Genomic DNA, 288,358 nt, shown 5'->3' with positions numbered 1-288,358 from the left:
TAATGAGACATAGCCGAAAATTATGATTAACTCCTAAACTTTAGGTTTGATTTTATTATGATATTGTCCAGAGATGAGCCATGTATCAACCGATAGATCACATCGAGCTTAAAAATGCTACACCATGCGTAGTTTCCGAGAAAATCGACAAAAACAAACTTTCATGGCGTTAAAAGGTATGTCGTTCGTTGCCAATAATAATTAGTAGTTCTGCTAGAATAGATTGTTTATAGTGTATGTACTGTATATGTAGAAAAATATATTCTTGTTAAGCATCAGATCATGTCTTCTAATATTGATACAGACATTCCTACTAGTGACACACATACTCCTAAGAATTAGGAACTTACTGCTTTATTATCCTGCAACGTGATTGATTCATAACCGTATGCAACAAGTCATTTTTGTTTCTGTGACAATATCCTTCAATACTTGAAATAATTACGAAAGCACGGTGCCCCAGTGGTAGAGGAATGCCTGTTCAGCGTCTCTTTTCATTACCGAGGATATACGAGATGTGAACCTACATTTAAAATGGAATCCGAACCATCGTAATGCGTTCGAATTGCACAGCTCTTTCACCGAGAATTACCCATGAAATACGTGCAGTAGCCATTGGACTATTGGGGAGGCTTACGAGGGATCCCTGGTTCGATCTTAGGTCATTGAAAATATCGTGTCCATGGGTGCTCTCCCGTTTTTTCATATTCTCATTTCATCAATCCTTTCACAACCATTCACTTTGGTTGTCTTCTTTAGATTACAGGACATGACAGTGGGAAGTAAAACTGAAAGATTCCAATTCATTTCCGAAGTACTGGCAAGAGGATATATCTAACTTGAACATGGTACATTATTCTGGTGACAAGAAATATCTAATATGGAAGCAAAATTACCTGACTTCTCTGTAGTTTTGAAGATCAGATATACTTTCTCTATCCTATTACCCTGTAATTTAGTTTCTGCACATCTACAACTATTTGTAAATGACAAAAATTAAAATTCCCGTCTGCTTGACATTATAACAGAAAACCAATAACTTTTATGCTTTAAGAATGATCTAGTAATTACAGTAATATATTTAAAAGTTTCTTTAAAAGCACGTAAGCTTCTTATATATGATTGTATTAGGACGAATATTTACTTTTGTGCGCTGGAATGCTGACACAGCTTCTATGTAATTTCAAGTCTTCTATGATGAACTCATAAATCAATTTTGTGTAAGGTATAAATACAAAGAACTTGAATATTTTTGAACTGCGAGTACAATAATCGTGATTAATGAACGCTCTCATAGAGTTATACCTCATTTCAATTTTAAAGATTGTTAATACTTCACCATGTTCCACTTCGCATCGTTTCGATAGCGATACTCTTTAAGAACTTTACTGTTTGCATTTAGTTTCATTCCGTTTTGTTATTGTTCCCAATTTCTTTAATTTTCTAGGTTGGTTTGTTCTTTTCTATTTTATCTGTCTTTATTCGATTTTTATTTCATAACATTTTGATTTCAATAATAATTTATTGGCAATCAAAACACGAATTCAGCATCTGAAAGTTTCTAGAGAAAAAGAAAACATACAGCAATCAAACTTTCGTTAATTGAAAACTGGCTGCTGTACACTATGAATTTAAAAAGGGAATACGGCTGATACAATTACTAGTATCTGAAAATCGAATACTTAGGATTATTGAAATGCCCACACCATCCACCCGTGGCGACTCCTGTTTTCTAGGTCAAATTCATATGGTTTTGTGGCAGTTTGCCACTTGAAAAATCACGGAATCAGAAGACTAATTAATCAGATTTACTACCGTATAAAGTTACATGACGAACAATTTTTAGTACAAATGAAATACGCAAAGTCGTAAAAGCAATCATTCTTCATTACATTTTCATTTTTTCTGTCAAAGGGTGACCTTTAATTGATATTTAAATGATATTCATTATTCTTTTTATGTTGAATGATTTAGAAACTTGATTATGCATAACTTGGGAACACAAAGCCTAATGCGTTAATAAATAGATCAAGGTGTACAACAATACCAATTTTGATCCCAATCGTATGAGTTCGGTATATGGGGTTTTGTTTTGCTATATACGACGCAAAATTTGACCGCCCGTAGCTCGGGAACCGTAAGTCTGCACAGCACAATATTTCACACAATTATATAACAGGTCAAGGTCTACCTTTACACCAAGTTTGATCTCGACTGTATCAGTTCAGTTAAATTGGTACGATATATAGTGGCCTTGATTTTTCAAGACAATTTTACTTAAAATCCATTCGAATGTAAACATTAAATTATATTATGTCCATGGTTGACCTTTATTTCCGAATTCTTACCAAATGAGCGGTTTCCAAATCTTCTCCGCAGCAATGGCATTTTCCGGGAGCTGTGGCAGAGGTTCCATCAATCAACTCATTCACTTTGTTTAAAACAACGCCTGTAAACAGAAATAAGACTCCATTTGAGAAGAAACTCTATTCTAATATTTTCATTTATCAACTCAATCAACACATGAAAGTGAAGCTCTATTACAATATACAGTGCAAATTTGTATCCCCAAGATATGAAAGCCTCAATTTAGAGAGAATTGTACGAAGTAACTTTTTCAAAAGGAAACAGATAATATTAAGAAAAACGGACTTACCCAGAAATGCGCCGTGGTTTAGTGGTATCTACTACACTTATATATATAGGAAAAAAATATAGCAATAGGAATAAAGGGACACCTGAGAGATTCAAATCGACAAGATCTAGTAATCTCAGGCTTATATAAAGGCATCTATGGAAACTAAACATTCTATAAAGATGGAAATACTTCACAAGACGTCCTCACACACTGAGAGAGTTACATATAAATCCTATTTTATTAGAACCAGGAACCCACAATTAAACCGAGGTAGTAGCGTTTTAGATAAATAATGGGATAACATACTTAAATATTTAGAGTTTTCTCCTACGCATGAAGACGAAATAATTGGGACTTAATAACTGGCAACACTGAAAAATATGGATTCGACCAAAGCCGAGCCGGTTGACATCACTACCTCGAAACAGATTATATGTTTTTTATCCCTTTATTGGTAGTATTGCTGATTTAAGTTTCAATCAGATTAGTTTCCATTGCATAAAATCAAAGTGAGTATCTACTTAGACATTTTGAGGAACCAGCTACTTCCAATAGTTTCATATTCCGATGAAGTAAGTAACTAAGCAATTAATTCAGTAGAAAAATAGATGAAGTATCGTAAATTAATACTTAAAAAAATACATAAAGTAAAATCAAATATTTATAAAGCCATATTAGTTCCTTATCAGGTTGGAATGTCATAGTATCTTTTCAAATAATTTAACTAAATAAACCAAAAGCCTGGAACGAACTAACAAGAGGTGTAGAACTGCAATACCACTTCATAGAACTGTACTTTTAGTAATACGTAACATTGAATTAAAGAAATCACAAATGACAGCACGGAATAGACTAAACTTACCTTTCATTTTCTCTCTCAACGACTGATTCATTTGGTCCATATCACCATCTGGAACAAAGACATCTGGAATGATTGTTTCCTCTTCCTCTTCTTCAGTCGTCAAATGAAGGGTAGGGAGAGGTGCATCAGGTGGTGGTGGTGGCGGTGGTGTTAACGGTTTTTGCGTAGGTTCCGCCGGCTTATTGATCTTAATAACAACTGCTGGACCTTCGGCTTCCTGACAGTATTTCAGATGTCTCTTAAAGCCCTAAAATATTACAATAAGGTAAAATAAACATATATATAAGTACTTGTGGCTTATTGGTAATTTATATTCTTATGAACTATTACTCTATGCACCCAAAGAGTGTTTCTTCTACTCCTCTACATATTTTACAACTTGACAAATTTTATTATTATACTTTAATAACATTATTAATAAAGACAGTTTTTACTTTTTCAGAAAGATTGGAAAATCTGAATTTAAAAAAAATCATTTGTATATAATTTTTCTCAATATGAGGATGATGATTTTAAAATTTAATACTCCCTGACAATTATGATGGATACAATACTTCTAGCTAATAACACTGGAACTGAATGAAGAAAGAAAGATCTTGATTCAACTTCGAAATCTGTTCTTGAACAAATCTACCGACTCACTCATCACTCGATCTCCGAAACAGAAATACGACCTTGAAATTTTGCAGAAATAACCTTCTTGTACTCTAGATTGCAAATAAGGCAGGAGTTTGCGAGAGTCGACTCCTAAAGGAAGGGAAGGGGGAGTGAGGGAGGTTTAAAGGTTTTTTAAAATCGTTCTCCAAATCTACGACACTATTGAAGATAGTACATTAACATTCTGCAGAAATAGTCCTACCCTAGGCCGCAGACAAACTGAGATTTTGCGAGATGCAACCCTAAAAGCGTCTCGAGAGTTTTCTTGCTGTTCTTCAGACTTCAGAAAATATTAGGTGCGGAACTTTGAAATTTTGTATACCTGTACCGTGTACCCCTGATATAACGGTGGTGCAGGTGTGTTTTCCAACGAAAAAGTGCGGTGATAAGGAAGTAGAAGAAATTTATAATTGCATTGAAAAAATGAAAAAAAAATCGTAGACATCAAAGAATGTTTTGCTCATGGGAAATTTCAACACGTCAGTAGGCATATATGAGGACCACAAATGTGTAGACAAATTGGATTGGGAAGAATGAATCCTAGAAGGACAATTGTTTGATAAGGGACAATCTCGACATGTGAACAACATCGTGACAGATGACAAAACTTGGCTGTGAAGATACACTTGTAGCTGTCAGAAAATCCCATCAGTAAAGAAGAAAATAAAAGCTGTATTTTTCAAATCAAGTCGTATTGTGGAGCGTGTCGTTTTGGATACACAAAAGACAGTCACAGCTAAGTGGTACACTGAATGATACTTATGACCACCTGGTATCTCCATCATAAAATGCTCCAGCTCAACGCGCGAAAAGCTGCACCGAATATTTGACTACTACAGAACAAACTTCTTTAACACCCTCCTTACAGTTCAGACCTTGCTCTGTTCCCTATGTGAAAATGAAGCTGAAAGGGATGCGTTTTTCTAGTGATGACGATTTTCTGAAGACTTGTGATAACGAGTGTGCCTTACTCCCTAGTGAAACTTGGTAAATCTGGTTTAAAGATTGATTTTTGAGAGTGGAGAGGTGTACTAAATGTGATGGGAATTAGTCTTTCCTAGTATCCTTTGTATATCAATCATTGTACACCCCCTTTTGAAGTCGGTGTTCTTTCACGTAGACCACACGCCTTGTACCCCCAACTCCTGTTGTGTTTGGACAATCCAATGTCCACAGTGAGTACATCTCTCATTGAATAAACAAAGGGAAATTTTGCGTATTTTTGAAATATTCCCATTTTCCTGTCTTAGAAACTAAATTTCTGAAAACGCTCAAAATACGTTCAAAACTAGTTCATCTTCCTAACTTCATGAATTTGAGGGAAACACTATTGTTGGCAATAAAATTTGAATTCTTCCTTATCCCCTGCTTTAGTGACAAAAGAAATACGCTGTTCAAATTTCATGCTTCTACTTACAATAGTCCTGGAACAGGATGAGTCAGTCACTTTTATTCTTCTATATAATAGTATAAGTATTGTGTGTACTTACTGATGTATTACTGAATGTTCTGTTACAACTATCACATTTTAAGTCTCCTGTATCAAGCACCGGTTCCATCTCCGCTAACTTGTCTACTTTTGCCTTCCTCTTTCTGCCTTTTCCAGACTTCGGAGTACCTGTAAAATCACAAGCCGTATCAAAATTAGCTACGTAAAACAAGCGATAAGATTACGGTACTCATGAAGAAATAAAATAACATTTTAAAAAATGCAACTACTATCGAAAATTTAAAAAAGCTAAACTCAACCTCTGTAGTTTAGGAATGCGAAAGACGTATTCAAACTAGTCAGGACAGACATTGGCTGCGAGCAGCCAAAATTAGTCTTAAGGAAACGAAACGATCGAATAGATTATATAAAGCAATTTCAAAATATGTTTTAAGTACTCAAATCAAGGGTCTAAGATCAGCGCGGCACGTGGTACACACGAAAATACGTGCGGGGTGCACAGAATATTGGTTGGAAGGCTACTAAGATAAAAACATCAAAGTAGGAAAACCGAAGCTTACTGGATGTTTACAGAAACTGTTCAGAAACCATATTAGTACGACGGAATAGTATAGATAATAAAAATAATAAAAGAACAACATCCAACAGTCTAATACATTTCTTAATTTCTTTCTACGATTTGATTATGAACCATTAAATATTGAATGTGTCACATTCTACTCGAAATTCCATTCATGTAATACCAAGGCTAACCATGAACTATTTTATATTTTTTCTTTTAAATACCTACATATAATCACAACTGCAGTGTAATCATTGTTAAGTGTTTTACTCTGAAGGAAAGAACGCCATCAACATAAGAAGCATGATCTTTTCTTTATTAACTTAAGATACTATATCATACTACCATAGTATTACAATTAAGTGTAAGAAAATTACGAATTTTAGAATAAAAATCTGCAACTAGGACGAGAATAAACTAGCTTACTGGCTTAAATTACCGGTGTCCACCAGCTTCACATTTTCACTATTGAAGGCGTACTGTACATTCTAAGACATGGCCAAAAATCAGTTATTCCTTTCACTTCTCAAATACACTATAAGAAAAGCTCCTATCTTGTGCTTGGCACTCGTAACTTTCGAGTAACCGATAGATACATTCGCTGGGTACGACCTCAGCTTCGCTGTCCGGTACAACGGACCTCATTAGTTCACAGAACCTAACGTTAAATCGTACACAAAGTATAACACTTAAAACAAACTACAGTGACTACAGAGGTTGTTCAGTCTACATTTGGCCAATTTCGACTTACCTAAAAATTTAGAAGAATCCATGGCGCCAGGTCCGTAAGTGCTCGATGTGTTTCCCTTGGTTCCTAACAATAGCCCGACAGCGTAATTTCCACTGTAATAGGCTTCTCTGAAGAACTGGGAGGGGAATCTTGTCCCATTCCCTTTGCACAGCTTTCCAAAGTCCTTTTAATTGTCAAACGCTGTTTTCCCAAAGCCCGCTTCAGCAATCCAAATCCACAATAGTCCATAGGACTTGCATCTGGAGATTTTACAGGTACCTCATTGAATGGTATCACCTGTATACCACTTGCCTCCTCCATTTTCTGTAGAATGCGAGGGACGATCGTGAGGTATGTGATGAGGCCTTGTCCATGGGAATGCGCACCAGATTGGCGTAATTTCCGTACATTGTTGGAATCTCATGCTCGTAGATCGGCCGCATGATCTGCTCCTGAAAATACTGCGAATTTATTTTGCAGTTCTTCGCCACCCTATGAATCTTCAGTTTACCTCGGTAACAGTAGCCAGTAACGACCATGAACCCTTTTGGGAAGGATTCTTTGCAGACACGGACCCACCTTCAGAAGTTCTTGGCGCCTTTCTCTCGGTACGTGATGGCTCTCGGTTTGCCGCAGTCGGAGAGGTAAATCCATGCTTCATCGAGCGTTACGACGTACATCCACCTTTGTTTTGCCAGATGTCGTACGTACAGCTTCCGGACGTTACACTTTCGTTCCTTTTGGTGGGCATCCGTAAGAAGATGGCCGCGAGCTTTCATGACTTTTTCCAGGTTGAGTTGATGGTGTAGCGTCCGGCCCACAGACCCGAAAGACACGTCAAGACGATTAGCCATACACTTTTCTATTGGCGGATTTTCTTGCATTGCCATTTTGCGAAGTTTCCTCTGCATGGTGGAGGTGGCCTTGGTGCATTCCCGCTTCCTAGGCAACTTCGTTGGTGATGCAAATGGTGGAGCTTCGTTGCCCTTGTACTTTTTAATAACATCCTTTATTCCACTTAAACTGATGTTGCAACTATTCTTCTTGCACTGTTTTCAATGACAGAAACACGAAAGTGGGTGTCATAAAGAGCCGCAACATAGCCTTCCCAAAACCGGCTTAGTTTGGGCGGCATTTTGGTCACAGAGCGGAAACCCACACACTTGGGAACAAATTTAACACAACATTCACAACAATGGTCCTGTTTTGTGCGTTACTGTCGTCCGCGCGGAAATACAACTCCGTTCCCAGGAAGCCACTGCACAACACTGCAGGATGCCACAAGCCAGTTCGGGTGAGTCCATTCTGCCCGGGAGGGGGAAGGAACGAAATCGGCCAAACGTAGGCTGAACAACCTCTGTACAAATTTGCATGCAAGCGATAAATATGTTTTTTGCTTAAACGTATTACAAAGTAACAACAAAATAAGTATTTATGCACATATGCATGTAAATTATGCACATTTAAATATAAAAGTTAACAGTAATGCAAACAGACCCAGTAAAACAACAAACTTTACGAACAAGAAGTAATGAATGCCACATTTATACCTGGTGCAATTTCTTCGCTGTTTTGAAGAAACGAATTTTCTGCATTTTCCTTGTTCTCGGACTCCACAACTTCCTTTCTTGGTATACCTACAAAGTATGTTAAAATCAGAAATTAAAAGCAATGAATGATAAATAGAAATAATTTAACTTTTTCATTTTCATACACAGAAAATTCAAAATATCGACTGAACTCGATATGTGTGCGGACAAACTGTTGCATGAATTTTCCTGTTGCAGAAGAAACATTGTCCTGCATCAATTTTAGCAAATCTCTCAGTACACACTGCATTTACACATAGCTAATCAGCCGTTTTATCATTTACTTTCTCGCAACTCAAATTGACGTTTAACAGAGATTTCCGTTACACATAACAATTCGAGACTTTAAAAAAAGCAACCTTAATTTCAAGACTGTAACCTGGGAACCAAAGGTCTGCAGGGAAAAATCCTCACGTATACACTAAGATCAAGGTCTATCATTATGCTAAGTTTAGTGAAAATCAAATGAATTCACCTGACAACGTTTGGTACTTTTTTTTTCTTCCAAAGACTTGACTAATTCCAAACTCGAAATTTTGTTGACCGATAATTTAGGAACCAAAAGTCTGCATAGTAAAATATTTTACAAGCGTATTAAGGAGATCAAGGTTACCAATATGCTAAGTTTCATGAAGTCTGGATAATTTCACCTAAAGACGTACCATATACACTATTGTCCATGTGATATCGATGATGCTCATTTAAAAAACTTAACACTGCTAAATGAGAGTTCCTAACATTTTCCCGCATTCTTCTTTCTTTTCACATTCAGGCCTATTATTATATTTGTCTTTGAAGTTATGACCTGATTGATTTCAAATGAAGATACACTCTATGCACCGAAGGGTTGCAGAAAGCCTTACAGGAAATTGCTTCCCACGTTGGGAACTATTGTGGTGGAACAACAAATTTCCGAAAAAATCCGAAAGCATTTGAATCTTATTATAGCAATACATTCCGTCCATTATTACCTCGCTGTTTCATGAGAAGATAATTCTGGAATGTTTACTACATCACACTACAACAGTCAAAAGGCACAAGTTTCTACTCAGTGGCCTGCATGGAAATCATTAAGAGCGGAGGAAGGAGGAATAAAAGTACCCAAACTCATATCGTTTCAGAAAACACGCGGTTTTTGTATACGTATATTAATGGTACATGTTCACTTTTCCATAATATTTTGCTGAAAGTGGGAGATAGAGGTGTTAAATCGCGGAAAACTCCAACTTTGTACGCCACTATTCCTACTGGTAGTACATATGGATACATAGTTGTTTTAGTATATCAAAGCCTCAATTGAAATTACCTCAGCTTTTGTATTACTTAGATAAAAGAAAAAATAATAAAATTACCAACAAAGGCCGAAAAATATATATAAAAGATATTTCAATCTCAAGAACTTAAGCTATAAATTCACAAAAGGATTAATCGTCTGCTCCAACATATATTCATTCGGATTAATAACCTGGACTGGATGTACGCCATATGATCTCTAAAATGAAAATCGTTCCTGACGAGGCAGTAATAACTCTCAATTTTATCAGGTCCTGGCCTCTTACCAGTCTGTTATTTTCCGCTCTTTGCAATGAAAGGGAGAGAGAGATCAGAAATACTTCTTATTATACTCAGAAATTCGCTTGCTATCTCGGGGCAAGATTTTGACGCAGTTGTTTAAACTTTGTGACGAAGTAAGACTGTTAATTCTAATTAATTCTTATTTGAGTCAATAAACAATTTAAACGATTTCATATAGCTCATCTCCTGCTTACTTGGAGGGCATTTTTAAAATTTTGAATGCACTTAGCTGTGCTTCAAGGTACACCCATGTCCAAAATAATTGTCACATATCTATAACTGTCTTCTTGTAAGAATATAATTTGATAATGATTGTGCAGGGTACTTTTAATACTGATACTATGTGTATAATCGAGAAATGTATATTTGTGGTAAATTTCATAGGAAAAGAACTATAAATACGAAAATTAGAATGAGTAAAAGAAAATGTTGCTAAATGGACTAGGAAGTTTTGTTTTCGTTTTATTGTTCTTATTTACTGCTCTGTTGACATGAAATTTGCCACATACATGTCTTTGCTAATTATACACATACTAATATTATAAGAAATACCGGGCGAATGCGTTATCAAATTATATTCCTACAACATATTTATAGACATGCGACAATAATTTTGGACATGAGTGTACATCTCATGTGACAATCACTTTGATTTGATTTTTAGTTTACAGTCTCTTTCAGCATCGATGCTACATGAGGTGTGGATCTACAGTTTAACGTGTGATCCGAATCACATGAGCTACCACCGGGAATCGAACCCGGGTAGGCAACAATCAAGAAGTTAAATTTGTGATGCAATAGTTTGGTGATATCACCGATTTCAGTGAACAATTCCTTTCTGCTGTTGTTCCTGAAAGTATGATTGTACATTTGAGATCATTGACGTATCAACTACTCCTGTATTTTGCAATTTGTCCTGAAAATAGTAACAAGATGTAAACTCTCTTTCTAGACTCGGAATATGAACTTTCTTCTGTCGAACAAAAACAAGTTATTGAACTATTTTGTAATTCGACGTACACAATGATGTTTCTTTTGTTACCTTTACTGAAGTTTTTGGTTCCAATCTAACTGTTTATCTTGAAATTCCCAAAATAGCTGTACACATCTGCTATCTTTCACTACATATTTGTACGAAACAACATTTTCTTGTCTTGTACATTTAAGAAAAACAATTATAGGAACATACATAACATGAAGCCATATGTCTGAAATTATCCAATTCTGATCCAGACATATGGACATCTGAACAGAAGTATCATCCATTATATTAGTTGGCTCTTGAATCATACCATTAGGCTTAGCCGGCAGGGTTATACTTTCCTTAATATCTCTATTTATAAAAAATAATACATTGTCATAAATCACTCATTTTGATGTAAAATTGTTATTTATCACTTCAATTTTTTGGAATGTACCGATGTATCGGTATCGATGATATCGGCGACATTTGGGAGTGTCGGTATCGGCAAATGGACACCGATATTTACCGATACATTTTCCGAACTATTTTCAATTTCTTTGATATTAACAGTGACATTTAAATTTCATAGATTTCTTTTAAAGTTGATCTAAACTATTATCAATTGTACACTCGATTTCTTTATGTATCTGTACGCCTTTGATATGCACTATTCGTACTCAAGTGATATTGTTAGTCCCTCCATGCCAAATTGCTAACTAAAATAATCTCTGAACTCAAAAATGACTGTATTGTTCTATCTATAGTTAAAAACTGCAGAGTACAGTACAGAAAACACGCACAACGAAAGACAAGGTACAAGAGATGATGGAGCACCAAAGCGGATATACAGTAACAGCAAGTAAACAACAATGCCGCGACAGCAGTAAACAACAATGGGAATCATGAGTCACCGAAGAGTCAGGAAAAGTTCGGCTCGAGCAAAGTCGGAATAACCGGAGTGGCGGACGAGAAGGGTTCTACTGTACAAAGAAAATGCATTTAGTGTAACAAGTTATGTCGTAAATTACTAAATTGTGTTCGAATATTTCGAAACTACTACAAATGAATGGAACTTTTGAAATAGACCTTTTTAGCTTGTATCTTTACTAACTTTTTAAAAAATTTGAACAGAATATAGAATTTATTTCTTGTTATTTTTAAATTACTTTTTCAGTCATACAATTACAATCAAGTGGCTTGTAACACTGCATTTACAAACAATATAATTTTACAGTAACATTAATTTCAGAATTGGAAGAAAGTTTTCACCAGGTTTTTTGTATGTCATTTTTTAATGATATAGTTTTTATGCGAGACAAATGTGTTACTAATTTCCTTGATGTGATGAACAATCCTTTTTAAAAACTATGCGAACTGGAGATTACGAATTAGTTCAAACAATGTATGTAACTGTTGAAAACATCTCGTAAAAAATTTACTCTGCTTGAAGACAATTAGTTCTGAAGTTAATAAATAGCTTTAGCGTTTTCGACTTCGCTTAAGTAACCCTCTTATTTTTTATGATATACAGAGCAATACCTCGTTCAGTACGCATAATTTTGTATAAAATAAAAATTTGTAACGGTAGTGTCCGTTTGCATTATATGTATGTAATAGAGACTAGTAAATACAATGTAACTATCCAAGTACATCATAACTCTAAATATCAATCAATGACTCTTAGAATTAAGTTTACACTATGTAAGTATCTGCTGGTTTTTAGTTCATGCGTGTTGGATTAAGTTTGGAGGAAATATAGTTTTTGTGTGGAACCTAATATGAAATTCTGCTTTTTGCCTGTGTATGTCAAACTTTGGCCTTATATCTAATATACGCTATTACAATGTTGATCATTTCATTATTCTGAAAATTCCTGATAATATACAAGAAATGTGTCCAAAAGTACCGGTATCGGTATTTGCAGTATCGGCCTCGGCGAAGAAGTGGTATCCTATCCCCTATCAATTTTATGACATATATTTTAAAGTCACTTTTGATTTCATAGGGGGCCGTGGAGAATCAACAGTTGATGCATGGGGTCCGCGACATCAGAAATATTGGAAAACGCTCATCTAGAGGAATAATGTAAGAAAGGCACAACACAAGCTAGTTTTGTCACTCCAGCTACAATTCGGCAAGTGGGGTCGGTGTTGGAAAACCGAAATTATTCAGTTTAACCCCTTTAGGTTAAGGGAAGCGATGATAAAAGCAAGTGAATGATTATGGAAGAATTAGTGGAATGAGTAAGTGGGAAGAAACGGGAGTACCCGGAGAAAATCCACAGATACGATGTTGTTCACCACAAACTTACTTGGCCGGGGATCGAACCAGGGATTCCACGCACCAGAAGCAATCGCCCTACCACTGTTCAAGACTCCTACAGACTGACTCATCATTACTACTTAAGTTAATTTAGCATAGAAAAATGTACCTACCTGGTGAAGGAGGAGGAACTCCCACGTCACAATCTTCTTCCACTATGCCTATAATAAAACATATATTTCAATTTAAAAATAATTATAAAGTTATCAACAAGTATATAAACTTCCTTTCCATATTTACACAGTATACATAAGAAAGCAAGATAACACAAGTACATTTTGAGTTCTTTGATTATATTTTCAATAACTCCTGCAGGTCTTAACTACTCTATCATGCGAAAGTAACACACATTATTCAAACTGAAAACTTTACAATACAATACATTGTGCTTGAAATACATCTCTTGAACAAAGAAGAAGAAAAAATCTTTAATTAGAATCACATGACATTAATACTACAAGAATCGTAAAAATCCAAAAGCAACGAAGTCTTATTTCACCCTCTCTTTACGCCATCATCCTAACTTGATAAAAATTCCTTTCCACATCTACGGATGTGATTGGATCATACCTGAAATGTACTATATCGCTGAATTTAAGTTCGTCCTCTATGCCTGTCATGCTAGTCCTCCCCCTTCAAGACAGGATAAATGGAACATTTATATCCTGAGATTTTATCAAGATCACGTTTAATTTTGTCTGTCAACATGGCAATTTTATCAGGAATATTTTCAAAGCATCTTCGGTGGTTCTAAAAATATCTATCATGTTACTGCGAGGAACACTTCTCTCTTGAATACAGGTAAAATACAGTAGCTGCTTTGGAAATGCGCCTTAATGTGTGCTCGTCTTTCCACCATTTCACTACTGGAAAACAATTCTCGGACGCTTTATTAAGCCTTGGCGTCTTCTGCCTCTAGGCAATCTACTATTCGTTTCACCGTAGGAAAACTGTTACAGTAATACATATCAGCATCCATCCACGTATCCTAGGGCACATAATAAACTCATAGAAGCAGTATGCCTGGGGCCTGCGCTTTTAACTTTCTTGTGTGACAGAGCCTTAAAAAATATTTTCTTTGTGAGCGACACAAATCTGTCAACTTCCGAGAATTTGGCTCTGACTTCTTCCGCCACTTTGTGGAGAGCATGAGCTAGACAATATGTGTAATCTTCGAGTAAAATGTTTTAATTGCACTGACAGCTTTGACAATGTAAGGCGCTTCATTAGTCATAAAGAGAAAAATCATTACGCCTTATCTTTTCAGTTCACAGGAGTATCATTGATCTATTGAAGAGACGACATACAGCTGAATAGCTGACAGATTCCAAAACTTCAGTTGTGACAAGAATATTTCACCAGGGTTGTCTACTTCCAACGTATCCAGTATTACATTAGCTTTCCACATCATTGGTTTCATAATTGGAGACAAAAATCTTTCTGGAAGCTCGTTCTTTTATTCTTCTTATTATTATGTTCTCATAACAACGGGTTAAGTAGTTCTTTTTCAGTGCAGAATCGTCTGAGACAGAACAGCCTGTACACTTCCCCAGAAACATTTTCATTTCAAATTGCTCACTTTCCAAATGTCCACGGAAAGGAAAGTGTCACACAGATCTCTACAAAATGCCGAGTTCGTATCAATACCTGTAGATGCTTCTATGAATGTAAAAATTGGGACGTTTTTCTTTTACTAATGTTCTGAGTACCACGCACTGGTCATGTCCAATATGTTATTGAACAGTAAATATTTTATTTGCTTGCACGTTAACTTCACACACTTTGCAGGAAAGTATCTGGTCATCCAGTAGAAAATATGTTGTCACCGAATTCTGATATAGTATGTTTCAAATGAATTGCTATAGATTTTTTGGTATTTCCCAACTGACACCTAAACTCACGAATAGAAGAAACAGAAGCCACACCCTCCTAACCATGAATATCGGACTAAGATGCAAATGTTCGAGCTGACTGACCTTGAAAAACACAACGTTCAGCTGCACCAACAGTTAAGCTGTTGCTTTACTTTGCTTATGGGCATACGGTATTTATTATTAATTTTCAAAAGATTTTTATTCCATTCTAAACAACTGCTTCCTCACTTTGGTGTGTTGTGCGAAAGGTGAATAAGAAACTCGACACTGTTGCATTTCGTGATTCTTCAGAACGACTTTGTTGCACTGGTAGTTAAACACAAAGTAAGGAGCGCAAAATAACATTCGAGACAAAACTGAAATAGTTGAACTTCTTCTGTTTTAGTATGTATGCTTGCTTAGGGTATGCTTACCGTAAATCACGAAAACTATTAAAGGAAAGGTAAATGTAAGAAACAGAAATTGTGTAAACATGTTATAAAAATCCGGGTTCTGGAGTTATAAATAAAACAATCCTAGACGCAACATCATACATCCGCTATTCTCAATATGAAATATTTCACTTCACTTCTGTATAACTTATCACAAAATTTTGAGAGAGTGTATGTAGGGGATTTAAAAAAGTGACTTTTGATATTGGCTCTTCTCTGTAAAGAACACAGATAAAAACTTGAAGAAATCATTGTGGAACTATGTCCTTCAGTTAGTCTGTCAGTCTATGGCAACAAGACTGCTTGTCGAAATTGTATCAGGAAATTAATCACCCGATTAGGATTCCCACAGTACATTAAGAAAAAACGTTTGTCGTTGATCAATTGCTCATTTGAAGCTTATTTTCGTTCCTATATTTTCAGAAATCCGCGTATTTTCTTCTGCGATATTTCGAGGTCGACTGGCACTTCATCCTGATGAATTGGTTCCTTTTTCCTGTTAATAATCCCTAAAATTGCTACTATTTTGCAAACTTCAATAACAAGAGAAACGTGGGAATGCAGGATTGGCATGTTTAACATGAGTCTCAACACAGTCCATGATTAACTATCAAGCTACCTTATAAATCAACATGTTACACTATTCATGTACCTTACATTTTGCTTACTTGGACAAGTACAGTATTATGAAGAAAGAAAGGTCAAACACAGAAACAACGTTAATGTAGTTATGCACTCAAAACAAAAGTGATGTGACATTTAAAATTTAATATGAGGCAATGTGATTTGTAAGTAGCATAGTTGTCAAGCCAAACATTTATATTATTGGTATTTGGTGAATTTTAGATGTAGTATGAAATTTTTATATGGTTAAAAATTGTATGTATCTTAATGAGCATAAATGATACATAAATCAACTACATATCTACAAATGCAATTCGCAATCATTGAACCTTATCCTATCCAAGTTTTCCTTTTTCGTGTTTAGTCCTCTTTTCTTAGACCTGATACAAAATACTTCGAACATACCCCTTCCCATAAGCGAGAGGATGCAAAAATCTTACATCCTAAATATTGTGCCTGGAAATTTGCAAAAATGTTCAGAAAGTACTGATACGGCAACTCTGATTTTAGTGTCTGTAAGCTGTTGGTCATATCCACATGTCACTTCACGAATTCCACTTAATGAAGCCTTATCATCGAAACTGTTTTTGTAATTTCGGAAACAAAAATCCTCTTTACGTAAGGCAAGGAAACAAAGAGGAAAGAATACCACTTTGGTGCAGTATCTTCTTCCATTTTTAGCCTTAAATATCTATAGACAAAATCACACCATCTATCAAGAGCAGGCAAGAGCATGAATATCTTTGGGTACTGTATCCTATATAAAGATCAATAGATACGCCCTAAGAAATGTATCTGTTAATATGTTGACCTTTTAAAGATTGAAATGTACCCATTCTTCTATGCACTTGGTAACACCGTGTGCGTGGGTTTTCTCGGGGTTCTCCCGTTTCCTCTCACATTCTTCATTCCACTCTTTCATTCATTACTCATCATCACCGTCTCCTTTAGCCTAACCGGCATAACCGTGGGACGTAAAACTCAGATTTCATTTCATTTCATTTCTATGCACTTGGTGTGGTGTTCCACGTGTTGAGTGTAAATTGTACAAACAAATTTCATTATTATTCCTAAGGAATACTAGGTCTAAACAATATAAGTGATTTGCTTACTGGTTTTTCTTCCTTTAAACTCACAATAATATTTTTGTGTTCAAATTATGTAACATGTTCCCTTCACAGCTACTAACTAATGATTGATCACAATTAGTTCTGTGTTACTTACTCTCAAACTGTTCAGTTTCCGTAGCCATATTGGGTGTCTTGGAATAAAAATACCAAGTTCACTTCCTCATTAACCCTAAAAATAGCAAAAAAGTCAAACATAAGTAAAAATACATGAATGTTGTTCAAATATAAGTTACATATAACAAAAAGGAATATACATACCATTGATTTGTTATGACAACACCTTTCAACGAATGCTTATAGCCTATAAAATTTAATCCTACACAGGTATTGTATAATTTGTCACCCTTGCCGCTATCTACGTATGCTAATAAGCAACAATGTACGGATAACAAACTTTTACGTAACAAGTGTCCAAAAGGGTGTACAATATCAATCTGGCTTTCATTTTGGGACTCTTATTTGGTAAGATTTATGTTACTTATAACACCCTTAATACTATTTAGTGCAAAATACGAAATGGAAGTGACAGAAATCATGAAATCCATATACATATTAATAATAAACACTTCGTAAGCTGTTCTCACAGAAAATAGTTTGAAGAAAATAATGCATACTGTAAAAGAGTCTTTTAATTTACACACAGAACTAATGTTTTGCATAATTAATTGATACTTATCATTGTTTTAATAAACCAAAATGGACTGGCACACACACACATACAAAAGCTACTGGTTTCAATCAGTGGATCACTAAATCAGAAGGTAGCTTGTCATAGTAGGCCTAACATAAATAACATTCGGGGCCAACGGGAAAATTATATGGGTTTACAAGTACCATGTGGCAGATATTGTTGTTGTTACTCTATTGGTAAGGCATGTTTGGTGTAATTGTGTCAGCAAGTGCGAAAAACACATCAAACTATATACTATGTGGTCACTATAGGCTGAAGTTACATCTAATCCGGTCAGTAGATGGCGAAGCACGGGAACCCGGCAGGAGCGTAAAAGTAGATGTTTGTTACATTATTTCCTAATAATCAACAGTTTATTCCGTGACCTGTAAGCATATGTCTGCGGGTGTTGTCTACGTAAGAATAAGAACTGCTGTGAGCGTTGTAAAGTTGACCTGAAAGGAGGTGGGCGGATAAGGGCCATTTTTCGCCCATCAGACAACTGAAAAACGAAGTGTCCGATTCCGACAAGTTTGCAATGTATTTGTATACTAGAAGATATGTTGCGTATGTAGAGATAATAGATACGTGATAAAGAAAATAGTAAGTCATAGAAATGAGTGCCCAAAAAGAGGTCGTTTCAGCGTTTTGCGACATTTTGGTAATGTTTGCTGTCTTTGATGGAGACTTTTAGGAAGAAGGAGTCGATGAACCAAAATAAATCTGACACGTCATAATATAACGCTGTGTAACCTTTGATGTGAGTACTAATTGATTTTGGTTCAGTGTGTCCTTCTACCTATTAGAGAACAAAATGTATTGCGCGAGAGTATAGAGCGATGACTACCGTTTATACGCTGTAATGTACGAGTTCAACTGGAGACTCCAGCTCTGATGTTATTTACCGATTGTGACTGAAAATATATGCTCAGCATGTCAATAAAATATATAAAGAAAATGTATTGTTTGCGCGGAAGTGTGTGTAGGACAGCAAAAATAGAGACAGCACGTTGTGGAGTATTGAGAAAGCGTGTCATTTCTGAAAGTGGTATGAGTAAAAGTGCGAGCAGGAAAACCAGTCGCAGAATGGCATGAATTTCTGCAATATATATATATATATATATATATAAGAATCATACATACACGCGTCAATGAAGTACCTATGGGAATTCATTGATACGCTATATTGCAATACTGAGGGAAAGATGAAAAACAACGACCAACAATAACTACCTGATGTATCCGATCCAAGTTAATACATACCCATACCCACAAACTTCCCACCCCCATATATATATAGCCAATCCTACACTCACGAGCACTTAAGTGACGAAGGTATGTACTCTGTGTACATACATCATGACGATGCTTCTGTTCTCCGAGTTCAGTTACGATCACGACACATAAGATTTAAAACCTATAATATTTGGATCAAAACAGAGCAAAGCAACATCGCACACATACAGTGGTACTGTCAATGTAAAGTAGGCGCACGGGTCGTCAGATGTTGTGCGCATGTTGCTTCCGTACTATGGTTTCTGGCTTACTGGCGCCACAATTCCACCGCAGTTAAGAAATCAAGTCTAGAATATACTCATACACTACAAGATGACGCCTGGAGGATGGTCCAGTGGCGATTCGGATGACGATAGCAAGCACGATGCCTAATCTACAAACTAGCTACAAGTGTCTCCAGGTGTCTGATTATTATCTATGCTTGATTATTTCCGATGTAATATATTGATCTCATGGTCGTAGTAGACTTCATTCTTCTTATTCTTGCCGTTAGTGTTCTATTTACTATTGCTTTCTCGGATTACAACTCATGACATTAGTGTTTACGTTCCTTCATTAACACACAACTCACCTCTTTGTTTATTTTTTTACCTCTCACTTGTAGCGCTTTCCGTTAAAATATATTTGTTTTCTTATTTTTATGAGGTATACTATTGAAAACCATGCATTTCACATCTCGGGCCTGATGGGCAAAAAATGGCCCTTATCAGCCCACCTCCTTTGGTTCGGACGAAGAAAACGAAAATTAAGAAACGATCTGTAAAGATGCAAGTTTAAAGTGGAAGCAAATTGACAACGTAAGTAAAAACGCACTGCGGAAGCATCTAGCGGTACGTGAAACAATTGTAAGATGACCTATCAATTCTTGAAAAAAACTTTTCAAACGCACACAAGGTACATCGCAAGTGCACTTAGCTATTTCTTTGGTGCAGAATAAGAATATGGAGGACACTTTGTGAAAACTTTACAGGCAAATCCTGTAAGTTCACAAAGAAAGAACGTATACGAAATTTATTTTCTTTTTTTAAAAAAATGAATAAATTTATTTTAGCTTAACGTCCCACAATTACGATTTTTAGGTTAAAGGAAATGGACGAATTATGGAAGTAAATGAATGCGAAATTAAATTCTATGCACTCTCCCACTGCGAATGAAACTTGGGACCACATGCAGCAAAGAAACACGCGCTAGCCACTAGACTAACGGGAAGGCCTATGATCTTCTTTATATAGGCTATCAAGATCTAACTCTCATATATCAACGTAGATACAGAACTAAAATGTTTCGTTTATGGCCATGATATTGTATGTATGTAAAATCGTATCGAACGTTATATTCAGTAATTACAACAAAGATACATTTGTACACTAAATATAATCACAAACTATGTCTTTATGGCATTGGTGGTTGAAGTAGAGTAGAATTTTAATGCTGCACTTGAAGTAGACAATTGTGTTCAGGCGGGCGAGTAGCGCTGTTGTCCTGGCACACATGCGCAGGGGCACCATGTACTTCACAACGTTCTATCATATTACAAAAATTGATCACAATTTATTAAAATGTTACAACAAAACAAATGGTACGCATAAATTAAATTTATTCACGTAAATTTCTTACTGTATTACAATTTTGTACGTCAGAGCGGGGCAGGACATTAAATCGGTCTCGGAGGTACCAAGGTATGAAATACCTCTTAAAACGAAACCCATATCAACTATCAACGCTAGAGTACACATAGCTACTTATAGATACCGGTAATAAAAAAGGCAATGCCTAGACCATTTTGAACTTCGTGTGTTCTCCTCCTGAATGAAAGTAACCTACATGAATGTTAATTTGCATGCTAGATTAAAGGTTATTTTAAGAGCAAGATTTGCACAATCGAGGCGAGCTTTATACTGGAAAATATTTTGTTGTTGCATAGGGATTAGAACAATAATATAATCGACACTACTGATCTCAAATATCAACAAAAGTTCATGTGAAAATTGCAGTTACCAGATGAGGGTCAGAAGAGAACTGAACTTCAAATGCATGTTCTTTCTTGTCTTTGAGTGGAACTAATGATCACATGAAAATACGTTGTTTTGAATGTAGCCTATTGAAGAAAGTATTGCCAGGTTTCGTGAACGTAACGAAAACATGACTAATTTCTGGAAGTGCGCTTACAGATGAATTCCTATGGTATTGAACACGAGAGATGAATAAATGATTATTGTTCGTTTCAAAACAAAGAGCCTTGTCTCACACCACTATCACAAGAGCCTGTTGACAAGGGACAAAGTTTCTAAGATTTCTAAGATTTATGGCCTGTTGACAAGGGACAAAGTTGTGTGCATGTCCTGTACGTTTCCAAGAATTGAGATACGCTTGTCCCAGGTCTATAGTGACTTTTGTTTCGGTTTCACACAGTGAGGTATTTTTCGTGGAGGAATGATAGTGTGAATATACGTAATTAATGTTAGTGCACAACATATTAAAATTAATTTTAACTGAAAGTATTGCATATGTTTCGTTTATGCTTATACCCCATCGCTGACGCGCCTGCTCCCTCACTACCGCTCAAGCTACTCCTGCCGCGCTCCAACCCTGACTCGGTTACATAGCATTCGTGCCCATGTAGCACAAATCGGTTCGCGTTTTATGTACTGTAGTTTTTTATGCCATAAGTCCACACTATATTTACAATGAGCCTTCCTTAACTTAATCTGCAAGCAATAATGGAGCTCCTCATTTAGTCTAGCCTCTCCTAAAAGAAATACAGAGCTTTAACCTAACCTGAAGATGTAAGAAATGTGTCAAAATTTGACAGAACCGTATGCTCGAGTAATGCCGTCGTTTAAAGTATCTCAATTTATGTCCTTATCCACCGTTGCTAACACGCTTCCTCCTACTGCAACTCGCGCGGGTCCACCAGCTCCGCCCTGCCCTATACAAGAAAGGGCATTTATTCCGAAGTTGGGCGTCCGCTTTCGCCAGGTTTTTCCGCTGTTATCTCCTTTCCATATCTTCTGCAATTTGTTATTAGGTTCATTAATCCGTGCTCTTCACAAACTTTTAAAAGATTTTGCTCGTTGTCAACGTATTGCTTCATAGATGTTAAAACTGTTAAGTCCATTGCCCTTGTACTTTCGCCATGTTGATAACATAAATGCTCGTTTCTTTCCCACAATGCAACTGTTCAGTTACCTTGCGCCAAGTAGTTCCCTCCGCTCGCCGTATAGTCCCATGTTTATAACCGCTTATATATAACAAACAAACAGATTTTTCGAGACTCTTATATATTATCAAGCACACTAACGATCAAATTATCCATATCCTTCCTGTAAATTTTAAAAATTTTGCTGCAAACGGACGCCCAACTATGGAAATTAACCCCAAGAAAGACATATATATCACTTGTTTGTGGTGACAAGCTACCAACTTATCAACAATAGTTATGTACAGCACGTTTGCAGGCATATTACCAATCTCTACGCAATTATTTGGCCATGTGTCACGAAAATAACACTAGGATGCAATCGGCTATTTACTGTGGCTAAAGTTAAGTTAAATAATATTATAAATGGCCCTCATAGTCTTAATCTGCATTATTTCGTAACCCCTAAGTAACGGAATCTGATTAAAATTACACTGGTGGCCAGCTATAATTACGATAGCAAAATACAACTCACTTCTTAGGCCTATTTCTACTTTAAGATATTTCATTTCCAAAATATAACTTCTTCGTATTGTAAATAAGGATTGAGTATAGCCCGCTCCCCCCAGTGATTTCTAACGAATCATAGTGATTCTAGCGATTCATACTAGTTCATAATGAATCGGAATCGCATGTTATAAAGATTTAAGATGTAAATCTTGTGCTAAGGAAGCTTTAGGATAAGTAGTAGCAGTAGTAGTAGTTAGTAGTAGTAGTAGTAGTAGTGGTAGTTAGTAGCAATAGTAGTAGTAGTAGTAGTAGAAACGGGTTAGAAGCCCCGCAGGGGTTGGTTGGGTTCTGTTCTCGATATAAGTAGTAGTAGTAGTAATAGTAGTAGTGACTCTTCCAGTTCCGGTGACAAAGAACTGGGGGGAGCGGGCTATACACAAGCCGTAAATAATTTGGGGTTAACTTTACAACGACCGCTCCAGCAGATATACTCACTCAGAAACGAGAAATTAAACACTAATAATTTTATGAAAATGGGTCAAAACGTACTTAACCTTAAGCTAATCCGTTCCTAAGCCCTACCCTGCTTATTTATATCTTACTCTACTGTACCTTATCCTACTCTACTCTACTTTTTAAAAGGGTCCTACTTATCGATGCGTAGCTGGAGCGTGTATTGTAAAGTTTATCTATAATTTGAATTCGACGTTACTAATAACGGTTTCTCTTTAACCTATTAAAAATAGTGAAGTTACTCCAGTTACCTAATATGTACCGGATATTCCTGTCAAGATACATAAATCAAGCCTGTTAATATAAAAATACTTCAAATTCCTTGTATTTCAAATAACAACAGTTGGCGCCACATTTATTTAAAAGATCACTATCACGATTTCTAACTTCAAATTATGCAGAAATGTAAAACAATTATCAATAGATATACATGTTATTTACATAAATAGAATATAACAAAACAGAAGTGATATTATAAGGGAAAGTATTCACCCCCTTCACCTTACATAACATAACGGTATTAACAGTAGTCAAACATTGCTTTAAGAACAAATTGCACTATATCGTGCCCCAAAATTAACTTCAGTATTTAAACATCATATAAATCTAAATAACTGTATAATATGTATAGAATCTGGTATAAGACTAGTTTTAATAGTTCAAATAATCCCATTGAAAGTTACAAGAAAATGTAGGCTACCACTTCGTTATTCATACTTACTCTCAACCATTCAAATGTAAAAATGTAACACGCCGTCTTTGTCACATATAATATGTATATTGTTAACACATTATATAAACAATAAAACAATTAAGTTTTCACCTTAATTACTGGAAGCTCGGCCACACGCTTTACAACGCCCCTGTCATGTCGTCAACCTCCGCGTCGTTGGTATTGCGTTATGGACTAATTTTTAGGCGCAGTCGCAGAACACAATTTTGTGAATTTTACGCTGGTCGTGCGCGGGAGAAAAAAAACAAATGAGAATCAAATTAAAAACTGATCTAATTTCTTGAAATTTAATTTCATTTGTACATGGAAAGTAAATTTAAGTTAAATTTTGTAAAATAAATAATTATATTACATTCTTATGATCTAAAAATAGTTCAGATGCTTAATCTTGAAAATTTTCGAACGGTTGCTATGGCAACATATAAGATGCGATCTGAGATATTATGGGATAAAATTCCTATTTCGTTTATGAAAGTGAGCGGTAGACACAGTTGTGAACCTGTGGAAGTGCGGAAGCATGGGTTTGTAGAATTGTGAATAATAATCAATATGACATGTAGTAAACTAACAATTACGTCTTTAAATTTTGATGAATGAATCGATTAATTAATCATGAAGTTATATTTAAAATGTAAACGAAAACGTCTTAGAAGTATACAATTCAGAGTGTCGAATATTCGTTGTGTTTCTAGCTCACTGAAATTGTATGTCAAACGCGTATGTGATGTTCTATAGTCATGAGTGAGGATGTAAAACCAATTGTCATCAAGAAAACACAAGATTCACTTGGTAAATTTGTCAAGAAGCCTCCTCTGACAGAAAAACTTCTCAGGAAACCTCCGTTCCGCTTTTTGCACGATATCGTTAGAACGGTATGTATTTGAGAACGTTACATTATACTTTTGTCTAAATTTTAAGTGTATGTTTTGATTATCAATGCTTAAAAATATCCTGCTATCTCATTTTATGGGTACATGCGTGTATTTATGAAATATGAACTGATCTTGGCAGGAATTGCTCTCTTACTGCCTTAAAATTGTTTTCGTAGAATTTGTATTATTGGTTGAGATTTATTTTACGAGGGATGGGTAAGAGTGCACTTTGTGCAGAACAAGTGATTTTGGGTATCTTTTAGTTTCTCCTCTACTCTTGCAAATATACGATCTTCAGTGTTAGCCCTACTTATTTCACAAAACGTAGCTGAGTGGGCGAAGGGGTTAGAAGCGCCGCAGGGCTCTTTAAATATTGGTTTCTGTGGATGTTCTGCACACAGTGCGTTCTTACCGAGGGATGAATATAAATGCATCGTGTGAACATACAACATAAAAATAACAATGCATATAATTTGAACAACATAAAAAACGGCAAATCTTTACTTTGGGCAAGGCAGTGATATTCTGTCATTGTTCATATTATTCACACGTTGTCACTAATTCCTTGCTGTCCTTTATTCACATAGATATTTTCTCACACATATAGCCGAACGAGCGACAGCGAGTGAAGGCAGGTTAATGCCCCGCACGGCACGTTGGTTTCTGTCTTTCTTTCTTGGGAACTGTAACTGTAACTGCGGGAACTGGCTCAGATGAATCGCTTATTGTCACTGCCTTGCCCAAAGTAAAGACGTCCCTAAAGAACAAACCAATTTGTGCTAAATGGCCACTAAAATATACAAATGCTGTCTAACCCCAGTCAGGAAAGGGGCTTAAGATGGGGCCCACGCGATGGTTCGTCCTGATTAAGGAGACGCGTCAGCGACGGTGGGTATGCACATAAGTGAGAATAGTGGAAAAATTTCATATGGCATAAACACACATGTCTTTCTTGTGGCACAGTTTTACGACACTTCAGTAACCACTTTCTATTCTGTCTTCACATAGCACTTATCATGCATTCCTTATGCAGTTTTACGTGGTAAAGAGCACACTTTCAATTTCTTATTTCTATGTTATACATATGAGAAATAAGATACCGATATATTTTGATTATGCCGGTACAACCTTATTCTGAAATCAGGTAACATGCTTCTTCCGAAGATTTTACAGATTTACGCCCCCATGAACTGGGCTAGCACCGAAAATATTGTAAATTGCGTGGTGTTCAATTTTTTTCGTGTGTACTGAGAGTACTCCAAGATATACATGAAAACAATTTTCCTTCCTGAAACTTTCCTCGTAATGGCGTAGGCTAATAGAGTTATTCTATTAGCGGATCTCCAATTTACTAGATGTGCTTGGATAAGATATCCCGTAATCTAGTGGGATATATAGGGGTCTTAGCTTATGAAGGTAGGTGAGTAAACCAAAGGTTAGATCGATATTAAAATATAGACATTAAAACACAAGGTAATGAAGTGGGTGTATTAAATACAGTGATTTCCCTGTCGAGGCTTATGTGGTAGTGGTTCCGTTATTTAAGTTATTTCCATCGGAATACTTACAATGTTGCTATTTTATAAGTGGGCTGCTCAGATCCTGTTTGTAATGTAATACATGTTTCAAGAGTAAAAGGATTCGTTAAGTCGTTATCGCAGGTTTGAATTGTAATTACTTTGGTAATTACCGGTACCCACAAAAGGAGGTTTCCCTTGTCGGGACTGGAACTAATGGTCGATATTCATTTATTTAACGAAATTATAGATTTTCAGATCAAGTTATAATAAGATCATTAGCAATGAAAAAAAAAGTTATTGAGTTCCCGTGTGTATAAAGGTAGTTTGTTTTTTGTCTGGTAAAGCTGAGAAAAAGTACTTTGAATTTTCATCATCGTTTATTGTGCATTGGCATTAGGTCTGCATATATGTTATGGCTAGAGATATGGTTCTGTTCAACCACTTTCGTTTTCTGTTAGTGACTTTGGATTCTTGCACATGGGAATAAATTAGGAATGTTGCGTCGCGCAAGCGATCATGTGCGAAGACAGGCGTGTAATAGAGAAGATTAATGTGAGGGATGTGGGATGTTACTACTCATTGTCACTTTAGTAAGTTTGATGCACAGAATTAGCTTTTCTGTGAAAAGGATGTTACGGTCACCATTCTTCAGAGTACACTGAATAACGGACAACACTGATGGACCATTATTTTCTTGTCTGTAAATGAGAGGTGTCCATTACAAAGAAATTATCGAAATTTAGATTACTCACAGCTGTTGGTAATTGTATGCAGATCCAGCAAGGTTGTTTTTTTGAAAACAAATGATTAAAACTTTCTTGGGCTGATATTTAGTATTTCCCCCAATCTTGTTTATATAAGATTTACAGTGTGTTACAAAATATATCTGAGCTAGGGACAGCTAGCGAAGGAAGTTAGAGGCCCCCAGGGCCCTTGTACTTCTACCTTTATCACAATTGAGACAAAAAAGAGGTACTCGGTTCTGTAACCATGAAACTAGTTGGGGGAGATACTAAATGCCATCCCTTTTTTTTAAGCAATTGATTTTGTTTAAAACAAATTTTATATACGTTTTAAACACGTGTATTTTTAAGACATATTTTAAATAAATGTTTACTTTATTTTATTTTACTTTTGTAAAAAAAAAAAAATAAAATAAAAATGTCAGAAAAAAAATGGTCAAAAAGTGCTCCCCATTCACAATACTATTTTGTTCCGATGAGAATGTTTTGATGTCTCGTGGCTACAGCAGGTCAGTGTAGTGATCTACAATTGGTTTTGTCTCTTTTTCCCCTTGGTTTTAACGTTTATTCTATTGTTCAAATGCTCTACTTGCGAAAAGAAGTAGTCGAAGATTAGACTACTTGTAGAGCTGATATTAAAAAATAAATAAAAGAATTATCATGGAAACAAGCTTTTATGTTGTATTCACAAAACAAACAAAGGGTTCTTTGCTGAATTGCGGTTCTGAAATTAAAATATCGCAGGTATCCGTTGATACAGTGTAGGTTCTTACATGTAAAAGTCACGTTTGGGTGAATAGAGTTGCTAACCGAGACATATGTGATAGAGTAGTACTAAGTATGCTCAATAGAGTAGTACTATGTATGCTCAATATATCAGGAAAGTTTTAGGTGCAAAGCTCAAAGGGTTTAGTAGATACGTCCACTAGAAGGTCACATTGAGGTACATGTTATAATCGTAATACATAGTCCAAAACATAAGAGAGATGTCTTATACCTATTATTTCCTCTAAACTAGATTATGTTCGTGTTTCCAGCATGTTTAATTGATGGGACACAAGAGAAAGTGTTTGTTTAGCAAATCCGAAGTGATTTTGTTATTCCATAGAAAAGTTATCAATACTACAATCAATATGCAGTTCAGAAAAGAGTGCGTACTTCGCACAAATACTCTGCTCACAGTGGGTAAACCTGACAAACACAATCAGGTTGAACTTGAAACATTTGTCGTTCACAATTCCGTCAAAGCAGTAATTATAAGGAACGATTCAACTTCTAGGCTCCTCGTTTAAGTATCCAGCCTTATGGAAAGCGAATCAAATAACATTGCGAAAACGAGGTAAATTGGGTACTGACTGGTAAATTGTGAACGATTGCAGTTGTATGAGCCTGTCACCATGCCAAATATTCACGTCACTTCCTGTTATTGTTGTATCAGCGAAGAAACGAACAAAAGCTTTGTATGGACGGAAGAAGTGAACATCCAGAAGCTGAATCATGCTATTACATTCACCAGGTATCAGCCGTTTGATCAATACAAAGCCTTCTGGCACACATTATGACGAAAGACTGTCGTCTTTGTTTGTAGACTATGAATCAAGTAACACGAGAACTTCCTTCGTATCATTTGGAATGCTTTTCCACATGACCTCCGAACAGAAAGTCTTAAGTTTCTGCTTGTTTATGTTCACTGTTAGACCAGCAAATGAGATTAAGATTATATTAGCCGGATCGTCTGGTTTTACTGCAAGGAACCTACTGTTTGGTTCAATCACCAGAACCTACATGGAACGCAGAATTTCTCCGTCCGTGGGTACGACCAGCATTATCATATAGGAATGAAATGTTGCACTCACATATCCCACTATTGTTCGGATCTTCACTAATCCTTTCTCCCTCAACGTCCTGTACGAATACAGTTCCTTCTCGAAGCGACTTTGATCCGCGTTAAAGACATTGGCAGCTGGAATATCATCAGTGATCATAAGATCACGCAGGGAAATAGAATATAACATGTACTTCCATGTGACGTTCTAGTGGCTGTATCTCCAAAACCCTTTTGAGCTTTTCACCTCAAACTTCCTTGACAAATTGAGCACAATTAGTAATACTCTATCACATATCTATCGGGCAGCAACTCGATTCACTCAAACGTGACCTTTACCTGTCAGTCTTCGTACAACTTGGAATCGTTTAATATGAGTTTTACGGGAAGAAAAAAGGACATCATTTGAAGCAAATTTATTAAAGTATCTCAAGCTCCATCAGATAAGAAAACGTCCATACGAGCTCGTTACAAAACGTAAGAAAGAAATAGTTGGTTTAGTTCAAAGAATGAAGAATCGATATGAAAAATTAAATGCTTTGGAAAAACTGGAAACCCAAACAGTTGGTAGAAGTGTTGATCCGAAAATTGCTTCTGATAATTCTAACGTCAATGATGTGATTAAGATGCAACTGGGAACTTCTGGTAAGAATTAATTTTGTATAGGGTTGGCTGGTTTAAACCAGCTGATTAAAATAAATAAATAAATAAAAAAAAAAACTGGTTTAAACCAAATAATGAAAGATGTTCGTAAAATTTTGATGAACACACATTTGTGGGTTATCACGTTTCACTGCCGTATATTATTCGTATTATATTCAGACCTAAATTCCCCATTCATTACTCAGAGATTATACTACAAAAGCAACTTTTTTAAATAAGATTGTGAATATTTCGTTTGTGATTTTTTTTATAGTTTATTATTATTGTTATGCAACTGCAATCAAAGAAATATTCTAAATATTCTTTCGTTTTAATAATGTTTACTATTGATAAAATACATCGAAATGCCGTACTTTTTTGAGGTGAGGGGGTCATACAAATCTCCGAGAGGCATTTATTGAAATTAGAAGTATCTTTGGCATGTATTTATGTATAAATGGGTCAGAGCCAAAGTGGACTCAAATAATTCGTATCTATTCACTTTTCTAAGTCGTTATATTTCTTTAACTTGGACTAATGAAAGTCGTAGTGAACTAATTTGGACTAAATTAGTTCTTCTATACTTGTGCAACTGTTTATCTTTTTGTCCTTCTGAAATGACTTGACAATTATTTTAACAAGTATGTACCGGTAAATATCATTACAACGTATTTTTATCAGAAGTCCTTCGTGCGTGAGTTGACAGACGTATTGCATTTGTAGCCAATCAGTCACGGTTTCGAGTTCAAATAGAGGACAATTTCTCTCGGATGTAAGCAGAGAAGCTGTTTGGATTCTGCTTTAACCTTATGTGACTCCTTCCAGCATAACCCGGTTGTTGCATAAAACACCAAGGCAAAGCAAACTTATTTCTGTCCATATTTCTACCACCGAGCGAAGTAGCTCAAGTGGTAGGGCGTTGGCTTCGCATTCGGGAGGTCGCGGGTTCGATTCCCGCTGCCGACCATCCTGATTGGGGTTTTCCAGGGATTCCCTCAATCCTATCAGGCAAATGCCGGGATGGTACCTACTAAAACAGGCCCTGGCCGATACCTTCCCAAATCCTTTCCATTGTTGTTGTTATTGTTATATATCCAGTATAAAATGGCCTCAGAGCTGTATGTGGTAATTGTTAAATAAATAAATATGTGATACAAATACATAGAGCAAGTTATTTAAACCAAAAAATCCGTTTCCTTTGTTTTTTTTTCAATAAAAACCATGGTTTTTGCCAACCCTGATTTTGTATCACAAATTTATTTTTCATTATGTTACGAAAATTTTATTTCGACTCGCTCCCCCACCTCCGTGCTACGTTTTCTTAAAAACTTTTCATCCTGGCATAGCTTGTATGAAGGGACCAGGCAAGAAAGTGCAAGGTATGCCAATCCCCTCGTAACTAACCATTAAAGCGTGATCCTTATTGTCGCATCATTGCTGAACGTCAGTGAGGCTTCTGGGACGACTTGATCTACATTTGTTCATCTGTATGTATGTATGGACCACGCTACAGAGCACAATTTTTGGTCTTTTAACGGTAAATTTTGAAGGTAGAGGCATGGGACGTCCGAAATTTGCAGTGAAGATTTTGACTGCAATCCAACGTAAAATTTTAAAATTAGTAGTTCGGATCTCACTTTAACCTTTTGATGCATTACGGGGGTCAAATTGACCCCGCAGGTTTTTTGTATTTTAAGTATTTGAATTTTTAAGAATCTTACTGGTTATTTCTGACATCTCGCAGTAGGTTCTTCTGTATTATTATTATTTTATATTTATTTAATATTTTTTTTTTCAAATAACGGTGTAGGAATGTAGTTATTACATGTACTACGTATTTTGATTTGGAGTGTTATTTTGACCATTTTTCCAGTGTTGTTCTTTTTTGGTGGAATTTTGTACAGGGTTCCATATTTAAGTTACGGCAGTTACTACATCGTCTTTTATATGCACAAGATGAAGAAGAAAGTTAAAGAAAAAGAGGAAAATGAAGAAGTATAAGAAAAAGACCTGGTGATTCTGTAATTACTGGGAGATTTTTATTACGTCAGATAACTGATGTCTAAGGTCTTCGTCTAGTCAGATAGGTTATTGCTGTGTGGTCGAAACAGTCTGGTGAAAGATGGTATCACACCCGATCTCACATCGGTCTTTCAAACGATGGAATTTTGCAGGAACTTATTTTAGAAGAACGGGAATAACATTGTACACAGATATGGAAGTGTCAAGTTTGAAAACCCTTGTACACAAAAAGTGAAGAGTTCACCTATTGTATACGTTTGCAATGTATATCAAAGTACGCAAAAATAGAAAATTGTTATGAGAAACTAATATTAAAGTTGTATTTCTTGAAAGTATAAGCGAGATTTAATGTTTATGAAATTTAGGTACGGTACTCTCTATTGACAATACAAAGGTGGAGCCCTTGTACCTAAATGAGAAATCATTTAGAAAATATTGCGTGAAAATATTGATTATGGTCCTAGCAGTACATTTCAAACATGAATTACAAAACAATGTTCGAAGAAACAAGAAAAAAGCCAAGGGGTCAAAGGGTGACCCCCAAATGTAATATCGTAGAAAATATCCCAAATGAATCTAAAGGTTAAACAATAAGCCCTGTCTCATATATCCTTGCGCCTGATGCAAAACTGTAATCAAACTAGTTTTATGCGTTTCAAACAAACATGGGTTGCAGTATAAATTTGGCTCCAACTTTTAGATATGGGACCTTCAGAGCACAAGGAATCCAGATCCATTTTCAAAAAGGTTCACTTTTGCTCAGCAAACGTAATACGGTATATTCGTAGCCAAGAGTACAAAATAAATGAAACAAAACCCACGTGAAAGGGTGTGGGCTAGAGTTTCGTAGGACAACCGCTAGATAAATGCGTTGATGGGACGGGGGAACACGAGAGCTAATTTCCCCCTCCTTGCTCAGAGATTTAAGATATGAACATTATATTGTGTATGCTGCAGCGTGGGAATGATTAACAAGTCAAACTCCGAACGCCGTAGTCAATGATACATAATTACGTTAAACAAATGCAGGGTGTGTCACAAAGAATACATCGACGGAGAACGTCATATCTTCGCAACCACGAATCGAAATAAAAGAAAGAAAAGCTACGTGACAAGGTGCAGTCTAGAGTCATGTATGATTTCCACTAGAGAGGGGCGTCCGTATAAAGGTCATCCATCGCCCCCTATTCTGAATTTCAGCTTTCGGGGGCAGTATTGCAGATTTAGAAACCTTTTGCTGAGCGAAGTCCAACAGAAAAAACTTAAAAGTCCTTACACCGAATAAATACGGGTTTTGATCAATTATAATTCATTTCCATTGGCCGTAAGGAGCTAAAGGACTATATTGTTCTCTTGTATTTGGCCCAAGGATTCCAAAGTGGCTATACTTTCGAGTTTCAGACCTGGTTAAAATTCTGGAAATTGGACCTAACCAACTTTCCAGTTTTGGTCATCTGTATTTCCTCCGTATTTATTCGGTGTAAGGACCTCAAACTTGTTCTGTTGGACTTTGCTTATCAAATGGTTTCTGAAACTGCGTTAATGCCCCCAAAGTCTGAAATTCAGGGTGGGGATGGGGTGGCTTCCTGCCCCACTGACACCCCTGTTTAGCAGCTGTCATATGAAACAATCCGACGCCCTTTCACGTGGTTTTAGTTACATTTATTTCGCACTCATAACTGCGAAGGTATTACGTTTTGAAACAATTCATTTACTTCAAGAATGTTATAAAATAGGATAACATCCTTGATTTGCTTAGCAAACCTGAGCCTTATTGAAAATGAACTTGGATCCATTGTACTCTGAACGCCCCAAATATTACTTTTCTTCAATAAATTATAATAACATAGACTTGCAGAAAATATTCCAAAGTTAGAACAACGCAAAGTGTGCTGCAAACATCACTTTTCGATAATTTATTATTTTAAACTGATTTTATTAGCATCAGTGTTCTGAAATAGTAATTAAAATTTTGCAACTAAAATCTCACCTGCCTTTACGAAACGCGAGCTGAGCCCCTAAGGGCATAATAAGGAAACTTTCAGAAGCAGGACTCCGAAATGACTTGTTTCAGGGCTAAAATATCTACATAAGCGTATTTCTGGTAAAGTCCTAGCCTTAAAGAATGTAATATGACTCTCTTTGCATTTGAAATTTCAAATACCAATCAGAGATGGCCACCATGATGCTTGATAGCACCATCTGATGTGTCAGATCACTTCCAAGTTTTATAATTCTTCCTGAACCCGTTCTCAACGCAGAAGACTGGTGAGGACTTTTGTGTTACCATGTATATTGATAGATTTGTGAAATCTCAATCAATGGTAGGTATATTTTAAAATCTACCCAAGAAGGTTATTACAACCAAGAAAGTACTTGTAAGAGTATGTAATCAAAAGGGGTCGTGATATGAAATAAGTTGAGAATTACTAATCTATACCCAAATATTCTGTACCCAATACAGTGTAGTCTTCACCAGGATAAAATAAATGAAAAGGTCGGTTGCAAATAAAGGGCAAAAAGTCTTAACAAATAAGTTAATACACGATTCTGAAGTATGTTTAAAATCATGTTTTAAACTGTTCAAAATGTTTAAAACAAGTTTTGTGTGTGTGTGTGTGTGTGTGTGTTTGTGTTTGTTTGTTTATTTGTTTGTTTTTAAACATGTTTAAAACATTTTGAAGATCTTTATCACGTTTTAAACGCAGATTCTTTTTTCAAAAGATTTTTTTTTCTAAACCCTGGTATCCAGTAAATGAAGGGTAAGGGGAAAAAAGAAGGAATGTCACAAAATTGCATTTTCGAGAAAACGGCGTTATAATATTGAAAACCACGTAAAAAGAATAGGGTTAGTTACATCTTTTGCCCCTTTTTACATAGACATATTTACATCTACGCATGCATGGCATATACAGTCAAATAGTACCAAGAGTCACCAACAGATAGGACAAAGCACCCGAAAAAGCTCATACATGGACATTCCTTGTTTTTTCCCCTTACCCTTCAAATATATTAGTTAGAAAGGTAAGTTTGCCGAATATCGAAATACTGGATTGAGTTTTCGTGTTACTGGAGGGATGAAGGGGAAATTGTTCTCTGTAATTAAATATAATTTTCGCTGGGAGATGTATTTGTAGGATGTGTACTTCATGTGTGGTAATTTTCTTCAAATACGTACCTTCTCGTTGCAAAAAATCACTTAGCTCGTATACAGATCGTATTGAAAGTAAAGGCATCTCATTGAAGTTTTCTAGGATTCCCACCAGAAAGCATTATCGTGGACAGAAAAAAAGAATTATTTGTAGTTCATCTTACACTGTTGTGTGTGGTGGTTCACCGGGTCATTAACATGAGAAAGACGCCTTGTGGGCAGGGTTGTTGAAAATTTCCCCAGCGGGCTTTTTTTTTTTTTTTCGAGGGGTAAAATGCACAGAAAAAAAAAACAATAAATCCACCACAAAAAATATACTTAAAACTTGGATTTAAATAATAATCTTAATGTGATTATAATTACTTTCTTTAATCGTACTTCTTAGTGTATGCCTAGTTTTAATGTGTATTAACCACCAGAACAGGATACCATTAAAAAAAAAAAAGATTTTGGAATCATTCATAATGAATTTTGTTTGCTCCCGATCAAATTCGCTGTAACACTGTTTAACTGTAATCTATTATATAAAAATGAAAAGGATCTTGTTTGTGCGCACGACACAAGAAAACTAATTAAGCTGTTAGGAACGAATTTTTGGATGCAGTTATCACGTACCTCGAACTAGGTTTTTTTTTTTTTTTTTTTTTTTTTTTTTTTTTTTTTTTTTTTGATCGGGTTACTTTGATTGATACGTGTTCTATGCAGGGGGCGGAGGGTCAAAATCTGTTCGAAAATCTTAGTATGGTACGATTCCGTTAAGTTAGGAAGATGACATTTAGTATGTAAACTTCCCAGTTAAAAAATAAAATAAAATAAACCCGTGTCCCAGAGTTTCTGAAAGTTTCCATTTTAAGTAGGGAAGAAGGGCATTTTCTATAATTTGAAAGCGATGTTGCCTGTTGTTTCTGATCGTAGTGGATGGGGAAAGGGTTGGGCAGTTTGAAATGAACTTTGAACGTACAATAGTTAGTACCCTCCCTGAGCTGGGATTTTTAGCATATTGCTTTGATTCAAGAACGCATCCTAGGAGAAGAATAATTTCAAAATTCATGTAAAAAAAAATACAATATGTGACGAACCTGCCAGGTTAGAAAGATGAAACTCCGTATATGAACTCCTCATTAAAAATAAGTTGACATGTGTTGCAGCGTTTTAAAAATTTGTTTTAAGGGAAGGGGGTGATTTTTCCATAATTCCTTTGTTTCCATTGAAAGCGATGTTGCCTGTTGTTTGTGGTCGCATCTCGGGGAAATGATTGAACAGTTCAAAATGAATTTTGGAACATGGTTCATTATTATTATTTATGTATTTATTGTGTTACTTTGATTAAAGGGCACATCGTAATGGAAGTAAAGAGGGTTCAAAATTTCAGCCAAAATTACACTATCACGTGAGCACGTCAAGTTAGGAAAATAAAATTTGGTACATAAACACCTCACTATAAATAAAGGGGCACGTCACTTCCTGTTTTTGGGAACTTCAATCTTAAGGGAAGAAAGAGGGTGTTTTCTATAATTTCTTTCTTTATATTTAAATCGTCGATGCCTATTGTTTGTGATCGCGTCACGGGGAAAGTGTTTAACAGTTTGAAGTGAGTTTTAGAACATAGTAACTACTTCAGACTGGGATATCATGTAACTTTCCTTAAAGGGCGTATCCTAAGGGAAGGGGGTTAAAATTATACCAGAAATAGAATTTCTTACTACACTTTCATTGATATGCATATCCTAAGGGGGAGAGGAGCCTAAAATATTTTACTTGAATCTCTACCCGTACAAAGAACGGGCACTTCAGCTAGTATGGAATCAAAGTAATGCGGCTGTATTTCCTTTGTTTTTGTTACATACTTGTGTATTAATATAAACAGATAAAATGTCTTTTTCCATGTCAATTAATTACAAATCGAGAACGCTTCACTTCAAACGAAATTACTAAAGATACACCTCTATCTTCTCAACACTACCGGCGATCAGATCGTGAAAACTCCCTAATTCTTCTTGCGTATCTGATGGAGTATGTGAAGCACAGTATAATTATTGTATGTCGCAAAACCCCCTTAATCGTAAAGTCTATTGTAAAAAACCAAGTTGGCAGCTGAAGATAAAAAAAAAAATCAATTTCCAACATTTCAGCTCTTACTTTTTATTTCTTTTAGAAAAACAACATCCATTCAGTAAAGCCATTTTTTATCTCTGGCTCCTGAACTTCTACTATCCCAGTATTTGTCTGGCGTGATGGTTTTAAATATACGTACAAAATTTAATAAAACCCATACCGGTACCTAATTTTGCCAAATAAAACCCAATTTTATCCAATAAAACCCACTGGGCTGTTTTTTTTTTAACTGGGTTTTTCACAACTCTGCTTGTGGTGATTGTACCTGTGTACTGTACTGAACTGCAAATTTATTTTCAAATTGCATTTTTTTAATGCCGAATATGTATGATCTGAGAATAATTCTTCTTCATTATGAAAGGCTATTAAAACGTTGGCAGCAAAAGAAAGATTGTCTGTGTTTATAAAAGGTACGTTTCTATCGTGTAATCATAGATTTTTGCCGGGACAAAAACTTTGTCTGTATAATAGGAATACCCGTTATGGAATGTTCACTGTGTAACGGTTATGGGTTCAATCCCATACTTCCATTTATGAGTTGAGTTCGAATCTGTGCTTCGGTTTCGTGCGTAGCTCTGGAACGAACAATTTGTGTTTAGCAAGTGAGGAGCATAGAATAATTCAATGAGTATTACAGGTAATATCATATGTGAACTCTTAAGTGAATATTTAAGCTTCGTCTCAATAGCACCATTTCTGCAATTACTCGAGGTGTGTTTTGATTAATCATCCATGTCTTCTCTAGCTCATGTCATAAATTTACGAATATATTAAAAACACAGGAACACTATTCCCGGTCGCCAAACTTCGGGTAATTACTAACCGAGCAGAATGACTGAAAAATAACAATATCAAGACTCCAACAGGGCATCGAATTGGACACACATCTAAATCATTTCTTACGTTAGATGCCTATAACGTTTTATCATATAATCTGACTCACATGTCAAAGTATTTAGCACACACACAGAACTAAAAGTATTTAATATTGAAATACTAATACTACAGGAGCTAAAATGTTCCAAATAAATGAAAAATAATTCAAATTTTGCTGTAAAATCTTTCCCAAAAAATTGTTTTTATTGTAATTACTGTATCTAGAACATTATTTTTTATTCTGTGAAAATTTCACAAATATTGATGTTGTGAATTTCACATATTACTGTTGTAATTTATATTTGCTAGCATTTTTTATTTTCTTAATAGGTAAGGCCTTGTGTTACATATACGAGTGCGACGTGGCTCAACGAATTTTGAAATGCGGAAAAAAACACGTTAAGATGCATAGATGCAGCTAACACCACATATTATACCGCCATAGCTTTATCTTCTCATGGTGAGATATACGGGGTCCTTTACTTTCACAGCATGGACACAAAAACTTTGACATTGGATCATTATCGTTTCTGACTAGTTTAGTTTAATCCATTTTGTCCACTAATTTCTCTTTAGCCACGAGGTGCAAATCAAAGTTCGTGTGTTAGTGTGTGTAAGGCGGAGAAAAAAAAAGGGAAAAAAAACCTTTTTGGGATCCTTGCGACGAGTTCCTTGAGTTTAAAAACCAAGAGGCGAGGTGAGCTTGGTATATGATCGAACGGCTGAAAATAAAGTTGAAGGAACACAGATACTCCGTATAAATGGCACAATTTTTTGTCTTTGTAGCTTGCTGAATTACTTAAGCGATGTCCAAAAAAAGAACGAAACAGTGGCGTAGCGTTCAATTAGCTAAAAAGAATCACACACACACACACACACACATATATATATATATATATATATATATATATATATATATATATATATATATATATATATATATAATATAACGTAATCTATATCGTTATAACTGTATTACATTTTACCTTGGTTTATAGAACAACACCCAACCCACCTGGGCCCTGAGGGTCACTAGTTCACATCATAATTCTACTCCTTCTTTCCTTCTAATTGAGAAAGACAGAACATTGACGTGAGGTAATCCTTATTTGTGTTGAGTTGATGATTATACAAACATACCGTACTCATTCTTTATTGAACGACACTTAAAATACTTCCCTGCTAATACCCGACAAAAATGTTCATTTCTTTGATTAAGGGAAGATTGGAGTATGTCTTTTGTAGGTTTGTATCATGTTTCTTATGATCGGACTGTTCAATTCCATTGCCATTCTCGTCCCCAATTTATCCAAAACTTCCTCATTACTTCCTAGTTCTATGCGGGCAGTTTCGTGATTCTTCTCCATATACACACATCGAAGACCTCGAATTCTTTCTCACCATTCTTGTTACTACAATGGTTAAAAGCAATTAAAATCATCATCAGGGAGATAAATTTTTGCGCCAGTAGGTGAGCAATTCCTTCGTCTTTCATCTTCGTCAAAATGATTAACTTCCTATGAAAAATTATTGGATATTTATTTTCTAAATTGGCATGGAAACATTTGATGATAACAGTGAGGAACTGGTGTTAAATGTTATTGTATTGTTGTCTACATTAATTATTCTGCAGCATTTATTTGGAACTTGGAACAAACACCAGTGTACAAATCAATATCGCGTTAACAAGGACCAATTATTTTGCTACATGTAGGATGTTTCAAAACAACACCGACAAAACAACACTTGATCCGACTACGGTAGGTCCCGTTGTTTTGGAGCTATGGACATTTAAAGTTATGTTTTTCGTGTTTTCGGCAGCCTATAATTCCAAAAGGAAGTATTTGTGCACCCAGGTTGGTCTATGCTTTTTGTCTTATCTTGGTGTCAGGAATCACTTCCCGAACGTTGTCGGTGTTGTTTTGAAACACCCTGTATATGCAGATTAGAAAGAAAAGGGCTGATTGACGAATTACAGAGGATTATGGGGAACTCCCATCTTCTTCAGTGATAATATATGATTAGTGTGGTGTAGATGCCTTAATAAAATGCCGTTGAATAGGATGAGAGTTCCCACTGAAAATTTCGACAATTGCTAAATAACAGGCGTATGCCAGGATCAGACCAATTTATATTTGCAACCATGTGCCTATCAGTTTAGTTCTTTAAGTAATTAAAGATTATTTTTTTACCCCTTAAATGAGATTTTTTTAAAAGTTTTCTGAGACGAAAGGAGGCGGTGATGATAATGAATGAAATGATGGAATGAAGAAAGTGGGAGGAAAGGGGTAAACCATCAAGAAAACTCAAGCAGTTGGTGTTTGTCCTCCGCAAAACCCACTTGGCGCGAGCTGGGCGAACGCTCTACTAAAAGCCATCACACTCTTCGTAAATGTGATAAATTTAGTTACCTCCTCCTCCTCCTCCTACTACTACTACTACTACAACTACTACTACTACTACTACTAATAATAATAATAATAATAATAAACATATTTATAGAATGTTTCGCAGTGTATGCAGTAATCGTTGTTATTGGATTTTTAGAACGAAAATAACACGTCAGAGACATCAAATGTTAAAATTCACATGATATGTCCGAAAAGTGGAGACGTGCATAATTCTGCAAACCTTAGTTGGGAGATATTGCCTTGGTGAAGAACTTAGTGGCGTCTAAATTTGGATTGGAAACAGTAATGCTGTTTTGCATCTATCAATATTAATAATAATAATATATGTTAATTCAATTGGTATTTGTTCAATTTGTGGATACAACTGGTTTGTCTTCTTGTGCAATATATTGATGCAAAAGAGACGTAATCCCTCTAAAAACATAAAAACGAAATTTGCAGTGGTTAGTGTGTTTACATAAAAAGAATCCTTTGCTAAATTGTCTTCTTGGAATTATTAGTAGATTTAGTATCATTTAGTAATGATCAATCATCTTAGTTGTATTTGATCTATTATTGTTGTGAAGTGCTATCAACAAAAAGGATATATACTGAGTAACAAAAAGGCCGCCCGCAAGAGAGGAGAACTCAATGGAGAAAACTGAATTAAATATCTAATCCATACTAGTATATAACATAAGAGCTAAGGATTTAAATTACTATATCTTACATAGATGTAATGTGAAATCATATTTCAAAATATCTTGAAGAGTAGTCATGGCTTGGCGAAAGGAAAAACCTGAATAAATTTCCCAGTCTAGATCCCAAATAATTCTCCCAAAAATAGTATTTAAGAGAAACGACATTACAAAATATTGAAAAAAGCTGCATACATTACTGGTTATTTAATTATCAAAGTGAATTTTCGTACTTGATCTTGAACGAGATGTTCCAAGGGAGATAGCCATAAACTTCCGTATGGTCAAAGAATCAAAATAAATGTTAACATAAAATGGATTCTTTTCTTCGCGAAAGGTCGAAAAAGGTTTTGGTAAGATAATAATTATTGATGAAACAAAGTTTTTTTAAAAAAAATCTCTTGTTATCGCTAGAATTCGTATGTTAATTATAAGACAACTCAGTATACCCTAAGGCACATATTGATTCACATGTTGGCTTTTATCATTGTTGCAGTTTTTTTTTTTTTTTTTTTTTTTTGTGTGTGTGTGTGTGTGTGTGTGTGTGTGTGTGTGTACAAAGTTGCTACTTGTCATATATATATATATTAAATAACAGGTAAAAATTGTAATATTTACTCTGTGAAATGTTACATCGAAAAATGTATTAAATTCCCTTTCTCATATTTAACTGTAAATTTTAGTGTTGGGTCTAATTTTTTCAGTTCCGAAAGAAGAGATTTCAGCTTCTTATCGATTTTGTTTACTATTAAAGTGTCGTCAGTAGAGCGACAGCATTTGATGAGTCTTACTTCGTCGTTAGCATTTTCGAAACCAGTGTCTTGGGAAAGAGAAAAACTTTGTCAATCTCTTTTCATTGTTTCTTCAGAAAACTTAAATTGCATTTTTGAGTTAACATATTCATTTACAGAAAAGCAAATCTCTTCTATCATGACGAATGTTGGTTAATTTATATCTCAAGTTTCAGCATGGACTTGGATATGGAGCATTTGTTATTATCAATACAGTTGAAATGGAGTGAGGTGCAATGATAGATTTCTCACCTCGGATCTTAGGGGGTTTCGGGTTCGACTCTAGGCCAAGGAAGTTTGTGGTGAAGAAGATCGTGTCCATAGGTTTTCACAGGTTTTTCCCGTGTCTTATCACTTCCTCATTTTATCAATTATTTCACTATCATTCACTTTCATTAATCATCCGCCTTCTTTTGCCTAAACGGCAGGGCTTAAAAAATCCATTCACCTGCTTGCCATTGGCGAGTAAAGTCACGACAAATAAAGTGCATTTGGCGAGTATAAACACTGTGACTGCATAATCGTCAGGCTAGTAGATTTTTTTGGCTGGCTAGTACTTTCAAGCAAGATTTTTCAAGCCCTGCTAAAGTTGGGACGTAAAGCTGAGAGATTTCATTTCAATACAAGTTTTGTTGAAGGAAGTCTTGTTGCTTCTGATTGTAAACAATATAATAAGACTACATCCTTTGATCTATGACACACGGATCGATGTAATCCGATTTTAATCCACAATGTGAATCACTAGATTTGTATGCTGTTAGAGAAAAATTATTTGTTATTACATTATAAGAACGCACTACTAGCTAATTTCATATGTGACATCTTATAAAATAAATGCGTTATGTACGATAGTATAAAATTTTATGCATAGTTTTAACATTTTACGTGTAAGTAGCTTTAACATTTGGTGAATATATATTTCCATCAAATTTATGAACAATTAGCTACTTTGTTTTTCGTTTCTTCACAGGTGATTCAGGACACTGGTTATCTTGACGGTCTCTATACCCCTGAAGAAATGGTTTCTGATAATGTGAAAGATAAAGAGAGTAAAATCGCTTTTTTGCAAAAGTTAATAGATGCAGTTAGTAAGTATTCTCATCCTGTATGTTAGTAGTTTCATTTGTTTTTCCTGTCACTCTATTTCACTTTGGTTTAATTTTCATTTGCAACATTTAGTAGAGTTTGAGTTCTTGTGAGTATACTTGGTACACAGCTTTTCCCCCTTTCTTCAAGCGAAAATGCTACAGAGGTTGTTCAGTCTACATTTGGCCAATTTCGACTTACCTAAAAATTTAGAAGAATCCATGGCGCCAGGTCTGTAAGTGCTCGATGTGTTTCCCTTGGTTCCTAACAAATAGCCTGACAGCGTAATTTCCACTGTAATAGGCTTCTCTAAAGAACTGGGAGGGGAATCTTGTCCCATTCCCTTTGCACAGCTTTCAGAGGCTTTCCACAGTTGTCACACGCCGTTTTCCAAAGCCCGCTTCAGCAATCCAACTCCACAATAGTACATAGGACTTGCATCTGGAGATTTAACAGGTACCTCATTGAAAGGTATCACCTGTATACCACTTGCCTCCTCCATCTCCCTGTAGAATGTGAGGGACGATCGTGAGGTATATGATGAGGCCTTGTCCATGTGAATGCGCACCAGATAGGCGTCATTTCCGTACATTGTTGGAATCTTATGCTCGTAGATCGGCCGCATGATCTGCTCCTGAAAACACTGCGAATTTATTTTGCAGTTCTTCGCCACCCTAAGAATCTTCAGTTTACCTCGGTAACAGTAGCCAGTAACGACCATGAACCCTTTTGGGAAGGATTCTTTACAGACACCTTCTGAAGTTCTTGGCGCCTTTCACTCGGTACATGATGGCTCTCGGTTTGCCGCAGTCGGAAAGGTAAATCCATGCTTCATCGAGCGTTACGACGTACATCGTACATCCACCTTTGTTTTACCAGGTGCCGTACATACAGCTTCCGGGCGTTACACTTTCGTTCCTTTTGGTGGGCATCCGTGAGAAGATGGCCGCGAGTTTTCATGACTTTTTCCTGCTTGAGTTGATGGTGTAACGTCCGGCTCACAGTCCCCAAAGACACGTCAAAACGATTAGCCATACACCTTTGTGTTGGCGGATTTTCTTGCATTGCCATTTTTCGAAGTTTCCTCTACATGGTGGAGGTGGCCTTGGTGCATTCCCGCTTCCTAGGCAACTTCGTTGGTGATCCAAATGGTAGAGCTTCGTTGCCCTTGTACTTTTTAATAACATTTTTTATTCCACTTAAACTGATGTTGCTAGCATTCTTCTTTCACTGTCTTCTGATGACAAAAACACTAAAGTGGGCGTCATAAAGAGCCGCAACATAGCCTTCCCAAAACCGGCTTAGTTTGGGCGGCATTTTGGTCACAGAGCGGAAACCCACATACTTGGAAACAAATTTAACACAACACTTACAACAATGGTCCTGTTTTGTGCTTTATTGTTGTCCGCGCGGAAAAACAACTCCGTTCCCAGGAAGCCACTGCACAACACTGCAGGACGCCACGGGCCAGGTCGGGTGAGTTCATTCTTCCCGGAAGGGGGAAGGAACGAAATCGGCCAAACTTAGGCTGAAGAACCTCTGTAGAAGCACAGTTTCTACTAAATTTCACTAAAATTCAGACGATATATATATAGAGAGAAAACATGATTAGTCCAGATTCGAGTCCATGTCTCCAGCTCAGCGTACCGATCGATATGTTATCCACGCAGTCCGCTTTCAGAGCAGCCATAGAAATACATTCTTCCACTCTTGGTAGTACAACGATATTGCATATCTATGCGATAAATTAGTTCCATTTTCGTATCTTGATTTGAGGCAACGGTGCGTAAAAGTACACAATCTGTTGAGTAGAAGAAAAAGAAGAAAAGAGAGAATATGTTGTTGATTCTAAATATAAAGAAATAAGATTAAATCATAGTAGCTGAAAAATCTATGTTGGTTTTAAATGTATAAACTATACTCTTAGTTACTGTAATAGCAAATAGTTGTTTAAAGGTTGCTGTGACAACCGAAAAGTAAGATTATTATTAATGAAGTTGTGAAAAAATAATAAAAGGTAATAGAGATATAAGTGACTTTCTTTTATTACTGACAGACTTTCTTTTATTACTCTTAAGGGACGGTGGTGTGATATTATTGTTTTAAATGTACATGCCCCAACTGAAGATAAGGATGACGATATAAAAGTGGAACGGATATTTGACCAACTCCCGCGATACCATATGAAAATTCTATTAGGGAATTTCAATGCGAAGGTAGGACGAGAGGATATTTTCAAACCGATTATAGGGAACGAAAGTCTGCATAAGGAAAGTAATGACAACGGTGTCAGACTCGTGAACTTCGCAACGTCCAAAAACCTAATCGTGAAGAGTACAAAATTCCCACATCGCGACGTTCATAAATACACTTGGACATCACCAGACGGGAAAACACATAATCAAATTGATCACGTTTTAGTAGATAGAAGAAGGCAATCTAGCATAATTGATGTCCGGTCGTTTAGAGGGGCTGATTGTGACACTGACCACTACCTGGTAGCAGCGATAATACGAGAGAGGTTATCGTTGAATAAAGGTAATATTCATTGTCCGAAAACGGAGAGATTCAATTTAAAGAAATTAGAAGAGAACCAGGTAAGAGAGAAATACCAGATTGAAGTTTCGAATAGATTCTCGGCTTTAGAAGATTCGGAGTGCACTAGTGTTGAGGATACTTGGATTGAAATTAGAGATAGCATTAAAATTTCAGCAAAAGAAAAATTGGGACACGCGGAAATACGTAGGAACAAACCATGGTTCGACCAGGAATGCATAAAAATAGCAGAGAAGAGAAAACAGGCAAAATTACTCTGGCTACAAAATCCGAATGAAATGACTACACAAAATTTCGCAGATATCAGGCGGGAAACTTCCAAAACTTTTAGAACAAAGAAACGCGATCTTCTGAAAGCTAAAATTAAGGAACTTGAAGATAATAGTAAAAATAAAAACATACGGGACATGTATAAGGGAATCAACGATTTTAAGAAAGGCTATCAACCTCGTGCTTATATATTAAAGAAATCTGACGGTACAGTTCTCACTGACACGGATAGCATCTTAAATAGATGGAAAGATTTCTTTGACGATTTGCTTAACACGCAACCAAAAACTAGTGTGCGTGGACAAAACGAGATACACACCGCAGAACCGTATATTCCAGAACCCAACCGAATAGAAGTAGAAACCGCTATAAAGAAATTAAAGAAACACAAATCTCCGGGTGTAGATGAAATTCCGGCTGAGTTAGTTTTAGCTGGAGGCGAAAAATTGTGGAACAGAATACACAAACTCATTCTCTTTATCTGGAACAAGGAAGAATTGCCACAAGAGTGGAAAGAATCAATCATTGTTCCAATTCACAAGAAAGGCGACAAAACTGACTGTAATAACTATCGAGGCATTTCTCTTCTGTCAACATCCTATAAAATCCTTTCAAATATTCTATTAGCAAGACTGACCCCATAGCAGATGAAATTATTGGAGATTATCAGTGCGGATTTAGACGAAATCGATCAACTATCGACCAAATATTTACCATTCGCCAAATACTCGAAAAAAAAGTGGGAATACAATACTCCGGTACATCAACTATTTATTGATTTTAGAAAGGCGTACGACTCGGTTAGGAGAGAAACATTATACAACGTTCTTACAGTACTAGAAATACCGAGAAAGCTAGTTAGATTAATTAAGATATGTTTAAATGAATCCCAAAGTAAAGTCCGGGTAGGAAAATTTTTGTCCACGAGCTTTCACGTCGAAAATGGCCTGAAACAAGGAGATGCGTTGTCGCCATTATTATTTAACTTCGTTCTGGAATACGCTATAAGGAAAATCAAAGATAGCAACCAGGGCCTAGAGTTGAACGGTATTCACCAGGTTATGGCATATGCTGATGATGTAAATTTAATAGGGGATTATAGGAGAACAATAGAAAGAAATGCAGAGATCTTATTAAACGCTTGCAGGGACATGGGTTTAGAAGTAAATGCAGAGAAAACTAAATACATGGAAGTGCGTCGGGACCGGAATGCAGCAAATTATGGATGCGTTAAAATATTAAATAATACTTTTGATAAAGTGGATAGTTTCAAATATCTAGGATCAATATTAACAGAGGAAAATCATATTCACGGAGGAATTAAATGTCGACTAAAAGCAGGGAATTCGTGTTACTATTCGGTTCAAAATCTCTTGTCGTCGCGAATTCTGTCGAGGAATTTGAAGCTTAAAACATATAAAACGATAATCATGCCTGTTGTTCAGTATGGCTGCGAAACATGGTCACTTACTCTAAGGGAAGAACATAGACTGAAAGTATTTGAGAACAAGATCCTGAGACGAATATTCGGACCTAAGAGGAATGGGAATGGGGAATGGCGGAAACTTCATAACGAGGAACTACATAATTTATATGGTTTACCCAACATTGTTAGGGTAGTCAAATCTAGGAGGCTTAGGTGGGCGGGTCATGTAGCTAGAATGGAAGAAAGTAGAAATGCTTTCAAAGTCTTAACTGGAAGACCAATCGGAAAACGACCATTAGGAAGACCTAGGCGCAGATGGGAGGACAATATTAAGATGGATCTCACAGAGATTGGAATACATAGTAGAAACTGGATGCAGTTAGCTAAGGATAGAAGTCAGTGGAGAGCTTTTGTGAACGCGGCATTGAACCTCCGGGTTCCATAGGCCATAGAGTTAGTTAGTTAGTTAGTTAGTTAGAGATATAAGTGACGTTTCTGATTTAAAGTAAATTGATCGTGTTGACATATAGTTAAAAATTATACGAACTGTGGGCTAAATGGAACGTGAAAAAAATAATAAGTCAATAATCGTTACATTTTGGATGGTGGTTCTTATATACATTACATTTTAGATGGTGGTTCCTATATACGTTTCAGTATCGGTGCTCATATAATAAGTGAAATAGGTATATTAACAAATCGAATATAATAAAACTCAGACGTTTCTGTACAATCTCCTGATTTTGGATCTGTGAAGCGAGATAATCTGAGTCCTTAAATTACGAGTCATTATTAAAAAAAACTTACACTAGTTGCGGGATGGAAGGACAATACAAAATCAGAATTTCGTTGTGACTACAGTGTATCCGCATGCGAAATAGTACAAAATAGTAGAAAAGAACTGAAAACATGTAAACAGAACACCGAATTTAAAGAAGGAAGCTTACCTTTTTTAGACGTTTATGCGAACGAAACTTACGTCGCAAGTTTGTAAACTGCACCTAATAAGGAATGTGATGAATTTGAATGGTTCTACATAAGGGCAGTCCGTTATCAAAACAAAGTTATTGTTAAGAATTGTTGTCCGTAAGTATCATTCTCTTTGAATTTCTAGTTTCAGTTCCCTTAATCTCTACGAAACGATAACGTTTTTTTCGTGCCACTGCCTAAAGTATCCCAGATATGCTAGGTCACATTTGGATCAGGAGACTTGACTGGTAATTCCAACCGAATCACAACCATATATCGTTACTAATAAGGAAGTCGCCGATAGAAGCAGCTCTGTGCGAACGGTTATTATCGTCTATGTAAATGAATTCAAGACCAACAGCACCCAAAACATCACACAGGAAGTAGGTTCTCCTTTCCATGATGCTCTACGATGATGGTGTTTGGCTCTGCCCAAATCAATACACGTCTGAAATTTACGTATAATATATCGCAATGACTTTATAGGTAGAGACTAAATGACGGTCAGGGCGAGTCTTTCCCTTCACCAATTTTATTATAAAATTCTAATTACAAATGTCTTTGATAACAAAGAGTAAATAGTGTCTTTCCTTAATGACCAGATGAAAGGATATCGATGTTTTGCCGGGTGCCTCTTCCGTTCATGGCAGCATCCAGAACACTGATAAGGTTTATGGTGAGATTGTGGATAACCCCCTCAGCTCACAGCAGCCTCGCAGGGTTTCAGTTGAAGATTGGATCCCTAGTCCAGTGCGACATAGGGTATAGGAAAGGTGTACTCCTAGTCCAATGCGACCTCAGAGCAGGTGATGGTTAGTTGATCAGTTGGTTGACTGATACCAGGTCCTTCCGTGGTTGCGCTTTTGTGTGTCCTCTTCGGGTCCTTTCATGAGGTCCGTCACCTTTCGGCTTCCTCCGATGTCTTCCGTGTTGACTTCTCGTCTGCTTCATTGTTTACAATTAATAACACGTGTGCTTCGGTTGTGATATGGCGATCCTTACAATATGATTAAACATTTGACAAAATTTATGTTCTTTGTGCAAGAAGTAGTGACGTCGAAAATCGTGGTATAGGATGATCAATTTCCCGTCATCGCTAGTTGTTAGTGAGTAGTGCACTTCTTTAAAAAAGTACTGACAGTCATGGCTTACAAGAAATGATTACAAGTGAGTTTTATCTCTCGCTCTCATCTCAAATGAAATTTTTGTTTCAGCGTATCTGGTTACAAACTAGTTTCTTGGGATATTACTTTTTACTTGAAACTATAATCTTTGAAGACTTTCTTGTTGGCAGCCTTGTATAGTCACGACTTGAAGTGGTTCTCAGATTTCAGCTTCAGCTGTCTGTTTAATCAGCATCGAATTCCTTAGACGTTAGTGAATCCTCTTAAGAACTGCTTATAAATTTGTTCCTTATCATATGTCTTCTGTAATTTTTCCTTGTTCTCCGTAGATAATTCATTTCCGTATTTTTGAAGATGCATTTTGGTTAAAAACCCAGCCTTCGCTGACAGATGTAAGTGGTGACATGTAAATTGAAGTATATCCAGTTTTGTCTTTCTAGATATTTCCTGTTTCTCCCATAAATCCTTGAGAACATGGTAGCTCAGTAGTAGAGCCCTCAGCTCTGGTGCGAGGGGTCCCTGATTCGATTCCCGGTCACTGGAGTTTGTGCTGGGTAGTATTATTTCCGTGAGTTTTCCCGTTTCCTCCCACATTTCAGTTTATCAATTCACTCATATCACTGTCATTAATCATTCGTAATCGGACGTGAAACTAGAAATTTCTTTTCATTTTCATTCCAATAAATCCTTGTTTTCTTGTTCTACCTTTTATCTCTTTTTCTTCCTCTTTCCCTTGATTGTTTATTGTCATTCTTCAGCAGAAATGGCCGTTTGCAATCGGACCTTATGCGAGATATGTTCACCACCTTGAATGAGGCATGCACTCATTAATTTTAAAAGGGCTCGCGGGCGCTTTGACTCGCACTTAACTATTGACCTCGAGCTCGAGTGCCAGAATATTTTACATGATGTAATATGGGTAGGAAATATTTGAAACTTCACATCTGTTTCAGAATTTCATTATCTAGCTTGATTTTATGCTTTACGTCTTTCTTACAAACTACCATTGTTTTAGTTTTATATGTAATAAATACTACATATCAACGGTACTTTGCAGCTACCTCGTATCTCAAAAACAAAACACTCCTTTACAGAAGAAAGAAAAGTTTGAGAAAGTTGAAGATTAGTTGAAAGTCAGTGATTTTTCTGATCGAGAAACCAATTACGATAACAAACCGACCTCTCCATAAAAAACAGTCGCCGACTTTTAACTAATTTCCAACTTTTTCAAACGTTTAAGTTCTTCTTTTGTCAAGTTGTGTATTTTTGAGATACGAGGTAGCTGCATTGTACCGTCGATATGTTTCTTTCTTAATATCTCATTCATCACATTTAAGATGTGTAGTGCTAGGTATTAATATATTTTACTCCAGCTTTGATTTCAGATTTTTTATTTGAAATTGCCAGTGCTTAAATACCAGACTCAATTTACACCAACTTTGTAAGTTTTCGCTAAAACTTTCCATAATTCTTACCACGGGACGTCCACAAAATATACATGTATCGCCTGATTATATTCAATGTTTTTGGATAAATCCGTAGCATTGTAATTACTGTATTTTATGAGTAAAATGCAAAAGCAAAGAATATTTTACATGGTGTAATATGGGTAAACTTAAATGTGTACTAGATGAGGTGGTTATTGTATTACATGAGAAACCATGGGAGTCAGTACTAGGATATTAGGAACCAGAAATCAAACAGGATGCCACCACGACTACTCTTCAGACTTTATCAAAGTGCTTATTTCTATTATTTTTCAATATTTCGGAAACAAAAATTAAGATATAGAAATGTCTAAAAGCAAAGGCACACACGAATAATCATGTATATAAAATTGTTAAAAGTTAGCTGTTGTTTGTTTGCGGACGCCACCAAAGCATTTTTTAATCAGTATGTATATGTATCGTTTAGCTTCAAATGTTAGTCATACGATCCGTCATATACAGTCAAAGCATGCTGTACTAGATTTAGTTTGTTTTGTTAATCATTTTAACGACATTATGTTACATAGTTCTTAAATTTATTGAACTTTTCTTTTGTATTATTTAGATTCTCAATATCGTCAGTATTTATATATTTATTATTAATTGTAAGTTCTGATTCGTTTTTGTCTTTAATTATATAACTTGTTTACTTTTCAGAATTATCAACTGGAGTAAATCTCACAGTGCGTCCAGCGAAAATAGTAGCAGGCCATGATCCAGAAAAGACGAATGAACTGTTGCAGGCAATTGGGAAGGCACTGGAAAGAAAGGTAAATGTAATTACTAGGAAATAGATTCCAAGTAGTAAATGTAGTTGACGTAAATCAGAAGAATTATTTTCATTGGTAAGAAATGTGCCTCACTGTAAAATGACTTTAAAAAGAATCAAAAGTGGAATGTTATACAGATATACCTCGTTATGCGCGATCTCACTTCACATATTTTCACTATAACACGATTATGCGGAAGAAAAAAGTTCCGATGACTTTAATCCCGAAAATGAGCTTTCAAATTCAAGATATCTTTTAAATCGCAATACCTGTTAGATTTAGGTTTGTTTAAATGAATCCCAAAGTAAAGTCCGGTAGAAAAATTTTTTTTCAACGACCTTTCACGTCGAAAATGGTCTGAAACAAGGAGATGCGTTGTCGCCATTATTATTTAACTTTGTTCTGGAATACGCTATAAGGAAAATCAAAGATAGCAACCAGGGCCTAGAGTTCAACGGTATTCACCAGGTCATGGCATATGCTGATGATGTACACTTAATAGGGGATGATAGAACAATAGAAAGAAATGCAGAGATCTTATTAAACGCTTGCAGGGACATGGGTTTAGAAGTAAATGCAGAGAAAACTAAATACATGGAAGTGCGTCGGGACCGTAATACAGCAAATTATGGATGCGTTAAAATATGAAATAATACTTTTGATAAAGTGGATAGTTTTAAATACCTAGAATCAATATTAACAGAGGAAAATCATATTCACGAAGAAATTAAATGTCGACTAAAGGCAGGGAATTCGTGTTACTACCCGGTTCAAAATCTCTCGTCGTCGCGAATTCTGTCCAGGAGTTTGAAGCTTAAAATATACAAAACTATAATCATGCCTGTTGTTCTGTATGGTTGCGAAACATGATTGCTTACTCAAAGGGAAGAACATAGACTGAAAGTATTTGAGAACAAGATCCTGAGACGAATATTCGGACCCAAGAGGAACGGGAATGGGGAATGGCGGAAACTTCATAACGAGGAACTAGATAATTTTTACGGTTTACCCAACATTGTTAGGGTAGTCAAATCTAGGAGGCTTAGGTGGGCGGGTCATGTTGTTACAGCCTGCTTTTCATCAATCTGTACCATTTAAATAATTATTCGTTTGAATGTACATTAACAAACCATTTTGTTATTTTCGTGGGTTGTCAGGGTCTGCATTTTGTAAAACTGTGCCATTAACGTAGATAGTGGTTAGTATGTAGGGCGTTGTTGTTTGTTTACCTTTGTATTAAATAAATACCGATTTGAATTATTACTTATTAGTAATGTAGATTACGGTATTTTAGTAGGGTAAAGTATTGTTATTTATATCTAATAATATTCACTTTTTCAGTTCGTTTGATATTTATAAGAGTAAATGAAGATTGAAATAAACGATATACTATAGGCATGCAGACGGCAACATAAATATTGATAACTGTGAATGAAAGTTAATTATAAATCAAATATATTTCATAAAATTTTGTATAAAAAGGAAACTCCACGATAAGTGGCATTGAATAGGGTATTTCAGTACATTGATTAAATCGTCGAGATTTAATATCACGTAGAAAAATAAGAGCTTACCTAGTATCAACGATATTATCATTGGAGGCTGCCATGGTGGACTACGTGAATGGAGATGATAAACAATTTTATATCGAACTATAGTAGTGTAATTGAAGGATGGGAGTAAAAGTTACTTTCTTTAAATGAGGAAGAAAATTTTGGTTAAAAATAATAAAGGATTAGAATTTTATAAATTTACATTTAATAGTATATAGTTAGTAAAATTCCGAGGGAAGAGAGAATACACGTAGTATTGTGACGTAATGTGATGTAAGTTGACGACGAGTATACAAACTGGACGAAATCACGTTACCTAACCATCTAAGTTAATTCCCAAATTGGAAACTGGTATGTAACCTATCTAAAATATATATTAAAAGGAACCCTAGATTTGGAGAAATAAATTGGTAATCGTGGATATACAGATAACTTTCTCGTTTACTGACTAGAGTGAAAAAACATGAAAGTGAAGCCATTTTTGGTGATTGAGACTGGTTTAGCATATTTGTGAAATTAACATAAATCAAACATTGAGCTTGGAACGAATCATTCATCCGGAGTATTCATGAGTGATTTCCTCAATAATGAGAGCGATGTGTGAGTAGATTTTCAACAGTTCCGTCACATAAGACCAGGTAAGCTATAAAAGGGGATGTATTCTAAATTGTTCGTGATGCATGCATTAGGCCTATAAATGATACTCTGTGAGTGCTGTGGGCATGCTTTTAGTAGGTCGTTTATCATGTAACTTCCGAAACACATTCAAGCCACAGATGAATCGTTTATGATAGATTAGTTGCCAATTGGGTACTGATAATATCAATATACATTGAATAGTCAAATTTCTTATTCGGTTGAACACAGTGTCATTTAGCTATAATAGCCATTGTATAATAACGAGATAATATGAGCATTTAAAACATCGTCGGTCGTTTACATATCTCATTTGCTACCTTATAATGCTGACTAGTCTGGAACATTTCTATGCTGAGCGTTTATCAACCTGTGTGAATCCTATGATTAATCTTGTTCGATAATTAATTTATATAATAGAAATATTATTAATATTGAAAAATATATACTTCAATGATGCACCTGTTTCCATTGGCAGTGAGAGTTAAGTCATTTGTGTATTTAGTTAGGTTAGGTAGAATAGGTTAGGCTTTGTGTTTACTGATGTCATGTACATGTTACATTGTATTTAATGAATACATGTGCCAACAATGATGAAAATGAGTAATAAGAGGCTTAGTTGCCAGTAAATGCTAATAATTGTTAAATGTTGAGAAATAAAACTGTATATTTGAGATGAGTTTGAAAGCAGTATGGCTTGCGTATAACAGAATAATTTATGGTGATGAAATAATAATTCTTTATTTATCCTCTTTCTAATTGTGAGATCGGGAATGACTGCCAAAGCTACATTACATGTGTATAACTGAAAGTGCATAAAAAATTAGTGGAATAAAACTAACGATAGGAGAAAAAAAACTCAGCATAGATTGCAATATTTTTTATCAACAATCCAGACTAGCTGCTTAAGATTTCTCACTACTTTGTTAAAATTTCAAAACAAATGAATAAGCATTTGTTCAACTTAAAATAATTTTATTAAATATAAATATGCATCTATTAATACAAAATTTCATATAATAACTTATACAATAGATCATTGTGTCCAAAGTAGTAAATGGAAACGTGCCAATGGCTATTATGTTGTTCCAGCGGTTTTATTGATACCGTCGCAACTCCATAGAATTCTACTTGTGTTATTTAACTGTTGCTGTTAAAAAAAAAGATGCAATAAAATTTAGTGGATTGGAAATTACTTATTTATTTCTATGATTAGCAATAAATGGATTAGTATTTAGATGTTATATAAATGATACAAAGCCAAACATATTTTTTTCTTAAAAATCTAAAACCCTCTTGCTCGGAATGGCACCACCGCAAGAATCTGGAACATTCATTCATTTAACAAATTATTAAAATTTAACAAGTTAAAAATAAAAAAAAAATAAAATAGTAATGAGTTAATTTGGGAACAAATTAGTATTGATATTCAACGGATTATCAACAGAGGAAAATAATTTAGTAGGCACAACGGAATTGATACATCTATCAGGTTATGAATGTTCCAGATTCTTGCGGTGGTGCCATTCCGAGCAAGAGGGTTTTAGATTTTTAAGAAAAAAATATGTTTGGCTTTGTATCATTTATATAACATCTAAATACTAATCCATTTATTGCTAATCATAGAAATAAATAAGTAATTTCCAATCCACTAAATTTTATTGCATCTTTTTTTTTAACAGCAACAGTTAAATAACACAAGTAGAATTCTATGGAGTTGCGACGGTATCAATAAAACCGCTGGAACAACATAATAGCCATTGGCACGTTTCCATTTACTACTTTGGACACAATGATCTATTGTATAAGTTATTATATGAAATTTTGTATTAATAGATGCATATTTATATTTAATAAAATTATTTTAAGTTGAACAAATGCTTATTCATTTGTTTTGAAATTTTAACAAAGTAGTGAGAAATCTTAAGCAGCTAGTCTGGATTGTTGATAAAAAATATTGCAATCTATGCTGAGTTTTTTTTCTCCTATCGTTAGTTTTATTCCACTAATTTTTTATGCACTTTCAGTTATACACATGTAATGTAGCTTTGGCAGTCATTCCCGATCTCACAATTAGAAAGAGGATAAATAAAGAATTATTATTTCATCACCATAAATTATTCTGTTATACGCAAGCCATACTGCTTTCAAACTCATCTCAAATATACAGTTTTATTTCTCAACATTTAACAATTATTAGCATTTACTGGCAACTAAGCCTCTTATTACTCATTTTCATCATTGTTGGCACATGTATTCATTAAATACAATGTAACATGTACATGACATCAGTAAACACAAAGCCTAACCTATTCTACCTAACCTAACTAAATACACAAATGACTTAACTCTCACTGCCAATGGAAACAGGTGCATCATTGAAGTATATATTTTTCAATATTAATAATATTTCTATTATATAAATTAATTATCGAACAAGATTAATCATAGGATTCACACAGGTTGATAAACGCTCAGCATAGAAATGTTCCAGACTAGTCAGCATTATAAGGTAGCAAATGAGATATGTAAACGACCGACGATGTTTTAAATGCTCATATTATCTCGTTATTATACAATGGCTATTATAGCTAAATGACACTGTGTTCAACCGAATAAGAAATTTGACTATTCAATGTATATTGATATTATCAGTACCCAATTGGCAACTAATCTATCATAAACGATTCATCTGTGGCTTGAATGTGTTTCGGAAGTTACATGATAAACGACCTACTAAAAGCATGCCCACAGCACTCACAGAGTATCATTTATAGGCCTAATGCATGCATCACGAACAATTTAGAATACATCCCCTTTTATAGCTTACCTGGTCTTATGTGACGGAACTGTTGAAAATCTACTCACACATCGCTCTCATTATTGAGGAAATCACTCATGAATACTCCGGATGAATGATTCGTTCCAAGCTCAATGTTTGATTTATGTTAATTTCACAAATATGCTAAACCAGTCTCAATCACCAAAAATGGCTTCACTTTCATGTTTTTTCACTCTAGTCAGTAAACGAGAAAGTTATCTGTATATCCACGATTACCAATTTATTTCTCCAAATCTAGGGTTCCTTTTAATATATATTTTAGATAGGTTACATACCAGTTTCCAATTTGGGAATTAACTTAGATGGTTAGGTAACGTGATTTCGTCCAGTTTGTATACTCGTCGTCAACTTACATCACATTACGTCACAATACTACGTGTATTCTCTCTTCCCTCGGAATTTTACTAACTATATACTATTAAATGTAAATTTATAAAATTCTAATCCTTTATTATTTTTAACCAAAATTTTCTTCCTCATTTAAAGAAAGTAACTTTTACTCCCATCCTTCAATTACACTACTATAGTTCGATATAAAATTGTTTATCATCTCCATTCACGTAGTCCACCATGGCAGCCTCCAATGATAATATCGTTGATACTAGGTAAGCTCTTATTTTTCTACGTGATATTAAATCTCGACGATTTAATCAATGTACTGAAATACCCTATTCAATGCCACTTATCGTGGAGTTTCCTTTTTATACAAAATTTTATGAAATATATTTGATTTATAATTAACTTTCATTCACAGTTATCAATATTTATGTTGCCGTCTGCATGCCTATAGTATATCGTTTATTTCAATCTTCATTTACTCTTATAAATATCAAACGAACTGAAAAAGTGAATATTATTAGATATAAATAACAATACTTTACCCTACTAAAATACCGTAATCTACATTACTAATAAGTAATAATTCAAATCGGTATTTATTTAATACAAAGGTAAACAAACAACAACGCCCTACATACTAACCACTATCTACGTTAATGGCACAGTTTTACAAAATGCAGACCCTGACAACCCACGAAAATAACAAAATGGTTTGTTAATGTACATTCAAACGAATAATTATTTAAATGGTACAGATTGATGAAAAGCAGGCTGTAACAATGTAGCTAGAATGGAAGAAAGTAGAAACGTTCTCAAAGTCTTGACTGGAAGACCAATCGGAAAACGACCATTAGGAAGACCTAGGCGCAGATGGGAGGACAATATTAAGATGAATCTCCTAGAGATTGGAATACAAAGTAGAAACTGGATGCAGTTAGCTAAGCATAGAAGTGAGCGGAGAACTTTTGTGAACGCAGCATTGAACCTCCGGGTTCCATAGGCCATAAAGTTATACCTGTTAGATTTGAGGATATAGATCAGACCATTTGGACACTTTGCTCTAACCCTATTTATCGGAGCTCAAGAGTGAAAATCTTCGTGAAATGGGAAATGACAGAGAAAATAATAAACAGAAATCCTAGTGTTGAACCCATCATATACCTCCCTACAGTACAACTAACTGAACTCTTTCAGTACTTTGATAATGCAATTAAGATCATTGATGCAGCACTAACAGAAATAGAAATGAGAGACTTTTTAGGGAGATATAATATTCTTTGGCCTATTGTGTACAGAGAGAGAGAGAGAGGAAGTCTAGATCATTTTCACAAAATAAAAATCGCTAGCCTTCCATCCCAGGGCACTCAAGAGAGGAAGTTAAGTGATCCTAACTCACCGGAATAAAAAAACTGACCCGGAATGTACTTGAACGTGAACCCACAAAGTGGGGGTGATGTATATACTTCCTGGAAGCTTGGGTCAAGGTAAGATCAAAACCGGTTACCAAAATTGGGGAGGTCTCATGCATTCCGCGTGGGGACAGCAGTTTACTCATTTTTATTAAAGTCTTTAAGCGTGTCTATAAAGTCCGTTGCTACCCTGAAAAATCTGAAACAGTGAGACAGATATGAAAACAGAAAAGCATGTTTTTCATCATTTCAAAAGTACAACGTATCAAAGTAAAATAAATTTTCCCAGGATCCTTCGCAGAATCCCAGACGTGGTCCAACTTAAAATTTTTAAATGAAAAGGGAGGTCAACTTGCATATCGTATGAAAGTTGGTGTTAAATGAAAGAAGATAAATCAAGTCTCGACTCTATAAAATAGCGGTGGGTCAAAATATCAACACAATCTTCATTGCAAAGTCTATGGCCACTCGTATGAATCTGAAACGGTGGGATAGGTGTGAAAACAAAAACACGGATTTGTCATTATTGCAAAATTATAATGATTCAAAGTAAAAAATATTCCAGGGTCCCTCGAAACGTCCCAGGTGGGGTCCAACTAAAAATGTTGAAATGGGAAAGGCGTTCAAGTTGATTATCATATGAAAGCTGATGTTAAGTGAAAGTGTCAACACAACCGTCATTGAAAAGTCTATGGCTACTCCTATTAATCCACCTGTCTCATCTCTTTCACTTAATATCAGCTTTCATACGATAATCTACTTAAATGCCTGTCCCAATTTCAACATCGGACACAAATCATCACATTTCTCCCCAAAAAACAATTTCAAATCGGATTATTGAGGGGACAGTCTCCCAGTTTCAAGATTGGAAGGGACATGTTTCCCTCATTCCCCGATATTTGAAGTGATCACAGGAAATGGTTAAACAGTTTAAAGTGAGTTTTAGAACCTACCTCAAGCTGGGATATCATCATGTAATTTTATTTAAAGGGTGTATCCTAAAGAAGAAGAGAGTTAAAAATTCATACCAGAAATAGAGTATCTTACTACACTTTCATTGATATGCTTATCCTGAAGGGTAGAGGAAGCTCAAACATTGTCCTTGAACTTAATTTTCCACGTGGAAAGAACGGGCACTTCAGCTAGTATGGAATCAAAAGTAATGCGGCCACATTTCCTTTGTTTTTGTTACATACTTGTGTATTAATATAAACAGATCTATTATTATATCTTTTTCCATGAGTCAGTAAATTACAAATCTAGAACGCTTCACTGGAAAAAGGAAATTACTAAAGATCCACTTCTATCTTCTCAACACTAACGGCAATCAGATCGTGGAATTCCCTAATGCTTTCTTGCGTGTCTGATGGAGTATGTGAAACAGTAAATTATTGGGTCGCAAAACTCCTTTAATCGTAAAATCTATTGTAAGAAACCAAATTGGCAACTGAAAATGAGAAAAAATCCATTTGCAACATTTCAGTTCTTGAAAAAAATATTTCTTTTAGAAAAACAACATCCATTCAATAAAAGTTTTTTTATTTATTTTTTATTTATTTATTTTATTTTATTTATTTATTTATTTTTTTTTTATATCTCTGGCTTTTGAACTTGAGGTACTATCTCAGTATTTGACTGGCGTGTTTTGACTTAAACTCAGACGGCTGGTTCAAGAATTTGAACTAAGTGTAAGAGGGATTTTTATTCCTCTTCTGTATTACATAAGATAATCCACCTCTTTGTTACTCTACAAAGCTGTGTACTTCCTTCTTTCTAGAAATTGAAATATAAGCGAGTGTCAATGGTGCAAAGTGTGTCCCACGAAACGTGTATGGGACTTCACGGATTCCTTGTGCATTCTTTTTTCTTTTTTGTTATTTCTAAGTTTAGTTCAATGTCTCATGATTATGCACCACGGCTAAGGGAGACTGTGATGATACGGATAATAATGGTGGCATGGCGAAACCACCCCGAGAAACGCATGCACACCATGTTTGTCTACCACAAAACGCACTTGGTTGAAGTTTTGAAGCGCCAGACGTGAACTTCCGCAGTCCCACTAGGGAATTCCATAGTTTCATGTGTACACTAGAACAAATAAATGATATTTCAAGTAGGAATATTGTTTTAAATATACGTACAAAATTTAATAAAACCTAATATTACCCACTAAAACCCAATTTTACCCAATAAAATCCACTGCGCTGTTTTTTTTTTTTTTTTTTTTTTTTTTTACCTGGGTTTTTCACAACCCTGATATGTGTGTGTGGTGTTTTTCAAAATGAACGTTTCCATCTTTGTTGTTTCCATCCAAAAGGGAAATACACTTTTACAGGTAAAGAAAATAATTTTTATAGGTTCATGCCTCTACTTAAAAGAGGATCTTTATATTATTGTTGGCAACAGCAAACTTATCAACAACTTGTTAGCAATTTTCTTCTCAATATAAAGTAATCCTAAATTTTTCAACCTATCATCAGTCATTGAATTGTGTATACAGTAGAAACTCGATTAACCGTCACTCTTTTAACCGTCACTCTCTGTTATCCGTCACTGCTCCGGACAGTACTGTACTTTAAATGTGCCGTAATTCATGCCGTGCGCCGTGAAGAGCATGGAATAAAGTGTAAGCGAAATGGACTGAAATAGTCATGCGTCACTTCCGGTCATGCTAGTTTCCACACAAAATCTTGGTACAGTACTGAAACCCTTATGGAGAAAAGCATGGACTTGAAACACTCAAGATGCCAGAAATTAAATTCCAAACTGTTATGAATTATTTTCAAGACGAACCTATATTAGTGTAACATGGAAGGAATACGGTTTACTCTGGTCCTGTTCAATCATTATAAGTATTATTCACTTGTATAAGGTTATTTATTTCTTCCAGAACCTTTTAAATCTACTTACTGTAGAGGTTTATAACGATATTTCTGTTATCCGTCTATTCGCTTAACCGTCATGGTCCCGGTCCCGAGGGTTAATCGAGTTTCTACTGTATATCTTTAATCTTTTCAAACATGAGAATGACCTTTCACATGTAGCACTAGAAACTGGTATAGCCCTAGATATTATATCTAGCTTGTAGGTTTCTAGGAATGTGCTTATGTAGACACATACACACACACACAAAAAAAAAGAAAAAAACTATCAATGAAATTCATCAAGAAATCAACTTTTGTTTTCTCTCGCCTTCATATAACTTAATTGTGTTTTGAAGGATTTTGAGTTTATATTTGAATGTTTTAAAATCACTTCCATAATAATGGGCCATAGGCTCACAATGTAATTTAAAATGTTTTCACTTTTTTATGTAGAGCGGTGATTGATCTAATGATCTTGTTACATGATATCAAAGCAGTTTTTTCATATCAGTGATTGTCTTATCAATAGTAGACAGAAAAATGTCTCTTACAAGGAAACCGATTCAAGTATGACACGAAATTGTAGACGAGTTTATGCGCAAACGAAGTGTTTTTGTGTACAACTAAACCCATTAGAAGGAAAAATCCTCGATCTCAACCGTTCCGGAGATATAGAGGAATAAGGGGAAGGCTGGAGCTCCGATATTTTGCGAATTTTCGGCTATGTTGCGAGTGAATATGTTTGAAAATTGCATTGAAACGTTAAGAAGAATACATCAGGGTGGAATAAAAGTGGTGTTGAATGTTGAGGTGAGTGGCGTAGCTTTTACTCGGGGTCGGAAAAAGAAGGAGCTTAAGGAATAACAAACGCCGAAACAAAGAACACTATTGTATGATATTACATGCTAGTACGAGTATATCATGTCTTTAGTTCGTAGAAAGTGAGAAAAGGTGATACATAGATGTATTATTTATATTGCCAAAGGAACAGAGACGTTATTGTGCGAACAAAAACGCAATATTATATTCTGTGCAATATAGAAAAACTAATTAAATAATGTGAATCATAAACACATATTGTTGCAAACGTAAATACGACAGTGTGTAGTTGTGTGACATATATTAAAACGCAATGTATGGATCAATAAGCAAAAATAGTATCTTCAACTTAAAAAACGAAAACCAGTACGCCTTATATGCTGTATATCATGTACATTTTCGATCGGTTAATAATGGTAGAAATTATAAATGTTTGGAAAGTTCGGACGACCACCTTTTTAAACATTTTTCAGCCTATTTGACTGATGATACTTTTATTCGATTCAGCGTACCAAGGAACGTTGAACGTAGATACCTGACACGCCTGTTTCAGGCAACAATGAAACTCCGGTATTTTCGCCTTCCCAATCCAAAACATTCTTCCCCTAAATTTTTTTATGGACTCTCCGGGTTTGTAACCCTCATGTCTAAGGCGGCGTATTACTACAGTTTCCTGGATGAAGGAATTATTCATTTTTAAAAGACTCTTTTACTTGTACTAACGCTACCTATTTAAAAATTCGCAAAATATCGGAGCACCAGCCTTCGCCTTATTCCTCTATATCTCCGGAACGGTTGAGATCGAGAGTTTTTCCTTCTAATTGTTTTAATTGTACACAAAAACACTTCGTTTGCGCATGAACTTGTCCACAATTTCGTGTCACACTTGAATCGGTTTCCTCGTTAGTATATTATCTTTTATAAAATTCGTTTTCTGCATCCAATGAAGGAAAAGATTCATTTGTGATATTTCGATGGCAAATGTCTAGTTGGTTTCTACGAAGAACCCCTATAACCTATCTGTTTCCGGCTCTGGAATTCAAGATCATTTTCTTTGCACATCTCCAAACATTCGTGATAAATTTGTTCGAATGTTATTCGTTGAGAGTCATATCCACCAGAGCTCAGTTTCGACAGCGTTTGAACTAGTGAATGTAGAAGAATAAAATTTTCCGGCATGTCTGCATCAGGGTTGTTTTGTTTAAAACAAATGATTAAAACTTGTTTTAAACAATTGACTTTGTGTAAAACAAATTTTATATACGTTTTAAACATTTTGTTTTAAAACGTGTATTTTTAAGGCCTGTTTTAAACATACGTTTATTTTTATTTTATTTTATTTTTTTGCAAAAAATCTACGAGAGAGAAAATTACCAAAAAGTGCTTCCCGTTCAGAAGGCTGTTTTCTTCCCCTATGAATGTTTTGAGTTCTAATGGCTGCAGCAAGTCGATGTAATGATCTACAATGCCGTGCCGTTGAAAATTAGCGCCCGAGGTGAGAGTATACGACGGCGCCACCGCACGTATGAGTGAGGTCGACAGATTAGCCGCAAAGCGCCACCATGATTGCTGCGAAGCGTAAGAAAATTTCCAAAAATAAACTCAGCTTTTTCTTGATTTTGGGCACTATTTGTTACTTTTTACCTTCCATTTTATATATGTACACACGCATTTTCCTAACATGATCCAAAATACTGTTGTTGATCTAAAATATTCCAAGTAATTTTTCCTCTCTCTTTTTCTTTCCTTCTTTTCTTTTTCCCCCCGAAATTTGCGCCCCTTACATCGGCGCCCGGACTGTCGCCACGCTCGCCCCCTTCACGGCACGACACTGGTGCTCTACAATTTATTTTCTCTGTTTTCCCATGTTTTTAGCGTTTATTGTATTGTTTAAATGCTTATCAGTTAACTTGCGAGAAAGTGTCGTAGTTGGACAACTTGTAGAAATGATATTAAACAATAAATAAAAGAATTATCTTGAAAACAAGTTTTTGTGTTGTATTCAGAAAACAAAGGGATCTTTGCTAAACTGCGGTTCTGAAATTAAATATCGCAGGCACTCGTTGATACAGTACATGTTGATTATCAGTCTCCGTACAATGGAATCGTTTAACAAGAGTTTTACGGCAAGAAAAAAGGACATCATTTCGAGCAATGCAAAGAAGCTAATTTTAAGCGTTTCGAACAAACTTGGGTTGCAGGATAAATTCGGCTCCAACTTAAGTTTTTTTTTTTTTTTTTTTTTTTTTTTTTAAGAACATTTTTAGATATGGGCCGTTCAGAGCACAAGGAACTAAGTCCAATTCCAAAAAGATTCATTTTAGCTCGTATTTTAGTAGCGAAGAGCCCGAAATAAATGAAACAGAAATCACATGAAAGGGTGTACTGTGGGTTTGAGTTTCATAGGACAATCGCTGGACAAGGACATTTCTGAAAGAGGGGAACAGGATGGCTAATTTCTCCTTCCTGCTTATAAATATAAGACATTAACACTATATTGTGTACGCTGCAGCGTGGGAAAGATTAGCAAGTTAAGCTCCGAATGTCATATTCAGTGATGCATAATTTCGTTAAATAAGTTCAGGATTTGTCAAAAAGAATACACTGACGGGAAACGTCATACCTTCGCAACAACGAATCCCAAATGAAAGAAAAAAAACTACGTGACAAGGTGCAATCTGGAGTTTTATATGATTGCCGCTAGAGAGCTGCTTCCGTGTAATGGTCCTCCGCCATCGTACCCTGAATTCCAGATTTTGGGGCAGCAATGCAGGTTTAGAAACCTATTGCCAAGCAAAGTCCAGCAGAACAAATTTGAAGTTCTTACACCGAATAAATACGGATTTTGATAAGTTAAAATTCATTTCTATTGGCTGCAAGAAGCTATAGGCCTATATTGCTCTTTTGTATTTTTTTGGCTCAAGGATTCCAAAGATGGCTCTACTTTCGAGTTTCGGACCTGCTTAAAAAACTCTGGGAATCGCAACTTTCCAGTTTGGATCATCTGTATTTATTCAGTGTAGGGACCTCAAACTTGTTCTGTTGGACTTTGCTTATCAAAAGGTTTCTAAATCTGCCTTACTGCCCCCAAAATCTGAAATTCAGGGTGCTGGTGGGGGCGGCTGCCCTTCTGCCCGGATTGGCGTTCCTGTCTAGCAGCTGTCATATGAAACTTGTCCATGCCTTTTAACGTGGTCTTTGTTTCATTTATTTCCGGTCCTTGGCTGCGAAGATATTACGTTTTGAAATAGAATTCATTTGCTGAGCAAAACTGAACTTTGTTGAAAATGGACTTGGATCCATTGTGCTCTGAATGCCCCCAAATTGCTTTTCTTCAATACAATTAATGATTTAAACAACCACCAATACTTGCAGAAAATATTTTAAAGTTAGCACAATATGAAGTGTGCTTCAAATATTACTTTTCGAAAATTTATTATTTTAGAATAATTTTATTAGCATCACTGTTCCGAAATAGCAACCAAATTTTGCAATTAAAATTTCGCCCATCTCCGGGTAACCAATTGAGTAAAAATTATGTGCACGTGTGTACAATTCCGATAACAATACATTTATTTGAGCCAAATACCGCAAAGAATGCCATATTAAATCCAATGGTAATTCGAAAGTCATTTTGCAGACCACTGGTGTTACACATTAAATTAGGTTTAAAAAAAGGTGCATTATCAGTAATAGCTTACAGAAATAGAAAGTCAAAATTTTGAATCTGATATGGACAATCAAAAGTCATTTCGAAACGAAATTTGATATATTAAGATTGGTTTAAAGAGACAAGTTTTGCCGATAGATGTCATTACAGTCTTCGTATCTCTCTCGTATATTTTTTACCTTTCACAAGAATTCACGATTTCTCTTACAAATTTCAACCTACAGACTTCAAATTTTTAGAGAAGAAACTTCATAGCCTATCGAAAGCAACAATCCGTGCCGATTTTTTATTTAGAATTTTCTTCATTGTTGAGATTGATATCCAAACCTTTAACAATGGAACTGTTTCAACAACTAAGAAAATTCTAAATAAAAAATCGGCACGGATTGTTACCTTCGATAGGTTATGAAGTTCCTTCTCTAAAAATTTGGAGTCTCCAGGTTGAAATTTGTAAGAGAAATTGTAAATTTTCGTAAAAGGTAAAAAATACACGAGAGATACGAAGACCGTAGTGACATCTATCGGTAAAACTTGTCCCTTTACACCAACCTTAAGGTGCATTATCACTAGTGGACTACGAAAATATTTATTTATTTATTTACTTTGAAAATCATCTCGAGTCCAATATTGCCAACAAAAATTCATTTAAAAAACTATAACAAGTCTATTTTTAGTCAAACTATTTTATTTCTGTTATCGCTGTTGCACTAATCAGTATATACAGGATGAATCTGTAATACTCGTTGTAAGTAAAGAGTAAAAAGTTTTAACAAATAAGTTATTAACGATTTTGAAATATGTTTAAAATCGTGTTTTAAACTGTTCAAAATGTTTAAAACATTTTAAAAATCTTTTTCATGTTTTAAGCACACTTTTTTTTTTTTTTTTTTTTTTTAACTGTTTTTCCAACCCTGGTCTGCATCTACTTGAGATATTGCGAAGCTCAAAGTTATAGCATGGCATCGGTCATCTAAATTTTAGCAACCCGAAAATATTCCCTCTTGTATAATAATAATAATAATAATAATGATAAATAATTAAATCACAACCCAATAAAGATAGGTCAGACATAGTATATAAAGAATCTAGTATTTATTTTTGAATGCATTTATTTTCCTTTAATTACATATCAATTTCCGTGTTATTTATCTTTCTCTATCCCCCTTATAAACGTAGCAACAAAAGAAGACAATTTTTATGTATTTTGGATTTTTTGTTGTTATATTACTATTTTTAGTTTTAAGTACGTTTTGAAACAAGTAGTGATTATGTATCTTTAATTTTGTTTTGCAGATAGATAGTTCTGAAGCTGTACAGCAAGTTCTGAAGAAAAAAGATCCTAAAGCTGGAGGCAAAAAATCGAAGGAAGACACCAAGAAGGCTGCTAAAGATGTAATGTATTTTTTTCTGTAATTTAAAAGTTCTAAAGTTCGTACATTACTGGAAAGTACTAGAAATCCTCAAGTAGAATTTCTGGGAAACAAATTTAATTCATTTCGTCTCTTTAATGGCAGTATGCTGTTTAGTTGCAGTGTTGGTGCTTTAATGGCAGTGTTGATTTCTCTCCTAGATTATTTTTTTTAAATGTTTTAAAATTAGGGAAGCTATGCTAGGGAAGTTATGCTCTTAACAAGTCACTACCAAAAATTAAGGTATTTTCATTTGTATTTCACGAAGTTGTCAAGGCATATTAGCTAAAATGTAAGACAGAACTAGTTAGATGTAAGAGAGAACTACTTAGATTTGAACTTCTGGCAGACCATCATCCTTAGTAACGCTTCCTTTAAGTCGGAATTTTTGCTGGAAAATACTGAAAGAGCAAATGCAGAACAATCCTTTTTCCGCTGTTTTACTTTTCAAAGGACATCGTAGCTTAGATTTGAAATGAAAGGAGTCTTTGCATAATAATAATGCATCACAAATACTCCTACGATGTGTTAGTGCATTACTTCGAAGCAAATTATTGTCATGGGTGTTTCGAAATATATTGTAGTAATTATCGTAAGTATTCTTCTGCCACTGACACGTTACTTGCCTGAAATAGAGAAGCTTCTATACCACTATCTCTGTTTCTTGTTTGACGTAATAATTGCATGTCAATGCAATCACTTACTGTAGTCTTCTTCCCATCTATGCTTTTCCTCCTACATGTCCATTAACAAAAATGTTTCTTCTCAAACTAGTTTCTCTTCCTGATAGATGCTATAGGACACATAACTTAATCACAACAAGTCTTACTTTGTATCTCGAATTTTTGTTATTTACTTATACGGTTTCAGTGTTCTCTGAAACTATCATCGCCGGTAATGTTACAAGTAATAGCGAGAGATCCCTTTTTATATGAAATTTAGCATTCTAAGGATAAGGTCCTTCTTTACCCCTATCCGTCTATTCAAAAAGAAGTGATAGAAATCTGCTGGCCCGAGTTTAACATTGATCACAATAAGAAAGAAAAAGGAAAAAAAAACTGTAATAGATAGCGAGAAGTGATTTCTTAATATGATATGAATTTAGTATCGCAGGAATAGTGTCTGTATCCACCTTTACATTTCTATAAAAATCAAAAGCTGTAGAAATCTGCCAGAACTTCCAGCTTCAATTATGATCCCCTAGAGCAAAAACGGTAATAGGAGCGATATATATATATATATATATATATATATATATATATATATATATATAATATTTTCCCACATTGATTCCAGCGTCTGAGAAACCGGCTGCATCTCCGAACTCATCCTTCCGTTGCAAACAGAAACAATAAATCTACCACTTTCGTTTTCAATATTGAGTCTTCTATAGTTTGGAAATCTACCATAGTTTCACAATGTGAACTTGAGGTCACTTGTTTCGTTATTGTTGGTAGTTGCACTTGTATTTTCTAGTAAATTACATAAATGCCGTAATATTAGTTGAAACTGGTAATTTTCTGTTTTGAAGAAAGTAAAATTTCAGTTTGAAAATTCTACATTTAATTCATCAAGAACAAAATTTCAGAGGATTAGATAAATATCAATATAGAGACTTCATCTTGGATAATAAAATGTTAATGACGTGTTTACTTATAGGCTACAGGAAGAGTGAAAGGTGTTGGTGCTAATAAACGGACAAGTTCTCTGACAAGAAATGAAGCACAAGACAGAACAAAAAAGCCAGATCAAGTCAGGAAAGGAAAGCAAACAAAGATCGGAAAGAACGACGAGAATGGAAAAGAAAAGGATTCGAAAAGGTAAATTTCAATTTCAAAGAAACAATTAAACAATGAAAGAGCGTTGGAAATACAAAAAGTTGTTTTATAATATAAATTTAGAGACTAAATAACTTAATTATATATGGGAAATGTAGGTTTCAACCTTTTGTATTTACAGGCTGATTTTTCTTCTCAGTGTTGCTGATATCCAAAATCTACACTATCCATTATGCACTTGAATCATAACGTTGCTTTTGTTGAGAAAACTGGGCCGTGCAAGTAGAACAAACTACTTAATATGAAAATTTTTAAGCGTACTTACTTATTTACTGTATATAATATTTAATGCAGGGGCCGCGGTGGCTCAGTGGTAGAGCGTTCACCTCTGGTGCTAGGGGTCTCGGGTTCAAACCCTGCTCCTGCCAAGTGAACTTTGTGGTGGACAAACACCGTGTGCGTGGGTTTTCTCGGGGTTCTCCCGTTTCCTCCCACATTCTTCATTCCACCATTTCATTCATTACTCATTATCACCGTCTCCTTTAGCCTAACCGGCATAACCGTGGGACGTAAAACTCAAAATTTCATTTCATTTCATTTCAATATTTAATGCACTACTAACTGTTCTGTTTCAGTGTTCCGTAATATCTTCCTTAGTAGATCGGGCAACTCACTGGCAAACCATCTTGCTTCTCAGAATTTCCTCTTGCACTGTTTTAATATGAATATATAAATTCCTTGGATTAGATCCTCTTTTTTTGAAATTATTAATGCTGTGAAAAACTTATGTAGAATTTTTTTTATGAAGACTGTGTAGTTTTGTGCTAGTTTATAGAAATTTGCTCACTTTTAACAGGCACTTCGTAAAGATGCTATTATAATCACAAATCTGTATTAAACCTTAATCATAAATGAAACCTAGATGAGTACAAACTTTTAAAAAAACAGTACTTAAAGAAACTGTGAAATGTAAGATGAATTGCCAGTGTATTGCCCGATCTACTGAAGATGATGTCAGGGGACAGTAGAGTTACGAGTATATTGAATATTGGACATCGTAAATACAAGAGTACATTTATAAATTATTATAAATATACATCAATTCATATCAAATAGGGTAATTTTTGTTTAAAATGACATTGAGACATATAAGCCAAATACCTTTGTAAACAAGTAAATATTTCTTCTTCTTTAGGAAACCAAAGCAGACAGTTGAAGACGTTCCAGGTCCAGTTGAGACATCCTCGCCAAAAATTGAAGCATTGAAAGCTGAGGCGGAAGTACCAGAGATTATGGAAGATATTCAAGACGATGGAGGAGCAAACGAAGACAGTGCAATTAGTATGGAAGGTCCTATTGTTAACGGTGAAGTGGACGTGCTACAAACGCAGCCGGTAGGTGCAAAATAGCATTATCATCCTGCAAGTGTTTATAGATGGTGGCAATTATGATTTTGTAGATTAAACTAACATCGATAAGTTATGTTTTTTTTAAGCTTCACGAGAAATGCTTGATACTTGTTAGGATTTCCATTAGATAGGAAGGGAAAGTAAAAGAAATAACTGTAGAGCATGAATCGGCTACTTCACAGTTACTTTTCTGTTCCCTTTTATTTTCTCCTGTTTCTTTTCCGGCCTTATCCGATGAAACTGTTCCGCAAAACTTCTTGTAAGCTGGCTTTCTTTAGTGTTACGTGATACAATGTTTTAACTGTTCTCTGGTCGTTTGGTTTCCAGACGACCGCTGCGTCTAAATTTCTTTGTTCGATCTACCTACATCGTTTGATCATTTTGGGAAAAGAAGTAGGGAGGAAGGAGCGAAAAATGTGAAATTTACCAATTCTTCTCCAACCGTACCGTCTCATATTTGGTAAGAAAATCCACTTTGGGAAGGAACGTCTCGAGTCTGACTTACACATTGCTTACTACCACTTTAAAAGATCTTACCATATCAAACGTTCCGTACCCTATGTACTGTCCATTCGGGAGCTCATATCTTTTTCTCATCGATTCTCAACAACTACCGCAAGACACACTCATCAGCACTCTTCGACCGGAAACCCGTTAATCTCGTTGGTAAACAGTTTACTAGTGCAGATATATATCATCAAAAACTAATATCTCAGCTACTGTAAAACTTCTCTATTCCGTTCGAAGTTCCTCATTCAGTACCATACGAGTCTCCATTTTATATAGAAACCGATGTATCTTGCTAATTATTTTCTCACTAACTCACGTGAAACCGAAAAGGCTTTTGTGCTTGGCCCCAAAATTCTTTACCAAAAGTTCCTCAACTATCACACCTTGCTTGCCATACCTAGTCCCTTACAACATCCTACAACTCCATTGAAGAAATGCCAGTTGTAAAACTTGTCTTATATTTGAGACCAGTCTCATCTTCCAACATCACATTACAAAGATAACACACAGATATCTCACCATTTCATAGTTACGATTCTTCTTACGTCATTTACATCCTTAAATGCCCACACACACTGTCCAGCCTTATGTTAGGCTATATAATTCAACTTCCTCTTCAATCGGAGTGAAGAAGCATAAGAAGAGATTAAGAATTAGTTGAGACTGTTTTGTTTTGTCGTGGATCTGTAGATTATTTTGGTTAGGAAGGTGGGTTTGGTTTGGGCTAATCGTGTTATAAGCATTGGAAATGGAGCAGAGAGAGGCAAGTTGCTGTTTACGAGGTGAAGATTTAATGGAAGAATGTTGCCGAGGGAAGAACGATTAGACAAATTGCGGAAAGTTTATGTAGATAGTTGTTTATGAGTTTTCCTTAAAGCCGTGAAGTTTCCAATCATAAATGTTGTAAAGTGGAGATTTTTAAGGAGGATTGAATTTCAGTTGAAAGAAATTTGGTATGAAATATGAGTTTGTAGAAATAATACGGTACAGGGAACTGCAGTGGATGGACAAACAGTTTAGATGGCAAGACGAGCAGTGACAGGAATGGTGGAAAGTGGATTCGCAGGAATTGAGCTTGTGGGAGTGAGTTATATATATAAACAGAGCAGTAGAAAGTCAATACAATGTGGTTGAATTTTAAGATATATTAGCGGACCATAAGTAAAGGTAATTTAGACGCAAAAATGCAAGTGTACTTAACCTTTACGTAGAATACAGTAGAAGAAAAAAAGGAAAAAGGGAAAATTAATACCTGGTTAATCAAAATAGTCGTTGCCAGCAAGCACACACTTTTGCCATCGCTCTACTACCGATTGGATTCCATATAGAAAGAAGTTCGCAATGTGCAATGCGAAGAAGTCTTCAACCGCACGTTGCAGCGCTCCATCATCACGGAAGTTTTCCCTCCCAAGAATTGATGGAGATGCCGGAAGAAATAGTAGTCGGTGGGAGGGACATCAGGAGAATACGATGGATGAGGAATGGTTTCATATTGCAACTCATGAAGAGTTTGCAACGTTTTTTGAGCGTCATTTGCAGCTGCATTGTCCTGCGGCCTGAGGATACCATGTCATTTGAAAATTTCTAGATGCTTGCGAACAAAGTTCCGGTGTATTTCCGCAACGATCCGCAGTAATTATTTCTTCTCGACGGAGAAAGATTTGATGGACCAACCTCACCATAGATCATCATACCAGGAACAACATATTTTGCGGTTTCGAAACCATCCAAAACTTAATAAGATCCAGCCACTTTTACGATTGTTGCAGCAGATCCATTATTCATCTGAAGGGACACTCAGATAATTGGATACCTCCAGACGGCGATTTTTATTGACTGGTGTCAACTTACGTGGCAGCCTTGAGATCATTTGCCATTCCTAGCCCAAGTGCACTATTATTATTATTATTATTATTATTATTATTATTATTATTATTATTGTCGTCGTCGTCGTTGTTGTTGTTGTTGTTGTTCTTCTTCTTCAGAATGTCTCACTGTGAGTTTATAAAGAAAAACTACCTGGAATTGGGTATTGTAGAAGAAATGGAACTCAGGTTAATGAAAGTAATCTTAAACCCTTGTATAGCACTTCATGACCCAGGAGAAGAAGGGGAGAGAAAAAATGTGTAGAGAAAAACACGATGTTGGTATGATGAGTAGAAACAATTTACTGATGGAACAGAACTTGCAGGGCGAAAAAAGGAATAAGGAGAGGCATTTATATAATAATAATAATAATAAAAACAAAAAGTAATAAAAATTAATATAAATATTAAAATATACAGGTCGACAGAGCGGTGAGCGGATCGTGGCCACAAGTGAAACTAACACCAAAACATCCCTTGGCAGCAGGGTTACAACTACAGAATATGTTGCAATAACCTGCGTCCCAAGTAAAATATCACCGGACTCGCGGATGGTTGGTGGGAGTCGGGAAGAGGAAGGTCTAGTGGATGTCTTCCTCCACAACCCGGACTAATGTTGTGTTGTCCGGAGTGTTGAGTCTGTGCAAATAATAATAAAAAAAAAAAAAAAAAGCAAAACTAAAAATAATTTTTAAAAAAACAAACAAAAAATACAAAACACAAAAAAATCCGCACCTTTTTGTTTTGTTTTGTTCTTCCTGGGCTGGTGGGGGTCTATCCTTTTGTTTGTTTGTTTCTTTCGTTTTGTTTCCCTTCTTTTTCCGGGGCCACGCGTTTTTGTCGACGGGAATGGTTTTCTTGCACTTCCATTCCCCTTGACCGCGTTGGCCCCACGCTGATCCTAAGATGTTGGGCGTGCTGATGGAATTGCCAGGGGGTAGCGTTAGTTCTACCCATTAACGCCCCGGTGTGACCTCACACCCCCTTTTCCAGTGTTTAACACAAATACTTCCTATATGGGTACCAAAACACAACAAACAGATCCGGGCTCTCCCTCGCGGAAGAAGCCCAAACCAAGTGAAACTGAGGTAGTGGAAAAGACAAGTATCGCGACCCCTGTTGTCCGATATCTTGTAATTAAAGATAAAGATGTTGATAGTGCCAATTCTGATGCAAACCGTCCGAGTGCTATTAAGGGCTTGTCCCCTTTCGTTATTCATAAAGTTATCACCTACCATGCCGGACATGTTAAAGACATGAAGAAGTTGCGTAATGGCACTTTATCGGTGGAGACGACAGACGAGAGGCAAACGGTGAAGCTACTTAAGTTAACTTCTATTGGAACGGTGAACGTGTCAGTTGAACCGCATCGTATGCTGAACGTTTCAAGAGGGGTAATATCGTGTTGGGATCTCCTCAATGCCACCGAAGAGGACATTAAGTCGGAGTTAGCGGACCAACACGTTATCGACGTAGCTCGAATCAAAAGTAAGAAGTCAGGTGAACTCGTCGCCACCCAGTCCCTGATTCTTACTTTCAGTTTGCCCACGCTTCCGGAGTATGTTAAGGCTGGATACTATCGTTTGAAAGTTCGGCCCTATTTTCCTAGTCCCTTGCGCTGCTTTAAATGTCAACATTTTGGGCACACCAGCACCTCGTGTAATGCGAGTGCTGCTCTTTGTGCGATTTGTGGCCAGGGTAGTCATGGTGCGGAACCCTGCAAAGCGCCGAAGCCCTTCTGTGTCAACTGCAAGGGTGAGCATTCAGCTTGGTCTCGGGACTGTCCAGCCTTTCAGCGCGAGAAGCGTATTCGAGAACTCATGGTTGTTGAGAAGATTACTGCTGCTGATGCTAAGCGTCGTTTGAAAGAAAGCGTCCCTTCGCTTTCTGTTCCATTCGCTACTGTTGCAGCTAGTTCTCGAAAATCTGTAGCCACCCAGACATCCGACGTTTCCACCCAGACAGACTCGGTCCCAGAGAATAGTTGTGACACCAAGACCCCAATTACAATGACAAGCGAACTTCCCAGGACCCCACGTGTTTCTGTTAGTGGTGGTCTTTAGCGTACTCCAGCCCATCGCCGATCACCTTATATCGCCGGACCGAAACTTAGCCAACATATTCGCGGGCTGAACGAGACTGTTCTCACTCCAAAGAGAACAAAATCTACGCCAGTTCGTAAGCCTCCTGCAGTTTCGCTCACGTCTGACATGGTAAAGGACGAACTTATGGACTCCGAGTGGGCTGTTATTGGACCCCGTGGGAAAGTTCGCCTCAAACGTTGATCTTTTCCAGTATGGCGCTTCTTCAGTGGAACCTCAATGGCTTCTGTGGTCACCGTGAGGAATTGACCCAAATGATCACTGACCACTCGCCTGTATTTATCTGCTTGCAGGAAACCCATTTTAAGCCTACCCAGTCCTTCCTTCTTTCTGGGTATACTATGTATCGCGATGCGATAAACCAGACGCTGACCACGCTGCTAGCGGCGTGGCAGTCTGTGCCTCCGATTCTGTTCATTCTCAGCAAATTCACATTGTATCAGACTACAAGGCGTTGCGGTGCGAGTACACTTTTCTCGCCCGCTTACAGTTTGTTCATTGTACGTTCCTCACTCAGAAGCCTTTACAACCGCCGCTCTGCTTCAGCTCTTCCATCAGCTTAAACCGCCAGTCTTGCTTGTAGGAGACCTTAATGCCTATCACCGTCTGTGGGGTTCTGTCCTCCGTACTAAGGTCGTGGCCGCGAGGTCACTGAATTTCTTGAGGAGAGTGGCTTGCTTATCCTTAATGATGGCAGTCCTACTCATTTCTCCACTGCCCATGGCACATATACTTGTATCGACCTCTCCATGTGCAGTGCTGGTCTCTTGACCTCATTGACATGGAGAGTGCATCCTGATCTTTGTGGCAGTGATCACTTCCCGTTGTTTGTTGAAGGTCTCCCTGTTCCTCCTCCTTTTCCTCTCCGCCGCTTCAATCTGAAGCGTGCTGACAGGCGTAAATTCCGTGATCTCAGTGAGTTTCATTGTCGTGATGATCTCCCTGTAGCTGTTGTGACAGAGGCTTTTGAGCGGACTGTTCTCGATGCTGCTCATGGTTCCATTCCCGAATGTGGTGGCGACGTTTCCCGCCGGCGTGTTCCATGGTGGTCTGCGGAACTCCGTGAGGCTATCCAAGCTCTTCGGCTTGCTCTTTCCACTTTTAATCGTCATTCCACAGAAGAAAATCTTCAGCAGTTCCGCATTCTGCGTGCTCGTGCTCGACGTCTGGTAAAGATTTCGAAGCGCCAAAGCTGGAAGAATTACGTTTCGTCACTCAGTAGTCGCACGCCTATGTCAACTGTGTGGCGTCGGGTTCGCTCCCTAAACGGCTCTGCTTCTTTACTTCTTGTCCCAGCATTAAACGTGTATGGTGTTCTAGAGACGCATTCCTCAGAGATCGCTAACATACTGGGCCACCACTTTGCCACTATCTCTGAGTCGGCTCACTACCCACCAGCCTTTGCTCGTTCACGTCCTCAGCTAGAGCGAATCCCGTTAAATTTCCGTACCGCCAGCAGTGAGGCCTATAACGCTCCTTTCACGATCGTTGAGTTCGATTTTGCTCTCCGCGAATCGTCCAATACTGTTCCCGGGCTTGACCGTGTTTCCTACGATATGTTGCGCAACCTCTCCCGCGATTCTCAGCTTGCATTATTGCAGCTGTACAATCGCTTCTGGGATGAGGAGTTCTTTCCACCTGCTTGGTGTGAGGCCCTGGTTCTTCCCATCTTAAAGCCAGGGAAAGCGGCAACTAGCCCCACGGGCTACGGACCCATTGCTCTCACGAGCTGTGTCTGTAAGCTGCTAGAGCGAATGGTCAACAAGCGCCTGGTGTGGTATTTGGAATCGCATTCCCTTTTGAGCAAGTTTCAAAGTGGCTTTCGTCGCTTCCGTTCAACTATTGACAATCTTGCTTATCTTGAGGGTCAAATTCAAGATGTCTTTCTAAACGGAGAACATCTTGTGGCTATATTTTTTGACTTAGAGAAGGCGTATGACACCACATGGCGTTACGGTATCTTAAAACAATTATATGACTGGGGTCTTCGTGGGCATATAGTCCAATTTATCACGAATTTTTTTCACGAGCGACACTTTAGAGTGCGTGTGGGATCTGGTCTCTCTGAGCGCTTTGTACAAGAAAATGGTGTTCCACAAGGCAGTGTCCTTAGTGTCACGTTGTTTGCTGTCGCTGTCAACAGTGATCTTTCGCAGATCCAGGCTCCTGTGTATGGTCTGCTTTACGTTGACGACCTTATCATTTTCTGTCGCTCCCGCCACCTTCGCGGCATTATTCGACAGCTTCAACTGACTCTCAATCGTCTTGTTCGCTGGTCGAATGAGACTGGATTTCGCTTTTCCACCGAGAAATCTCAATGTGTTGACTTCTGCCGGCAGCGTACTTGCCTTGTTGACCCGGACTTGTACTTCGATGGCACCCGTTTGTCATTCGTTGATACAGTCCGTTTCTTGGGTCTGGTCTTTGACCGTCGCTTGTCGTGGGCACTACATATTTGGAATCTTAAGTATTCTTGTCTTCGAGCTCTGAATCTCCTTCGTGTCCTTTCCCACCGCACGTGGAGTGCTGATCGTACTGCTCTGCTTCGTTTGTACCGTAGTCTAATTCGGTCTAAGTTAGATTATGGCTGTATTGTCTATTGTTCTGCTCGTGCTTCTCTGTTACGACAACTTGATACAGTGCATCACCTGGGTATTCGTATTGCTACTGGCGCCTACCGAAGTAGTCCCGTCGCCAGCCTGTATGCTGAAGCCAGTGAACCTTCGTTAGCATATCGTCGCAGCAGACTACTTCTTAATTATTCTGCGCATGTGCGTTGTATTCCAGACCACCCGTGTAGACCATGTCTCCGTGGTGGTCGGATATACGAGCGCTATGCTGCACGTCCTCGCTCTACAGGTCCATGGTACATCCGTGCGTGTGAGAGTTTCCTTGCCGACGATTTCCTGTGGCCCTCTCTTTCGTTGGTTCACTTTTGTGCTATTCCACCCTGGCTACTTCGTCTACCTCGCCATGATTTACGTTCGTCTATGCATTCGAAACAGCAGACTAGTTCCCAGGTGTACCAGCAAGAGTTTGCCGCACTGTTAGATCAGTACCCCGATTTTAGTGTGTTCTTTACGGACGGTTCTAAGGATGGGAATTCTGTAGGCTGTGCCTTTGTCACCGACGAGGCCAGCTCCGAATTCCATTTGCATCGCCTGTGTTCCGTGTTTGCTGCTGAATTGACTGCAGTTAAGCTTGTCTTAGACCACGCTCTCACGCTTTCACTCCGTCATGTGCTTGTTTACACCGATTCTCAGAGCGTGATTTTGAGTCTACAGAATGTCTTCAGTATGCACTCTGTCGTGCAGGACATTCTTGTGAGATGCCATGAATTGCAGCAACAGGATTGCGTCGTTGTTGTCTGCTGGGTGCCGGATCATGTCGGCATCCGGGGAAACGAACGTGCTGACTCAGCTGCCAAGAACGCCGCCTTGGCTGGGGTTGCACTGGAGCATAGCCTTCCTAGCTCCGATCTTCAGAACCATTTTTACTCTTTGATGCGCTCTCACTGGCAAGCGGATTGGGACCAGGCCCTTGAGAATAAATTACATGCAGTTAAGCCGGTACTAGGAGAGTGGCGTACGTCTTCTTGTTCCCGTCATCGAGATGAAGTGCTCCTGGCGCGTCTGCATATCGGACACTCTCATCTCACGCATAGCTATTTGTTACGTCAGGTGAACCGTCCGTATTGTGAAGCGTGTATTGTCCCCCTGAGTATTCAGCACATTCTTGTTGAATGTCCTGAATACTCAGATCTCAGAGAGCGTTATGGACTGCCTTCTTTACTTACCCGTGTCTTGGGGGATTCTAGTTCGATTGTTGACCGGGTCCTTCAGTTTATTTTTGCATCTGGGGTTGCTCACGCTCTCTGAGCATTTTTAGTTTGTTGTTACTGTTTTATCGCTGCGAAATTTTTATATTTTCTCTGAGATTTTATTGTTTATATATATATATATATATATATATATATATATATATTGTTATCGTTATATATTTTATCTTATTTATTGTTTTAGCTTTTTTCGTTTTTTAGCAGCGTTTTCGTTCAATTGCTCTGTATTCATTTTAGACTTAAATTCTTTTACTCGTGCAGTCCTGAGCAACGATCTTAATCGTGACGGGGACATATAGCCTCGTTGCTGACGCCCCCATTACTCCCCCCCCCTACTCAATCAATCAACCAAGTAAAATATCATTCACGCATTTTTGTTTCATCGAATACGAGAATTTGAAATATAATTCAGTACATTATTAATCTAATAATATTGTGCAATATTATTTAATTCTGTGTTTAGAGGGAATTTCATAAATTTAATCGGATGACTAGTAATTGATGGACAATTGGATTTTTCGCCAGTAATATTGATTTATAAACTGTGGTTCGCGGAACAATAGTTCTTACTACAAATAGACGATCCTAGGATTTGAACCCGGGATTTCAGCGATTTTGAAACCAGAACGTTAAATGCTAATTTTCACTTGTTCTCATTACGTTACAGGAAAGAAATTAGGATTTATTGTAGGGAGTCTACCATCTGAAAAATATTTAAAGTCCCAGCACATGTCATTTTTCACCGGAGGCATGATTGCTGACATACACATACGTGAAGCTCAGTTGCTATCACAAGTCAATTGTAATTTTGAAGAATAGACAAAAAGAACAATGCAACAATAATATTAAAAACACTGACACGCCAACACACCAAACACTTGGCTAGATTAGATATATACTTTCAGAGGAGTTTAATTCTACAAGGGTCGTTCAAGGTTGACCGGGAATTTTATTTCTTCAGAGGAAACAGATTGCACAAGAAGCACCAAACTATGCCAGCTCTTCAAAGTATTCTCCGTGCGCGTCGGGGCACCGTTGCCATCGTTGTGGCAGCTCCCTGATTCCTTTGGCATAGAAAGAACTTGGTTGTTGTTGTAGCCACTGAAGGACATCGTTTCGTAGTGCTTCATCTGTCGTAAATTTCTTCCCTCCCAGATGGCCTTTAGGGGTGCAAACAAATGATAATCACTGGGGGCTAAATCTGGATTGTAGGGGGATGGGGCAGAACTTCCCAGCGCATTTCTTGTTGTCACATTGGCCGTGTGAGGGCGGGCATTATCATGGAGAAGAATGACATTTCCAGACAACATCCCAGTTCTTTTCTTGTGAATGGACTTCCTTACAGCACCACTCAACAATGTGGAGTAGTAATGGCATTAATTGTGCTCCCTTTATCCAGAAAATCCACATAGATAACACACTTCATGTCCCAGAAAACACTTGCCATGCTCCCGTCCTTCGCGAAACTGTTCACACCATTCGTACACTCTTGTGCGTGACATCGTTTGTTCACCATACTGTGCTTGGAATCTTCTGAAAATCTCAGCTGGTTTTAACTTCCTCCTTCACAAGAAATTTGATTACACTCCGCTGCTCCACAGCCACAGACGCACTGCTTGCCGCCATGTTCGCAGCAACTGCTGCTCATGCACCAAATACGTCATGCCAGACGCTAGTTACTCGAGAAGTAATACAATACGTCACCCGCAAGTTTCATCATGATCCGGCTATTCATCGATTATTTACGTCCGAAAATCCCGGTCAAACTTGAACAACCCTTGTACATACCAAGTACACAACACTCTTACAACTTATTACCGAATGCGGACAGTAATGGGAATGAGATACCTACGCAGAGTTTACTAAGACCACACGACCCGTTCCGTTTAATCACTCGTATAGTTTCACGCTTTATCACTAATATGACAATTGTGCGAACCGATTGATCGTACTGGAATTTCGAATGTTTCCACGAAAAGTACGAAAAGCAGTAATCAGGTGTTTCTAGTTCACCGAAATCTTCGAGATGCGTGCCTTGACCTCACCACCTGAACATTCCTTTTAAGATCTGTTTCATGTCTTATCTACCGCAAATATCTCCGTTGTTTCCGGCAAAGAACCAGAAAGAAAAACAAAATCAGTCGGCATTTTCATTCGCTTCAATGTTGAAAAACAGTAAAATCTTAGAGGTTTACAAAATGATATACTACAGCATAATATTATACTTGCGTTGAACAGAAGCATTTTTCAAACGCTGCTTATTATAAAGAAATTAATTCCAATTCATTATGGCAGCACACAGCTAGCGGCGTAGTAAATTCTTATGGTATCCTCCGTGAGAAATGTTCGCGGATACCTGGGCAAGAAAAGTTTGTAAAGCATCCATTTTTTTCCAAATAGCTAATAATAATAATAATAAATTCTCGAATCAGTTAATCTTAACGATGTTATTAGTGCTAAACAAATGAAAGATTTCTTGTTTTTCATTATTGCAATGTGAAAATAAGTTACGTCGCCTATGTTAGTGGCCTACTATTACAAGAATACATGATAAGTTGTTTCAAGCTACCATTATGTAATGTTTTATGCAAACAAATCCGAGTTCATAATTGTTTGTATTTACATTATTAATTATTTAATCGATGAGCCTTTATAAAAGTTAGTGTCAAATTGTGTTTAGGCTCGATGATTTTTGTGAGGCCTCTGAAAGCGCGAGACCTTGGGTCATCACCCACCGCTTGCAACACCACTGACACAACAAATCCATCATAACTGTTAAATAATAATAATAATAAATAAATAAATAAATAAATAATGTTTAAAATGGTCATGCTGTCTTGCTTAATATTAGAAGAAAGCACAAGTTATTTCTGAAATAATTATTCTTTCTGTTGTTCGTATGACGATCGTTTAAGAAAGATTATAGCGAGCACTAACAACATGTACCATATATGTATTATCTGCTATCAATACTGCCTCTTTTCTCGATTACTTTTGGTTTTGTGTCCATCACGTTTAGTATGCTAACGCTTTAAGCTGTTGCCAACTCTGTATAAACACCGTCTTCTATCATGTAAACAAGCGATACTAGCGGCCCCAGGAAAAGGGAGCCAGCGCTTAGTGGCACTCACTGTACCTGTGTACACTATATAAGAAATATTCTGTGTTTTGCAGTGCAAAAGTAAGTATATATATATATATATATTTCGTTGTAAGAGGTAATTGGTAAAAATGTGAGGCGCGTTAGTTATCTCGTCTGCAAAAATATAAATAATCTCTATAATAATAATAATAATAATAATAATAATAGCTAGAATTGGATTTAAGAAGAAAAAAAAAATGGATTCTTTTAATTTAAGAATTTAGGCAATGGAGGTGTATAACCATACTAACGAGAACTTTAATTCCAAAAGATACAGGATGACTCAGTAAAGATAAGTAAAAGTTAATAAAATATTGTTAAATAAAAAAAAAATTGAAAAATAAGAGTATAAAAAAAATTAAATTTTCAATCGGATTCTCATTACCATGACCATACAAATCCATTTGCTAAGTAGTGCAGATCCCTGCCTCAACAGAACCCGAGCCCCTTTCGAATAAAATAATCATTTAATAATAATAATAAAAAAAATCACACATTAGATAATTAAATAAAATAAAAATAATAGAATAATATCTAGCTTAAAATCACACATTAACAATATCTTAAATATATTTTCCATAAACTTACCATAAATCAGGTGCTGAGACTTAAAAAAATAATAATTGATAAATATGTAAACCGCTGTTTTTTTTTAAAGGTTTATTTCCCAAAATGGGATAACAAAACTACAAACAAAAAATATAATAACAGCAAAATAAAATAATGTTAAACAAACAAAATAATCGTAATAATCATCCAATAATTAAATAAGTAAATATATACATACACCCTCCATTCCAAAAGAAACCGAACTTTTGAAAACAAATAGTACCACTAGTGCCATCTGTTGTAATATTTTACCGGTAGATGGCGTAGTCCCTCATTGACAACTGGTATAAATGTCATGACATTTGGATGCACGGCAACAAAGTTATTGCGTTTCAACTGTCAGTGTGTTGTGTACATCGGTCGGAAAATGAGTTTCAAACAACGAGCTGCAATTGAGTTTTGTGTTAAACTGAGTAAAACTTTTAGTGAAACACACCAAATGCTACAAAATGCATATGGTGATGAGTGTCTATCCCGTACGCAAGTTTACGAGTGGTTCAGGCGATTCAAATCGGGTAGAGAAACGCTGGATGATGACGAAAGATCAGTCCGTCCCAGAACCGGATTATCGGAAGAAAACATCGAAAAAGTGCGTGAATTCATCAAACATAACAAAAAATCGTCGGTGAAAGTTATTGAAGTGGAAATAGGCATTCCTCAAACAAACGCATACCGCATTTTGACCGAAGTTTTGGGCCTTAAGAAGGTTAATTCGCGGTTTGTACCACACAAACTCACCGAAGACCAAAAAGTTGATCGAATTGCGCATTGCAAAGACATCGTTAAAAGTGCTCGGCAGGATCGAAACTTCTTGAAATCGATTGTAACTGGTGACGAGACGTGGTGTTTTGAATATGAGCCCGAAACAAAGCGGCAAAGTGCTGAATGGAGAGTGCCGGATGAAGGAACACCCAAAGAAAGTCGCTTGGTGAAGTCAAAAGTTAAGGTGATGCTGATTTGTTTTTACGATTCAAAAGGAATTATCCACAAAGAATTTGTTCAGCCCGGCCAGACAGTCACCGGAGAGTTTTACTTGGGCGTCATGAAGCGTTTGCTGGCAAGAATTCGTCGTATTCGGCCCGAATATCGCGAAATCGGCAGTTGGACTCTTTTGGACGATAATGCACCATCACATCGTTCGCGACTTGTAACTGAATTTTTGGTCAAAAATCACATTATTCGGTTGCATCATCCGCCCTATTCACCAGATCTCGCTCCGTGCGATTTCTATCTGTTCCCGAAACTGCATTTGGCGATGAAAGGAAAGTGGCACGCATCGATTGATGCCATTGAGAAGGCGACGACCGCCGTCCTAAAGACCATTCCAATAAAGGACATGGAGAAGTCGTTTGACAACTTGTTGGAGCGTGCAAATATGTGTATCGATGCAGAAGGGGAATACATTGATTAATAAAAATGATTTGTTCCAAAATATACATTGCTTTTTTGTTTTTTTAAAACGTTCGGTTTCTTTTGGAATGGAGGGTGTATATTAATTAAGAAGTTCATCCATTATGGGAATTCAAATTAGAAAAAAAATAGTTAAACAAATAAACATTTTTAAATAGCAGGTTCACACATTCATCAAACAAAAAAATTGTGTAACTCAGAAAAAAAAATATTGGACCCGAAATAATCTATCCTCACCAGTGAGAAACTACTAGTGAATGTCAGAAAGGAGTCAATATATAATCTAGTTACATTGCGTTGTTGCAAAATTGTTCAATGGATTTTTCTTTCTTTTTCTTTTTTCTTTTTTAATACTTCAAATCACAGTCTTCGAGGTTCAAAACATTTAGTATTCTCGTCGACAGTTAGCCATAATATCTCGTTCATCGTTATTTCAACGTTTATCCGAAGAGGAAAACTTTACAACGTTGAGAGAAAAAGAATATATAATTTAGTAATTATTCTTGTTCACCAATTAAACTTAATGATATTTGTCCAACAGACATACACAGGAAGCCAAATAATTCTATATTAATTTCTAAATACTGAAAGTCGAAAGTTTATCAAATATTCAAAATGCAACTAAATTCCATGGTATCGTCCAAAAATAAAGAAAACTAAAAGCAGAATAATTTTAGTTACAATTTCCAGTATCAAGATCGAAAATCCAATTAAACATGACTAAATGCTGTATAAACTGTCACTAACACTTCATCCAATAATCCAACCAAATGTAACGAAAAGGTTAATGCTTCTGTTAAACTTTCAAACTTTTCCAGAATTTAGATTGGTGAAAAATTTTCCAGAATTATAGTTGATTCCAAAAGAAATAATAATCAATGTGGTAAGTGTCGATGTCCAATTATCAGGTAAGTCCCAATACTTCTACACACGTTGAGGAAAGGAAACTTTAAAAAAAAAAAAAAAAAAAAAAAAAAAACAGCTGACAGATAGAGGAACTCCAGGACCAGATTGAGAACCACTTAGTTGTCCTCCAATCAACACGTACACATGATCATCACATACAGTTCCTAATATCGTAGAGATTTTATTTTAATGGCCTCTTATTCCTATTAACGTACTGAATCCGTATTGACTTTAATAATGTTACGATTACAGTAACAATTCCACTTCTAGGGCATTCACAAAATGAACACTTTAAAACCGAACACAATGAATAAGACAATAGACAGCCGCAGGGATTGTTGTTGTTGTTTTTCTTTTTTTTTTCTCAGCTCCGTTACAAACTTTTACTACGAGTAGTCATTTAATCATAATAATATTTTCATATTTGCCATTCATTGGCTATTCTTTACAATTGACGCGTCGCTACATAACTTATTCAATCAACGAAGAAAGGAACTACATTTCGTAATCATTATATAATTATTTCATTACAATTATATTCCCGGGTAAATTTTTTTTTAAAAAAAATCGTCTTTTTACATTACTTATATTTCCCAAAACTCAATTCAAGCTCGCAGTGGTAGAGCGTTTACCTCTAGTGCCTGGGGTCCCGGGTTCGATCCCAGCCCCCGCCAAGTGAAGTTTGCGGTGGACAAACACCGTGTGCGTGGGTTTTCTCGGGGTTCTTCCGTTTCCTCCCACTTTCTTTATTCCCCCGTTTCATTCATTACTCATCATCACCGTCTCCTTTAGCCTAACCGGCATAACCGTGGAACGTAAAACTCAAAGATTTCATTTCATTTTTTTTCAATTCAAGCTCGAAACTTTTACTTAACCACAGAGGCCTTACAAAAGGAAAGGTTATACGCCAATCACAAAACGTAGAATAAAAAAAACTAGTTTCAGAAGTTTACGGTCCTTTGGACTTTCAAAATTTCCGACTACTACTCCGAAAATACAATAAATCAGTATCATTAATGAAGGATTACAAAGATAAACGAAAGGTTGGATACACTTCAAACAGCCGAAAACGCGATAACAGCTTTCCTTCATTTTCAAAATTTTACATATTCCTCATCACTGATCAAACCGAAATAACTGTTACATAGCTTAAGGACAAATTAAAGATAAATGTAAACATTTGGAAAGAATTCAGAAACATAAGATTGAAGAATCGAAAATTTGACCATAAATTGATAAGTTTCGTAACATGTCCTCTCCGAGAATGATTTCTGTCACAGATATTATATTCACAAACGTCCAATCAGAGGTAATCAATCGTCTCGTATTCAATTCAGTAATACGCTCTTCCAAGATATACAGTATTTAAAATAAACGTAAACATATTTTTTCTTCGCAATTACTAAAACAAAATTAAAATAAATGACATGGAACAGTATAACTGGCAACACATTTATCCTCCTTCAAATACTTTTGGCATCCGACGGTAAGTCTAATTAAATTGGGTTCCCTATGCTCAAGGACAGGCAGTCGATCCCCGAACATATTACGGTACACTGATAAAATTGGCCCTTAACACACGAAAAAGAAAAAAATCACATTAACGGATATATCATGCAAAAGCCAGAAGAAATGGACAAGGGTTGTTGGGTGCAAAAAAGAAGAGAATTTAATTTTTAAAAACAAATGCATATGTGTGATCAACTATTTTGAGCAGTAAGCTGTAGTAAGTAAGACCCTCAAATGTAAACAACCCAAGAGTTTGTTTTTAATAATTACTGCAGAAAACCATGTATCGCAAAATAATTAGTGAATATATTAAACCGCATAATTTAAGCTACTCCCCCTTTTGACCTATTCCGTATTCTGAAATAAACATGTAATCAGACAAAATTTTACGTTCATCGAAATAACAATACTATGCCATGACTAATCAGAATTTCAATATTTCTACCAGTAACGAACTTGATACAACACGAATTAAAATAAAAAATCCTAACTTTACATTTGTAACTACCTATCCTGATATTTAAAATTTAATAATTACACTACCATAATTAACTATTTTCGATCTATGCCATTGCGCCATTTCATTAGTTCAACAAATCTAATATTACAATTAACATATCGAATTGTTGCCATTATTAAAACGTAGAATATGTTTTTTGACACAAAGAGTATATTATTACTAGCAAAAATCAAAAACTTTTAAGAACGAGATCACGAAATAATAATTTTTATCTTCATCTCCTTTATACCAAAAACAATTCTAGTATCTATTTACAGAATATAAACACCTTTTTATTCTCTAAGCCTCAGCACACTTAAATAATCATCAATTTCACTATTTTTTTTTCATCACATATCAACGAATTATAACGAAATAAATAATGAGGGAGAAAAATAACAGAATAAATGACTCTTATATCAAAATTTTAATAACATTTTGGCATTTACTGAAAATTCAAAGGAGGAGGAGTGTTAGTAAAACTAGCCTCTTATATCTCTAATTGTTACACGTTACACAGAAATATGGCTGCCCTACAAAACGAAATTTGTCCCTTTTTTCCTTTCTTTTAGTTTTAGAAAATGAGGCTTTTTTTTTTTTTTTTATAACAAAATTAACAACTTACTGGTTCTTGGAGTCCTTATCTGATTTTATCGTTTTCTTTATACGTTATAACTGTGTATTTCGTTCATTAACTGCAGGGAATAATATCTAAAACGAAGCACTTGGCCGGATTTTGACATCCCAGTACCCACACCTCCTGCCTCTGTTTCTGCATCTAGCCAATGTTGCTAACTCCCTCAAATATAAAATTCACCAAAAATTCCCCCTCAACGTTTTAATAACTAATGCTAAAATTATTTGGAAAAATACTGTTCTAAGTTAAATATATCATTTTGAACAGGACTAATAAACCAAGGAATGGAATTAAAAATAAAATAAAATAAAATAAATAAATAGAATAGGAAAAAAGAAAAACTGAGGAAAACGAACATAATGTAACGGATAGAATTGTCTCGTTACAAATGTTTATATCACCCTGTAAACATTTCATATCTTGGAGTTTTCCTAGTAAAGAATATAAGTTCTAAAAGTGGAAAATTAATATTCAATATAAATAAAATGACAAGAATGTGCTCTTGCTTGCATTTTTCAAAAGGATAAAAAGTTAACAAATGTTATAATCTAACTGAACAACTATACCGTTTCTTTATGTAGGTAACTCCTGTAAAGCGACCATCATCAACAACAACAAATCGTCCGCCTTCATCCAAACCGGGAAGTAGAAGACATTCATTAGGTAAGTACATTTATGGATAAGTTAATAAATCTTTTTCTGAGTATCTAATGAAATGTTTTCGTAGGTTTTGAATTTGTGTAGAGTATTTGTCTTCTCGTCATGGAAGCATGATGATGTGAATATTATTTTTTATGTCTTCGTATGCTGTTTGCATCAACGTTACCTCAGTACATTCGTTATGAGACCTGACTAGAGTAATTGTTCATGAGTGTTAAAGTTTACATATCACTAAAGAAAAATGCAGGAAAATCTAAAATCAAATAAAAGCTAGATATTTTATATCAATTACTTCTCACGTGCAGAATACCGCAACAACCTGTATTTTCCTGGTACTTGTTTATTCTTATCTTCCAAGACAAGTTTATCTCCCCCATACCTCCTTCAAAATACTAAAATATAACACAGATTAAACTCCATAACACTTAATACGAGAAATGATCAGAAAGTAAAAGATTACAAAGCCCGCATCGTGGGGTGAGTTTGATGATTCCCTCCTAGTAAAAATCCTTTCCTTTTGTGTTCAGCCACGTTGTCACAGAATGTTTCACCTCCTCGTCTGAAGCATACTGTAGAATATCGTGCACAATGTAACGAACGCTTCCGAACGACATTCCCAATTCTGCCATCAGATGCCGTAACGTGATTTTTCTGTCGTCCTGAATCAGCTCTTCCACGCGAACTGTGTTCAAATCTGTTAATGCTGTACTAGGGCGGCCACTGCGCTCGTCGGTGACGTTTTCTCCATCAGCGGAGTTCTTCGCGAGACCAGTTTTCCAAACGAGTCGCCATTTGTGTTTACCTACAACTAGCGCCGTATGTGACGAGTGGCTCAAATTGCACAGTTGCCAACTCCATGTTGTAAAATTACCATACACTCATTCCTCCGTAAGAAACTGAGCTCCAGAAATATTGGGTAACCTTAGTGTCTGATTCTCCCTTGTATATAGTGATACAAAGTAAGAAATGAAGGCTATGGTGTATAATATTCGGTAAAGTAATGATACAGGGTGTTTTTTCCCTCACCCATTGAAGATCTTTATGTAGTTTGTACAAAAGATTACAAGTGAATAATTTTCTGTTTGTCTCTAAAAGTTCTCTCTAAGTGATTAAGTAATTGCAGGACGGACGTTTGAGGTCTGCTGGTTAAGAATGACCCTGCCTGTTTCAGCTGGGCCTAAAGGAACCTCTTGCCCGTTGCAGCTCAGAGATAGGATTAAGATCCGCCCGTTGCAGCTTGGAGATAGGTTAGGATACCTCTTATCCGTTAATTAGTACATTTATTAGGCTCAGTATACTACACAAAAAACAGTTAATTCAAAATGTTCACCTTGCCAACTTGTAAACCCTGTGGACTCTCGTCCATAGGAGCATACACAATGCCAAGTGAAAATTTTGGTGCTACTTCTTGGAGGACGCGTTTAAGGAAGCATATTAAGATGCTGCCTACAACATACTTTCGCTGGCAGGTTGAAATCGAGATCTGCCAGCGAAATTCTTCAATGTGATAAATAACGAGAATGCGATTCTGCTTCGTATTCCATTCTATCTATAACAAACAGACGTAAAAGGTTAGTTCAGTGCTTCCTACACTTCTTTCGTTTACACCGTCCTTATTGTTCCACTAAGGTGACGACCTAGTCAGAACATTTTCGACAGCGCTCCTAGACAGTACATGTAAATGAATAATATTTATAGATATAACAAATGAAACCATATTTAAATTCACGTACATTTTATGACGATACCTTTATCAGTAAAAGTATGGTCGAGTTCCAAACCAATAGACTAAGTAACATTTCAGTGAAACTTTCAACGCGGCAGCACATAGTTAGAGAAATCTTAAATAAGCACATATAATAATACATTTCTACAACTCCATACCTATGAACATCAGGGTAAGAACATAGCATCAACTTCAAAATGAAATGAAACGAAATCAAGTATTTTAGTTTTACGTTTATTAATTATGCTCTGTAGTCTAAAAAAGACGGATTATTAATGAAAGTGAATGATTTGTTGGATAATGAATATGGGAGAAGACAGAAGAATCTCGAGAAATCCCACGAACATTATGTTGTTCATGACAAACTAACATGGCGTAAGGAATCGAACCACGGGCCGGTCACACCAGAGATGAGAAGTTGCATCACTGAGTCACCTTGTCCACTAGACACCGAGATGGAGGATAACAAAGTTGTATCAGAACTTCTGTCTATACTAGATAATGAGATACCAGATACATAATGTATTGCCAGAAATAGGCCTGTAGCAATTTGAATAATTAAGCATAAGCCAAGAAGAGAACCAAAGTTTCATCAAGGCCCTGGCGCCTTACGATATGCGACGCCCTGCATTAATCGATTTCTAAGAGTTTCGATAGTTTACATTAATAACTACGTACGCAAAAGAGTGAGCCCAGGCCTTGATGTCACCCTACTCCTGGGCTATGACCCCTTTTGGCTGCTCGCATCAATAACTAGCGATGCTTTAAAGAATGCAATCCCTTAAAAAATCCAAAGCTATAAATCCCACGTTCAAATATACAATCATTCCAACTTAATTACAATAGGAATAGACGTTAAAGTTGCCCTACTTTTCTGTACATATATGGCCTAGGAATTAATTCGTGCGGGTGGACAAGAGATGGCGCAACGAACGGAGCGTCCCACAGTTCCGTGTATCCACACATGTGTTGCAAACCCCTGTCATCGCGTATCGTTCGTAGTATAGGGCAGTGGATTAAAGCGTCAACAACACCAGTTTGTAGTTAAGTGAACATGGCGCAATTTGTGCCTGATAAAGTGTTTTTGCGGGGTGTCCTGCTGCATTACTTTAACATGCAGAAAAGTGCGACTGAAAGTCATCGTATTTTGGTGGAGGTGTATGGTGACCATGCTCTAGCTGAGCGAACGTGTCAGAAGTGGTTTGCACGGTTTAGAAGTGGTGATTTCGGCTTGGCAGACCAAGAGCGAGCTGGACAGCCAAAAAAATTTCAAGACGAAGAATTGACAGCATTGCTCGAGCAGGATTCGTGTCAAACGCAGGAACAACTTGCAGCAGCATTAGGTGTTGATCAAACAACAGTCTCCAAACGCTTGAAAGCCATGGGAATGATTCAAAAGATGTCACATTGGGTTCCACATGAATTGAAAGACAGAGACGTTGAAAGACGAAAAACCATTTGCGAATTGCTGCTTCAACGACAGAGCAGAAAGGGGTTTCTGCATCGAATTATTACGGGTGATGAGAAGTGGATCCATTACGAGAACCCTAAACGAAAAAAGGCCTGGGTGAAACTAGGTGAACCAGGTCCATCACAACCAAAACGAGATATTCACTGTGCAAAGGTTATGCTGTGCATATGGTGGGATATGAAAGGTGTGGTGTACTATGAGCTGCTGCAACCGGGTGAAACTATGAATGGAGAACGTTATCGACGACAATTAATGCGTTTGAAGCAAGCTCTGGCCAGAACACGACCAGAATGGGAGAACAGACATGATAAACTTATTGTTCAACATGATAACGCTCGCCCACATGTCGCAAAACCGGTCAAAACCTATTTAGAAAATGTCGGATGGGAAGTTTTACCCCACCCGCCGTATTCACCAGACGTTGTTCCTTCGGACTACTACTTGTTCGATTGCATGAACAACGATTTGATTGGACAGCGGTTTACTTCTTCAGAAGATATCGAAACATGGGTCTCTGACTGGATCGCTTCCAAGGATGAGGACTTCTTTCGCCACGGAATCCGTACATTGCCTGACAGATGGGCGAAAGTGGTGGCTAGCGATGGACAATATTTTTCTTAAGGTATTTATGTATTTTGTGTTTGTACTACAGCTTCAATGTGTGCGTACCAACCGCACGAATTAATTCCTAGACCAAATATATGCAAGTAATATTTTCATAGAGTTTTTACGCTGCGTTTTTCTTAACGCTGTAGCGTAAAGAATGATGAAGATTTTTTTTTGTGTGTGTGTGTGTGTGTGTAGAAGGCCCAAAAAAAGATGAAGGATTCGCAAATGAGGAGGCAGCACATGAAGTCCCGTGTGTGTCTTCAGAAAGAAAAGTAGTCAGAATTGTGAACCTTTGGGCAAATATTTTCTTTGAAAACATTTCTAGCAGAAGAACACTTTCCTTAGTTGAAAAGATTGGTAAAGACAATTCTTGTATTACTACCTCTGGTAATGCTGACTACGAAGATTTTTCTCCTACAGATAACTAAAAATAATAACTTTCAGCAACATCAGTCAATAATCCTCACACTACTAAAGATGGACTGGGACCATACAAAAATCATTTGGATCAAGTCCCAGTTACAAAAGATTTTATCCAAAGAGGCCGTAATGCATATGAGTCACATTTGAATACAATAGAAAAGGGAAGACACAAGAGGAAGAGAAAGGAAAAAAGCAGAAACAGGAGGAGAGAGAAAGAAGACAGAATTTGAGGCCAAATCAGTTCAAGCTAAGAAAACTATGCAGTTCAAAAATAATTTGGGAAAGAACCAACACACAAATAAACATAAGAGGCTACCACATTTCTTTCCACACTTCTGCGGTTCACGTCTAATGAAGATCTCTGGAACTACAATGCTATGGTACGTGCAGCAAAGAAGAAAATGAAGAAAGAATTGAAAGTTAATGATTTTGATGGGGTTAAAATCGATAATGCTATGCTAGAAGCTGCGTTAAAAAAGATCGAAGAAAGCAAATAATGTTTGAGATAAGGAACAAACAGAAAGAACTCAAAAAGAACAAAACGTTGTGAATTATTCCCCCAAATCATCACAAAAGAACAAAACGTTCAAGAATTGGTGATAAAGCAGGCACAGTACATAATACAGCATGTACAGCTAAATATAGTATGTGTCTAGGAACTTGAATTTTTTTCGAATTAGACTAATGTAATAATATAATAATTATTAAACATTATGAAAAATATAACACTTATTAAACATTATGCAAATTACGGAACCACCTCATATTTACTTTTTAAAAAAGTTCTGGAATGTAAGCACCTGTAGAAAGGATGTAATAGTAATGAACCTACTTACTTCTACTTTTTTGACCCAAAACTTCGTTTTTTTATAATTGAAAATCGCTTGAATCTCTGTAGGAAACTTTTGAATGGTGTGTGTTTTAAGACTAATTTAATTTGATCTTTTCTTTTCAGCTCATTGATATTAAATTGCAACCATAACAGCTATGAAATCTAATAAATAATCTTTCGCTTGCCGTCAATGTGGCACTTTCAACAACCTTGCTGCTGTTTAGAAAGTAGTTAGTACATAGATGTGTAAATGGGGGGGGGGGGAATATGCTGCCACATGTGATGCCATCACGACAAGGTAAAATCTACATAATTCAACACAGAGTCGGCGGAAACATGGCCAATTTTTAGCAAAATCGTGAATTTCTGAGTGTTAATTAGAATTTTGTTCATACAAAAGCACAATATGTTACATGCCTGATCATTTTTTGAAATTCCACTTTATCATATTTAATAATAATAATATTGCAGATCATAACGTACTTGTCTTATAATGGAATATTTAAATTTTAATCATTAACATTTATATGGTGATTCTTCTCTTAAGTAGTTGTGTTTTCAGAAAGTTCAGTCAGTATTCATTCTGAGGTACTATGGTGGAATACAATTTTGTAGCAGAAATCCACATTGTATGTCTTCGGTATCTACCCTATATATTTCTCACAGTGTGATTGCTCTTCAAAGCAAATACTTTAAGTAAACTTTTAGGAACTTCCTTGAAGTTTTGTTGAATTACTTCAGATTTAATTATATTTTTATTCCTTGATTATGCTTTGACTTGTTTATATTCAAAATTCCCAATGTTCTTCAACTGATCTACAGAAGCAATGGTAGATCCATTAAACAATTCTATAAATAGCTTTCATATGTTTACAGAAAGTTGTGATAACACAAAACCTATATGCAATTATTAGCTGCCGACGTAAGCATATGAGAACTTATACAGGGTGTCTACTAAAATTCCAAAATGAGATTTCGTGACTTTTTTGTGACCTTTTCTTTATCAAATCATAAAATTTCGGAACAGTCTCAAGAGCGGAGTTGCATGCGAATTAGGCCGAATTTTTATGCATGCGATTTGGTAGCGATTTTTTAGCGTCTAAAGCCGAGCATAGACATCTTTGGTGGTGAATTTTGACGTATTGTAGAACACAATTTTCCAGTCTGTACGTATATTTATACAGATAAAAAAATCGTGACCCAAAAGCTAAATTTTGTGACTTTTTCTTGACTTTCGTGACCGTTTTCTCATTTCGTGACTTTTTCGTGACTTTCGTGACCGATAGACACTCTGTTATAGTTTCACTACCCTGATAGTTTCACTTCAGGTGTATGTATGTGTATGTGTGTGTGGTACTTTATTTCTTGGCAGCTACTTGCTGGATCCGAACAGGTTTGGTGGACAAGTAGCCCATGGTTTAAGGAATGAAGATCGCTATATTTGATAGGGACAAGCTCGGCTTGGGAACAGAAACTGTGTTCCACAGATTTGCAAACCAGAAGCTTCTGAGTTTGGTTCACCTCGACTTGTTTATATTGTTTTTCATGAATTGAGCACATAAAGGCATAGAACTATAATGAAACAACAGTAAAATCGGAATCCCTTATATCCCGCTGATCTGGATATTCGAGGATATTGTTTTGATGAAATTGTGACAGTGAAATTATAACAATTTCATGGACGACTTTGTTGCTTCATTTCTGTTCCCCTTAAGTGGCGCAGTTGCATAAGAAACCAATGGAACCTTTCTTCCTAAACCAGTGTATTATGTTGACAGCATTCATTTTAGCGTAATTTTGTATCAAAATACTTTATTTCGTTCCTTTGTCACTGACCGCGTTATTTGGAAACTTTCATTCAAACATAATTTCTGTTTTCGATGCATACATCTTATTTTAGTTCATATATATAGCAATGTTTTCGGTAGAACCTAATAAAACAATCTGGGATTTAAGTCCTTCGCCTATTTATTTATACAAATATATCTCTCTAATAATCTACAAAGTTTCTTTGTGTTGCAGTAAAATGTTTCTCAGTGTTTAAAGAATTCTCAGCACATAGTGGCTTTGGAGATAAAGGTATAATCGTCTTGGGTTAAAGTAGAAACCCCTTCATTCATTGAACCTCAGGGGTAGGTGATTACAAGAAATCTCCTTTGTCCAATGCGACATCAGGAGATAGGACTCCTTCGTAGCTTAATGCAGTCCCAGGAGGAAGGTAGTTGTAGGATATCTCTCTCGCCCAATGTAGCTTCCACAGATAAGGTTTAGAAAGATTTCTCTATTGCCCAATGCGGTTCCCGGAGAAAGGTGTTGGTAGGTTAATAATTAGTTGTTAACTTGTTCTTTTGTCCACTTGTGGTCCTTTGTATGGATATCCTCTGAAGGGGCGGTACGTCCAGTTTCGGTTTCCTTCCGAACCAACTTCATGATTTCCTGATGTTCTCGTTTCATCGTCTACTGGTAACAATGTTTGTACACAGTAACACGTGGTTGCGAATGAAACGTGTGTTTATAGAGGTTGCTTACACGTAAAGGTATGGAACCTTACAATATCAATATATATATATAAAAGCAAAACTGAAGTTTCATTTAGTAGTTATATAAAATTATAACCTTTAGATTTTGATATCTTTGTATTCTTTTAAAATGAAATATGCAAGTATTTAGATACTACTAGAATATTTAAAATGTTAAACTTATATTGTGTTTAATGTTCCAGCAGAGGAAACAGAAACAGGTTGCGACGAAATCGAAGGCAGGTGTTTTCAGATTGTGTGCTGAGTGAAATTTTGTACAGATTTAAGTTTTAAGAAATATTCCGTACCGTTCTTGTATAATCGCGTTATACACACAAATTTCATTTTCTTCAACTGTAATGTGTTATTTTGTTTTGTTTCATTTGGCACCTATCGAAAAGTATTTTCCTTTTATCATTCTGTTAGCTACATGAAATATAATTATTTTTCAAAAGAAGCTAATACAAAACACAATTTACGTTACATAATCTGTTGTAAATTTATGTATTAATTTCAGTTAATCATGGAAGCTGTTTGCCACTGAATAACTTATTACGTATTCGTGATTAGTGACTAAGTTCCGAAATTAATCATCTATGCATGATCATGTCTTTTTTTCTTGAATTTTAGTGCACTTGTGACAATAACTAAAATTTTAAATGCATGAAAATGGATCAATATGCATGAAAGTGTTGTAATTTGATCTTTTATTATTAAGTATGTTTTGGGTTAAATTTGGCTTATTTGTTAGTATTGGAAACACTTACTAAACTCATATGAGTGATTACTTAGAATAAAAGATAAATAAATAAATAATTTGGTATCAAACACTGTCCATAATCTGAAGGAGCAAATGTTACTGTGAAGAGGGAGTGCAAGACCACTGCTAAGCATAAGCTTCAAACAAACTATACAGAATGCAATTACATGGGCGCATGGGGGAATATTCAAGATTAACAAAAAATTGGCTACTTACCAATGAATCCTCCCTTGAAAAATTTAACTCTCAGCTGGTTCCTTCCTCAGTGGCAAGATAAAAAGGATTAAAACGGAAAGGAGAAAAAAGGAGTAAAACCAGGAATACATACCACTATATAAAAGTAACGAACAAAAAAGATCCTGTTAAGAGCAGAGCAGTGTTCCTCTCAGGATCTTTTTTGTTCGTTACTTTTATATAGTGGTATGTATTCCTGGTTTTACTCCTTTTTTCTCCTTTCCGTTTTAATCCTTTTCACCTTGCCACTGAGAAACCAGCTGAGAGTTCCGAAACGTCAAAACCTTTAAATTTTTCAAGGGAGGATTCATTGGTTAAGTAGCCAATTTTTTGTTAATATACAGAATGCAGTTTATTTTGAAGTGGTTAAAGTGTTAAAAAATTTAAGTCAGTACAATTTGAGGTATTTATTTATTTTTTAAAAAAATATTTCTATCTTTGAAGTAGAAGATAATTCCTTCACATGGAAATGTTGTATTTTTTATTTCTTTTATACGGCAGTATTTTTATATGTTTTTAGAAGTATTTGTCTCACATACTTTTAAGATGTATACTGTATCAATATATTTTGTTTTGTTCAGACAAATTTTCTTTTATTCAGGGAAGAAAACTCCAATTGAAGTATCTCGAAGTGTTACTGGTACACCAACTGAAGCCAAACAACAAAATGTGGCTGCTGATGAACCCGTATTAGAAAACCAAAATATGTCAATGTCTCCTGTTATAGAGAACGAGAAGCCGAAAACATCGAATAGAAGGGAAAGTAATGTGATGCTACTTGGCGGAGAAGAAAAAAGTAATACTTTCGTGCTGGATAAAGAACATAATTCTACTAACGAGCCTGTTGTATTAGGTGGCAACAATAATGAATTAAGCAGGTTTGTATCTTATAAAGGATAGTTATTGAGAATAATAAAATAGATTGAATCCGCCTATCCTTGTGCAACAGATCCAAGAATTAGTATGAATAAAAACATGCTTTAAGAAAAATACTCTTAGTAACTCAAATACTATTATGTAATAGTAGATCCTTTTTGGACGTAGAAAAAATCAGAACTTTTCTTGGATCTTCAATAAAAAGAAAGCTATAATTCACTAAATTAATGCAATACGTCTACTAACATTTAATGTGTTATTGTTATTACTAGTATTACTTTTTGTTTTTAGTGAGTTGGCGGAACCTTTGGTTCCTTCGCCGTCACAACAGACACCAGTATCTAGCAGAATGCCATCAGCTCGTCCTCCCACAGGATTAGTAAAGAGACCTCGTACAGGGCGTAGTAGTTCTTCTGCTCGTCCTCGGAGTGCTCGACCAGCAGCCCCACGGATAAGGGATCGGGGTGACGTGCCTGTGGAAGAAGTTTCTCGGTAAGTTCAGACATCATCATGCAGCCAAATAATTTTATTGTGTATAACCATAGAGTAATTTTGCTTTTTTGTATTATGATACAAATTATGCACTATAATCATGGAAGAGAAAACGAACATATTGAAGCAAAAAACGTACTTCATTCTTGATCTCATTTTGATTATATTTGCTGCATGAAACCACCTCGAGCCACACTGGAATACTCTTGCTCACGAGACCACGAAAATCAAGTAGTGCTGGGTCTGGTCAGAGGAAACACGAAGGGTCGTTCCTACTCGGTAGATAGTGTTGGCATTTCGGCGTCCACCTAGCGTAGTGAAGACAATTGGGAGAACTACTTGAAAGAAATACCAAACTCCAGTCTAGAGCGGCCGACGGCTAGTCATTAAGGCCGATATGCTGACCACACATCACTCCAAGGACTTGCGCCTGGAGTGTAACTTTTTGCTTGTTAGATGAAGAGAAATTTATTGAGTACCATAAAATGGGGTGACTTCTGCCGATTGCATATTTTATTTTGGTGCTAATTACATAAAGCAAGAACGCCACGTGTTAATCGAATCTGTTCAAAGGAGAGAACAAGTAGCAATGTATTCATTGCCGACTTTAAAATATCGCCACAAAGAATTATTATTCCATACATTATTATTTTGCGTTATTGTTAAAAGTAGTATTTCACGCGACTGGAAGATGAAAACTAGTCTAGGTTTTTTTTGTCTTCATTCACAGTAATTCCAAACTGGTGTCAACTACAGACCACAGGGTTTGTCTGAAGCATGAAATGGTGTGACTAGTTATTACCTTAGTTTACAAAAAAACATACGCTTAAGTGAAACACACTTTTTCCCATTCGTAGAAACTGTACTAAAGTAGGTTTCAGATGAAGATACTTTTACCATAATGGAGAGAGGATTATTTGTACGACTGAAGAAATATTAAAAGGAAAAACAAATGTGGGGAAGGCCGTTGAAAAACATAATATATCGCGCCCAACTACCCTGGACTAAATTCACAAGCATCGAAATAACATGATAGATCCAGAAAATTCCAAACTGGTAGTAAAACACCCGGAGGTTGTTACAGACTCGTTAAAATCAACTATGAGCATGATGGTGAGTCACAAAGCGTTTGAAAGGCTCGAATCTATATTGGCAAAGTCAGTAAGTAATTCATTCCTACGTTCTATTAAGTCCATTTCATGCGTAAGAAGATCATATTTCATCTTCCCTACAAATAATGATGAATCCGAAGAGGTTCACACACAGATTGGAGGAATTTAAATACTCCCAGGATTCTGCGAAAATATCGCTTGCTCTCGACAGACGTATAGTCGCAGAAGTGCAGTAATTTTTGTTCCCGTAAAAGTCATTTAAAGTAACATTTATTTATGAGTACGTAAATATATTGTATCTTTGTAGAAGCTTATTATTGTAATTGTTCACAATATTTTTAAAAACAAAAATTGCTGTTGAAGCTACACTATAAGACTTACGATTTCGTACATTCATACTGTTTAATCATGTACTTGACGCCTTCGGCCGGTATTTATATGTAATTTGTACCCAGAAATTTAGATTGCACAATATAGCAATATGGACATTTTAAAAGTAAGACAATAAAATATTTAAATTATTAATTTCGAAATATTTTGGTTGGAAACTTAATTTGTTCTAAAAAGAACTCGATATAAAAGATTGTTGTTCTAAAAAGAATTGAGCCTTTTGTGCGCGAGACGGCGCAGTATTCCAAATCTCAGGGTATATGAGTCGCAGCAGGTCAGGCCTAACATCATTTGACAGCTAACAATTGAAGCTAGATGATGTACAAAAAATGTTGCAATTCTTATAATCAGACGTAAAGTTTTGCGCCTTGAAGGTAAGGGAACTTTCCGCAAAACTGCGCTACATTTTACAATTTTATTTGTATGAAGGCGAAATGCAGCGCAAGCCCGTGAAGAAATTTGTAGTGTTTATGGGCAAGATATGTTATCAAAAGTAACAGACAATAGAAAGTTTAATCGCTTTCATTCTGGAAATTTCGACGTCCAAGATGCTCCTCGCAGTGAGCGACAATCATAGCAAAACCGGTTTGGCGACAGTTAAGCAAAACCGGAATATAAACATTACGTGACATCGCTAAGGACCTAAATATCCATTATCAAACAGTGTTAAACCATTTGTAGAAAGCTGGGTACAGAATGAAGCTCGAGATTTGGGCGTTACATGAGCTGACTCAAAAACATTTACTCGATCGAATTTCCATCTGTGAATCTCTACTGAAATGTTTGATTTAATTTTGAGTTTAGCATCTCATTCAGCAGTGAGGCTATATGGAACATGAACCTACAGCTTAACGTGGGATCCGAAACACATTAGCTCCCACCAGGAATCGAACTTGGGTCTCCCACGCCGAAGATGTCTACGCTAACCTTTTAACCACGAGGCAGCTGTTTTACTGCAACGTATTGAACTTCAGTCATTTCGTAAACGGTTGATCACGAGTGATGAGGAGGGGATAATACACAACAACAATGTGCGAAAAAAGATCGGGTCGAAGCGAGGAGAAGCTCCACAGTCTCTGACAAAGCCCGCACTGACGCCCTGAAGGTCATGCTGTGCACTTGGGGGAATTGCAAGATCATCGTGCATCACGAACTGCTGCCGTGAGGTAGAAGATAAACTCAGACCTATACTATCGACAATTAGCACGAGTTCCCTAGCAGTTCAAAAGAAATGGACGTAACCAATGAACAGAAGGACGTCGTATACTACGCTGACAACGTCAGAGTGCATGCATCTTTAACGACCCGTCAGAAATTGAGAGAACTTGATGGGAGGTATTAATGCATCTGCCGTGTAGCCCGGACCTGGTACCGCCAAACAAGTATTTGTTTCAGTTTCTATATGGTGTTGAGCTAGTTTCAAAAGAAGCCTTGAAAATCACGTATCACGGTTTTTTTTTAATTTTTTTTTATTTTTATTTTTATTTATTAGAAACCTCAGAAGTTCTATAGCGATGGGATTATGATGTTGCTGGAAAAATGGGAGAAAGTAATCGAACAAAATGGTATATATGCGGGTTCATATTGCTATTTTCAAATTATGATAAATGTATTCTCAAGTTTGGCCTCCAAAGGCTCAATTCTTTTGACAGCCTGACAGCTAATAAATATTTCGTAAAAATTAGATCATTTTGAACTGATCTTTACAGAGTTAAATGTGATTATTATTCTAGAAGAATGAAAATATCTTATTCTAATATAATAATAAAAAAATTTTCATATTAACAATTCTTGGCATTTAGTTTCTTAAATAACTTGCAGATGTGTATGCATTGTATCTGTCTTCAGGAAATATGGAAATGAATGTGAAAATTTTGATTTAGCATTCTAGAGTATTGAAAGAGAATTTAACTAATAAGCTTCCATACCCATTAGTACGTGTACGGATACACAAAAGATGAAATGGGAAACAAACATTTAAAATCCCGCACTTTGTAATAGCAACAATTTGATATCGTTCTTCATAGTAAAGCTAAATATTTTGGTATTTTGCTGGTCCTTGACAAGATAGTGGACTCAATGGTGGAAATGGGTATAGAGTTAGGATGATAGTTATGGCTATAAGAAAAGAATTGTTTTGTTATTTAAATTTTTATCGCGTAATAACTTCCATTGTATAAAAAAAATCACCATGTATTTACCTCATTGTAGGCCAATGACGGGAAAAATAGTATCAAATGTGATTGTAGAAGGCGATAAAAATAAAGAAGAGGATGAAGATGACAATTTTGTTGTTGAAGAAACTCAGCCGCTGCCAATAACGGAGTCACAGGTAATGTAAAATGAGTAAAGCGATGATTCCGGTGAAATTTAATTTCTTTGTCTTCACCATTTTAAACAATGAGCATAACAAAGCAGTTCGTTAAATAATATCATCATATTACGTAGAATTAATAAAATGCATATGTAATATTTAAAAGAAGTTGTAAAAGAAGCAGGAACTATGTTTTTTTTTCTTCTTTTAAATCCGTAATATCACTGTATTTCGTCATTGGAAGTAAATACTAAAGTAAGCGTAAAAATAACCATTATTCTGAACTTCCTATGGTAAGCTTTAACATACATATAAAATATGTGCTGTTTTTTTTATCTATAAGTTCTAATATAAAATATTCTGGTAGGCATTTTTGCAAGGCTTCAGCATTTTGTAGAAATGCGTCGTGATTAAATATATTAAAGTTGCGATAACGAATAATATCAAATGGCTTTCTTGGCGGTTTCTTAATGTTCAGGATAGCATTTGTCACCCAGTGATCGAATGATCCAATAGGTGGACTAACGCCACTTGATGCTATCATGTCAATTTTATCGGTAATAATGAGATCGAGTAATGATTCAGCGAACTCTGTTATTCTGGTTGGTTCTTTAATGAGTTTGACAAGCCCAAACATATCCAGGATACGGTTCAAATATTTTGTTTCGGCTTTTTCAAGACAGAGCTGATCACAATTAAGGTCACCCAGTATATAAAGACAATCAACTTGTGGATATACATGTGTAATCAGATCCTCAAGAATAGACAATTTGGTATAGGGGGAATTTGGTGGTCTATACATTGATACGATACCTATGCGTACCGAATTTATTTTCACCATTACCGTAAGGCATTCTACTTGATCGGAGTTAGGTATTTCAACCAGCTTTACAGCCAAATTTTTAAGATAATACATTAAAATTCCTCCAGCATGATGTTCTCTGTCTTGCCGAAGAACGGAGTAGCCAGGCATATTAATGAGCCTTGTATCAGTTGAATTGTCAAGCCACGTTTCACTAACTATAAAAATAGCACACTGTGATTCTAACATTAGTAAACGTATTTCATCTATTTTCGGTAAAATGGAACGAACATTAGCATGCATAATTAAAAATTGAGACTGTTGTCCTGCCGTACACTCAAATCTTTCCTGAAAAGTTTTGTTGATACTAGTATTTAAATGTTCGTTTGTACCATGCCAATGGTCATGAATGCTCCCTTGTACTATGTCTACGTTACTCATCACTATTGTTAAACAATTTTCTTACGATACAACTACAATATAGCGATAATGCACCAACTAGTAAACCCTTTAAAGCTAGAGTGGTACCCATCTTTGTCTCAGGCTTTGAAAAACAGTAATATAAATCTGATCCATCATCTCCATAGAGAATAAGTAACCTACTTTTTGCAGGACCAGAAATTTCACCGTAAGTACACCCCTGAATATTGACATATACAAAAACACAATGGACACAAGCAAAAATATCGTAAGACTGTATTGTACAAAGCATAATGAAGCAGTCACTAAGAGAAGTGTTCAGTAGACTAATCAACATAACACAAATATATATATATATATATATATATATATATATATGTGTGTGTGTGTATATATATATATATATATATATATATATATATATATATATATATATATATATATATATATATAAAAGTACACTTTCACAACAGACGAAACTCAGCCCACATTTGCTGTTGACAGAGTACACTACGCTGAGTTTAAATGGCTTCTAGCTCACTTACAGTAGTTATGAAGTGCTTTTGCTTCCCTTTCACAACAACTATTTTACCATCTTGAATAAAAACATCCCTTGTACCAAACTTCTGTGTCGCGTTTTTGAGTAGTTGCAGCCGAGCCTTACAAAGATCTCTGATTGTGATACCTGAATTCTTTAACTTCCTTTTGCTTCTAAATACTAATGATCTGATCCTGTAATTTGTAAATTTCACTATAATAAGTCTGTTCTTACCGGAAACCACTAGGCCAATTCTGTGTTCGACACAGGTCAGAATTCTGAAGTTTGACTCCTAGACGATCTTCAAACAGAGACGAAGCAATTGCATCCATATCCTCTCCTTCACGTTCCGGTAAACCGAAAATTCGAATGCTATTCCTCCGCTGGTACTGCTCTAGTTCTACAATTTTGTCACTTAGATCGGCAATTGTTTTGTCACGTTTTTTAAGTTCACTCTTCATGTTGTGCATATTTGTTTTCAGATCGCTAACCTCATCACCGTTAAATTTCATAGTTTCCTCCAAACGTCCAATCACCACCTTTATTACAGTTTCAATAATAGAATTTACTATGACCTTCGTTACCTCTGGAGACTGAACGTCCGATTTCACTTCACTACATCTGTTTCACAAGATCATCTTTTACCCTTTGGGATGACCGTGCATTTGGAGTGCCGGTATTCTCGCTTCTTGTATTCTTCGGCATATTTCACTATTAACACAGAGAAACGATATATATTTTACTTGAAAAGCAAGCTTAATGGTTTATGAACAACAAATACACACACTCAGCACTATCTTCATAAAAATCGCTTCATAAACAGCACAAAAGTGGGAAAATTGTTACGCACTCTTACACGCTTGCGACCATCTTAGATCTCTGATACTAGGGAACGAGTGTTGGGAATATTTACACAAAGATATGGTAGAATATACTGTTGTGATTGATTGTGTGTTTTGAGACAAATAGAAGAGATATTGGAGCGCATAGGAATATCGGTGATTCTCGGTATAGATCAAGAGAAAACTGCGAGTTTTAGCAACATAGAAAGCTGGACAATGTGTGCCTTTAAGGATGTCGATAAGGTTAATATTTGATTTTGTATTTGATAGAACGCTAGTATTAAATGTTAGATTAACTTAATAGATGGTACTGTATTTTCTTTGAATTTTGAGATTCATAGTGGCAGCATTATGCTACATTGTTTGTAACGCAGTGGTATCAACCTAAACTGAATTTTTAATAACAGAAATAGTTCTTTTGAAAACTAAAATTAGTTTAACACTCCTCTTTGTTCCATTAATATAAAGACAGTGGTGTCGAGCTGTATGCGACATCTTCTACCTTAGATTATAAGGAAAGGGATTAAGATTTTGAATTTGATTGTAGGAGTTGATTTTTCTACAAGTACGATATAATATAAACAAATTGCAGTATATTTAAACATACTTCCAATACATATATATAGTGTTAACATGGTAGTTCGTTTTCATTACTACTGTTAAAAGAAAACTATGTCTTTTTGTTAATGAAACCAACAGTTAAACTTAATGGTCATTGAAAATTAAAAATAATTTAGTAATGTAACATTATGTTATGTATTCCTGTTCCAAGCTAATTTAGTAGAACATTATGGTGGTTCGAATTCCACCTTCAACTGTAGGTTCACGTGTCATATATTCTTGGTTCTGAAAAGAAGCGAAACCGAGCAGATGTCTCACGAACATTCGCTGGAGAGGCAAGGAAGAATAAATTGAGTTGAGTTGATTTTAAGTTTAACGTCCCTTTCAGCAGCGAGGCTATATGAGACATGGACCTACTGATTAATGTGGAATCCGAAGTTTTAAGTCCAACGATTTTGCCCTGGAGGCTAAGGAGACTGTAATGATGAGAATGAATGAAATGGTGGAATGATGAAAATAGGAGGAAACGAGAGAACCCCGAAAAACCCACGCACACGGTGTTTGTCCACCAGAAGGCCTACTTAGCAACTTGAGACCCCATACACAAGAATGAAATTTGCAGAAATCGCTGTATTTCTGTTTGTTGATTCTATGGTCGAATCTTGTATTTTTAAGTGGCTTAGAGCACGAAAATCGTATTGCCGAAACTCTATTGCAATTTCTAATTGTTCCAATACTTTGTTTATTGTGTTAGATTGCTGAATGAATAGAATTATCTCCATTTTCGTTACAGACGGAGATTGTTAGAACTGAAGATCTGCAAATGAATTTGAATGAAGGAGAGCAGGGTCACTTGGTAGAACAGATATTGCAAACACAAAAGGAGTTGGAGGATGGTAGTCATCAGAAACAGAAATCAGACCCAGATCAGTTGATGCAGCCGAAGAAAGTGGAAATAGTGAGTAGATTTTTTAAAATATTTATTGGAAAAACAAATATAAAGTGTATTCATTCTAAGTTTACTCTACAGGTGTAAGGATACTTCTTGTAGCCATTTAGAATTGAAATGATGTGACTCTTAAGTGCAAAGCGGTGCCTTTGATGAAATACGTTGTAAAGTAGTAAATGTCGTACTTACGAATCGACTATGTCTAATTTGACATAGACCACACCGCAAGAAGCATATTCTTACACGATCGAACACTTGCTTTAGTATTGCCTCAATTAAAAAATCAATAAACACGAAAGTTAGTTGGAAGAAGGATCGCACTTCAGACCATTTACAGTAAAACTATTAACAGTCAATAACACCAACAGTAAGAAAGAGAGTGAAAGAAAACCAGCCTGGGACGTATAAACTCCCTACATGTATTTTTAGCAGTAACTTTGGCCGTATGTTAATTTGGCTTTGTTCAATAGTATTTTAGCTCCTTCGCTCTTTGATTCACTTCTTGCAAAGTTTGGAGATATGAACCATTGCATGCTTCAGTCTATCATTTCATCAAGGGATTGCGTCACTGAAGTAAGTTAAAAAGGGCCAGAGACCTACAGAGCTGTACTACCGGAATAGGATAATGTTTGTAAGTGTATCATAATAGATGAACTGACTACCAGGGTAACTGACGATATAAAGGAAGCAAGCCCTTACTCGGTTTGTCATATAAAAGTTTTGTGAAGCACAATAATATATTTCATGTGGTAATTATTAATTAATTATTGTATTATAATAAGACTCGTTTGATTATGCAAGTCAAAAACAGCAAATATGAAACTTTATTCTTCTTTTGTTGAAATACATTAGTGCTTCAATATTATCATGTGTTACAGGAATGGGAGGCAGGTGTCGGAGAAGCAGCGCGTAAGAAAGAAAGGGAATCATCGCAGCGCGAAGTTGACCGTTTAAGGAACTCCATTCAGACGCTCACACGAGCAGCAAATCCTTTGGGTAAATTAATGGACTTTCTTCAAGAAGACGTGGATGCAATGCAACGGGAACTGGAAATGTGGTCAGAGGAGAATAATCAACTTCAGAAAGATTTAAAACGGGAACAGAGGTAAGTTATTTTCTACCGTTCAAATTGAGGATATTGACTCGATGGTGAAGAATTATTGGCTGTTACCTAAATTCTAATTTTGGTAGCAGATTTAACACTCCGTAGACTTGGCGAATTTTAGGACTTAAGTGGATCAACACTTACTTTGATTGTGTGTACTTTGTAAATGATATCTCTTCTAGCAAGTTTTACACTTTTTGTTAGTATCAGGTATGGAGTTTCGAAGTAATCTTCAACTGACAATTCAAGCCGAAATGGGATTTATGCCATATTAATACATTTATTAATATCACATAATATTCAAGAGTATTATACTATACTCTTGATAAACAATTTGTATGTTCCATTTAATATTTTTATTACTCCATAATTCCCGGTCTGCCTTATCCCTTTTCTGCCTTGTATCGGATGTATTATCCTCGTATACCATCCATCATACATTTTCTCTTTTTCCCACACCTCCATTATTAATTCGTGCAATATTCTTGTCACTACTTCTGCGCCTCCCTTCAGTAGTTCTGGTTCTATTCCATCTTCTCCGGGCGCTTTATTTATTTATTTCTTTATTCATTTTTAACTTTACTATTTCCTTCTGTACTCCTTCTAGTGGTGCAGGTTTTCTTCGAAGTTTTCCTGAGGCGTTTTTTTCTCTACTTATTTCTCCTTTTCTTTCACTTCATCTCCTCCATGTAATAGTTCGCAAAAAGTATTTTCATCTCTGTAATGCTTCTTTTTTGTGTCCTATGAAGTTCCCTTGCTTATCATTGTAGAACACTGCTCTTGGCTGGAATCCTTTCTTCATTTCCCTTGTTCTCCCATAAAAGTTTCTGATTTCCTTTTTCTCTTTCATTTTCTCTAACTTTCTCCTTTTCTTCTTATATTCTTTCTACACGTTTTGTTTTCTATTCTTCGTTTTTTCATGTATTGTTAACTATTTGACTTGTCCGTCTTTGTATCATTCTGTTTGTGGCTTCGTTTCTTTCTCCTATCACTGCTTCACATTCTCTGTCGAAGTATTCCGTTTCTTCTTTCCTAAAGTTTCTTGAGCTATCTTATTGATGCTGCATTTAAGTATTTTCCATTTCATATCTAAGCTACTTTCTTACCACCTCTCCCTTTCTATATCTAGCTTTTTCTCTAACTTTCTCTTGTATTTATCAAGCAATTCTCTATCTTCCATTCCTTCTATATTGTGTCTTTTTTCTTTCTCCTTTTTTGGTTTTCATTGTTTTATTATTATTATTATTATTATTATTATTATTATTATTATTATTATTATTATTTATAGTAGTCCTAACTAGGAATTGTTCGTATCCTCTACTCCTTTATAGCTGCTTACTTTTATTATGTCTGGTTCTTGTCGTTTATCTATTACGATGTGATATCTTTGGCTTTTTGTGTTTCCATCCGGAGACACATGTTTTTTTCTGTTTATCCTTCCTAGATTGCCAAGCGCTTTTTTATGACCATGTTCCTCTTACTGGCAAAGTATATTCATTTTTTCATGTTTTCGGCAGCCTATAACACGTAAACGATGGGGTTTTCGCCGTATGTTTATTGGAACTTTTTTGTTTGTTTTACTCTCAGGAATCACTCCTCTGCTTTTGTACAACGAATTTAGCGCCATACTGTATTTAGCGCCTTCTCATTATCCTCTTCCTCTGCCGTTCTGATTCCAAATTTTCATCCAATTCCGAGATTGGATTAGAGTATTCGCAACAATCTTCTTTTTACGAAAAAGATTGTTAGTCTTATGCTCAACTCTCAACCTGGAGGCCGAATAATAATAATAATTAGTTCTAAACATCTCTTCACGTCTCGACCGAGGAGTTTTTCATAGCATAATCTTCTTCCCCTTACATATAGTCAACCTATGTAAGCTCCATACCTTATTTTTCTTTGCGCGCAACCTATGTAGACGATAATACTAGTTAACCCAGTAAGATAAACTTAACAATTCTCCTCATACAGCAATACATTCCAGTATTCAGAAATTCGGCTCACCTTTCTTTAAGGTTCCTCTCCCTATCCTAACAGCATGTCTGGTAGTTCCCTCTAAAGATACCATAATATTATACCTGCCGAATGCAGGACGATCTGGCACTGAACTGCTTTCACCAGCAACATTTAGCCCGAAGATAGGACTCACTCACAGTATCATGAATACATACTTGTACCAATCATTGGGACGAACTCACCAAATTTTATCAGAAATAAATTTTCCTTTGCAGTGGAAAAGTGAGTGATTTTCATAATTTTTATCACGTGCTCTATGCAGCGATTATGAATATGAAATTCGAAAACGTTTAATAATTTAAAGTGTTGAAATACATCAAGGATTCGACAGGAACACACAAAAATAAAATTAAATACACTGATGTATACACTGATATATAATTATGAAAATCACTCACTTTTCCACTGCAAAGGAAAATTTATTTCTGATAAAATTTCAAGTTCGTCCTAATGATCAGGTGGTTCAGTAGTCATCATGTTCAGGTAGTTGAGAAAGTTGTCAATCTTAGGTTTTTTTTTCTTCTGAGTTTCTGAAAAGTCGCAGCTTTTCCACTGCAAGAACAAGGTGGCAGGCTAGCTAGTAAAAGTAAAGCTGCGTTTCATTTATTATGTATTTCCTTTTTGCCTTTGTATGTCTCTATCGAATCCCATTTGTATGTTTTAACCCTTTGCCTTTTTCCTGATTAATGAGTGTGGGTGATTATAAGAAACATGTAGTCGGACAGTGCATGATGTATGATTGGAAAGTCATGCAGATAAGAATAATTTTATTTTTTTGTGTACAAGAGTGGAACTTGTGCATAGTTTCCTGCAACTTGCTATGGTGCCTGGGATTGTGAGGCTTAATTGATTTTAACATTTTTTTTAAAAATCATTGTTTGTTTGTCGGAAGTTCTGTTGTCATTTCTCAGAAGTTTAATGCATAAATCACCATCTTCTTTTCGCACATACGTACGAGAGATCAAAGTGGAATGTGAGTCATTATGTTGATTATTTTCATTGCTGTGTAAATTGAATAACATAAATATAGAACGTGAATTCAATGCGAAATATAAAATGTAGTATACTTTTTTATTTGTTTTTGAAGAGACTGATTATGTATGATAGCAGTGTAAGATTTCGCAAATAGAATCAAAAGTTATACAATAAATAATAATGAGAAAAATTAAATAAATCAGTGTGACAAATGGAAATTAATTACTTTTTTTTGTATTCTTTTCAGTATTACAGAGCAACGCATAGAACCTTTGAAGGCTCATTTAGCTGAACTAGAACAGGCAATTGAAGATCAGTTGGATAAGATTAGTATTATTAAATCGAATATCTTGCGAAATGACGAAAAAATACAAAAAATGTTAGGTGTAATGAATCTTGGTGTACAGTTGTGAATATAGTTAATTACATAGGGATTTTAGTTATACGAACCGTGGTTATAGCTAATGTGAAAATCTAAAGGAAAGCACAAGTTTTCCTGAAGTTTTATTTGTTTCTGTGAAACGAGATACTAATATGTTGCACTTAATGTGTTTCATTACGAATTGCTAGATCTCAAACTAACACGTGCATTAATGTTAAAAGAGTGCCCTTGTCATATTATTTGTATATATACATGTTTGTGTTTGATATACAACTCACAAAAATATTCATATCAATGTAGATATTGAAAATTTAATTTATTGTGTGTTTCTGGACTTGGTATGATCTTTAGGAAATTGTTTATATCCTAACTTTGAGATTTACACAATACCTCATTTTGATAGAAATCTGGTAAGATATACTTTTTTCTTATCTTTCGAAATATATATATTGAAATACAAAATTGCATTCTTGTTATTGTTATAAATAGAAGTTTATTAATTGTAAAATTTACATATCGATATTAGATGATGAATAATTACTTGGTTTTAAAAAAATGCTTATTTATAGAATCAAAATTTCATGTTCAACTACTGTCACAATATCATCTCAATTCAAGATATGCACATTGCAAGATCTGTTATGTATTTTTACACTAAAGAAGATGAGTTACCAATTCTCCCTACCATTCATACCAAACCATCACCCCACTACAGTGGTACTTCGGGTCACAAATGCTTCTCGTCACAAACAGATCGGCACACGAACACAATTTCTGAACAAATTTTGGCTTGACCACGAATAATGCCTCGGGCACACGAACGAACACACGTGGCTTTGACGTCATGTTTTCGACTCGCTAAGAGTAACAATTGTACTGAGGTTTGTGCACTGTGAACATTCTTGTTACGTTGTACTTGATACATTTTTTTCTTCCTTTTAGCATTAAATTGACTTTTATTAGGGCTTCTCTTCCTCTACCATCTACTTGTGCCAGTAATTATCAACCACAAAGGTAAAGTTACCTGTATACATTTTATATCAATGTATGTGTATATTTTTGCCACAAGTAAATCCATAAACCAATCAAAGAAAATTACATTTCTGGGACGGACGAACGGATTAAATGGACTTGCATTAATTTCAATGGTAAAAGTTGTTGCGGTTCGCGAACTTTTCGCTTCACAGTGTTACGAAACTGAATAAGTTCGTGACCCGCGGTACAACTGTATATCTAAAGCATATTCAATAGATATACAGTAACTTCCGACTTCGGATGTACACATCTTGAAAATTACAAAATAACGGTGTATCAAATATTACCTTACTGTATAATTATATATTTTTCGTATTTTTATAGGTTAAATCTTACTGAATGCATGTTTCATTTATAAAATAATACTGTGTAAATAACGAAGTAAATTCGGAAGTTATACGTAAGTATAGAGGTCTGTGTGGATATAAAATATCTTATCTGCACCCACTTGCGTCCACTATATCTCTGTCCGCATCCACAGATAGTAAGTTAATATAAGTATACTGTATACAAATTGTTGTGTGTATGACAATTATGATGTCAGAAATAGCTTTAATATAGCAATTGCAAATACCTCCTCTCTAATTTTGTGAATTCTATTATATATCAATAAAATTCAAGCTAACATTAAATGCAATTTCTTCTCATTGTAAGCAACTACGCTAAATAAAATTGAATTAAGTTACGGACACAAATTACGAAATTAATGGAAAACCTGCGCACTTATTTAAGATCTTCTCAAACGCAGATATCTGCCAAGAAAATTTCCAAGTTGGTGCGCAGTGTTTTGTCAAATAGCTGTATTTAAATCTCATTATTCGTAAAACATAAACTTCTCTATTTAGAATGCAAGGGTGAAATGAGGTAAAAGTTTTTTGACATAGAAGAGTAACGATCTAAACAAACTCACGTGAAATTACATTAGTACTTGACATTTATTGTATAATCTGAAAAAAGAAAATCCAACTAAACGTAATTCTGCTTGGTGGTTATTTGCTCCAAAAAGATCTTGTTCACCTCAGCCATAGGTTGGTGGGCAACATGGAAATTTTAAAACTTTTCTCTCCCTTGCGTGAACTGTTTTATACTTTGATAAGGTCTCTCCTTCGTAACTGCATCTAGATATTCTATCCTTGGTCTTCCCTTTTCCTGGTTTTCCTTCTACCTTTCCCTCTATCAGCACAGTGATCCAATCGGAGTGTCGAATAAGATGGCCAAGCATGTTGTTTCTTCTTTTTTCCATTATTTTCATGATCTGTCGTCCTTCATTTGCTTCCTTTAGTACATCTTCATTCCTTTTCCTTTCGGTCCATGATATGCGCAGCATTCTGCGCCAACACTACATTTCAATACATTTTAAATGCTTCCAGCTTGGATATTTCAGCTTTTCCTAATGTCCACGTCTCTGATTCGTAAGCGCCACGCTCCATACCAATGTTTTATTAAATCGTTTACGAACGTCCAGCGACACATTTCTTGATGTTAGTAGTCATCTTTTCCTATTGAATGCTTGTTTAGCCTGTGCTATTCTGGAACTTACGTCTTTTTCACTTCTTCCGTCCGAGGATATTAGACTTCCTAAATAGGGGAACGTCTTCGATTTTCTCTCTATCTAGTCATACGTTTGCCCCTTAAAGAAAATTATGATCAGTTTTGTGTTCGGTGCGAAGACACAGGATATTAAATATGTAAACAAATTATCACCTCTTCTAGCATTTCTAATGATGTCTCCATAGGAACTCATAAGGTTATCCAGAAATATGAAAGCCAGGTTTGGTTTAGTTCTGTTTGCCTATAAATGTTATCAGCACTTTCATATAACTTCTTCGACATTGCTAGATTCGATTGTGGACTGTGTTGAATATGTTCTACAGAAACTTCTGGATCCTTTGAACCATATATTCAAACATTGTGTAAGTTAACACAACCTGACAAGTGGAACGTTTGCTAATCTGAGAAAGCATCCTTGATAGAAAGTTGAGTTGTTATCATTTCTGCAGAAGGTCAATGGCAAATGAATGTCTTTTGTTCTTTTGTTTCTCATAGCTTAATTTGTTGTAATACGTGCACTTTGTGTGCGTACGAACATAATCTTTTATGCACAACATCGTGAAAAATAGATCTTGCAATTCCTAACTGCCTGCTCGCTTCCTGTATTGAGTTCCTGGGCTTTGCGTGAAACAATCTCTTATCGACTCGTCATGTTAGTCTGAAACTTGGATTTATCAAGTAATGGAAGATTCTTCTGAAATACAAGGCAAAAGTTTCCTTATACTTTTTGTTCTTGAATATCACCTTACACGTGCCTTTTTTTTCTGTACCGACGCCATTTTTTATTTTTATTTAAGCAACGTTAGCGCCGCACCTGTAACTGTACAAGTATGAAAATTTGCTTAACCAAACGCATAAATATACTATAACTTTTGAATACTTCGTTAACCAAAAAATAAATAAAAAACTCGGTTTATTGAAATGTTGAACCTTCAGTTACAAGCCGGATACCCCGTATAAAGTTATCTAGTAGTAAAGTGTCTAGAATTAACAATGGTCAAACATTTTAACTTACAGTGAGAAAACTTTTAACCTGAAGTTTCAGCATCTGCAGGATAACAGAAAAGTAATGAAAACCCTGCCATTTTCTACTACAAGTCAGAACTATTAGGTTATATTTATTCACAGCCTACTCCTTTAAATTATGGCTTTAATAAAAGTTACACTATTTACATATAGTAAGTAAAAATTGGCTATTGATGCGGCAAGTGAAAATGCGATGTTATATTCCAACAAAAATGGCTTGATGTCTGATATGTAGTTTTAACTCATTTCAAGTTGATATAGTGTTGAGTTCACGCCCTAAGATTTACTTTCCAATTCTCTTAGTGATTAAGTTATTGTTGTGTCTAATACTATACCATTCTTGACAAAACATAGCATGCTTAATATATAAGTAAGCGCTAAAAAGCAAATAGGTGCAAAATGCATGTTCCATACTCGTGAGAAGTGTTGCATTGCCTGTCACCGCTCATAGTCTGGCAGTCTTTACATTTCCTAAATTTGTATAAAGAGATATTGTCCTGCCTTGACTTTATGTATTATATATATTTCTTTAATAAATGTGTGTGTGTTGTAGTACAGGGTGTTCCAATATACAATGCAACCCAGAGTTTAAGATAGTAGAACTTTTGAACCGGAAGCGGTACACAAATAATGGATATACCAAAATGAAGCTTTGTTCATGCATATGTTTTTAAACTAGGAAGCAACGATTGAAGTACACTAGGAACAACACAGTGTTGCCAGATGTAACCGAAGGTGTAAATCAATTTTTTTACAAGTCACGTAAATTGACTCATAACTCACGTATAGATGTTCTGTCGTTAATTTTCAGTTTGTATAGTTGGAGTAGCTTGTAAACTATGGAATGGAAAAAAAAAAGAATTTTTCATTTCCACCGATAACTAATCGGATGAGGCCACTGTAAGGGGTTACTAGGGAAAACGTGGTTTTCATAAATTAACATTCTAAATTGGCAACAGTGCAGTGATCATGAGGCACTCTGTTATTTTGGCCGTATGTATGGAAGTTAGAGTACACATCTTGTTGATATACTCGTGTTTTTATCCCTTATTCACAAAATTGATGACATTTACCCCATCATAACTTAAACCCCACCATACCATCATTGAAGTCTCGTGATGGTCTTTGGAAGCAACTTCAGTTGCTTCTTTGGTTTCGCGTATAAATCCTATCACTTTGCAGTTGTTGGAATTGAATTGAATTTGTTCTCAATTAGGAAGGGGGCTGACCATGACACTTCATAGCGTACCAGACCATCTTTCATTCTCCCTCTCGGAAGTATCAGAGCTGGAATTCGCTATCCTGTTCTACAGTGATGGTGCACATTGTAAGATCATTGTGAATATGACGCGATATTGTTTTGAGGGATATTTTCACCTGTATCGCCATTTTTTGGTTTCGCACAGAATATCGAGATTCTAGCCTTGATGGCTTTTATGGCTTGTCGAATTCATACCTTGTATAGTCTGCCAGACCATGGTATATTGTTTTTTGTGGTACCCTCAATCTTGCGTGTATTTTATTTACTGATGGTATTGAATCTTTTTCACTTGCAAAGTGAAGTTGAATATTTGTGCTCATGAACAAAATAATATTAATGGCAACATGGAAAATTATTTGGGTTATATATACAAAAGAGTTTTGACAATTTATGTCAGTGCTAGGTATATGATAAATGAAGGAAACGACCGATCTTTTCCTCTCACCATATTCTGTATATGTTGGCTTAAAAACTGATCGACTGAATGAAGATATGTATATTTATTTAGAGATAGTAATTGACGTATTTTAAATCTAATTAATTAAGAAATAAGTGTAAACTTACTTCGTTGACTGTCTAAGATTTCCTGAACGGTTTCGACCACTTGTGGCCTTGTTCATCAGGTTGTCAAAAATATGAACTGTAAACAATATCCAAGGTTGTAAGCAAGTTGTCAATCCCCAGTAAAAATGGGTTCACACACCCAACATTTTGTCAATAATTTCGGAGTGAATCAAACGATTTTCATCTCTGACGAAGAATGAACGTAATTCTCTTGGTATACTTCAAACGTTGATAAATTCGTTACGACATTATTAAGAAACAAAAGAACATGTTGGGTATGTACGTCCACTTTTGCTGGCGAGTGCACCAGTGTAGAAAGATCTGTTTCTAGGTGATTAAATATTCATTAAAGAAGGAGATCTATGCCACAAACCAAAATTATGTAGTGTCTGTTCTAGATTAGTCGGATAATAGTTTAAACAGAAACCCTATTGAGTTGTACTGTAAATCATTTTGAAGAATGAAGCACAAAGAAAGTACCAATCTCTACAAAAAGTCTTGGGGGAAACAGTGACAGCAGTTTGGAAATCATAAAAGTACCGTGCTGAACTACAGTTAAGATATCACAAGAATAATATAGGACTTAATCAATGGAGAAAATACATACGTAGTGCTGATAGTAAGTTAATACTGCAGACCTAATAACGATTAGTGTTAAATCTATTATAGAGAAAGAGAAGAGTAAAAAGAAAATCATAATCATATTCATATAAAGTTATGCATTTATCACAGTTTCGACTGAATTGTCACTTATGCCTCTTTGCTGTTAACTCTGACACATTTAATTTCTACACTTCAAGTTCATATGATACTAGTATTTTTTGATCGGTATAATAATTTTAAATAAATAGATAAACTGTTAAAGTGCATAATTTTACGATATTCTTTCTACTATATAAAATATTTTTCTGAATTTAAAATGATTAAGGGTGCTTCCAGCTATTGTGTTAGTGATTTCTTTCTGTACTGTGATCAGATGTTAGTAACAAGATTAGTATGCCACTTCTGTGGCATTAAAAATCAGATGGCAAATGTTTGCCGATCAACTTCAAATCACAATAACAGTAAGTGAACATTTTTGGAATACTGATAAGTAACTTTGTACTGTAGAGTTGTTCAGTTTATTTACTGTCGGAACAAAATGTATTTTTAGATACTTAGAACATACGGTACATATGAGGTCTTCCGAAACCTAATAAATTTTCTCCATACTAACTTAAATTATTTTGGTTTTCTGTATTACATCATTTCTGTGTATGAGTAAGTTTGACATATATAGGTTATCTACTTGAAAACCGCAAAATATCTACGAATATTCTAGTAATCTTATCTGTCACCCAGGTAATATTTTATACAGTATATATACAGTATATTGTGTATTTTTTTTTTTTCATGATGGGTCCAAAACTAGAATCACTAGATTGTACTTGTGTATAGTAAATAGCAAAATACAGATTAGATGCAACGATTATTACTATTTTATTATTATTCCTAATTACAAAGTTCTCATTCTACTTCATCTTCCAAGTATTCCCATTTGGCGTGTATATATATATATATATATATATATATATATATATATATATATATATATATATATATATATATATATATATATATATATACACCTTTTCGACACTTCGGCCCCCTTTAGAGTCTACAATACATATGAAGGACCTCTTGCAATATATACGTTTAGTATTTATATTTCTTCCCCATGTTAGTACACACACACACACACACACATATATATATATATATATATATATATATATATATAGGAGTTGGGACAAAAAAATCTAAAACGTTTGCAAATGTATGAAAATCATACCTAGTATGGTGTGGGGCCTCCTTTTGCGTCCAAAACAGCTTGGATCCGACGTGGAATGGACTTATACAGCTCCTGAATCGTGGTGTGTGGAATTTTGTACCATTGTTCCTCCAAAACATGCTCCAGTTCCTTAAGGGACGCTGGTGGAGGGTAATGAGACCGAACACGCCTTTCTAACTCAGACCACAATGGCTCAAAGATGTTCAGATCTGGTGATTGTGGGACCCAGGGGAGGTGTGATAGCTCCTGGTCATGCTCTCCTCAAAAGATTTCACCGTTTTTGCAGCGTCACAGGGTGCTAAATCATCTTGGTAGATGCCATCATCATCAGGGAACAATATTTGGGCCATGGGTAGAACCTAGTCCCCCAAAATGGCCGCATACGCCTTAGCATTCATCATTCCATGCAGGGCTATGATGGGACCTGCGGAAAACCACGATATCACTGCCCATACTGTAACAGAACCACCCCCATGCTTTACAGTTGGGAGCAGACAGTCTGTACCATAGGCCTGCGACGGTGTTCTCCATACGTAAACACGACCGGTTGTTGGAAACAATGTGAAGGTCGATTCATCGGAAAATTGAGGGCATTGATTATAGCTGGATTGAGGGAACTACTATGTGCTTTCATGTATACATAATTTCGAAATACTTTATGCTTAAGTATTACGATGAATTGTTTCTACAGTACAGTTAATAACGGATCAACATATCTTATTACACTTAAAAGAGGAAAATACAGATTTACAGAATGTTTTCGATTGTTAACGTTGGATTATGGGTTTGAACCTATCAATTTTGGTTTACTGTTTCCCGAAGATACTCGAAGTTGAACTTAGGAAATGTTTGCCTCAAAAGACCAATATTACACAGTCTAAGTTCAAAAACTAGTTCTTATAGCAACTATAGTAATTTCCTAATTAAACTTAATTTAGAGTTACCCCGTGCCGCAAGCGTCAGTGGACCATCGATGGGTAACTAGCTATCTCTCACCAAAAATGGATGGCCCCACTGCAACGATCCGCGGTGGCTCCACTTCCGTTTTGAAAATTATACCACCAGTGGGCCACCGGTGGCAGAGACGCGAAGAAATACCAATGAATTACAAAATTACTCCACCAAAATATGTTAAATAGCCTATATGCATGATTCATTTACATTGAGATGAGTCTAAAAAGCACTTACAAAATATATATAAAGTTCTCCCGGAATGGCGCGAAACAGCAAGCTTGTGATGTAGAAGCATGGGTTACTGTTGACCCCGGAGCTCACTTTACGAATATTCATTAGGAAAACCAAACATGTAATAATAAACGCATACACATGACTGGCGATAAGTCGTTTCGGTCCCTTCGCCGATTCTCCGCGACGAATCGAAAGACGGACCGAAAAGAAGTCATCGCCGCTACGTGGTGGTAACTGCAACACCCCTACTCTAGAAGTCTGTTTTGACTCGACGAAACCCTGCCGCCAGGGACACTAGCGTCAATCTTTCGATGCGTCGCTATATCGACGATCGACATTTACCGTCAAGTGCACCACTAGATATTGGCGACGTTAACGGCATGGGGTCAAGTTTCATCTCATAAATGTGAGATATTCTATTTTGGCATAAATTTTAACTCCTCTTCTCTGTTAGGATACGCATCTTAATAAAAATGGCGTGACAACCCTGTCGGCGCATGGCACCCTAAAATGTTCTAGGAGGGGCTATCTTCATGGTTGCTATATATTATGTTTGGTATTTGTTTGTATACATTTGGTGAGTCAGAGGGCGGCCCACCTTGCCCCCTTCATGTGCCCATGAGTCAGAGGTAGGTAAAAGTGTTAACTAATAAAAATCGTTTCAAACGGTTAAGCCATTTTTGTTCTGATAGACGACGTCTTTTTCATTTATATCCTATGTAGATAGATACAGATTAATAGCATTATTACCAGGGTTGAAAAAAAAAAACTTTTTTTTAAAAAAAAAAACACAAAAAGAACGTTTTTATGTTTAAAACGTTTTTTAACGTTTAAAACAAAGTATTTTGTTTTAAACAAAAAAACACGTTTTAAATTTTTATTTTGTTGAAAACAGTAATCTAAATAGGCATATATATATATATATATATATATATATATATATATATATATATATATATATATATATATATATATATATATATATTCATTTTTACACGCTCACATATATTGCTTGCCATCTATATTCAACCGTTAGATCAAATTTCGGGGACTTCCCTAATCTCGAGCCGTCCAAATGTTCAATTCCTGAGAAAGAAATAGATTTCTCGATTTCTGTTCACTGAATATGTAGTTTCTTTGTGTTACGCAGGGGGTGCTCTTAACCTATGTCCCAAACCTCTACTTTCACGCTCTCTTCACAGTGACGTCACCAGCGAGGAACTTAGAGCTTGTCGTCTGCTTGGCGCGCGAAGATTTGCTAGTAAGACCACACACAAGTCTTTATTTATTTTGGGTTTTTGCTATGTTGAATTATGTTTCTTTTCTAGTGGTGTACGTGGACGAATATTATTTAATAGAGAAAAAGTCTATATATCGGAAGATTTCTTTACGTGGGCTTGGCTGTACAGACTAGGGATGGCCAAAAGTTTTCGGATCCGGATCTCGGATCTGGATCCGAAATTCGGATTTCGGATCTGGGTCCGGATTTCGGATCTGGATCCGAAATTCGAATCTCAGATCTTGATTCGTATCCAAACCTACATCTGAAATTGTGATGATAAAATTGAATATCTAAAATTCGTTAAAACTTTTTTTAGGATTCACTGATATAGTAGGTTGCTGTGCTTTTAAATGTTTCCATAACACGTTTGTGTTACCTTTGTTCTTTATTTTATTTTAACCTTGCAATATTTACATGTTGCACTTTCTGTCGAAGTCTTTTTAGTAAAATGTTTCCAAGTTTGATTTCTTCCTATTTCAGAGTATAGTGAACTGTCTGAAAACTGATGTAAATGGTAACAAATTATTCTGTTTAGCTCCTCTTCGAAACTTAATGTTAGCTTCACATTGAAAATATTTATTTTATTCTTAGAAAATAAACTTTCTTCTTTTCTCATATACAAATGAAATATCTTTTAGATAAGGCCCTTCTAATCGCAGGGATAGTAGACAAAACAAACTCTTTTTAATAGTAGTTTCTGACTCACGAGTCCAATCACCAACAAATGTAATAATGAATATCTTTCACTTCGAAGGTATATACAACAAAAAATATAGACTGGTTGGCATGGAACAACAGTAGATTTTTAAACATGCACATGAGAATTTCAGGAGAGCGATATGGTTGTGTTCGTTGTATGACTTTATTACCTAACTTATGGCTTGCCCTTCTGAGGTCGGGAGTTTGTTGAAGGAGTAAATATAAAAGAGATTTCTGTTATTTTTCTTTACCCTCCTGGCTTCTTTAATCATACACCACAGGACGTAACCAAAACATATCCATGCATCGTATCATTGAAGCGTTTTGTGTTTTGTATATTAAAGTGTTCAAAAATATTTAACATATTCGCATTTGTTCATATGATCTCAGGTTCAATTCTCGGTGGAAACATACATGAGAAAACTGAAAGCTGAAACAATATAAAAATAGTATATAAAAGTCAGGAAATTGATATTAAAACTTCAGCTATCTATTGGGACTGTAAGGGACTGTAGTTAAATTAACCCACACGTTTCGTGAAGATATATTACGTCGTTATTGTCTATTTACTATAAGCTACCAGATACATCCTCAGAAGTCACTTTACACTGTAGTAATCAGCAGATGAAAACATTGGAAAAGGAATGAAAGGAAGGTCTCCAGAGCCTTAGATCAAGGCACTAACCTAGCATTTGCCCAGTATAACTGAGGAACAACCCTGGAAAATCCTCAGTCAGGATGGCTGGTCTCCGAATTCGAACCCGGTATTATCCAATTGCGAAGCAAGAATCCTAACAAGTAGCCTGAGCTCGCTCCGTATTATTATTATTATTTAATTAACGTAATGTTTTAAAATTAGTGCAAATTAAACCGTACTTTCTCTACTGCTGATGTTATAGTTAATAAGCCTACATGAGACATCAGTCCCCTATCAAGAAAGAATACTAGAACTGGAATTCAGGAAGCGGGAGTGAAGAGATTAATAAGGATGAGGAAACTATGTACGATGCAAAAACTGAGTAATTATGACTTCGTCATAGATATATTCACTTAACATACGTCAATCAATATTTCTCTGATACAGTGCACTCTTACTTTCTATAGTGGCAGGAAAATGGCCCGCTTTTGTAAACGAACACACTAAGCACGTGCGTATAGGCGCAATGTCCGTGCAAAGAAACATAGGTAAAACTAGAAAAAAGCGAGGGGAAAATGATAAACCGCCCTTCAACTTAAAAAAAAAAAACCTAAAAATAACTAAACTTAGAGCTACGAAAGACGCGAGGCGAATTTTATTGGAAAGATTGTTTTCCCTTAGTGGTTAGTTGTGCTAACTATGGACATGAATTAAAAAGAAAACAAGTAGCTAGATCTGAGTTTCGCAAACTAGTTGAAAAGAAAATATTGGATAAAATTTAATAATAAAGAAGGTATTTATGATAATTAAAACAAACTAAATTCTTGGCACGACAGCCCTTTGGTTCCTACCAGCGGGCTTACGTTGAAAGTCCGCTGTAGTCAACGCACCGACACCCGAAGTCCCTAATGCCGGCTTTCTAGACTGGAGTCCGCTACCTCTTAAGATAACTCCCCAATTGTCCTCACGATGCTGGGTCAACATCGAAATTGTTGAGTGCCTCTCCGGAAATTGAACCCATGACCACGGGCACCGAAGGCACGCTCTCTGTCTTCTATAGACGAAAAGCTATAGTTACCCACATTGTCTAATACAGAAATAAGTTCTGATTCTCTAATAGCTGCTGATGGTGATAGTCAAGGTTCACCGAAGCATGATCCAAAACCCAAACTGAAATATTGATGTCACTGGAACGCCTGAAAAGTCATTGTGGGTAAGTGAATTGCCCACTTGTCAGGATGAAGGGCGATGGTGATGTGAAATGCGGGGCTGTCAGAGGTACTACTTATGATAACTGGATTTATAATATTCTATGTTGCCATAAACCCTCTTCAGGAACAAAATTGTTAATCTTAGCTTTGAAAATGTTACATAAGGAGTTTTATTGCTATCATTAGGTTGCATTAGGAATTATCGGATTTATTTTAACGATTAACTTTTACATCTCTTCTGATTTACGAATATTTAAATCGCGATTATCCCCTTAAGGTCAATTAGTGATATTTTAAATCATTTCGAACCAACTTTATATATGGTTAGTTTTGTTATATGGGAATAATTGAGACCAGAAGCAGTCTACAGGCTAAGTCCAAAAGAATCTTGGTCGACCTCCTAATAAACCACGTCTTTCAGCAAGGTGAATTGTGGCAATCCGATACCCATATGAGGAAATCTTCGGTTCAGTATGAGTGTTGTGTTCAAATACGAAAACTGTAATGGCGACTTGTTTGAAATAAATACCTTTTCTTTTTTAGCAATAAAGTTAGGTACTTTCACATTGAATAAAAATTAGCAAAGCACATTTCACTGGTTTTTATTTTTATTCAATGTGAAAGTACCTAACTTTATTTCTAAAAAAGAAAAGGTATTTATTTCAAACAAGTCGCCATTACAGTTTTCGTATTTGAACACAACACTCATGAAAAGTCATGTTAAAGCGCGACTTGCCCCTGAAAAAGAATATTTATCTGTTTTTAGTTTCTCGTGTTCCCCAAAGTACCGGTACATGCGGAATTAGTGCAAGTACCTTCCGCTCGCATTACCTAGGTAAAACGGCTACGATCTTGGTACTAGCATTTGTTTCGGTGTCCGGATCTCAAATATTTATCTTTCAGCCTGATTCTATGTATGAATCCGAAATTTCAAATCTAGATAAGGGGCACCAAAATTCATAGTTTATTCTCGGTGCTCATATTGTGATTTACTAAATAATTATTAAATCTAATTGTAAGGTATACATTTGTTATTTTGAGCAGACTGAGCAGGATAAATATACGTAAAAACTAGTCAATACTTGTCTTATCTGTTTGTTTTCTTAACTGTCAATGAAATAGGTGTATTGAGGAATTTTAAATATTCGAGTTTTGTATTCCGGTTTCAAATATAAATATCTGTGTATTTCATCTCGGTCCTGCAACCGGGTGGACCTAGATTCGACATTCGAACTCTCATCCGGGTCAAATCAGATTATTTTTTAGTCAGGCAAGCATTTGATCTTTAGTGTAGAATGAAGGAGACAAATAGACTTGTCAATATTCGTCTTAATTTTCTGTTTTCCTCTTCACTGTCAGGACTTCGTGAAATTACTTTCGGCGAATTTTTGATGTCAAGTTTATCACAATTTGGGTGGGATGTGGGTTTGGATAAGAATCAAGATCTGAGATGCGGATTTCGGATGCAGATCCGAATTTCGAACCCAGATCCGAGATCCGGATCCAGATCCGAAATCCGAGATCCGGATTCAGATCCGAAATCCGAGATCCGGACCCAGATCCGAGATTCGATATCCGGATCCAGATCCGAGATCCGAATCCAGATCCGAGATCCGGATCCAGATCCGAGATCCGGATCCAAAGGATCTGGACCCAATCAGATCCGGATCCGGCCATCCCTAGTACAGACATGCAATATTGCAAGATAATGTGAACTTGAGTACGTGTGTACATATATATTTTTACGTGTATTTGTCTTTCATCTCCAAGTGTTACACATTATAGAATTAGAGATGTACCGATAATATATCGGTATCGGTAATATCGGCCACTTTTGGGGGTATCGACATTGGCAAATAAACACCGATATTTACCGATACATTTTTCAAAGTATTTTCAGTTTGTTTAATATTAACAGTGACACTTATATTTCATCGGTTTCTTTTAGAGTTAAAAGTTGTTATAAATTATCATCAATTGTAGAATCAATCGATTTCTTTATGCATGTATACGCCTTTGATTTGCACTATTCATACTCAACAGATAGTTTTAGTCCCTCCATGCCAAAATAGTGAAGAAAAGACAAAAGTCCTCAGTCAGGATCATAGGCACCCGAAAAAAAAAAAATTCTAGGGGGAGCCGATTTCCCGATTTTAAAGTAAAATAAAGTAAGTTTATTTTCCTTATTCTTTTTCATAAATTTCTATGTATGCATGAAGTTTATAATTTAAAATTATTTTTCGATATTTTTTCTGCTTATTGGTCCTCTAGATGTTTATTTGAGAGACGTCGTGTGGGTAGAACAGGTGGGGCGATTGCCCCACGCCTTGCATCACAGAATGGAAGAGTTTGACCGTTGAGGAAAACTAGCAGGTTAACTATTTCTAATTCATTGTTGAGATTAGTGTTGTCCACGAGAGGAGATCGAGGCGAGAAATGTCTCGTCTCGTCTGCAATTCAAGACGAGAAGAATCTTTTAAATTCGGTTAAATTTAAAAATATTGGAGTTCTCGTCTCGTTTTTGAGGCAAGATGAGAAACTTCACGAGTCTCATTGGCAACACGAGTTCACCCAAGTATTAAACCTTAAACACCGGTTTAGTGTTGCATAGTTAATCGTTAAAAAAAAAAAAAAAAAAAAAACTATAAATTGATAAAGTGATTGTAAGAACACAATGAAGAGCATTCAAAGATACACAAGTCATTACACAATGTACTCCAATAATATGTCCTGACTCGTAAATATGGTTTAACTGTTGTTATATGTCATCCTTCGTGGATCTCTCGTGACTTTAGGAAGTCAGGACAAATTTTGTACACAAATTTATACAAGAGCTTAGAGAAACTTCGAGGCGAGAAGAAAAGAGCTTTTTTCGAAAATCGATTCTACAAGACGAGAAAACCTAATTTCTCGTCTCGTCTCGGTTCGTAACACTAGTTAGCATACAAATATTTAGATATAAACCAAATACATTTTTCCGGACTGTGTACTATTAATGTCACGAAGTGCAATCATAGCGTCAACAATGGTTACATTGAATATAATCTGTGATGGATAGTCGACATGACGTTTAACACGGATGGGTTCCGTTTCAATAATCATGAGGAGAAGATATGAATTGGCAATTTTAAACTTTAAGCCTGAGTGCCGTATATTGAACAAAATGAATTGCTAGGCATCAAAGGGCTTCCGCAACTGAATGCTTCGATGATCTATTATTAATATTCTTCTTCTTCTTCTTATTATTATTATTATTATCCATGGTTTTAAGTATTTATTGAGATATTCTTATCAGTAATCACAAAGTAATCTATTTATGCCGGGTGTGGTACTCACATTATCATTGGTTCCGCAATTACTTTAACTCCAGGCACCGAAAATTTCAGAGATTGCCCTGGTAAAACACACATTTATCTGCAACTTTGCTTAAATACATTCACAGCAAAATTTCAGATATAAATGCATTTAAAATGTAATTATAATTCAAAATTGCGTTAAGAAGATGTTCTATTTATTGCTGGCTTATTTATTATTTATTTATTTATTTGTAGTTTGTGTGTAGGAGGATGTGACAGCGAAAATGTTATGCATAAAGAAAGAACAAACATTCTGGCTGCTTCGTACACCTCTATACCTACTTACTGCTCTTCGCTGGTGACGTCACACAAAACGAGGAGCGAAGCGTCTGTGCGTATAGCCCAACCTTTCCTTCTAGTAACCTTGGTGTTACGTTCTACTTGTCTACATTCTTAATCTTTAAACGCCTATTAACGCAATTGCTGTATCAGTGCTTTAAACCTTAATGGCTCAGTCCCTAATTAAGGCTGGAAGATGGCTTTGAAACCAATTTATTCCTGAAGGTTGCAGCTTTCCGATGGTGTGCATTTTATCTATGTGGGGGTACCACGTGGCGGTGGAAGGAGGGTAAATATCTTGTTCTTTTGTTTCTTTATAAACGCTTTTTTGGGAGCCTTTTCCCTCTTGGGGGATAGATTCATAAAAATTGGTACGTGAAGCAATGAAGTAGGCCACTATATGGTAATATCGTGTCTTTGTACTTCTTGCTTATATGGGGGAGCAGGGAGGGGGCAAAGTTAGCCAATTTTTGGAGTTTCAGTTTTCTGACGTAAATTACAGTTATTTTTACAATAAACATTAATAGTTCAGTCCCTAATTAAGCTAGAAAGATGATCTGGTACCAAAGTATTCCTATGGGAATGAAGCCTTTTGCTAGTATGCATTTTATTAGGGATGGGCACGAGTCGAGGTAAAACTCGATTCGACTCGAAATTCGAAGCAAATTCGAGTCGAGTCAAAGGTAATTTTCTCGAGTCGAGTTTCGAGCAAAGTTACTGTTTTGAGGTCGAGTTTCGAGCCGAGTCGAGTTTGATAAACGGCTCGCTCGTTAAGCTTATTTTAACTCGTTTTGAAATCATGGCCTGATTAGACTGGAAAACGAAAGTCATAAGAAATGTAAGCCAATATGGAACATTTTTAATGTTGCTCAGAAGATGGGACACTGCTCGCATCTCGTCCCATCTCGATTAATAAGACGACTATGGGTTTTTATAACGAGACAGCCTCAAATGTCAGCACCAATGTAAACACCGGTATATACTGATGTCCTTACCACCAAGGCTGAGACCTGCACGATCTAACTTTTGAGCCGAAGCAGAAGCCCAACACAGGTAGGGATGTTAAATGGCTCAGTTCGCTTCAATTGAGAAGCAGCTCGAGCCGGCTTGGTTGAGATGAAGCACCGACTCGGCTCAGGTGAGCCATCGGCTCGGTTCGATAATGAATGAGCTGTGAGCCGAGCCGCTAGAGCCGTTGAGAACCCGAGCCGAGCAGGTTTGAACATGTTTGGCCGACGCAGTCTAACTTTTAACGATTTTTGGTTCGAGCCTGGATGCTTGCTCCTCCGGAACTGAAACCCAGAACCTCGTGAACAATGTCCTTGCCTCCTTGACCACCTTTTCCGAGGTCAGCTGTCAACTAGTTTTTAGTATTCAAATACAAACCGACTATCATTCATGTTTATACACGCTGGTGTTGTTATAATAATAAGTTATAGTAATAGTAAGTATCATTGATAATAATTATATTGTCTATGTAGGATACTTGAAGAAAGTACTTGGAACTACACACAGCATTTGGTTCAACTCACTCGAAACTCGAGTCGAGTTGGAGGATATTTTTCGAGCCGAGTTCTTGAGTCGAGCTCAATAATGTCGGTTTCGAGTCGAGTCGTGTTTCAATGAAAACTCGCTCGTGCCCATCCCTACATTTTATGTATGTAGGGGGTATTTATGCAAGGCCGAGTGAGGGAGGATGAAGTTCGTTTTTTAAATTTTTCATAAATTTTTTCATCAGATTTTGTAGGCCATTCCTCCCCCTTTGTGGTACATCCACAAAAATTAGTATGTGAAGCAATAAAGTAGTCCCCTACATGATAGTAACCTGTAGGCACTTGTGTTTATAGAGCAAGATGGGGTCAAATTTGGCTAATTTACATTTAGTTTCAGAACGGTTCCATATAAGGCAAGATATATTTTACTGAAGTGGTCTAGAAGTATAATTCTTGTGCGTATACATGATGTGTGCAGCAAAAATGATTTGCATATGAACGTGGTACTGTCGTGGGGAAGGGGAGAGAATATCCAATTCAATGATTTTTTTTTGGTTTTTGCATTTTTAATACTTCCTACATAAAACCAATTCATTACGCAATGGCAGCAATGGTTACAATTTCTCATATTATTGTTACAAGTATGTGGCCTACACATTAGCATCATTTTGTCAACGCAGGTGAGTGCAAGAGTTGCCAGGGCCCCGCAAAGTCAATATTTTCGTATTTTTTAATGACTTTTATGTCTGTTCGTTTCTACAAATACGGCGGGAATTTCATGAATGTTACCTCGTTGGAATCTGTGGTCTATAAGCTTTCCAACTGTGTATAAATCATGACTCTGTGATAATTAGGCGGGTCACCAGAGCTCCGAACGTGAGAGTCTACCATTTTGTTAAAATTCCTGGCGGGTGTCTAAAGGTTAACTGTGTTGTTAAGCCGTAGACACTAATCATTGTTAGCTATCCATGTTGCAGATAGAGATGTATCTTGAAAACTGTTTTGTTAAAAAAATGTCATTTTTTCCTTGTAGGCTAGTCACTGCTCTTTTTTATGAGTTGTATTTGTCAGAGTATTTCTTCTAGCTTATGATGTGAGAACTGTTCATTATTATGGAAATGATAGTGACCAAAAAATATTCAAGTTTTGAATTTGTGAATTTGGATTTTAGAATAGTGTATAGTGTGATTAACCTCAGGTATTCTTGGAAATCAAGAAATGTTCAAATACTTCACTTGAATTTCTGTTGGTTTAGTTCTACGCACATTGATGTACAGAATTTCGTTCAGTAATTGCTGTTATAATAATAATATCTCTGCTTGTAATTTACTTCATGCACAAATCCTGCTGAAGATGGGTTGTTTGTTAGAAAATTAAATTAGCTTCTTCAATCTGATATTTTAGTTGTTTTAAACATGTCCAACCACCATCGAAAAAAACACGTTTAAAACAATTTGTTTAAAACAAACTGAATAAAACAACAGCCCTCGTTTAAAACATGTTTTAAACATGTCAACCTTGATTATTACTGTCTTATTATTTATTTCATTTTTACCATATACTTTTCTCAACGTTTAAGTCCTTTAGGCTAAAGAAGACGTGTGATTCATGCAAATAAATTCTAGTTCAAGTAAAATTTTAATGGACCCTTAACAGGAATTGAACCCGCGACTAAGACCCAACAACAGGGGCACGAACACAGAATTATCACAGATAGGTAAAAACACAAGCCTCTCCCAGCGGGAATAGAACCCGGTACCCCGTACACCAAAGGCACACGTGCTGACCACTGGACTATCTGTGTAGGGTAAACAAAGGAGCAGAAATAAATATATATTGCACATTCCGACGCAACGCAAATGTCCGAATAAAAGCAATATTAAAGGAAAAATGGAAAAACTTAGTGAACTCTTGAAAGAGCTCGAAGGTCATCTGGGTATGAAGACAAATCTTTATTCAGGTATTAATATCTCGTATAATCGCCGTTAGCTTCGATGACGCACCTTAATCTTCTTGGTAATGAGCTAACCAAGCTAGCGACATATTGATGTCCCTTTGCTATTTCTTCCCACGCGTCAGAAACTAGCTCCCAAAGTGCGTCAGCTGTCCTTGGTGGGGGATCAGACCAATTTTCATGTAGAGTTCTTGTAACTTCCGCCCATAGATTTTGCATTGGGTTCAAGTCAGATCCTCTTGGAACCCAGTCGACTAGCTCAACATTGGGTTCGTCTTGAAACCAGGCTTGAACTAGATGGGAATCATGTATTGAGCTATGATCTTGTTGAACTTCTCGCAGCAGGGAGCAAGCCATACTGCACAATATCCAGATACTTCTGGCTGTTCAATCGGCCTTCTATACGGTGTAATTCACCAACTGTATCCTTACACAGCCATCCCCAGCAGTGAATAATAATATGCTCCATTCGATGCATTCTGTGCATGTATTGTGGATCGTAACGTTTTCCTGTGGGTCTATACACAAGTCGAGGACCATCATTTGCTGAAGAGAATATCTTTTCGTCTGTGAAGATTTCATGATCCCAGTTACGACCGATATTTGCTTCAGCAAATGCTAGTCGATCAACTTTATGGCTATCCGTCAATTGCTCCTTACACGCGGCTCGATATGCGTTAAGCCCTGCATCTTTAAGGCGTCGCCGAGCGGTGAGGAAGAAGCCAGGAAAACGAGACGCTATCACTAGCTGCCGGGATGACATGAAAGGATTGCGACGGCTTACATCAACTAGGGCCCGATCTTGTTGTGGGGTTTAACCCTTTGAAGACCAGTGCCAGGTTTTCTAGACACGTTACCTGTTTCTGAGTACTTCTTCCATCAAGTATATACTGTAGAACAGGGAACACCAAGACGTTCGCTAGCTTGTCTCACACTCATACCACCGTATTCAACAAGAGCAGTAAGCTGCTCGCGAACATTCTGACCACGATGAGCCATTACTAATGAATGAATTGCAGCTGTTTGGCTGTAGGTGATTTCGTTACTCGTAGGCTTAAGTGGAGAAACTCGTCTGCTGCGACAAGACACACCTCATGTTTTCGTAGTTCAGCATTTTTCACGAAAAAGTGTTACAGAGTTGTGTGACACACAACACACACACACATGTATATATATCAGGAATATGAGTAATTTACAATAATTTACATTTTTGACATCTGGGTTAACGTTTTCATACACAAATTCTGGAAATGGCGAGCTAGTAAATGTAACAGCGATTTGAAATGTGACAGTTCCTCTGATTGTTTATCCAAGCACCTCAAAGTAGAAATTTATAACAATGTTTCCATATATTAAAAAAAAAGAAAAGAAAAGAAAGAAATAAAAATGAACTCTGGGCACGGAGGCTCGAATCGTCGCCCTTCGCTTCAGAAATTTTAATCAGCATTACTAAACCCGCTTGGCTACAGAAGCACTTAGAAGGAAATGCGTTATAATATTGATAATTGTATCGCTCCAAGCGCAGGTTGACACTTGAAGTTTTTAATAGTGATTTTCGGTCTTTTTCAGTAATTTCTACTTAAGATATTGATTGTTTTTGCATATTGGAACTGCGCATAAAGTATGCAATCAATATTAAATCTCAGAAATAAGTACTTTGATTTTGTTTTTACATTTTCACATCGCTCGGATGACAGTACGGTTTGCAGCTAGTGTCTATATAAAGAACGGAGGGAAAATGCAATCCCCTGTGTATAGATCTGCGGGAATTGTGACGGATCTAGGCTCACTTTTTCGGACTTAGTTTCTGAACGAGTTTCCAGCTTTTTGTCAACAGGTGTGTACAATGGAGGGCCAAACTTACGTGTCCTGTATGAAGTGTTTTTAGATTTTTTTTTTTTTGTCTATATATACTAGCATGTACAGAGCGTTCAAAAAGCCTCTATACACCTGAATCGTGGCAAGTCAAAGTCACATGAAATAAAATTTTATGCGAAGGTTTGCAACACTGCTATATTATCGCCTTGCGTGAAGTTTCTTTCTTAGATTCCAGTCGACAAAGTGACGTTAAAGTGATTGTTGCATCTAGTTAGCGGTCTCTGAAACAATTGTGTTAACTTTGGAACAACGAATATTCCTGGTTGAACATGTGTTCCATGAACAAGGTGAGTACAAACAGACAGTCAAAGATAAGTTTGTAGCTAGGTTTCCGGATACACCTGTTCCATATCGTCACACTGTAAGGGCACTGATCGATAAATTTAGAGACATTGGAACGGTAATGGACTATGACTTTGAGAACAAGAAGAAACGTGTGCAAGCATGTTTGGAGGCTCATGGGGGACATTTCCAACATTTGTTATGAAAATGTGTGTGTATATGCTACGCCCTGTACATAGTGCTTTTATGCCATAAAATATAATAAATTTTGAGTAAAATAATTTTCTCGTTGCTTTGAATATGTGACAATACAGGTGTATAGAGACTTTTTGAACGCTCTGTATTACCCGCTTCGCTGGGTTGAAATGAAAATTTAAATGCACAACTCCGTATCTCAGGTGTGTAGTACCCGTGAAATATGCTGTTTTCGTTTTAAATAGCATCGATTTAACCAGTATCGAAAAGATCATTGATCATCTCGGTGACCCCGAAAACCAAGGATTCAACACTAATATTGGTCATTTTCGATTATTATTATATATAGATCCCCTCCCCCTCCGTGCTGCGGCACACGGCATCAGAATTGTTACTGTTAATCTCAGCTACTCCTAAAACTATGGATTCGACACTAAAATTAGTCATTTTCGATCATTTTTAAATGTTTATCCCCCTCCCCAACTATCAGGGCTGAACTTTGATTGAAATAGCATCAGAAGTGTCACTGTTTCTCTCATCGACCCCGAAAACTATGGATTCAACACTAATGTCGGTCATTTTTGATCATTTTTAAATTTCTCTCCCCCCTCCCCCAACCCTACGTTGCATAGTCAAAGTGAATAGCCTAAAGCAATCCCTGCCCCTAAACGCATGTATGTTGAAAATCTGATTGAGATCGGTCGGGTGATTCATGAGTGATGAAGTCACAAAGACAGTCATTTTAATTTTAACTTTTTTTTTAAACATATATCTCCCCCCTTCCCTAGATTGGCTCGTCAAAGTGAAACGACAGAAAACACCCAAGGTCCGACCCTTATATATGTTGAAAATTTGATCGAGATTGATTGGGTGAGGTTTTATTAGTTTTTGTTTATACGTCCCTCTTCTCTCCCCCTCCCCTAGGATCTACCGTTAAAGTGAAGTTACAAAAATGTTTCCAGATCCGAACCTCATGTATCTTGAAAATTTGATTGAGATCGGTCGAGTGGTTCAGGAGTTATTAAGTTTTATTCCCTTAGTTCTACCATCAAAGTGAATAGCCTAAAACCAGCCCAGCCTCGAAGCTCATCTATGTTACAAATTTGATCAAGATCGGTCGGGCGGTTCAGGAGATTTACAGTCACAAACCTAAGTGATATATATAATCTTCCAATGAACATCATAGGATGTCATTAAATGCATTTTTTTTTTTTTAAATACTGTTTCCAGAACTGAAAGTTATCAGAATATGTATCAGGTTCTCCCATTTTTGAAGAGTTTATGCGTGGGTCATTCAAGGAAACAGAATTCCCTATATTTATTTCTTTAGGTACAGGCAAAAATTAAGTTGCACCAAGTACCATGGTCCTTTCTCACCTTTCAGCACAATCTCCAAGGCGGTTCAAGCATTTTCCCCATCGTTGCACGATATTTTGAAACCCATCTGCGAAAAAATAGGGTCCAGAGAACGAAGAACACTTTTCACAACTGCCTGAACCTCCAACTCTAAAATCGTTCAATTGACCCTGCAGCTGGAGTTCAATTGAGGAAACAAATGAAAGTTACTCGGGGCCAAGTCAGAACTGTATGATAACCTTTCCCATTTTATTTCTAGAATTTTAGCCTGGGTTAGTGCTGCTGAATAAAGACGAAACATTGTCATTCAAAAGAAGGACATCAGCGGAACAGTCCAGTCCAGGACGTTTGCGGCAAATTGCGTTTTTTACTTTCTCCAATGTTGATAGCGTGCAGCATTGACTGTTTCTTCTTCCTTCAAAAACTCTGTGAGCACTATTCCCTTGGAATCCCAAAAGACAGTCACAAGAACCTTACCTGCAGTTGGTTGAACCTTTAACTTTTTTTTCCCACAAAGACTTCGGATGTTTCCTTCCCATCGAAATCTGATTGAATTCTGGAGTGTAATGATCGAAGCTCTCATTCTGAGTCACAATACGGGAGAGAGTTGTTCCCTTCATTGCGGCACCAAGTCAAAGAATCTAGGCAACAGGTCACACGGGTGTTGCGAAGTTATTCAGCGAATTGTTGTGGAATCTAACGCGATGAAACTTTCGCATATCCTAGTGTTTCGTGGATGATTTTGTGTTAAGTCTCGACGGAAGTTTCATATCGGTTGCTTCTCGAACCTTGATTCTTCAGTTGGACAACACCAGTACATCCACTCTGTCAACCAATGTTGCGTCACTGACTAGAGACGGGCCGTTCTTCATCGAATATATTTGTTTATCCTTCAGAAAACAATTTTCACCTTCGCACCGACATTAGTCTCTCTAAACAAAAATGAGCTTCCTGTGGATGTCGATAGAAGCAAGGCTATTTGCCCACTCATACCAGATCACAGAACGAATCTCTTCTTTACTCCATACCGCCAACACACGCTGTTCTGCCATGACTCGCTACTCCTTATGGGCAGGGCACGTTTCGCATTGCCTGATTCGTATTAATCAGGCGCCACGCTTGCGCAGTAGCCCGCACGAATATTGCATTGTGTGATAAATGTAGGTGAAAGACGAAAGAACACTTTGCTACTTCATATCAATTATCGGGCCCCCTGTGCTAGAAAATTGAGTTTGCCATTCCCCAAAGATTAAATAAAAAATCAAGTCTGACCAAGGCATTGTTACAATGCCGTAACTTTTAACACAGTTGATAAATACGTTCAGTTTTAAAATTTTGGTGATCGATCAATGAAGAGGTCTGTAAAATAGGTGATAGGCACCTCAGAAGAATCTTACGTGACACACTTTAATTGAAGTTTTGAATATGAAGAAACTTGTTCGCACTAACAACAAATTTAAATTACGATATATTGTGTAAGGATAATAGCTTCAGAACGCCGTTGAAATAAATCTTCAAGGAGGTTCCATTGGAAAGTAAAATTAAATAATTTACACTTTTCTGGCTATCCTCGTACCCACTATGAGAAAGAAAATAATCGAGTCAAACTACAAAATACTACACACTATTGTCAAATTCTGAAGCCTATTTACGGATTATTATAGAAAGTTTATTTTACGCTACATCTAACGACAGATTATATTGCAACACTTAATAGAAAGAATTTCTGAATCTTTAGTAGTGTAACCTTGAATGTTTTGATAGTGTAATCTACACTGAATATAATAACACAGCAAAAATCCGTATAAAATATCGTTTGGGGCTTTGCTGAGCCGTTTCTAGAATTTTAAAGGAATATCTATTGATTCTACAGCAACTTTGAAAATTTTAGTCATAAAATCCAGAATTCTATACAAAAATTCTGTCATTTTCTACTTTTTCTGTTTAATCGACATCGACACATACAATCGTTTCAGAAATATGCTTCTCTTTACATATAATAAACCAGTTTCAGGTCTAGCTAGTAGATTAATTCCCAATGAATGATCAGAGCTTCCTCGTGGCGATGTGGATAGCGTACGTGCCTTTGGCGTGGAGTTCCGGGTTCGATTCCTGGAGAGAGCTTATGTTCGGATCCCCGTTAAGCTGTAGGTCTATGTCTCATAGCCTCGCTGCTGAACGAGACGCTTAACCGAAATCCAACCCAATCTTAATGAACGCTACTAGAAACAGATATACTAAGCTTAAGACGAAATATTTGATTCACAACTTTCCAATTAAGTTAGGTTTCCATCATGCTTCTCAAAAACAAGTTCCGCGCCCATTTTCATTCTTAGTTTATTACGATGAAACCTTCTATGTCCCAAGTAAGAAAATGATTTAAAGTTAACTTGGGAAAAACACTGGGTGCATCATTTGTTGAAGATACCTCTATTCAGATGTTGGTACTTCCCAAATTGACTCGTTCCTTTCCCCAACTCTGAATACATTAAATTTCTTTCGAGACTTGTAGAAAAATTTTAACACCATTGAACAAAAAAGTAAGATATGTGGGGAATTATAAAGATTTGAAATGATCGTACTCCTCAAACCATTAACCATCTTTTATTGTCACACCATAATACTCAACAAAGTACTTCAGTACAATTTCGTATATCCACATCTTTTCAATCAGCGATTTTGATCAACACACACACGCACACATACAATCAACATTATCACTTTTAAAAAAATCTAAGTGACTGAATTAAGTAAAACAGAAAACTTCTTCCATACAGAAAAGGTACATCTAGATATTTCAATAACATTTAAAAAAATCCAACATAAAATCTATATATTGCCATTATCTGCCTTTTTATTAGTTAATCTAATAACCACCATTTAGGATATGACAATGAAGAAATTATTGTGCAAATAATTCTATTTGATATGGAAATCACAGCCAAAAATATCTAAACCATTGCATTAATTCGTAATTTGTTAAAAATCAGCCACCGTGCACTGGAGGACAACAGGGAACATATACATACACATTTTTCTCTTTTATGAGCTTAAACAACTAAGAAAACACAAGATACAATGCAATAAGTAAGGCTATTTAAATTTTCTCTTTCTCTCAAACACACAAAAGAGTGATATTATACAATCTAGAGTTTGATACTTTTTTTTCTTTCTTTCTTGCAGTTTGTTCGAGTTGGAGAATTCTTCTAACAGACTCACGTTTGTAAATTCCTTACCGAAGCCCATATGGAAGCGCTAACATTTTTTGCATAGGTTAACAATTTTGGAGTATATCATTCAGAACTTGCAGCCTAACTACAGCACGGGAAAGCAATAAAATATCTTAATCACTAGTCGAGATTTCAAAATACCACAAAATGTTATAAGCGCAACCGGGTTGGTACGTACCTATCTGTCTAAATGTGTAACGAGATTAATTTCTGCAGGTGCAGTTATAGGAGTTAGAAGCATCTACAGCTAACATTCTACTCTGTGGAAAATCTTATTTGCAAATTAGTCTCAAATTTCTACAAAGCCTTCACGCTGGTCTTGCAGGTAACGCATGTGCCTTTGGTCCACGTGTTCCCCAGTTCGATTCCGGTGGAACAAAAAATATTTCAAAATCATTAACTTCCATTTATCATCACTCTCCTTTAGGCTAAAAAGATAATGTTGGGACGCCAAACTTAACAAACAAAACAAAAACAAACAAACAACAACAAAAAAAAAAAAAAAATCTGAACTTATACTATATAAAATGTTTATATGCATATTTTGTATAGTATGGTAAACGTTCTTTTCCAACAATCCGGGAACTGCGCATATATTTAGATAGAGGAAGGGGAAAGGCATGGCATACATGTAGTTTGCTGGGCAAACAGCAAAGGGTTAGAGAACAGGAGACCTCTAAAACTCCGGACCGGAAAACAGATCAGCAAGGCGAAATAAACAGGTTCATAGGATCAGGGCAGGATGTGTGTCATGCACATCCACTCCTCTCCTCTGATCATCTCTTTGCTGACCTGTCTCATTCTCTCCGCCAGGTCAATTCACTTGTCTATTATCACTTACCTGAAAAAGTACTCCTTTATGTATGGATATTTGTTCTCATCTCTCTCTTCCCTTCTATGGAATTTGTCAGTGTTAACGGGTCTGGATTTAGGCTAAAGAACACGGATGATTAATGAAAATGAATGATTATGAAATAAAATTGTTGTGCTTCCCACCGGGAATCAAACCTGTGACCACGTGCAGGAGCGCTAGCCACTAGTCTAGCGAGGAGGTTTGTAGAAGTTTGAGACTAATCTGCATAGATTACACTGTTAGCCTTAGACCCTTCTAACACCTACAATCTTCTATGTCTGCCACTCCAATTTCGCATACTTCCATTAATCTCAGTTAGTACTTTCCGATCCTCGATTGTTACATGAGAACATTTAATAGAATGCTTTATTTATAAAACGTACGCTTATATTTTGTCGCGCTAAACGGGGATGACGTGCTCATCTTCAATAAGCAAGTTACTTTCTTTAGTAGATGTACTGCTGCAATACGTTAATACGTTTCACTCCCCATTGATTTATATTGTGGTATTATGCTATCTACGAATCAGGCCGTCACCATTATTTTTTCAGAGTGAACAACACATACAAATCTTTACTATCTGCGAACAAAATTGCTTTCTTGAGCATTTAAGTCCAATGACGATGATTCCCTTTCTTTGCTAGGATTAGAGTATACAGGATGTGCGTTGTATATTTAGGGAAATTTTGCGTATAATTTCATAATATATTACTTAAAAGACCTTTCAGCTTATCCCAGTATACTCTTGTGAGCTGTCCCGGGTTCGATCCCAGCCCCCGCCAAGTGAACTTTGTGGTGGACAAACACCGTGTGCGTGGGTATTCTCGGGGTTCTCCCGTTTCCTCCCACTTTCTTCATTCCACTATTTCCATACATTACTCATCATCACCGTCTCCTTTAGCCTAACCGGCATAACCGTGCTGCCGTGTCGTGACAAAACGCTGTAACTTTGGCGGAGCAGTTTTGCGAAAAAGAGCCGTAAAGTTTTCATCCGAAAATGTGATCTGTATCGTGTAGAACCAGTGTAACTAGGCAATAATGGTCAACCAATCAATTTTCACCAAATTTAATCACACAACATGCATTTACGTAACATTACATGTAACCACGTGTTTCCAAAGTCAAGATACACTGGTTCTACACGATACAGATCACATTTTCGGATGAAAACTTTACGGCTCTTTTTCGCAAAACTGCTCCGCCAAAGTTACAGCGTTTTGTCACGACACGGCAGCGTGGGACGTAAAACTCAAAGATTTCATTTTCTGTTGTGAGCTTACTATGATACTATTTAAATAGTATCTCTAATATATTCTTATCTGATTTTTATATGGATTATATGTTTGATCTAGGTTTTGAATATATGTTTTGGGGAAGAAATCCATTAGAAGAATTATCCTACGGAAAATTTTCAAGAAACGCACTGAGTCTTCTTGTATTAATTGCGAACTTTTCTTTAAAGAAAATCTTCCTCTTCTCCAAGTTTTGTATTCTATATTATTACAGAAAAGTAACGGACTATTTATCTTACACGCTTTTTCAACATAGCTGAAAAACTCAAACCATTCGAAGTATGAAGCACAGAAATCACCTGTTACCTTTCAAGCAAGAAACAGTGGGAGTACGTACTAGAAACCACTTAGTATTAGAAATATAATATTCATCAATAGAAGGGATGAACTTCGAAATATGCGCGAAAATACTGAATTACTTTATGACTATGTTACAGTCTATGTCCATAAAAATATATACTTTTTAAAATCTATAACACATCATACAGTCACACATACATACTTCGTACACTATTGTATAAATTACTTATTAACATCAAATCAACATATTATCAAGCAATATAACAAAGACTTCTACTAAATAAAAATTCCAACTGAATTTTATCTGCTCCTGTCATACCAACATTGCTTAAATTCTTTTTCACTCATGTCACAGGTATATTCTTACGATAATTTACATATTTACCTTACTCGCGTAATACAGCTTATTTTGACTCTTCAATCATTATGTTTAAGGCTACAATTGACATTAAACTGTGGCAGCTATTTTGAAAGTTTTTATTTATTTCTTTAATGAACTTAATACCTGTCTGCACAATCAATACACGATAGAAGGATATGTTTCGTAAGTGATACGGCTATAAATTCTGTTAATTGTTTCTTTACAGTATCTTCTTTTCCAATGTGATTTTTCTCTGAACAAACCAGAAAGCAGGTGATCGATTTTACTTTTAATAAATACACGTTTGAGGGTAAGTCTATTTGTTGACTATATTTCTAAATTTGAATGACAGACTTGTTTCAACCTTCAAACTATTAAATCATGCACGATTTCAATCAATGCGTCTGTTCAATCGGTCTACATAAAGTGTGACGTTGATGTGTCAGATGACAGTAATTTTTATTATCGAGGGTGCGACTAGGAGGTTAAAGGACCCAAAAGGTAAAAATGGATATTCAGTAAGCAATACTATCTTTAATGCGCAGGAGTGCCCTACCACCTTCAGGCGGTGGAGTAGAACTGCCATAAATGCCTTGGCAGCCAAGTGTTGGTTGTGTACAAATGCGCGTTAGATGAGGATTTGTGTAAAAGCTAGGCTGCGCATTATCTAACGCTTATGAAAGAGCTTTCTGCATGAACTATACAGATACAAATGTTAGAACACAATGGACAGAAGTTTGTTCCCTTTATAAAAATTCAGATCCTCATGAAAAGAACGAACGGTTTTGAGGTAGCTCTAACAAGTAGTAAATATCGTCATAAAAACTTTAAATAACTGTTCTTTAAATATGACATCCCTAATCAGAATTCCTAACCCCTCTCCCCTGCAATTTTCTATTTTCCATATGACATTTGAACCACAGTGGAAATAAATTTGTCACTGTTTCTGCTTTTGGTTTAGTAGCCTAAACTTTAGGTAAGTGGGCTAGGACATGGGATCGGGTAGAACTCACTATCAGACAAACAATGTTAAATGAATATTTAACTGAAGATATTTAATTTGATTGATACTGACAAAAAAATCTTAAATATATATTTTTCTAATATATTCTGTAAATGAGAAATACATTTTTTTCAAGGAAATTTTGTCGTGATTCATTCTGACTATATTCATGTGAATAGAACTTTAATTCAGTGTACTGAGTATATTAATCTTAGCATATTAAACTTAATACATAAAGAAAAAAACCCAGCAACATTTCATATACAACTGTAAGTGCATACCGGTATCTCAAATTAATGGAAAAATATCTCAAATTATTTTTCTTCAGTGCTTGTTGCACACACTAAAAATATAATTTGTTCACTTTTAATAATATTTAAATGGCTCTATGTTCACTCAGCCTGAGGATAAGAATTTCTCATTATCGAATTACAAGGACAAACTTCGACATCTTTCAAAACTACATTGCTGTGACAACATATATCTAGATATTTTGTGTTAACTTTAATTTTTTTTCACAATTATGATCTAAGTACGATCATATATATATGTATATTATAACATTTTTATGTATCAACATATTATTTATAATTATGATGATTCAATCGCTTGAAATACGTACATCAAAATTTACAAAATAATAATGCTATGATTGTCACCTACTGAGTGACGTAATTTTAATTACGACTTTTCTATTCGAGAATGAGAAATTCAAATTAATTTTGCTTTCCTTGTTCTAACAATTTCCCTTGGTTTTTTCGAGCTTAGATTTTACATACAACACGATATTTGGAGAGAGAGAATATTTTAATGCACATTGAAGATTTCAGTTCTGTACTAAAAGTAACCTTGAATAGAATTAGAAAGTTTTTAGTTATGCTGTTATATAAATTTAACATTTTGTTGTAAACACTTTCGCAGAGCAAAACATTCGGAGGTTAAGTCACATTTGCATTACAAATATCCCTGAATCTGCAAAAATTAAAGAATATGAAACTGATACCTAAATAATACATAAAAATTATCGTACAATTTGGCACTAGCGCTAGTATTCATTTATAACACTTCACTTGAAAGCTTTAATATTAGTTCACTAAAACATAAAATAATTTGAATATACTTCGGCACAAACATGTAATAACATTTTGACGTTATGTATGTACAGCCTCGACAGAATATACCATATTTTATATATAGTCTGTATAAAAAAATATGCTGTTATTTTCTTCTATTGATGACTGTACATTTGTTAAGATTTTACAGTAAAACATATTTTCTTTTCTAGCCTTTACGATTGGCGTCAGGTATGAGGAGAAAGAGTGTACTGATATATAAACTTTTCTCTCATTATCTGTCTTATCAATACAAAACTTGGCACGCACATTTCTTATCCCCTATAGTATATTTCGAGATACATTTGGATTATGTGCTTTTACCTGGGGCCACTCCAGAGGGGTCCAAAGTTGATGGGAGAGATTTCTGGATGGAATTTTCCAGACATTCTCCCAATTTTCCCTGTTCAAGTACGTTATGGGCCCCAATACATAGCACCTCTGGAAATCTTGTTTCATGCTGAAGAGAATGAACTATAAACCACGACTTTCCAATGAACAGTGTCGATGCAATAGCTATTTCACTGCGAATCTAAGATTTTCTTTATACTAACAGGGTTAATGGGCCCCAGGGACTTACTCCGTTGTCCATGGCACCTCATTTTTTGTGCGTGAACATATCTTTGTTATGTTCATTGAATGGATTTGATTTGATTCGGATGTCCGGAAGGCAGGTTCATGTCCGTTCCTCTTAAGTTTACAGAATAAAATACCTTTCTATTAGGACAATGCATGTGCCTTCAAGTGTATTTTAACAATTGCAAATATATGAATTATTGCCATTCTATACCCTCTATTCTCAAAATTCAGGGGGACGCAGTGACTTAGTAGTAGAACGCTTTCCTCTGGTACATGGAGTCCCTGGTTCAATTCCCGGCCAATACGTTTGTTGTGGACAACTTCGTGTCCGTGTGTTTTCCTGGGTATTTCCATTTTCCCGGATTTTCATTCCACTGATTCATCATAATTCACTTGCCTTACTCATCTCGACTAATCGTGGACGTGGGACGTTAAACTGAAATATATTTTTTTCTCAAAATTTCAACAGTTTCTTGGTCAACGTTTCTCTTCAAATTAAATAATGCAGCTATAGAGGAATATTTTGAAGGGCTTACAGAAAACCACTATAGAGCACAGCTTGAATAAATGTGTTAGTTTTAAGGACGATTCTCTTGAAAACTAAAAGAAAATTTTGAATTCTAACTTCGTCTTTTCATCGGTAGCTCAAGGTTTTCAAACCATCCTTGTATTTTGACCAGATATATCATTTGCATGATTTTGCCCATGCAAATTCCTCTTCTCCCTGCCTTCTCTTAAAAATACCCATTCGTGAGAGAGATAAAACTAAGAAATCGGAACTCGAAGTAAACAATGATTTCAAGTCTTGAACTATATTAAATACTCTCTGTACCTATTTCGTTGTCTAGTTAGAAACCCCCTTTTATACGTGTCTCGCAGTCCGCACTGATAAACATCATGAGAGCAACCTTTTATTATTATTTTAGTTTGGTCTTTTGTGATTATAAATTGTAAAAATTTAAGAGTCAGTAAATTATTTCCGAGTCCTATAAATGAAGGCGAATTTTCTATGCAATTCTCCGCACTTTAAATGAGACATAGAATCCAATTACAAAAGTACAGTAAATATAAAATTTAACCGACTTGTTGGTGCAATTCGGAGTCAGGGGAAAATCGGCCAGCGAGTACAAGTGTTAACTGCGTCAGAATACAAATCAGGTCTAAAAAGAAAATTCAATACACTGCACTAAGGGCGAGGAGCGCCCGCTGGCACCTCTGATACATCCATTTCAAACTCAACACCTATTCCTGAAACAAAGACACTGAAACATTCGCTAGATGTTCAATAACAACTTTCTGACACATAAACGTTCTTTCCCAATAATCCGGGATCCAGGAACTGTGCATATGTTTACAGGGGAATACAGGTTGAGTCTGAAACATCAAAGAGTTGGAGATGAATGGCCTTTAAACCTGTAACCGGAAAACACGTCAGAGGCAGAGAAGAGAAATGGATACGTATCATAGGGTAAGGGAGGACAGGAGAGGATATACACGATGTACACATGTATGTCAGTGCATCTACACTTCTAAAACTTCATTTTTACCCGTTTCTTCGTTGTCGTGACACTTGCTATCAGAGCTTCTGTTGCTACGCACTCGTGTAAGAATTTCCCTATCAACTGAAAGGCTGGAGAGATCATGAGGCTCATATATGTGCTGGTATCGGAATCCTTCGGATCCTTCTCGGTATCGAAAACCGACGACCCTCCAAACATCAAATTTTTTTTTGCCTGAAAGTCAGCAAACATGAACAAGTCTTTTTGTTGATCGTTCCAAAGTTGTTCTCTTACTTGATTCATGATCAGCAAAATACGGGTGACGTACTTACCCGTCGGACTGTGTCGGAATCAATTAAGTCGATGAAACGCGTGGCTGTAGCAGTTTGATTCAGCCTTTGGATGTCCATTTATTTAGATTGTACAAGTCATTCATCAGATACATCACTGATATAGTGATTTTAGAGTCGGAGGAACACGTGGCACCGTGACAAGTTTTTACGGCTTCAGTCGCTTAGTTTGCACCAGTTTTCTGTACGTTTCAGAAACATGATTCGTTTCGCTTTTTAGAAAGTTGGCTATTTGGACAAGGAACCTGGACATGGGATTTCACCGCATGACTTCTGCTTTGATTATAGTCAACGGAAAGTGCTACAGTGTGACGCAATTACATTTGTAAGGGTGCTCTTCATATTGATCCCCAACAGAGATTACTTTCATTGATTCTAATCTGAATTGCTTCAAATAACAGTTGCTCATCGTAATCGCACTCCTAACTGTGCCATTCCTGTCTTCTGGGCCTTTGTCAAGTCCGCTTATAAACATTTTATCTAGTCGAATTTCGAGACGAATTTGCAAATAGGATTTTCTATAGATTATAATATTACATTTAGATCCTTCGAACTCCTATACCCTTTGATGTCTGCTGCTCAGAATAAGTACTTTTACTAATCTTGGTTACTACTTTCCGAATATATATACACCATGTCTTGATCTCAGATTGTCAGATCAGAATTTGTCCGATTTACTTGGTAAAAATAATAAAAATGGCTCTTGAAAATACACTCTTACATGACTAGAAGGGAGACTCATCATTAAACAGCATTTTATATTTGCATTCAACACAAGTATAGACAATTGAACATACGCGATAGACCGACTAATAGTTGAATGTAGAAACATAAGTTAAAGAAAGCAAATATGAACTATTGTTACTGTTGCACAGAAAAGTAAGTCTACATTTATATTTTAAAATTTTTCACATAGGGAACACTACAAAAACGTACGAAAATATACGTCGATGTAATTTAAGAGGGGAAAAAATGGAAAAGAACGATATTATGTAGTCAAAAGAACTCAATTTATGATACTTTCTGGTAGTATGTCTCCATCTTTTCTTAGTATTAGTAAATATCACAACCAAATAAAAGTTAAAGACATACGTATAAGGTTATACCCAGGGGTAAAAGTGGATCTGAAAAGGTAGGGGAATGGTAGATAGCGGCATGACGTACGCCGTCCCCTTTGCCTATCTTTGCCCATTGTAATTTTTTAGGAACTGGAGAGACGCCGTACATATTTTCTCGAGAAGGGGGTACGGCGTACCCTCGCGTTTCCCTTCACTTTTACCCCCCTGGTTATACCCTGATAACGTACGTACCTATAGTCCTTTTCTGATAAAGATTTATTGTAGATAGTGATACGAGATTTACGGCAATTTACAATACAATTAATCAATCAACTTTCTTCATTTTAAGTTCCACTGATACTATTTGTTACAGAAAAAAATGTTCGGTCAGACTGTGTTTAATTCAATATAATTCTCCAGGAATAATATATATAGAAAGCTCAGTTTGGTAGTTTAAGTTGATCAGCACGAATTGTGCAATATGGGTACAGAAACAAATACGTCAAGTACGAAACTGAGTATATATTTCTAGAGAAAGTTAAGTAACTTCGACTATAAGTATCCAATAGTTGCATTAGTATCAATGTGATATATTCTGAAGTTTTTATATTATTCTCAGATCTCAACACATTATGCTTATTTGTTACTTTATAATATGGTACGAGACGTACTTAATTAAAAAAAAAAAAAATATATCCAAAAACGAAATGTGGTCTACGGTACAAGAAGATGCAACTGTTAGTATGAAGATCACTAGCGAATGTGAAAAATTCTTCGTATTAAGTAACAGTATCAGAAAAGCATGAACAGTTAGGATTATTGTTGCTGTAGCAAATATTATTTTACTAATTGTAATAATGATAATATGTATAATAATAATTTTCGCGCTAACGGGTACCTTCATGATGCATCCAATTCTACTAGACCAAATAAAAGCTCAGAACTGTTAAATTTCGTTACGAATCCGCAACATAACGAATAAAACAATACGTGTTATGATAATAGCGTCAAATAACGTAACTTACATTAATGACAAAATACACTTGTTTTCATACGAACATGTAACGTAATCTAAGAAAAATAAAGAAACGCACCGAAAATCAAAAGCATGTATCTTAACTGCTCGCCAAATACCAGTGATTTTTTGTTTTTAAACGGAGTGTCCAATTTTCTTTAACTACGAATGACTACTGGTAGCTGATTACGTTGCAGATAGTCGGACCATGAATAGAATGTATTATGGTACTTGATGTTGGACTCTGTACCTAAAGAATTGAAGAAAGAGTAAAAAGTCCAAAGACAGCAACCTCGAGTGATGGTTTTTCCTGACAGTGCATCTGCTCACAAAAAATGTTCAATTGTGCAGGAATTGGACTATGAAAAATCACGGTTCTTGAATATCCACATTACAGTCCCGACCTGGCATCATATGACTTTTGGTTGGTTGTTTATGTGAAGTCCGTCATCGCTGGGAAGTCTTTTAAGAGGGTGCAGGACCTTCATGAGGAAATAAATTCAACTCTACTACTAACAATATCTCAGTCGGAGTACCGTGGTATTTCTAATAAATGGTTGTAAATGCCTTTACAGATGTGTGGAGAATAATGGAGAGACTTAAAGGCTTGTAAATATAAATATTTCAGTACAGTTCATTGTATGGATTTTGAAAGGCCAGTTGCCAAACTTCCTGAATGATCTTCGTAATTTATCCTGCATTAAGTCCCTCCATTCAACGACTAATATCAAGGAGCAACGAAACTTTCGAAGTTCAGATTCAACTCTTTTCTTTTTTAAAGATTATGATAATACTTCACAATTCTGAAGTAAAAATGCCAAGAGTTAACCATCAATCTTTCATACAGGAAGAGTCTGAAAAGATGTTTTTGTTCATTTTTTAAAGTCATTTCTCGGTAGCACAGGAGCAGAGGTACTAGAATTGGCATGCATATTCAATCACCATTGCTCATGCTGCAACAAACAAATGCCTATTTAGAATCACAGCAAACTGTCCTGAATCAACAGTTATAATTGTTAAGAATATTGATATTGCCCATTATTAGCTTTTGAGTTTGGATGTATAGGAAATGTTAAATTAGGTTTTACAGGTTCTATTCTGTGTACTGCGTCGAACCAATTGCTGGTTTTATTGGATCCAGGATCTATCGATTGAAAAGATTTTATCGGATCGACAGTTCTACCAGGTTGAACTCGATACATATGAGAAAAAAAAAAGTCAGTTCAGATTCAATTCTACTTTCCGAGCACTAATGTTTAATATGTGATCCAAAATTTAATTTAATTGGTAAGTGCTTCATCAACACAAAGTTCTTACGTGGAGGTACCCTGACAGAAAACTGGTAAGTCTTACAACAAATTGCCCTGAAGTTCATATCACTATCTTAGAACATTCCTAGTTTACTTGACAAAAATTTCATAGACTTGTATGTGTATTATGCTTGCGCGGCAAACACACTTCTGCATGAGTTCTACGAGTATTTACTGTACGAGTCTCCACTAAAAAATATGGGATATGTTTCATACCCATTATAATTTGTTCTGTGTATTTTTTTCCTTGTTACTAATCGATTCAGATTATTAACTAATTTATATATATATATATATATATATATATATATATATATAACTATCTTTCGTTGAACTGAGGCAGTTTGTATCCGAAGATCTACATTTATAAGTATCCTGAAAAGTTTTCCGATTGGTTTCTGCGAAGCGTTTGCTACATAAATACTTAAACTCCAAATCTAATGTAGCTTTTCTCAATCATTATATATGTTAATTTGATTTAAACAAAACTCGAAAAAACAAAGCAAAAACTCTTACACAAGAAAAGCTACGTAAGCGCAAATATCCCTTCCAAAGGTAATTTCAAAATGAAAGAAGGAAAGAAAAAAATCATTCACAAACCCATCAACTATATCAAGATCACTCGCACACCAGTAAAGCATATTAACACCCGATTTTAATTCTTAACGAGTAACTTTCAACAAAAATAAAGCCAATTATTAAAAAAAAAAAATGAGTACATATTAACAAAAACATATATAACATGTATGTACAGGTACACTGATATAGAGAAATATATATATATATATACAAGTATTTTTGAAAGAATATAGTAACCAAATTACATAAATAAATAAAGATAGATGAAAAATTTAGAAACAAACCTATATAATAGAATATTGTGGATGCTTTTGTTAAATGTTCTAGTACACGCATAGCACCACTGATGATACAAATGACTAAGAAATTGTCTTTACTATGATTTTGGAATCAAGGTCATTTACATACTAGAGCCATGCTGATACACAGATTAATTTTTCTGGATTCGTAAACATCCATAAATTGTCGTCCTGAGAGTGGCTCATGATAAGGCATATCACATGGTCAAAAAATAAAAATCTTTAATTGAAGTCGCTGCTACAACTCGAACATTTCATCCTGTTCTCTTTCTAGTCTCTGTAAGGAAGAACGTACTCGCCTGCCCTGTGTCATCACAACAGGATGCGGAGGACTTAGGATATCGTTCTCACTGCCAACACTGTGATGCTGACGTAGTCTTGATCCATAGGGTTTTCTCCTTGTGAACATGCAGTCTTCTTCATCCCTAAATCTGTAAACAAAGAAACAAATAAAATAATTTTTCCGATTACGAGTTATCACTAGATTCTCTATTCCCCCTTCCATTGGATAGATATTTTGAAGTCAAAAAATATTGGTAGATATGATGGATAAGTTTCCTAACATTGATCACCTTAACAAGACCAGTCACTTACGGTTAACAACCTATAATATGATACGTTCACACTCAAAATTGACCTCGGATGGAAGTTATCACTAACGTCTGAACAAATTAGCCAAATGAAGTAATAATTTCATGGCTTAGAAATAAACGGATTATAACAGAAGACTACGGAAATTTGTACGCTCATTTAGAAATCATTCGGATTTTTTTCTTTCTTAAAACTTTTGAACGTTACCGTGCCCTTACTGCACTTACTGGAATCAAATGTGACACATTAATGAAGAACTTCGAAACTCTCAAACTACGTATAAATCTTGACCGTATAGTGTAAACTACGCCATACGAACATTTCAAATAGAAGCCAAAGAAAAAAGGGTTTAGTTATACCGACTCTTTCTCTATTAACATTTTAATTAACCAAAACTCTCAGCACTTAAGTCAAGCTTGGTTCGTTTCATTTCCCAGTTCATGTTCATGGAATAAATACTGAAAAAAAAAAAAAAAAAAAAAAAAAAAACGTCGTCGATAATGCATATTCAAGACAGTTATTAGGGGGACGCGGTGGCTCAGTGGTAGAGCATTCACCTCCGGTGCTTGGGGTCCTTGGCTCGATCCCAGCTCGCGCCGTGTGGACTTTGTGGTGGACAAACACCGTGCTCGTGGGTTTTCTCGGGGTTCTCCCGTTTCCTCCCACTTTCTTCATTCCACAATTTCATTCATTTCTCATCATCACAGTCTCCTTGAGCCTAACCGGCATAAGCGTGGGACGTAAAACTTAAAGATTTCATTTCATTTTTTCAAGACAGTTATTTTTTTAAAATGTCAATCTAGTTTAAATATTGAGGACACTATAGTGACGTGGAATGTCAGAATTATTATGAGATACCTATCTTTTCACGCTTTCGGCTTCATGATGTTAACAGAGTGAAAGGTGTAGCAAGGTTGCGCAAAGCAGAATATTACAAGGAAATTTTCATAATCGTTATTGGTTCTGCTAAGCCTTGAACATACAAGCACAAAATTTTCTTATATAAGGGCCTATTTCAGACAACGTATCATTCATGAACTCAATATAACCGTCACATTGGATTAAAAGTATATTATTTTAAAATCGGTTAGAAGTAAGGCAGATTTGATATATAATACAGGATATATAAAAAATCACTTCACTTGCACAAATTTTGAAAATTCTACTCCAAAGAGGTGAAAGAAGTGAATTTAACCTGGCATATGGGAACATCCTAATACTCAAAATGTTTCATACACTTGCACCAATATTGGAAATTTCATTCCATGACTGGGATGAGGGAGAATTTAAATATCATTCTAATTTTTTTTTTTCCGAACTGTTCGGGACAGTCACGAAACTTGGTATATGTGGTCGTCTTTACAAATAGAAAACTATCATCTCATTTACTTGCGTGAAGTATGTAAATTCCACAGCCATGAAGTAGAAGGGGACAACTTCGAACTCACGTGAGCCAGAGATTAAAACGTTTCAAACGTATTTCATACACCTTTCACTGTTACTTCATTTTAGTTAGAAAGTAATTTTAATGCTTATTACTTAAACGATTAAACTATTGTTATCAAAAAGTTAGTGCAATCAAGATACAAAATTTGATGAATATACCACGGCAAGGTAATAGAGAATGGCAAATGAATTTATTATTTATTACCAAATGATTTAATGTAAAAGTATACACAATTTTTGATATTGATATGACTGAACTACTTTAAATTTATATTTAAAGCAGAACGCCCAACGGGCCTGGAAATATAACACATGCGTTTTACAAATTAACTAAAAAAAAGTTCTTGTCGTTTCTGACGTCCTATTAACCCTTAATACACCAAGCGGGGTCCTTTAGAAACCCAGAGGGTGATATTTGGTGATACTGCTGTAACTATAAGAACCAATTTATTCTCGATTTTTATACGTGCCCTGTATCCTTTTGGGATATATGCTACATAATTAGACCAATGAAACGTTCGTTTAAAAAAAGTACAAGAAAAATAAGTTGAGAAATTAAAATAATACTTCGGGTCTCCAGAAGACCCCAGCTTGGTAAACAACGTTGACGATTTATGCTTGGTACGTTAAGGGTTAATCATGCGCTTACAGAGAGGAAATGAAATGACGCACCGTGCCTCTGACCATCGACCTTCAGTAATACAGACACGTTGTGCACACAGCAGTCACAATACGTTCAGTGTTGAAGAGCAATGGACGTATCGAAGCAGCTTGTTCCTGTACTTTTGTTGTATAACTTTAAAAGGGGCCTGTCAGCGGTCGCATCAAGTCGTCACATATGCCAGACATTTGGGGAGAATGCCGTGAACAAACGTAGCGCCAGGTATTGGTTCCAGAAATACAGTTCGGGAGATGTGAACCTTTCGGATGAGTGGACGACTATATGTTTTAAGATGACGAGACCTTGAAAACAGCCGTCGAGGAGTACAATGTTCTAAAGTATGATGAACTTGCAGAAAGGATCCATGTTTCCGCTAAAACAGTCAGACTGCATCTGTATGGGATAGAGAAGTCATGCAAGTTGGTACCCCACACATTGTTAGCAGCTACGGAACGAGTGACAGCCTGTTTGTCCTTGCTCACTCGCTCACTGATGACAAAAAGTGGGTCCTCTATGACACTTCTAAGCATACCAGACATTGGTTATGGCCATGTGATCCTTTTTCTCACACCTCAAGACCACCTCTGTACCCACGAAAGGTTATGGTCTCTGTATGGTGGAACTGTCGGCAAGTGGTGCATTACGAGCTTCTTTTACCTGGTCAGATCGTTACTGCTGATCTCTACTCTTAGCAATTGCAAAGACTGCATCATGCATTACGGCAGGAGCCGGCTTCAGTGAATGGCAAGGGTGTCCTGTTCCTGCACGACAATGCCAAGCCACATGTGGAAAAGGAAATCCAGGAGACCCTTCAGCAACTTGGTTGGGAGAGAATGTGCCATGCGCCATATTCACCGGACCTATAGATTACCACCTATTTCATTCCCTCCACGAGATCCTTCGTAAATAAGAGACCTGAGGAACACACTCACGGACTTCTTTACATCCACGTCTGCCGAGTTTTATCACAAGGGTATTGTGCAGCTGCAGGAATTATGGCAAAAAGTGTTGGATGCTGATGGAGATGACTTCGAAATCTAAAGGTACGTTCCATCCACTGTATTGCTCTTTGTTTATTACTGCTCTCGAACGGTAACAACTTTTTTGATTAACTTGTACCTTCAAATTGCAGTCTCGTTTAAAACTAAGTATACCTCTTAAAATTTTGAAAGTTTTAAAAAAATCCTCTACGGAATAAAGTTGTTGTTCCTTCAGCAGATAAGGTAATTGCTATTTCGTTCTTTAACGGTTATCACAGTATTCGGTGGCATTATCTTTAGGTTAATCAGGAATTTCCCAGTATTCACTGATTAATTTGGAGTAGCTGTCCCTTTTCAGCATCGAAGCTATGAGATCCAGACCTAAGTTTAACATGATATTCAAACCTCATGAACCGCACCGTGAATCCAACAACGGTCACTATTTTTGGATGTGTGTACGGTAATCAAGTAGCCACAAGGGACCTCTCGCTGACACTATTGGTAAGGAAATGATATCAACAGAAAGTGCCACTGAATATTAACGTTAATGTGAAGTGTTAAATTGAGTTGGTTTTGAGTTTAACGTCCCGTTCAGCAGTGAGGCTATATGAGACGTGGACCTACTGATTAACGTGGAATCCGAACCACATGAGCTCCGCCGGGAATCGAACCCGGGTCTCCCACGCCAAAGGCGCGTACGCTAACCGCTTAGCCACAAAGGAGCTCATTGAAGTGTTAAAGTATCTGACCGATGATATATGCCGAAAATACCCGGAGGCATTTTGACCTGGCTGGCATCTTCATTATCGCAATGTTACGTCCAGGATGGCGCCAAAAAATTACGGGAAAGAATCTCCTTACTTTTCCCGGCTTTCCATAATATTTTTATTAAAGTGGAAGTCTGGTTATTTGATACACAATGTCAACAATGAATAGTCCCAGATCTGAATTCACGACCGGTTGATCTGGCGCAAATTTTTCGGTTCTTCCAGCACATGATGGGATGATACACAGGCTGTCTCAAAATATCAATGGCACTCATATTTCCGAACACCACAACGTGATCTGAAAGCGATGTAAGTATGAAGTAGTTTAACTCATTAGATTGAACGCTTGCGAGGTAGTTTACATTAAGTTTGGTAAAGAATTCTCAGTGTCATACAAATTTAACGGCACATATTTATTTTACGAGTAGTTACAATAATTATTCTCTATCGCTGTCAATACCATTACATTTCTGCTTCTTCTTGAGTAACAGTTGCACTGTTGATGCAAAGACGCATCCTTCCCTGCCATTTGGAGAGCATGGTCTTCCTAAATTATCCGGATACACTTCTGAAGAAAGACTGCAAGGCAACTTGGACTTCAGCAGCTGTTGCAAATTACCGACAGCGTAACTGGCGACCCCAAATCGCCAAGGTTGATAACATCGATTCGCAACAATTATTACTGTATTTTTATATACATATACTCACAGCTCGAAAATCCTGAAGTGTAAAAATCCACACTCTTTCACACGGCTGCTGAGCATAGAGTGTTGAACAAGACACCTTCAACGTCTTGTTATGCTTACACAACGAGTTGAACTACATGCATAAATCGTCGAGACACACCTTGTGGCGTTGTTTGAAAATACAAGCATCACTGACAATTACTTTGGAACAGCCTTTTAAATACACGTCTCTCCAGAAGTCATTTCTGTATTTCACCCTTAATTTAGTTTAAAATCTTTGTTAATAAACAAATACAATATGATTCGTAATTGTATACAATAAGGACATCCACACACCGATGACAAAACACTATTTCGTCTCCTAAAATCAGCAACTTCACGGGAACAAAACAGTTTTACACTGTGCCGTGGCACACTGGCGACAGCAGCTAAGTTCCCGGGCATTTGATTCAGTACGATGGAATGTGCTCCTGCTTATGTGTTAATGCTAAATTTCATAAATAAATAAATAAAGGATACTGGGTGCATCTTATGCACAGTGTGAGATTCGTGAAGGGAAAATTTTACACGCTATAGAGTGAATTTTACACGCTATACTACCTGAAGGAAGGCTAACATTGACATTAAGGTAAGCACGTATTCTCTGTATACATTAGATTAACTAGCTGTAAAATAATCGGTAATCAGATTGCCGGATGATATTTAACAGGTCTGTCGTCAGTGTGGGAGCTGCCATTTACTTCCATGCATTTTAAACTGTTGTGCAACTTAACTGTTTCGTCTGATTTGGCACCTAGCTGTCTCCCTGTTTGGAGACACCTTGGTGACTTTTCTGTTTTCGTCGCCGCAGTGTGCGCGCGTCCATACGACTCAATGCGTTTAGCCAAGGTGACAAAATAGTTGCATGACAAAAAGTTTCCATTGTGCGGAGAGCCTAAAGCAGTTTCTGTACTTACACTGAAAGTGTCGCGAGTTCGAAACAATAGATCGTATAGATGTTCATTATCGAAGCAGTGAACGCATCCAGCAGCAATCACCCTTAAAGTATACATGGTAATTCAAAGACGTTCTTTTACCATTGTATTCACATAACACAATTCAAATCTTCTACGTTGTGTCCATCGCATTCGTTGGAAAGTATAGCATGTCCAAGATCGCATTATTTGTGGTCACAATTGCATTCTACTCGTGATTCATAGTGTTGGGCTGCTGCGGGTACACGAGTCCTTTCATGCGGTTCCAGTCCCAAAAAAACTCACAATATGAGAGAACGGGCGGTCGTGTTGGTCATACTAAGGATCACTATGTTCAATTTATTGTTCGGGACTGTATTTGTCCAAATGGTGTCTCAGTGCAAGGTGGAGCTAATAACGCTGTAATCACATGTTCAGCCGCGTTGCTAGCGGAACGTTATCCAATAGATTGAGTGTGGTGTGAATAGTTGCTTAGTTGGGCAACAGTTCATACAGTCCAAGCTTATCTTACTATCCAGCTCGAAAAACAACTGCGGAAATTTGACAATATGAACTATCTCCAGGATGACGTTTAGTAATAGAACCCTGAACAGTACAGGGCAAACACCACTTTCTATCTTACCGCAGGTCTAAGTGACCTGCTTTGTCAATATTGTTAATGCGAGATAATGTTTCTTTTACAATACATATTCCGCTGGAACACATTATTCATATAATACAAATCTCGTATACTAGACCACGCAGTTAATCCTTAAATTGGTAGGACAATGATATTAATTGAATTCTAAAGGCTTTTGAAGAGTTAAAATACTATGATTGTTAATATTTTTTTAGAAAATCTTTTCAGTGCAAACATCGAAATGTGGGTGATACTACCCAGAATTGGCAGATAAAGCATATATAATGGAGAGCACCTAATAGGCAATATTTATTTGGAATCAATTTGTTAATCCAATTCTGGAAGCTATTAAATGCATATTTATTATTAGAAAAAAATGTTCCTACCTTGCATCTTGGGCATGAGAATCATAACAACATGCTGTTTCAAGACTTCTCTGGTCCTTTTTTTCAATGCATCTTCTGCTACTATACTGCCTACTTAAACATGACTATAGATTATATACATCTGTAAACACTCACACATCAATATAAAACTTTTGTAAAAAGGAAAAACGTTAGTTCAACTTACTCTTTATCAAAATTATTTTGGTTCATGATGTGAACAATGATTAACATGGAAAGTAGTAACAAGACAGAATATGTTCTGCATTTGGAAATTGTTCTCTTCTGAAATTGCGATTATTATAAAATGTGAAAAAGTAAAGTGTATTGTTACTCTCATGTCCAGAATGCAAAGTGGGAACAGTTTTCTCTAATAGTGTTAATTCACTCTTTACTAGTCTAATAACACACACTAATTAGTCTGTATGAAAGAGTGCAATATGTTAATGTCGGAAAGTTCTATATAAAAATGTGTCTATAAGATCCATTATTTTGTGGTTCTTCTCTAAGTTTTACAACGAAGAACATACAAATAAAAGGTACATAAAAAATATAAACACTGAAACTACTCAAAAGAAACACGAATGAAGGACTTAAAAGGTAAATAAGGAAACGCAAATACTGAAAACTTCAAAAACAAACACATCACAATATTGAAATATTCCTGATGCTATGAAGAATTGACGCATATTGTCAGTTCTCGATCAACGATCTTTTTATACCCATTTTTTTTTTTGTCTTAGAATAGAAATTTCATTTTTTAAAATATGAACATAATATTTAAACTGAATTCAATAAACCTGAGATCTATCTCTATGTCATTCTATAATTAATGAAGTTACGACTCATATGATGAGAACCGATAAGCAACAATTGTGATCAATGACGAAAGATACGAGGGTGGACTGGACAGTTCGTGGCCTGACTAGGAAGGAAGCAATTATTTTATGTTTGTATACGTTAGCTGCGTAGCTATATTCGTTGGTAGTCACTGTGTAAAATCTTATTTCTCTATTTTTTCAGGCGAGGAGTTTATAAGGCGCTAAGTCAGCGGAAGTGACGGAAATTTGTAACACAAAGGAAAATCGTGCATCGAGCTGTCATTAAGTACCTGCATAAAAAAGGCTTAACACCACAGAAAATTCACATGGACATGGTAGAAACACTAGGAGACTCCGTGCCCTCGTATTCAATGCTGAAAAAGTGAGCAGCTGAATTTAAGCGTGGCAGAAACAGCATTGAAGATGACCCCCACAGAGAAGCCTTCAACGTAGAGGTCTGCACGGGCCGAAATTTTTAGCCTGGGTCTGGCCCGGCCCGTGAATTTGTAATGTGAGGCCCAACCCGAGTCCGAAATATATTTTACCATTTTGGCCCGAGCCCGACCCGATCTCGTGTGAAAATCAAATGAGCCCGAAATAAGCTCGAATTACAGAAACTTAATAATTAACCAGGGTTCTCACTCTCCCCTCCCCCCCCAAAAAAAAATCCAGAACAAATCATCAATTCTTTAGGACGTAGGTTCAAAACACAACAGTGGAATGAAAAGTACAGCAGCTTATGCAATGAATATTAATGCAAGTACAGTATTAATACACAATAATTAAATACACAGAGCGGAGCGATTTTTTTTTTTTTTGTGTGTGTGTGTGTGTGTGTATGTGCCTCCCCATCCCATTATATGGTAGCCACCCATTTACCCACATCCAGCACAGTATCTTCATTCTTTCTACATGTCATTTTAATTGTGCACCGAACAAATTTACGAAGAACAAAATTCTATATTTCGTACATGGCATCTTCATTGCGTGACAGTGTGATAGATATAATTAGGGGAAAAAAAGAAATTATAAGTTTCTCAACTGAGGATGAAGTGTGATTTCCTCTCTATAAACATAATCTTTCTCCTTTAGCGAAGGTGCTCTACGGATAGCACTTGACTTTGTCTATTAAGTAAAGCAAGACTTCCGCTCTGCTTCATGTGCAAGCTGGTTTGCTTCAGTCTCCAAAGCTTCACTTGTTTCCATCAAGTTCCTTTTCTTTCTGTGCAGCTGCTGTACATTTTCACTTATCTCTTTTCTCTTGCTCTGCACTTGACATTATCTTTCGATAGTCCTTATTTTCTCCAGCTCTGCCATATAGCGCTGATTTGCATGGGAGGTATGATGCAACATTTCTTTCGTGATGTTAATTGAAATAAGGTCTTTATGGAAAAGTTATCATACACCAATCTCAAACCGACCAATGATTTCTCCTTCATATTTTCAATAAGCAGATCTTTATTTATGCTGAAGCCTCGTTCGACAGCAGCCTGTCCATGAGACAAAACCAGAAGCTTCTTTATGACTAACAACAAATCTTTAAATTCTTCCAAACCATCAACTTATACCAAACAAATGCATTATAAACTGCTCAGTGAATTTTCCATACAAAACAAACAGCTGGTTACATTCTTTGGGTGTGGCCCATTTCTGCTCCAACAGTGAATAAAGACAACACGAAACTTTATGGATGACACACTATCTGGATCTAGGCATGTTAGGTCTTTGACAAGCGTATATTTCAGTGGACTCTTTTGTATGACATACAACAGCAGATTGCACAGGAATGTCTCGCATTCAACTCTACCCTGGAGTTTTCCCATTTCAGTAATGTTCCTCTCTTTGCATGCACTACGGAGACTTTGTGAAGTTGCAGATCCCAAATCCACATTTGATGCACTCAGCATGTTACTCTTTGATAGGGTGAATTGTGATAGTTTAGCAGCAGAAGACAATGTCACATGAACAGATTTCTGTATGATTATGCGTGCCACTTTCATTCCAACTTCGTAAAAATCTTTAGCTAGGAATGGAAAAATCTGACATTCAGTATTTCGGTAAATTTCAAGGACAGAAATGCATTTTCAAGGACATTTCCAGGTTTTCCATGGTTTCCAGGATGAGTGGGAACCCTGTTAACGCAAAATCGCATTTTTATTTTAAGTAATTAGAGGTTTAATTTTGAATTTGTGCTTTAAAAATTCTCCAGAAAGAACGATCTGATAAGTATTGTTGTACAGTATATTTACGAAGTTAGGCCCGAAAAGGCCCGAGAAATATGGCTGTATAATTAAAAATGTACGGCCCATGCCCGAAATGATATATGCTTTGTAGGCCCGAGTCCGTGCACACCTCTTACTTCGACGTCGACCACTACAGAAAATGTCAATAATATTTGTGATCTGATTTTGAATGACCGCAGAATCAATATCCGAGAGATAGCTGACACTGTGGGTATTTTCTATGAGCGAGCACAAAACATTATCGTAAAGGAATTAGGGTTTTCTAAGGTGTCCGCGAGATGGGCACCCAAGCTGCTTTCAGTTGAACACAAACGCAATCAACTCACCCTTTCCCTTGAAAGTAATCCAAGGAGTTTATTGGCAATTTGTGATTATGAACGAGACATGGGTATACCATCATACACCGGAATCAAAACAACAATCGAAACAATGGAAACGATTTGAATCTTCTATCTCAAAGAAAGTCAAACAAGTTTTGCCGTCAAACAGGGTTATGGCATCTATTTTTGAGGATGCTAGGGGCATTATCCTGATTGATTTCTTGGGAAAGGGAAGAACTGTTAAATTCTGAATACTACTGCACCCTTCTACGACGTTTGCGTAAGAAAATCAGAATTAAAAGCCAGGAATTCTGAGAAGAAAGGTATTATTTCACCAGGACAATGCGCGCGCGCCTTCACATGTTCCTTGCATCCATGGCAGAAATTCATTCCTATGGGTTCGAACTGTTGCCACACATCCCTATTCGCCTGATCTGCCCTCTCGGACTTTCACTTATTCAGAAACCTGAAAAAGTTTTTAGGGCGTCAGCGATTTTCTTCGGATGCAGAGGTGAAAAGTACTGTACTCGGATATTTTGCAGCGCTCAAGGATTTATTTTTTTAAAGGTGGTATATAAGCGTTACCGGAGTGGTGCGTAAATGTATCTCGGTCAAAGGGGATTACGTGGAAAAATAAAACAACATCCGAATATTTTCTCATTTTGTAGGTCAGGCCACGAACTTTCCAATCTACCCTCGTACGAAGAATATAAGGAAACAAGTAGGTCTACCATGTCAATGGACTTTCAATTGTTTCCTTTTTTTCTTTATTCCTACAAAACAGCCTATATAGAAGTTACAATATGCTTAAACTCACAGGTAATAATAACAATAAGCCAATGAAGTAATGAGGACAGATGCTTTCGTATTTCTTGATACTAAAAGCACAACGACAAAATGTACAGTCATGTTTAAAAAATTAAACTTCTGATTTTAAAGTAATTAGTAATCTTTTCTGTTACATAGGCTTGCAGAGAACTGAGACTTATGGTCGTACTCAAAAAGGTAAAGGACTGAGGATCACATCAGATTCAATTATTACGTTTTTATTAAATTAAATTTGGGTCTTTCTCTAGTGAGTTTGTTATAAGAAACCAAAATTGTTTGTTAGTACAATATTTGGAAGAATATATGCTTTTGTTTTGTTTAATACCACTTAAAGATAAGAATACCAATTTAAAAAAATATAAAAAAATACGATTGTTCAGTTCTTTCAACTTGATTCTACATGAACTAAGGTAGCAAAGAAATAGCAGTAAAAATAGTGAACATGCTTTAAATGCTGTTAAAAGAAAGGAAAAAGCAAAGTTTGTTACTGAAATAAAAAAGAAGCAAAGAAAAGTCATATTTAAAAAAGCTGAACATTTTGATTAGCAGCATCTCTCTTTTCAAACAAATGCTAATTTTAAACACACATTCAAGATCACAGAAGCCCCGTGCACTCTCTTCAAAACATAGAACTTTCAGTGTTGGCAACTCGGAATGACCGATTTGCGTTGCATGTAGTATGTACCTAATAAAAATGACATATCTCACTTTGAAATAAGAATAAAAAGTTTACTGTCTTCAAAAGACATTACAGGTACACCATATCACTGTTTACATTTTATTTAACCCGATTGTTGTGCTAATTTCAAGTACATTAAACTTTATTTTGTCTCTAACTGAAAAATAATCTTCAAATTAAGTATTGGTACATTCTATATATTCCAACATTTTAATCATATTTAAATTACTCAATCAAATATTTATCGAACTTTCAGATTTTACAGCCTTTGAGGCCAATTTTCACTAGAACAATTAGCAATGGATAACAGTACGGGTAACAAAATCGGTACGGGAAGTTAAAGGAAATGACACAGGACCCATATTTCAAGGCACCTTTCCGGCATTTGCGTAGTAAAACTTAAAAAAAAAAAAAAAAAAAAAAAAAACTGGAAAACTTCAGTCAGGAGCAGTCCACCGACTTTGAACTCGAAAACTCTCGAATGCCAAGAAAGAACGACAGCCACTAGCCTACGTTCGCTCTACTATTTTCATACTGAGTGCAAGATATAATCATTTTAATTTAATTTATGTCTTTGAACTCAACTGATATGTGTTTGAAGGATGGAAGTTGATTTTTGAGTTTAACGTCCCGTTCAGCAGCGAGGCTATATGAGGAAGGATGGAAGAAAACAGCATCCAATGACCATATTATTCTTTGCATAACTCAGTCGGTAAAAAGTTTGTTCGACTTCATTAATACTTGAGTGAGATAGTGATTTAATTGACTTTTACAACACATGAATGCCAGAATTACACAAAGCAATTCTAAATGAAATTTACTTGTTTTTCTATTCCAATGAAAATGCATCTTTTCTCCATTAATTCTCTCTCTTTTTCTTTAACCCTGTTTAATAGTTAGAAAATAAATATTGGCGTTTTCATTAAAAAAGAATGTTAAAGTAATTCAACACTATATTGTACAACTTATTTTGACACAGGGGCCGGAAGAAAGATTTCGAAAGTACGAAGAATGTATGCCTTTGTTTGTTACTTAAAATTAAAGGTATAGAGTTTCTGAAAAGGAAGTTTAAAAACACACAAACATTACGATTATTGCATATTGCCGGTAATCTAAGAATCAGCAGACGTCCTCTGTTCGAAGTTACAAGGTGGAATTAACGTCAGGGTGTTTACTATATACAGATAAGTTCATGCAAATACTTCATGTTTTACCCTATTCGTGTGCAATAAAACATGAATCAAATGCGCTGTGTCCAGTTAACGACAATCTAGCTTAAATCTACACATAGAAAGCCCACATTTAGCTGTTAACTTTAGCTTATTAACTTACGTATAATATTCTTCATTCTGAAGTATATGTTAATTGAGCCAACTTGTTTCCTATACAGATCTCGTTCATTATTAGTGAATGTGCATGCATTACACAAAACTTAACGATTTCTTCCACCATTATGGGGTCCTACTACTTGTAAATTCATTCTATTTAGGTCTAGCTATCGATTAAAGCTTCTACATGTATATTGAAACAGATCCTCCTAAGGTCCTCTTACGAACTACACTGTTTCCTCAACACAGCTTGTTCTGACAAAAATAAAATATATATACAAAATCCCAAAGAATTGCAATCCACATAACAAATAAGCACCAAACTTAATGCTTAAAACAGTATTAACGCATATTCCAAATTGGCAAGCTATTATGATCTAAAAATATCACATCAACATAATTACACATACGTATCACAATAACCAAATGTAAAGAAAACATCTGCCACGTGCCTAGCAACTAATTATAAGGAAGACTATTATCTTACACATAATGATAGATGTACACTAACTGAAAAATTTAGACTTCCATACATTATCATGTTTTGTAGTGTAAAGCTGAACGTTAAGAATAAATGGACAATATAAATGGTTGCATATATTTATGATATTTACAATCTTAATGATCAGATAAGTTAGCTCCAAAACTTAAATTCCGCATTATTATGCTCTTCTAAAATATAAAGCAACAGTGGAGAAGTTTTTCAGGTTTGAGTGATTCTACTTTTAATTTTAGAAATCACTAGGTATGTATGTATCTGTTCAAGGGGGAGTAATGAAACAGTAACAGTGGTCGATACAGACTACCACGGGTTACCTCACACAACTGCTCGGTCGACCAGCAGACCAGCCGATATGTTGCTCGCCCCTGATATAAAGTATAGATTCACGGATTCAACATACGTATTTAAATATATTCTAGCTGTTGGCCCTTTGTGCAGATCTAGTGGCTAGCGCGGATACCTTTGTACTCGTGGCCCAGAGCACGATCATTCACTTTTAATCAATCATCAGTCTCGTTTAGCCATAATCGTGGAACGTTAAATCAAAATTTCGGAATCGAATCCGGGACCATGTGCACCAAAGGCGCGCGCGTTAGCCGACAGGGAAGAATATATGAAATGAAACGAAATCTAAGTTTTACGTCTCACGGTTATGCCGGTTAGGCTAAAGGAGACGGTGATGATGAGTGATGAATGAAATGGTGGAATAAGAAAGTGGGAGGAAACGGGAGAACCCCGAGAAAACCCACGTACACGGTGTTTGTCCACCACAAAGTTCACTTGGCGGGGACTGGGATCGAACCCGGGACCCTAAGCACCAGAGGTGAACGCTCTACCACTGAGCCACCGCGGCCCATATAGGCTAAAGGAGACGGTGATGGTGAGAGATGAGTGAAATGGTGGAATGAAGAAAGTGGGAGGAAACGGGAGAACCCCGAGAAAACCCACGAGCACGGTGTTTGTCCACCACAAAGTTTACTTGGCGGAGGCTGGGATCGAACCCGGGACCCCAAGTACCAGAGGTGAATGCTCTACCACTGAGCCACCGCGCCCCCATAAGGAAGAATATACACGTGCTTATCAATTGATTGATTGATTGATTGATTTTGAGTTTTACGTCCCGTTCAGCAGCGAGGCTATATGAGACGTGGACCTACTGATTAACGTGGAATCCGAACCACATGAGCTCCCGCCGGGAATCGAACCCGGGTCTCCCACGCCAAGGGCGCGTGCTTATCAAGTTAATGGAAATACATGTAGTTGGAAGAACGTCTGATGTCTGGGCTGGCAGCGGTTAGATGGAAACTGTATCGCTGGGCTGTTGGTGGTAGTGTGTTAGGGCAAACCCCGTGCTACACTAGGATCAGTAAAAACGGCAATATGTAGTGAAGTGATCAGAAGATTAGTGTGAAACAGACGACCTCTCTGGTTTCCGAAGAGGGCAAATTGTTGGTAATCGGTTGTGCGGTGAGAGCGTGATCAAGTGGCAAGTGTGTTGGGTGTGTCGCTACGGACAGTTTCCTCGGCCTACGAAACTCACGGTAAAATCACATCGGTAAAGAGGAACAGTGTTTAGAAGGAAATCTTCAGTGACAGATCCCACCGAGCATTAAAGCAGACTGTTACTCAAAACCGTCGTATCACTGCAGTATAACTGATAGAGGAACTCAACCAGCACCTCCCACAGCATTGTCGACTATCACAGTCCACTGTGACTTACACAGTACACTTCTCCCTGCAAGCTTTCATTTGACCTTCCAGGGTATGCGGGCGGCGATGTTGAACACGTCACTTCAACCGTCCAAATGTTCAAAAATCCATTGGGCTGACATCTGGGCCTTTCACAGGAATGCCTTCAAATGTAATGACACGAATTCCTAATTCCTCTGCCATTTTCTGATAAAAAACGTAGTAATGTTCTGGTGGTATGACTCGAAGCCTTGTCCGTATGGATCATCACCTGTTTCGCGTCCATTTCATACAATTATGGGATCTCTTTCCGATAGATACGTGTCAGTATTGATTCTTGGAGTATCTTGCATTCACCTTCAAGTTATTGTTCACCTTGAATATCATCAATTTACCCTCATATTCGAATCCCGTAACAACCATAAAGCCATGAGGAAAACATTTCCTGCATTGACGAACAAAGTTGCTGCGCAACTTGCCGTCAATGTCATGGCTTGTGATCGCCCGAATGTGACCACTAGCAGTGAGATAGACATATGATTCATCCATTGTGACAACTTTCTTCCATTTGGAAACCGCCAGGCACTTTTCATACAATTCCCTGCAGCTCGTTTTACGTTTGGCAATGTGACGCGGTAGCAGGTGGTGTACACGGGTCTTCTGCACACATTTCAACCGCAGGTGCTTGCGAATTATTTTGTTCACAGTTGATGTGTGAGGTGAAATCTATGACCCATATCGATAACGCTCTCTCACAGAAGTGAGTGATGCATTGCACGCAGAATTGTGCATTCCACTTTCTACCATTCACGACCTCTAGGGATAGACAACATCCCTGTGGATCTCCCTTCCAATTTCATTTTCCTTTCTTCCTCTATACTAACAATTATTTGTTAGTTCATATATAAAATTTCTTATGAGTATTTGATCCTTCCATTCCAACCTATATTCCTTTAGAACTCTCATCAACAATCCCTGCTTACCAGGTCAAAAGGCTTACTGCTGAAGACTAAATGAAGTTCTCTGCTGTTACAGTCCAAAAACGGTTTTGGCCGAGCAGATTTAGTTATTTGATATTTATATATTTGAGTTAAAACATCTGATCTCTGGTCAGATAGTTTCCATCATCCTTATTTCTCGCAATAAATACAGTTAAAATTATAATTAGTTTTATCTGGAATAAAATCTTCTTATTAAAAAAATATCAACATTAATGCCTAATATAAAATTACATTTTCAATGATCATTTTATTAGACATTAACTTGTTTGTCTTGCTGCAGACTTCAAAATTTTGTGTTGATAATAGTAACGTTTTCGCGTCTTTTAAAATTATTTTCTCTTTTCTACAGATTCTAAAGTTTTTCTGCTTTTTAACGCTTTTTAAAAATCAGGTGTTTTAATTAAAAAGTTTCCTTTCCTATATTTGTTAGGTTTTTTTTTTTTTTAATAGGTACTTTGTATTATTATTTTTACTTTTTCACCAGCCCTGTAGTATAGGTATTATCGTATATACCTTAAGGGGAAACTGTCAGCAGACAATTCGCCACGAATGCCTACACTATAGAGTACAGGCCAAGTATTCATAATCTATGGAGCATCGTAGTCAAACAACTGGTTCGCAAGTTGCTGTTCTTGTTGAATATGGCTGTATGAGCCTAACTCAAGCTGACGAATAGCTAGGTGTTTCCCATGCATTATTTGGTAGTTTTTTTTTTTTTCCACTAACAAATAACTTTCTCAAAATCATTTGTGCAATTATTTGCAATTTGGCAGGTGATATATTTTGCAGTGATGATATTTTAACAATCAAGAAAAATAACCATCTGGTAATGCTGTTTAGAAGAGAGATTGAAATCCACACCATCAACGAAACAAATAAATGAAGAAAGAAACAATAAGAAAACAAACTGGAAAATATGTTTTAAAAAATGTAAAGCAAATGCATAAGAAGTTCAGAAAATAATGAAACTAATAAACGCAAAGTTGTGAGGAAGAGATTCACTTTGTTATCACTAGAACGAAGAAGTTACTGAATTATAAATATTTTTTTTACTGACGCATTTATTAGTACACTGAGAGAATGCTTTATTTAGGATTTTTTTCCTAATGCAACAAAAAAATGTTAAGCAATAATGAAAGACTAGCTGGAATACATATTCTTAGCACAAGAAGAAAATATTTTAGCTAGATATTTGAAAGACTGAACCCCTTTTCTTCCCTTAGGATGCGTATTTGAATTGAAATGAAATTACAAAAAACTTAGTCCAAATACTATTTTCCAAAATTCATCTGGAACAGCTTAATCATTTTCCCAGGATGAGAGAAACAACGTCGATATCATTGAGAAAAATATAGAAGAAAAGAACAAAATAACGAGCTTACAGATTTATTTATTTTCATCTCATTTTTAGATCAGAAGAGAGATTATGAATGTTGTTAACAAATGAATAGTGGAAAGGCTACATAATACTCATGTTCTGACTGAGATTTATAATCACAGTCAAACATTTAGGACTGTTCGACCATGCCAAACAGTTATTATCTGTTAACACACAGCCAAGATTTATATTAGATCTGTATAGATTTGTATATTGCGGAAGCAGCTGGATAATCATACCCTACATTTGTTTAAGGTTGGTTTAAAGGGGCAAGTTTTGCCAATAGATGTCACTACAGTCTTCATATTTCTCTCATACATTTTTTACCTTTCACGAAAATTTACAGTTTCTCTTACAAATTTTAACGTACAGACTTTAAATTTTTGGAGAAGAAACTTCATAACCTATCGAATGCAACAATCCGTTCAGATTTCTTATTTAGAATTTTCTTCATTGTTGAAACAGATATATTGTTAAAGGTTTGGATATCTCTTTCAACAAACAAGCCATTTCAACAATGAAGAAAATTCTAAATAAAAAATCGGCACGGATTGTTGCCTTCGATAGGTTATGAAATTCCTTCGCTAAAAATTTGAAATCTCTAGGTTGAAATTTGTAAGAGAAATCATGAATTTTCGTGAAAGGTAAAAAATACATGAGATACGAAGACTGTAGTGACATCTATCAGCAAAACTTGTCCCTTTAAACTAACCTTAATGAGTCACTATTAAGGATAAACAAATGTAAAAATAATATTTTTAATTATAAAGTTTTTACGAAGGTCGAAGACAAATTCCTGCTCTCACGAATTGAAAAAATAATGACACATCATCTATTGACATAAACCAGGTCTTATCATCTTATATATATTAGGTTCAGATATAAAAAAAAACTGTAGAAGTGTATAATCATCTGAAACTTACATATATAAAATAATTTCAGTACGATAACTGAGAACTTTGCCATTTAATCATAGTCTTGTTTCAGTTTGCTTCTTCGTGTCCACCCAAGTAACTGCACGGTAAGTAACGGTATACAATTTACGTCGTTCCTATGAATTGCGGAAAATATACCATCAACTTTTATGAAAGCCTATTGAGTACTCGTACGTAGAAAGTGTAGTGAAAGCAAACTAGTAATTCAGGAAACTGACATTGATCGTGAATAGCAAACTTGCAACAAAACAAAAAGCTTTAACACAAAGGAAAAAAAAATATTACTGAACAAATTATATATTTGTGGCGCAGAGAATTTTTGTCTGCCATTTTCTTAAATTTATTACGTTACATCTGAGAATACTTTACAAGAAAGTTACAGTAACCACAAATAAAGACATAAACTTTAATTTTGCGATTGTTGCAATATACCCAACTGGAAAACAGACACACACATATTGAAAACATATTAAAATTTATTGAAAAGGTATTATAATTTTCTATTTGCATTGAATGAATACGAGGAGGTATCAAAAAAGTTCGTGCAATCATCCCCCCCCCCTCGAACATGCATTTTATAGTTAGGTCCTTGTACGTAAACCATGCAAATTCTTAACTTTTTTCTTCTTTTTTTTTTCTTCAGGTAAATCACGGAAGGTGCGATGATTGAAAGGTTAAAGCATGGAGAGTTATTGAGTTTCTCCATATTCAGGGAAAATCAGGAAAGCAGATCCAGAGATGAAAAAAGTCTTTGGGAATGAAAGCCCATCCCATGAGATGATATTCAAGTAGAAAAGGCAATTCCAAACTGACCACATGATCACGCGGACGCCTCTAGATCTGGAAGACTAGTAGGAGAAAGTTGAGAAGATCATAATGGAAGACAGGAGGATAAACACTGAAAGTGTCATGTGTACAATAAGTATGAGTTATGGGTCTGCTTGGAATATTATTCACGACCAGCTGCACCTTCAGAAAGTGTCAGCACAGTGTGTGCCAAGACTGCTCACACATTTCCAGAAGAGAAATAGCAACGACGCTGCAAGAGAAATGTTGCATCGCTGTGACGCCGATGAAGAGGACTAGTGACGACAAATGAACGTTGCGTTTATCTTTATGATCCAGAAAAAAGGAAACGAACAAACAATTGAAACACCTCTCCTCCACCACTCATAAAAATGCAAGAGTACACAAATCTACCGCCAAGGTGATGCTTTCCGTTTTCTGGGACTGTGAAGGGGGTCATGACAGATTCCCTACCACAAGGGCAAACTATTACTAGTACCAATTATTTCAATCTCCTGAGTAAGTTACAAGAAGAACTGAAGAAGAAACATCGTGGAATGGTTACAAAAGAGATGCTCCTGTGGCAGACAATGCACCACCTCATTCCACTCATGCATCCATGATGAGGGCAGTGGAATTAGGATATGAAATATTGCCCTACCCCCATACTCACCGGACCTAGCACCAAGTGACTTATTTCTTTTCCCAGAAATGAAGCGTCCATTTAAAGGATGCCATTTTGACAATAGAGATGATGTCATTTCTGAGGTTGAATTGTGGTTTCAAAGCCAAATGGGCTTACGGGAAGCAAGGAACCGCTGGTAAAAATGTGTCGCTTGGCACAGTGATTATGTAGAGAAGGACTATTACCGTACGTGTCAGAGTTCTCCAGAGTTCTAGGTGATTGCACGAACTTTTTGATATCTCCTCGTATAATACGAGGAACTCTATTGTTAATGATATTTGAGATTAATGAAGCAAGATCTGCTCATATCGACATTTATAGATTTGAATATGATAAAAAATTATAATCTGACCAAAGCAAATCACCTTTAATAAATAAGTGTTAAAGTTTAATAAATAACAGTGTTAAAGTTTAGGCAATGATAGGATGTGTGATGAAGGCAATGATACATTGCCGAAACTGTAACACTATTATTTATTAAAAGTGATTTCCTTTGGTCAAATTTTACTTTTCTTTACGGCAACTAGTTCCAATGCTAGAATGAACGTCATTCACGATAAAAATATACCAGATATTCCAGGTAATAGGAAGAAACAATCTTCATTTGTAAAGACTGCTATATTATTTCGCGAGATCTTTACAAGTCAATCTGCTTCTTTCAAAGACATTTATCTCTCCCAAAACACATTTCTGCCCAATTTGTCAAAGCAAATCATTCAATTCATTCCACGTCAAAGCAAGTATAATAGTACTGCTCACCTGACAAATCACACATTCTTCACGCAGTTACACACCCCTAAAACCTGACAGCAAATCCTGCACATTGGATGTTTGCCTCTCTTAATTCCACCTACAGAAAGGATGTTTAAATTTTACAGTCATTTGTTGCTTTTTTTCTTGGATGTAGCATGCACTAGAAAAACAAATACTTTACCTTGCTCTCATATGACTGCTACAGGATTCGACTTATCGCCTACTCAATCACTTATCTATTCTGTTCGAAAAATAAAAGTCGATTATTTAATGATCAAGTATGGACGAAGGAATATACTTCGTGTTGATCACAAAGTGTTTTCGAGCAAATTTCTTTCGCACAAATGGCAAAGCCCTGTCTCAGTTCACTAATACTTATCGTGTCTTCCTTTTTTATCGGAAGATTTGCATTGAACAAATATTGTCCACTGTTTACTATTGTTTAAATTAATTTATAAAGTGAATAAGTATCAAGTAGCACAGTTTGATAGTATATACGACATCAGTTGTATTAACATACATTCGAAAGCAGTTCTTTCTAGAAACAATCATGCTAGCTGCCTTGAATTGATCTCCGACCAATAGTTTTGCTTCCCTTAGTAACTTTTAAATACATATATTCTTCTTTCTAAAATTTAGTGATACAATAATATATTTCCATGTTATAGGCTACTGGAAGCTTGAAATGTCACGCCTCCACCGCAATTTAGAGTTGTATTTTGTCTTATTTATACAGGACAAATCTTGTACTTGTATCTCCACATTCACATCTTGTCCTATAGAAGGTGTTTCACACTAATAACTGTGTTGCATATACATGACAATACATTATCATACGTATAAAATAAATGGAACTTCTGTAATACTCGACGAAATGGAAACATAAGTCTAAGTTTATTATTCCTATTAAAGTGGAACTGGTAATACCAAGCAAATAAACGTGATATGTAACGTATAAATTAGAAACAATGAACTGAAATATAAACTATTAAATTAAAAAAAAAAAAAATCAAAAATAAACTAAAATTAAATGGTGTATGGACGCTTTCATTTAGGAGCACAATAACGATCTATATATCAAAAATCGACGGGTTGATTTCACGATTTCTAATAAAAGTAAAATTTGATTTGATTTATATCTCCATAAGCAGATGTAACATTTATTTTCTCTAAAACAACTGGTTCCAATTTTAGAGGTCTTCAAACGTCCAATCAGTCTTTGACCCTCTCCACACAAGGAGTTTGTATAAGAAGTTGGATTTCTTTGGTCGCTCTGAAATTTTAAATTGTTGCCAATTGTAGTATGAGATTTTTACAATATTTCTTATGAGAACATAATGTAAATTATTCGAATAAAGACTTTTTTAAAAAAAGAAAAAATCATCTTCATCTTTTATAGTGTATTTCCCTTTTGTAAAGTTTCTAATTTCCAGCCTAAACGTTCATTTTATTTTCGTATTATCTTTTACGTGATAGTTTTTGTTTTATAACTATGACCTAATTCTTATTTTATTTTACTGTTCTGAATGATTACGTATAGACTTTTTCTGCTGCTAACTGTGGCTTTAATGGCTCATTAAAAAACGAATACTATAAAACAACAGGATAATAAATATATTAGTTTGACAAGCATGAAAATGGCGAAGGTTTTGAATAGTTCATTAAATATTTACGATTTTATTCAAGTTCACGGAGCAGATAATTGTGTTCACGACACTACAAAACTTAAGCTTAAGATTACATAGAATGAATGAATGAATGAATGAATGAATGAATGAAAAAAAAAAAAAAAAAAAATGGTTGTGCAAAGGTTACCGGGGTCTAAGACTAGTAAATGAATGAGCTTCAAGAGCTAGACGTCAACTGAGGCTAAAGTTGTACAAAATTTCAACATAAATGGCCACTTGACACACAACTAATATTTAAACTGTAAAGAATATAATTTTCTATTAAATAAATATGTTCTCATCATAAATATGTAGTTCGAAAAAAAAATGCGATCATGTTTTTTAAGATTTAACTGTTTTTATCATCATCTTGAGTTTCTTTGGGGTAAAAACGTTCAAATATGACTTATACACGTGTGGCAAACTAAACATGATTGCCACAATTTACACCAATTTTCCGTTCGTTTGTCGAACCTTTTTGATTTACCCTATGGTTGAATTCCGTACTTCTCTGGTAACTGTTCGCTGAAGGTGATAGTCCTTCTCAGCATCGAGGCTATATGAGGCGTGGACCTACCCGAACCAATGTAATGCGTTCAATGCTTTCCCACTGGAATCGTGCTTCTCTGGTGTTGAGCGTTTCAGTACATGGAGGTATCAACGTTTTGGCTTTAGTAATAATAATAATAATAATAATAATAATAATAATAATAATAATAATAATAATAATAATAATAATAATAATAATAATAATAATAATAATAATAATAGTAGTAAATAAAAAACATCTTGTTGCGCCAAACTAAATATTTTTCAAGTTTCTAGGGATGAGAACCAAACTGTGTTAAGAAACGATAAAAACAGTCTAGATGTTTTTGTTTGATAGCAATAAAATTCATCGGCTCTCTTCGTTCCGTGATTACTGTGTTCCAAGCTGAATATATATATATAAAACTTCCAGGTCGAAGACATTGCAAATGCAAATTGATCAAGTTCCTTTCGCATTCTGATGCTGAATTTGAATCGTGAGCCCATTCCAATCCTGTGTCTCTATGTTTCAAAAGTTAACTTCAAGCCATAAAAAACACAACGTAAATACCTTTTCATATTAACCTTTGTTACCAGTCTTCGTATCCTTGCTTCGTATCTCAAGCACAGCCTTCATACATATTATAAAAACAGCTAATAAAATTAAAACTTCTTTATTACTCAATTATCACTTTTATATGCTCCTAATTTTGTTTCTATCTCTCGCAATATACTGTAAATACACCATTCTAAAATTTAAATAAACAAACAAAAATTCAATTCTCAATTAACACTCTAGTATATTGCACAATATTCGCAAAAAATAATATAAAAATCTTCCGGCACCCAACACCTAATTTTGTCCCAAATATTGTTCAAAAATCGGTAAAGACGGCTTTAGGTGATGGTATTGATTGTTTCTTTCTTGAGCCACCCATTCGACACCCGCACTAACTTAGGTATGACCTTTACCAGGAAGAAAGTCATCTTGTACGAAGAATGAATGCTAAAACAGTTTTTGCATGATTGAATCTGAATTTGGAACTTCCATGTCGCGTACATCTTTTGCTCCTGCGCCGAAATGAATACTTTGATATTAAATCATTTGAATTTTGCCACCCTCACCTTCTCGTCACAGCATGGAGCAATTACTATTACTATTATTGCTATTTACCACAGTACATAAAAATTACTTCGAGGTTATTACTCTTACCAATACGGGAAAACGATAAATTAATTTCTGAACATTTAACACTTGGGCCAACATGGGATTTTCTCATCTCACTTTGAATAAATTGCGTATTCTTGAGGAGGAAAGGGATTTAAAATTTTCGCAAGTATAAACGTATCCTTGCCGCGTACAATCGGAAGCAAAGGCTTCAATATGAAATGCGAGGCCGTGGGCCAAGCAAACGTCGGTGTCTGGGGACGAAGTCCCCAGCTAGCTCAAGATTATTATATGTAATTCTCAATAAGTGTGCGCAAACTTTCCAATTTGACAAAAATGTCTGAAATAGGCCAGACCCGTATTACCTGATGGTAAATTTGTGCACTCTTTATTGCACATTTCCCATTGTTCACCGCACCAAAATAAATACATACAAAGAAATATTTCCAGCCTAACCTCGTACACGAATGGTCCAAATTCCTACATCCTGGTAGCTATACTCTCGGAACTGTATTATTGCTTTGTGCTTTACAGTATCTTTTCAAATATAAAACTGCATAAGTCATTTCAAACATAAACCATACATTCGTTTTTTAATTATATCAAAATACAATCTTTTATGAGATCTCTCTGATTCATTCAGCATATTGAGAATTTTACGATGACCGTAGAAAAATTCTTAAATCTCGTAAAAAATAAACAGAAACTTACAATGTGATACTGCTTGAATGCTCTAATTAAATTCCATGAACATGTTATCTCACTGACTTAAATTAACATTTTAATCTAACGTAATAACGCTGCAAAGCATGAACTAGATCCTGATTTCCTATCTGCTGGTCACTACATCTACTATTGAGCATCCCATGACCCAACTACATTTTTATTTATTAATTTTAATTATTCCCTTATTGCTTGTAATTGTATCGCTGGTAGCTCAATGGTAGAGCAACTGCATGGTAAATGCGAAATCGTGGTTCAGGATTCAGTCAGTTCAACAGCCATATTTTGTGTTATTTCATCGTTATTAACAATGCGAGTGGGTTCTCTCTTCAGCCACTTCATTCTGTTGCAATTTGCCGAACTTTTAGTTGTCAGTACAGCACAGCAAATTCGGAGTGTTGAGAATATTCCTTTTAATCGCTGAGTACTTTACATACAAGGGTGTTTTACATAAAATACCTGCTTAGCATGGAAGTGTCAGCTGTTCATTCATTTGTAAACGCAGATAGTAATTTTGCGCTGTCATTAAGTATTTTCGAAGAAAAAAAAAAAAAGTTTGCTGATGGACGTTATAGAATACATATCAAATGAATAAACAATTAGGGCCTACCTATTTTTGTTTTTGGTGACGATTTTCTTCATTATTCGTACATAATATTGGCCTGCTGTGAGACATTACTCAACACCAACACTGATTGTGGACCTTGATTTTTTACATAATTATTATTGACAGTTGTTGCCCTGTATGTTAAAAATATTGTTTTACAACCAGAGTTGACACTGAGGAAGGTCTCAACACAGACTGATATTATGCACGAATAATCGAGAAAAGGAACAAGGTTACTGTGTATCCTAATTTCACTTTGAACTCCAGAATCGAAAGATTGTTTTATCTATCAATATATTATTTTCAAATTTTTTGTGTAAGTAACTTTTAATATACAAGATTTTCATGATAGTAAACGTCCTGACTGATACGGTTTGAACACTAAAATTGGAACTAATTGAGCTAGAGGAGAAGAAATCATATTCCACTTACTCTCATAAAGATAATATTTCTACCCACTTTCACCACAATGCATTATTAGAAATGTCACGGTTTTGTTACGTGGTTTAACCCATAGAAAATACGCGGTAGAAACAACACCAGAACTAACAAAAATTGATTGCTAAATTCAACTTACGAGCTGTTTCCTTCAATTTTCTTCACCATGCTTTTTGTTTTTGCTATCGAGCTATCTATTTTTACTAAAAAGTCTGATACACTTTTTTCTGAAATGTCACTATTATTTACACCATGTTCATCACTTTCCTTCATAATTGGTGAATGTAAGTTTTCCACGGATCCTTCACTAGACAGAGACTTGTAAGGTTCTGGAGACAATGGACTATTATCACTACTTGCAATAACAACTTCACCTTGAACGGAGCCCGCTGGCACTGGTATCAATAGATGTTCTCGAAGAAATAAGCTATCGTTTGTCCATAGACGGTTTACTCGTCGAATTTGTTCCATCTACAACAATAATAGGAGAAAAACATTAATAGCACTTGGGTTACACATCTTTCAAACTCTACACGATTATAATTTTCCTCATATATTAGCTTAACCACTGGCATTCAGTAACTGAAAGACAAAGTGGTATCTCATACTCTACATCATCATATAAACATAAAAGTTTCAGATATCAAAATTTTGAAAACTACTTTACGAATGATGCTGGGTCATTTTTACTCTGCAGCATATGTTTACGACTTCGAATTGTTGGAAATTTCTCCACTAGCAAGAAACGGAGAAGGAATCTACTACAGGGTGTCTACTGAGTTTCATTTTTAAAATTCCAGTATATTTCTAGTATATTCAGTGTAACTCTTAGCAAAATTCCTGTACCTAATACATTTTTTTTTTAAAGATTCTTTAGGAATAATTACACTCTTGATGATTTCAGGTTTGTAATTGTTTTACCATCAACAGAATAATTTATTTTTAATAAATTTAGTTAATTTTTTTTAAATAAAAAGATTTTTTAAACATTTTCAAAAGGGCACCTCAACTCCCCTCACAGCCCTCCACTCCACCCATTGTTTTAACTGTCTAATTACAATTGCTTTAAATGTCTAACTGCTTTAAATTTATACAACTCTTGCTTTGGAAAAATGTACAGTCTCAATGGATACAAAATTGTTTTTAAGACTATATTAAAACAATTACAAAAAAGTATTGTTGACAAATTATGTTTCATGATTTTTCCAGTATGCGGATCAAAATTCCAGTATATTTCCAGTATTTCCAATATCGAAATTAAATTCCAGTATAATTCAAGTATTTCCAGTATCAGTAGACACCCTGTATTGCGATGTTTTATTTTTTTTAGACCGTTGGACGAAAAAGCACGAAATCTGTTGAATGTGCCTTTTCGATACACACACGACGAATACACCACTTACAATGGCATAAAAAAATAACGTAAAAAAATTCAGAAGCATACATTTTCTAATTTCTCTACAGCAAATTTTATCTTACCATACACACAATTTCATTTTTCTGGAAGCTGTAACTACTTATCTCTTTACACATTTCACGAATCCCTCTCCCTCCCCCCCAAAAAATATTAATATAGAATATAATAAAAATACGTTAATTTTGCCTTAAATATCTGTTCTATGGGTTCCAGAAGATTTTATTAGCCTGCGTCATTGGCGTGGCGTCCTATAACCCAGTTTTCTTGGAGGAGAAAGTGTAGTGAGGAACGGCCTGTATTGTAAGAGGCAGGGGGCAAAATTTCAAAATCAGACGCACTCGCCAATTCAAAAATGATGGTCGCCAATCTCTCTCACGTACAAATTATAAAAGGTCCATCTCTTCCCCTCTCCACGGCCTTTGGTTTTACAAAGAAAGAGATTCACATTTCGTTTTTCTTTCACTCAGTGACAATTATTTTCCTGCAAAACAGAAACTGCGCAACCCTGTGAGTTTAGGCAGAAACCATTTCCACTGAACATTGGTCGCCAGCTCTAAATTTCTAGTCGCCACTGGCGACCGGAAATTTTGCACCCTGCATTATGGTCTATGAATTCGCCAACTGCACTGGATTCAACTTTTTTTCTTCATTCCAGGGTTGCTTAAGGATACCAAAACACAAAAGCTCAAACTCGTAAGGCTTCATCTGATACAATTCAAGGCGCACGCAGGAATTCTCTTTGTCGTTTCGATTTCTGAAAATGCCGATTGGAAACTTTATCCATTTAATACCTCACGTATCTGATTTATAACTGGCTAGTTTCTTCCAGAGTTTAAACGAATAGATCTCACTAGTATAAAACACCTAACTTTAGAGTGACTAATAACTCCTACAATTTAATGAATAAAACAAACTTTCTACTCACGCCCTAACAAAATCCCGAAAACGATCGTTTAAGAATCTATTATTATTAAGAACTTGTTCAGTTACCTTTTATTTAATGGGTCTGAGTTTTAACCTACTATTAAATACATTAAACGGTTTCGGTCATCTCTTGTTACCTTTCTCACTAGATCTGAGTAGCTCATGCAACTCTCTTCATTTCTCAGAATGGCATCTTTAATTTATTGTCTGCACAGTTAAAAAACGAGGAGGTCAAAAATATAATAATGTAAATTCCTTGCACCTGAACAACGCTTCTATTCAAAATTTCGTTTGAGTTCCGTTAGTTTTATGATTTTGAGTCTTTTTGAAGTACTCTCGATAGCAATATTGATTTGAATGGAATTATATAGATATAGACGTCTATCGCCATCTCACTGAACTATTCCATGTTCAACTCCAATAAACAAAATATTTGTATCCTTTCGCTTGTCACAAATACGATTGGCTAGTGATGTATCACTCCCACTCCTCACGGGGAGGAGCAAATTATACAAGTGCATTTTAACAATACTGTCTCGTGTTGTCCAGATACTTACAGCAGCAGCAGTAAAGAAGGAAAAAAAAAAAACATCGAAAGATTAAAAAAAAAAAAAAAATTGAATTTCCCTGGTAAGCAACTGTTGCTTAGTGAGTAAAGGTTTCCCTTGTTGGTGTTTCACCACAACACTCGCGGAACCAGGATTCATGCCAGCCGTCTTTCACGCTTGAAAGCAGAACACGCGTCCACAGTTGAATTGGCGCCATAATTACTGCGCATGCTTTGTGTTTATTTCTATTGTTTCATTAACCATACTCGATTGCAGTTTTATTAGATAATTCGTATTATATTTTTGTTATTTATAATAATGTAGCAGTTTTATATGGAGCTTCATAGTAAAAGTAATAATCAAATCATATGAACTATTGTGCAGAGGAGTACAAGTGTCGGCAGGCCAACAGCAAATCAGAGATTTACTTTCACGTGGCTTTGTTTATCGCAGTTTAGAGCTTAGGCCGAACAGGATTTAGTACTTCGCGCGCGCGTACCGTTGGTGAATGGGGTCCAGGGTGCGATTTCTGGCGTAAGAACCTTGAAATTCATCGCATTACAGTGGTTAGAATTTTACCTTAAAATATAAGTCTACATCTCATATAGTTTTGGTGTTGAAAGGGACGCTTAACTTACAACGTCCATTAACGCTAATTTTAAGCTGTTGAGATTGACTAATGAACAAATGCCAATTTTCAGACAACACTATTATTTATTTACCTTAATTTCTCTGTGTTACTTGAAATGTAGCTGGTCAACAATTTAAAGTACCCTGTAAGAGGGAAAATTACTTCCTGTTAGAACCATATAGCCTTACCCTTAATGTTCCCAATAAACCCTACTATATCGATCAATAAATTTCCTATCAGAAACTATAGGTTTGAGCATGAAAGGGACGCATTCTTTAATGCACAGTAATTACTGAACGTGATGGTGCATCAATGTTTAGACGAAAAGAAAGGAAAAACCGCAGAAAGAAGAGTTACTCAAGTGCAAAGAATTTACATTAGCAAATTTTTAAGATTCTCGTTTTTTAATTGTATTATCAGTGTAAGTGGACCACAAGGAAAATTGAATGTTATTGTGAGAAATGAAAAAAAGCTGCATGAGAGTTCCCATACCTACTGAAGATGGTAATAGAACTTACAAAAAGAGTATATATATATTGTGGACCATTTATCTTGATACGTCCTTGTAACTCTTAAACTAATAATAAAAAAAACACTCAAATTTTGTAACTAACTCTATGGCCTATGGAACCCGGAGGTTCAATGCTGCGCTCACAAAAGCTCCCTACTGATTTCTATGCTTAGTCAACTGGATCCAGTTTCTACTTTGTATCCTAGGTCTTGTAGATCCATTGTCCTTCCATATGCGTCTACGTCTTCCTAATTGTCGTTTTCCGATTAGACCTCCAGTCAAAATTTGGAAAGCGTTTCAACTTTCTTCCATTATGGGTACATGACCTGACTACCTGAGCCTCCTAGACTTGATGACTCTAATAATATTTGGTAAAAGTTCCTCGTTATAAAGTTTCTGCCATTCCCATTCCCATTCCCGTTTCTCTTGGGTCCAATATTCGTCTCAGGATCTTGCTCTCAAATAATTTCAGTCTACGTTCTTCCCTCAGAGTAAACGACCATGTTTCACAACCATATAGAGCAACAGGCACCATTTAATATATTTTACAAAACATTTTGAACTGAATAATACGAATTTTTTGCTTTCAGTCGACATTTAATATCTGTGTAGATATAGTTTTGATTTGTTAATATTGACCTAGATATTTGAAAATATCCACTTTGCCGAAAGTATTATTGAATATTTTGAATTCATAATTTAGAGTATTACGATCCCAGAGAATTTCTATGTATTTAGTTTTTTCTGCATTTACTTCTAAACCCATGTCCCTGCAGGCGTTTAATAAGACTTCTGCATTTCTTTCTATTGTTCTATCATCCCCTATTATATTTACATCATCAGCACACGCCATAACCTAGTGTAATTCAGCTCCAGACCCTGGTTGTTGTCTTTGATTTTCCTTATAGCATACTCCAGAACAAAAAATAACATGTGCTTTATTATTCAATGGCGACAACGCATCTCCTTGTTTCAGGCGATTCGCGACGTGAAAGCTCGTGGACAAGATTTTTTCTACTCGGGGATTCATTTACTTGGGGACTTACTTTGGGATTTAACTAGCTTTTTCGGTATTCCATATTCTGTAAGAATGTTGTACAATGTTGCCCTCCTAACCGAGTCGTAGACCTTTCTAAAATTAATAAATAATTGATGTACCGGGATATTGTCTTTCAATTTCTTTTCCAGTGTTTGTCGAATATTAAATATCTGGTCGATAGCTGATCAATTTCACCTTAAATCCGAACTTATAATCTCCAATAATTTCATCTCTGTATGGGGTCACTCTAACTAACAGAATGTTTGAGATGGTTTTATAGGATGGTAACAGAAGAGAAATGCTCGATAATTATTACAATCAGTTTTGTTGTTTTTCCTGCGAATTGGAACACTGGCTGATTCTTTCCACTCTTGTGGCAATTCCTCCTTGATCCAGATAAGGGGAAGGAACTTGTGCCAAAATTTTTCCCTTCCATTTAAAATTAACTCAGCCAGAATTTCGTCTACACGAGGAGATTTGTGTATCTTTAATTTCTACTTCTGTTGGGTTAGTATCTGGAATATACGGTTCTGCATGTTAGGCAAATCGTCAAAGAATTTTTTCATCTACTCAAGATACTATCTGTATCAGTGAGAATTGTTCCGTCGGCGAGGTTGATACCCTTTCTTTAATTCGTTGATGTCTTTATACATGTCCCAATGTTTTTGTTTCTACTATTACCTTCAAGTTCATTAATTTTAGCTTTCAAAAAAATTGCGTTTCTTTGTTCTACGGTTTTGGAAGTTTCCCCCTGATGTCAACTACATTTTTTGTAATTAATTCGTATGCGGATTTTGTAGCCAACGCAATTTTCCTGTTTTCTCTTCTCTGCTAGTTGAGTGCATTCCTTGTCGAATCGCGGTTTGTTCCTACGTATTATCGCGTGCCCCAATGTTTCTTTTGCTGATCTAATTTCAACCCAAGTATCCTCAACACTAGTGTACTACGGACCTTCTAAAATCGAGAATCTATTCGACACTTCAATCTGGTAGTCGTCTCTCACCTGGCTCTCCTCTAATTCCTTTAAATTAAATCTCCCCGTTTTCAAATACTGAATATTTCCTTTATTCAACGATAATCTCTTTCTTACTATCGCTGCTACCAGGTAGAGATCAGTGTCAAAGTCAGCTCCTCTAAATGGTCGAACATCAGTTATGCTAGACTGTCTTCTTGTATCTAGTAAAACGTGCTCAATTTGATTATGTGTTTTTCCATCTGGTAAGATATATTCATGGACGTCGTGATGTGGGAATTTTGTACTCTTCACGATAAGGCTTTTGAATGTTGCAAAGTTCACGAATCTAATACCGTTGTTATTACTTTCCTTGTGTAAACTTTCATTCTCTACAATCAGTTTGAAAATATCCTCTCATCCTACCTTCGTATTGGAATCTCGTAATAGAATTTTTATATGATAATGCGGCAGTTGGTCAAATACTCGTACTACTTCATCGTAAAAACTGTTTTTTATATTGCTATTTTTATCTTATGTTGGGGATTATACATTTCGGGCAATAATATCACATCACCGGCCGTTAAGAGTAATAAAGGAAAGTATATCATTACCAAATTCAACCCGTTTAATTGTTGATATTATTTGTGAACGAAAAACCCTGTTCCTAGTTGGTGGTTTATTTCCTTCCTCGTAAAAGAACGTAAAATATCCGAACTTAACTGCTCCCTTTCCTTCCTATCTAACTTCCTGAACTCCTACTAGGTCCATCCTATATTATTCTAACTCATTCGTTAGAGATTATAACGCACCTGTCCTATAAATACTTTTTATATTTCATGTTCCAAATCTCCAGCCCATTTTATTTTGCTGAGGTCGTGCCAAATTATCAATTCTGGTCCGAGGATTCTGTGAATGCTTCTGAACAAGTCTTTTTTACAGGATGATGATGTTAGCCTAACGTCAAACTCCCAAGCTAAAGCACCATTCCTCGTTGTCTGTTCGCGACTGGTTATTCAATATATTATGAGCAAATTTTTGTATTGAGACCTTCTCCTCCAGCCGCAACCTAAGGACGCGCCATGTCGTCGTGACAGGAACCCGCATTACACGGAAATTTTGTACCATGCAAATATCGACACGGTGACATTGTTTGTCATACTCTGCACTACTACCAGGTTAACAGTGTTACTAGTCCAATATAAAGTTTTTCTTTTTTTCTTTTCTTTTTCTTTTTTTTTCAAATAGCAATACGTCAGATTATTACATACTTCAAAGCTACATGGAAAATGAAAACGTACACTTTCCTGTAAACTTTTCCGTCATCTTTACATCTGTTGAAAAACATGTATGCAATTGGATGAGGCACTTACCTAAGAAGTTTCTTGAAATAAAGGCTTTTAAAAAGAGTCAAACCTTCAATCCCATGTAACTTCGTTCGCATTAATTTGAAATCTATATCATAATTCGACACTAAAATACTTTGGATCTACATTGCCCCCCGTCTGCCTCACTTGCGTCATTACTTCTGTAAAAGTTATCAAAATTTGGATGTTTGTGACTGAAAAAAACTGAGTTTTACGTCCCACGATATGTCGGCTAAGCTAAAGGAGACGATGAGAAACGAAAAAAAGGATGGAACAAATAAAGTGGGAGGAAACTGGAGAACCCCGAGAAAATCCACTCACATGGTTTGTCCACCACAAAGCTTATTTGGCGCGAGCTGGTATCGAACCAACGACCCCATGCACCAGAGCTGAACTCTCCACCACTGAGCCACTGCGGCTCCTTGATATATGGATTCGAAATGTGTAACAACCTCACGTGGTGCCATTAAAACAATACAACTTTATGATGGGATACAACACTGTTAGCCTTGTGGTATCACAGAGTATGTCGAAATGTCTCCCTGCCGACTTTTGTATGATACAAAATTTGAGTTTTTTTGTCAATTATTTTAAAATTTACAAAGGCGTATCAAGATAAATGGTCCACCTTATATATATGTAAATCACTTGTTTATACAAATTATTATAAATATGCGTGAATTTATATTCTTAACAGGGTTGGCAAAAACCATGGTTTTTATTAAAAAAACAAAAAAAACTGTTTTTTTGGTTTAAACCAGGTTTTTATGGTTTAAATGATTTGCTCTCATATTCATATCATATATGGACAGAAATAAGTTTGTTTCGCCTTGATGTTATTATGCAACAACCGGGTTATGCTGGAAGGGGTCACATAAGCTTAAAGCGGAATAAAAACCACTTCTCGAGTTACATCCGAGAGAAATTGTCCTCCATTTGAACTCAGAACCAGGACTAATTGGCCACAAATGCGATACGTCTGCCGACTCACTCACGAAGGAATCCTGATAAAAAAATACGTTGTACTGATCTTTACATGCTTCTTAATATACCTGTCAAGAGTCATTTCAGAAGGACAAAAAGATAAACAGTTGCACAAGTGAAACCATTACACAGAATTACATATGAACAATTTCAAAGTACTACGGAGTACTGAAGAACTAATTTAGTTCAAGTTAGTTAACAACGACTTTTATTGGTCCAAATTAAAGAAATACACCGACTTAATCTGCATATCAATAAGAAAAGGGAATAAAGATACGAATTATTTGAGTCCACTTTGACTCACTCATTTATACATAAATAGATACCAAAGATACTTATTTCACTAAATGCCTCTCGTGGGGTCTGTATGACCCCCCCACACACACACAAAGTACGGAATTTTCGATGTATTTTATCAATAGTAAACATTGAAACGAAACAATATTTAGAATTTTTCTTCGATTGCAACTACATAACAATAATAACTACAAAAAAAATCACAAAATAAATATTTATAAACTTGTAAAAAAAAGTTGCTTTTGTAGTATAATCTTTTTGAGTAATGAATGGGGAATTTAGGTCTGAATATAATACGAATAATATACGGGAGTGAAACGTGATAACCCACAAATGTGTGTTCATCAAGATTTTACAAACACTTACACTTTTACGAACATTTTTTTGTTTTTTGGTTTAAACCAGTTGGTTTTTTTGAAAAAACCAGCTGGTTTAAACCTTGGTTTAAACCAGCCAACCCTGATTCTTAAGCAAGAAATCATCTACGTAAATCATATTAAAACCATCTAACATTACCTCCATTACAGTACGGTATATTACAAAGGAAAAATCAAATTTTATATACACTACTGAGATAATCTTACAATTTCAAGGTAACCTTTCGTCATGTAGACTTTCGGAACTAGTGCCCGTTACTTCTATTCACACAGATTAAAAATATGGGGAATAACATCGCTTATCATCACGTTTCTTGATATAAACATGTAAACGTACTCTACAAATTTTCTTGGCACCTGGCCACTAACTGCGTACAAATTTACAATGTGGGTGCTGCATATGTCATTAAAAAATATTCCAGTATACATTGTTTGCTTTTACTAGGTATGTTTGCACGATGGAATTTCTTCCGTGAACCAACAAGGGTGTCGCGACTGGAAAAAACTTTAGTTAATTTGACACCGGTAATTTCTCAGAGAAATAATAGGACGTAGAATTGTTGTGACATTCGTAGTCAAATTAAGTAGAGACAAACTAAACGATCGAAAAAGCTAATTTTATCTTAACTAAGCCTGGAAAACAATTCAGTTATTGTCAGAATCCGCAAAATCCAAGTTTCGGATATCAGATGCAAGAACAAACACCAGAAGAAGATAATGCCAGATTTAGCAAACGCTAAAAGTAGAGACAAAATGGACCGCTAATGGGTTTGTTAAAATGAAATAAAATTAAGTTATACATCCACGGTTATACCCTTTAGGCTAAAATATGGATTACTAATATAAGTGAATGATCATAAAATTAAATTTTTTGTGCACCCTCACCGGGAATCGAACCCAAGACCACGTGCACTAAGGACACACGCGCTAACTAGTAGCGGCAAGGGTTTTAACGAGTTCGTATGTTATTATTTACAAATACTAGGTTGTGCTGAAATCAGAATTTTTGAACAGAAAATAACACAAAAAAGGTTACAATACGATAATGTTTTATATATTCTTTTCTAGAAATACAAATCACAGGACAAAGTAACCTTTATTTTAAAATAATAAATGCGTAAGTTTCGCCACCTAAGTGAACATATTGTTTTTATCAGACAGTTTCTGATGAAGCCAATGTGTTCAGTTGGCCAAGTTAGTTATGATAGCAAAGCTAGTATGAACCAGTTAGTTATGTTCATTTCTTATTTTGTTTCTTTGTTATGCGCTAAACATACGGTCTGGAGGAGTTTCTATAACGTTTAAAACACACTTTTAGTTTTCTCTCTTGGTGTTTGGCACACAGCATCTTTTGATAAATCACAGCTGAAACTGTTGCTTAATCGTGTTGAATCACATGAATGCACTTCCAAATGGTTGAATGGGACATCTCTACCAGATGAACTTCTGCTGGTTGTACAATTCGCCAATACTGCTTGTCCAAAGAGTGTTGTTCAGGGTGGCTTAGTAAATATACGACGTGTCTGGGAAATGTACAAGGACTATAGGGCAAAAGCGAATATTACCTGATCTGACCCATAAGCTCTAACACGACCATATGTGCCAGACACATAAATTAAAGTAGTTTAAAAGATTTGACTCTTCATCCGGAGCCTCATCCCTACGTATTTGCACTTTTCGTTGCACATCTGTTGTGAGAAGAATGTTAATCCATTCAATTTCCCGAAAATTCTCCTCGTTATTATACAGTTCGTTAAGTCCAAGTTCTTGGATCTTCGAAGTTGACTGAATCATGAAAAAATCAATCTGTACATATGTTGAAATTCTAAAAATTGTTTTACAGCCTACACTGCCGTTATCTCAAAATACATAACCACAGTTGCAGGCGCCGGATATCCACTAATCAGAAGGAGGAGAAAAACATTTGCACAGCCAATTAAAAAATTAAATTTAAATGAACATGTATATCATTTCCTGTACTGTTATAAATAATATTCTATATTGTTTTCTTCTGGATTATGTTCTAAATAAGCCAGTCATTTCCTGCTGCCCGCTGGAGAAAACGACAGTAAGCGGAGGCAGGAGAGTATCACTAAGGTTTAAATCGCTGAACGCGCACGGGCGCAAGCTATTCTCTATCACAGTATGGTACAAATCTACGCATATGGGCTGATAGACTTCAGAATTCACTACAAATATTACGTGCTTATTTCCGTGGTAACTGCACGATAATAAAGTCCAATTCCTAATGTTATTTTTCTTTTGATATATGGCTTACATGTTTTGTACCTACATAAGTAAGACCCTTGGACCATCGCTCTCCCTTTGTCAATTAACAATACGGTACTGGATAAGTGCCGCAGATGGCGGCCCGAAATAGAAAATTTAAGAGAAATGAAAAGAATCAGACGAAATTTAAGCATGACAGTAAAAAAAAGTTAATAAAGGTAATCAATGTCGGGTGATTAAATAGGATAGAAAATGAAGTTAAATTCTAAACTATATGAGTTCGTGTATTGATGCAATATTAGGTGAACAGACAATAGAGCATGTGGTATATTATTACCATCTTCACCATGGCGATGATTCAATACCTCCATGACGTCTGTAGCTCGTCGTGCCATGATGGCTGCAAATGTTGGTCCAATGTTAATAGTTGAGGCGATACGATACAAGAAACCGTCTCTAGGCTGCCACCAGAATAGTATTCTGGAAAAGTTAATTAACTGAACTATGGATAATGCGCTCCAAGTTCTTAACACAGACGTTGTTGCTCCGAGCTGAATAACACATGAATACGGAAAATTTACAGAATTTTTGACAAATTGACACACATAACGCGAAGAATATAATGTGATTACAGAATGAAAGAGAACAATTCAAAGATTAAATACACAATACTAATATAGATTGATATTTCTGGTTAAATCTGAAAGAAAGCTTATTATGCACAAAGATAAGTATTTTACGTTGATGCTCACCGTAACTCCAGTACACAGATGATGTTCCAGGTCTTCACGTATACACACAGGTAAGTATTCCTTTCTTCACAGGTAAGTATTACTTCCATTATGTTATGTTAGGGCATCCTATATACAGGTAAGTATGCATTTCCCTCCTTTATTGGTACGTAAGACTTTCCATTAGGTTGGGTTGGATGTTAGGTTAGATAGGTTAAAATGCCATATTATTAGCTAGAATTGATTTACTTTTATGAATCTTTGGACAAGCAGATTGTGAGACACCTCCCTTTAATTAATAACTTTAGCTATAATTAGTTTATATCCATTTATTATATTTCCATCTTTGTTTATTATTTTACTTTATTCATTACTTTCAATAATTGCTTTTTATATCATTCTTACGTCGTACAATTTAGTTATCTCATTTTAGTTGCCTGTTTCGCATAATTACATTTAATTATATTTAATTCCACTTTCTTTCTAAGATTAAGATAGAGACGTGTCCACAAACTGCGGACCGCAGCAAAAGAACATTGATATCAAAGCTTGATGTAGCCTACGTTTAAACTAGACTGATACCAGAGTTAGACTTAAAACCAACCTTGTTCATTTCTACTGGAATTTTGATGAATTTCGCATGTTTTAGATTATTACCAAGACATCGCATCAAGTCCTATGAAGATAGACAGACAAGGTACTACTTACAACTTCATGGTAATGTAACCTTCATACGGTACCGTAATAAATCAACACCTTAAAACAGATAATTACCTGATATCTCTCAGTGTAGTCTAATGGCCGGCTGATTTCTAATTAGGTTATGCCTTGTTTTCTGAAATACGTATAATACACCATTATGTGTTAACTAACTTTAAACTGAAATTCGCATTTGTAGCGATGTAAACTAATTTTTGATCTTCTGTTTATTCCGATCTTTATTATTATTATTATTATTAACTATGTCTCTTGCTTCTTCCCGCATTCGAATCAATTGGGGTGAAAACTGTAGGACAATTTTCTCAACGTTTGTGTACACTGATGAAAAATCATAAATTATAACAATGGAAAATAGATGGATGATAAACAAAACAATCAAACAGAAAAGAAAACGACAGACAATCAATTGAACACAAATGGAAAACATTAAAAACCAATTACATACAATTTGTAAATTGTTCATACACTTGTTATGTCATGCATATAAGCGATGCATAACAAGCTTAATACGACAAACCCACTGACTCATTACCTAACTTAGGACGTGTATGTTACAATAATGGACGGAAAGACAGAAATGTAGACTGGAAACTAATAAGAGGAAAGCTGCATGTGAACCAAATGTGATGAAATGGGACAAAATTTCAGGTGCTATTCTATTTTATGGGAGCATGAATTTATAACATCTACGGAAGAAATATGCTACTTGATTTCACAACAGGATTGTACAAAGTAAAGAAAAAGCATTGGAATCTTTCTTTTTACCTGTATGATAAGGTAGAAATACGAAATGGAATGTATATTAAAAGAAAATCACGTAGTATTCCATAAGAAAAACAACGAAGTCAAGTGCTAGGTAAAGGAGTGTATAAAGTGTTCATAGAAGTATCGCAAAGCTGTGCCACAAATTTCATGTATTTTATGCCATATAAAAGTTGTCCTAATATCCTTGTTTCTGCGTATACCCACCGTCGCTGACGAGCCTGCCCCCTACTGGCGCAAACTTTTGTTGCCGCTCTGGGCATCTTGCTGACTCCTGTTCTGACTCGGTTGAGTAGATTTACTATTTTTTATTGGTCACTTAGCGTAAGTTGGTTTGTGTTTTAACTTAATTCGTGGTTTATACCCTGCAGTTTTTATGCCATATGTGAACACGCTGTAGTTATACACAGTCCTCCTAAAGACAAACTGCACGTAATAATGCAACTTCTCCCTTAAGAAACACTTCCTAAGACAGTAAGAGTGCAATCCTGCTAAGATAAATTAATATTTCATAAACATAAGTATCGCCCTGTGTACAGGAAAGAGGTATTTTCGTAGGCGCTTTGTAATTTTGGATGTTCTAGGGACATATATTTGATAGCGGGCTTACCCCCCCCCAATGTCCCCTCTAAAAATTTATTTATATAATATTGTAGTAGTATGTTGTTTATAGCGTTGGAAACATGAGAAGGTAAGCATTATTTGTTTTCGTCATATCTACAGTATATAGTTTGCAACACTTCACAGCTGAAATGTACAAATTTTGCGCAGTAATACAATACAGACGAATATGTATCTACTGAAGAACAAAGGATGCATGGGAATTAGAAATATTTGTAAATAACAGATAAGAATGAACGATGGAAACAAACGAAGGGGGGGTTTTTGGTAAGGTAAATTAAATAACAAGAAATAAACAGCAATACAACATGGAACACAGGTTCATGTGGTTCTAATCAGCGGCCACCATCTGGGGAAGATTACCCATAATTTTAGATGTATATATCCCAGAAAATAGCCTCCGCATTTTTAATCTATACCCTTTTGTTAACAAACAAGCGTTACCCCACTTTACAGTTGTACCACTAACTAGTGCTATTTAAAATCTTGACAGTATTTTTACCTCTAATCGTTACCATTCCTACAAATTTATTTTAAAAAACAGGTTTTTATATTAGCACAAATTATACTACATAATAAGTAAGAAATGCTATTGTTTAACACTTCTATGATCATAAAAGAAAGTTAATGGTTAAATTCACTATCTGCTTACTATCATTTACCCGGTTACTCTAAATACGATTATGACCCCCATTACTGGGCAAAGAGGTTACTTACCGTCACACCATATTTTAAGGCAATTCCTTGTAAAGTGTCACTTTGTTCGACAATGTGTTTAATACAATGTTCTTGACGCTTTAAACGATTAGAAGTACTTCCATATTTTTTCGACGATTTTGCAAAATCGCCAATGGATTGTCTTTCATCCCTGCCCCCATCCGCCATACTTGGCTCCTGCTGCATTGCGTGACCTTCTGACACAGGCGAACTTAATAACAACCTTATTGGTGATTAAGCTTTTGAAAATAATATAATACCTGCTAATTTTTCATGCTTTCTGTCTATGGGTAAAAGTAACACGAATTTCCTTACTGTTTCTTCGTGATACTGAGACAGAGATTAAACAAGTGACAGTCGATAAGTTTGTCTGATCTGTGAAATTGAAGATCGAGGGGAATTTCCATAATATATTTGCAACTGAAATTAGAAAATAGTGCCAAAACTATAAGTTATAGTATTTGTGAAACGTTTGATAGTGTACAAGTCTTATTGATAAGATCAGTGTTGTTACTGAAAGAGTACATGTAAAATATTCTTAAATCTTTTCTTGTGTGTAATGTGTTAATGGGCGCTGATGATGGAAGGTGTTAGTTAACACTGTTAAATTCCAAGATTGAAATATTGCTACGAAAATAGTAAGTATTATGATTATCATTTAAGTGCTAAATATTGACGGTTTTGTGAGAGAATTCTTGATGAAATAATATTTGAATATTACTATCCTCTTCCTTCAGTATACATGTCTACTGCAAATCTAATAGACACGATTTTACTCTTAATGGTTATGTGAATGGTAATCTTAATCGTTTGTGTTCTCGGTAGCCGGTAAGATACGGTGATGATATGCGTTAGTGTGACTGATGAAGCAAAATATTAGCAACTTATGTGCGTAACTTGAGTGTTTCTACGGACAGCAAACACTTAAATGCTCCACTACACTGATGCACTTGTCAGTTAATGGGAAAATTGGTGCAGATTTTCGAGCTGTCGGCAAAATAATACTAATAAATAAATAAATGTAATAAAAACTCATTTTACAAGTACAGAAAATAAAATCAGGATGGGTAAGATATTAATTTGTATCGACATTACCTTTCCACGAAGGAAAGCTGTACCGTATTTTATCAGTGCAGGATAGATACTACAAATTGCAATCCATTATTAGTGCCAAAGAACCTAATTACTAGTCTGACGTAAGAGTATTTTTTTTTTTTTCCTGTAGAGAGGTTGTATCAGGGTACTAATCTTATATATCGGTATCCTTGATGCATGTTGAAAACCATAATAAACGTAATTAGTTCATTAAACCAATGGTTCCCAACAGGTGTGTCCCGCAATACCATAAATTTTCCAGTCATCGCCTACAGCGGCAGCAACAATTCTCAGTACTACATAAAGGAACTGCAGTGCAGTTTTACTGTACGGATCCATAGATTGTCAAATGCACGGAAAAATGTGGGGACTCCTACTACTACTTATACTATGGATCCGTATAGTAAAACTGCACGGGAACTGCTTTATAGAAAGTTACAATTCATATTATTATTCGTGCAGTTTTACTATACAGATCCATAGTGTAAGTAGTAATAGGATTAAGAGTAGGGGCAGGGGTAGCAGTAGGAGTAGGAACGGGTTAAAACCTCCGAAGGGGTTCATTAGGTTCTGTTCTCGACATAAAATGCTCAAATTAAAGACTTCCCCCAAAGTTATCCGTACATTTTACAATCTGTGGATCCGTATAGTAAAACTGCAACAAAAGTCACAACACAAGTCATCGCAACAACTGTGTTGCGATGTCGTTGCCATTTTGTAGTGAGTTGTCTGACCCCTTCCCCCCCCCCCCAAAAAAAAAGGAACCAATGCATTAAACCATTATTAACATTACACAAGTAGCATGTCAAATCTCGTTGTTACATGAGTAATTACACACTACAGTGTACAAGATTGCGTGCTTTTGTACACAAATTTGAAAAAGGCGTATATGTAAGAAACTGTGTGTGCAAACTTTAGAGAGGGTGAGAATATGTAAATGTTTTATTTCAATTATATTGTTTTCAAAAAACAGAGAAAATTAAAGAATTTAAACAGACCTTTTAAATATTGGAAAACCGAACTTCCTTGGTGAGAAAGGTGTGCCAAATCAGCTTTCTCTTTTAAGTTCAAGCAGCGAATATACAACCTCTGGGATCCCATCGCACCAACACCATCTTACCTACATTCATTCTTGGGGTACTAACTCTGTAAGCTACTAGTCGTTTGCCTTCTTTCTCAGACTCTCACACTTCCGGTGTGTAACAAGGTAACTTTCCTCTTATAAACATATCTAGCAGTAACGACTTGTGGCCCAGTCAGACGGGTGTGCAACACTTAATAATTTAGATCCAGCCTCTTGTCTTCTCTCCCTTCCCCCCCCCCCCTATACGCTGTCGCCAGGAATTCCTGCAGTATTTTCTCCAAGAGGTGATTGTTCCGATCTCAGTTCGCCAAGTTAACTTTATGGTGGACAAACACCGTGTGCATGGGCTTCCTCGGGGTTCTCTCGTTTCCTCCCACTTTCTTCATTCCACTATTTCATTATTTTTCCTTGATCACCGTCTCCTTTAGCCCAGCCGGCATACTCGTGGGTCGTAACTCAAATATTTCGTTTTCTCCAAGAGCTGGCAAGACACTGAAATACAGATTCAATAATAAATGCACATATACTTGGTGCACGCGTGCATAAAATATGTAATGTAAAACAAGAATTATTTACGTAACGTATTGTATAACTTTATTAACTACAGTAAATATAACTTAGTATAGTACTGCGAGTAATTATTGCTGTTTTGATAGGTATTTCGAAGAACTAAACCCCATAAAAATCCAGAGGTTGCCTCCTTCGTGCAGGTGCCGTATTCATGACCGTTTGGATTTGTAAAAGTCCAAAATCATTCATACCGCAATGTCAGAACACTGTCGCAATTTGAAATATAGAAGTTATAGAATAATATGTACTTTTGTTCATTTCTATAGCAACATAATCAGCATCTTCCATTTCCTCCTCAATAGCATCATGGTACAGACCAATATGCGCTGCAATATACACGTACAATTTTCAATATTGTTAGGTATCCTTCCACAGTACACTCCCTAAGATGATCTCTCGAAACAGAATCTAGTTCGTAAGTAAAATCTATTAGATCTCTATAAATACCAGAATTCGAATTTAGGAGTATTTACGTTTCGTCGTACAGACTCCATAAAACCTGTTTCTTGCAACTTGTTCATTGAGTTTCTCAATACTCTATCTGATCGCACCGTCAAGTTGTACGGTTTCCCAAAACACTTAACTCTCATATCTCATTCATATAGACTTCTGAGTTTTCATGCTTTGGTCTTTTTTCAAACGACTTAGTGACCAAAGCCCATATGGATCCGGCTCCCATTTCTTCACAAGAGAACAAGAAACACGGAGAAAACTACTTGTTATTTGACATCCAAACATTCATTAAAAAAATAATAGTTAATGATATACTGTTATATTATACTTACCTACATGCAGGGTTGGCAAAAAACATGTTTTTTATTGATTTTTTTTTTTTTTTTAATTTGCTTATGTATTCATATCATATATGGACAGAAACAAGTTTGTTTCGCCCTGGTGTTATTATGCAACAATCGGGTTATGCTCGAAGGGTTCACATAAACTTAAAACGGAATCCAAACCGCTTCTCGGCTTACATCCGAGAGAAATTGTCCTTCATTTGAATTCGAAGCCCGGACTAATTCGCTACAAATGCGATAACTCTGCCGACCCACTCATGAAGCACTTCTGATTAGAAAAAAAAAAGTTCTACTAATCTTTAAATACTTGTTAATATAATAAGAGTCATTTCAAAACAAAAAGATTAACACTTGCACAAGTAAAATCATTACACAAAATTACATATAGACAGTTTCAAAATACTGCAGAGTACAGAAGAACTAATTTAGTCCAAGTTAAAGAAATACAACGACTTAATTTGCATATCAGTAAGAAAAGTGAATAAAGATACGAAATTATTTGAGTCCACTTTGGTTCTGACCCATTTATACATAAATAGATACCAAAGATACTTCTGATTTCAATAAATGCCTCTCGTTGGGTTTGTATGACTCCATCCAAAAAAAGAAAAAAAAAGTACAATTCGATGTATTTTATCAATAGTAAACTTTATTAAAAACGAAACAATATTTAGAATTTTCCTTTGATTGCAATTGTATAACAATAATAACAAATTATAAAAAAAATCACGAAAGAAACATTCATAAACTTTTGTATATATATATATATTGTTGTATAATCTCTGAGTAATGAATAGAGAATTTAGGTCTGCATATAATACGAATAATATACAGGAGTGAAACTGATAACCCACAAATGTGTGTTCGTCAAGATTTTACGAACACTTACACCTTTACTAACATTTTTCGTTTAAACCAGTTGGTTTTTGAAAAAAAAAAAAAAAAAAAAAAAAAAAAAAAGCCGGTTTAAACCAGCCAATGCTGCTTACACGTACTGTCGAATCAAGTCTTATGATCAGCTTTGTCGTGCTATAATTTTAATTTTCACTTTCACTTCGAGATTGAAACGAGAGAGAAAGAAAGAAAATAGGCGATTTTAAACTTCTGAACACAATTCGTATCTCCTCTGTCCTTAAACTTTAATGTGGATATCAGAAATAAGCTAAAGCCTCCGCAAATGTTCAGCTACCCTTTGGCGATACGGACCTTTGATATGCGACACCCGATTTCCGATGGTACCTTGTGTGTTCCGAATTTCAAGTTAAGTTTAGGTGTACGTCTCATATTGCCTAGGTGCTGAAAGGAACGTTAAACGTCAGTTCAACCAACCAACTACGGGTCATTCCGTGTCAGTTCATCTAGGCTATTTAACCCACCATCTCAGGTTTCCATGAAACTTCTGTCACTTGTAAGTAGTACAAGGGCCATGATCTGTGTCGTAACCAGTGGTGTAATGCTAGAATTTTTGATAGGAATACGCTTGATCGTTTTCACAAGTATAGCGTATACGCAAGACCAATATACGCCCATTCTTTCGTAATTTGAGTATACGCTGGACTATAAATCTTTTAGGTGCGTATACACCGTATACTCTCGTATACACCACATTACGTCCCTGGTCGTAACCCAAAACATTTAATTTTCACATCTAACTGTGTAAATGGAAAGTCAAATGTTACTACAAAAGCAAGTATTATTTACTAAAAAATAGTAATTTTGTTGCCATTAGCATATAGTAAGTCGGTGCAAGGGTGGCCGTAAGAAATATAAAGCCACTGATACATTTCGAAGCACTATTCGGAAAACAAGAGACAGTTTTTACTGAAAATATCGTATACTTGTACCATATTCGTACTGCCTATATATAACACGTCAATCTGCGTGGAAAAATTTAGAGGTGAAATCCATTATTTGTAAATGAAAGTTATGTAATCAAGAGGCATGCACTTCCGGAAAACAACTGGAAACAGGAATACCGAATATAGAATAACCAGTTTTACACTAACAAATAAAGAAAGCTGTGGTAGGACAACTGAACAGCGCGGTAGTTATATTATCTAGTTAATACGGAACAAAGAATATGATGGAATACTGGAATACGTAAGAAGGAAGTGCGCCTGAATTGGAGGTGTTTTTGTACGTTCACTTGTGCCGCGTCTTAACCATCTGTGCAACTTGCCTACTTGCACTTAATAGGATTTCGTGCTCGTTGATTAGATACAGTAGACACTCGACTATCCGGCCTAATGTGCGAGGTTACCAGATAACAAAAAAGCCAGATACCCTGGAGTTCATAATTATTCACTTCCTACCCCACCCATATCATTAAAAACACGGTTTTTATACAGAATCTGATCTTATTCATATTTTCTGACCCCTTAGTACAGGCCAGTACTTCATAAATGTTCGCTATGTACTATACTACACATTTTAAAAATTTATTATAGAAGAAAAGTACTTCAAGAATTGTGCACATTTTATGATAAATTTGATATCGAACTTAATTGCAGGATACATAAGATAATGTACACTGTACAGTACAAAAGGTGTCTTCCATTTCAACTCGGGCAAAAAAATAAATAAATTTGTACCATCACCATCTCAGATATTGTTGAAACTTTTTTATAGCAACTAGACATGTTTTTAAGAGACCCATATTTTTTTGTTTTGTCGAAAAAAATTTTCACGCCAAGTAATGGGCCATCAAAGACGGGGAGTACAATTTATAAATTGTAGAAGACGGAAAACAGTCAACTTCGGAGCCCCACCATTCAGCTATGGAGACAGGTAGAGTTATAATTCTTGTTGCGGTATGTACATAGGGGTATAAATAAACTATATTTTATTATAGTTTGGTTTGTGATGCGTATCTTTTTCTACATAAATTAATAAATGAACGTCAGTTTATCTGAAAAGTCGAAGTTGGCAAATTTTTTTTCGAGCACTTCCGGTTCGAATTTTAAAATTCTGTTTTCTGTTGGTAAGACCTAGTTACCCGTTTTCCGAAGAAAAAAAAAAATGTATCGCTTCTGTGTGCAACCGTTTTGTCACAAAAATTCCAGGAATTGTAAAATTTTCAAAAATCGCCATTTTTGGGCACCATTTTCTCGAAAACACCATCTTTTAAAATTCTGAAATTTTTGTCATATGGTTCAACTTTACATGAATAATAAACACACCGAATACCATTCTCGACCAATGCTTCATGAATTAACTATAGCCTTTTGAAGTTAACGAAGTTTCGTTAAGTTTGATGTCATAGTTAGCAACACTGGAAATAGTAAAAGTGCAATTATTTGATGATGATTGTGGTTCACATTCATTAAATGAAGAATAAAAGGTTTTCCTGACTGTTTTATTATTATTATTATTATTATTATTATTATTATTATTATTATTATTATTATTATTATTATTATTATTATTTTGATCAAAAAGGCTCTCTCAAATAGTAAAATGAGCCTCCCCCTTCTCCATTTTTTTTTTTTTTTTTATTCCGAAGTAATCTGAGATGGAAATTGCGATTACGAAACACACAAATTTCAAGTACACTTACTTAAAATGGTCTCCGGAAACAAAATTTCACTGATTTTTTTTACACATGGACCAATCGTTTGCTTGCTTGGTGTCTTCTCCGCTAATAGCATGTACCGTGCAGATGCTCCAATAGGTGTTGATGCACTCACAACTCATCCAGGGGTCGATCGCCCTCCTCCCCCCAGAAAAAGAAAGTTTCTTATTTTATATATAAATAAAACTCATCCCCGAGTTTTTAACTCTTAAAAGTAGCTCTAAGTACCAGTATTACAACCCCCCCCCCTTTCCAGAAGTCCGTCCTGGATCCGCCCCTGCGTAGCACATTGTCGATAGCCACAAAACACTTATTTTCACTTCTCTTATGCTCTTCTGGATACCTGTACCCTGCTGAAGGTCCATATGGAATCATAAACAGCACTTCAACTTCACGTAATTCATGATTTATTCATATTTTTGCTACACACCACTGGTTATCATACGTATATGTATGTAAGAAGAATTCCTTTTTGCAGGCTTCTTAAATCTACACTTTGAATTGCAGAAGCTCAAGTTTGGGGGAAGCATGAAGTTAGTTCATTGTGACCCGTTACTGCCATAAAAACTTCGCAATTTTCTGAAAGTTAAAGGTGACTTCATTGAACACCAGTTACCGGTCGCATTTTTTTTTTTTTTTTTTTTTTTTCGGAAGTTGTCGAATTCAGTTCCAGGCAACAAAACGAGTGTAATACCCGGAGTTTGTACTTGCGCTACACTCACGAATTCTTCTGCGGTTTTAATATTATGTATTTGTTTTGGCCTAAGATTATGCCGCGTTGTCACATTCTTTACATCCCCTCCCCTTCCCCGCAATACCGTCTTAAAGACCCTTGCATGGCCGGTTTCACTGCAAGAACACTACTTTATCGGACCTGTCTGCATCTCGAACATGTGAAAGCGATTTTTAAAGTGGGATGCAGCACCATCAGAAATCACTGACACGGTTTGGGAAATTGTAGGCACTTATTTTCACAAGTGTTGTTGAGTTGAGTTTAGTTTAGCGTCCTGTTCATCAGCGAGGCTATATGAAACGTGGACCTACTGATTAACGTGAAATCCAAACCACATGAGCTCCCGCCGGGAAACGGACCCGGGTCTCCCACGCCAAAGGCGCGTATGCCAACCGCTTAGCCACGAGGGAGCTCACTTATTTTCACGTATTCGAACCTTTATCCATAACCTATATTTTCGCTTTTCTTCGAGTATTTTTAGAATCTTGTCTATGGCTATGAATACATGAGCCGAATCGTGTGTTTTGTCGTCGCTTATTACAACAAAACTGTCAGTTGTTTGATATTCCGGTGATAACTGAATTTCACTTTGCAGAATAACAGTCCAGTTTTCAACGAAGTCCACATAAAATAAAATAGAATTTGTATCTTGTAATTTTATACGATGCTTTTCGGTAGGAATTAATTCTCTGGATTTTCTTGATGTGGTCATGAATTACAATTCTTATAATTAAACCAGCAATGTACGATACGAAAACAGAAAGTGGCACAGTTTTTTAACGAGATCATTGTTTTCCCATATGGCATACGTAACAGTTTCATTTACATCAGGATCAATAATTAAAGACTCCACACTTATTCCTTCCACTCCAGGACATTCACCACATTCTTGAAAAAGACAGCTATCATTTTCTACGGATCATACTACTAAAGGAAATAGATCACTCATGACAACTTCAATACAGGTTGCACCTTTGATTTAAGGCAGTAGCAGCTAACTTAAAATTTGCACAATACACACTTTCGCAGGTTGCGGACTGACCCACTTTAGTCGAATACTATGAAATTCCGAGTGACCCATTTTTATGCTAGAATTGTTCTGCTTAAAACGTATGTAAACTTCTTCGATGAAACGCGTAAGGAAACGTTTCGATTTTTATATATATATATATATATATATATATATATATATATATATATATATATATATATATATAACTTTTTGTCCTTTTTCTATCACAGTAATAACATCGCACTTAATTGAGACTTTGGGGGGAGATTTGGGAGCATTCCAAATCATCACTGAGCTAATAGCTTAATCTTTTTGTAGATCATCAGAATTTATTGGATGGCCATTTCAAGTAAACTTAAAATTTGTGTGTTTCGTAATCGTAATTTCCATCTCAGATTACTTCGAAATAATAATAAAAAAAAAAAAAGGAGGAGAAGAGGGAAGGCTCATTTTACTATTTGAGAGAGCCTTTTTGATCAAAATAATAATAATAATAATAAAAACAGTCAAGAAAACCTTTTATTCTTCATTTAATGAATGTGAACCACAAACATCATCAAATCATTGCACTTTTACTGTTTCCAGTGTTGCTAACTATGACATCAAAGTCAACGAAATTTCGTTAACTTCAAAAGGCTATAGTTAATTCATGAAGCATTGGTCGAGAATGATATTCGGTGTGTTTGTTATTCATGTAAAGTTGAACCATCTGACAAAATTTCAGAATTTTAAAAGATGGTGTTTTCGAGAAAATGGTGCCCAAAAATGGCGATTTTTGAAAATTTTACAATTTCTGGAATTTTTTGCGACAAATCGGTTGCACACAGAAGCGATACTTTTTTTTTTTTCCGGAAAGCGGGTAACTTGGTCTTACCAACCGTGAAAACAGAATTTTAAAATTCGAACTGGAAGTGCTCGAAAAAAATTTGCCAACTTCGACTTTTCAGATAAACTGACGTTCATTTATTAATTTATGTAGAAAAAGATACGCATGCGCAACCAAACTATTAAAAAATGTAGTTTATTTGTACCCCTATGTATATACCACAACAAGAATTATAACTCTACCTGTCTCCATAGCTGAATGGTGGGGCTCCGAAGTTGACCATTTTCCATTTCTTCTACAATTCATAAATTGACTCCCCGTATTTGATGGTCCATTACTTGACGGGAAATTTTTTTCGACCAAACAAAAAACATGTCTAGTTGCTATAAAAAAAGTTTCAACAATATCTGAGATGGTGATGGTACATGCTCTGTCTGAATTGAAATGGAAGGCACCAAAAATATAAAATTTTGAAATAACCAAAACATTAATGAAACCTAATTCGTAGAAAAATACTTTAATTTCATTGTACTCTATGTTTATAAATGATGGCATAAATATGAAAAGGTAGACCTAATGCATAGAGAAGTCCTTTAAATTCATTGTACGTTCTATTGATAAATGATTTCGTAAATATAAAAAGGGAGGTCTAAGATAAGAGGGGGGAAAGTTCACAGTTGTTAGTTTTTGAAGCAGTTCTAGAGGACTGCGACTTCTTGTTTGCAAGGTCTCGTTTTTATGAAATAGTTAAAAGACAAGTAAATTGTTCAAAAAAAATTATTCCGCTTGTTATTTCACAGATATTTTATTTTGTGTTTTGAAACTAGACCGGATAGTCTTGGGTCTGTTGTACTATGTATCTAATGAGTTAATGCATGGTACAACATTTCAAAGTCAGACGCACTCGCCAATCCAAAAATGATGGTCACCAGTATATGTCACGTACAAATTATAAGGCAGACCAATTCGATTGAGGGAGGGAAAGGAGGGGTGAATCACAGCGTTATGAAGACTTCAAATTCCATGTTTTCTCTTACTCAGTGCCTGCGAAACAGGTACTGCGCAGCACTGTGTGTTTAGGCAGAAACCATTCCTACTGAACACTGGTCGCCAGCTCTAAATTTGTAGTCCCAGTGGCGACCTGGCGGCCGGAAATTTTGCATCCTGCTTATAGTGTTTCTTTTGTAGAGTAGTTGCTACTGTTATTGAGTGAAGAAGTGTTGGGGAAGGAGACATGGGTGGTTTTCTGTTGTACTTTACAGGTTTGCAGAATATAAGAGCAGTATCGTAGAACAGACTGAGCGCTTAACTTCGAGATAATCACTAGCTATAGATTTGGTAAAGTAATTCGTTAGTTTATAGCGTCAGTTAGTAAATAATTCCTTCCTTGTTATATAGATATAAATGACAGTTTTGTTTAGTTTTGGATATTTTTTTTTTACTTGCATTTTGTGATAATTTGTCTGTTAATGTGCGTAATTATATATTTTAGCCAATCAAACTAGATATATTGATAGTAACTTAAGTGTTTCAGTATTGTTCTATTGTATGCACACTTGGTAATTCTTTTATTTCTAATCTTTTAGGTGTGAAAACCTTTTATCCATCTTTGTGCTGGTGTGTGTAAGTAGAAGTCATCATGTCTTACCAGTTGTATAGAAATACGACATTGGGAAACACATTGCAGGAAAGCCTTGATGAACTTATTCAGGTACACTTTATATTTACTTCTTCCTAATTAAGACATAAAACGTATATAAATTCGTTCAAATGTAAGAATTAATATTAGAAAATAATAAAAATATAATAGCAGAAAGTTACGAAAACATAGCATTAAAAACGTACATTATGACTACTTTCGTTACGACATTTCAACAAGTACGTGAGGAAAGAAGTAGAACGAAAAGAAAAAAGCTGAGAAGCAATAGGTGGACATCATTTTGTAATGCAGGGTCACATAGTCATTTAATGGAGAAAAATGAGTTGGCAGAGTTCCAACCGACCTAGAATACCTGGAAAAGTCAGGGGATTCAGCTTACTCGTTAAAAAATCCTGGAAAGTTAGGAAGTACAAATTTTTACTTCCTAGGATTCATTGTTTTGTACTTTTAATTTGCTACAACACTTCCTTACCCAGGTATTTGATAAGGGATATTTTATAAAATAAGAGTCTACCTAAACACACTATATACATGCATAGTAGACGAGAGTCCCTAATTGGGAAAAAAATAACTACCCCTTTTTATATATTATATATAGAGCTGGAAATTTGTAAATCGTTACTTGGGAGACCTGGAAAGTCAGGGAATTCGTGAGAACCCTAGTCGGATAGGTCGGTAGGGTGCAGCAGATCGAAGGAACAATAAATGAAGAGCAGAAAAAGTTTCATTTTTTAATAATACTGTTATTTATTGTTAGTTATATAAATTTTAATTCTTAATTCATTTTCTCTGTCATTCGTTCGTTGTCCTGTACTCCTACTGACATATCCGTCCCATTAAGTTGCATTTTCGTCCACTACACTTACAGGCTGCTAACACACCACTTGAACACCGTACATTTTAACGTAGCACCTCAGGAAGTTTTTTTAAGGGGGAAAAGAGATACGCTCAGATTCCTTTTTCAATGTTTGATCATGTTTTTCACTATTTTCTGGTAAACTGTTTCTTCACTTTTCCCATTTGTGTGTTCCAATCGAAGAAAGTTAAATTCACTTTTGTCAGCTGCAATCATTCTTGGTATATTTTTATTATAATCAAGACATATTACTTGTATTGTCTTAGTAAAACAAGTTGGAAGAAAGCTACTAAATTGTGCTCGTGGGGTACATAGTTCAAAGCAAAATCTCACCATAGACCTCCAACTTCCGCTCATGTTTGAAACATCATTCGACACTTCAGTCTGCCTCGGAATCACCCTAAGGAGGTTTGAAATATGTAGAATGGTGTTCTAACACGAGAGGCAATCGGGGTTACAGGGAAAAATTTGAGAAAATTCGAAAATTCATAACAAACAATAAATACATTAGCTTTTTTGCGTTTTAGTTTAGCATTAGGTAACGCGATTAGGGAAGGTAATGGTGACAGTAGAGGACGAACATTAAGCAGTTTTAGTGGTTGTAATGCTGGCAACGCTGGTTTGCTAGGAGATTACTTCTGCAGATGTAAATGCGATATCGTTTCGCCAACGTAGAAAGGAATATGTCGGGAAGAAGTTAACGTGGATAAAACGAAGCACATAGCGACAATCTAAAACAATGGCAATACCCTGCTTGTCAGTAATAATAATAATAATGCATAAACAGTAAAGAAATTTAAATACCTAGCTGTAATTGTAACGAGTAACAAGTTAAAAATAGATTACTGTAGTAACCCTTGCTTCTGTACAGACTCTCTTGTCATCGCGACTGATGTCGAAGAAATTAAAAATGAAGATTTATAAACAAATTTTGGCCGTTGGATTGTGTGGTATGAAATGAAATTTCTAGTTTTACATCCCATCCATACGTCCAAATGAATTATATATATATATATATATGAAATAAAGTTGCTGGTACGGCCTATCATGTCACACTGATAGTAGAAAACTTTAGAAATTCCTTGCTATCCCTTATAAAATGAAACCGAGTGTAGTAACTATCCGGAAGTAGTAATTGTAGGGACACGTTAGGCCAAGAGGAAACCTTTATGGACGCCATCTTGCTGTCACCATTTTAAATCTCGCTCAAAAAGTTTAAATAAGAAGGGGGTCATGCGATATTTTAAGATAAATTCTATGGCGTAAGCAGCAGACAGCAACCGTTTACTTGGCAAGCACCATGAAGGTTCCCCCTCGGCCTAACGTGCCAGTACAATTACAAATTCCAACCACTCGCTTTCATTTTATAAGGGGTGACGAGGAACTTTTGACTGATACTTTTAGTTTGGAGGATTCATGTTTGATATATCCTTCTATCTTCGAAAAACGTATTTTGCATAGCCTCACCATATATAAAGGGAATAGGCAAAGTCCTGATAGTTTGTAGTTTATGGGCTAAGGGAGAATATCTACAGCTGAAATCAAACTTATAGCCATATGCAGTTTGTAGGGTTTACAATAGGTAAAAGGAGAGGATCAATCAAATGAAATATTTCTCCTACGTACATAAAATTAGTAATTAACAAAAATGTAGCAAAAAGCATAACGATAGAAGTTCAGCTGCCCCCGATGAACAGTTCGATCCATTACCATTTCAAGTTTAGACACGATCTTCTTGATGCTGTGCATGCAAACCTGTCACGTGAGCAAAATAGATAGGTAGTAAATTAAAATTTGGCAATATTTTGTATAAATTGAAACTGTTAACATAAATAGTGAATAGCAGTGTTTTATTTAACAAGAAATAGTGGTGTCTCCAGGAATTTTTAATTAGAGAGAGAGTTACTATAGCTGCATCTGAATGGAGAAAAGTCCTTCCAAGTATTATACGGCTAGCAGTTATTTAAGAATTAAGTTCTGGTTAGTTGGAAGAGTATTTTACCTCCAAAATAGTTGAGAAATAGAAAGACTCCTAATTTATGTTTAATTGGGTAATCAGCTTTATACTTTCAGGACACAAGAAAACACTTTGGGGGACATGACAGTTAGAATGGGTGTCCGTACGATTCGAAGCTAGGATTTCCCGATTACATCACCTACGCCGATGGTTGTTGATTTAAATAATGACAGTTTTATATACTACAATACGATAAATAATAATCTCACATTATAAACACTTTTAAAGATTTACGTACTCGCAATTTTGACAAGAATACTGTATGTTTCTATAAATCGGATACTATGCTATAAGTGAAATAAAATTAATACTGTTACTATTTGTAAACTTAATGGTTATTAATCTTCATTCGAAGAAAATAAGTTGTTGAAATTTTAACGTACTTGATGATGATCAGTTGGAAAGAGCTAAACTTTTACCTTGGTGATGATTGGTTGGGGAGAAAGGTTACAATCTATTTGAGAAGTATAAGGAAACTTAGTGATGCCATTGATGGGAACATGAAATTAGATCAAAGAAAAACTGGTCTAAAATTGTCACTGAAATTGGCATAAAGTACCTAAAACAGTTTCCATAGTCCCTCTCTACATTATCTATATATACAAACACAAACCCTCTTAATCACAGTAATTTTGGAACTTGTTTCAAGTTATATATTGCCTACCTGTTCATGATTGCTGTTCTTTATATTAATAATTCGTGTTTTAAGCCAGACAAATATTGTTGCTGAATTTGTCTATTGCGAATATCCAATCATATATTAAAATTGAGTAACCACCTCTTTTTAAAATGTCTGGCCGTAGCTGTAGACCTCTTTTGTACATACAAGCATCCTCACAACTACCGTTTATGGCGTGTTCTTGCTCTAGTGTAGTGCTCTAGTGCATGTACGATTCCCTAGAAGTATGTGGTTTGGATGCTGTGTTAGTTTGTGCTATCCAGTATCTTATGTTGTTAAGAAATACTTTAACAGACCAACGAATCAATGATTTAACAAGCTATTGTTATTTACTAAGATTAATTCTGAGTAAAATACCAATGCGTCGCACTGTTGCATTTCTAAACATATCTAAGTATGTGTTCAACGTTAACCCCCTTCCGTCCAATAACACTCCACAATATGGAACATTCTTCCCTATGGGAGCTCATGTGGCTCGGTACTGAACTCAAGATCAACCAACCAGTAGGGAACAGTCGTAGGGCCAGTTCTATTCTTAACATGTATTAATGATGTATACACCGTAGGAATTGGTCAGGGTTGGCAAAAACCATGGGTTTTATTGAAAAAAAAAAACGTTTTTTTTTGTTTCAGCAGTTTTTTTTTTAAACCAGGTTTTTTTTGTTTAAATAATTTGCTCTATGTATTTATATCACATATGGACAGAAATAAGTTTGTTTCGCCTTGGTGGTATTATGCAACAACCAGGTTATGCTGGAAGTGATTACATAAGCGTAAAACGAAATCCAAATCTCTTCACGGCTTACATCCGAGAGAAATCGTCCTGCATTTGAACTCGAAACCGGGACTAATTGGCCACACAGTGCGATACGTCTGCCGACTTACTCACGAAGGACTCCTGATAAAAATACATTTTACTGATCTTTACACACTTGTTAATATAATTGTCAAGTCATTTCAGAAGGACAAAAAGATAAACAGTGGCACAAGTGAAACCATTATACAGAATTACATATTGTAAGGGTCCCCACATCATAACAGAAGCACATGTTAATACAACACGTGTTGTTGATTACAAACAATGGAGCAGACGAGAAGTCAACACGGAAGACATCGGAGAAAGCCGAAAGGTGACGGACCTCAAGAAAGAACCCGAAGAGGACAAATAAAAGCGCAACCACAGAGGGATGTGGCATCAACCAACTGATCGTAACCTATCCTAAACCCTGGAGGCTGCTATGAAGTTAAGGGGATCACCTTAAACAACACCGTACTTCGCAAAGACTGCTATGAGCTGTGGTTTCCTAGAACCGAATCCTTGAAAACCCTGGAGGCTCTACCCATAAAGTCATTACAATATGGACAATTTCAAAATACTGCAGAGTACAGAAGAACTAATTACAGAGTATAGAAGGACTAATTTTACAAGTTAGTTCTCTACGACTTGTATTAGTCCAAGTTAAAGAAATACAACGACTTAATTTGCATATCAGTAAGAAAAGTGAATAAAGATACGAATTATTTGAGTCCACTTTGGCTCTGACCATTTATACATAAATAGATACCAAAGATATGTCTGATTTAAATAAATGCCTGTCGTGGGATTTGTATGACTCCCCCCCCCCCCACACACACAAAAAAAGTACGGCATTTTGATGTATTTTATCAACAGTAAACATTATGAAAATGAAACAATATTTAGAAATTTTCTTTTATTGCAATTGCATAACAATAATAATAAACTATAAAAAAATCACATAAGAAACACTCATAAACTTATAAAAAAAACAGAAGTTGCTTTTGTAGTAAAATATCTAAGTAATGAATGGGGAATTTAGATCTGAATATAATACGAATAATATACGGGAGTGAACCGTGGTAACCCACAAATGTGTGTTCAACAAGATTTTACGAACGCTTACACTTCTATGAACATTTTTCTTTTTTTGGTTTAAAGCAGTTTTTTAACAGCTGGTTTAAACCAGCCAACTCTGGAATTGGTTATATACAGTCTTTTGCTGATTATACATCTGTCACTATTACTATTAAATCATGGGATGAAACAATTTAAAAACTAAATTAGAACTGAGAGTAATACGGTCTGTAGATCAAGAATAGTATAATAGCGCTAAATGCTGATTAAGTTAGATATTTGATGTTCTCACTTCAGTTGCGGAGAGCTAGCAAATACAGCACTAAAACTGCGTAATTCTGAAAATTTTCCAAAGTGTTATTGTAAAGATCATATTATTGAAGAAAATATAACATATTTGGGAATAAACATAGATAGATGTTTAAAATGGAATCATACTCAATACTGTATTAAAGTAAAATTATCATATATGTTTTGCAACTCAGAAATATTGTTAATTTGAAACTATTCCATATGATAGACGTTCTTATACACAACGCAATAAATTACGACATACTTATTTAGGGCGATGTTTACAATACCTGGAATTCGGTCTCAATGAAAAGAGGGACACGGTGGCTCAGTGGTAGAGCGCCTAAATGACGTAATCGTTGGACATTAAATTAGTTCATAAATTAGTTGGACATCATTTCGTTCAATAAGTGAGCGTGAGCTCGATACAGAATGGGACCTCCAATCCCAAGAAAATTGTGCCCAGCTGAACAGTGATGAAGTTAAAACTCTTTACAATTGCTTTTCAGTGGTAACACGATTCTAGATTACATTTGCGTTGCAGATGGTATAGTGCAAGTGTTTATGGTAACAGGAAGAAGAGTTGCTGAGTAAGGAACTTACATTAGCAAGTTTTAACCTCATTGTTGTTCACTTAGACACACGTGATCAGTGTACGTGTCATTCTGAGAAGAGACAAATGCTACATGTCAGTTACCCTGAGCTACCAATGAAGGTTGGCCGAAACAGTACAATATAATTTAGGCACAGTAGTAAATCTTTCTGCGAATTGTGTCTTAAAATAAAATAATGTATAACCTTATTTACACATTAAAATAATAATAATAATAAGGGAAGTTTAACGATATTTTTCCATTTTTATTGTACTCCATCATATGCATAAAAATAAGGTTAAAATAGGCTCACGAGGTGTATTTTGTTTTTCCAGTGACGCATGGTTCTTTCTTTGTAATACTACTCACCTTAAACTAGATTTCATATATTTTAGAGACTAATGTTACAAGTACTACTTCCTCTGTGCCGGGATATAAATTAAATTCATAAGAGTATATATTGACATGTTCCATTTTGTTCCTGATAGTAGATTAATTCTTACTTTATTTTAAATACGTCTTATTATAAATTAGAGTTAACACATACAGTGTAACGTTATGTTATTTTCACATATTTGTCTATTATTATTATTTTCAGTATGGACAGATAACTCCACAGCTAGCAATTAGGGTCTTACTGCAATTTGACAAGGCCATAAATAATGCACTAGCTACAAGATTGAAGTCAAGGATCACTTTCAAGGTATGTATAAGCTAATGATATTATTAGAAATTTATTGCGATAGGCAAATTTTTACTTTCGAGCAGCGGAAGGAGAGAAAAGGAAGTTTCGTGATCATGAAAAAATTAGAATTCAAGAATTCAACAGGTTTACATGTTTCACGGTCTATAGATACTGAAAAAGTTATTTTTCGATGTCTGTTCGTCCTGATGTACACTCATCTAGAGGTCATATCATTCAACAAACATGTCTCAACTAAATTTTGAACATAAAGTTTTGAAGTGATCTTCCAGTTAGTTTTTTTATTTTTCCCAATTTTTCCTATCTCTAAAAAGAAAGGTAGTTTACTGAAGAGTAAAAACAAAAAATTGCAATATCTCAAAAACGGCTGTAGTAATTTTGTTTATATTTCATAATTCAGCTTTCCAAAAGCAACCCTATCATGTGATCTGACAATATGGCATAAGTCATTTATCCTGAGGAAAATGTACGAGGGGTTGTTTATTCTTAGGGGTGAGTTTTTTTCCGACAATTTTCTAAAAAATGACAGGCAATTTTGTTCATACTTCATAAATAAACATTTCATTGATAACATAGCAATATGGAATAACTTATTTGTCCTGAAAAATGTACAGGTGGTAGTTTACTCTTGGGGATGAGTTTTTTCAGACAATTTTCTCAAAAACGACTCAGACGATTTTGTTCGTACTTCATAAATAAATATTTCGTAACAATACAACAGTATGCCATAACTGATTTGTTCTGAAAAGTGTACAAGGGGTAGTTTCTTCTTATGGGCGTAGTTTCTCAGAAACGACTCTGGTGATTTTGTTCATACTTCACCCGAGTTCCCACAGACCTGGAAAATCAGGGAATTTTGTTTTTGTCAGGGAAATTATGGAAAAGTTCTTTAATATCAGGGAAACCAGATAGTCGTTCTCGGTAATGAAGGCAACTTTGAAGTAATAAGATAACTTGAGACTTAAGAGACTGTGTTATACTACAATAAAGAACGGTAGGTTACAAATGCGTAAAGTTGTATCAAGGTGTTTTGTGCCATGATATTTGGTTTGGTTCTTAACTCTGAAATCAGTTGAGTTACAGCATCTGAATCCCCTTGTGTAGACAGTGTGTGCAATTTCTGACCTTCTGAACTGAGATACATGTGTCTTTTTAGCTTAAAAAAAGATGAGGTTCTTAATTTGACTTATGAATCATATATTTAAGCTAACTCTTCAACACACCGATTTTATTTTATTATTTTGGTCACGCATGTTTTCTAGCCCGACTCATTTTATAGGAATTTAGTACTCTACCTTTCATTAAGATATCTACTAAGCTAATGGGGTTACGAAAAAGTGAAAAAATTAAAGACTGTTGTCAGGGAAATAGGAAAACCAACCTTTGTCAGAGAAAACAGTTTACAAAAATTTGTGAGGATGGCGTTTATGAATAAATATTTCATTAATAACTATAATATTGTGTAAATTATTTCTTACAATAAAATCTCAAGAGGTAGTTTACTCTCGGGGATGAGTTTCTTTTCAGACTACTTTCTCAAATACGACAGGGCGATTTTGGTCATTGATAAATAAATATTTCCTTATTATTCTTATAATGTTGCATAAATCACTTCCAAGGGGAGAATATTTACAAGGGGTTATTTACTCTTGGGGTAAGTATTTATGTAATTTTGTGAAATACCACTCATGCGATTTTGTTATTGTTTTATATAAACAAATATTTCGTTAATAACCCTTACATATGACATAAGTTATTTCTTATGAAAAAATCTACAAGGGATAATTTACTTGTAAGGATGAGTTTTCTTTCGGGAAAGTTTACCACAAACGCCTTATAATTTTGTTCGTATTTCAGAAGAAAACATTTCATTAATAACTGCAGTACAACATGATTAATTTAAGGAATTGGAATGAGAAAGTTTATGTGGAAGCCCGTACCTTTTATTAATAATAGTTAAACTTGTATCGGAAATGCCATAATAATCATTAATATGCAGTGATTAAAAAATAAAACACTTTTGGTACAATGTTGGGATTTCTGTTTCTTTTCGAAACCAAATTTTCTCTCTGTTAAAACTGCATTTGCCTGTTAATAGTTTGCAGCAGTTCCAGCGAATAAAATATAAAAGGGAGAAAATTGGTTGGTTTTGAACACGCATACTTAAGATAAAATACAATGAAATCATTAATGTTTTATGCAATGATTAGTTTCGGGGTCTTGGCTGTCATATTGATCACATCAGAATTGTTGTAAGAGGTTTCTTCTTTCTCTCTCTCTCTCTTTTTTTTTTTTTTTTCTGTAGCGTGTAGTCCACTACGCTAGTGATCCTTAACTTATTCCGTTTTTTTATTATTATTATTTTGAATGAAACGAAATTTTAGTTAAAATATGCAATGAAATGTTTGAAGTATCACGGTGATTAACACAAAACGGACAAAAATGTGGAAGCACCTGGTATAAAAGAGGTGACCATTTCAAACACTATTTGCGTTTGACTGGTAGGTGTCACTGTGGCCACCGGTACATCCTGTGAGGTATGAGCCAGTTACAGTTCAGTGACCGGACCGCAGGTTATCGTGAATCATGTCCGAGTTGCCAGAGTTTCAAAGAGGGCAATGGTGGAGCTTCCGTGACGAAAGTAGCGGAAGTGGTTGGTGTATCAGGAGGCACAGTCTCAAAGATTATGACTGCCTACGAGTGTTTCGGAAAAACCGCATCAGCGAATCACCAGCGTGGACGCAAATATGTGTTGTGTGACAGAGACAGACGCACACTGGATAGAATTGTGACCAAGCAGAAGATCGCTACAGCGCCAAAAGTCGCAGCTACAATGCTTACAAAACCTGTAAGCGTCAATACAGTCGTGAGAGAACTCCATAAACAGAGGATTTATAGCAGATCTGCAATTCCTAAACCCACTCGAATCTTGACCATGCTGCTATACGGAGATAGTGGTGCATCGCCCATGAAAACTGTATAATGGAGCAGTGGAAGACTGTCATCTGGTCGGATGGGTCTTTCTTTACATTATTTTCAACTGCTGGCCAAGTTTGTGTGTGGAGAACGCCAGGACAAGCGTACGATACAGACTGAAGCATGACGGTGGTTCAGTGATGATTTGAGCAGTCATAACCATTTTGAGTGACCAGCAGCAGCATCCTATGGTGCAAACTTTGTTCCCAGATCGTAATGCCGTGTTTCAAGATGACAGAGCCCCTGTTCATACAGCTTACATCGTCCAGGACTGGTTTGAGGAGCACAAAGATGAAGTGTCACATCTACCATGGCCTCCACAATCGCCAGACCTCAATATCATCGAGCCTTTGTGGCCAGTCTTGGAGAAAGGTGCGAGCCCGCTACCCACCACCGTCGTGTCTACAACAACTTGCAGCTGCTTTGGCGGAAGATCCTTTGACAACAATACGCAATCTATATTTCTCCATTCCCCGTCGTTCTGCGTGCCGAAGGTGGTCCTACTTGCTGTTCATAAAGGTAAAGTGCAATTTTTCATGTGCTTCCATATTTTTGTCCATCCCCTGACTTGATATTTCACAAATTATTGAAATTCTGAGGGCTTTTGCTGTGAGGCGATTCAGGACATTTGATTTGTATCGTATTGCTTTACTTGCAAAGCATCAACTTTTCATAGAGTGATGGATGACATTTCCGCAGAGCAAAAGTTTTGAAAAAAAGCCTGTCTCGTAGAAATAAGCCTATACCTTAACGAGGAATCCAAACCGTGGCTCAGTGATAGAGCGTCACCTCTGGCACATGGTGTCCTTGGTATCTCTATAGTCCCTCAAATTCGGAAAATGAACCTTAGGCTAAAGGAGGCTCAATTATTATGATAAAAGTAAAGTATCTCACGAGGCCCCTCAAATTAGGAAGATTAAACTTGACACATAAACTCCTTATTTAAAATATCATGCTCAAAATATCATTGTTTCCAAAAATTCCTCTCTTACAGAAGGTTGTTCAAGATAAGATGAAACAAATTTGTAGTGGTGTCAAGGTGAGTCAAATACAAGAAAGGCTAAGCCACTTGAGGCGAGACCTCCCAATACTCCATGAGGTGCATAACTATACATGCACCGATCGCATTCTGCTGCTTATTGTTCATTAACCAGGCCTCGCTTCAAGTGGCTCAGCCTCCTGGTGAATGAACAGTAAGCAGCAGAATGCGATCGGTGCAAGTATGGTTATGCACCTCGTGGATTATTGGGAGGGCTACATCTCCAGAAACAAGCCGCAAAACCGACCTCAGCGGGCACATTTCTTGTCATTCGCTGTGAGGTGATGGAGAACCCCCCAACACAACGGAATTTTGCAGGCGACAAGGCATCTCCATCATCACTGTTCACATCATCACTCACTGTAACCTGGTACTAGAAGTTTGACATAAGCCACACTCTGACAGATCGACATCACATACAAGAAAGATTCACCAACGCCATGAATGGTACCTTGCAGGTGACAAGTAGCAGTGGGTCGTCATTCTAGTGACTGCAACTGGACGACACCAGTAAGACCGAACCAAGGGTAGTGGGACCACATCACAGTAGCGAAACCAATACAAGAACTTTCCACGCTATTTCATGGTGGTGGCTGGGTATTGGAATTGGGGTACACTTCCTCCTGTGTGGAGTTCGAAGGTCAATGTTATCTACTTCAAGGAGCATGTTACGAACCCCCTCTATGGACCCACATTTCTCGACTGTACGGCCAGGAGAGCAGGAACGTCTCCAGCCTAGAGATGCAAAAAAGCCGGCTTTTTTGAATCGATGGTTTTTTTCACATAAAAAGCCGGCTTTTTTGGGAAAAAAACGAGAATTTTGGAAATTTTGGCTTTTTTCAACTTCATGATTTTTCTATCTAAATAGCTTTCTTATAGTATATTCTATAGTTAGATAAGGATTCCATGACCTGAATGTAATATTTCGCTCTGAAATTCACCATCAAGATGGATGGAGCACATGTTTTACGAATTAAAGCTAACATGAAGAATGTAGTATTTGAGGGCAATTTTAGAGGCTATTTAACTTTATTTTAACTTTTGAGTTATCGACATCTTTTTTCTTCTCTAGTTTGTCATCCGTGTTTCATTTCTAAGAGCTTTTAGTACTCTAGCTTCTAGCGCAAAAGTTAAACTTGCCCGTTTTTCTATTTATCCGTCAAAGCGTACGTTTTTCAATATATCCGTCAAACCGTACTTCCACATTTCTGTTATACTGTAGCTGTGAAGTGATTTAGCAATAATTTTCCGGACACAACCTTGAACACCAATTTATACAAATAATCAGTAGCGGATTTAGAAAAGTACTTTAGGAGGGTTTTTTCTGATTATTTCGTTTCCTAAAAAGTCCTAATTTTATTTGGGAAGTGCTTGAAGTTTATGAGTACAGGCATAACTAATATTTCGTTTCGTTTATATGTTTAGCAATAATCTTCCTGATACAACTTTAAAAATCATTTTATACTGAGAATCAGTGGCGGATTTAGAAAAGTATTTTGGGAAGGGTTTCTTACTAATGTTTAGTTTTTTTTAAACATTCGTAATTTTTATTTGACGGGAGCTTAAAGTTTATGAGTAAAGGCATAAATAATAGATATTTCGTTTGTTGCAGACATTCCGTAACTTTGGGGAACGGGCTTCAGTCCGAAAGACCGCTCCCCTAACCTTTGCAAAACCGTCACTGCTGGTAATTAGTAATAATAACGATTTAAAAACAATAAAAAAGGTAGTCGCCCAACTCAGAGTACACGCACTATTTCTACATTCACAGATGGAATGAAGAAAAGCTTTGTCAGAATGGTCGAATGCTGGTTGAATCCCGGACTTCCCGATAGAAGCTCAAAAGCTAATCACTCAGTCATGTTTGTTGTGCAGTTGTATTTAGCTTAACTTAAATATATTCCGTAGTCTTTTTTTTTTGGGGGGGGGGGGGAGTTCCGTAATGATATGTTGAATCCCTCTTGTTAAAAATTCAGAAAACTTGAGGATTGGGTAAACTGTGATGGTGGTTCTATAAAACTTAACTGTAGAATTTCAAGAATATACAGAACCAAAAGCTCTAGATGTGCAGCCTTTAAGTGTATCATATAAATGTAAGTATTTCTCTTATGTTTTATTTTAATTTTATTTTGTTTCAAAAAGAGGGTATGGAATATTTTGAAGTAAAAATACTACATACTATTTTGCTAGTTATTTGTGTATTCTTTAAAAAGAAGTGTTTACTTTTAGGGTTGGCTGATTTACACCAACTTTTTTTTTTTTTAATAACTGGTTTAAACCACAAAAATAAAAAGAATGAAAAATGCGAATCGTGTGAACTTCATGGTAACGTTTCCAGATATCAAACCACCTGCAATAGTTTTATTTCCCTTTCACCTTTTAATCAAGGTGTCCCATGTTCAATTCTCGGTCGAACCACAATCCTTCTTTCATGCGTAAACAAAGTAGCGGTTCGGATGTCAGTTTAAGCGAAAGTCTTCTCCTTGATAACCTCGGTATTTCGTAAGGATGTTAAGCCTAAATATACGAAACAAACCAAATTGTATATTTCTACATGCCTAAATGCGTGTTGTTTTATAAAGAAGCCAATATTGCTTAAATATATTGATAGAAATTGGCAAAATGTATCGATTGCCTACGTAGCTTCCAACATTAGCTTGGATTGGACTTTCAATGATATCTACGTACCGGTACTAAATTTGTAATTTAATACCTCAGTTTTAGCGTACTGATTATAGTACGTTGACCTTTAAATTTTACATGCAAAGCAATAACAGGATTTTCCCGTTATTGTCTTACATTTCAAGTAATGACGGGATTTTCCCAATGGCTAGGGCGGGAGATTCTCAACTTAAGAAATTTACTGACCGCACTTCTTTAAGCTTATGGGAGTTCCGGCATAACCCCGCTGTTGCATAATAACATCAAGGCGAAACAAACTTAGGCTAATTCTGTGAATATGTAATATAAATACATAAAGCAAAAAATCTAAGTCAAAAAAGCCAGGTTTAAACCAAAAAAGCCTGGTTTAAACATCCCCCCCAAAACGGGTTTCTGGCATTTTCAAAAACAACCACGGTTCTTGCCAACTCTGCTTACTTTTGTATATAGGAGGTTAAAAAATTCTTATTGTATACATTGGTTAATCCTGTGGAATTCATAATGTAAATATGTTGAAGAAAAATTGTTTGAAATATTTTTTCGAAATTCATAGTTTATTTTCGATGTTTTATATTATTATCAGCATCAACCACTAATTAAATGATTTTTTGTGTTATAGAGAAGCGATACAAAGTCTGTTTTATCAATTTAAAGCAGTATTTTGAAAAAAGCCCAAAATTTCCGAAGCAAAAAAGCAAAGCAGAAAAAACCGAGTTTTTTTTCCAAAAAAGCCGGTTTTTTTCCGAGCCCTTGCATCTCTACTCCAGCCACATTGGCCGGTCTTCACTGGCCTATCAGTGTGTTCCTGTCAAGTCCGCAGACGTATTGCCTATGAATTTGTGTGACTTTGGACTCTTGACACTGGGTCTCGCTCGACGCTATTCACATACCATTGAAGGTCTATGGAAAGTCTCCAACGCGATCTTGCAGGTTGTTCCTTTCCATATCGCCAGAGCCGGTGAGTATCACATCAGGCACAATCGATAGTGGAGAAAGGGCATCTGCTAGCCAAATACGTATTTTATATCGTTTCTTCTTCTCTTGAACAACCTCCTATGGAAGGGAAGTGTAAAATATTTTATAGGGGGTGAGGACCTATTTCTATAGTAATTTCGAATTTTTATATCGGCCTTTGACGAGAAAATGGCTGAAATGAGTTTTCGACCATAGTTAGCACTTGGCTTCAGCTGGGTTTATGTAAATCTTTGGACTACAAGCAAGGCAGGCGTAAAAAAAAAAAAAAAAAAAAAAAAAAAAAAAAAAAAAAAAAAAAAAAAGGTAAAAAACCGTTACGGGTAAGAATGTTTTAAAGATATTCTTACGTTGTCCAACCGTTTCTTTTAGCCTAAAGGAGATTATTTTAGAATGTTAAGGTAAGGATTTCATTGCATTAAATTATGAAATATTGTTATAAGTAGTCCACTTGTAGCATTGTCAAGTTAATAGGTAAATTAAATTAATGTTTCAAATTAGGCTCAAGCAGATACTTTTCCGAATTCTTTATTCTCAGGGTGCATTTTGTTGAGAGACGTCATTCATCTAAAATATGTGAACCCGTTGAAAGATGTAAAGTAGAATACATGTTATATTTATTGTTACCCATACAGATAATCAGACTGAAAAGCAAATTATTATTACAATTATTGAATATAGATTGTGTTACGTTGAGTCTCCAATAAATTATGTATAATATTCCAGGTTTTGCTCAAAAGTGAGTGTTATCATATTAAATATTCTTGCAACTTAAAAGTTGGTGGAAATTAATATCGAAGACGAGTAAATACTAATTTCGCAATTTTGTATTTTATTTTATTTTATTTTTTTAAGTACTAAAACCATTAACGTTCTGACTTGCAGATTGGTAGGTCGCAGTGTCGAATACCACAACTTAGCCATCCTTTGACGATGTTTTTAAGGTTTTTCTTATAAGTTAAAGAAATCTCACGTAAATCTAAAATAATTTCGTCTCATTGTTATTGTTTCTAGTGCAAAGTGACCTTATTCCTCGCGAACTTCGTTAGTAAATAAAAGTTGAAGGAGATGAAAGTCGTAAAACAATGACCATTTGTTTTCTCACTTTCGTATTCTTTCAGATTACTTTAGTTAGATCAATATGGAGAACTTTTTTTTAAAAAGGTAATATTTTTTCCGTAGGCATCAAGACTTAATACCTACCGTTTCTGTGATAATGTATGGACTTTCATGTTAAATGATGTGGAGTTCAGAGAGATGCATGAAGTAGCCAAAGTGGATAAGGTGAAGATTGTAGCATGTGATGGCAGAAGTAAGTGGATTGTAATTTTTACGAGTAATATGAATGCATTATGTCTCCTGGTATTGTTTTAACTGTTATATACATTTTTAAATAGGTAAACATCTTTAGAAATGAAACAAAAGTAATATTAACTAAATTCTTCGTATTAGAAACTAAGTTAGCACACACACATTATCTTGCAAAGTAAAATTGTCGTATTTAAGAAAGATGACCAAGATTAATGGAAATTAAATATAGAATAAACAATATTTAGTTGTGGTTGTAGATCAGCCTTCTTTATTTGTGTGTACCGAATACCAGTGCAAGCCGTGGGCGATTTTAGACAAAGAATCATGACGCCTCAAACATTACAGATCACAGGGATGTTGTTGAGTACCGTATTGATAGTTGTCGAGCAAAGGAGTGCATGTAGAGGACTCTTAAGGACACTGAATGCTTTCTATTGATGATAAAACCGGAAGATCCTATCACCATTGGTTGCAAAACCATTTTAATGTTTTACTGATAGATAGTTATCCGGACTCCCTGTATTAAAAAAAAAATGGGGAGGAGAGAACCTTTTCCAAAGAAAACAATACTCAGTATTTTTTAGAAGCGCCAAGAAAAACTTGTGGAGGCGGACTTCGCTAGCACAACCGAAAGACGGGCCCTTCTTTACAAAGGTAATAGATAAGCAGTTTCTCTTTAATAACACGATTTCTTCTACTTACTGCACAAGATTATGCAACTTGATAAAGCACGGAATAATATTTCTCCCATTTAAGTTGAACTTCATGGCCAAAACTGAATCAAAGGTAAACATAATTGTCGGGAAAAATAGCGGGGAAGGAAAAAAAGAAATAAGTAGCATCTCAACAAAATTTTCAACCAGTTTCTGATAAAAATAGAAACTGGATTTTAATTAGAAAGTCAAAAGCAGTTTTTGGCACAAAGCCGAAGCCAGTTTATTTAGAACACTTTATGGAGTTGAAGACCTTAAACGTGAGTAAGTTTGCGATAGAAAGAAATCCAAACTGAAACCGGTATGTTTAAAAATTGATACTTACCTCGCTGAAAATTGCATTGGTTTCAATGAAAAGGCCGAAACTGTTTCCGAGAAAACAAAAACTAGTTACGATGTAAAACCGAAGAATGCCCAAACCGGTTTTGGCGAAAATCCGAATCGGGTTTGGGGAAAACTTATACCTATTTTGAAGAAACCCGAACCGGTTTTCGAATTTCGGTTTTTCTAAAAATAGGTTTACTTTTTTATTTTTAATTTTTTGCTCATCCCTAGTAAGTGACTGCTGAGATAGTGGCGTCATCACTTCCTGCTACCATGAATTAATGTGTTCTAATATAAAATCTTAAGTATACAAACTCTCAAGCCACTCCTACCTATGAATTTGCTCCGTTTTCCTGTGCTTCTCCACGGTGCTGCCAAAGTTTTCTAGTGTGTGCAACAACCTTGCTTGTGGCTCATGTTCCTTGTGTGTATTTGTGGGAAAACTGGAAGACAGTTTTCTGGCTTCATTACAAAATAAAATTATTATTCAGTATTTCGAAAGAAACCGAAGAGTCATGATTCAGTATCCCCAATCCGCTGCTTTCTGCAACGGAGAAAACTAGCAAATATATATGTGTAAAGAAGGAGGTTTTCATTCTTTTTGTGTATACAAGGAGCTTTTCTTAATCGGTATTTGCTGTAGGCAGTACCGCTCATTATCTTCCTTGTTGTCATATAAGCGATAATATTTTATTAATATAGATCTACTCGTTTCAGAGAGTACTAGAGTTCAATTGGAAGTAGGGATGGCCAATTCCGGAATTACTTTCCGGAATCCGGAAAGTAAAATCGGAAAAAATTCCGATTTCGGAATAATTCCGGAGCTCAGAGGATTCCGATTTCGCAAAAAATCACTATTCGTACATGACTATTCGTAGGTGCTGCTTTTCGTCTAGATTGTTGTTTTCGAGGCCTATTACCTCAGGAAAGGAATCAATTTTTGAATTGGAAATTAAGAAGTTATGTATTTTGAGTGTTCAATAGGCCTACATTTTAAAATGTTTTACAGATATAGCCTACATCTTTGATATGGTCATACTGTACTGTCTGAAAGTTTTTAGATCTACCGCCTCTTGAAATGGTATTGGACCTGCCTCCACAACTCCACTGTGGCCAGTCCGCCCCTGTTGGAGTCCAATGATTTGTACGATGATTGTTGTTTCACACATACTATTAAAAACACACTTATATCACATAAGTCACAGCTAGACTTAAACAATGCATACGCATCAAACCTACACTACTTGATTCATAACAGGTCAAGTAATCAAACCTATTCTACTTGACTCGTGTTTTAGTACCATCCATCAACTGTATCCTCTTTCGTCGCTCCCTGTTTCTCCTGCCACCATATGTACTAGCACGTTCTTCATGACGCAGTTCCTCTCAAGATAATGTCCCAACCAGTTTCTCTTCCTCGTCTCTATTACACCTAAAATTGTTCCTTTCTTTCCTACTATTTCTAACACTTTCTCATTTGTTTCCCGTTTGATTCAACTAATTCTCTACATTCTTTACCAAGCACATATTTTCTAAAGCGGAAAGTGTCCCTAAATACCTAAGCTCACTATTTTCAGCAGATGCACAATTGGGTACCATTCTATCTACATGAATATTATCGATTACAGGACACCGCTTCTCGCTATCTATTACCATATTTACTGTATAGTGGTTAACGTTAAAACCGGAAATGGTTTATTTGTACCGCTTCCGGTTTGAATATTACATTCATCAGGGAACTCGATTCTTAACTATTGACTGTACATCGTGGCCAAAATTGATGGTAATCCATCAAATAGTTCTTGAGACCGTTTGTTTCCCTGACGGACAGTGCCTTGTTTACCCGCTACGCATAATACATATACCAAGCAGTGATCGGGTGAGGCTGTGCTGAATAATTCCCCCAAAACACCGGAAAAATGTAATAATGGAAAACGCATGCAGGAACCTGTGGAGTAAGGTATCGAACAAAAGCGTCGGAAGATAACGTACATTCTGAAGACGATTTCGAAAATAAGAGATTGGTGGATACATTATGAAAGAAGGAGGTATAACACTGTTAACTACGGAAGGATTTGCATTTTTAAAAAATGGAATTGAAATAAGCTGACCAAGTAATAGAAAATTAAAGGAAGATAACCTACAAGAAAAAAAAGAGAAGATAACGACAGAGAAGATAACCGTTTCAAAAAGAATATACGTATTACGAAGAATTATTTTGTCCAAACTATCGATCGCTGCGCCTCAGCTCGGCTATTGGAGAAACGAATACATAGTCTAGTTTATATTAATAGCCACTAGATGTCAGTTGTCGTCTGTTTTGCTTGGTAACCGTCAAATGTTTAAAATGGCTACTCCGCAGCAGAAATCATTTTGTGTTCTCAAGTTTGCTAAGTGCAATTCCGTGATTACACTGCAAAGACGTTTCAGGTTGAGGTACCAAATTAATCCTCCGAATGGGTGGAACATTCGCAGATGGTATCGACAGTTTGTAGATACAGGATATGTATGTAAAGGAAAGAGTCCTGGCCGCCCTCGTGTTCCTGAAGAAAGTGTTCCACGAATTCAAACTGCTTTCCAACGTAGTCCTTCACAATCAACTCGTCGTGCCAGTCAGAGTTACAAGTGCCGACAACAACAATTTGGCGTGTTTTGAGACGTCGGTTGGTTATGGAGCCGTACAAGTTACAGCTGTTACAAGCTCTGCGTCCTGATGACAAACGCAACGTGTGGCATTTTGTAATGAGATTCTGGATGCTATTGACAATAACACTTTTGCACAACGCATCGTGTTCAGTGATGAAGCGACTTCCCGTGTTAGTGGTCAGGTAAACAAACAAAATGTTCGAATTTGGGGCCTACAGAACCCACATGCAGTCATTGAACATGTACGAGATTCGCCCAAAGTCAATGTGTTTTGTGCGATATCCCGATCATCTGTTTACGACCCATTCTTCTGTAATGGAAACACGGTTAACAGTCAGCAGTATCTCGCTATGTTACGAAACTGGTTGTTTCCGAGGCTGCACGAAGACAACTTCATTTTTTAACAAGACGGGGCATCCCCTCACTGGAGTCGCCAAGTGCGTGAATATCTGAATGAAACTATCGAACCGTTGGATTGGCCGTCAAGGAGCTGGCGACTTAGCATGTCTCAGCTGGCCTCTACACTGGATTTGACACCCTGTGACTTCTTTCTGTGGGATTTCGTTAAAGACAACGTTTATGTACCACCACTCCCACAGAACCTGGAAGAGTTGAAGAACCGGATCCGTACTGCCATAACATCAGTGACGCAGGACATGCTTGCCCGAGTATGGGAGGAATTTTGAGTATCGATGTGATATTGTTCATGTCGCTGATGGAGAACATATTGAACATCTGTAATTTGAAGTTTTAACTGTAATTTGAACTTGAGAGGTTCGTAAATATGTGTGTGTAAAATTTCATATTCGTATGTCTTAAAGTTTAATAAATATATGCATTCGAAATACTTATATTCTTTTTGAAACAGAGTGTATTTTAATACCATCTTGCTGTACTTAAAGAGTCAAATTCTGTGCTAGGTTGACTACAATAATCCGTTGAACGGAAAACAGCTAAATACGTTGTTATCACACTGGTATTAAACATTATTTACGTACGTAGTACATTAATGCAGAAAATAATAATAAAAGTGATTCTGTGAGTGGACAAAATATTTTGAATATTTCACAAAATATTTTGAATATTTCGCTGTTATGGTTTCATCATTAAACTCGAGAAGTCAACAAGACCACTTATTCCCCTTTCGATATTTTGAGTCAGCGTATTTTACTCCCTTCCACTTTTAGACTTGCATTGGTGATGCCCTCGCTCTCTTACACCTAAAATTGTTGTTTTTTCCCTACTATTTTTAACACTTTTCATTTGTTTCCCGTTTGATCCAGCTAATTCTCTACATTCTTTACCAAGCACACATTTTCTAAAGCGGAAAATGCTCCCTAAATACCTAAGCTCACTATTTTCAGCAGATGCACAATTGGGTACAATTCTATCTACATGAATATTATCGATTACAGGAAACCGCTTCTCGCTATCTATTACCATATTTACTGTACAGTGGTTAACGTTAAAACCGGAAATGGTTGATTTGTACCGCTTCCGGTTTGAATATTACATTCATCAGGGAACTTGATTCTTAACTATTGACTCTGTACATCGTGGCCAAAATTGATGGTAATTCATCAAATAGTTCTTGAGACTGTTTCCCTGACGAACAGAATGAATATAGGGCTATAGAGTTTTAGTAAACTAAATTCATTAATAGTTGATGATGGAAGAAATACAAGAAAGGGAACCAAGAGAATCACGGGAAAATTTGCAAACACAGTATTAGTCATCGAAAACCCACATGACTTGGGTTAGAATACTATAGATTAAAACTCTACCACTGAGCCATCAATCACCCGCTTATTAGTTTTATTAATGAATGCATGCTTATGTTAATTATTGAACAATTACATTGTATACTTCGTAAAGTCAAAAATTATAAATTTGTATTTACTGTACGTAGGTATGTTGACAATAAGCGAATGTTATCAGAATGGTTGTTGAATTTTTGTTTGAAGATTTCTTTTCCATCAGTGCATTTCGTCTGGTTAAAAAGTAGTTTGCTGTGCTTTGGAGCAGCTGCAGGTGGGAACACGATGATGTTTGAGACCAGTGGCGTGTCGTGACGTGGATGTTAGGGCCTTGGCAAGAAAGGAAAAATATATTAATCCTCAGAACCATAGGCGAAATAGAGGGAACCCCCCCTCTCCCCAAGAGCAAACTTGGGTCCACCCACATTTTTTTACGAATCGAAAATAATGTGATAAGTTATCCTCAATTTACGCGTAACTAGTTCGCATTCGACATACGGTGACTATACTTTGCCCACCCATCGATTTCTTGAATATAGTCTATACCTGGAAGTTCTCGCAATTTTCGAAAGTAAGGGACCATGGCCATGCCCAGCAAAATGTTTTAATTACGCCAATGCCTACAACCTATAAATAGCAATTTTCTTCTAACAATTTAGTCTGCAAAAGGAAACTATACCTTCAAAAAATCAAACTGAAATCAAAATCAAAATCAATTTACTTACAATTACTTGAATTCCAGCTCGAGTCGACTTTCTTTACGTAGAAATCTCTGGATCACTGCATCATAGAATTTGGATTTATCTCCCTCTCGTAACTTGGATAACAGTTCTCTTTCGTTGGAAATGAGGCTTAAATTCGTCATTCGGTGCTCGGTCTGAGTAGCGCGGCAGAACGTGTGGATCCTTTTCAGTGACGGAAACGATCTCTCGACAGATGATTTTGTAGAAGGTACTGTTGCAATCAGCATAGCTAACTTATAAATCTCCGCGAATCCACTCACCAGATTCATATCCAGCAAATATTGAATGATCTCAATGGGCGTTTTATTTGATTCCTCATTGGAAGCGTACCACACATGTAGTTCATTTTGTAGTTTGGAAAAATTAAAAACACCACCATAAACTACCTGCATCTTTTTTAAAATCATGAGGAAAGTTTTCTCGTTTGTTGAAGAACTTCAGTTTAGATGGGTTTAGGAGATCAGAACATTGCAATTATTCGAAAGACGCAGATCTAATTGTAATCTGATTACTGATGTTGTCAATGATTTCAAAGTACAGTCTCCGGCAATGATCCTTCTGTGATTCATCATTTAATCTCCTTCTTTTTGTCTGAATCCCTTCTTCTTCCCCTACATCTCTATCAACAGAAGACCAGACTATTTCAAAACTATCTCTTTCCTTTTGCAGTTGGTTTCGAAATTCAGTAATTTTATTATTGCAGTATAAAATATCAACATCCCTAGACTGGTGTATATTGAACAATATATCTGAGAAAGCAAGTAAATTGGATAAAACCTTTATTAAAAATATATTTTCAATATTCCTTAGGAAGCTAGGAAATCCTCTGCCTGTCATTGCAGTTAAATTGTCGAAGTCTCCACTTTCACTAACATGATCAAGAAACATAATCAATGATTCTCTGTTTTCACTGATCGTATGAATAAGTCTAGAGGTAAAATTCCATCGAGTACAAGATAATGATGGTAGCTTTTCTGACATGAAAGCAGAAAGTTCGTGCAACCTCTTTGGCGAATGAGAAAAAAAGGCAGGCAGTGATTTAAGACCGCAAAAAAATGTTTTAAGCTCTTTGTTGCATTCCAATGACTGTTGCAAAACTAAATTCATTACATGAGCATAGCAATGCGTAAAGAGAGCTTTAGGATACTTTTCCAACACTGCTTTGAAGGCCATTGAGATGGCCGCTCATCTCCGAAGACCCATCGTATGTCTGAGCATTAATTTGTCCGCGCATGTGTAGGTATTCATTATTTCATTAACATGATTGAAAAGCACCGCTGCAGTTTTATCAGCACTCATGTCATGAAATCCAAGAAATCGTTCTACGATTTTTTTCTCCGTCGCCGAAATATATCGTAAAACAGTTGACAATTGAGATTTATTGCTTACACCTGAAGTTTCGTCAAGCATAATAGCTACAAACTCTGTGTTCTGAAATTTCGAGGTAAATTCGTCTCTCAGTACATGGGCAACAGAATGTATCAAATCATTCTGAATGCTTGCTGAAGTTCCACGGAAAACTGAAGAAGTCTGTAAACGTTCTTTTAATGTGGAATCAAACTCTGCGCTTGCAATAAGAAATTCCACATAATTTCCCTTGTTTAGAGACGTTGCTTGTTATGAGACCTGAATGGTAGCTCCTCCTTTGCTAAATAGCAGACGGCATTAATCAACCTCTTTAATATTTCCCTATTCTTCTTTACTTTTTCGTTGTGCAACTCAATGTCAGCCCTTCGTTGGGAATCCAAAAGAACGTCTATTCTTGTTGGATTTGCAATGAAGGTATTAAATTTTAAAAAGCTAGAAAGATGCATTTCAGACTCACCAGGTTTCTTCACTGCAGTATTAAGATGGTTCAAATCCTCGTACCCTTGATGATTCCACACATTTTTTTTAGTTGAAAATAGCAGACATGTCCAGCAGTGAAATTTATTCACTACACTACACTCACAAAGCCAATCTGACATGTCGTACAACTCCATTCGAAAATGTCTCTCAAAACCAGCACCACTTTTGCCCTTCACAAGAGTTGATATCGTGAGATTAGGACACGGTCGATCACGGTCAATTATTTGTTTTTTCTCATTATAAGAAACTAAGGAAAAAAAAGAACTTTTCAATAGTTTTTGAATTACACTTTCACTAGTTATCTTAAAAAGCTGAAACCACTACACTCGTAAACGCGAAAGACAAGGGGACACCAAGCATTGCCAAATCAGAAAGCCAAAATATCTACAATCTACCGTACAATATATGTATAGCTCTGTAGTATATAAAAAAACTGTAATGATTCTCCTGAATCGAACTTTTCTCAGCCACCTACTAATTTCAATATAATAGGTCTATTTAATAAATAATCTCAAAATGTAGCAAGTGAGACAAATCCTTTTTGCAGCATTCAGAGACAACAGAAAAAAAAAGGGGGGGGGGGGGACTTTACCAAGCACTTGAAGACAGTAATAGGAGGCCCGAAACCGTAAGTCTTGCGGATGAGTCACTAGCCAAAGAAATTAGGAAATTAAAAGGCAAAATGGAAAGCTGTTCTGTAGCTCAGCGTCCATTTTTTTTTTCTTCAACTGACCATTCGAACACAATTTTATTCGATCGAGAAAATAATGATGTTTCTTTTCACCGTGTTCCTTACACGTATTTTAGCAAGAAGTCGATTGTGCCCTTAACTTATGAATTGAATGATATGTTTAACAATAATAATAATTAAAAAAAAAATAGTCCGTAGATCACACACACACAAAAATTGCATTCTGTATTGCTATAAAAAAAATCTGTACATCCACCGATAAATCTACAAACTTGGCAACGCTTTGAGACAAGCAGAAAACTCAAGCCGTTGGGTTTCTTAACAACGCCTGAATCACAGAAGCATGAGGTGGGAAACACGAAGCGCATACACAATATGAGTCTTCTAAAGCGGCGAAAATACAGCCAAAGCGTGGCCAATGACTTACAGAGGTGCCTCCTCATAACATAACGGAGATCGTGTAGCTTTCCTCGGTTCTTTCGCACTTCAACAGTTGATTTTGTCCCGTTGAAAAATGAAAAAAAGTCCCTACTTCTCAGGATCGTTTAATTAAATTAAAATACTGTTTTCTTAATTTTTCGTTGGGCGTTAACACACGACTTGCACATCCAGAGAAGACGCTACTGTTTGAGACATACTGGCGACTTTTTTGTGTGTGAAAATAACACCTTCCTCATAAAGCAGTAAATAACTGCAGTAGCAGTTCTCTACGTAAGTGATAAGATATCTCCAACTATAAGAAACTAATACAAGTTACAGTATATATTATTTTGGTATATATTTTTTATTATTATTATTTTAACAGCTACTAACAAGGAATGGACAATTGCAGAATTTTTACTTTCCGCAATCCGGAAAGTGAAATCAGAAAAATTCTGGAATTCGGAAAAAAAATCCGGATTTCGGAAAGTAAAATTTCCGATTCCGGAAAAGTTTGGCCATCCCTAATTGAAAGTCTAAAAGCGTGTACCTATTTGTTTATCAAACTTGTTTTCTGCACTCGATGCCTTGGCTTTTCTTGCAGCTTTTAATTTTCTTTTGCTTTCGATAATCTTAGGTACTCCGGACTATCAGCAGTTGATGTGCCAAAGGTCAAACTGTCTTGGGTTCATATATCCAGTAGAACCCCTCTCGTCCGCCCTCGGCTGCTCCTCCACTCCGGTTGATCCGACCGTACTCGAACCGAACTTGTCCCGACTCGTCGGTGACTCACGAGCCTATTTGTCATTTACTGCCGTCGCGGCGTTCTTGTTTACTTGCTGTTACCGCATATCCGCTTTAGTGCTCCCCTCATTCTTGTATCCTTTCTTTCGTTGTGCGTGTTTTGTGTATTGTACTGTACAGTTTTTAGTGCTTACTGTTCGTTTGGTTTTACTGTAGAGAACAATATAGTCATTTTTGAGTTCAGAGATTGTCTATTTGTTTATTTTACTGTAAATTCGTATTTTTCTGATAATCTAACCTTCTTTGCGTTCCGACCATACCCCAGTCCCAAAGATGACCGAATAGAGGGGTTCTACTGTATGTGTAAATCCAGACTTGATACTAGATAAAAAGTCATTCGATGAAAGTTGTCACCACTAGTCAAATTCTTATTGGCCGTCAGAATAAATGAGAAAATAAAATTCACTTTAATTGAAAAATTGATGAGTTCATATTTTGTTCGTGACTTCGGGTCCAGGAGTTGTAGCCGGTTAAAATAATAGTAAGGGAAAATATGAATCTGTCACTATTAGCCACTGCCACACTTGACAATATCATTTCAGAAAATAACTAAAACATTAATAAGTCATGGTACATAACTGACACATGCCGTTAAATTAAAGATTGCTTACCTATTTGCGTTACCCGTCCGTATTTTGACCGAGAAAGTTTGGATGCGTGCTGATACCTTCGATCGGTGAATCTCTCCGCTGATATTATTTACACCCCTAATTCGTATGCCGGTTCCGTCATTTCAGTAAATCGTACGCTTTCTTCCCATTCACTTCTTTAAAAGTCTTACTTATAGTAATCTGAATGTAAATTTGGTGATTTGTTTCACTAAATATTATAAAATAGACAGTGTAAAAATAACAAAGAAAATTAAACGTCAACAGCCAACTGTTTACGCAGTTACTCCCTGCTGCTACCTAGATTGAAGATTATACGAATCGGAAATCATCTTTCCTAAGTTCAGGTTAAAAAGCTAGTTTGGTGAATAAACAGAATCTTGAAATTTTTAGTGTGGAGATTTTTGTGACGATATTATGTGTCATGAATTTGTTATTACATATTATAGATGTTATATATTAGGTTTTTTGTTAGAATTATATTTTTGCGTTGTAATTCTTCGCTAGTAATTTTTACTTTCGAGCGACGAAAGGAAAAAGAAAGTATGGTGAACATGAGAAAAATCGAATTCGAGATTTCAGCGGATTTAAATGTTTCAATGCTCGTAGACCGAAAAAGTGATTTTTCGACATGTATTCCTTCTGTCCGTCCGTTTATTCTGATGCACACTTGCCTAGAGGCCATACTTTTCAACCACATTTTAAACAAAATATTTGAGTGATTCTCCAGGGGGGTTTTCCAATTTTCTTTCTACTCCTAAAAATAAGATAATTTACTGAAGAGTGGAAATAAAAAAATTCTGTTTTCTCAGAAACGGCTCTAACTATTGTGCACATTTCATTAAAAAAAAATCATCAATAACAACCCTGTACAGTGGTATAAGTCATTTCTCTAGGAAAAGTTGAAAAGGGAAATAATTTACTCTTAGGGATGAATTTTTTCGGAGATTTTCTTAAAAAGATTCAGTTGATTTTATTAATATTTCATAAATAATGTGATAATGTAGCATTATTTATTTGTCCTGAAAAAATCCACGAGGAGTAGATTATTCTGGGAGTAAGTTTTTTTCGAACAATTTTCTCAAAAAGAGGTCAGGTGATTTTGTTGATATTCCATACATAAGTATTTCATGAATTATCACTTCAGATAAAAAATGAATCCTCTGTAACAATGGTAAACGGTCAGGACAATGGTTGGGTCGTGATCAAAGTCCAGCAAGAGATTTGCAAATCTTTTCCATTAACTACCACCTCCTCTAGCATCTCGTTCACTTCTCGGGAGGAAAGACCTTTTCTGATAATCGAGTGAGAGATGCGGTTAAGAGCTTCTTCGCATCGCTGACTGGAGACTTCTCTCATCACGGGATCCAATCGTTGGCTTAGTGAGGTTGCAGACGGCTACTATGTTGATTAACCAAGTATTGTAGGATTTTTTGATTAACCAAGTATTGTAGGGTCAAAGTAGACCTTTCGCCTGTGTCAGTACAGTGACATGCGGGAAAGAACGGATTTACTATTCTGGCAGTGTACTGACAAGTCGTAAAATAAAGGTTAATAGTATTACTATCTTACTTAGATTATAAGGATTTCTAAAGATGTTTGTTCACTCAAAGTTTGGATCAAGAATAAGAATACGAGTGATTTGTACTCGTCGATATGAATATTAATTATGTCCAGGATTTTCCGATATATTTTGAAAGTTTTACTTTATTTTTACTCTTAAGTGCTCCTTTCATCAAAAATAAATTTACCATTAAACATCTTGTTTATTTGATTGTAATATTTCTTGTTTGTTACCATGTATATCTTAAGTTCTGTTTTGTTTATATAATTTCAGATGCAGGAACGGATTAGTGAATGGATGTGGCAAATGTTACGTATATGGAAAAGAGCATTAAGTTACAGGGACACTTAATAGATGCTGACATTGTTAAATCGTTCAAAACATGAATACAGTTTGCCGTGGAAATCATGACATGAATATTTCATCCTGTATACATATTTGTAAAAAATATATTTATACTGTTTGATTTTATAATGAACATTTTACTGCAAATATAACATAATTGTTCATTATGACGAACCGTTTTCATGAAGGTAAAAAGAAGAAAAATGCCGTACATAAAGAAAATAATTGTAGCATACTAGTCAGAATTGTCTATGAGATATTTTGTTCTTGTAATGTTGTTTGCTTAGTATTTCGATAAAGACAAAATAGTAATGGATACTGTCCAAATGTAAATTAAACATTTATAACCGTGTTTTCAGTTAGATTGTAATTTGCCTGGAGGTATCTGCAGTTGTATTTTTTTAAAGTTAATTGTATGATTTGCAGAAAGATGGGAATTACTAAGCAAGAAGACATGTCATTCTACTATTATAGATGAGTTGTACTTTATTAATAAAATTTTAATAAAAAGTTTGTATTTTAGTATTTACAGTTAACGAAACTACAACGACAGCGCAGTGTCCGATCTTGTTTTGTGTTCTTCCTTTTCTCTGGTTATGTCCCGTAGGTCGCCAAGCATGTACAGCATTCTTATAATGCCCTAGTATTTCCGTAGCATAAGTGTCACAGTCGATTAAGACCAGTTATGTTTTGTATGTTTGGTAGAATATGCAAAAGCATAATTAACAGGATGGCGACAAAAATTACAGGGAATATTTCCCTGACCTTTGCTGGTTTTCCAGAACATATTTTGAAATTTTCTTCGTCATTAGCCATAGGCTTTCCCATGCGAAGAAAATTTCGACAACGACGATACATAAGTAATATTTTTTTACCTAATCAACTGGAGAAATTAATAATATAAAAACATATATGTACGTGTTTTATTACGAAAACGAAATCAGAACACTTACCTAATAAAAATTGTTGCACAAAGGAAGAAATTTACCCTGGAATTTAAATCTGTAACTTTAGTCACATGATGAAAGCTTCGTCACATAACAGAAAAATTCACAGTCGTATTTTTTACATTTTCCCTTCCGCATTTGGATAAAGTTGAGTGATTAGTAAGTGCAGAAAAGTAGCAAGCTGTTTCATCGGAGGCCGTGGATAAGTGAGTAGAATGAAGGACTACAACTGGCAAAGCATTTTGACATCGGATCGAATCCCATCCCTTTTACTTTCATAAGAACTGAAACAACCTAATAAGAAAGTAACTTTCGTTTAGCAGAGTACTATCGGTAATAGCTCTTGTATACTGGCACCTCTCGCTCCTTTCCCTTTGTTGCACAGCAAACAAATTCCCTTTGAACTCAAGTAAACAGAGAAAGTGAGGCACAGACACGTTTCAGTCTTATTACCATGATTGAAATAGAAAAGATTGTCCTTATGAAACCAGCCGGCGAGAAATTATTGTAGCTAAGCTTTTGAACTTTTCAACATGTTAAAATATAATTTCTTTGTGAGGGCATGTTAAGCAATGAGTGCAATCAAATCTACAAGTTTGGCTACAGAGTGAAATAAATACTATAAGCTTAAATTCATAAAATACAGTATTTCGAAAGAATAGCATACCTATGAACCAAACCATACATTCTAAAACAGATAGGAGAGTAAAAGACTGATATTAAAATACTAGAACCAAAAGATGTAAGCAACTTTTGTTTTATAGTGTGAGTACACGTCAACAATATTAAGTTAAATTTCTTCAGTTACGGATTATAAATTTACGTGTGGGTACGTATTGTTTCTTTAAACACAAGTTTTAAAGCTTACACCTATTCACAACATTCCTAATCAAATTAAAACCAAAAATCCTTTGTACCTTTTTATGGACAGGTGATTAAAGCACATGGTTCTGGATTCGAGAAATGAAATATTTAAGTTTTACGTCCCACGTTTATACCAGCTAGGCTAAAGGAGACTGTGATGATGAGAAATGAATGAAAAAACGGAGGAAACGGGAGAACCCCGAGAAAACTCACGCACACGGTGTTGACCCCAAAGCTCACTTGGCGCGAGCTGTGATCGAACCAAGGACCCCATGCACTAGAGGTGAACACACTGCCACAGCCACCGCGGCCCCGGTTCGTGGTGAGAATTAAATATATTTTGATGTAGCGTTAAAGTTTAAAAAATATGTTGGCGCAAAAGCAGAATTTTCGCTTACTCTCGTGCCTCCCTCCTGAGATCCTAAGGAGCAATAGAAACGGGCCTTCGAAAAAGATTCGTGGTGTTTAAGACGAAATAGTACACCAGAACAGCCGTTTGACTGATCTGTGCGACACGTAACGTAAGTTGACACCTAAAATTGCCACCATCTGAAGGTGTGAGTGTATAGAATAACTGGAAAGATTTCCTGTCTGTATTATCGCTTTTGATGAAAATGGATCTGCTACGATAATCGTAAGTGTCAGGACAGTTTTAGGGTGGTGATCAACGTCCAGGATAGATTCCAACCATCCCTCCGACCGCAGAAGGGTTCGCTACTATGGTAGTCTATGTAGCATTGTGCTCTTATTCAAAGTGAAACGATCACTGCGAATCGTTACAATGTTAAACTCCGTAAAATTCACAGAAAAGCTGTCAACGATGGTCGACAAACATTTTCTGTGGTTCACTTCCATGCATGCCTCAAAGGACAGGGTAGACTGTCCATGATCTGCAGTTTAAAACCCTTCTTCCGTACTCTCCTGAGAAGTCTCCTATCGGTTACCGCGTTTTTCGGTATTTCAGTCACCTCTTGTTAAGGAAGAATTTCTGTGACGACTGAATAGTACAGCGTGAGGTTCACTACTACTTCGCATCGCGAACTTCACATTTCTTTCGTCATGGAATCCAATCGTTGGTTCAGACATGGTTACACAGAACTTCCCTTATTAACAAATTTCTAATGTGGCAGATAAGTGCATTGGGTCTAAGCCCCAAATATAAGATAATAATCATCTTTCTTAAAAATGTGTAGCTTTAGCCTAAGACTGCTGACTAACGTGGTGCCTTTCAACGCGTGGGCCCATGCCTACAGTGTATGGGAGGACCTGATTCGCTAGCAGGACCGCCTCGACCAGGTCAGCTGTAGGAACTCAGGATTTCGGTCTGGCCGTGCAATGGGCGTATTCCACTCCGTTAGGGAATAGGGATTACATTGTATACTTGAAAATCGAGATAAAGGGATACATCTTGATGGTGCACGAGGACAAATCGTCCAAACTTGAAGAACTACGAACCCGACGCACCTAGCGGGAACGAGTGACCGCAGAACGTCTTGTGAGGCGTATGAAGTATGGGAGTAGATCACTTTAATCTAATGACTAACGTGATATTTTAGTTTTAAATTTTTCATCTTTGAAAGTGATGTCAAGTGGACATTTCAATCGCATCAATATTGTGACTAGTTTAGTTTGGTTCATTCAAGACTCCGTCTTCGCGCCTAAACTTTAACGCTGGATCAAAATATATTAGCACCCACTGCAAATCGAATCCAGGACCATGGGCTGTAACCGCTTATCCGTAAAGAGGCAAGGGATTTTTGGTTTCGATTTCGTTAGGAACATTGTGAATAGGCGTAAACTTTAAAAATACGTTATTAGAAAGAATACATAAGTTTATAATACGTAACTCAAATTCTTGCCTTGTTTCATATAGCACATGACCGCCTTCGCATGTAATTTTTTGAGGGAGATTCAAAATGGCGGACATCAAGATGGAAACCTTTCATCTGACATGCACCGTAAAGGTTCCCTCTCGGCCTAAGGTGTCCCTACAATTATCAATTCCGACTATCTACATTCGCCTTTATTTTATAAGGGGCAGTAAGAGACTTGTGACGCACAAATCAATTCTGCATAAAATTAAGCAGCTTGGGAATTCAACCAACCTATCACGGCGATTTGAAAATACGTGTCGTTAACGAAGTGCTGTGCCCCGTATCATTTCATATGATTGAAAAGCTGAAAATCAGAAGCCAAGCCAAGTCTGGGCTATACGGTAGATGATCAAACATGTTCCATTTGAATTGGCGCAAAAGGTCTTGATTTCGCAGAATACTGTGAGGGCGAGCATTGTTATACAAGAACACAACCCCAGACGTCAGCAGACTGCGACGTTTGTTCTGGATGGCTCTTCTTAATTTCTTCAGTAGTGGAGTAAACTTTATAATTGATCGTTGTACCACGTTCCATGAATCCGACAAGATTTCCTTAGCATCCGAAAACACTGTGACCATAACCTTCCTCGCTAACAAAGTTTGACGGGCATTCGTCGGCTTGTTCGGAGTAGTACAATCCCATGCTATTGACGGTTGTTTTGTCTCAGTGTTCACATACACCACCCAAATCTCATTGCCAGTTACTATTCTGATCAAAACCTCCTCTCCTTCTGTGTTGTACCGGAGAGAAAGTCTAAGGCACAATCCATTCGATAGTTTTTGTGTATCTCCATTAGAATTTTCAGTACCCACCAATCACAGAACTTCCGCTAACCTAATTTTCCGGTGACTACCTCATAACTAACTCTATGGCCTATGGAACCCGGAGGTTCAATGCCGCGTTCACAAAAGCTCTCCACTGACTTGTATCCTTAGCTAACTGCATCCAATTTCTACTTTGTATTCCAATCTCTGCGAGATCCATCTTAATATTGTCCTCCCATCTGCGCCTAGGTCTTCCTAATGGTCGCTTTCCGATTGGTCTTCCAGTCAAGACTGAAAGCGTTTCTACTTTCTCCCATTCTAGCTACATGACCTGCCCACCTAAGCCTCCTAGACTTGACAACCCTAACAATGTTGGGTAAACCGTATAAATTATGTAGTTCCTCGTTATGAAGTTTCCGCCATTCCCCATTCCTGTTCCTCTTGGGTCCGAATATTCGTCTCAGGATCTTGTTCTCAAATACTTTCAGTCTATGTTCTTCCCTTTGAGTAAGCAATCATGTTTCGCAACCATACAGAACAACAGGCATGATTATAGTTTTGTATATTTTAAGCTTCAAACTCCTGGACAGAATTCGCGACGACGAGAGATTTTGAACCGGGTAGTAACACGAATTCCCTGCTTGTAGTCGACATTTAATTTCTTCGTGAATATGATTTTCCTCTGTTAATATTGATCCTAGATATTTAAAACTATCCACTTTATCAAAAGTATTATTTCATATTTTAACGCATCCATAATTTGCTGTATTACGGTCCCGACGCACTTCCATGTATTTAGTTTTCTCTGCATTTACTTCTAAACCCATGTCCCTGCAAGCGTTTAATAATATCTCTGCATTTATTTCTATTGTTCTTCTATCATCCCCTATTAAGTGTACATTATCAGCATATGCCATGACCTGGTGAATACCGTTCAACTCTAGGCCCTGGTTGCGATCTTTGATTTTCCTTATAGCGTATTCCAGAACAAAGTTAAATAATAATGGCGACAACGCATCTCCTTGTTTCAGGCCATTTTCGACGTGAAAGCTCGTGAACAAAAATTTTCCTACCCGGTCTTTACTTTGGGATTCATTTAAACATATCTTAATTAATCTAATTAGCTTTCTCGGTTTTACAGGTTCTGTAAGAACGTTGTATAATGTTTCTCTCCTAACCGAGTCGTACGCCTTTCTAAAATCAATAAATAGTTGATGTACCGGGGTATTGTATTCCCACCTTTTTTTCGAATATTTGGCGAATGGTAAATATTTGGTCGATGATTGATCGATTTCGTCTAAATCCGCGCTGATAATCTCCAATAATTTAATCTGCGTAATCTGTGTGGGTCAATCTTGCAAATAGAATATCTGAAAGGATTTTATAGGATGTTGACAGAAGAGAAATGCCTCGATAATTATTACAGTCAGTTTTGTCGCCTTTCTTGTGAATTGGAACAATGATTGATTCTTTCCACTCTTTTGGCAATTCTTCCTTGTTCCAGATAAGGAGAATGAGTTTGTGTATCTTGTTCCACAATTTTTCGCCTCCAGCAAAAATTAACTCAGCCGGAATTACATCTACACCCGGAGATTTGTGTTTCTTTAATTTATTTATAGTGGTTTCTACTTCTATTCGGTTGGGTTCTGGAATATACGGTTCTGCGGTGTGTATCTCCATTTCTCCACGCACACTAGTTTTTGGTTGTGTGTTAAGCAAATCGTCAAAGAAATCTTTCCATCTATTTAAGATGCTATCCGTATGAGTGAGAACTGTACCGTCAGATTTCTTTAATATATGAGCACGAGGTTGATAGCCTTTTTTACATTCGCTGATCCCCTTATACATGTCCCGGATGTTTTTATTTTTACTATTATCTTCAAGTTCCTTAATTTTAGCTTTCAAAAAATCGCGTTTCTTTGTTCTAAAAGTTTTGGAAGTTTCCCGCCTGGTATCTGCGAAATTTTGTGTAGTTATTTCATTCGGATTTTGTAGCCAGCGTAATTTTGCATGTTTTCTCTTCTCTGCTAGTTTAATGCATTCCTGGTCGAACCATGGTTTGTTTGTTCCTACGTATTTCCGCGTGTCCCAATTTTTGTTCTGCTGAAATTTTAATGCTATCTCTTAATTTCAATCCAGGTATCCTCAACACTAGTGCACTCCGAATCTTCTAAAGCCGAGAATCTATTCGAAACTTCAATCTGGTATTCCTCTCTTACCTGGCTCTCTTCTAATTTCTTTAAATTGAATCTCTCCCATTTTCGGACAATGAATATTACCTTTATTTAACGATAATCTCTCCCGTATCTGGACATCAATTATGCTAGATTCCCTTCTTCTAACTACTAAAACGTGATCAATTTGATTATGTTTTTCCGTCTGGGGAGTCCAAGTATATTTATGAACGTCGCGATGTGGGAATTTTGTACTCACGATTAGCTTTTTGGATGTTGCAAAGTTCACGAGGCTAACACCGCTGTCATTATTTTCCTTATGCAGACTTTCGTTTCCTATAATCGGTTGAAAATATCCTTTCGTCCTATCTTCGCATTGAAATCCCCTAATAGAATTTTCATATGGTATCGCGGGAGTTGGTAAAATATCTGTTCTACTTGTTCGTAAAACTGTCTTTTATATCGTCATCCTTATCTTCAGTTGGGCATGTACATTTAAAACAATAATATCACACCACCGTCCCTTAAGAGTAATAAAAGAAAGTCTGCCAGTAACAAATTCAACCCGTTTAATTGCTGGTAATATTCGTTTGTGAACGAAAAATTTCCGGAATTCACAGGTCCATTTCCTACCCACCTAACTTTCTGAACTCTTACTAGGTCCATCCTGTATTTCTCTAACTCATCGTTACGGATTTTAACACGCCTGCCCTATAAAGACTTCTAATATTCCAAGTTCCAAATCTCATGCTCATTTTCTTTTGTTTTATCAGTCCTTGTCCGAGGCTTTTGTGAATATTTCTGAACAAGTGCTTTTTTTACAGGATGAGGTTGCTAACCTTACCCAAACCCCCAAGCTGGAGGACCGCTCCTAGTCGGCTGTCCGAGACTACTTATTCAGTATATTCGCAGCTAACCTCTATGTCTAGAGGCCTTCTCCTCGATCCGCAACCTGAGGACGCGCCATGCCGTGGTGACAGGAACCCACGTTACAGAGGGTGACTACCTCATACGGCCGAGAAATGTTCGTAAATTGTTTGAGATGGTGAATCAATGGTTCTCGCGAACTTCGACGTAATATTCTTTACGAAATCATCACTAACTGGAGATCTAGCATTTCTAGGTTCATCATTAAAATTTGTTCTTTCTTCTTTGAAAAATGTGACCCATTGACGCACAGCACCTTTATTCATAATGTTTGGGCCGCATATAGCACACAATTCACGATGAATATCTGAAGCTAACAGAGTTTTGGCTCAAAGAAATTATTCACTCTGTGTACCTTGTATTTGGCAGAATTTTCTATGATTGCACATGCGCGGCAGTACGATGCTCACTAGCACAGTTGAATGCTTACTTAATTACTGACTGCATGATGTAACAGACGTTACATTCCGAATTACCCTCGTATATGTAGTATTAGAGAACGTTACTAAAGACTTTTAAAGATGGCACTGTTAATGCAGGGGAAGTTTTGACAAGAAGTTTATGGTCGTTATTGGTTTGTTAGAATGGGAAGTTAAAAATACCTGTCGCCAAATATGCCAAGGTGAATTCCACTATCAACAGACTAAGGTCCTGACTGCATTTTATCGTCATAACATTCTTTGCATGGGACGAAGACAAATCGGGTATTGTTGAATCAAGACAAATCATCCAGCAATACCTCTCATTCGACAATACTTCCCGTTCAACAAATGGATATGTCGACGCTGTTTGCCAACCTCCTCCAATTGAAACTTCGATGCCGGGCAATAGCCAGAATACAGGGCTACCAAACAGCATTAGTGGTGGCGTTATGCAATTTCCTGAGGTATTTCGTCACTAAAATCGGAGATGAATGTCCTAACGTAAACAATTAAAAGGTGTAGATAAAAATTTGAAAAAAAAAAAAAAAAGTCCAAATCCAGTTTAGAGAGAGAAATTGGGAAGCAAAAGAGAGCATAACCTCATATGCCTACTTTGAGCTCTCCATATATATATATATATATATATATATATATATATATATATTTTTTTACATAATTTCCGATATTCTCTGCATTAAATGTATAACATTACTGGTTTGTATTTTCTATGGATTTTCCATAAAAGCATGGACCAAATTTTTGATACCAAACTATAATATATACTTGTTATTGGAAACTGATCAAACTATTCTTTCCAGGCTTGTGCCATTACTCACAAGGAGCAATGCTTAGAATTTGTAGTCTAGTATTATAGTAAAATGGGCGTTTTAAGCTAGATTTTTAGAGAGGCAATTTTCAAAAAATGTATAAAACACTCCCTAAAAATTGAAAAATTATCCAATTTTGACAACTGAAAATACCCCCCCCCCAAATGAACTTTTTTGTAAATTACACATTTATGAAATGAATTGACAGAAAATAGAATAATTCCATAAAATGCGAAAATTATTCTATTTGAAAATAGTGAACATAAAAAAGTTAAATTATATATTTATACAATGTATCGAAAGAAAATATGTAAATTCGAATAATTTGAAATATAATATCTCCCATTCCAAGCAGGGAACCAAACCTAAAATTATTTACACATACTGTAAGGACCAAAACTAAGTCTCAAGGTATTTTTTTTTTATCATCTTATGGAATATGAGCCACGTTTGTTTCTTTAACTGTACACATCAGTAATTTAGTTGAATGAATACGGTATATCGTTCTGTATCTTGCAATACGCCATATGTTAAAATTTGAGTATTTTTAATTAACACTAGTATTGGATCTGGGGGCACTTGTTTTATCACCTGGCAAAGTATCGTATGTATCCGGCTAATAATAGCAGAGTTATAAAAAAGAACTGTATATCTCATCCTATTTCAAAACTGTAAAATACAAAACAGTTTTTTCACTCTCCTGTAAAGTTGTGATTTTCAACATACGACTTATTGCAAGATACACAACGGCATATTTGTTTGTAAAGGGTGAGGCATAAGTTGGTTAACATCCTTGTAGCACACGAACGGCTTAGCGTTTACACTTGGTTCATGGTATATGTTGTTCGGGTGGGTAATGGACCATAATACACGACATGGCTGCCATAGCGGCCATCTTGGATCCGACTTTGGATTTTTAAATGGGAAGGGGTACATGTGGGGTATCATTTGACACGAGCTCGATCTCAGGAAAACAGTGGTGCAGTCCATTTTCACCTACCGTTACTGGTTAAGTTATTGCGTCAGAAAGGGTGAAAATTTAGCATTACAGCATGCGCTCTATGCGCTGTCCTTGAGCAAGAAGACATACTGCAAGCCACCTCTGCCAATCCGCATGGACTTGCAACAACATTGTCTGGGTCGATGGTTTCACAACATTGCAGAATTCGCTGCATCATATGGTGGATATCACGGATGGATTCTTAATAAACCAGTTTCTTCAGATGGCCTTAGAGGAAAAAGTCTATCGGCGTAAGATCTGGGGATCGTGGTGGCCACTCTATCGTTCCCCGTCGCCCTATCCAATGTCTCGGAAATTGTCTATCGAGCCATTGGCGTGAACATAACGCATAGTGAGGTGGAGCCCCGTCTTACTGGAAAAAGAACGGGAAATCACCGTCCTCATTCAAGAGAGGAGAGAACATATCATCCTCGAGCATATCACGATATTTCTCACCAGTCAGGGTGACATGGATGAAGTAAGGTCCAATAATGCGCGTACCTCAGATTATACATCATACCATCACCTTTTCCCCAGCCCACATCTTAGCTGTCTTGACGCCAATACTGGACTGTCACTCCAGTATCTGCGATTTTGTTTATTGACCTCCCCTGGACGACAAATAACGCCTCATCACTGAAAAGAATACGTTGTGGGAACATGGAAACCTCCTACTCCTTTCTGTGGCCCGTCAAGCAAACTGCACTCGCCTGCTTGAATCATCCTCTGTTAACCGCTGCTAGAGTTGCAGCTTGTATGGGTACCACTTGTTCACATGCAGCACCCATAACACTGATCGTTATCTGATTCCTGTCATGGATGCCACACGACGAGAACTTCGTTTTGGGCTTTTCACAGCAGCAGCCAACATTTTTGTCGCCTTGTCGTCGGTAGTAGCGGTCCGTGGGTGTCCAGATCGATCCTTGTGCACCGAGCCCGTCTCATGGAACTTCTTGAACACTGCAACGTGTGAAATGTTCTCCCTCTCTGGGTGGGACAACTCAGCCACAATCACCCTGACAGATCGACCACCACTCTTGTCCACAATCTTGATTCGTCCTGAGATTGTTAGCGACATCTTACATCACCTGGAACAACAGAGAAAAAACAATGCCAAATATTCACCATTTCTGACGCAATAACTTCTTAACCAATAACGGTAGGTGAAAATGGACTACACCACTGTTTCCCTGAGATCGAGCTCGTGTTAAATGATACCCCACACGTTCCCTCCCCACTTAAAAATCCAAAGTTGGATCCAAGATGGCCGCCATGGCAACCATGACATGCAATATAGTACATTACCCTCCCGAACAACACATCCCATGAACAGAGTTTGAACGCCAAGCCGTTCCTGTGCTACAGGGGTGTTAACCGACTTATGCCTCACCTTGTAGTTTGTTTTTGATTAAATAAACACACTGTAATTTTTAAATTTGAGGTGCTTGATGTTCAACGTGATTTTTTTCCTTGTATGTTTTTTTTTAATTTTTTTTTTATCTTTAATATCAGTTCTGAAAGAATGCATTCTACAACTTAATCCAACAGATTCCCTAATAGGTTTTTCATTATACTCATCTTTAAATAAACCTGCCACTTTTTCATTAACTTCTGGAAATATTAATTGCGAAATCATCCGGATAGTCACTGGTTCCAAACCACTTAATATTTTGTTTCGTGTCTTCAGTTTCTATATATATAAAATGAAAGTCAGCATCTGTAGCACTTTTACTTGATCACTACAACTTCTTAGCTACTGCTTTTTTTTTTTTTTTTTTTAATAGATAATTATAGTAAAATTTATACACAAGTAGTTTTGATAATTCCAATGTACGCCCTATTCCAAAAATATGACTGAATTTGTTATATGGCCATTTTAAGGTTAAAGAAAAAAAAGTCTAACTTCGAGTATCTTCGGAAATAGTAAATCAAAGATACCATGTTCAAGTACCCAAGCCAACCTTCACAATCGAAAAAAAAAATGTACAATGTTTTTTTATTATTATTTTAATTGGAACAAGATTTGAAATAATATAAAGTGTAGAAAGAAATAGCATTCACCAAAATACGTATTGATAAAGTTTTTCAATGTATACAGGTGAGCTCATGCTGGTTTTCTTATTTAGGTATTTAGGTTTCCATACCTAAAAGAACATTTCCAATGAAAGGAAAGACAGTGAACATAGTTCTCCATCCATAGTAGATTAAAACAAAACAAAAAAAAAAAAAAAAAAAAGGAAAAACAACAGTATTTGCAACGGATATTATGTCATTGTTTTGGTATTTTTTTTTTTCTTCAGAAGGAACTCGGCATATGCAAGCATGTCCTTTAGGACTGGCGCACAAAATTGATGATACACAACAGAATGCATTTTCTTTATGAAAATTCTGCCATATAACTTGTACATCAAACAAGTGAACACCTGCTACAATCAGTTATTTATCACAGTTTTGATATGAAAACTAGTCTTGCCCTTATTATAAGCAAGTGTTTTATCGTTAAAGGTGGAAAGATGCAGATATTTAATTATTTTATATTGAAGGGAAAAGGAAGAAAGAGGCTTGTTTTATGGATTGCAAGTTGGAATTGAATCTTGTAATAATCTTTACTGCCACATATTCTTAGCAGTTGTGCATGCATTCTCTTATCACTAATATCAGAACAGACACAAGAAAAGTGAATTCTAAGTTTCCAGGTGTATCTTCTAAGAATTGGCTGTGAACTGATAATTTACATCTCCTTCATTGTTCAATGTGGCAACAATAAATCGATTGTATTTAGAGAAACTGTCAATAAATACATTAAGGTATTTTAACTTCGTAATATGCACGGTAAATTACAGGTCGTCAAATATGAGTATTAGAAAGGAACGCAATATTCTGCAACAATGATGGTCTTTGCGTAAGGTTTCTAGATTGGAGAATAAAACTTAACACACTATAATGGACCACGTAAAATTGCCTAAAAGAGATTTTTGGTTTGATACAATTCAACGTCCCACACGCCTGCTACGCTAAAGGAGACGTGGACCTACTGATTATAGTGGAATCCGAACCATTTTGGTCGTTCAACTAATATGTACCAGTTTATATAATTTTTTCTAATATATATCCGAACAATCCCTTTGGTATTCTCTGCTTGTCAGTACTATTAGGCATATGTTTCATCGACCAACAGTCTATTCCATCGCACTTTGAAATAGGTATAACTTGTAGCATGCTGATATTCCATTTTTCACTACAGAAATTTCAATTTAATTAAGGATTTATCTTACTAGTCTCAAGATCTGATTGGTATAGTTGCTATTGTACTGCATTAGTTAAAATCATGCAAGTGTTTGCACGACCGCATTTCATATCACAAATTTTACTTGCTCAGTTTTTGTATGTTCCTGTGAGCGAGAGAGCTCTTAACTCTGAAGTGAAAACAGATATCTAAACTTTGGTTACGGAAATGAATTCAGGAGTAAATTCCAGTTCTATTTGATACCCCACATGACCCCCTTGCCATTTATCATATTTGACGACGATTGAATATGGCGCCTTTCAAGATGGACTGGATGTACTCTTACATATAGATGATTTACCTTGGTTTACAATACTGAAGTCAGATATATCAAAAGCTTTTTCATTTTTGTGCTAAAAGGGTATTCTTGGACATTGCCTACAGGATTTCAAGATGGCGTCGATGTAGCAGCTCAACGAAGCATTTGTGCATCGAGTGACTATTACTACGTTACTTAGCAACTCTAACTCAATCTTGTCACTAATTTTCATCAAAATTCAACTCTCACGGTTTATGGACCTTCCTCGTCAGTGATAAACTTTAGACCTCACTTTTGTGAACTTGGTCTCTGAAAAGGTTTCTAGGTTTTTGTGAACAGAAGTATACCACTCCAATTAGAACGTGTATGAATAAATATCTTCTACTTTGCTAAATTCAATCTTCTACTTTTACATTATAAATGAGAACATATACCTTTTCTCTGGTACTATTTAAGCAATGAATAAAACATTCACGAAACATCTTTGAAAATATTGGAGTATAAACAAATTCTTTTTTTTGCTTATCTGAGGTACTGTTGGCGAGTTATAAGCGAATATCAGGAAATGAATATGTTGGTGGGAAATTTTCAAAAGTTCCCTATTTCCCTGCTTTTTGAAATATTTATACTAAAGTTACTTGATTGTAATTCAAATGGGATGTAACTCGTATTTCTCCCTTAATTATGCCTTAAGTTACATACATCTAAGTAAAGGTTTTGCCACAAAAGGAAAAGCTTATAAAGAGAGTTTTTAAAGTAGTTTTTTCTACCAAACTAATGGCTGTTCAGTTGCGAAAATTTGCATGATCATTTATTTTAACATGTTGAATACAAAGAAGAAATACATTTTCCTACCTCATCTGAAGTTTGCTTGTTAGCAAATCGTTTTGTATACTCTACAATATGTTTTCATTAAATCTCAAAAGAATCATTAGAAGGTCCAAAAAGTTAGATTCGTAAGGATGCTACATTGGCTTCCTTACACTGCTTTTTTTTTATTATTATTTTATTTTTTAAAGCCACTCTTAAATGGGTTTTCCAAAAGCAGAGACCTAGTGTGAATATACTGTGACTTGGACACAATAATTCTTACAAATATGCATACTTCGACGAACGAATTCCTGTACTTGGTAGATACATTCCACTGGTGCCTACACAGAATCGAGGGAATTATAGATGTCATTCGTTCAATACTTCCTGAGTAGAGGTTTCTGCTGGTTGAAATGTACTGTGTGGTTCCTTACACCGACATTCTTTGACAAAATTTCAAACGCCATTCAATTTGACGTACATTCATGTCCAAAATGATTGCCGCATATCTATAACTGTCTTCTTTTAAGGATATAATTTGATAATGGTTTTGCAGGGTAATTTAATACTGTGTGTATAATCGGGAAATTATGTTTGTGGTAAATTTCATGGGGAAAGAATTATAAATACGAAAATTAGAGTGAGTTAAACAAGATGTTGCTAAATGGACAAGTTAGTTCTATTTTCGTTTTATTGTTTTTATTTACTGCTCTTTTGACATGAAATTTGCCACATATATGTCTTTGTCGATTATACACATACTAACATTATAAGAAATACCGGGAAAATTCGTTATCAAATGATATTCCAACAACATATTTATAGACATGCGACAATAATTTTGGACGTGAGTGTACCTTTTCATTTGAAGATTTGAGTTCACACCGGGCCCCGGGAGTCACTCACTCATCACGAATACCTCAAACAGTAAGCCTGCACCGTACATGTACTACGTGTTAGCAGAAATGTCGAACTCCAAACCATTCCTGAGAGAATGGTCCGGGGTCACACTTTGTGGAGACCCTGTATTTTATTTTATATATATTTTTTATATACTGTTTTTATTTTTGCCTTTGCAGATGAGGCACTGACGAAAATGGCCATCCCCCAGAAGATGACACATTATGAGGAATGTTGGATAGAGATTAAATCTGCCACCCAAGTCCACCGGAACTTCTGGACGCGCTACAGATGCATAACCCCATTACGTCCGACCATTCGGCAATGGTACACGAGGTTCAACGAAAGTGGAAGTGTCATGAATAGGAAGAATTCTGGACGTCCAAGCACTAGTGAAAAAGGTGTGGAATGGCTGCAACAGGTATTTCTCCGGACCCCAACCAAACTAATCCATCAAGTGTCGACAGTTGCAGCTACCAATGACCACGCTGCGCAGGGTGTTACACAAGCTACTGAAACTGCTGCATGTGTTTCAACCTGATGACAGGCTAAAGCGCAAAGCATTTGCAATTGAGAAACAAGGGCCCAGACTTTCTGCTAAAGATGGGCATTTTCGGACGAAGGGGGGCTTTCACGTGTCTGGTATAGAAAAGCAACATAGTGTGCGGATGTGCGGATATAGGGATTGGAGAACCCCAACATAAGACGGGAAATTGTGCGCAATAGTCCAAAGGTAAACGTGTGGTGTGGTCTGTTTCACGACCGTATAGTGGGACCGTTTTTCTTTGTAGAGGCGTCAATCACCGCGACTGTTCTTTTGCACATGTTGCAACAGCTTACATTTCCAGAGTTCGAACGCCTGCAACCACATATTATATATATATATATATATATATATATATATATATATATATATATATATATATATATATATATATATAAATGAAAGTGACTGTGAGACTTCGAACCGCTTGAACCATCTGACAGATCTTGATCAATTTTCAACTTACAAGGTCTGTCCTGAAAGTAATGTCAATAAGTCTATTAAAAATCATTTATTGAATTTACTGTTACAGGTGTTTAAAAATCTTCAAAACAGCCTCCTTTTGCGTTGATACATCGGCTGCAGTGGGATTTCCAGCTCTCGAATGCGTTGCGGTAGTTCTCCTCCGGAATGTCCTTTAATACTGCGGCGCACGCTACTTCGATCCCGTCCACTGTCCCAAAATGCTTGCTTTTCAGGGGTTTTGAAGCGTGGAAACAGAAAAAAGGCAAGGGGAGCCAAGTCCGGACTGTACGGGGGCTGGGGATCGTTGGCACCCCTGCTTTGACCAGGTTGTCGGTGACGATGAAGGCACTGTGGACCGGCGCATTATCGTGGTGCAACTTCCAATTGTTTGCGATATCCGGCCGGATGCGTTGAACCCTGAGTTTCAGTCTTTTGAGGACTTCCACATGAAATTTAGAGTTCACAGTGGTTCCACGTTCTACAAACTCATGATGAACCAATCCATGGATGTCAAAAAACACGATCAGCATGATTTTGATCTTTGATTTGCTCATCCTGCCTTTCTTCGGGCGAGGGGACGAGGGCGTGTGCCACCCCGATGATTGCCTTTTGGCCTCCAGGTCATATTCAAACACCCGTGTCTCGCCAATGACGTCCAAAAATTTTCGATCACGTTTGCACATGTCGAGGTTTTCTTGGCACGTTTGAACGCGGCGTGACTTTTGGTCGCCTGTGAGCACTTATGGAACCATTTTTGCGCACACCTTCCGCATGCCGATATGGTTTGTAACGATTTCGGAATGTTTAACATGTCGACCATTAAACGAACACTTAATCATCGATCTGAGCTCAACAGTTCCCTCACTCGCGTCACATTGTCAGCCGTGGTGGTCGTGGATGGCCGTACGGCGCGGCCCTCGTCGTCGACCTCTTCCCGGCCTTCCAAAAAGGCCTTGTGCCACCGAAACACTTGCTGATCTGACAGGGCATGTTCTTTGTAAGCAGTCTTGATCATAGTAACAGTTTCCGTAGCAGTCTTGCCAAGTTTCACGAAAAACTTGATCACAAATCTTTGTTCTAACGAGCGCTGGATTTTCACTTGCACAAGATAAAAAAAAAAAAAAAAAAAAAAAAAAAACTCACGGACAGGCCTGTCCTTACTCTCAGGATGCTCGGAGCACACTGAGCGACGGAGTGCTGTTTAGCTGGGTTCCCCCACTACCAGTTTCAACCAATTAGACCGCGCTCCGACTTACAAGTTGCGTCACAATAAATTAACTGGCATTCCTTTCGGGCCAGACCTTGTAGATGAGGTTCGGGCCTGGGAGTGCGTGTTTTTATGATTTCATTTTCACAGTACAATGTAAGGGAGGTGGGTGGAAGATATATTTAAAAATGATCGAAAATGACCGATATTAGTGTCGAATCCATAATTTTCAGGGTCGCTGAGACGAACAGTGACACTTCTGATGCCGTTTAAATCCGAATTCAGCCCTTTCTGTTCAAAATGAAACATTCTCCCCGTGCGAAGAATGGATATTCTGCTAATACTTTATATCGTATATACAGTTCTTGTATCCGACCAAATAGCTTTGTGCGACAATTTTTCAGACGTTTAAATTTCTCTCTTCAAATCACAATAAGAAAACAAAATTAGAAATGGACTAAGTGTATAGACTTTTACTCTTCTTATATTCTGGCATCCCTGTAAAATAATGGAGAAGACCAGTCTTGTGTCCTTCCCTAACACCCGTTTGAATCAATAAAATCATGTAATTCATCAGTCAGGCAGTACAAATACTTCAACTATTTTCTACCCCTATTTTTCCTCTGTTGTCCAAAGCCTATCATGCTGCCGTTAGTATGTAATTTAACCCTTAAGTACTCGCGCGGGGTGTACACAGACCCCCCAAACAGGTAAATTTTGTGTTGCTAGCCAGAACTTCTGATGAAAAAAATATAACATAATGTCTCAAAACGAGTACAAAAAACCTAATTGCAGCAACTTTTAAAAACATGTCTAGAGTTATGCTACATTGTCTTAATTATATATTAAAAATATTTTTATTGTAAAAAAAAATATCAATTTGGGGGTCTATTGGACCCCCGTGCTAGTACTGTTACAAAAAAGGGCGCGAGTACTTACGGGTTACGAAAACAAAGCTTAATGAACTTACAACTAATGCGCGCATAAAAATTACGACTAAAGGTTAACGCCACATTACACACATTAATACGACATACTTAGAAAAAAACATTAAAAAGTACTATTACCCTTTATTAACATTTTTACATGTATACGATTCCTTATTTGGTATTTCTACAGACCATCCATACAAAATGGCATATCTTTATGCAGGAATGCACATACGCCAACATATTATCTCGTAAAATATAAAGCAATAGATAATACTTCTAGCAATTGCATAGGAATATCAAATATAAATTATTCCTTGGAAGAATACTGATACTTTTTGCACTCCGCTGTAAAATGGTTGGATTACTGCATAATATACTATGTGAATTATCACATTAATGCACAAGTAATGTGTTCAAGAAACTTGCTATTTTCGTTCTTAGTATGTAGAATAAAATTGTCAGGAGCGCCTCGCGAGGAGCTCTGTAGTAAGCACGTGTGCTTTCTACAGGTAACGTCACTTATTCGAATAGCGGATGGGCATAGATGGAGTAGGATTCCACATCACACTGCACGTCAACGTTTCATATATCCTAGATGGTCAAACAGTACAGCATGTCATTCATACATTAGCAAAAGATGAAGAAAGAAATAATCCTACCAATATACCAAATCGCCATATTCAATTTATCACTGCAACTGAATACATTTTAATTGAATACATTCTTATTCACAGATACTCGGAGAAACTGGATGAAATAATTGGTCATACATCTGAATTCGATGATAATTTTATGGAGGTAAGCAATAAAACAGTGTTGCATAAAGAATGTCCAAACTTAACCAGCTTCTAAGTAAGCGCATCTGCCAATCACTGAATTGGAAAGCATACATGTTATGAGTTTAGGCATTGTTTTAATTTAAACATGTTTCTGCAACCCACTTTATGATGTTATATTACAAAGGTGTTAGTATAACTCTGTTCTACTAACTGGGGAAGACGCCACCCTTAAATATCTTCAGAACGAAGTTTTCTTTTGTAATGAGTTACAAGTAGAGGAAGAAAAGAACTCTTGTCACCTGTACACCTCTCAATATCACTAACACTATAATGTCTTTTTACTTCGAAAATATGTTGCTTAGAAAATTACATACAGTGGAAATTACATTTACAAGAAAACAAACTTGAAATTCACATAAAACAACAAACAAATGTTAACAACCTTAAAATAAGTATGAAATTTAATAAGATAATTTAACTTAGTGAGGTTTGTCTCCTCAAATATTCATATACGTATATAAATTCAAACACACCGATTTCTAACCTAAACGAATAATTTAAATGCACTCAAATGCTTCTTTCAAAATGACCATGTTTCGGATTAACTAAGAAAAATATTCTTAATTACTAGCAGGAACAATGCACAACATAAATCCAATAACTTATTGAGCTCTACACTCGATAAACTAATACATACAATCATTACAAACACTACACTTCAGATGTCAAACATCACACTACAATGCAACTCATAACATATCCAGTGCGCGAATTGACGTGGATACCCCAGGAATTTCTACCCCTGGAGAAGAAAAATTTCTAGCCCAGGCAGTCATAACTCCCCCTCTTCCTCTACAACTTGTTTTTGAATGGCTGATAGTAAAGGGAACAACTTTTATTTTGTGTAGCTAAACTTTTTTTTTTTTTTTTTTTACTTTTATTTGAGTTAAAACAGATTTCGTATTTCCGGAGACTGGTTATATATTCTATCTAATTTATAACAGAAGTATCATAAAAATGTGTTACACAGTTTTGAGATAAAGTTAACAAGCAAGACAGAATTTCTCAATTAGATAGAATATATATATATATATATATATTGGTGTATGTGATGGATGGATGCATATATACGTGAAATTCATCCCCCTGGAAGAAATATTCAATTCGCACACTGAAAACATCTAGTCCAAAACATAAATTATACTTACATTAGTAAAATTTAGTTAAAATGAACACACAGTAAATTTCCGTTAGTCTAGGTAATCTACCTCCTACTAGTTGTCCTGTCGTATCATATATTTCTCTTACCTAAAACGAATATTTTCTGAGTAAGTGTGCAAATGTTTATGATTAAGAAACAAAAATTGAAATTAGTACTTTTCTTCATGTCGTGAAATACGAAAGTTCCAATATCTGAAAAACTGTTACTGAGTATTACAGACCAACATACTTCGCACTATGAATTTATAACAGAATATAATATTTTTGATGCATAAAACATTGAAAAACTGAATAATTCCAAAATTCCTCTAAAAACAAGGACTCAAGCTTTAAGAAAGTGGAAACTACTGCAGAAAATGCCCCTCAGGAACCCGCCGTTCGAACGATTCAAATCAACAAGTTATATATTCAATGTAGTTGACACGGAGATAATTGTTAATGATGACAGAAGATCAGAAGAACTACTGGCACCTCTGCGATAAACTCGTCCACATATCCACACTACTCAAATAAACGTGTTGCTCAAGCCATTGACAGAAACATACAACACAATGTTAAAAATTCTGTAAAAATTTTATTTCCATGCTTAGTTCAGGGTTCCCACTCTTCCCCCACCAAAAAAAAAAAAAAAAAAAAATATCCAGGACAAATCATCAATTTTCCAGGACTTTGACACCAGAAGGTATAACAGGATTGCAAGTGTAGGTTCAAAACTCACAACAGTGAAAAAGTACACTAGCTTATGCAGTGCATATTAATGCAAGTACAGTATTAGTACACAACAATTAAATAAACAAAGCGGAATGTAATGTGCTGGTTTTTTGTGTGTGGGGAGGGGAGGGGCCTCCCAACTCCTTTCATAGCCATCCGATCCACCGACATCCAGCACATTTATTTTCATTCGTTCCACATGGCATTTTACTTATGCACCGAACAAAATTTGAAACAACAAAAATCTATTTTTCGTTTCATGACATCTTCATTGCGTGACAGTGTGACAGATATAATTAGGGCAAAAAAAAAAAAAAAAAAAAAGGAATTATATTACAAGTTTTTCAACTGAGTATGGAAATGTTATCATACACCAATCTCAAACCAACCAATGATTTCTCCTTCATATTTTGAACAAGCAGATCTTTATTTATGCTGAAGCCTCGTTCGACAGCAGCCTGTTCATGAGACAAAAGCAGAAGCTTCTTTATGACTAACAACAAATCTTTAAATTCTTCCGAACCATCCAACAGTTTTGTGTAAAAACAATCCAGCCTCTCAGGGTCCAACTTATACCCAGCAAGTGCATCTTTAAACTGCTCAGTAAATCCCCCTCCCCCCCTCACACATACAAATCTTTGGATGTAGCCCATTTCTTCTCCAACAGTAACTGAAGGACACCACGAAAGTTTATGGATGACACACTATCTGGATCTAGGCATGTAAGGTCTCTTACAAGTCTGTATTTCAGTGGGCTCTTCTGTATGACATACAACAGCAATTTGCACAGGAGTGCCTGGCATTAACTCTAAACTGAAGTTTTCCCCTTTCAGTAACGTTCCTCTCTTTGCATGCACTACGGAGACTTTGTGAAGTTGCAAATCCCAAATCCATATTTGTTGCACTCACCATGTTGCTTTTTTGATGGGATGAATTGTGATAGTTTAGCAGCAGAAGATAATGTCCCAAAAAATCTGACATTCAGTATTGCTGTAAATTTTAAGGACATTTCCAGGATGTTTCCAGGACAAAATCAACTCAAGGACATTTCCAGGACGAGTGGGAACCCTGTTAATTCTATTGTGATTACAATAAAGACTGGTTAGCTTTGATGAGTGTTCCTTATTTACAAAAGTATGTCTTCAGAAGACACTATCCACATCCGTACATTTAAATATTTAATAAATCGTTTGAATTGATCCTATCTTTACACATTCGAAATACAGAAAAGTATTAAAAAAATATATATGATCTACCTAATTTTATGTAAAATTTTGGATAGGTAAGACCTTAGAAATACAATAACTAAAACCAAAATTCCGACTTAAGTATGTCGATGATGCATCTACTTTGGTCATTTGGAAGAGATGCACTAATTGAATATCACCGTTATCTCAACAGCTTACATTGCATTAAAGTGAAAATGAATACAAAAATAATAATGGGAAGATACCGTAGTTACGAAGACACCCATGGGGGTTTACGTCACAGTCAACTATCAGAAACCTTTGTTTAAGAGCTAATTTCTATTACCGCCCATCCCAGAATGTAGTATCGTACACATTTTTACATATGCTAGAATAATATCAGATTTTTTATTTTCAATATTAATGTTTTTCTGAAAAGTCACTGTGATAAGATATATCAATATGGCAATTACCGAAAGCAGAAAAACGAAATAATGAACAAAATTCAATAATAATTTCGGAAAAAACATTTCTTCCCTTCATATTAGGATAGACCGCCTAATGTATAAATAATAGAATAGAAACTATTCGCATACAAACTACAAAAATAAGATAAATATTACGCTCTGTGAGAAGTCACGGACGACTGAACACTTCAAATTCGATTCTATAGTACAGTCGATCATGCAATGGCCATATACAAATCAGTAAAAAAAATTTACAACAACATACTATGCACTGGAAGAAAATCAGAATTTTGTTTGAAAATACTGTTCGTTATCAGCAGGATCATTTATATATACACATACAAAACATTAATAAGATTTGAAAAAAATAGAATAATTTGAAATTCGGATTGATATTACAATATTTGACTAATTTTAAATATTAACAGTTTTTAAAAGTTTCGTAGGCCTAATGTAGGTACAATGTTCTGTTATGGAATCAATTTAAAATTAAAATTTAATGTCACAACGAATTGTCCAACTGGTTGAATTCTGAGAATGAAAGTTGGCAAGTTACCTGTGAAACATCAGCACTTAAATAAAAGAAATCGTGGATAAAAAGTCGAAAAGTCTTTTATAGTGTTGATAAAAGGCCGAATATTTTTCTCAATTGATACAAGAATTACTAAAAATCAAGAAATTTGTATTTATCATGCTCTCTACACTTTCCCAAATCTCGGCATGCAAGCAACCAGCTAGTGGAAGCTTTTAATATTGACCAATATGTATATATTTATCTTTCAGCCTATACGTATATATACTAATAGCGTATTAACACGAAAACATTTTAAAACTAGAACCAATTTCCTGTCTTAGAAATTGAGCATTAACCACTTTTAAGAGCAAAGATAAAGAAAGATAATTCGACCACTTCGGCGAAACCAGCCAAAGCTTGTCTTGAAAGTTCAAGCTGATACATGAAACACATAAACACAGTTTAAACACCATTCTAACTAAAGACAACCCTTACGCATATATAAATAACAATAATACTCTAAAACGGCATCACAATCATAATATCGACAAATGGACAAACGATATGCAGATTTAAACGACACATACATACATAAAATTGAGTACAACTTCTAAAACCGATTAGCACCATCCCTTCAAACTAAACATAATAACATTTGATACACAATAAATTAAAGAAAACAATTTTATGTAAAGTAAAATATTATAATGTATGATATACAATAAAGAAAAATGTTTTATAATTAAACACACAAATTTTAAACAGTCAACATTACTATCCTTTGATAAAGTTCAATTTTCTTCTCTCTCAAAATCAATTAAACAATTTTTTTCAAGAATAATTACATGCTAATATATAACCTCTGATTTTGTTTTCTCTAATTTTCCGTTGCTAAAACAGAATTTAAAATTCAAGTAATATACAGTACTTAAAATTAGAAGTTAAAGTTATTTCAACTATCGAAATTATTTTGCTACATCTCCTAGAGGTATTATCGTAAAATTCAAACGTAGTTTAGATATGTTACATTTGACGTGCTTATATATGTGCGGGAACACAATCAATATCTTTCAGATTTTTAAAAAATTAGAAGTTTTAACATTTGTTCATGATATCAATACAATTTTTATATATTAACAAAGGAACACTATTCCTTTTGGTGTATTTTATACATTACATTAACTTTTTTCTCAAACAGCACAGTATGGAACTACAAGTTTCGTTGACAGTCTACACTGTTCTAAAAATATATATACTACAAATTTGGAATTTAGTTTCTAATTATACAGAACTGCACAATGATCGATATTGGAAATTGCTGACCTGTGATATTATTATAAATATTATATCTAAACATAATAGTAAGTACTATTACTCTAGATTATTGAATGTAAATAAGTACAAATTAATTTTCAATTCTTGTCATTTTACTATTATTGGACCTTAAAGAGAAGGGCATTAATTCTTTTCCTTTGTCAATCTTAAGTTTACTTACACTTTTCACAAAAATATCTCAACTAAATTTCTAAAAAAACAGTTCATCATCACATCTGTGCAGGGTAAAATTCAAGACATCATTTACAGAAAATCAACTTACGTATACATCGAATTCAACACTATTCCCTTAAAAACTTCAACAAAACGGAAATTCAATATATATATATATATACGAGGGCAAGTCAAGAAAGACTTGGAGTAATTTTTTTCCCGGCAGTTCTGTTAACGCTGGAGCTTCATAGTTTGGCATACAAGTAGGGTGGGTCTTACTGTGCATATATATAAAGTGTTGTTAAGGAATCATTGCATGCTTGGTAACCACGACTTTTTATTGCAGGTGATGTTCTGCGCCGCCTCTAGAAGTCGCCTGTAGAAGAAATGGAGTCATTACGAGATGAACAATTTGCAGCTATACGGTTCTGCTATCGCCTGGGGAAAAGTGCAACAGAAACTCTAGGAATGTTGAGAGCAGCCTACAAAGATGACGCTCTGCCACGAAGTACCGTGTTCTGGTGGTTCAAAGAGTTTAAAGAGGGCCGAATGACAATCACGAAAGCTGGTGGACCAGGTGTATCAGCGTCAGCTGTTACCGAGGTGAACATTAACACGGCAGCAGTCATTGTTAGAGAAGATCGCCGCATCATTATCGACGATCTGGCAGCCGCACTACGCATATCTCATGGCAGTGCCTTCAAAATTTTGCATGACCACCTCCACATGAGCCGAGTGTGTGCGCGGTGGATTCCGCGACTCCTGACACCAGAGCAGAAGGCCGTTCGAGTGGAGACTTGCAGGGAGCTGTTGCAAAGGTTTGAGGATGGTGGAGACGCCTACCGCACCGTGCGACTTTTTTCTATTCCCTGCCCTAAAATCCAGACTGCGTGGACGCCGCTTCTCCGATAATTCCGAAGTTCTGAAGGCATCGGAGACGGTTTCGAAGGACCTCTCAAAGAATGGCCTGCGACACGTGTTTGAGGACTGGAAGACTCGAATGAAAAAGTGCATTCAAATGGGCGGGGACTACTTTGAAAAGGATCATGTGCCTGTTGCTGAGTAATAATAAACTGCCTAGAAAAAAAAATCAGTCCAAGTCTTTCTTGACTAGCCCTCGTATAACAAAATGAATGTCAGAAACATGCATATAACTGAATAAAAGACAATGACAGCATCAATGTACTACTATCAGTTTGTATATACCGGTATATTAAGTTTTTTTTTCTACGCAAATTCCATAATTTATTTTTCCATAGACAGTGCCGAAATAAATAACTTGTTTACATAGCAATATATTACAAACACGCTATTTCAAACATTTCTCTAACAATCACGCTGTTTCAACATTTCTCTAACAATCACGCTGTTTCAACATTTCTCTAACAATCACGCTGTTTCAAACATTTCTCTAATAACATAAAACACTGGTAATGTTGTGATAGTATTTAATCTGTAAATCAGGGCTACCATTTATTTGGCAAGCACGAATTTCCTAACTTTTGAAGTTTTCCAGATCATGATTTACAAATTTCCAGGTCTATATGCAACGTAAAATGCAACTACGTTTTTCCCCACCAGGAGTTTCTCATTTACCATCCATACACACTTACATATAGCAGTCTTAGTGTGTTTGAAGCTAGAGAAGTTTTGCAAAGTGAACACTAATTTATTTTATAAAATATTCCCTATCAAATAGCTGGGTAAGGCAAAAAAGAGACATAGTTCTGGCAAGTAAAAATCCGTACTTAAAATTCCCTAACTTTTCCAGGTTCATTTTTTTAGTTTTTCGTGAAAACCTTCTGCCTTTCCAGGACTTTTTAAGAGTAAACTGAATTCCCTGACTTTTCAGGTTTTTAGCTATTCCAGATCGGTGGGAATCCTGTAAATGATAATATTTTGAGAGTCTTACCATGATTAAATTTTTACACCCTTTTAGATGTAAGATGGCCCTAAGAGACCTTAAAGAATCACGACATACTACGAATACACCAATACTTCACTGTATAACATACCGTTTTGTGTATATATCACAGTTTCCAATACTCATACTCAGATCTATAAATTTGCAAAAATCGCGGTTCGATTTTCGCAAGAGATATGCAGCTTCAAATTATCACATACACCTATTTCATTCATTTATGTCTGAAAACTCGAAGCTTGATTCCCTAGTACAATATTCAGTAATGCAACTGTCCCACTCTACATACAAAAACTACAAAGGCAGTTTAGCACTCCAAGTACAAAAGTATAAATAATGGAACATTTTGAAATTCAATTCACAACATGCCTACACAAGTATACTACTTGACACGAAAATGCTTGTATAAAAATACATTGCCCTACAAAATTATACCCTAAATAACAAAAATAATACAACAATAAATTTCCAACTATTCCACTTTCATTTCTGGACAACAGCACGGTCAACGCGCTAAATAACAACAACAACACTACAAATTACGTATCATCATACTTTAAAACCATTCACTTGGTTGTGAGAGGTACCATTCTGTATGACACCAGTGAAGAAATTATGGTTCTTAAATTGGATGTATTCTTCCTGTTCCAAAAGTTTATCAGCATCTTCAATATCTTTATTAATTTGTGCAATTAATTCATCTGAAATAATACAAAGCAAAGAACTACATATTAGGAATAAAAGTTCGAACTGAATTCAAAAACAAAACTTAACAGGTTAAATCAACTGCAAATTGAAAAGAATGGCTGCGTTTCTGTTCTTTTCTCTCTTTTTTCCCCTCCATTTCCGGACGAAGCATTTAAAGAAAGTGTTTATAGTATACCTTCTTTTACTGTCTCTCAAGACCTGGTAAGCAATTCATTGTGTTGGGTGCATTTGAAGGTGGTGACGGCATACAGACCTATGACAAGGTATCATCAAAGATGGGTAATGGACTGAAGCTAAACATAGGTAAACGAAATTGCTGAACATTATTGTCACAATAACCATAGAAATAATGGGGCACAACTATCTGCAGAAATCAATCAGCAGTGTCTGGAACGACTTGTCTCTACAATAAAATTCTGACGAGTTCTGCATGACCTCAACATCCGCGATCGGGCTGCGATATCGAAATATCTGATCATCCTTGCTACCACGGTAGTGTGAAAAATACGATGCCAAGGACGTGGACCGCTAATGACTGGAAGGGTAACGTGGCCCAACGAATATGATATTATTATTTTGATATTTCATTTCAAAAAAATTAAATTAAGTTAAATTTTTCAGTTTAACGTTCTACGTTTATGCCCTTCAGACTAAGGGAGACGGATGATTAAGACGAGTGAATGATGATGGAAGACTTGGTGGAATGAAAATATGGGAGGAAATGGAAGTACTCCGAGAAAAGCTACAAACACGATTTTGTCCACTACAAACTTCAACCAGGGTTCCAATCACGAACCCCACGCATCAGGGGAAAGCACTCTACTACTAAGCCACAATGCCCCCGATATTTTAGATAAATACACATAAATGCACGAGATACAGGTAGTTACCAAAATAATGGAAACAGCTTAACAATATGGAACTTACCTACTTAATATATATATATCCTAGTATTCTTTTATAAACATTAAAATAGAACGAAATGTGAATATAATCATAATAAAAAGTGTTGTTAAGTCCGCATAGAGTCTTTGTAATGGAACACAGCTAAAAGAAATTAATTTCTATTGATTCTAGAGCAGAGAAAAATCTATTTTTTAGAACGGCAGGAACTCTGTGGGACGAATGTTTTTCCGATTGAGCTATTTACCACCTTGCTTTACTAATGAAGGTGAACCACTACGTTGGATATTTTAAGCTACAATGTGTAGTATATAAACTAGACTTTCCCTGACACAACGACTTGAAAATTCTTACCTGTATTTAAATATTTATAGGTATTTTCCATTAACAGGTTATGGGACTATATTGAAATAACACATAAAATTTTGACCACTGGCCTGGAGGGACTCTAATTCTAATTCAAACATGTCCTAATATTATTTTTTATTCTGTTAACTTCAAAATAATTCTATGAGGCGCCTAGTATCAAAAGCCGCCAAATCCATTTTTTACCGAAATTGAGTTGTATATCGCTTGTTATATGTTTGATCTAAAGGAATTCCATGGAAACAAGAATTTTGTTTAAAAGCTTAATATTTCATACTAAAAAAACTAGTTCAAATATGGGACTTCGTACGCGTGTATATGGAGCTTCACCGCACGTTTTGCGAGATTACTCGAAACTAAGCGAAATGGATGTGGCGGATTCTGATACTACGCACCTCCTATGTTTACCAACATGAAAGTGTATATAATTGATTAAGAATTTTAAATTGAAGGTTTAACATAGCAATTCCAACTGAAGGGTAAGGGGAAAAAGCAAGGAATGTGCTTTTTCGAGTGCTTTGTCCTATTTGTTGGTGACTTAGCACTATTTGACTGTATATGCCATACATACGTAGATGCAAAAATGTCCATGTTTAAAGGGGCAAAAGATGTAACTAACCCTATTCTTCTTACGCGGTTTTCAGTATTAAATCGCAGTTTTCTCGAAAATGCAGTTTTGTGACATTCCTTCTTTTTTTTCCCTTACCCTTCAATTGTGCTTTTTAACTGACACTATGTGATTAAAAGCATCCACACACCCACCTAAAATTGGAGTCCATGTTTACTCAAAGGCCCATTTCACGTAGTGGCTTTTAATACAGGGTTTGCCCAACTTTTACGTAAGTCGCGCAAGGATAGTTCCTATCAGGTGGTGAAAGGTTTTGTGAAGAATGGGAGAACATTTTTTGAGTAGAGCTGCCAATATGGAGCTTTGTGATCTACCGCTAAGTCAGCGTCCCTAAACAGCCCCTTAATGTTCAATCGAATTTAAATCAGAGCTCTGAGAAGAGCACTCAATTACTGGTACATTGTTGAGACACCAATCCTCCACAGACATGTATTATATGAACGGGTGTTCTGTGAGGTTCATACAAACAATGGCGATCTCCTGAACTGGTCTTTGATAATAGGCAGCAAGCAAGCGGTTAGAGCATATTCGTAACCCTCTGCTGTGGAGCTGCCATGTAGAGCAACATGAAGCTAAAGCTCTCGCTCCACAACAAACATGACCACACTATAATAATCCACAACTAAATTCACTGCAATTACTACACAGGCCGGTAGACGCTGTTTACCGCGCATAATTCTCCAACTTGCTCTTCCATTGGAACGCCACTTGATATATCGCGATTTATCACTCCAACTTACGTCTTTTTACTGTTTTATGATCCACTGCCGTCGAACCATACACAATGTGAGAAGGCGCCAGCCTATCATTTGTCGATGTGGTATATAGCTTATGGCCAGCTCCTCAGCTGTGGGAACCAAGTTATCACACCTACGGCGATCATGATCCTAGGAGTAGATTCTAATATACAGTATAATTTCTCAATGACTGTGGCGACAGATGATTGGTTGCTGGTTTTCCAGAATGACAATCTGCAACGCTCAACGTGTCTCTGGAGGTTAAAATGTACGGCTGGGTCGTTTTTGAGTAGTCGATATCTCGTTATATTTCCGTTTTACTATGAGATCGGAAACAGCACATTTGGATATATTTAGGAAGACCGAACTGGAAGTCCAAATATAGCCTTCCTGAGTAGTATTCGGATATTATTGACTACATACTGTTTATTGCACGCCTGCCAATGAAAATGAATATCATCACCATTCTATGCATATTCTTTTGTTAATAACATCGGAATTAGGAACAATTTCACAATAATTTACTTCGAATTAAATTACAAAATACAATACTATAAAGCGTCGATGCAGACGAGACAAGCACGGAATGAGCATGTACTTTTTTGATGGCGATGTATATAAATTCGAACTGAACCATTGTATGAGTTTGGCCCTCTTCCGACTAAATATTTACGTAACAATGCAACACATTACGAACAATCTTAGCTTCAAAATTAGTGAGAAAGTAAGTTAACTCATACATACCTAAACTCCTGAAATCCATTTCTGGTCTCAAGTATCCTAAAATGCACACACGTAGACATGAGCCATAAAAATCCCTCGGAAATGTATGCATTATATGCGTTTCCTGTACAAACAAACCAAATTATTATTCTTACATCTTTGAACTGTAAATACTGTCAAGAACAAATATCGATTTAAAATACAAATATATATATTTTTTTTTCTTCAAACGATTGAATTATGGTCTTTTTATAGTCCTAGGGAGTAACTAGGCACTTGGGTCTCCAAGAAATATCTTACTATTACTAAAGATTCAAGGAATGTAACTGCTCAACGCTAAATATTCAAACTTCATTCTGAGGAACAATACTTTAAATCTAGATAGGAAGCATTTCTTCAAGTCTTTTTCTGTCATGAAATTATTATAGATATCTGCAGAATCCAAATACTTGTATTCACACAATTATTTACATACATATGAAACAAACAATGGAAATTTTCTATTTAAATACGCGAATCCCAAACTTCTCTCACTGCTTCTATATACAAATCTGCAAGTGAAACCAAAAATGGTCGTTGAGGCAGTAATGAAGGGAGTTTAGCTGTCAATAAAATAAAGTCATAAAACCAAACACTGATGGTCTAAACTCACCTTCAGAACAGTTTTTACCTAACTTTTATTATGTAATATAATAATAATAATAATAATGGACAGACGGGGAAAAAACACAAGTCAGAAATAAATGTTATTAAGATAGTGACATTTAAATCAAGGAATGCCTAATTCAATGGGAAAACAATCGTTTCGACAAAACGTACAAGAGAAGTCAATCCAATTACTAACTGATTCGTATTAGCTTTAGTATCCTAAATAGCTTAAACTAGAAACTAAATCGCTGAACAAAGCAACGTTAATTTCTTAAATAGCCAATTAACCGAACATATTGGCTTCGTCAGAGCAATATGTTCAATTAGTTGGCGAAACCGTTACACAGTTATTATTTTTTAAAATAAACGTTGCTTTGCTCAGGGACTTGATACCTATTTTAAAAGGAGTTAGCATGTGTGATCAATCGAAATGAGGCGTTTCTGCATAAACAAGCTGAAACGCTGGAACACGCTCCTTACTTCCTAAAAATTTTCAATTCTTGACTCTTTTGATTTTTGGAATCATAACAAAAGACCAATTGAAAGTGTAACGTATTGTTGTAAACAGGGTTGGCAAAAACCATGGTTTTTATTAAAAAAACCAAATAAACCGGTTTTTTTGGTTTAAACCAGGTTTTTTTGGTTTAAACCAGGTTTTTATGGTTTAAATAATTTGCTCTATATATTCATATCATATATGGACAGAAATAAGTTAGTTTCGCCTTGATGTTATTATGCGACAACCGAGTTATGCTGGAAGTGGTCACATAAGCTTAAAGCGGAATAAAAACCTCTTCTCGAGTTACATCCGAGAGAAATTGTCCTCCATTTGAACTCGGAACCAGGACTAATAGGCCACAAATGCGATACGTCTGCCGACTCACTCACGAAGGAATCCTGATAAAAATACGTTGTACTGATGTTTACATGCTTCTTAATATAACTGTCAAGAGTCATTTCAGAAGGACAAAAAGATAAACAGTTACACAAATGAAACCATTACACAGAATTACATATGAACAATTTCAAAGTACTACGGAGTACAGAAGAACTAATTTAGTTCAAGTTAGTTAACAACGACTTTTGTTGGTCCAAATTAAAGAAATACACCGACTTAATCTGCATATCAATAAGAAAAGTGAATAAAGATACGAATTATTTGAGTCCACTTTGACTCAGACTCATTTATACATAAATAGATACCAAAGATACTTATTTCACTAAAGGCCTCTCGTGAGGTCTGTATGACCCTCCCCCCCCCCCCCACACACACACACAAAAAAAAAAAGTACGGCATTTTCGATGTATTTTATCAATAGTAAACATTGAAACGAAACAATATTTAGAATTTTTCTTCGATTGCAATTACATAACAATAATAACTACAAAAAATCACAAAATAAACATTTATAAACTTATAAAAAAAGAGTTGCTTTTGTAGTATAATCTTTTTGAGTAATGAATGGAGAATTTAGGTCTGAATATAATACGAATAATATACGGGAGTGAAACGTGATAACCCACAAATGTGTGTTCATCAAGATTTTACAAACACTTACACTTTTACGAACATTTTTTGTTTTTTGGTTTAAACCAGTTGGTTTTTTTGAAAAAACCAGCTGGTTTAAACTACCTTGGTTTAAACCAGCCAACCCTGGTTGTAAACACTAGTCAATATAGTTTCAAACTATTAAATAATGTTTTGCTGTACATCTTCCTTGTAATGTTGCGTACTCATATATATATATCGGGTGGGCCATCGGCTAGTTTCTTTTTAAAAGTGGTAGCAAAGAAATATCGCTCAATGTTGTTTAATATTTATAGCTTTATTAAAAGCAATACAGCTTCCGATTTAGTAGGAAAGATAATTTCATTCAAATGACTGCATCGGCCAGCACTGACAGTAACCCACCCTGCCAAATCAATTTTAAGTTCATGGTTGATAGTGTATGACGATACTTTACGAATACTTTGATCAATATTGTGCTTAAATACCACAATCTTTTCTGGATTGTAGACATAACACAAGTGTAACAGCATAGCCACGTAACGCCGCCAAAACGGCTGATGACATGATTATTGAGATTAGCGCACAAGAGAAATATTGTGGGACGGTTTGTGTGGCACGTAGCACCATCCTACTCGACCCAAAGCACGTCTATGTTGAACATAGCAATTGCTGGAGAAAATAAATCGGTGAGCAAGCCTCTCTAGCGCTCTCCGTTGAGCGCAACGTTGTTACCGTCTTCATCTTCGAAGAAAAAGGGACCAATACTGCTGCCACACCAAATTACGCACTGAAGATACATTACCTTGTCGTCGACAACGTTTGGGTTATTCTATTAATTATAATGACCAACTTAAACCTTTTTAAGTTTAAAATATTACGAGAAAGTTTCCACGCTGTCAAGTATTTACAATTTTCGTTAGCGCGAAAGTGCAACAAACCGAAAAATAATAATTTAGCTTTATATTAAATTCAGTACAGCTTTCGCTGTAATTTTGGCGGATGAAGCCCGAAAAGCACCCCAAAATACCTCTTTGCACTCTTTTACGGAAAGCAAGAAAAGAAAACAGTGAACAGCAATGTACAATGACAGTAAGTGTCCATTCCCATGCATTTAGTGTTTGACAGAAGATTTGTTTTCTACATATCTTAAATTTTTAACCATTTTATTACCCTTCCTTCACATTTTAAAATCCTTTTTGAGTCAAGATGGAAGTAGCTTCTTCCGAAAGCGCTACCTGTTTCATGTAGAAGAAATTCTGCTATATATCTTTTGCGGCGAGTATTAGCATTTTGCTTGTCTCACTAGTATTGTAGGTGTTCCCAAAGTCAACAATCTAATAAAGTTATTTCAGTACCTTTCCTTCCCCTCTCTTTCTTATCTAATAATATTAAGGCGCATTATTATTTGCCCTGAAATTTAGTTAAATTTGCTTTCATGTATACGCACAGAACATAGAATTAACTTACCATAGACTTCTTTATATTCTTATAATAAGGATTCCAACCAATACTCATTACCATCTTATAGACTGGTCCACCATCAACATTTGCCCAACCATAATATACACCGGTTTCTACATCCGAAGACAAACTGTCTACTACTTCCTCCGAAAAGTTCGCTGAAAATAATATTATAAAAAATAAACATGAAAAGTATTTCCTACAAATCACTTTCACAAAGTCACAAATAACAAAGCAATTTATCTTATGCCTCTATCTTTTAGTTTTAATTAGATATTTCCTTCCTCTCTGGGAATGTCAACACCATTTTTGCTGTATTACCAGGTCGTTTCCTTTACATCTCCTATTGTAGTATTTGCTGTCCTATAAAGAACAATTTACCTAGAGTATTCCGTGGACCCATATTTTCGGTTTTTAATATCACCTAGTGTTCGTCACTATATTTTAACAGTTCAGTGTTTTTGGAAAAGTGTTATTGTTCAATTTAATGATTTCTGTGGAATTCTACCACTATCTATTGTTTGCAAAATTTAAAAAGGAGCAGAATGCCCCTGAAACTAATAAAAAAGGATGAATCTTTAATTTAGTAGAAGGAACCTTAATGAACATTTTTTCACTGTTGATCAGTACCACACAGTACTACATTACCTGAAAAGGAGAACTTCTATTTTTGAGTTGAACAAAATTTATAAACAGTGGAAAATTTTGCCATCTATTAAACCAGTTTCCATTACCACATTCTCACATGTATTATTGGTCTCATGAAATCAAAATCTAATGTTAACTGACAAGACATTTTAAATCTGAATGAAGATAAGTAACAAGCACATCTTTCAAACATTTTAAAGCTTCCAAAGCATACCACTTTGTGCACTCTGCTTGAACTGAAATCACCAATTCAATGAACTACGAATGTGTTGATATTGAAATAGTACTTTTGGAAGGATCGATTAAGATGAAGTAAAAAGGATTATCATATAGCTATATCACAACTTTATTCCGTTGCGCTATTTGGAATTAATTCGTTCCTATTTTTATCGACTCTTCCTTTCTATATTCATTTTTTGCGCTTTTCTTTCAGAAATATAACAAAATCTTCACTGTTTCAATATTCAGATAATCGTTTGAAATTTCATTTATTTTAGCAGGATACCAATTGACGAACTTAACCCCTGAGTAGTCTCTACAGTAATATTCATTGAAATTAAATTATTACACATCAGCGCATCTACTAACAGTGATTATTCCATGTTATTAACTTAATGAGCCTTATTTTATTAGTAGCTTTTCATCTAAATTGCGCGATGTGATTGGTTTCGAGACCACGTAGAGTGGAGGTCGAAATGAGCGCAGGCAGGTGAGTAGCACAGAATGTTAGAGCGTAGAACACGCTACACGAAGTATGTAATTCTGTCTTAAGGAAAACATCTAAATTAATATATTTCATTAAAATTGTTCCTCATTCAAACTTCGTACAGTGGTGAACCCTCTGGATTTTATCAGTAACTTTAAAAATAAGGTGCTATAACGCGGGTTTGGAAGACATTAAGGATCTTTATATATATATATATACAGTAATTTTTTTGTTGTTCTTCATTGAATTTTATCTACTAAATGCTTATAATCTCATGTCCGACCAGCGAACGTCTTTTTCCGAAAAGTGTAGAGAGGAGTGAACAGAATCTTCGGGTGGAACTTACAATGTCCTCTCCAACTGGTATACTTACGCAGCCACAAGAAATTACTCTCGATTAATGTTAACAAAATGGGTTTAAACTTCCAAAGCTAATATAACCCTACTCTACTCTACCGTTTAAAGCAGTCCTGCTTTTCTATATACAGCTAGGATGGCATTTAGTATCTCCTCCAAATCCACACAAAGCGTTTTATGCATATACTATGTTTTGCACTATCCTCGATTATGCGTGTACCCACCGTCACTCAGACGCCTGTTCCCTACGAACGCACCCCCTTGCTACCGAACGGGCCCCCCCTGTTCTGTGTCGGTTAGATAGCATTCGTGCTATTTAGTGGCAACCTAGCACAATTTGATTAGTGTCTTTTGCACAATAGTTCTTATCGCGTATGTGCACTGGAGTGCTAAAGTTAACGTACACAGAGAAATGCAAGTCCACAGCCCCATGGAGGGCTCCGAACCCAGTACTTGAGCCAAAGAGACTACAAAGTGATTTATGATAGAAATTAAATAATACGCTAACCCAAAGCTGGAGCATATATTGTAAAATTTACCCGAATATTCATTTTTGGTAAGAGTGCACTTTCAGCAGAACAAGTAATTTGTCACAGGATGTGGCATTGTTCGCATAGGGTAAGGTAGGGATAAGTAGGGTAGGGTCAGTTTAGCTTACGGTTAGGGAAGTTTGGAACCATTTTGTTAAAAATTTAAAGTGTAATTTCTCATATTGCTATTTATTGTGATCGGTTCCTATGTGATTGATTCTGCTCAAAGTGCACTTTTGCCCATTTTTTTAACAGTTGTTACTTTATGCTGGCTATTGTTATGTGCGGTATCACCTAACTTTACATTTTATCAGTGCAACTTCCAATCTGTCAATACAGAAAAAGGGGTATTACAGTTAAAAGGAGGGCCTATGTTCAGCAGAAGGGGTCCAGCTCTTTTCTCTAAAAAATACTACACTTCTGGTATTTTCTGTTCACATTCGGTTAGTTTAGGGTAGGTTAGGTTAGTTTAGATTAGGTTAGGTTAATTTAGTTTAGTTTATGTTATATTAGTGTAGGGGTCCCGCATAATTTTTTTAAAAAATACAGAATTTCGCTTATTTCTACTAATATTAGGTTAGTTTAGGTTAGCTCAGGTTAGTTTGTTAGGTTAGGTCAGATTTGGTTACGTTATGTTACGTCTAAGTACTTGTATCATTCATTTCTCCTGTAAATTTTGTTTTTTACGTGCTTCTGGACCCCTTGTACTAAACATACTCCAAAAGGAGTAGCTAAAAACCGTATATTTGTATCATTTTCATTTTGCGAACAGCTAGTAAAGCTGTACAAATTATCTGATACCCGTAAAGTAAGGCAATAAAAAATAAAATATCAACTTCAGGTAGAAAAACAGGTACCAAATTGCATCCACTCATCATTCAATTTTAGATTGTAAGAAAGTGAAAAAACAAAATTCTGTACTTAACAAAAATTATACCTGTAGGAATTCCTAATTCCTTGGAACCTCGCCCAAATCCTTTGACAACTTGGCCAACGACAAATTGTGGAAGCCCTTTACGAAACATTTTTCAGTGCACACGTGAAATGCAACACAACTACGTATGATATAACAGTTGATTCTGACGATTACATCATCGGCAGTCACGAAGTTTCTGCTGTATCGAAGTCATTTCAAAATCCATACGTATTTTCTACAGAGCCAGTTCTAATCGTTCGAATTTAAGATTTGCATTTCTAAGGTTAATAATATAAATTCGCTTTAATAAATTGAGTGAAAAATTCAAATAGATTTTGTTTAGCCTCATACTTCAAAGTACTTGATAAATTAGTGCTGGTCAAATTTAGCACACCACATTTTGCAAGATTTACAGGTAAAATTCAATACTCTGCCCACCAAGATTCGTGCTGCACACAGAGATGTTTATAGAAAACAAAAGTCTGCATGCGGTAGAATTAAATAGTAATATAGTTGTATTTTATGTGTTCAAATGTACAGTTACTACGTCACTTGCTTTACGACGGTTAAAATAAGTGAGTGGATATGACCGATGAGTACTGGAGAGGTTTGAGAAAAACCTTCGAGTCTCATCCTAAACGAAGGGAAAATCCCAACCTATACCTCCTCACGGGAGAAAGCGGGTAACGTTTTATGCGGCTAACGTAGATGGGGACCGAATGATTTTCGGGATAAGGTGTCAGCCTCTCCCATGCGCCAACAGCCTTTCGGAGAGCGGATGGAGGCCAGTGCAGGGGCGGATCCAGGACCGACTTCTGGGGGGGACGGTGAGTTCTAATACTGTTACTTAGAGCTACTTTTAAGAGCTCCAAACTTTGAGATGGGTTTTATTTGTATATCAAATAAAAGTTAAGTTTCCTCTTCTTGGGGAGGGGATTGCCCCGATTGCCCCACCCTCGATCCACCACTGGGTCAAGGCATCTTGCCCTTAGGAGGGGAAACTGTCCTAAAAGGCTAATGGAGCGCCAGGTGGTCAATGCCATGGAGATGTGGAAAGTCAATGGGAATACTACCACATTATCTTTTTCCCAGGAGGTCGAAGGTGGAGAATAAATATAACGATGATTTTCCTGAGATAAAACATTCCGGAGGTAAAATAATCCCCGGTTCGTATTTCGGGGTGGGGACTAGTCCGAGAAGAATCATCAGAGGAGAAAATAATAATAATCGTTCGTTTCAGCATTAGAACCTGGAAGGTACGGACTTTACTACGTGTGATAAACTTGAAAATCTAAAAGTGGAAATGGACAAATGTAAAGTGAACATAGTAAGCTTAGGTGAAGTGAGACGGCCAGGAAAATGTGAGACAGTATCGTGAAATTACACAATTCGGGTGGCGTGAAGACCGAGAATGGTGTCACGATAGCAATTAAGAACGGGTAGCAGGAAGTGTAACCAAAGTAGAATGCTGCAACGACCGCTTGATGTATGTAGAACTAAGTGCAAAACCAGTGGATATTGTGATAATATAAGTTTATATGCCAATGCCAACAACCGACCATGATGACAATGAAGTAGAAGTATTAATGATGGGATTAGCACCAGGAGGGAAGAGGTAAGGTCAACACCATAGTAATGAGAGACTTTTACAGCGTAGTAGATACAGGAGCCGCAAATAAGGTGGTAAGACTATTTGGACTAGGTAGAAGAAACGAACGGGGAGAAATGCTTATAGACTTCTGCAGGCAACATGATATGGTGGTGGTGAACACGTGATTTAAGAAAAGAAAAACCAAGCTGTACAAATGGAAAAGTCCAGGAGATAAGAAACGCTACCGAATCCAACATCTTTTTTCTTTCTAGGGAAGAGAAGATCTTTCTTGTCACGCTGAGTATGCATTGAAATTGAAATTGAAATAGGAACACTTGAAAAAGTTTCAGCCTGGCCGGGATTCAAACCCGGGTCTACCAACTAGAAGTTCAATGCGCTAACCACTTACCTACCGCGCACTTAACCATCCACCCAAACTAATACCTAGTTAAAATCGTTTCATGGAAAAATATAAAATAGATACTCAAATATAACAAAAACAAACAAATATAAACAAGATATAAATAAGAAAATATAAGCAATTTCTATGTGTCTTAATGACTTACTCGAGATTTCCTTGTTAACCCAAAACAAGTTATATATATACGCTCCTCAATGAGGACAATATCACGAAACATTCTTCAAGTTGAGGCTACGTCATCGACAGAGCCGTAACTTGTGGGGGGCAACTGCCTCCAGAGAAGCTCCTCGCCGTTCTCGGGGGTCCATTTTGAAACAAAATTTTCTTACTCCATACACGATACGAACATGAAATTAGAAATGAGGCTTCATTTCTAATTTCATGTTCGTATCATATGTGGAGTAAGAAAATTTTGTCTCAAAATGTCCCCTATATTACATAAATAAAACAGCACACTAAAGGCAAATAGAAGAAAAATGTGTCGATGACCCATTTCAGTAAAAAATATCTACTATTAGCACTTTCCGGATCCGGGGTTTTTGGGCTATTTTTTAGACTTTCAGTCAAGCAGCTACTGCATTGTCACTATTTATCCTAGAATCATGGTTCATACCTCATTCTCTTCAGAATTGAGCTGGCTTTCAAATGGTACCACTTCCATGCTCATACCGTATACCAAGAGCGGGAAAAATGATGTCAAAGGGAAAGTTTCGGAGGGAAATTTTTTCTCGCACTTTGGGCCCCTCTGGAGCGGGTCTGTGTGAACGTAGCCATCTAAAAAAAAATCTGATAAATAGCACTTGGTATACTGAATGTGTATGCCAAAGTTCTATCTTGAATACCAAGGGCGGGATAATTTTTTTCAGGAATTCCCACCATGCCCCAAATTACCGTAAAATACCATGATCTCAGGTAAAAAAATTCCTGAGACATCCCTAATTACCCTAGGGTCATGTTTCGCCCATCATTCTCTTCAGAATAGGACTGCCTTTCAGACGGTATGACTCACGTGTCTCCATCATGTATCTAAGGCGGGAAAATGAGGAAAAACGGGATTTTTTGGGTCTAAATATCCTTTTTTTCAACTTTTAGCCCCCCTGGACCCCCCTGTTTTAACGCAGAGATCTGAAAAAAATCTGGTTAATACTACTCGGTGGGCTGAATGTTTATGCACAATTCCAATTTTCCAGGTGCAAAAGTAAGCCCGCCAAAAAAATATACCGACAATGTCCCATATTCCCATATACAGAGGGAAATTTTTAAACATTTCCTGAGACATCCCTAATTACCCTAGGGTCATGTTTCGCCCATCATTCTCTTCAGAATAGAACTGCCTTTCAGGTGGTATTATTCAATTGTCCCCATCATGTATCTAAGGCGGGAAAATTCCGTGAAAGGGATTTTTTGGTAAAAATTTTCCTTTTTCAACGTTTAGTTCCTTTGTACACCCCTATTTTAACGCAGAAATCTGGCAGACCTTGCCGACAAGGAGGACCTACCGGTTCCGGGGTCCAACAAAGAGTAAGAGAAAATTGGAAAGAGGGGGGCCAAAAATTACGAAAAACAACTTTTTCTAGGGGGTCCAAATAAGCTTATTAATGCTTGGCCCTCCAGAAAAGAATCTAAGTAACGCGCTGGTGATTGGTTGTAGGGATGGTCCCGATTTACATTATATTTCGCCTTTAACATAACTTCTAATTTCCAAAGAAGAAAAGATGACAGAAATTATTTTCACATTCTTTGAATTGTATCAACACGTGTAGAAATAGACAGTTCTATGTTTATGTTCCATAACTACTAGTTTATGTTTTATATTCATATGAGGAATTTATGGCAAATTGAGCCGGTGGCTTTAGCCGAGTGCTCTCGGGCGTTCAGCTTCTGATCATGAGGCGCAATCTACTAGGGGTTCGAATTCTTCTGAAGAGCAAGGTCGGGATTTCAACTGTTCTCAGAATTTCTGTGTTCGTGTTCGTGTAGTGTTTGAAATACGTTGAAAGGACATGAGGTGCCAGTGGCAAATAATACTCCGGTTGGGGCGATTTGTTTTTAAAAAAATGTGAAAGCAGGAAACTACCATTGCAGCTACTTGGGTTCAAATCTCGTCGTGGCAATTATTAATTTTTCTGAATGGGAAGATAATGTTTATGTAATTGGTATTGTAATTATCTTATTCCTTTATTATTATTATTATTATTATTATTATTATTATTATTATTATTATTATTATTATTATTATTATTATTATTATTAATATTATTATTACAATGGAAATAAAGAGTAACATAGTCGAAGGTATTCATTGGAACAAAAGATATATAGTATGTCAGATGTTTCTTAGGTTTACACATGAACGTAATAATATTATTACGTTTATGGATTTACAGATAGAATTATCATTTTATGACAACAAGAAATGGAATATAAAGATTTGTTAGCTGATAACAGTAATGCATTTTGTTTCGTCCTTCTTCCAAGTAGAAATGTGAGGTGACATCTTAAATAGGATCATTCCCGTGACTAGCGTTGTAAGTTCGATCACTATTTGCAGTTAGTGCACAGCTAGGAACAATTCCTTGGAACTCATTTTTGGACCATACAGCAGTAAGGAGGCTTAGCAATTATGTGTTAATCAATTCTTGTCCAAACACGTTACTTGCCAGACAGTTACGAACGAAGGTTGATACGGATGACGTAATTTTGTGTTGTTGGCATTTCTCCTGTAAAGAAAGTCGTTTCAACTCTTAGGCCCAGAGAAATTGAACATTTTTCATGTTAGTATACATCAAAAGTATCAGTTTTGTACATTATAAAAATTACCTGACTTGCTACAGCCAGAATCATCGAACTCGCCTCAACATTATGAAACTAACGCTTAAGCCACTATTGTAAGACATCACTGTTCTGGGAGAAAGGAAAATGGAGCAGCAGTGAATTCAGTAATTACACACTTTTACGATTCCAGTGTAGTAATGCTGAAACTTTCTGATTTCAGTCATGATAAGATAGTAAAGTATTATGCAGAAAGAATAGTCCAGAGAAGTCAACTTTAAATTGAAAACTCATATGTACGGAGGCGCTGTCGTATGCTGTCGCCTCGGACCCTGATTTTTCACGGCACTGCATTGGACAGATACTTATATTGATTGGAATGTGGTGTTACAGGGCAGTATTTTTTAAAGTTAACTAATTTAATGAACCTTCCACAGTACCTTGTTTCCTATTTTGACGCGTTTTACTCACTTTAATAATTTTTCCACTATTCTTTAAGAACAGGGACAAAAACACAGAAACATGAAGGGCAGTAAAAATCACAAACATTATTCGCGCGTTCTTCCCTTGCCTTTAGTAAAATACAGAGGTTGTTCTCCTATGTTTGGCCGATTAAGTTCCTTCCCCCTCCCGGGCAGAATGGTTTCACCCGACCTGACTCGTGGCTTCCTACAGTGTTGTGCAGTGGCTTCCTGGAAACGGAGTTGTTTTTTGCGCGCGGACGACAATAATGCACAAAACAGGACCAGTGTTGTGAGTGTTGTGTTAAATTTGTTTCCAAGTATGTGAGTTTCCGCTATGTGACCAAAATGCCGCCCAAATTAAGCCGATTTTGGGAAGGCTATGTTGCGGCTCTTTATGACGCCCACTTTAGTGTTTCTGTCATTAGAAAACATTGTGAGAAGAATGGTTGCAACATCAGTTTAAGTGGAATAAAAAATGTTATTAAAAAGTACAAGGGCAACGAAGCTCCACCATTTGGATCACCAACGAAGTTGCCTAGGAAGGAAAAATGCACCAAGGACACCTCCACCATGCAAAGGAAACTTCGAGAAATGGCAATGCAAGAAAATCCGCCAACACAAAGGTGTATGGCTAATCGTCTTGACGTGTCTCTGGGGACTGTGAGCCGGACATTACACCATCAACTCAAGCTGGAAAAAGTCATGAAAGCTCTTGGCCACCTTCTCACGGATGCCCACCAAAAGGAACGAAAGTGTGACGCCCGGAAGCTGTACGAACAGCATCTGGCAAAACAAAGGTGGATGTACGTTGTTACGCTCGATGAAGCATATATTTACCTTTCCGACTGCGGGAAACTGAGACCCATCATATACCAAGAGAAAGGTGCCAAGAACTTCAGAAGGTGGGTCCGTGTCTGTAAAGACTCCTTCCCAAAAGGGTTCATGGTCGTTACTGGCTACTGTTACCGAGGTAAACTTAAGATTCATAGGGTGGCGAAGAACTGCAAAACAATTTCGCAGTATTTTCAGGAGCAGATCATGAGGCCGATTTACGAGCATGAGATTCCAACAATGTACGGAAATGACGCCAATCTGGTGCGCATTCACATGGACAAGGCCTCATCACATACTTTATGATCGTTCCTCGCATTCTACAAGGAGATAGAAGAGGCAATTGATATACAGGTGATACCTTACTATGAGGTACCTATTAAATCTCCAGATGCAAGTCTATAGGACTATTGTGGATTTGGATTGCTGAAGCGGGCTTTGGGAAAATGGTGTGTGACAACTGTGGAAGGACTTTGGAAAGCTGTACAAAGGGAATGGGACAAGATTGCCCTCCCAGTTCTTCAGAGAAGCCTATTACAGTGAAACTTACGCTGTGGGGCTATTGCTAGGAACCAAGGGAAACACATCGAGCATTTACGGATCTGGCGCCATGGATTCTTCAAAATTTTTAGGTAAGTCGAAATTGGCCAAATGTAGACTGAACAACCTCTGTAATAAAAAAAAGTGAACATGCAATTTTTGGTCTTCTATTTTCTATGTGATGTCAAATCCAGAGTTGGAGTGAGTCAAATGAATCGTGTTTTCAGAGTGGGTCAGTGGGCCGTAGGTCAACATGTGACCCACTGCAACCCACCATCCACCGTGACCCACTGCGACCCACCACTCACTATGACCCACTCTGACCCACCGACCCTCTGTGCTCACTGCATTGTAGACAGCATCTTCTGAACAGCATATATTTTTCACCCTCGACCCTATCCATAGAAACTAAAAACACGTTTCTGATTGGTTGCAGCTTGCGATTGTCCAAACCTTCTGGTGTATGTATTTTGTATTATAGTAGTAACAAAAGAAAATTGCCACTTTGTTGTAATTGAAGAAGAAAATTGAAGAAGAAGTTAAGGTTAAATTTATATCGTGGCAGTCAAGGTATAACAAAACTAGCCCTGCGGGGCTTCTAACCCGCTCCTCCTCCTACTACTACTATTACCACCACTACTACTATTTATACTGTGGATTCGTATAGCAAAACCGCACACATAACGGAATCATTTTTGAGTATTATTTTCATCTTATTTTAATGAAAATGCGTTTTAAAAATTTTAAAAATAAAATATAGAAATAAAAAACTTTCGTCGGGTCGGGATTGAACCCACAGCAAAAATAATCATAATTACTAGCCCATTGCACTAGTACTTTCGGCCACTAAGACCCAAAGTAACAGACACTTCATTTTTACTATATTTGTGCAACTTTGCGAAAAACGGATAACTCCAACTTACAAGAACCGCGTATTTAGCTCCTATGAGTAGGTCGAGCGTGATTTAAAAATATGTTTCTGAACACAGGTCAATTTGTCTACGTTTTACTTTCAAGGCCTCCATTTCCCTTTTTCATTTGTTTTTGTTTACTTACCTGAGATAAGTATTTCTAAGTAAAAAAGAACTTGAGGCATTTTTCGATATTGATATTTGTAATTGAAATAATAGCAATAGCTTGTATACTACTACTTGGATTTCAAGACACACAGCCTGTAAGTTTTAGAGGATCGAACTACTGGAATCAATACATTTTTGAATCACTGTAATATATAAATTATGATATGAAAACTTGAATGTTACCACTAGCGGATCCAGAAGGATCGTTGGGGGGGGGGGGCGGTTCGCTCCCTGGAAGATGAGCGTAGCCTCAAGGTGACCAGAATTTTACTTTGAAAAAATCGGACGCATATGAATGCGGGACTTGAGGGGGGGGTATCTAAACCTGATTTAGCTAAATCTGATTCCCTGATTCCATTTTGAGACCCGAATTTGTAAGTTTTTTTTCTTTCTTAATGAAAGTATTCTGAAGATTTAAATTAAATACGCACTTTCATTTTGGAGACATGGCGGCGTCATGATTTACTAGTCAACGCAATATATCAGATGCGCTGTCTTGCACAATACTTGCACAAAAGAAAATACTGTATTGACTATGGCATTCATTTTAGCGGAAAAATGTACAATTTGCTCTAATTGTTTATATTTTGAATAACAATTGCGGAACAGCAGTTGAAAAAAAAAAACGACAGATTCGGTGAACGCAAAAATCAATATCAAATGTATAAAGAATAATATATGCATAAAGAATAATACAAAATGTTAACAAATAACAAAATACATTATGATATTTCTGTATACGTTTCTTGGTAGCTTAAAAAATACATTAAAGTTTAAAATTAATAATTAATGTTTAATAGTATATATGGTACACAGTGTTCAAATGGGCCAAAATATAGGGGAGCAATCTTTACATATTGCTTTCATTTCTGTTTATATCAGATATAATTCAGCAAATCGAAAATTGAAAAAGAAGAAATATAATATTCAAACTGAACTCCAAGGATGTTTAGTGGCTCCGTGATTATTCCTCGTAGTATCTAGTGATTGTCCGAACTTGAATTTCGTGGCTTTCCCCTGAAATAAGGATGTTATGGTTTTTGCCTTAAAAGAACTATGGCCCGCGCTTTCAAGGGCACAGATCAAGTACAGGAGAATGAAATGGATACACTTTCTAATACATAATACTAATCATAGCTGCATTTAAGCATTGTACTGTACTACTAACAGGAATCCAGAGCGACGATTTGAAGTTAACCTACAGCATTAACATACAAAGAAATGAATTGTGAAGATAAATCCTACATAAATATAATATATTGCGGTACTCCTTAACCATATAAATCATTACGAAGGTAAACGCACAATTTATTCAGTAAAATACTGCAAATAATGTAATTATAAAAATATCAATACTAAACTTTCTCTTGCGCAAACTCAACAGAAATTTTGTCGGATCTAGCACGAAATGTGTATAAATTTTACACAAATTAAAATTATATAGAATTACAATATAAGCTATTATAATGTATAACTAGTAAAAAAAAAACTATGAAAGATTAGCAAAGTCTACAACAAAATGAACGAAAGAAGATCAGAAATGTAAAACCAAAGTGGTTTCCGTTCATTACAGCACACACTATATTTCCTAAAACATACCGACTGGCGATATTATTTGACAATATCACATATTTTTTTTAAAATGCAAATTAAAATTTAATTTTGAAAAAAAATTATCACCTTTAAACAAAATTACCAATAGAGATAATGTACGTATAACTTGTTTTTCTTTCATCTCAGATATAATATGGACCCCGTTTGGTCTAAAGGCTAACACGCTTGCCTTTCGTGCGCGTGATCCCGGATTCGATTCCCGGTGGGGATACAGTTGAACGAAAAAGTGGTTCGGATTCCACTATAATCAGTAGGTCCACGTTTCCTTTAGCCGTTCTGGCACACACGTGGGATGTTACACAAACAAATATCATATGTATAATATATAACTGTTTATTAAAAATATAATATAGCCTATATACCGGTACACATCTTTTACGATTGTGGTTGTGCCCTTTTGTTTCAGTTAAAGATTTTAACAAAGCAATTTCAGAAAATTTTTCGAGTTCGTTTGCGATTCAGATACATCCAAGGAGTTCAACTTATACTCAGGCTCATGATTTTTGTTGAGTACCCACGAGTTGAAAATAATTACGACCAAACACCACGACGGGCGAAAACCAAACAACAGCCTTAGTCACCTTGCAGTCCACCTCTGGGAAAGTTACAGCACAAACTCAAATCTACGCCCTATCTTATTCCTGGCAAATCTGCCGATGACACGAGCGTAATCTACGTTTGTCTTGGTGCGTATATAGTATTGCCAGGTCGCTAAGTCGATCTGCACCCATCCAGAACCGTAGCCATGTCTTCAACCTCTTTAGTGTTGAAATGATATTTCGGTTGATGCTTTGTATAGGGTATTTTGTACGAATACACCCCCTCTTTTGCAGCGATATAATTAAATATGTAAAGAAAGAAAAGCATTATACGAGACTAGGAATACGGGGTTGGAAATTGGCTCTATTAGGTAATTTCTTAAATGTAGTTGTTAGAAACATAATATAATTATAGCTATGCTTACAACAATAAAATTATATTATACTAGCCTTCACCTAGGTAGGGCTTCGCCCCCAGACTCCCAATTTGCTCTGCATACGGCCTCACACAGTATAGTAAATGCTCCTACGTTTTACCGTGGCACAATTTTCGCGTTCTTCCTTCTACGTATCTCTTTCATATAGCATTGCATTAAGCTAAATCTCTGTCTCGAAATTCAAACACCTCGTAAGGCATTTTAGTGAACCACCCTCACCTCTTTTCCTTCTCTTCTACGTTAAGTGGCAAAAAACGCTCAAATATGTTTAATTATTTTAAATGAAAAATTAAACTACCAACTTTCATGCCTTTAACCGTAAGGGATCCCGAGATATGAGCATCCTATAATAATAATAATAATAATAATAATAATAATAATAATAATAATAATAATAATAATAATAATAATAATAATATCAATTATAATAATATTATTAATAATAATAATAATAACCGTCCCTTTTCTTTCCTTCTAGGTAAAATATCAAAAACGCTGAAATACATATTGTATTATTTCGAATGAGAAGTCCATACACCAAATTTCATGTTTCTAACCTTCGAAGATTCTTAGATATTGATAACTAATTTTTATAATTGCAAACCACGCCCCCTTTTCTTCCCCTGCCTTTTTTCCACATTTTACTAAAGTATCAAAAAACGTTGAAACGCGTGTCAAATTATTTAAAATGAGAAATCCATGGCCACCCCTTCCCTTCGAATTTCCAATAAATCCTTCCTTAGTGATACCCTACGCCAGAAATCTTATCTACAGTCCGAATTCCAAATTTCTAGCTTGAGCGGTTTGGCCTGTGCGATCAGTTACTCACTCAGGACTTCTTTATATAACAGCTTGTGTTATTTCCCAAGAAGAGATGAAATGCCATTAAAAGTCACAATAAATCCCTGGTCCCTTCCTAATGTTTCCGTGTTTGAACCCCAAAAGTCACGGCTCTCTTCGTTGATCTAGTAGCTAGCGAACGTATCTTTGATGCATGAGGTTCTGTGATTTGATTCTCGGTGAATGAGCATAGAACTCACTATGGTGGTTCAGATCCAACTTTAAACTCTAGTTCTCATTCTGTAAAGCATCGCTTTCAACAAACGAAGTAAATACATATCAATCAATCAACCAACCGAAAAGTCTCAGATTCAGAGTGCTTTTAGGTAAGATTCTACATTTCTCTTTATTCAAGGTACAGGTACTTGAAGTTTCGGGATACGAATTCCATTTCCATATCCTTTTTCTAGGACACAATTTTAAAATATATCTTTTTAGTTCAAAGAGTGAGGCGTCTTATCCTCCTTCCTACAGCTGCAGGTCCAACGAATGAATCATATTCTCACTCCTTTGGGGCTTATAGTGACCGCCTCAAGGAACTAGGGACATAAGTATTCCCACTTCAAATTTGTCTGTATTAAGTACTACTAAGTACCACACATTTTGATTACTTTGCTAGGCGTGTCACACAGATTGAATCGGTCGGGAAAAGACCATATTTGTATTTTTCAACGATAAATGCTGGAAGTAAAATCCAGACCTTTGGGGGGGCGGTCGCCCCCTCCGCCCCCCCCCTTGGATCCGCCAGTGAATGTTACTATGTGTTTCCAATCATTACGGCCAAATTGCAGTAAAATAAAATGACTTTCGGTATATAGCTGGTCTTAATACAAGTTGCGTTCATGATAATAATATCCTAAGGGATAGTGGGGATCCGAATACAGTGAAACCTCTACTAACGGACACCTCTATAAAGCGGACACCTCCCTTAACGGACATATTTTGTAATCCCCAAACACTGTAATAGGAAAAAACATATTGGCAAATCTCTCTAAAGCGGACACTCTCTAGTACGGACACGGACAGTCTTTTATAGATATTATCCGTATTACGGACACTTTCTCTAGAAACAAGTTGAAAAGTGTAGTAAAAATACATTTTTAGTAATTCATACATGTGTCACCAAGGAAGCATTGTGACAACATTTTGACCCCTCAACTGTTTCCTCAGCAACCCAGACGAAGCGTCTCTGTTTAACAACACTCCCACCCAAGCTGTTTTAGGCACAGAAGTGATTGACAGTTGCCCGCCGAATGGAGAAGACAGGTTTAGTATTTTTTTGCCCTCAGGTATGTATATTGTCTCATAGAGGCCACTTCTGGACTGCAATTACCCCACAAATTAAACCTCCATACTGAAAACGTAGGAAGTACTGATAAGTATAAAGTGCAGAGAAATATAACATGTTATTTCCATGTTGTGCCTCGAACATAGAGTATTGGATGACAGAGGATAATGCAGGTAATATTCATAAATAGTCTAAATATGTGATTCATGCAAAAATATTTTTTTTTCTAATTGTATATTACCTTGTTCACTAATTTACTTAAGAAAATATTGAAACCTCTTTAAAGCGGACACCTCTCTATAGCGGACAATTTTTTATTCCCCACGGCTGTCCGCTATAGAGAGGTTTCACTGTATTTGCGAAAAAAAATGAGTATCTCACAAGGCGTTAAAATTACGGAGCTGAAATTCAGTATATTAACTTTATTGAAAATGAACAGAACGTCTCCTAGCATTTTATAACATTCTGCTTTGTGGAGAGGGGTGCACTTTCTACATATGGTAAATAGATAGTGAGTCAGTTTGTAAAAATAATCCAAAACGATCGATATTAGTTGAGAAACAAGTTGAGAAAGAAGAAATACAGCCGGGTTCGATTCCCGGCGGGAGTTCATGTGGTTCGGATTCACGTGAATCCGTAAGCATCGATGGACCACTGATGGGCAACTAGCGACATCTCGCCAAAAAATGGGGGCCCCACAGCGACGATCCGCTGTGGCCCCAGTTCCGTTTTGAAAATTATACCGCCAGCGACAGAGACGCGACAAAACGCCAATGAACCACAAAATTACTCCCCCAAAATATGTTTAATCCCCTTGATTTGTTTCCATTAAGGTGAGTCTAAAAACACTAAGAAAAGTACCAAGAAAGTACCCCGGAGGGGCTCGAACCAACAACCTGATGATTACTGGGCGAGTGTTCTTCCGACTTTTTTATTCACTCAAACCACATTTTTTATTTGCCATTTGAAGAAGAATTACATGAAGCTAAAATAGATTAGGACAGATATTCAGTACACAGGATACGTAAATAATTTGCAAAATCTTTGTGAGCTACATTTACAAAAAAGTTTTTACAAGCAGTTTTAAGAAAGATCACATAGGCATATTCATTTCCACACGGATATGTGTCCATGAGATAAAAAGTCGTTTGACCAAGTAACCACGTGACGCAATTATTTTTCGTGATTGGAAAAAACTCATAGTCTTGGAACAAAGCATAAGTATGATCAAACTTGTGTGCAGGTTCTCTGCAAATCACACTTAACAGGCATTGTAATTTAGCCCAGATAGAAGAAGAGTGAACACACAACCTCAGTCTGTGTTGGAGTGTGTCCTCTTGATTACAGTCTTGACACATATCCGTAGGGAGTACACCAATACGTTTTAACTTTACCTTAGTAGGTACGAGCTCATTCACTATCGTATACCAGACACTCACGACCGCTGATGTCAACGTGGTGTTATTAATATTGTACCAAATTTTGGACCAATTTTTTGTTGGAAATTTCAGTTGGATACGCGGAAAGATATTATTGCAAAGAGGGGTGTGGACAGAAAGCGTATATAGGAGTAGTTGGTAGGATCAGATAAAGGAACATAGGACCAACCTGGCATGCAGTGTTGAATATACACCGGCGCCTGTTTGAGTGTCATCGTATTAGGAGGAGTAGGTGCAGGGAAGGAAGAGATCCAACAAGGAATCCATTGGCGGGTGATTTGGTCAGTAACTTGAAATTGTTTATAATTATTAGCTAGAAAGTATGCAGTACATTTAGCCCTGACTGATATTAGGTTCAAGCTCCAACGGTTAAGGAGTAGGTTAACAGTGTCACGCTTGACACGAAAATGATGCCCTGTCCACAGAAATCAACCAATAATGGAATTTATTTTACGAACATACAAATCAGTAATGGGATATATATGAGCGGAGGACCATAATTTAGCACATAAATAACTATTGATATACCAAATACGTTGGATTAAGTTTAAGTTGCGCAATTTGTGATTTAGACTGAGCATACGTAATTTTTGAATGAGAGGATCCCAAATATGTTCATAATGAAAACTCCGAATTAGAAAATGTGATGCCCAGGATTTTCATTTTAGTAACCAATTCAATGTTGCCAAATAGTAGGGAATGCCTTCCATAGTCCAAAAATGAAATGGTAACACTTTCCGTTTTTTTTTTTTTTTTGTTTGTAAATTAAGCATTTTCTCACTAAGAGCACTAAATTGTTGTAATTAATCAATAATATAGTTAAATTGTTGTAGAGTGGTACAGCTAAGGTTAACATCGTCTGCAAACGCAGTAACTGATATATTTTGCAGGTCATTCAGATCAGGTTTCTAACTTATATAATAAAGGTTCTAGTGCGAGACCAAACAGAAACTTGGAGAGGGGGCAACTCTGTCGCACACCCTTCTGTAGTAGAATGGGAGCAGTAGAGAAACCATTTATTTGAAGAAAGTTAAGGAAAACATCCGGAAAATTATACGCTCGTACCACAGCAAACAAAAAGGCATGAGATAATCGATCAAATGCATTTTCAAAATCAAGTGATATCAGGCAAGTCGGTTTTAGTAGTACTGGCGTTACCCTATCTCACTCTTGATTATCCAATTTGGGGACCCATGGACCATAGCGAATGAATCAGGGATGCTTTGGCCCGGGATTGCGTCCCCTATTGAAATTTTGCTTATGCTTACTCAGGGGCCATGCACGCTGGTGCGAATGAGTCAGAGGTACCTTGGCCCGGCTATGACGTCATTGAATTGGGATTTTTGGATTAGAGGTAATGATGATTTTTTAAAATTATTAAAAACATATTCTTGATGATTGATTACGTTATGAATTATTATAGGTTTGTGAATGCTTTTTTTTAATTTTCGTTCCCTTTTATGACATAAAATGTGGAGATTGTTATCCTTTGATGAGATGGACTAACACTGGTGCAAATGAAATCTTTAGTTTTACGTCCCACGATTATGCCGGCTAGGCTAAAGGAGACGGTGACGATGAGAAAAGAATGAAAGTGTGGGAGGAAACTGGAGTATCGCGAGCATAATGTTACCCACTACAAAACTACTTTCGCGGGGTTTGAACCAGGGACCCCATACAGCAGAGGTTAACGCTCTACCACTGAGCCACCGCGTCCTTACTGGTGAGAATGAAGTAGAGGTATTTGGTTCGAGCTAATGTGTTTGTTTGACGTCGGGGGGTGACCCTATTTCACTCTTGATTATACAATTTGGGACCCCCACATGGACCATAGCGAATGAGTTAGAGATGCTTTGGTCCGGGATTGCATTACCTATTGAAATTTTGCTTATGTTTACTCAGGGGCCAGGGATCACTCAGGACACATATGATCACCTTGATCGACGTGACGAGAGGGACCTCGTTCCCTTTGATGAGTATAAAAATATTAAAATTTGGTAGTTTTTTAGCGTATCCTATTATCTTTCACGAGACATTTTTGTTATATAATAGAGTACAATGGTTTACTTTTTTAAATTTGGGAGTCATCGTTCACTTTGATGAGTATTGATTTTGGAGCCTTATTACGTTATATGGAGGCATATTTAAAATTATTCAGTTAAATTTGATAAGTACTTTGTGATCCATTTTGTTCCGCTTCAGGGGTGAACATGGATACCTTGCAATCGTCCCGAGTTCGATTCTTGGTGCTAGTTTAGGAAATTTTGACTTTAACTTCCCCGCGAAAACGATGGTGATGAGAAATGATAGGACGAAACAGGGGAAAACATGAACTTCCTAGACTGAGGATTGAAGCAGGGACCTCACACATTAGAGACAAGCGCTAAGCGACCGTGTCCCATTGAGAAATTTTAATTTGTTGATTACTATGCAATGGTCGCGAGTTTGATTCTTGGTGTTAGTTTCAGGAAATGTTGAGTTTAAGGTCCCCTTGAAACGATGATGAGAAATGATAGGACGAAACATGTAGAAACATGAACTTACTTGCTTGAGGATTGAAGCAGAGACCTCACACATCAGAAATAAGCGCCGAGCCACCATGCCTCATTGAGAAGTTTTTAATTTTCTGTGCGAACAGTTTTGCGTATGAAAAGAACATGATCAGATTACGTTACATTACACATTTCGGTGCGAGCCGTTCTCACACTAGCTTTATGTTCCATATAGAAAGATAGAAGGTCTGTGTTATTTTTTACTTCGTGTATGACTTTGACCTTGAAGGAAACCTTGCTGACTCAGTGCTAAGCATTGGCATTAAAACGTATAAACATAATCTTATTGTTTAGTTGGCTGTATTTAGAGATGAATCAGACGTTTAAGGTTGTTGGTTCGATTCTAGTTGTGTTCGCTGTAACTCAGTGCCTGAGCGATACTTAGCGAGATTTTCCAGTGGTGCCAACACTATCAGAATGAATCGATTCATTTAGTCGGAGCAGTTTCGTGACGAAAACTGATTTTTGTTTTGTACACAATTTTTTTTCTGAAACAGAATTTTGTTTGTACATAAAAAATTTTCTGAAACAGTTTTTGTTTTGTACACAAAAAAATTCTGAAGCAGAATTTTGTTTCGTACACAAAAATTTTTTCTGAAAATAATTTTGTTTCGTACACAAAATTTTTTTCTGAAACAGAATTTTATTTTGTACACAAAAATTTTCTGAATCAGTTTTTGTTTCGTACACAAAAAATTTTTTTCTGAAAGAAATTTATTTTGTACACATTTTTTTTATTTCGTACACGAAAAAAGGTTCTGAAACAAAAATTTAGTTTGATTTTTTCCGCAAAACATTTCTAGAAAATTTATTTTACCGGTAAACTGATTCAGAAAAAAGAAATTGAAATCGCAGTACATGAAAAGAATTTGATTTAGGATGTGAAATAAAACACAGAATTACTTTTTTTATGTTTCTGTACATTTATTTTTAGCATGTGAAATAGAATACAGAATTTCTTTTTCTCCATCTTTGTGTGCATTTATTTTTCTTGAAAGAAAGAAGTGTCCGTGACGGGTACAAATTCTGTAAAGAGAAAATAAAACATATGAATATACATGGTAATATTTATTTTGCTTACTTGAAAGAAGAAAAACAAATTATTAACGTCGAACAAGAACATAAACTAACTGATCAAGAGAGATTGAGGTGAGAAAAAGAAAAGCAAATGTGACGTACATGAATTCCTTTTTTTCTCTCCACTGGTTTCTGCAAGGTGATGTCATCTGAGTTTGTCTCCGTTCGTGCATCGTTGAAGCATATCCCATGTTGATTCTTTGCCCATCTTTGGGAGGTGATGTTGGTGGGGTAAGGGAAAAATATGGCTGTTATTCTGTTCTGGCTTTTTTATACCCATAGGGCAATGTCTCGTATGTGTCTATTATTAATCGGCGTTTTTTATAGTTGAAACTGTACTTCTTTTCTTCAGGTTTTGTGACAAGCTGATGATCGTGGGTTCTGTAAATTTTGTGTGGCGTGCTAATGGAGATTTTTTTCACGGGATTGATTTACGATAATTTGCTCCAGACTATTGAAATTTAACTTTTGACTTGCTGTATAATTGGGTATGAATCCACGAATTTTGCATACATAACTGGTTGATTTCGTGTCGGGGTCGTAAATTTCTAAAGCGTATTGTTTTGGGCCACTTGGTCCAATTGATTCCAGTTCATTTGACATTGAACCAAGAAATACTGATGGTCGCTGCGTGAATATCACGGAATCTGTATCGAAATATAGTACTCTTTCTTGCAGCAATTCTAAATATTTGTAGAGTTCCAGACGAGCTTGACACGTTGTAAATGCTCCAAGGACAACATTAGCATTGTGATTTTGTACTGGAACATCATCTTCATACTGCCAATAAAGGTATAACAACGAATCATTAACAGGTAAACTTTGGTTGACTTTTATATCTGGAGCAGTTAATTTTTGATACAGTTCTTTGGGGTCGTTAATGATGGTCGTTTGGCTGAAATTGTCTCTTATGGCGAGTCGTCCCCAGAAGGCATTCAAAAAGAGTTTTGCAAGACTACGACCTGCTGAATTTGTCATTCTTTTTGCTGCATCCAATGATATGCTGTCACGTTGTTGTACCATTTGAATATACTGCTGCTTTTCTTTTTCGGTGACGCAATTGGCGGGCCATCCAGAAGCTTCCAGCTTAGATTTCAAAAATGTGTTAATGTATTCGCTGAATAATCCGCCAGTCTTGGTTTCTGGATCATATACGGTGATGTCGTAATCCCAAATTTCGTAAATTTAAATGACTTGATACCCAAGTTCAATGACTTTTTGAATTTCATAGGACACCCACGTTCCTGTTAGACTTCGTTAACTGTCAGTATGTGTACATTCAGAATCTTGATTTAATGCTGTGGTACAGGCAGCACAAAGTGGAAATAACAACTTCTTATTTAAGCGAAATGGAAGTACTGGATGAAACACATTTCTGCTAGGCAAAATCTTTAACTTGACTAATCCGTTGACATCTTGAATGTCGGGCATTTCTGGATCTCCCTGTAGATATATTCGTGGGTGCCCTATTGGATACCGTCCACATTTATTCACATAAGGATACAGGGAAACGATATCCAAGAATTTAATTTCTTCGCCTTCATTTTCATTTGCGACGTGATACAATTTAATGGCATTAACACGACCACCATAGAAGCTGTCTCTTGGATCTAATGGTGTTTTATTAGTATAAGGATGTGTGCTTAAAGAAGAGACCAATGCTGGATTGGATTTTAACACTTGACGAAATTCACATTCCCACATTTCATGTACTTTATATCCCATGGATCGTAATAATTTCATTTTACGCTGTGTTCTCTCGTAGCGATAGTTCATCGTTTCTTCGGAGTTCTCATAAATGGGCTGATCACGGCCTGTAGGTACGCATAGAGTATAGGCATGGATTCTTCAGCCTTGAAATTCATACACGTGTTCCTCTTCAGTGTCGGGATGTTTGTAGTAGCCGTCCAGATGGAAACCAGCAACATAAACTCCTTTTTCTCTTGCAGCATGTAGAATTTGATGGCCCTCTTTCTCTTCCATGTAGGCAAGCCACTGCAAAGCAATACGTGACTAATTGTTTCTCTGACGGTATCCTCGTGCAGGAAGAATGCTAATAGTATTGGGTTTTAAGTAATTTCGTCAAAATACTAAATTGCACGCACTCGCCAAAATGATAGCCTCCAGGAAAGGATTGACGTGAGTTTCTTGTTCAAAAGTGGTCATGAAAGATATACAAGCCATTCGAAGTACGTTGACGTCCTGGACACAATAGTTCACCAATTCTTCTTGGAAAATAAACGTATCGTTCTAGTTTTCGTTGTATCATGTCATGAATTTTTCTCGTTCATCCACTTTCATTTCATCTGCATCATAATAATGGATGTCCGGTAATTTTTCCACATACGCTTGATTTGCAGCAGTATTAAAAAAGTGTGGAAAATATCCTTTGGTCGCTGGTAAATGAAATGCCTTGGATAATTTACTTAAAGCCATTGGCATGAAATTTAAGGAGTCAATAAACGATAAGTGATTCACTTTCATGCTTAAAATTTTTGCTCCGTTCAAGATCAAAGTAGGTTTCAATTCATGTTTTTTCACTAAAGATTTAAGAATAAAATGACCATCATATCCCTTACAGTTATGTGCCAAAGATACAATAAGCTTGATGTTGGGTCGTGGTTGACGTAAATACGCAAGAAAGGCATTGATCGGATCATCTTGAAAAATATGTTCCCGCTCTCCACAAACTTCACACGGATGATGTATATCTTCATCTTGAACACAGTTGTAACATACTTGTTGGTCACCAGTAAATTGGGCTTATGGATGAACGTGTCTTCATCAAAGAAAGTATCCTGTGTGGTTTCGATATCATAGAAGACAATCATTGCCTTCTTGGCATGTAACACTGATGGAACTCCAGGTTTTAATTGAGTCGTATCAGGTTTCGTGTAGCATTGGTGGGTAGACATAACGTGTTTACGACATACATTACAAAAATAATCGGGTTAAATTCCAAAGTTGGGCGTCCGTTTCCAGCGAAATTTTTAAAATTTAGAGGAAATATATGAATAATTTGATCGTTTGTGTGCTTGATAATATATAAAAGTCTCGAAAAATCTGTTTATTTGTTATATATAAGCGGTTATAAACATGGGACTATATGGCGAGCGGAGGGAACTACTTGGCGCAAGGTAACTGAACAGTTGCATTGTGGGAAGAAACGAGCATTTATGTTACCAACATGGCGAATGTACAAGGGCAATGAACTAGCAATTTTAACATTTGTGAAGGAATACATTGATAACGAGCAAAATCTTTTAAAAATTTGTGAAGAGCACGGATTAATGAACCTAATAACAAATTGCAGAAAGTGTGGAAAGGAGATAACAGTGAAAAAACTTGACGAAAGCGGACGCCCAACTTCGGAATATATGCCAAATAATCTGTACAATCATGTTGTCTTTCCCCTGTATGAACAAACGAATAAATGCGTAGACATTTGGCACACTGTTTTACCATCTTGCATACTGGCTGGCCCTTATGATATGGTACAGTCAGATGATTTCTAAAGCATGTTTCACCATAAAATTCACGATTGCATTCTGGACACTGCTTTTCCGTATTGGTCTTACTGCGTGGCGGTTTCTGCAAACATTTCTCACACATGGCCGAACAGTTCTTGACGTGTCTATTAAGATGATCATATTTTTTGTGGCATGCAGCACAATAATACACAGTAGACAAAACAGACGTTAATGACGTGATGATGTCATAATGAGAATTGATGCACATTAAATTGATTGGAATTTTGTCTTCGCCACCCGGCCCTTCATACAGAATATCTTGTCCGAAAAAGCTAGTGTATACGGTAAGTTCATAATCCTTCAAGTAGCGTTGCAATTGTCGCAATTCTTCCACTGATCTCCCATGCTCTAAATTCACTGATGATCTAGACAAAAGTTCATGTACGTCAGGGAGAACGACACACTTTCTCTGGTTCTGATATTGTCTGTACAGTTTCTTGTTCGTATCTTTATATTTCTTTAGACCAATAGCAATCACAATCGCATAAGCTAAACATTTCTTGTCGGTGTTTTTTCACTCGTAAAATGCCACTCTTGCGTTTTAGTAACTCGGCGTTTGATAAAAGACCTCGACGCATTCTTCCAAATCCACGGGGCATATCCACATGATGAAAATGTACAATGAACGATTCGTTCATGAGAAAACTATCGTTACTTTGAAGGATGCGATCAAAGGAAGCCCATAAAGTCTCCAGTGTCAAATTACTTGCACGCCGAAAAGATAAATAAAACGGTTTGTTCTTCTCATCATGAGATAAAGTCGATAATCCAACCATCGATAATTCGTCGACATTTTCCAATAAGTAATCTAATATCTGTTGAAAGGAGGTCTGAACCCACTCAACAATATCGGTGTCACTGGTCGGAGCATTAATTTGAATTTCCAGCATTCGTCCTTCAAGATTAAAACTCCGATAATGTCTATTGATTTCTC

The 288,358-nt window shown here is 36.1% G+C and overlaps 6 protein-coding genes across 6 annotated transcripts in view; 2 read left to right on the top strand and 4 right to left on the bottom strand.

The window, feature by feature from the left end:
• The window catches only part of LOC145668309 (uncharacterized), a 53,468-nt gene extending 28,956 nt beyond the window's left edge, over nucleotides 1–24,512 (bottom strand). The window contains exons 1-7 of the mRNA XM_081736035.1: nucleotides 24,360–24,512; nucleotides 17,503–17,577; nucleotides 13,463–13,510; nucleotides 8,450–8,536; nucleotides 5,648–5,775; nucleotides 3,501–3,747; nucleotides 2,349–2,449 (exon numbers count right to left, since the gene is read on the bottom strand). Of these exons, the coding sequence (XP_081592161.1) occupies nucleotides 2,349–2,449; nucleotides 3,501–3,747; nucleotides 5,648–5,775; nucleotides 8,450–8,536; nucleotides 13,463–13,510; nucleotides 17,503–17,530 (639 nt within the window). The 5' untranslated portion in view covers nucleotides 17,531–17,577; nucleotides 24,360–24,512. The remainder of the gene's footprint in view (nucleotides 1–2,348; nucleotides 2,450–3,500; nucleotides 3,748–5,647; nucleotides 5,776–8,449; nucleotides 8,537–13,462; nucleotides 13,511–17,502; nucleotides 17,578–24,359) is intronic.
• A 183-nt stretch (nucleotides 24,513–24,695) lies between these two features.
• On the top strand, nucleotides 24,696–117,271 carry IFT54 (intraflagellar transport 54). The gene is made up of 13 exons (XM_081736034.1): nucleotides 24,696–25,141; nucleotides 42,885–43,002; nucleotides 51,490–51,602; nucleotides 67,028–67,126; nucleotides 68,803–68,963; nucleotides 70,117–70,315; nucleotides 87,939–88,020; nucleotides 97,193–97,469; nucleotides 97,759–97,959; nucleotides 101,673–101,793; nucleotides 105,732–105,896; nucleotides 106,766–106,992; nucleotides 110,231–117,271. The coding sequence occupies exons 1-13, from the start codon at nucleotides 25,007–25,009 to the stop codon at nucleotides 110,394–110,396; spliced, it is 2,064 nt and encodes a 687-aa protein (XP_081592160.1). The 5' UTR covers nucleotides 24,696–25,006; the 3' UTR covers nucleotides 110,397–117,271.
• An 18,760-nt stretch (nucleotides 117,272–136,031) lies between these two features.
• LOC145668306 (lysM and putative peptidoglycan-binding domain-containing protein 1-like) lies at nucleotides 136,032–189,487 on the bottom strand. Its single transcript, XM_081736032.1, has 3 exons — nucleotides 189,297–189,487; nucleotides 174,609–174,940; nucleotides 136,032–148,714 (listed from the first exon to the last, which is right to left on the bottom strand). The coding sequence occupies exons 1-3, from the start codon at nucleotides 189,480–189,482 to the stop codon at nucleotides 148,522–148,524; spliced, it is 711 nt and encodes a 236-aa protein (XP_081592158.1). The 5' UTR covers nucleotides 189,483–189,487; the 3' UTR covers nucleotides 136,032–148,521.
• A 174-nt stretch (nucleotides 189,488–189,661) lies between these two features.
• On the top strand, nucleotides 189,662–229,588 carry TfIIA-S (general transcription factor IIA subunit 2). Its single transcript, XM_081736033.1, has 5 exons — nucleotides 189,662–189,934; nucleotides 200,571–200,695; nucleotides 207,552–207,656; nucleotides 216,487–216,616; nucleotides 229,007–229,588. Exons 2-5 carry the CDS (start codon nucleotides 200,624–200,626, stop codon nucleotides 229,021–229,023), a joined length of 324 nt encoding a protein of 107 aa, XP_081592159.1. The 5' UTR covers nucleotides 189,662–189,934; nucleotides 200,571–200,623; the 3' UTR covers nucleotides 229,024–229,588.
• A 15,625-nt stretch (nucleotides 229,589–245,213) lies between these two features.
• Nucleotides 245,214–245,825, bottom strand: LOC145667668 (uncharacterized). Its single transcript, XM_081735126.1, has one exon. It carries the CDS (start codon nucleotides 245,823–245,825, stop codon nucleotides 245,214–245,216), a length of 612 nt encoding a protein of 203 aa, XP_081591252.1.
• A 1,566-nt stretch (nucleotides 245,826–247,391) lies between these two features.
• Rfk (Riboflavin kinase) lies at nucleotides 247,392–266,857 on the bottom strand. The gene is made up of 4 exons (XM_081736031.1): nucleotides 266,432–266,857; nucleotides 263,260–263,411; nucleotides 259,656–259,758; nucleotides 247,392–256,270 (listed from the first exon to the last, which is right to left on the bottom strand). The coding sequence occupies exons 1-4, from the start codon at nucleotides 266,517–266,519 to the stop codon at nucleotides 256,119–256,121; spliced, it is 495 nt and encodes a 164-aa protein (XP_081592157.1). The 5' UTR covers nucleotides 266,520–266,857; the 3' UTR covers nucleotides 247,392–256,118.
• Between the last annotated feature and the right edge of the window lie 21,501 nt (nucleotides 266,858–288,358).

The sequence above is a fragment of the Thermobia domestica genome, chromosome 13 (assembly GCF_964235325.1).
Source record: "Thermobia domestica chromosome 13, izTheDome1.hap1.1, whole genome shotgun sequence".
Classification (NCBI taxonomy): domain Eukaryota; kingdom Metazoa; phylum Arthropoda; class Insecta; order Zygentoma; family Lepismatidae; genus Thermobia; species Thermobia domestica.
Note: the sequence above shows the minus strand (reverse complement) of the source record. Positions and strands in the feature narration are given on the sequence as shown.

Bases quoted from the DNA above. Each gene is read 5' to 3' on its own strand.
- IFT54 (XM_081736034.1), top strand. From the start codon at position 25,007: ATGAGTGAGGATGTAAAACCAATTGTCATCAAGAAAACACAAGATTCA. The intron at 70,316-87,938 runs GTAGGTGCAAAA...TTCTTTATGTAG, and splicing joins ACGTGCTACAAACGCAGCCG to GTAACTCCTGTAAAGCGACC. The intron at 106,993-110,230 runs GTAAGTTATTTT...TATTCTTTTCAG, and splicing joins GATTTAAAACGGGAACAGAG to TATTACAGAGCAACGCATAG.
- LOC145668306 (XM_081736032.1), bottom strand. From the start codon at position 189,482: ATGCAGCAGGAGCCAAGTATGGCGGATGGGGGCAGGGATGAAAGACAA. The intron at 174,941-189,296 runs GTAAGTAACCTC...TTATTGTTGTAG, and splicing joins CCTTAAAATATGGTGTGACG to ATGGAACAAATTCGACGAGT. The intron at 148,715-174,608 runs GTAAGTTGAATT...CTTTGTTTACAG, and splicing joins AAAATTGAAGGAAACAGCTC to ATTTAGGGATGAAGAAGACT.
- TfIIA-S (XM_081736033.1), top strand. From the start codon at position 200,624: ATGTCTTACCAGTTGTATAGAAATACGACATTGGGAAACACATTGCAG. The intron at 200,696-207,551 runs GTACACTTTATA...TATTATTTTCAG, and splicing joins GCCTTGATGAACTTATTCAG to TATGGACAGATAACTCCACA. The intron at 207,657-216,486 runs GTATGTATAAGC...TTTTTTCCGTAG, and splicing joins AGTCAAGGATCACTTTCAAG to GCATCAAGACTTAATACCTA.
- LOC145667668 (XM_081735126.1), bottom strand. From the start codon at position 245,825: ATGTGCAAACGTGATCGAAAATTTTTGGACGTCATTGGCGAGACACGG.
- Rfk (XM_081736031.1), bottom strand. From the start codon at position 266,519: ATGTTTCGTAAAGGGCTTCCACAATTTGTCGTTGGCCAAGTTGTCAAA. The intron at 259,759-263,259 runs GTAAGTTAATTC...TTGTTTGTACAG, and splicing joins AGAATATAAAGAAGTCTATG to GAAACGCATATAATGCATAC. The intron at 256,271-259,655 runs GTATGTATGAGT...GTATTATTTCAG, and splicing joins AATGGATTTCAGGAGTTTAG to ATGAATTAATTGCACAAATT.